Source organism: Lissotriton helveticus, chromosome 2_2 (assembly GCF_964261635.1).
Source record: "Lissotriton helveticus chromosome 2_2, aLisHel1.1, whole genome shotgun sequence".
Lineage (NCBI taxonomy): Eukaryota > Metazoa > Chordata > Amphibia > Caudata > Salamandridae > Lissotriton > Lissotriton helveticus.
In genome coordinates, this window is record NC_136060.1 from 252,176,711 (window position 1) to 252,465,068 (window position 288,358).

General features: G+C 44.1%; 1 protein-coding gene across 1 annotated transcript; it reads right to left on the minus strand.

Moving 5' to 3' along the window:
• Positions 1-62,669: 62,669 nt before the first annotated feature.
• LOC144821391 (sodium-dependent phosphate transport protein 2B-like) lies at positions 62,670-221,993 on the minus strand. Its single transcript, XM_078678372.1, has 14 exons — positions 221,869-221,993; positions 213,704-213,760; positions 197,620-197,695; positions 197,365-197,526; positions 193,604-193,732; positions 189,853-189,996; positions 166,885-166,996; positions 152,678-152,873; positions 140,196-140,291; positions 122,402-122,522; positions 71,884-72,051; positions 69,738-69,854; positions 69,531-69,655; positions 62,670-64,916 (listed from the first exon to the last, which is right to left on the minus strand). The coding sequence occupies exons 2-14, from the start codon at positions 213,713-213,715 to the stop codon at positions 64,359-64,361; spliced, it is 2,016 nt and encodes a 671-aa protein (XP_078534498.1). The 5' UTR covers positions 213,716-213,760; positions 221,869-221,993; the 3' UTR covers positions 62,670-64,358.
• Positions 221,994-288,358: the final 66,365 nt, after the last annotated feature.

The following is a 288,358-nucleotide window of genomic DNA, read 5'->3' on the forward strand; positions in this document are numbered from 1 at the left end:
ATTACACGCAAGCTGCCAAATTCTCATTCGGGAATTGTTACTATTTCCACAACTCTCCGTACTGAATGTAAGTTGAGTATTGCCCAAGTGGGCATAATCCACACATTCCATAAAAAAATAATTTAAATTAACTTTGCAGTCATGTCTTTTTTATCAAATCTTTTTACAAAATCTAGCCCTAGTGGGCATGTATATGAAAATGCCAAATAAACAAGGTTTAAACTGTTTGAGTCATTCGTCAAAATGAAATAATAAAATACAATATACCGCCCCAGTGGGCTATTAGTATATCCAATCAATAACATCACAAAATATCATCTACTGTACAGTTGAAACTTTTATAGACTCGAATTCATTTGGCAAGCCATAGTGTCCTTGTCTCCTCTGTGTATAGAATAGTCTCCTACAAACATAAAAGAAAACCATAATCACTAAAAATATTGAATACAGATAAAGCTGATTAAAAAAGCTTCGGTTATTACAGTGTTCAAAAATGTGCAGACATATTTTCAAAAGTATTTGCAAAAAATATATATATATGCAAAAAATATTTCCATTCCAATCAAAGTAGGAGACACTTGTTAGATATTTTCACTGTTTATCCTAAATGAACGGATAATTCCTCATCTTTATTTAGACCCCATGGTTGGACCGTATCATATTTGATAATCATTCGTGATTCGAGTTGGCGTAACTGCTTGAGTCTGTTTCCACCCCTCTCTGATATAGGAATCCTGTCTAGAGCACAGAATTGGAGTAATTTCACATTTTTTTGATGAAAATCTTTAAAATGTTTGGCAAGAGGGTAGTTCTTGTCCTCATTGCTGATTGCCCTAGTGTATTCCAACACCCTTTTCTTCACTTGATGTATTGTGCTCCCAATATACACCAAGGGACATGGACAACACAGTGCGTAAACACAGAAATCAGATTTACATGACAAATGCTTCTCTATTTTAAAAGCTTGATGAAATTCAGAGAGAATGATTTCTTTTCTGTTTACACTATTTTTGCAAGCCTTACACGATTGACAAGTAAAGAAGCCTTTAACAGCTGTCTTTTCCTTCTTTTATTTTATGGTACTACTGCACAGCATATCCTTTAATGCCGTGCATTTCTTGAAAGTGATCTGTGGTTGACTTCCGACCACTTTCTTAAGTACCAGATCAAGATTCAAATCATGCCAGTATTTTTTGAGACTCCTTCTCACTTGCCAAGACTGATCAGAATACGAAGTGATATACCTGATAGGTCCATCCTTATCAACGGGGTCAACTAAAGGTTTTGGGTTCAAAAGATCACTTCTGGCTACATTCTTGATTTTAGCACACGCCTGTTCTATAACCCTGGTTGAGTAACCTCTCTCCTGAAATCGTTGTTTCATACAAGTCATCTCCTTTGCAAAATCTGTGGGAGTGCCACAGTTGCGCTTGGCTCTCAACAGTTCGCCAAAAGGTATACTGCAAATGAGGTTCCTAGGGTGGCAGCTTGATGCATGGAGCAGACTGTTGCCTGCAGTTGGTTTACGAAACAGCCTGCTCCTGAGTTTATCCTCATCAACAAATACCACCACATCCAAAAACTCTATCAACTGTTTATCAATAGAACACGTGAATTTCAAATTGCAATTATTTACATTCAAATCATCGACGAACTGTAATGCGGCCTCCTTTGTACCTTTCCAGAGACAAAACACGTCGTCTATATACCTGGCCCAAAGGACCACATTTTGGGAAAAGGCAGCGATGTTATTGGCTTACATTCAGTACGGAGAGTTGTGGAAATAGTAACAATTCCCGAATGAGAATTTGGCAGCTTGCGTGTAATGTCAATGCCAGCACAATAGTTTACGTTATACGTTTGTGTAAGATTCGGAATCATGGCATCACAGAGTCTAAAATGATTTGTATATAATTGAAACTGTTGGACTTTTGTAAATACTTTAAAATGGCCGCCTTCATGGGTCCTCAAACTTGGTGTTGTGACGAGGTAGTCCTACTTTTATGTTTACAATCATTTTTGTTAAATCACTTTAAAAGCACAAATGAATCAACTGAAGTCACCCGTGACCAATGTGCGGCTGCACCGAAACACGTCGGGCGTTTGTGACCATTTTGCTTGCTTGAATAAAATCATCACGCTTATGGAATGAGCGGCTCGAGTTTCCTTCTTTTAAATTTAAAGGTTGGTGTGACGAATATATATATATATATATATATATAAGGATCCTTTCTTTAGTAAAGGGCCACTACACAAAAGGTTTGTGCAAGCAGTGTCTTTCTTTATTTAGGCATTTCTCAGACAAATGACTCCCATCAGTGATGTCATTTGAGATGTCATGAGTGATGTCATGAGTGATGTCACTGCCCATGTCATGAGTGATGTAATATGTGACGTCCTCAGCAGTGCATTGTGGGCGCGCGAGTTATAGTTAGCTGAACTAACTATAACGGGGGAATTTCAAAGCTTTTGTATGAGTGAAATATCTGGCTAACTATAACATATGTTAAACCTATGATTTTTTCAATTAATTTGCAAGGTATTATAAATGCTAATTCCTAACTATAACGTGTGTGAAACCTATGGTTTTTTCAGTGAATTTGCAAGGTTTTTTAAATGCTAATTCCTAACTATAACGTGTGTGAAACCTCTGGTTTTTTCAGATAATTTCAAAGGTTTTGTAAATGATAATTATTAAATGTATTAATTATTATATTTCTTTCTTTTTATACTAATTTCTTACATTTTTATTATAAATGTTTATATTTATTTTAAAATTATATTTCACATTCTTAGTGTAAAATAATAAAAAAACTAAATTCACATTTTTTTAATTGATTACATTTTTAAATAGTATATTAAATTTACATTCTATATAATTCCTGTTTTATTGGTTTGTTTGTAATCGTACGGTACACGTACTGTGACAGCACCATACTTTGTACGGCAAATCGTAAATCGTAATCCCCGCGCATACGTTACGAATGCGCTTTGACGTTACGCGTTGCATCAACACTTCTGTGTGATGTCATGTACGGCGCCCCGTGCGCCTACGGGGCAAAAGTTTCTAATTGTTTAAAAACATATATTTATGTATTTAATTTACATACTAAGGGAAGACATTATCTGGGATAATCATGAAAATACTTTTTTTAACTTTTAATAAGTGTACATTACGTTTGGAAGCAATTACTAAATCGCAACGGTTTGTCGTAGGTACTCACAGCATAAACGCACAGTAAATGAACCCTAAGCGTACGCAAAGCCATGTGACCATAAAAGGAAAGTTTTGATTGGTTCATAATACTTCCTATTTCAACTGTTGAAAGACCCTTCCCATTTTGATCATTCTACTTGGAATTTCTCAGGAGAAGCATCTATTCTGTGGAGCTGTAGTCCTTTAGAACCAACCTACACAATGGCTGCTCTTTTTGAGACTTCATCAGAACATTCCTCTGAGGAAGAATTTGTTGCTGAGCAACCTCAGAAAAAGAGAAAAGAAGCTTTCATTTGGAAGTTTTTTACATATCCTGAGGGACAGAAAAAAGTCAATGTACCGAAAGTAACTTGCAAGATCTGTGAGGTTACTCTTTCCAGCAGTGATCTCACTAAAAAGTACTCTTTCGGTGCAGCCAGCATGGTTCGCCATGTCAAAAATTTGCATCCAAATAACTATGCAAGGATGGCAACACAAAGGTCGCAGGAGAATCCTCAACCTGCAGTTCCTAGTACCTCAACTGCACCACCAGCTCCTCCGAGCAGTTCACACCCTAATATTGTGCCACAGTTTGCGTATCTGAAATTTCATTGTAAATATTGCAACAAATTACTTTGTTACGGTGAGCAGTCTATTGATCTCATTGTGAAGAGGAAAGAAGAGCACCATTGTCCAAACCATAATTTTTTTTAAATACTTTTTTGTTCCTGTTCCACAGTTTTTTTGTTTCCAGTTCCATTTTTTTTTTTAAGTTGAAAAAATAAAAAAAATAGAAAACTAAAAAGACAAAAAAACAGTTCTTTTCAGAACTGCCTTCACTGGTCAAAGAAAGAACTATATTTCTATATTAGTCTGTTTGTCAAAATGAATGTGTATGTATGGTGAATGTGAAAGTGCCAAGTGAGAGTGAAAGTGAGAGTGTCTGGCTGAATGTATAGCAGCTTCACTTTTAGAACAGTATATACATAAGCACATACTGTTGAATGACTCACTACAACATTGAAACAGTATTGTGAGAATGTTTGGTGAAAGTCTAATGATACAGACTGGGGAATAGAAGCTATAAAAGACAAGTTTGCCGGTGCATAAAAAAATACATATGTAGTCTATAAGGGTTTGAAGCAGTCCATACCCTAAGGCCCACTTTGCACCATGAGTACTTGGGTAGTAGCTGAATGATTACAATTCTGGAAGTAGAGTGTCTCAAACCCTTATAATTATATAATAATAAATGTATTCTTGTAACTTTTCATAATTTAATACAGATTCTAAAATAATTTCATCAGGTATTTCATTTTCCTCGTTATCAATTTCAAAAGCCATCTGATGAATCTCAATCTCATCTAATGCTTCCAGAAAAGCATCATCCAAGGTTTCATCAAGAAAATCACAGCTGATATCTCCAGCATTCATTTCTTCCACTTCATTAACGTTACTCGTAAAAGATATGCTCATCTCTTCTACGACAGTGTTAGTATTTTCAAAATCGTGTTCCATATTGTTTTATTGATTTTCCATTGTAAATTTGTTATGCTGAGGTCCTTCTACAAAAACATAAACACTTTATTTCATAATTTTTCCTAATACAGAACACAAAAATAGCTTTATCAACTAATTTACCCTTTAAAAAATATTATATAAATCCCATTCCCAATTACTTTATAACATTATATAATTATAAATATTTATATGAACGTTCAGTTTTAAAATTTATTAAATTATCAAACCATTCACTCCTTATCACTATCGGAAAAGACCCAGGCTGTTATTATAAAATGCAGTACTAAAAAAAGAACAATATGTCTATTCACTCTACCTGGTCCAAACTAGTAGATGTGTTGTAGTAAAATGCAAAGAATACTGGAACACTCAGTATATTTATATTTAAATTTTTTCAAATGTATGTAAAAGATACAAACCATCTTTGAACACTTATGTACCCCATCCATGTTTTGTTATTTCACCTCTATAGAAGTACACTCCATTGGCCACTCTTAACAGTTATTTATACCTACCTTAAACATAGTAAATAATAATAAAGTTAAATATTATAAAATTAGCATCTGTGGAAGACAAAAAAATTACTGTTACAATATATCCTTTACAACACCAAATATTTTGTAAAGCCTTTAATTTGCCTTTTTTTGCTGTTCTCAGAATATATTGAATTTCACTAGAAATAGTGAGTTCAATAGTACTCATCACATAACAGCGGGCAAAAAAAAGACAATCAATAAGATTATCTTAAAAAAACCATTCAACATTCTCAATAACAATAGAATAAAATTGAAAAAAACATATGTTAAATGTTTTTTTCAAACAGCAATTTCTTATGTAACTATGAGATAACTCAAAGAATCTTAAAATACCAAAACACTATCATTAATTTTCAAACACCTTAAAGAAAGTTACTTTTAAATATATGCTGAGAAAATAGACAACAGATAGTCCTTAATAGTTTTATACACTTTTCCTCATGGCCAAATAGTATATCTCAAACTTCCTCAATAGTAATCCTCAGCATCCATCTCCCACCTTTCTGAGCCAAAACCTCTGAAATCATTTGCAATGTCCCCCAGGGCTCATCCCTCAACTTTACGCTATTCAACATCTGCATGGCACCCTTACACAAGTGGCCCACCATCACAAGCTCAATATTATCTGCTAAGGCAACGACACCCAACTCATCTTATTCCTCACCAAGGAGCCACACACCACTGAAAGATGTAACCAAATGCATAAGGATCAACTCTCTAAATCTCAAATCGAACAAACACCTGCAACGAGTCGAACGAGTCCAAAACACCTCCGCCCGACTGATCATCAATGTCCCCTGCAGCAACCACATTCCCCACAACCTGAGAGACCTAGACTGGCTGCACATCAACAAGAGGATCACCTTCAAGCTGCTCACCCTCACTTACAAAGTACTCTACAACACCAGTCCAACCAACCTTAACAGCAGTAATCCTGAAAGGCCACATTTTGTTCTTACAATTTTGGCTTTAAAAATATTAGGTAAGAATTTGGTATCTCTTTAGGCAAATGTGGTTTAAAAACCAATTGACCATCATTACAATGTATCCAATCTTTCAGACATTTTAAATAAACAGTGTAATGTCCAGATGTTGTAGAAGGTCCATCATGAAAAATAATTGCAACAGCTACAAAAGTTCTTCCTGATATTGATACTTGACCAGCTACAACATTTTTAATTAAAGTTTCCAATTTTCAACGTTGCAGCATTTAAATTACATACTGTCCATGTCTTTGTATAAATAATGTTGATGACATTTCTGATTTACATTGTCTACACTCCATGCTTTGACTTGCCCTTACCTGCATTGCTTTTGCCGATACTTCGTGGGAACTGCCTGCATCCTTACAGGGACTCTCGGCCACTGCTGACCGCCAGTGCAGCCTCTGCCCTTCGCCACTGCCTGCCCCCGTGTTGGACGCAGGCCACCGGCTGCCGCACTACATTTTCCATCAGGCAGCATGGCGAGGTCTCGCATGAGGAGGGGGGCAAGGAAGATAAAATCACCGGCGGGCTCCCGCGGCGCGGGCCGCCCGCGGGCTCGCCCGGGCCAAGGGCGGGCCCGTCCGTGCCCATCAGGGGCCGTAGGAGGCGGGGCTGGCCCATACCCCCTTACTTGTATGCCACGGCCCATTAATTATTAGAGCCAAGAGGATATCTTTGCAACCGAACAGGAGGCGGTGACATTGAGGGCGTGAAGAACTGTGATGCAGCGCTCCACACTCCAAGGTACTGAACTTTGCTCTCCCTTATCAGGAACTTGTTGTGCTTAATTAGCTGTGAAACCTTTGGGAGGCTGTTGCAATCGCACGTGAGATGAGTAATCGAAAAGAGACAAGTTTTAGCTGCGGGGGAAGTGTAAGGGGGACCCTGGACGCTTTTATAATAAGGGCGGAGTCTCTTTTAAATCATGAAATTCAGCTAACTGAAAAGAGGCGCTCATTGGCTAAGTTAATTGAACAGAAGAGATCGTCCATGGGCCCCATTGCTAGATGTCCATCCCCTCTTACTGGGCTTGCCCTGGGACAAAGCATTAGGGGAAACAGGGTCACCACTAAGGCTATAATACACTCTCCCTTACCAACAGTAGGGGCGGTCTCATCACCACAAACCATCGAGCTAGATGATGACGACCACGATCAATCGCACACTTTCTCACAAGAAGAGGGGGGCACACTAGATAACATCCCCTTGACACCGGACCTTCTAGGGCGAAGGGAGGCGGAGGATGTAACACCCACTCAGGAGGTAGTGGAAAAAATTACTCAAGAGCTCCGAGAAGAGGTGGTCACACATTCAAAAAAGGTTTTGCAGGCTAAGGGTATCATTACCAAGTCAAACACCCCTAGTGAGATCAAACCCCCAGCTAGGAGCACAAGGAAAGGGGGACATCATGCCCCGAAAAACCCGAGACAGAGAGGAGGAGTGAAAGGGAAGGGGGCCATGGAAGAAGGGGCACCGACAATTCCCATACAGTGTCCGAATTGCAGTGAGGCAGTAGAGCTGGAGGGATGTAACAAAGATTTAGTCATAAAGTTGGAGTCCCTACTAATAGCTCACTTGGGTCCTCTGCCTGATAGGCTAAAAGTGATAGAAGGGCAACTCTCGCAGCTAACTACAAAATGTAGCATGGAGGCCCTAATAGAGAAGGGGCCACGGACTACGGGTAGGGGAGACGTTGAGACTAACATACACCCCAAGCTAGGACAGTTGAATGGGGGCACTAGTGGGTCAAATGATAATGAAATCTCCCATGCTACACCCAGACAAGAGGTGAAAAAGAAGACTTCAAGAGAGGGATGTAGTGTCAGCAAGGTCCATGGCCACTTAAGCACATTGGAAGACAACGGGCAGATAAGGGGGGAGAGACCAGTGGACTGATTAAATACTTACAATGCATCCAGATCACAGGGGGGTGGATTTGTCAAACCTACTGAATTAGTGCCACCAGGAGTGGACGCAGCACCCAATACCCAGGGCCTGCCAGTATTAGACTTACCCCCAGCTGCAAGCCCTTATACAGTGGTCTTGACAGGGATCCACGCAAGTACAATGGGTAGGGAAGAAACCATGCGTTCCTTGATTAATAAAGCAGCACATTGGCTGGCCACTAATGCAGGTTTTAGTATCAGCAGCCATAGACACATCTTAATGGCCAGACGAGTATCTTGGATCAGAAAAAGTAGGAATGGATTTCCGGGAGATTGTGTAATCTTAAACTTTAGACACCCGGAACTGATAAGAGAATTGTTGTATCACCAAAAGAAGGGAATATATCAGGAGGAGAGTGGTACCAGGGTTAGATTGCTCCCACTGGGCTTCTTTTATAGAGACCCAATGCATGCCCAGAACAGGGAAGATTCAAGACAAATAACGGCAAGTTTAACTCGGGGGGAGCGTCTGGTGCTGTTATTTAACCGATATGCCACCCTACAAAGTGTTTCCGACCTAAGCGACTTAGACTGACTGCATGAGGGGTCAATTATAGAACAAGGGAGTGCCTTGGAGGACGTGTATCAGGATAAGGTCATTGGAGGACTAGGCGGGGAACTGACTGTTATGTCAACAGAGCCCTTAATACAGATAGCCCATAGTATGAACGATATTGAGTCTAGTCCCCCTAGAGGGCCGGTACCCCATATGGGGCATATTGTCCCAAGGTCCAATTCCCCACCAGAAGGAGGGCAGAGAACCATTAACATAATCGCCTGGAATATAGCGGGCCTGTCCAGTAAATAAAAAAATCAGGACTGGTTAGATTAAATAAAGGGATTTAACATTATTTGCTTACAGGAGACCCGGGAGGCAGATCCCTCCTACTTAGTGCTGGAAGGGTACAAAATGTACTTTATTCCAGCAGTAAGATCCGCGGCAGGGCGAGCCAAGGGAGGTATACAGTTTACAACCAGGGGATTGAAATTAATTTGTATTAACTTTTATAATGCTATCAAAGGAGGCCAAACACTGGCAAGTCTGGCATAGGCTGACAGGAATAGAATTAAAGGGGGCAAATCGAGCTCAGTTGGTGGTGATGGGAGACTTCAATTGCCACTTGTGTAAACATTTAATTAATAGCAAGGGGGATTGGGCCTCACACACACACACACTGGACATGTTAAGAGTAGTTGGGGACTCGGGCATCTCCCCAACCTTTCAAGGCAAGGGAAGGGGCTCTATGATTGATGTTATCTTTGTACCCACTTCCTTAATATGTTGGATACTGAGTTTTAACGTTGAACTAAGCAGCTTTAGTGATCACAACCCGTTGGTGTTGATCCTACAGGATCCTGACCCAGCCAAATATTCCCCCTTTAAACAGACTAGTGGTCTTTTCACAGCTATGGATCAGGGAAGGAGATTAAGATGGTCAAATATCAACTGTGACAAATTTTACAAGGCACTACTGACGGAGGAACATCATCAGGTATGGAAGTGCCTAGACTCCACCCTAGATGGGGCGGACTTAATTAAAGCATTTGAGGGGTTGCCCATTGTATAGATGGGCTGCTCAGAAGTAGAATCAGAAAAGAAGCAGAGGATACCCCCAGGTGGTTTAACCAGCAATGCTCTAGCGCCTTTAGGGATCTGAAGACAGCATTAAAGACTGTCCCCAAAGATAAGATGAGGGTGTCTATGTGTCGGGGGAGGTACAATCAGGCCTTGAAACATCATAAAACCTCACTGCAAAATCAGGCATGGGAAAACTTGAGGGAAGCGGCCGAAGCTAGGATATGACCGCTTTCTGGAAAACTGTGAATGAACCGTATTTCCAAGATAAGAATAAGTCTAAACTTGTCTGCCACGTCTTACCAGAGGCCTGGGTGGAGCATTTTAAAGGTCTCTACAATCCTGATAGTATGAGTACTGCACTTCCATCCGAAGGGGTAGGAAATCGAACAGCTCTGGAAACCCCTTTCATCTTAGGCGAGATAAAAGCGGGAATTGAGGTATTAACCCGCAAAAAGGCCCCGGGACCGGATGGGATCCCCCCGGATCTTCTGCTTTCTCAGGTAGACCTGTGGGCTCCCATCCTAGAAAGAGTGATTAATATGGCAGTGGAGGCAGGCATGCCCTTATCTTGGTCCACTGCGATAATCGTTCCAATCTTCAAGAAGGGTAATAAAGACAACCCTCAATGCTATAGGCCCATCTCCCTCATTGACGGCACTGTGAAAGTCATGGGGAGAGCTATTTTGAATCGGCTTCTGTCATGGGCAGATGAGCATGACATCATCTCGGACATCCAGTACGGCTTCAGGCCGGGCCGCTCAACAACTGACCAATGCCTAAACCTCTATCTCCTGACGGCCAAGTACACCGTCGCCAGTAATGAGACGGTGTACTTGGCTGTCATGGACTTAACAGCTGCATTTGATCGGGTCAATCGTAGGAAACTGTGGGATCTTTTAGGGGCCATGGGCGTGGATCCAGGACTGGTCAACATCTTAAGCACCCTACACCAGTACACCTCAGCCCAGGTCCGACATAATGATGAGGGTGACACTTCGGACTCTTTTCCTTGCTCTAGGGGTGTGAGACAGGGCTGTATCTTGGCACCTTTTCTTTTTACCTTATACATTAATGGTCTAGACAAGGCATTGGGGGCGTTAGGTACAGACAGCCCGAGGATTGGTAACAGAGAGATAGCAGTCCTGCTGTACGCGGACAACGCGGTGCTTCTGTCACGCACCGCGCGGGGCCTCCAGCATCTGATTGATGGTTTTGTTATTTTTATGGAGAACCTGGACTTGTCCGCTAACCTCTCCAAATCTTATATTATGGAGATGGGAAAACGATCAGCCAGGAAATTTACCTTTAGGATTAGCTCCCACCCTATAGAAAAAGTGCAGGCATTTTCCTATCTGGGAATTTTATTTGACACCCACACTAGGTTCAATAAATTGATAGATGAGAAATGTAGATCTCTTTCCAGTTCCACTGGGGCAATTATGAATTTCAAACACAGACTGGGTTGCTGGGCCCCAAAACAAATTGTGAATTTGTATAGGGCCATTTGCAAGGAAAAAATGTTATATGGTAGCGAGGTATGGGGATGCATTGACCCTTCAAGGATACAGGTGGGAGAAAATAAATTATTTTGAAGGTTACTCAGAGTACCACAGAGCACCCCCTCCTATTCAATCCACGAAGAACTGGGTCTCACCTATATCAGAGACGAGATTCAACTAAAACCCCTCTCTTGCTGGATAAAAACGTGGACCAACCCTGAGGTGGCCTTAGGCAGGCAGATTATTGTATCAATAGGGAGTATGTGCATAACATCCACTGGTTGAAATACGTAAAGGAAACCCTGTCAGGCCTGGGTCTTGCGTACCACTTCAATAATCCGAAATTGCTGGCGGTACGGGACAAGGAGATTGTCAAGTCAGCATTTCTGAAGCAGAAGGCCTCCTCTAGGGAAGACACTGAGATGATCAAGCCAACTGTGAGAGCTCACCTACTCGTCGTTGGAACCATACCTGGCGTATTTGCACAACGCCCAGGATAGATTCTTCACGACTAGATTTAGGCCAAGTTTCCTAAGTTTGTTACATCTCCTTGAGCTTGATACATTGCTGTTTCCACCTCTTCCATTGCAGTTTCTGCTTCATTTTGAACACTTGGTTCTCCTGGTGCGTCCTGACTCAACGGAGCCGAAGTTTGACTGTCTTGAGAACTGTCTCTAGCAATCTCAGCTGCAATTATAGCTTCTTGCTCAATTTCGTTGTTCAACATTTTCACATAATTAGCAAAAACAGGACATTCTGTAGTATCTTTACTTGTGTTGAAGGAATCTTCATAGTTCTCAAAATCTCCAAGTAATTCCAATTCTGAACGCCACGGCTTGAAAAGTAGCAAAAGAGCTAAGTAGTAAAATTCCCTTTTGTCAGGAGTTTCACAACTCAGTTTACGGTGATTAATCAAATGTCCTTTTCTTTGTTTCACTAAACATCCTTCAGAACTAACCACTTGATATCAACAGAGGTAACCCACCAACCTGAACCATACCTCCAGCTCAAGGTACACCAGCGTAAGGTCGTGTGGAGGGCCATTGCAGGAAAGGTGTGAGCCCTGGGGGTATACAACCGACAACGCACCCCCTGCCACAAGAGGTAGGACGACATCAGCCGGCTGGCAAAGAACGTGACTGAGATGACTTTGGGGCTGCAACCGCGCACTGGGCATTTGGCATGGCGCAACTTAACACCACTGATGGCCCACATTTTGGCAGTGACTAATCCTAAGCTGGATGCACATCTGAAGGAGCATCGCCAGCAAGACAGGGCTGAGTATTTGGGGAGGGTGACTTTGCTGGGAGCGGATGCATATGTACAGGGCCTGTGGCAGCGGTGGCCCATGTAAAGTTCGTGTGGTGGTGCTGTGCTATGTCATGTGAGTGGCTGCTGGGATGTGTGCTAGTGTCAGGCATTGGGAGAAACTGGCCTTACAAAAATGATCCTCCCTGCTGTGCTTTCTCATAGCCAGATGTGTTAGGATCCACATGGTCATTCGGCATTGGGATAGTGTGGGGAATCTAGTAGGGGTTGAACAGCAGGGTCAACTATCTGAGTATGAATTCATGTATGCCTACTTTGCAAGCACCATGATCGATGAGGCCCACACATCTGACAACGAGGTGACCCAGAGTTACACATGGTGCTTGATATGGCCTACTTGAAATTGTGGACTGTCATGTCCTAATAGGTGTGTGTGTTGTCCCATCCTGTCCCCTGAAGGTCTGTCAGTGGCAATGAGTGTTGGGACATGATAGGTGTGAGCAGGGCAGGTTGTGTGCCTGTTACACTTCATCCACGGGCATGGTGTTGTGCTGTGTGGCTTCAACATGACTCAGTCATGGCAGATATTCAAGGTTACAGGCACTGTTGTGGTCTATGTAGTGTGTTGCTGCAATGTGATTGCAAGGTGTGGGGGTCACCATGTTGATTAGGGCATCCCCTGTACTGCATTGATTGGATTGCTATGTCCAGATGATGACACTAACACAACCCTGCATCTCCCTCTCATGCAGAATCGCCAGTAGACACGTAGGAACGGGAGCCGGAAACCAGTGGTGGCGAGAGTAGCACCACAGCCGCACTGGAGGCCAGTGACACAGAGCCCACCAGCACATCTGAAGGGGACCGTAGCATGCAGGAGAAATCCGTGGCTGAGACACATCATCTGATGCCAGCGGTGATGCATCCATGTTGGCAGGCACTGGGGATGGGTAGTCTGCAACCTCATCTACCACACAGCGGCCAGTGTCCAGCCTCCCATCCACTGCATCTGGTGCTGGCCGTGTCCGTGTCAGTAAGAGGGGACGAGTTACATTCACACCTGGCACCGCTGAACCTGTACCTGTCCCCCCTGCTGCCCTCAGTGCTGAGTCTATAGAGCTCCTGCGCCAGCTTTGTTTGGGCTAGACAGCCCTGCTCAATGCCTTCAGTGACCATGACAAGAAATTATGCCAGGTGGTTGCCTACATGGAGGGCATACACTCTCACGTGGGTGGGCAACACCGTACAGTCCAAGCTTTGTCATCCGCTGTGAGGTCTGCCCTTAAACAAGCACATACTCCCATTCCTGCTCAGGTGCCTTTGTCCACCCCTCAGTCAGTGGCCACATCAGAAGACAGTGACCACGGTTTGCATGCTTCACAGACACGATACATAATCCAAAAAGGGGATTCCCTATCTAACCCAAAAAGCATCTGGGAAAAACATGCAAAAGCCAAACTATGATTCTGCGGGACCAATTCAATGAAAATTACTCAGACAGGTTTGTAAATTACCTATCTGGACCCATTTCTTATTCTGGAATAAATCCTTCCGTTTTTGATGTGTCAGTTACCAACTATTACCTCAATAACTAATTGTATTCAACGGATACGTCTCCATGGACACTGGCCCTGTTGCTCTGCTGTGTTGTACTCTCCCCTGTGCCATGGACACTGGCCCTGTTGCTCTGCTGTGTTGGACTCTCACCTGTGCCATGGACACTGGCCCTGTTGCTCTGCTGTGTTGTACTCTCCCCAGTGCCATCCCCACTGGCCTTCCTGTTTGTAGTTTGCCTGTGCAGATTATCTTGCATATGGTCAGCATTTTGTGCCTTGCTCTTGTCCACTGTTGTTCTACTGTCACATCTGTGCAATATGTGAATAAAGACTGTTACTCCTGTTGTGTGTTTTGTCAGTGTCCTTGCTGATTACAGTTCTCTTGGTGTGTGCATTTGGTTGCCTGTGCCCCATGCTCTATGTGTCACTTAAACATTGCCAAGCTCTTTGCCCGCATCACATTTCTAAACAGGGGTGACAGGGTTATCAGTCCATTCAAACACTGATACTTGTGTTATCTGTGTTGGGTCTTTTACCTGTGATGCAGTTCTCTTTTTAGTGGTTTGTTATTGTTGGCTATGTTGTTGCCATGTCAGGTTGGGGTACACTGCCAGCACAGGGTATAATGCTGTGCACAGGTTTGCATGCAGGCTGGGCAATGTCATGATGTATGTGTGTTTTTCCTGTATATGTGCCCAGCTGTGTATGTTCATTTTGTGTTGGCCCTTAGTCCTGGTCCCCTGGCCTACATGAGATGTGTGCTCTTGGGTGGTGAGGAGGTGTGCAGTGTGAAGGGTGTGACTTTGTAGTGGGTGTGGGTGGGTGTGTACCCCTGTATTGTGATAGACACACATGTGTCAGCCAGGAGTTGTGTGCCTGTAGTTTGGATTGCCTTGCACCGTGTAAATGATTGTATGCACTTGTGTGAGTTGTCTGTTGTGCACTGTGCAGTGTGTTGGTGTGTCCATGCAGTTCTGTCTGACTCCTCCTTGTTGTTTTGGTCACTTATGAGTGTGCAAAGTGTGTACCTTGCACATCAGTGTTGTGTTTTTTTGATCATCAATGTGTCTTGAGTGTGTTTGGCTATACGGTGTGGCCCTGCTGCTCCTCACTGGCATTGTGTTTGTGTTTGTCATGCATTGCAGGCACGTGGTGCCTTTTCTCCTCCTGTATGGGATGGTGTGTGTGGTGTAGTGCCATCCCCTATGTGTGCCACTTGTGCCTAGCCATTGTGGGTCTGGACTCCCTCTAGTTGTGTATGGTACACCCCTTACATGTCGACTACTGACATGCGAGTCGGTTGACTTTGATGTCAGCTGTCCCCTTTGTTTACATGTGTATGTGCCTCCCCATCACTTTATTTGTGAGACTGCCTTGGGGTGCAGTTCTTGGGCCAGGAGTGATGTTGCACTCTGGACATTGCCCCAATGGTTTATGTGTGATGTTCTTGAGGTATTTATCAGTGAGGATTGCCCATGTGCACTTGGGCTGTGTGTGCTGCCCAGTTCTCTGGTGTAGGTGGTTGTGCTCTTGTATCCCAGAGTGGTGCATCCTGGTGTTGTTGTGTTTGATGTCTGTGTGTTGGCTGTGGTATTGCTTCACTTCCTGGGTGTGCTGTTGTTTTTGTGCTGTGCTGATTTGTGGTGTGTGTGTTGAGGTTGTGTCAGTCATGTCTGTGTGTAGCTGTTGTGCTTGGTGTGCACACACTGCTTGTGTGTATGTGGGCTTGACATTGCCTGATGTGCATCCCCGATGTCCTGTGGTGTTTGATGATTTGTGCTTTCATGGGCATCTGTGGTTGGTTTGATGGGCAGTATAGGTCTGTGCAGGTGCACTTCTTGTGTGATTTATGGTGTGTTGTGTGTGTGTTTTGTTCTTGAGTGATGATGTTGTGCACTCATGTTGTGTTTGTGCTCCCATTGCCTTTCCACAGTCTGGCTGACAGAGTATGTATGTTTCTGTTGGGCTTTTGTGTGTGTTCCTGTAGTGTTTGTGTGTTGTTTTTGGTCAGGCATCTGGTCAGGCATCCCTATATGTGTGTTCTGTTCATGGCTACACCCAGGGTGTGTGTTTGTTTGTGTGTATATGTGCTGGGAAGTGTTGGCAGCCTTCAGTGTGTGAGGCACTGGTGTTGTGTGTTCCTTGTCAGACACTCCTGCAGTGGCTGTCTACCCAGTTGTTTGTTGTGTGGTGCAGGGTGTGTATTGTGCTTGCTTGTTGCTGTGCTTGTTGCTTGTTGGTGTGCATGGGGGTGCACAGGATGGGCACCTGGCCTGTGACTTGATGGGGTGTGTTGATGTGTGTTTGGGGGTGGTGTGACCCTGTGGTCTTTGTGCCCTGTCCATGCCTTGTAGTGGCCCTGCCTCCTGCCATCTGCATTGTGCGCATGTGTTGACCGCGGCGGTGACATGACTGGGAACAGGACGTTGCTGCTAGTTCGCTGACAATGTGTGTCCCGGATGCAGAGGGATGACTTGTTGGCAGGTGGGTAATGTGTGGGTGCCCTTGTGGATGTGTTGTGACCCCCAGCAGGGTGTCTGTTGTAGAATTGGACCCTGTGTCAGTCCATGTGTTGTGTGTTATATTTGTGTATTGGCGTACCTGCGGCGGCGTCTGCGGCGGTTCATTTGATGGTAGTACTGTAGCAGGTACATTACCGGATGCATTTGTAGAGCTGGGTCCATGGCGTTCATGATCGGGTGGAGAGGACCGTGTCACTGCTATCGCGCTCCGCTGTCGAGTTTCCGCAGTGTCTGGTTGGGTGGTGTCTCCGCCCCGGTGTGTCTGCCTGTTTGGGCCATCCGAATTTGTGGAGCGGGCGGACGTCATTACGCAAGGCGGTGAGTCTCCATTGGCTCCCACCGCTGCGGTAGCTGGCACACTTTGATGGTGGTGCGCGTCGCTCCGCGGCGGTCGGGAAATGACCTATGTTATGCTATACTAATATGGCAGACGTGAGTACCGCAGCTCGCGGGCGGAAAAGGGCTTCTTTCTGCCCCGCCAACACCACAGTGGTGCCACCGCCCGACATCCTAATGGACCCCTTGTTTATAAATAAGTATACATAAGACTCAGTGATTGTATGAGTGACTGCATTAAAAACTTTATACCTGTAATAGTGATTTTATAACACACTAAGTATAAGTTACTATCTATATGAATAAATAAAGTTGTGTTTGTATAAGTGTGTAGCTTGGTAAATGTAAGTATGATCAATTGTTTGCATAAGTGAGCAGAACGACTGCATAAGTGAATAGGATGTATGCTGGTGTGTAATGTTGATGTAGGTGTATATTTAATAATGTTCTATTGATATTTGTTAGCATGTATGAGAGAATCTATAGGTAAGTGTTTAGAGGTGTGTGTAGATTTAGGAATGACTGAGTGGGTTTTTAGAAACTTATATTGGTGTGTCAATGGTTTCAAACATCGGACTCCATATTTTATAATGAGTGTTGAAAGGTTATGCTAGTGTATGATAAGGTGTATCAGATTGTCACGTTGATGATGTCATCAGTGATGTCATTTGAGATATCATCAGTAATGTCATCAGTGATATCACTGACCAGGTCATGAAGTATGTAATTTGTGACATCATCAGCAGTGGATTGCGGGCGTGCAAGTTATAGTTAGTACAACTAACTATAACGGAGGAATTTCAATGGTTTTGTAGGAGTGAAATGTCTATCTCACTATAACACCCCTAAAACCTATGGTTTTTTCAGTGAATTTCTAAGGTTTTTTTTAATGCTAATTCCTAACTATAATATGTGGGAAACCTATGTTTTTTTCAGTGAATTTCTAAGGTTTTTTAAATGTTAATTCCTAACTTTAACATGTCTAAAACCTATGTTTTTTTTTGTGAATTTCAAAGGTTTTTAAATGATAGTTGTTAAATATATTTATTGTTATATTTTTTAAATATTTTTAACTACATTTTTTAAATCTTTTTATTTTTAGATATGTTATTTTTTAAATTACATTACACATATTTAAAAAAATGTTAAAATATTTTTTTTATTATTTTATATTGTTTAAAATATACATAAATTATTATTTTTCCTTTTTCTTTGGAGTCGCGAACCTAAAGCGCTCCCTGCTCGTTCACTGCGCGAAAGGTGTCCGCCATTTTAGGATTCACGTAGGGTGTGCGACGTGTACGACTTTTCCAACGCGAACGCTATGCGACTTGTACACGACTTCTGGCGCATACGCAAGATGTACGTATTACGTGGCGTGACGTGACGTCATATGCATATCAGACGCGGTGGGTGCGCAACTCGTGCGAAATGTTTTAATGTTCAAAAATGTTTATATATATATATATTTAATATAATATTAAGCCAAGACATTATCTGAGGTAATTATAAAAATAATATTCTTTAACTTTGAAAGAAAGCACATTACTTTTAAATGCAATTTTCCGAAGTCGCGCTGGGTGCGAGCTGGGTGGGTGCTGGGTGCGCGCACATTACGCAAACCCCATGTGACCACAAAAAAAACAAGATTTGATTTGTTCATTAGACTTCCTATTCAAAGTATTGAAGGACCCCACCCATTTCAATCACTCTTCTTAGACCTTTTCTTAGGGAAAGACCTGCTGTAAAGAATTGCTCTTTTTTGCTCATTGCAGACCTGATTGACCACATAATCTTCAAAATGGCTACAAATCCTGCTTCTTCATCAGATTCTGAAGAGTCTACCACTCAGGAGTTTGTTCCAGAACCTCCCCCTCCAGAGAGGTATTTGTCTATTGTGTGGAAGTTTTTCACATTCCCACCAGGGCTAAAAAATGTAAATGCGACCAAAGTAACGTGCAAAATCTGCAAAGCGGTCCTCTCTAGAGGAAATCCCAACAAGAAATACTCGTGTGGTACTGCGATTATGAAGAAGCATTTGCAGACACGGCATCCAGTCAACCTAGCACGAGAGGAGATGAGAAGGCTACAACAAAATGCTCCTGCACCACCAGCTGTACCAAGCACATCTGGGACAGCACCCTCAACTTCTAGTTCACCACCAGATATACGTCGCCAATTGGCATGAGTCAGGATGAATTGTGTAACATGTGGACGTCTCATTGCTTATGGTGAACAATCGGTGGACCTTGTTTGTCGGGCTATCGACAACCACCATTGTTAGTTTTTTTTTTCTCCTCATAGTTTTTGGTTCTGTCCGTCCTGTCTCCCTGTTTAAAAAAAACAAAAAAAAACAAAAAAGTGTTAAAAAAACACACAAAAGTACAAAACAATAAAAAAGTTCTTGTAAGAACTACCTACTCTGGTAAAAAAAAAAGACCTAAACTTGTATGCTAGTGTGTGCAAGTTTAGATGTATGTATGTGTAGTGCATAATTGACTGAAAGAATGCATTTGTGATGTGTGGTGAATGCATAAGTGCAGAACTATGAGGAAATGCTGCAGCATGACACTGTAAACTATTTAGCTACCTCATGCTGTGGTATTTCCGAAGCACAGGGATGCAACATTTGTACATAAATATGTTGCAAGTCTGTGCTTCCATCTGCACAGCTGCTTAAACTGCAGCCATGTAGTGACACATGCACGCTTGCACCATGGTGCAAGGATGTCCGTGTCATGCGAAGATTGGTTTTGTGCAGCAAGGGACACCTTTCTGCACAAAAACAATCAGAAAAGGCATTTTTCACCTTGAATATATGCTGTACAGTGTAGCATATATTGGAAGTGAAAAAATGAGGAGAAGTGAAAACAATTCTCCTTGTTGTGCTTTGCTACACCAATGGCCAGATTTATAATTTGTGATAACATTGGATATATGTCTTGTTCTATGACTAATCTGTGCAAACGCACAGCAAAACCTATAGAACGCCTTTTCAACGGAAAGTGCTGTGTATGATGAGATTATCTTGACATGGAAAACAAAAGGTATACAGAATGTCTTTTTCTCACCTTGTAATTAAGAAAGAGAGTTAAAGGCTAGGCCAAATCTTAATTCAATTCAAATTGGCTTTATTCGATAGCAAGTATCATAAAAGCATTTCACAATCATATAAAAGAGTATAAAATTAACATTTCATATGGTTAAAATATTTAAAATCTTGCTATACAAAACCACTCTAAAATTAAGCATCTTATCCTATTCGATGTTCCATCATTGAATTTAACATTTATAAGATTGCTAATACATATATCTTGCACTTATCAATCAATCAACAGTACTTTACAGATCATTCCTATGCAAAAATGTACTCTACTAACCCTAAATTAGATGTTATTTATTTGGACATTATTCCTTGTTTTGTGCTTTTATATGGATAATCCACGCACATCCCAAGTACTTAGCAACGCCACATACAAACGAGGACCTGGATGAGTCCGTTCTCAGGATACGTAGAGCAACAAGATGGTTTCTAGTGCCCAATTGAATGCATATGGGCTTGAGACATTTGGCCCTAGCCTGTTTGTAAGCTGGGCAGACAAAAAGTAGATGGGCTATAGTTTCTTGCTTGGCAAGGGCAGTTAGCTAAGGTACGGTTTAATGGATCCCATTTTGCCAGAGTGGTATTTAGCACTAGTGACCCAAATCTAAACTGCATATATAATGCCCTGTCTCTAGGTGTCTAGATATGGTTCCAAGGATCCAACTGGTTTATGCTGCAGGAACTCATCAGTTAGTCTCCCAAGCCTTGGGTTGTGAAAGACCTGGTGATTAACCCAGTTACAATAGATCTTTTTTAACTCGCTCTTGGTCGGGGGGGTCTGGTTAGCCCAGGATTCGGCTAAGCCCAGTTTGGTCAACATGTCCCTTAAATCCCTAAGCCATTTAACCCTTTTGTTAGTATCCAGGGTAATGAGCTCGGAGAGACCAGTCTCATAATTATGGAGTTCTGGGGTGCGTCTTAGTCTTACCCAGTCTTACCCAGTATAAGAGGAGACGAAGTCTGGCCACCTCACTAAAAGGGCGTCTGCCCATGTCAGAGAGTAAAGTCTTGAGTGGTGTATTGATGGGGACAGATATCAGATCTCTAAGAAATTTGTTCTCCGATCTTCCAATCTCTTCTGTTTTTTCAAAGCCCCAGAGTTCAGCACCATACATTTCTAAACTCACAGCTTTTCCTTCATACACTACTAAGGCTGGGGCTACCAGTCTAGTTGAAGATGAACGTTGGTCCCTGCCGATGGCACCCACCACCCGCTTGTGATTCAATAACATTTTGTTCAAATGAGTCCCCCATTGCTTTTTGTCAGATAACCTAATACCCAGGTAATCAAAAAAATGCACTCTCTCTAAAGGGGAACCATTAAAAGTAAGTTTATTTCTGAAATGTTTCCATGAATTAAAAGCCATAAACGTCGTCTTTGAGATGTTTATTGTTAGGTCCCTTAGTGTACAGAACAATTGAAAGCGGTTGAGAAGTTTCTTGGGTCTTATCGGGGTTTTCGAGATTAAAAGAGTATCGTCGGCAAACAGGAGGGTTGGAATTTTTTCCTCTGCCAGGGTTGGAGCATCTGCTGGAAGATGGCTCAGAAAGCTAACCACTCCATTCACATGAAGTGAAAAGAGGGTTGGAGCATCACGAAACCCTGGCGGACCCCCCTGTTAACCTGTATCTTCTCTGTAGTTTGCCCCTGATCCCCCCATCTGACTCGGGCATAAGTATTGTTATGAAGGCGTATTAAAAGAGTTAAGATATAGGGGGCTATGCCCATTTCCTGGAGCACTGACCATAGCTTTTCACGCGGCACTAAATCGAAAGTGGTCTTACGGTCTATAAACGCAAGGTAGAGGCTTCCCTTGCCAATTCCGACTACTTTCCAGTAGCGAAGGAGTAATCTGAATACTTGGTCTACTGTACTGGTAGCTTTTCTAAAGCCAGCTTGATAGTTGAAAAGAACACCCTCCTCCTCCATCCAATTCTGGATCCTATTTAAGAGGGCTCTACCAACCACTTTCTGCATGGTATGGCCTATAATAGGCAGGGTCCTGACGATCTCCCTTTTTATATATAGGTATAACCTCTGCTCCTTTCCAAGATTTGGGAACTTCCGCTCCTTTCATTATGGTGTTGATTAAAAGCAAGATGTATTGAGCCCACTTCTGTAGTTCTAATAAAATAAAATCGCCCGGGATACCATCTGGCCCTGCCGCCTTTGCAGGAATAATACAATTATTTGCGCTCATAATCTCATTCAATTGGAAGAGATTGGTAGCTTCAAGTGCAAGTGGGGCCTGTATTCGCTGAGCTTGGATTATAGTTGGCCCCTCATCTTCCTCCGTGTACAGTTGGGCAAAATGATCCCGCCAAACCTGGCTACTAATATGATTTGGGATTGGGATGTTGTCACTCCTTTCTCTCTTCTTAATTAGAGGCTAGAAGGATGCGGGGTCCCTCTTATTAAATGCATCTTTTAGGTCCGCCCAATGTGCCTCATCCCAATCCCTTTCTTTAGAGATAAATTGTACTCCTTCCTTGCTATTTGGACCATGGTGGAGTTTTTCCCCTTTACCGCTGAGATTAGTACTTACCTTTTCTCCCTGCAGGACTCAGAGTACCATAAATTTGAGCTTTTTATTTGTCTCTTATTGCGGCCACTGCATGGTCCTCCAAGGAAGTGGGCGCCGATCTGGTCAATTGTTTCTTGATAAATTTTGGGGATCGCCTCCCACCCCTGCACTTCGACAGATGCTACCTCAAGTTCAGCTGTCTTTGACACTAATATTGAGGAAATATTCATTAGTTTTAAATCCTCCCCTGCAACCTTTGACCACCTTAAGGGCCTACCACAACCAGAGAGAGTTAGCTCCTTAGTAGGAAGGGGGGGATTCACAATGTTATTTTTTATGAGTGGGGACCATCGGTTCTTTATTTTCAACATTAAGGGATTGTGATCGCTATCAATAGTTTGACCCACTTCCATGTCGATGACATCAGCCTAAAGACGTAAGTCCACCAGGATATAATCAATACGGGACGGGCATGCAAGTTTGTAATACGTATTTTGCCCCCGAGTGTCTGATAGAGTTCTGCCATTTGTGCTCTAAGGACATGTTCTAATATTAATGCATTTACTTGGATTATAATCTCAGACCATCTTTTTACTGGTGGCAAGACTAGAGGGGGCACTGCCCATTTACTGTCCTCTTCCGTTATCCCTAGGAGATCTTCACTGCTTAGTGGCTCAAATGTGCAATTAAAATCGCCGGCCACAATAATTTTAGCAGAAGGGGGGCACTTGTTTAATTGTTCTTCTAGCTGTGTTAAAATAGTCCAGGACTTGCCATTCACTCTCCCTCTTATATAGACATTGAAGAGCTCCAGTGAATCTCTTCCCTTCGGACCTTTTATTGTTAGCCACATAATATCAGAGCTTTTGGTGTCATGTGAGAGGGCTGTCCAGCCCAGATCTAATCTGATCCATGCAATCAGTCCTCCTGACGGCCTGCCCTTTCCAGTAGACACTGCCGGGATATAAAATGTACTATAGCCAGGTTTGTACAAAGCAGTTACACTCCAGGTCTCCTGGAATAAGCATATGTCATAAGTTCCAACAAACTTATTCCACAAGGGTACTGACATGTTTTTCTTTAGCCCGGCTATGTTCCAGGAGAAGATTTTTAGGTGGGTTTGGTCATCGGGAGTTGGACTTGGTATTTCATTGTGTGTGACATTTTCTGGTGGAGTAAGGATGGAAGGCACCAGGGGTTGCTCTTGGTTGGTCAGAACAGGGGAGCTGCGACAGAAAGAATTGCAGCTCCTCTCCCCTTCTTTAGATGGGTTCTGGTAGAGTCAATCATTTACATCCAGGTTTGACCTGGTCCCTTTGGTTCCCAAGACAAAATCCTTCACCCCACCGCTTGCAGTTGCAATAGGAAGGCGCCTTAATTGTATACGGGATGAATCTGGGGAGGACGTTTGGTACTCTAATACTACAAGATTTTCAGCCAAGCTAGCATCTGCCAGTGTTAATTCAATGCTATCTAGTGAAGAATTAGGGGTTATACATCTTCTTGCTTTAATTATATCCTCCCTAATGATGGAGCGACACCCTCGTACATGGCGAATCCAATGAATTGATTTATTAGTCAGTGACTCGCCAGTTTCGGGTCTTCTAGTCTCAGTGAGTTTAGGGACATTAACCATAAAAACTATGTTTGTGGGTGTGTTTTGGTTCCCAAAATTTCTGGAGCCTGGAGTTATTGGAGAGACCGGCAGATTATGGTTCTGGATTCCATAATGCTTGTCCAGTGAGGCTTGTTTAGTTGCTAAGGGGCTTGCTCTATCTACACTCTCATGAGTATGATGGGGTCTATTGATTGGATACTGTCGTAAGCCTCCTTTCCCCCTGGGTGGTTCGGTCGTAACCCTTGCTGAATCTGAGATGTTCATGCTTGGGCTCCCCTAGGTGCGTGTGGTTTACTGGGCAGCATGAGAGATCAAGCCACCTTGACTATTGTTTGTTTTAAGATTGAGTGTGGAGTTAACTGTTGCATTGAGCTCTATGATCAAGCTTTTCATTGTTCGATCTCTCCTTTAAGTGCCATAATAACTGCTACTAGGTCCCCATTAAAATGGTTACATGGGCAACTTTGTGGCATCTTGGGTGTATCGGGCAGTAATGGTATTATTATTGGGTGAGAGTGTTCACTTAACGTAGCAAGGCGGGTATATCTATTTGAGCATTGGACAGTAGAGCCCACATGGTTTAACATCCCATTTTCGTTGTGGGCAACCATGGGATCATACTCAGGGGGGTTCACTTCCGGCTGAGTCAGGCTCGCAGCCCCTTTTTTTCCCCCGATTTGTTTTATTAAAAATGTATGGAATTATCGCTTTTTTGGGGGTCTACCGGGCTCTTAGTCGAAGATTCTTCCACAGGATTACTAGACTCCTCGACTAAGATATCTTCACATTCCTGTATTATGTTTTCTATCCTGTCTATCACACAATTAGCTGAGGCATTTTTTGCCTCTTTTCCTTCCTTCGCTCTATTGGCAGCCCATTGCTTCCCCCAGCACCCTCCATTGCTTTCTTTTTTCCATTATTCGATTTGGGCGAACCCTTTTGGGTTACTATCTAGGGCACAGTTCACTGAGAGTAAAGTGTCAAAAGCGCTGTGATAAGAGTGCAAAGCTAGCAACACAGATCAAATGTAGGTGGCAATCAAAATACTTGTGTCAGTCTAATAGTTCAACAAGTAGTCAGTACCTCACAGTTTGTGCTCCAGGGCAGATGAAGGAGACCAGGCCCTGCCCTGCCTCTTGCTGGCTTGGACGGGCTCAGCCGGGCCCGCCCTTGTCCCGGGCTTCGCCCGGCACGCGCCTGCGCGTGTTCTGTGGGCGGGAGAACACTGCTTTACTAAATCCTCTCGGTGACAGTGAGGGAGGGGCTGACACTCCTCGCAGTGCCCCGCTGGCTCCTGGGGCTTGGTGTCAGACTGCCGCTGGCCCCCTGCTACAAACAACGAAGCGTCTCCTGCGAAGCATCTCCCGCGAAGCGTCTCACGCGAAGCGTCTCCCGCAAAGCGTCTCCCGTGAAGCGTCTCCCGCGAAGCAGGAGTCGCAAGCAGTTCTTGTGTGCTTGGTAGGAGTGAGGGAGGGGCTGACACTCCAAGCAGTGCCCCGCTGGCTCCTGGGGCTTGGTTTCCAACTGCCACTAGCCCCCTGCTACAAACAGCGAAGCATCTCCCGCGAAGCATGAGGCTCAAGCAGTTCTTGTGTGCTTGGTGAGAGTGAGGGAGGGGCTGTCACTCCACACAGTGCCCCGCTGGCTCCTTGGGCTTGCTGTCCGACTGCCGCTGGCCCCCTGCTACAAACAACGAAACGTCTCCCGTGAAGTGGGAGGCGCAAGCAGTTCTTGTGTGCTTGGTGAGAATGAGGGAGGGGCTGACACTCCACGCAGTGCCCCGCTGGTTCCTGGGGCTTGGTGTCCGACTGCCGCTGGCCCCCTGCTACAAACAACGAAGCGTCTCCCGCGAAGTGGGAGGCGCAAGCAGTTCTTGTGTGCTTGGTGAGAGTGAGGGAGGGGCTGAAACTCCACGCAGTGCCCCGCTGGCTCCTGGGGCTTGGTGTCCGACTGCCGCTGGCCCCCTGCTATAAAGAACGAAGCGTCTCCCGCAAAGCGGGAGGCACAAGCAGTTCTTGTGTGCTTTGTGAGAGTGAAGGAGGGGCTGACACTCCACGCAGTACCCCGCTGGCTCCTGGGCTTGGTGTCCGACTGCCGCTGGCCTCCTGCTACAAACAACGAAGCTTCTCCCCGAAACATATAGCACATATTTATATATGACTGAAGAGAAGGGATGGGGTCTACTGTCACATGTGGAAAAACACTTAGTGATGTGCTTTTAGTTAAATAGTTTTACTTCTTATAATTCTAAAATTACCAGGACCTACAAGACCACCATGTGTCTCTATTGTGTCCTATACCATGTATTTTGCAGACAGGTGATCTGAACCTGTCTCCTATTTGATACTTGTCTGCAATGGAATTCTGTGGCACAAATCTAGTCCACCAATCTTCCATTTTTTCAACTGTGTGCAAACACAGTCAATTGTGCATTTTAAGACTTACTTAAACTTACCTCAGCAGTAATACAACTTAAAAACACTACACAGTTTATTCAGTTGTTTTTTATAATGTAAAATAAAGTAAATTACATATTTTAGAATTGGGATCTATAAAAGAAAAGAAAAAATAGTTATAACATGCAATAATACATTTGTAACAGCACAGCATAATTTTAACATTTTACTAAGTAATTTCTTTGTCTTTTTTGTTGTTCTCAAAATATATTGAATTTCACTGCAAACAGTGAATTCAATCATACTCATCACATAACAGCGGGCAAAAAAAAACAATCAATTAGATTGTTTAGTAAAAACCAACAATCCATCCACAGTAAAATACAAGATAATACAAATCACACATATATAAAATTGTATAACTTAAATTTCTAAACACTGTAAATGTTGTCGGTTAAAATTATACACCGAGACAATGTGCAACAAAAAGTCCATAATTCAAAGAAATACCTTTCCTTGCGGACAAATTGTCTTTTTGCAGACATTTTTATGTAAATTGTCCAATGGTAATCCTATTAAATCATAATAATAAATTCCTCAGAGGCTGAATTATCTTCCTAAAACTTTGGCTTTAAAAAAATTAGGTAGGAATTTGGTAATTCGTACGACAAACGTTGTTTGAAAACCAACTCAGCATTATTACAAAGAGTCCAGCCTTTGTCACTTTTTAGATAGGCAGTGTAATGTCCAGATGTTGTGGAAGGACCATCATGGAAAATTATTGCTACTGCTACAAAAGTCCTTCCTGATATTGATAGTTGAGTAGCTACAAAATATTTTATTAAAGTGTCCAATTTTCTTCCATCAGCTGTACAACGTTGCATCATTAAAATTATATATTGTCCATATCGTTGTAAAAATAAAGTTGATAACATTTCTGATTTGCATTGGCTACACTCCATGTTTTGATTTGCAGCTTTAATTAATTTATTCAAAGACACTGATTTACAGTCCGGTAATATCAAATATAGAAATCTTTCAGTGTCAACATTAGTGCTACATGTATACATACAATTTTCACAATAATGTTCCCATTTATAACAAAGTCCAAACATATTTTCTATTTCTACACCTTCATTTCCCAATATGGTAAGCATATACATTAGAAATTCCTTAGCATCTTGTTGGATTTTTTGTGTAAATTGTGTAGAACCAGAACATACATCCAAAAGATTACGAACATTGAAACGGTTTGTATTTTACTTGTATCAGTTCTTAATTTTTCATAAACAGAATGCAACATGCAACACAATGTTTTTGCCCTATTCTCCATAATTTGCTGTTGTAAACCTTCAAGAAAAAAAACAACATTGACCACTACATTAGCATAGCAGTTGACACTTGAGCTATTTTCAAACTGATAACCAACAATCTCTTCAAGTGTCCTTTTTCTTTTTGCTTGCAATCACATTATCTTGTTTTTCCCCTTCTCTACACCTTCAGTACAGATATTCTCGTACCTTTTTTTTCAACCAACCACACGCTTTTCAAATACAGGATATTGATCTAAATTGGGAGCATATGTTCTTCTTAAGCTATTATACTCTTTGACACAGTTTGCATCTGCAGTAACCTTTGTATAATCAAAATCAATCAAAAACAAACCAGATAATGTTCTGACTCCAGACAAAGCAACATATGCCATAATCTCTTTAAACACAGTCTTTCCAATGTTCTCCAAAGCACTATCAACACTTAAACCTTGAGATTTATGAATAGTCACTGCATTGCCAGAGAAAGTGGAAACTGTTTTCTACAGACATATAAATCTTTAACAAGCAAAAAACGAACTGAACAACGACCAATTTGTTTAACTTCTTCAATCGCATCAAATTTAATTTTAAAAAATTCAATGCCATCTTTATTTTGATAATTAACAAAATCCACAACTTTGCCGATTGCTCCATTAACTAAACCTATTTCTACGTCCAAATTAACCCTTAAAATAACTCGACAGTTTCTACATGCATGTAGATTCTTTTCTAAACCAGCGGTTTTAGATACTGATTTTACTAAAGAATCCAATTCCTCAGAGGCTGAATTATCTTCAATTTTTCTGTCAAAATATTAGTGATTCCTTCATGCTCTATTTTATTGATAGCTTCCATTTTTATTATTTCTTCATTTGTTAGTTAAATATAGGACACTTACGCACAGTTGGCATTACGCAGATTACAGATTTGTTTTCTGCAATTTTCATGTATATTTTCTCAGGAACAACATTTTTATTTGGAAACAAATTGGAAAGTAATCGACTCTGCAAAGCTTCATTGCCATGTTCAGTCAGTAGTCCGATTCTTATATCTTGGAGAATAGTTCCAAAATCAACATCATTTGCCTGTCGCATATTTGTAATGAATTCGTTGTATTCAAAATATGACCAAATGTTCACGTTTCCAACACTACCCAGAGACTTTCTGGTGTCTTCATGTGCAAGTGGTTTAAATACTGGGTTGTCCTTTTACAGGAGTCAGTTGCAGTAGACCTCTAAAAACGATGACGTGTTTTCCTCCAAATAACACGTCGTACTCTGTTGTAGGAATTTGCTGCATTCTTAAATGCACAAAGGCAAACATTAAGGGCCCCATTAGGATGGCTGGCGGATCGCCCTCGCCAGGCCAGCGGTAGCCACCACCGGCCTGGCTGGGGCGATCCGCCCGCCATCCGTGCCAGAATGACCACCACCATAATATTATGGCTGGGGGGTCCGCAGAGGACGGAAAGACCGTCCGCCGCTTTTCCACACCGGTGGCCTTGCGACCGGGTGGAAAAGGGTTCCATATGGTGGCGGTGTCTATCAGACACCGCCAGCCATATTAGAATGGGCTTTTTCCAATGTCTTTTGCCACGGAAAGGCATGCGAAGTCTGCTATGGGGGCCCGTTGCGGGCCTCTAGGGACTCTTGGGGGGTGCACATGTGGGATACCTATGGTACCCCCCAGCATTTCAAAGAACAACGTGGCAGGCACCACACAGTGCTTGTCACATTGTGCTTTGAAATACATAAAATGTATTTTTACCGTTGCGGCGGGCAGCCAAAATGTTAAAAATACAGGATGCGCCCGTCACTGTGGCGGGGGCATCCTAATTTCCCCCACGGGACCCCCGCCCTTATGGCGGATGGTCCCTTTCTACAATGGGATGGTGGGCGGACAAAGTCCACCCGTTATCCTAATGGGCCCCTAAGTTTGATACCATGCTTACCTCATCAATAATGAGAAGTTTCATTTTCTTCAAGACTCTTGAAACTTCACAACAAGCTTCTCCAGATAGCTTGTGGTATTCCAATTTGCTTTCATGCTCAACTGGTAGCATTAGTAAACGATGTAAAGTAATTCCTGTAATGTTGTGTGCTGCCAACCCAGTTGGAGCAGTGACAACAAAAGACAAATGTGACTCAGTTGTTTTCTGTAGATAATTTGTAATTACATTAATTAAAAAACTTTTTCCTGTTTCAGCTTGTCCACTCACACGTACATTTGGATAGGTTGAAATGATGTGCATGAGCACTCGTTCTTTTCATGAAGTAATCCATGGTCAATTTCTTTCAATTCCGTCTTTTCTGATTTTGTAGTATAGGACGTTACATATCGAGCAACGGCAATGGAATTGTCTGCAACATACTGAATATCCATGTTAGCATTCCACATGGACAAAATAACTGGGTTGTAGTCATTTATGTATTTTGACTCTTATTTCTTCTTAAGTTGTAGGTATTTTTGGGAGATTTTCTTGTGATAGGAAGTCGCAAAGATGACATAAAACTGTTCACTCTTCCTTTGGATATTACAGGACAGTATTTTCCACATCGGTGGCTTTGGAATCGTAAGACTTGTGCTCTTAAGTTGTTTTCTTCTGTGCTTTTGGGTACAGCACATGTTGCATATTCTTCAATAAAACTCAAAACAGTATCATCCTCATCTGTTCCAAATTTGGGCGCGTCCTTAATCCATAACAGCATATGTATATGAGGAGAACCTCTTGCTTGATATTCTTTTCTCCAAAAGAAATCCACAACTTCTCCAAGAGGAGGATTTTTTTTTATTGCAGATAAAAGACATCATAGCCTCAAATTTACGATTGAAATACCGACATACATTAACAGGATCATAAGAGTACAATTCTCCAGGTGTCTTGTATTCAATATTTTTATATTGGAATTTGCCTCTTGAAGAAATTCAAGCAAATCATCCCAAGCGTTATAGGCACAGCTTAGGGTAAGGAACCATGTAGGAGTTCCTAAGTTCCGTAGCATACATTTCAATTCGTCATGACGACAGTACCAATATTCATTAGTCCCACGCTGACATGCCATCAGATTAATGAGCTGAGATTCTAGATGAGCGTCTCTCTGGTGCACTTTATCCATAAAATCTTTTGCAGATACATTTTGCAGATGTATTCCAGTTTTTAAAATGTGATTGACTGCATATGAAAGTCCAGACAAGTCACTTTCAAACAAAAGATGAAATATATAAGGGATACATTGTCGAAATCTTGGATCTTTTGCATATACTCTTGTTGTCCGATATTCAGATGCAGAAATCTGCACAGGACGTTCATCATATTGTCCTCCTTTTCCAGTTGGGAACAACTGTGGAAAACAACGAGCTTCCAAGCTCGCTTCCCATACACTCATGGGAGTTCCTTTTGCTTTTTTCATTTAGAACAACTCAATAGTGTTGCCCATCACTTCTTTTAAATGAAGTGGATGCACACCGTAATGTTCAAAGATTTCTTCAGCTCTTAACATATCCACTTTTTCAATTTGTCCACTTGACATTTCAGTATCTTCAGCTAAAACTATTTCTTCTTCTCCCATATAAACATTCTTATAGTATGTATTGTTTTTTATCAAATACAATGTTGCCTTTTGCACTTTCCTAACATCCACTAACTCCTGCCAGATTTTCTTATTCTTAGTCAGCCACCATTAACAAGAATAACTAGTGGTTCACTTTCTACACTCTCTACACCAATAGTTTCAATATTTTTCTTTAAATCTAATGGTAAATACACAACTCTTCCTTTTAATCCTCTTTGTAAATCTGTAGGAGGCAATTTACCTGTTTAGGGCTCCATACGGACAATAGGCTGAAACGGGTGCACACATTGAATGAGAATAGACTCATATTTCAATTCTGGAGGAATAGCAACGAACACTAAATTATTATGCACAGCTCTAGCAGGCATTTTATTCTGATCTAATTTGTTATAACAATATTTACAAATACGCTGATCAGAACCCAAATCAAAACAATTCTCTACCAACAAATATGTTGCAAATTTCTTCCACTTATCATTATTTACTTTTTCACTTTTTAAATACAGATCCACACTCCTAGCCTGATTTTTAAAGTGAGTTCTTCGACAACAAATACAAGAAAAATGTGGCCTTTCACCTGAAACTTTGTAATTTCATTTTCAAAATGTTTTGTACAACTATGTTCAACATTCTCTACAATATTTTCTTCTATTATGCCAGAGTTTCTTCACTCTCTTCTTCCGTAACAAAACTCAATATCATCACAAACCTTTTTCACATCTAACACTGACCCACGCAAAAGAATACTGTTCAACTCATTTATCTTTAGTGCTGGACTTTTTGAATAATACAATCTACCCACTAACTTCCGCATTTGAGTATGATGTACTGCCAACATCCTAAAATGGACATACTTTCCTAGAAAGACAAGCCAGAAAATGACCTTGCAAACCAGTGTTTTCTCACTCTGCAAGGGTCTAGTCCTTGTAACACCTTAATCTTTTGTTTAACACCTTTTTTACAATATGCTTGTAAGAAATTGTGTAATTTATCAATAGATTCTTGTCGTAAACTACAAATACTACTACAATCCCAAGTGTACACTGGGGCTTTAGGATGTGCCTAGAACTTCATCTGCATTTCTAGGAACCATTTGCTCTTTGTCAATTGGACAACCATTTCTAACTTCATAAGCTCCACCACTGGTGTCAACTGCATGCAACACATCATTGGTCTGTAAATAACTCTCTTCATTAAAAAAAGGCTCAGAACTGGAACTGTGTTTCCATTTCCCAAAGCAAATATCACAAAAATTACTTTTGTTAATTACTCTTTTCCTCTTACTTTTGGCTTTCATTAAATGGATTGGTTTATCTAGTGATCAAATTCTCTTTAATACTAAAATGAATAGTTTCCTCTAAACTTCAAAAGCCTTTGGATTCGATATTTTATAAAATAGGGTTCTCTTTCTATATTTCTTTGCATGTTTCATCAAATTATGGACTACTCTGTTGTAAAATATTTTTTGCGCATATCTTTATATTGATTTTCTCTTCTTTTACTATAAGTTGTATCCTTTGTATGTACATTGCCTTTTTTCCTTTCCTATTCTTTGCACTTTTTTTTCTGATTGGAACATTTTCAGTGCTATGAACATTTACAGGTTTTTTTCAGAATCTAGTAATATTTTTAATAAAGTCCTTTGTGGTCCTACCAGAATTTTTTCTCTTTTTAGCCACATTATGTTGGTCTTGCAATACTTGTGGTTGAGTTTTTTTCAAGTAAGTATCCTTTTTCTGACCTTTCTTCCTCTTTCTTTCTCCGGCATGATAACTTTATTTTAATGATGATAAACAGTATCTGTAAAAAAAAATAATCATAAATAAGTATTTATTAATAACTTTATAAATTATACTTTGTTATTACTATATAAACACATTTCATATAAATTCTGACTAAGATATTGTAGGCCTGAAGCACAAATGTGAAGGTGGTTAGACCACTTCATACATAGTGCATAGCAGTTTGAAGGACTCCATAACACTAAGACCTGGAGCACTGTATGAGTACATGCATATTAACTAAATGACCACAATACTATAAGGATAGACACTGAGTGAATTCATAATTAGTTCACTTTTACTTTAGTGAATAGATTACTACATGGTACATAAACAGTCACTATGGTTTTGCAACAGTACTGATTTAGAGTTTAGAGTACTGCAGTGGTGTTTGTCTGGTGTAGGGGGTCGTGCTGGGGTAGTGTTCTAGGGTAGTGCAGTGGTGTTTGGGTAGTGTAGGAGGTCGTACTTGGGTAGATTTAAAGTTTAGGGTAGTGCAATGGTGTTTGAGTAGTGTAGGGGGTCATGCTGGGGTAGTGTTTTAGTGTTTAGGGTAGTGCAGTGGTGTTTATGTAGTGTAGGGGTCATACTGGGGTAGATTTAGAGTTTAGGGTAGTGAACTGGTATTTGTGTAGTGTAGAGGGTTGTGCTTTGATACTGTTTTAGGGTAGTGCAGTAGTGTTTGGGTAGTGTAGGGTGTCATGCTGGGATAGATTTAAGGTTTAGGGTAGTGCAATGGTGTTTGGGTAGTGTAGTGGGTCGTGCTGGTGTAGTGTTTTAGAGTTTAGGGTAGTGCAGTGGTGAATGGGTAGTATAGGGGGTCGTGCTGGGGTAATGTTTTAGGGTTTAGGGTAGTACAGTGGTGAATGGAAAGTGTAGGTGGTCGTACTGTGGGTAGATTTAGGGTTTAGGGTAGTGGAGTTGTATTTGTCTAGTGTAGGGGTCGTGTTGGGGTAGTGTTCTAGGATAGTGCAGTGGTGTTTGGGTAGTGTAGGAGGTCATGCTGGGATAGATTTAAGGTTTAGGGTAGGGCAATGGTGTTTGGGTAGTGTAGGAGGTCATGCTGGGGTAGTGTTTTAGTATTTAGGGTAGTGCAGTGGTGTTTATGTAGTGTAGGGGGTCGTACTGGGGGTAGATTTAGAGTTTAGGGTAGCGAACTGGTGTCTGTGTAGTGTAGAGGGTTGTGCTGTGGTACTGTTTTAGGGTAGAGAAGTAGTGTTTGGGTAGTGTAGGGGGTCATGCTGAGGTAGATTTGAGGTTTAGGGTAGTGCAATGGTATTTAGGTAGTGTAGTGGGTCGTGCTGGTGTAGTGTTTTAGAGTTTAGGGTAGTGCAGTGGTGAATGGGTAGTATAGAGGGTCGTGCTGGGGGTAGATTTAGAGTTTAGGGTAGTGCAGTGGTGTTTGTGAACTGTAGGAGGTCGTGCTGGAGTAGATTTAAGGTTTAGAGTACTGCAATGGTGTTTGGCTAGTGTAGGAGGTTGTGTTGGGGTAGTGTTTTAGGGTTTAGGGTAGTGCAGTGGTGAATGGGTACAGGGGTGTTTGGGTAGTGTAAGGGGTTGTGCTGGGGTAGGTTTAATGTTTAGGGTAGTGCAATGGTATTTGGGCAGTGTAGGGGGTTGTGCTGGGGTAGTGTTTTAGGGTTTAGGGTAGTGCAGTGGTGTCTGTGTAGTGTAGGGGGTTGTGCTGTCACAGTGTTTTAGGGTAGAGCAGTTGTGTTTGAGTAGTGTAGGGTGTCATGCTGGGGTAGATTTAAGGTTTAGGGTAGTGCAATGGTGTTTGGGTAGTATAGGGGTAGTGCTGGGGTAGTGTTTTAGGGTTTAGGGTAGTGGTAGTGGTGAATAGGTAGTGTAGGGGGTCATGCTTGGGTTAGATTTAGGGTTTAGGGTAGTGCAGGGGTATTTATATAGTATAGAGGATCATGCTGAAGTACTCTTTTAGGGTAGTACAGTGCTGTTTTGGTAGTGTAAGGGGTTGTGTTGCGGTAAGTTTAAGGTTTAGGGTAGTGCAATGGTATTTCGGTAGTGTAGGGGGCCATGCTAGGGCAGTGTTTTAAAGTTTAGGGTAGTGCAGTGGTGTTTGTGTAGTGTAGGGGGTTGTGCTGTGATAGTGTTTTAGGGCAGTGCAGCAGTGTTTTGAGTAGTGTAGGGTGTCATGTTGGGGTGGCTTTAAGGTTTATGGTAGTGCAATGGTGTTTGAGTAGTGTAGGGGGTCGTGTTGGGGTAGTGTTTTAGGGTTTAGGGTAGTACAGTGGTATTTAGGTAGTGTAGAGGGTTGTGCTGGAGTAGTGTTTTAGGGTTTAGGGTAGTGCAGTGGTATTTGGGTAGTGTAAGGGGTCATGCTGGAGGAAGTGTCACTGCAAGAGTTCATGTACTTATATGTCTGCAAACAAATCAACCAACCAAATTATTCTTTCTCAATTTTCCCAAATGGACACTGACTCACAGTATGATTCTAGACAAATAACAGTATTTCTTATAAATGGAGTATATAGATACTAACTGGGGAAATGTAGGCCTGAAACACAAGTGTGAAGCTGATTACACTACTACTTGCATAGTGCATAGGAGTTTCAAGCACTGAATGCACTAAAGCCTGGCTCACTGCAACAGTACATATACTTATATGTCTGCAAACAAATTCCCCAACCAAATTATTCTTTCGCAATTTTCCCAAATGGACACTGACTCACAGTTTGATTCTAGACAAATAACAGTATTTCTTATAAATGGAGTATATAGATAGTACTGACTGGGAAAATGTAGGCCTGAAAGACAAGTGTGAAGATCGTTAAACTACTATTTGCATTGTAGCTGCGTGGAGGGGGAGCGACCTACCAGGAGGGTCAGGGGTCGCTCACCTCACCGCACAGCGTCCGGCATATATGGGGAGGTGGGAGGGAGGAGCAGCTGGGAGGCGGGAGCAGCGATTGGGCAGTGGGCTGTCAGGGGGGCAGGGCTGTAGGGGGCACAGCGGAGTGGGAAACGAGTGCAATAGAAGACAAGAGGGGCACAAAAAATTGAGTGGAACAGAGGGCAGAAGGGCACAAAAAATGAGATAAAAACAAGTGCCACAGAGGGCAGAAGGGCACAAACAATGAGTGGAACAGAGGGCAGAAGGGCACAAAAAACGAGTGGAACAGTGGGCAGAAGGGCACAAAAAACGAAGGAAAAACGAGTGGAACAGAGGGCACAAAGGCACAAAAAACGAGGGAAAAGCGGGTGGAACAGAGGGCAGAAAGACACAAAAAACGAAGAAAAAAGGAGTGCAACATAGGGCGGGAAGGCACAAAAAGCGAGGGAAAAACGGGTGGAACAGAGGGCAGAAAGGCACAAAAAACGAGGGAAAAACGGGTGGAACAGAGGGCAGAAAATGAGGCACAATAGGGGGAGAAAAAGGACAGAGGACAATTACCAACGGCAGTGGAAGCGGCAGTAGGGGCACACAGTCGGAGCTGCATGGAGGGGGAGCGACCTACCAGGAGGGTCAGGGGACGCTCCCCCCTAAAGTCTGGCTCACTGCAACAGTAGATGTACTTATATGTCTGCAAACACATCAACCAACCAAATCATTCTCTCTCAATTTTCCCAAATAGACACTGACTCACAGTGTGATTCTAGACAAATAACAGTATGTCTTATAAATGGAGTATATAGATACTGACTGAGGAAATGAAGGCCAGAAACACAAGTGTGATGGTGATTACACTACTACTTGCATACTGCATAACAGTTTCAAGCACTGCCTGCCCTAAATCCTGGCTCATAGCAACAGTACATGTACTTATATATCTGCAAACAGATCAGCCAACCACATTATTCTGTCTCAATTTTCCCAAGTGGACACTGACTCACAGTGTGATTCTAGACAAATAACAATATTTCTTATAAATGGAGTAGTAGGGTAGTACAGTAGTGTTTGGGTAGTGTAAGGGGTCATGCTGGGACATGTTTAAGGTTTAGGGTAGTGCAATGGTGTTTAGGTAGTGTAGGGGGTCGTGCTGGGGTAGTGTTCTAGGGTTTAGGGTAGTGCAGTGGTGTTTGTGTAGTTTAGGGGGTCGTGCTGGGGTAGTGCACTAGGGTAGTGCAGTGAAATTTGGATAGTGTACGAGGTCGTGCTGGGGTAGATTTAAGGTTCAGGGTAGAGCAGTGGTGAATGGGTAGTGTAGGTAGTCGTGCTGGAGGTAGATTGAGGGTTTGGGGTAGTGCAGTGGTGTTTGTGTAGTGTAGGGGATCGTGCTGAGGGTAGTGTCACTGCAAGAGTACATCTACCTATATGTCTGCAAGCACATCAACCAACCAAATCATTCTCTCTCAATTTTCCCAAATGGACACTGACTCACAGTGTGATTCTAGACAAATAACAGTATGTCTTATAAATGTAGTGTACAGGTACTGACTAGGGAAATGTAGGCCTGAAACACAAGTGTGAAGGTGGTTAGACTACTACATGCATAGTGCATAGGAGTTTCAAGCACTGCGTGCCATAAAGCCTGTCTCACTGCACAGTACATGTATTTATTTGTCTGCAAACACTTAAAGCATCCATTTCACATATTTCATAACTGCATTTTACTATTAAAGCTAAACTCATTTTGGAAACACATAACCCATGACTATTTTCTAATTCTACCAAAATGTGAGAACACAATGCGTTTTTAATCAATTACATCTCAGGAAACACATGAAGTACCAAAATGCTTCTCTCAGAGTGATTCCTAAATGCACACAGACTCACGGTGTGATTCTAGACAATCAACTCTATCCCTCACATTTTACCAAAACACATTTACTGGTCTACAAGACATAAGGTGACTGTACACATTGCACAAAATGTTCTACTACACATTAGTATAGAGTGCTTCTATCAGAATGATTCCTAAATGCACACACAACTCACTGTGTGATTCTAGACAAACAACACTATCCCTTGCATTTTACCAAAACACACTTCATAGTCTAGAAGGAGTACTGCATTTTAATGTAGAAACTTGACTCATTTTGCAAAAACATAAGAACAGCACAGGTATCTGTCTGCAAACACATGTAATACACAAATGCTTATCTCAGAATGGTTTCTAAATGCACACACACTCACAATAAAATTCTAGAGAAAAAAAAGGTATTCCCTGCACTTTAGCAGGAGAAACACATTTGTCTGATTAAAATCAAAATGCACCACATACATCCCCTCACAAATGAATAACTCACCTTTCAAATTGTTTTGTAGAATAAGAAGTATGCCAGTCACACACCAGATTTTCTTATACAGAATCTCTGTTCTGTACACCTCTCACCAGAACCAAAGAATGGCTACGTTTCCCTCTCATTTTGAACACATATACATCTAAACATTAAATCACATTGCTTCCCAAATTAATTGAAAAGCAAACACACATTTCTATTTGTTACACATTTGAACCGTGTCCAATTGACATAAATGTGAACCCTACCCCCAATCTGCCTTCTGCCCGTTACCATAGAAACAGTTCATGGAACACTCAACTGAGCACACAGGGGAAAGTTCATCATACAATGTTGCTAATCAAAACAGCAAGTGTGCTTGACTTTTCAACATATCAGCTTCTCCTATGTAATGTTCGTTTCAATCAGATTTTGTTAACCAATAAGAATCATGCTTTTAAAAAACAGAAACATGCACCCTAGTTTTCAGTGTAGAATGTTGTCAAACAACCAATCATTTCTTTTCTTTTTTCAAAACTGCATCTTATCCACCATTTTAGAAAAATCTTAGTTTTCAAACTGCCATTTCATTTACAGAGACCATCTGAGTGCATCCAGACCTCCCTTCAAGATGCTTAGAGTGTGGATTGTGGGACACAGCTATATTTTCAGGAGCCAAAGGTATGCAGAAAACAAAGTTATTTACAAAGACCTAGGTTTCCCAAATGTAGACATTAAATGAATTGGACAAAGAGGGTTAAAGTGGCACCAATTGATGCCATTGGTTAAATCCTTTTTGCATCTCCAACACCCTGACCTCACAATTGTGCACTGTGGTGGCAATGACCTAGGCACTTTCACTGGGTTAGGTCTGGAAATGTTTACGAAGGACACCTTTGGAGAATTTATGTTACTTTTCCCCAAAACTGCCTTTGTCTATTCTAACATATGCCAAAGGCAGACATGAAACAGGTCCAATCAATTTTGTCTACAGATCGAGAAAGCTAGGAAACATGTGAATAAATCTGTTTCTGTTTTTCTCCAAGACTAAAGAATGGGGTCCATTTACCACAACAGTCTGCGTTTCAATATGGATGGCATCTATAGGAGAGATGGTGTACATTTTACAGATGAGGGAAACAGAGTCTTCCTCTTGAACTTTATGTTATGTAAAAGTATTTGTAAAGCGCGACTACCACCTGACGGTTTCTTGGCACTGTGAACGTATGAGGGCAAATCAGAGAGGGACTTAGTTGTGTGCTTTACGAAACAGATGGGTTTTGCGAAGGGACCTAAAATGGGGGTAAGAAACAGTAAGCCTAAATTCTAAAGGGAGTGCATTCCAGAAGGATGGGGCCAGAAAAGAGAATCTGAGCCCACCATGTTTCTTGCGCTTAAAAGTAGGGATATTGAGTAAGGCAAGATAGGAGGAGCGAAGATTGCGGGAGGGAACATAGTGATGAAGAAGAGAAGAGATGAAAAGAGGGCCAAGGCCAGCTAGGGCTTTGAAAATAATACAGTCTAGTTTAAAATAGCAGCGTTCTGCCACCGGGAGCCAGTGAAGGGTCTTCAGCAGGGGGCGCACATGCTGGTGCCTAGGTAGATGGAAAATTAGCCGTGCAGCCTGATTCTGAACCAACTGAAGGCAATTCAGCTAATAGGTTGGAATGCCAGCATAAAGAGAATTGGCATAATCAAGTCTAGAAATGACCAACGCCAAAAGAGTCAGAGTGAGGGCGCAAGTAGTGAAAAAACGGGCAATTTTACGTAAATGAAAAAAACTAGAAAAAACTACAGCATTGATCTGGGGCTTCATCGAAAGATCCTGACTGATGATCACCCCAAGACTTTTTGCAGAGTTTGTGGGGAGGGGGGGAAGGCCCAAACTTGTTGGCCAAAAGTGAGGCCTCCAGGGGTTAGCGGCGCCCCCGATAAGAACCAGCTCGGTCTTATCGGGGTTAAGTTTGAGGTGATTTGCCCCCATCCAGTAACTGATGTGACATAAGGTAGACTGAAAATTATAAATAGATTGTTCTGAGGAGTTAATATCCAAAATCAGCTGTATGTCATCCGCATAATTGAATGCGGTGACCTTGCTGTTTCGTAGGGACTGGATAAGAGGGGTCAGGCATAAATTAAAAAGGAGAGGGGAAAGAGAAGAGCCCTGTGGGACACCACATGTCATCCCAACTTTCTCCGCGGAGAACTGGGAGAGACGAACAGCCTGGTAACGATTGCTCAAATAGGAGCGGACCCAGTTAAGGGCCGATACCTGGATGCCGGCCTCCCTGACACGGTCGATCAGAATCTTATGGTCGACCGTGTCAAAGGCGGCCGACAAATCCAGGAGTACCAGGGCCTGACTGATGTTGGAGTCAGCTCCCCTCCGCAGCTCCTCCATCACTGAGAGGATGACCGACTCAGTGGAATGGGCGGGTCTAAAGCCCGCCTGTTGGGAATCGAGGAACTGCGAGCGCTCGATAAAGAGGCTCAGGGAGTTGGTGACATGGGACTCAAGGATTTTACTAAGATAGGGGAGTATAGAAATAGGGCGAAAGTTACTCATAACTGAAGGTTCTGCCTTGGGTTTTTTGAGGATAGGTACCACCTCAGCGACTTTAAAAGAACTGGGGACCAAGCCCAGTTTAAGGGAATTATTCAGGAGTGTCAGAGGGGGAGAAGGGCAGGCAGAGAAAGCCTCACGCAGAACATGAGGGGGACAGCAATCGGTGGGGGAGCCAGAAGCCACTTTATTCAGGAGAGTCAAAAACTCATCTTCTGTGATCGGGGGGATCTGAGTAATCAATTGGGGATTGGGGATACCAAGGGTGACAGCAGGGGAGAGGGGGTCAGGGGTGGCAGGGAGGCAGATACTATTTTTAATTTTTCTAATTTTATCAATAAAAAACTGATTGAGGGAGTCGCAGAGCTCCTGGGAAGGGAGGGGTCTAATGGTGACCCTGTCTGGATGGGATAACTCCTCAACAATAGAGAAGATGTATTTGGCTTTAGAAGCTGAATCAACAATCTTTTTTGAAAAATAGACAGTTTTTGCTTGCAGGATGGCTAGTTTATACTCTTTGAGCTGAGTCGTGAATGGCGACTTTTTATCAACGGCATAATCTCGGCGCCAACACCGCTCAGCCTGTCTGAGTCTAAGCTTCTTACCTTTAAGTTCCTCAGAAAACCATCTTTGTGCATCGTGAGGACGTTTGAGTCTAACCTGTTTAAAAGGGACAACGATGTCGCAGGCTGATTCAAGCCAACAATTTAGGCCAGAGGCCTGGGCATCTAAAGAGTCACATTCAGGGGGGGGGAGGCTTTGTGTAAGGATGCAAAATCGCTGAGATCGACTCTGTTCCAGTTCCTGGCTGAGAGATTACCCTCAAGTGTCCGAGTGATATTCGACCCAATAGTAAAAGAGAAAGTAATGATAAAATGGTCCGACCAAAGGCAAGGGAGAATACAGGGAATGGAGATATCTAGGTTGACAGTCCATACCTGGTCCAATATGTGGCCTTTTACATGGGGAGCCGATTTAATATGTGGGGAACAATTGATGCCCGTCAGAAGATCAGAGAAGGCCAAGGAACACGCACTCTCTTTATCATTGGAAGGCCAATAGTTGAAATCCCCCAGAATTAAAACTTTAGAGTTGTTGATAACCAATTGAGAGAGCATGTCACCAAACCTAGATGGAAAGTAGGGCATATGCTGAGGGGGCCGGTAAACCAGAACACAAATAAGAGGTACAGCTGGTACTTTAGACTCTGCATAGGTACTTACTTGTAGGTACTAAAATCTTTCAATAAACACAAGTGGCTCTTTTTAGAGCCACCTAAGAACTAAACACATAAACTTGAAGTATATCTGAAAAAAATATCTTTTTTTTTGCTTGGAGTCGCGCACCCAACACGTTAGAGTCGTGCACCCAATGCGTAGAAGTTGTGCACCAAACGGGTTGGAGTCATGCACCCTACATGTTAGTAGTCGTGCATCCAATGCGTGCACACCAGGGGGCCGCACTGAGCGCGTGCAGGGTGCACGAATCCCAATTTTATTGTTAAAAAAAATAGCCCCTATCACTAATTACTGTTATGCCTGGGGATCCCATCCCCTGGGGCTTATAAATAACGTTGGGGACCGTGGGGGCAGCCCCAATGCCCCCACGGTCCCAGCCGGCTTCCCGCATCCTACGGGAGCCGGTATTGCTTTTCCACGCGGGGAGCTGCTAACATGCAGCTCCCCGTGTGGAAAGCAATATGGTTTGGATTTTGAAAGAGAAAGCAGGTTTCCCTGCTCTCTCTTTCAAAATCCCAAACACGCTTGCTATGGGAAGGCAGGAGACTCCCGCCTTCTCATAGCAAACAACAGTGTCCTGGGGTGGGCACCCCAAGACACTGCAGGAGCCGGCCCTGTGGGGTGGTGGTCCCCAGGGCCTTCGAGGGCTCCAGGAGGGGGGCCATGCACCTCTCTCCCACAATACAGAAAGCCCTGGAGGGTGGTGGTGGTGGCACATTCCATAGACTTCTTCAGCCTCGCTTCTACTGAGGCACAAAATGGCTGCCAACAGTTCCTAGTTTAGAATGTTGACAACCACTTGACAGCCAATTAGCATTCAGCACGAGATCGGGAGGGTGCACGCAGGATGCACGGATTCACCGCGCCCATAGATATATATATGTTTTTAACTGTAATTTTCTCAGTAACTACTGAACAGATTGACACCATTTTAGCAAAAGGCACAAGTCTGAACTGAGGACTACCTCTTTGCCAAATTTGGCGTAATTCCGTTCAGCAGTTCAGGCTGTAGCAGCGGCTAAAGGTCCTATGGGAAATTGCATGGGGAAAACAAGTTTTGGGACCCCCTTTTTTCTCGGCCCCTGCTTGACGAATCATCCTGAGACTTTCAGGATAGGAGCAGACCAGAACTGGCCAAAAGTTTGGAAAATTTCACAAAGATTCATCAATCGGCACCAAAGTTATTGGGAATAGAATGTTTCGGATTTCCTATGGATAATAGGTCCTAACTATAACTACATACTGGCGAATACCAGTAGGTAATATTTTTAAAGCAAAACCTTACAGTGAGACCTCATAGGGTCAAACAAAGGGCACAGACTCCAGTTGTGGTGCTAACGATTTTAGTATTATTTCACAAGCATGTCATGAAGATGCGTTTCGACCGCAAGCGGTCTTGTTCACAAATATATATATTATATATATATATATATATATATATATATATATATATATATATATATATAGAGTCAGACAGAAGGTCCTGCAATGGAAACCGGTCTCATCGTCAGATTATGGTAGGTATATTTTTAATATTCTCAATATCTTTAGGCACAGTGCTCAATATTTAAAAGATTCACGATCAATATTGATTAATGTCTCACAATACATTAATGATGCATACTGTCATTATTTGGATGAACAGTGTTGGACCTTATATTCTTGGTGTGGTTTTCCCCTAACCTTTGGGCTTCGAATCTCCAGTTTTGCTGACTTTCTTTTTGCTAACTTTAGGACTTTACCACTGCTAACCAGTGCTAAAGTGCCTGTGCTCTCTCCTGTAAAACTGGTAGAATTGGCTTACTCCCAATTGGCACATTTAATTTACTTGTAGGTCCCTAGTAAAGTGGAAATACATGTATCCAGGGCCTGCAAATTAAATCATACTACTGGGCCTGTGGCACTGATTGTGCCACCCACTTAAGTGGCCCTTTAAATAACTCTCAGGGCTGCCATTGCAGACTGTGTGTGCAGTTTTAAACTGTCACTTTGCCCTGGCAAAAAAAACAACCTTTTGCCAGGTGTTAGAACTGGCACCCTTGACGTGGTTTCCCCTGACTTTTCGACTCCTGTTTTTCTGACTTCATTTTGCTGGCTTTAGGATTCTGTACACTTTACCCCTGCTAACTAGTACTAACGTGCATTTGCTCTATACTCTAAATATTGTAACATTGGCTTATCCACAATTGCCATATTATTTAATTTACTTGCAAGTCCCTATAAAAGTGCACTATATGTGCACAGAGCCGGTAAATTGTGCGCTACTAGTGGGCCTGCAGCATTGAATGTGCCGCCCATGTAGCCCCTTAATTATGGCTCAGGCCTGCCACTGCACAGCCTTTTTGTGCAGTTTTAAACTGCCATTTCGACCACGCAAGTTCACCTACTTGCCAGGCCCAAACCTTCCTGTTTATTACATGCAAGCCATCCCTAAGGTAAGCCCCAGATAGCTCCATGGGGAGGGTGCAGTGTATTTAAAAAGTAGGAAATTTACTTTTACGTTTTACATGACCTGGTAGTGAAAACTGCAAGATTTGTTTTTCGCTACTGCAAGGCCTATCTCTCCCCTAGGTTAAGATGGGAATTGCCTTAAAACATCTTGAAGTGTAGTTTTCTATTGGAAGCAAATAGAAAATTGGAGTTGTGTGTCCCAGGCCGCACAATTTAAAACACATCTTTTAGTAAAATTGGTTTTTAGATTGCAGGTCTGAGAAAGGCACTTTTTTTTAGAACTTGGCATTTTCTTACTTTAAGCATTCTGTGCCTCTGCCTTTCTCTGAATACACGTCTGAGGTTAGGGCAACAGCTTGGCTTTGTGCATTCCCTCTAGACCATCATAAAAATGGAACTGGGGTGTGACATTGCATCTTGATGGGCCATCACCAGGCTGATGTGCCTTCCTACGGAAGACTGGGTGGGAGGAGCTGACACTTGCACCTGAATAGGGCTCTCCCTGTCCCCACACAAAGAGCTCCACACACCCCTATAGTGTGTCTGGACCCAGGGCAGGAAAAGCAGGGACCTTGTGATCTTCAAAAGCACATTTGGGTATAAGTACTGGACCCCTGACACCACTAAATCTGAACTTTGATGGAACCAAGGACATTCTACCTGGAAGAAGGGCTGCTGTGCTGCAGGAGGTACAGCCACTTTGCTACTTACGCTACTGCATTGACCTACTACCTACAGATTGCTGTGCTACAGGAGGGTCTGCCACTTTGCAACTTGCACTGCTGTGTTGATCTGCTGCCTGCTGCTTTTTGCCTGGGAGTGACATGGACTGGACCTGCTCTCTACATCCTTGAATCCAAGATTCTCCAAGGGCTTGCTGACTTGCCTTCTGCTTTCAAAAGTCTCAGGAACACAAAAAACGTCTTGCAATTCTGCTGGTGCTGCTGAACTCTGCAATCTGTGAGTCCTACCCTTGCCTGAGGTGCCCCCTCCAGTCTTGGGCCTCAGAAGGGGGTTTTGCAGCTATTTTACTCCAAAACCGGTGCATCGACCCAGTTCAGGAGTAAAACCGATACATCTCCCTCTGATGACAACACAGTGCCGATCCGACGATGAGGCGGGTACCGACATTGAGGATGTTCTGCGCGGCTCGGCAATGACGCATTGGCTGTAACACGATAGAGTCCGATGGCAATTCAGTGACTCTACTGTGCGTAAAAGTTCAACGCATCGTGTTCTCGATGTTGATGCTTTGCTCCACACAAGGTACTTTTTCAGTGGACCCTGTGCGGGCTCTGTAACTAGTCTGCTCTCCATCACAGCCAAAGCGGTACAAAAGGGGGTGGTGATGGACGGAGCATCCAGCCCGAACTTTGGATTTGCACTGGTCCCTCGCGACCTCAAGTAACGTTTTGACTGCTCGTGACAACTTAGGACTGTTGTTACATTTAAGCTTTAAAAATTCATATCTTTAGTTCTATGTTTTAGATTTATTTTTAATTTTGTTTTGTTTTAATCAGATAAATATTCTCGATGTTTCCAAATTGGTGTGGAGTACCTTTGTGTTGTTATCACTGTGTATTGTCATTAAAGTGTTGCACAAATATTTTACTCATTGGCCCTTAAGTTGAGGATGAGTCTAGCTGCTGCATTTTGTATGGTCTGGAGTCTTTTGAGGAGTTGGGTGGTGATTCTGTATAGATAGTGTTCCTGTAGTCAAGACGGCTGGTGATGAGGGTGTGGGTGATAGTTTTCCTGGTGTTGACAGGGATTCATTTGAAGATTTTCCAGAGCATGCAAAGGGTGTGGAAGCATGATGAAGTAACTGCGTGTATTTGGCGCTTCATGGTGATTTTAGTGTCAAGGATTATGCCAAGGTTGGGGGTGTGGTCTGTGGGTGGGGATAGGTCCAAGATCGGAGGGCCACCAGCTGCTGCCCCATGGGGAGGTGTTCTTCCCGAAGATCAGTACTTCTGTGTTGTCAGTGTTGAGCTTCAGGCAGTTGGTCCTCCTCCAGTCGGTGACGCTGGTCATGGCATTGCAGAAGTTAGTTCTGGTGGTGGAGGGGTCATCAGTGAGAGAGAGGATGAGTTGTGTGTCATCTGCGTAGGATATAATGTTGAGCCCATGGGATCTGATGATGTTTGCGAGGGGTGTCTTGTAGGTTTTGAACAAGGTGAAGCTGAGGAACGATCCTTTGGGGATGCCATAGGTGAAAGTCTTAGGTTCGGATGTGAAGGGTGAAGGGAGGCAGGCAGATTCTCTGAGTACATCCCATGGGGAAGGTTGAGATTTGAGGGAGTTTCCTTGGATGCCGATGCGGCTGAGTCTGTTTCTCCTTTCAGGACCCCTGCCAGGAGATATCCAGGGACTGGTTCACAGAACAGCGACTGTTGGACAGACTCCACCGACACCTGCGCAGGGCCATGGAAGGGACTCTTTCGAACACACACGCACAAGCGGCGGGAATCCCTCCGGTGTGTCCCGGCACAGGCCTCCACAACACGCTAGGGTGGAAGAGGGAGGGGGCGACCTTCAGGATGCATGAGGACGCCAGGTGAAAATGACATACACACCAATTGGCAGGGCTTCTAGGCACATCGCACGTAAAGCCGTCTGCCCAAGAGAACACAATGACCTTAAAGAGCTATGATCAGCGCTTAATTTGAGCCGGTAGGGCCACCTGCACTTTTGGGGACCAGCACATATTTTTCCACTTCAGACATTTTCCAGATCAAGAGATGGAAATCTACACAAAGCGGAAAGACAGAGGAGGAAGAGTGAAAAACCCCTTGCAAAGGGAGAAAGCTGCAGGAGTGAAATAAAGCAGCAGGGATCGTCTGTTAAGGATTAAAGAGTTGGGGCTTTAAGTGGCATGAAAAAGTGGAGGGTGCATAAAAGGGTGTTGCCTATATCATTAAGGGCGTGGCTTAAACCTCAAAAACAAAATTAACATATCTGCCTTCGTACCCACACAACTGCATCTGGCATGCAAGGGCCACTGCTCTAAGAGGGCAAGGATGGGAAGAGCAAGCCATGATAACTGGCAGAGAGCTGTTAGCCATTGGCCGTTTCATCTTGGATTGATGAAGTCACTAGAACACTGCCAATTAGCTGAAGAGGGGAGACAGCAATGCAGCCTGCATCACTTCCTTTAATGCTTAGCAAGTTGACGTCCCAGACAAATAATAATTGATACACAGCCTGCTCTAATTGTGCTTATAAACAGCCAGTATTTTAATGACAGCCCGGCATTCTCTGTCTGACACAGCTTACTCCTGTTTCTCATTTCAGCCATGTTTTGGACATCAAACATCGACGCTGTTACCGAAAACGTGCATCCCCAGCCTTTTTCAGTCATTGCACTGTGTGATAGCATTACAACGCATGCGATGTAACAACTTGCGTAGTAAAGGCTATGCGTGGTTACATCGCATGCGTTGTAACTCTTACAAAGTAATGGTATGCGGTGTAATGGCCGTGTATTAATGGCTGTTCACCGTCAAATGCAACTGAGAGGTCGAGGATTATCAGAGCTGTTGTTTCACCATGGTCGAGGAGGAATCTGATGTCATCAGTGGCAGCGATTAGGGCTGTTTTGGTGCTGTAGTTTGTGTGGAAGCCAGATTGGAAGGCGTCGAGAAGGCTATTTTCTTGTAGATATCTGGTGAGCTGGTGGTAATTGATAGCGTTCTTGAGAACTTTAGTGGGGTATGGAAGCAGTGAGATGAGACGGTAGTTCTTGAGTTTGCTAAGGTCGTCAGACAGTTTCTTCAGGAGCAGTCTTACCTCCACATTTCTCCATCCGTGCAGGAAGGTTGCTGTGATGATGGAGGCATTGAGGATGTTGGTGAGTTCTGTGCTGTTTTCAAGGGTTATGAGGTTCAAGAAATGGTGAGGGTTTGGGTCCATGGGTGCTCTGGAGTGGATTGAGGACATGAGGGCTGAGGTGGTCTGCATGGTGATGTGATGTGTCCATGTGATGGTCAAGGAGGTGGTTTCTGTGGGAGGGTTGAGGCTGTTGAGATCGAATTTGGTGGGTTGGGAGATGAAGTTGTTTTAGATAGTGGCTATCTTGCCATGGAAGTACTCCGAGATGGTGTCGCAGAGTTCATGTGAAGGGTGGAAAGTGTTCTCGGTGGCTGACGAGTTAGAGAACCTGCTACCTATGTTGAAAAGTTTGTTTGTGCTATTGGCGCTTGTTTCAATGCAGTCTGTGAAGGTGTCTATTTTGGTGTCTTTGATGCTTTGGTCATATCTGTTGCGGCCTGATTTGAAGGTGCTTCGGTCGGTGGAATCTTTGATGGTGTGCCATTGTTTTTCTAGTTGCTTGCAGTTGTGTTGTGTTGCTCTGAGTTCTGATCTGTACCAGCTGACACTGACAAAGGGTTTGATACTGGTCTTTTGCCACACCAGATAAGCTGGTGCTAGGAAAAGAAGGAAGGAAATGCCTTAGGGGGGTGGAAACCTCTAGAATATTCTTCTACTTCAAAGAGGGCACCAGGTAGAAATATTAGACCTCAGACACCCAACTCTTGAGTACCCATCTGGACCTGTGGGGAAAGTAAGAAAAGGGCTGCCGTGCTGCTCTGCAAGATGAACTGCCACTCTGCTGCCCTGATACTCTGTTACCTTGCTGCCTGAGTAAAGGACCGGACCTGCTTCTTGAAGCCGGGACCACCAGAGTTGGCTGGCATCCTGAACAGAGCCTCAGTGCCAGAAGACTCCAACCACCTTGAACTGGATTCTGCCTGCTGTGAGTACAGCTCTCACATGCGGTGCTTTCCAATCCTGGACCTTTGGAAGTGGGCCTGAAGGGTCTCCACCAACCAACTGTGATCCCTGCAGAACCAACACATCAGAGATGCAGACTGACGCATTGCTGATCAGAAGCTCCACATTGGACCTGTTGGGTGAGACGTCACCTCACAAGACTCCGCATTGGGACCGCTGCCCATTTTGTCTCCGGCACAGGACATTGCATTGCCACTCGCAGTCTCCCAGGAACCCTGCTGCGTGACGCATCGTCAATACAGGCATTTGCATAGCAAGCACCTTATCAGCAACATCCTCAACAATGATGCAACACCTCATATCGCAGCTTCACAGCTCCAAGGAGTCATTGCTGCATGACGCATCCTCAATATTCGATTCCACAAAGCTCCACAACCAGGATTTAAGGTACTCTTTTTCAGCTGGCTTAACTGGGTCACTGTAGCCGACATCACTCTATTGCAGTTGGCCTGAAATTATGACTTGTGACCGGTTATCCATAGTTTGCGCTTTGAGCCCTTTACCGCTATTTTCATTTAAATCTTTAAAATTGTATATCTCCAGTTCTACTGATTGGATTTTGGACTTAAATAATTTATTATATTTTATCTATTGTTCTAAATTGATGTGAAATTGTTCTTGTGTTTTGTTTTTACATTATTACTGTTTGTAGTGCTGCATGGATACTTTACACTTTACATTTATGTTAAGCCTGACTGCTCTGTGCCAAGCTACCAGAGGACTGAGCTCAGTTTAAAGTGGGGTTTGTTGTGACTTCATCCTAACAGAGATTGCAATCCCCTCAACCAGTAATCCATTTTCTTACAATAAGGGATTCCAATACATCAAAATTTCAAGATATAAATTCAGCTGGAGGTGGTGCCAGAAACCATGTAGCAAATCATCTGTAGCGTTTCCTATCAGTAGAACATGATCCTTGCCTGTGAAAAAATTGATCAGGCATGAGAAGCGCTCCTAAATGAAAATAGCAGCTCCAGATTGAAGGTAATCATTTTGTGACTTACGGTATGGCTTCGGTTGTTTCTGTACAGTCTTCCTGCTAAATAACCAATAATGAGTCGACGTCTACACATACTTCTTTTGAGGGGTATTACGTCAGAAATATATCCCTACCCATTTAGGGCCTTTGATGCAATGAGCGACAAGGCAAACAAAAATGAGGCATGTAATATTTAGTCAAAACCAAACAAAGAAAAATGTCTATTTTACACTTGAAAATATGATTCAGTCATTTGAGATGAAAATGTGTCCGTATAGATTTTTTGGGGCAAAATTGAATCAAATATTTTTGGGGGTTGATATTTTAAATGCACAAACAGAAGAAGGGGAAAGAAAGCCTTTTAAATCAGTAAGTATGATGTAATTTCCAACTTCAAACAAATCGTTAGAGGTTTTTAGAGCAGCAGTTATGAAAGACAGCATAAAGATTTCAGTGGCGCTTTCATACAGATTTCAGTAGCGGAGAAATGCAAGGGAAAAAACTAAAATGGTCAGAATGGTGGCTAGTGAGAAAACTAATGATTGACGAGTCTCATTTTGAAATCTTATAATCTGTCTAATTATGGGGCATCGGTATGAGGTGTAAAATACGCGGGTAAAAGACTTGCGGGGTAAAGCATAGTGGAGTGAGCTCTGATATCCCTCTGCACACGCACACAAATGCACCATGAGTGAATGTAAGCCGAGGTAACCATCTAAAACAAGCAAAAAACATTTTTTTGCACAGTTGTCATACTTTGCCTTTTTTAGTAATTAACTTATTGATCATCTATTGTTTGCATGTGTTGCGGAAGAACACATGCTGCAGCTATTATATCCACCCCCTTGGGTATGTACATTTTTCACGAGGTTTGTTAAACTGTAAACATTGTGTTGCGCAAATATGGACAAGCTCAGCTCCTCTTGAATGATTGGAATGTTTGCAGCACAGCATTGATTGGCTTGCCACACTTGTGTTTACAGTGGCTGGCCAATAATGTTTGAGATAGCGTAACCAGGTATTTACTTGGGGGAGATTACACTTGTGAGCAGTGAACACACAGCACCCCTTTACACAGAGTGCATCTTCAACATAGTTTTTTAACCAGTACCAATAAGCAATGTGATAAATGTTGGCACTTCTAGTGAGAAGATAAATATCTAAGCGCTGAGATGCCCCTGGGTGAGTCATGCGCTGTATAAGAGGCCAATGACATAACATAACATAAACGTATGAGTTCCCGCATGTAAAGATCTGTGGGTAGCAAAAAGTGGTCTGTCTGATTGTCACCCTCGTGACATCGGGCAAGTGACAATAGAAATGGAGAAAAACACATTCCAGCTTGCTCAATCACTGGTGTTTCAACAGCAAAGGTGTAATTTGTATCTATTCTCGTAGGCAAAACGTAGAAACCTCCTGTCTATTCATATAATACAAATAAACCTTAATTCTCTTAATATCCCCGTAACAAATAAAAAATGAATGTAACCTTGTGTAATGTAACTGGTGCTCACGTGAAGTGCTTTTGGTGCCTTGGGGTCCAGTTAGCGCTATATAAAACTGGAAGGAAACTGCAAAGAAACCTATTCATAAGGCAAAGCAACGGAGGATGCACACGGACCACTGAATGAAATCTCAGCCAAACCAGTCCACTGAATGAACTCTGAGCAAAACAAGTGCAACAAATGAAATATTAAATAAAAGACCTGAACAATTGAGGCATCATTACGAATAAGTGATGGGCGTACATTCAGTGTCAAGTGGAACACACGTTGCAGAAGAGCACCAACCAGTTGTAACTACAACTTAGGCACAGTGGCACTGCACAGCGTGGCGACTACTGAGTTCTTCCAATGGAGCTATTTGACTTACACTCAAAATGACAGCAGACACAAATGTTTGTATACTTAATAAAAAGAGTTACGCGGGCCCTCAAAAGAGGGATGTCCTGCCCCAGACAAGCATTATATGCTATACATATCAAGAATGTCTCAAACATTCTACTTTAGAAAGAATGGGCTTACATGCCTATTACACATGAGCAATGCATATACAAGCCCCTAAAAGAAGACACTCAGCTGTATCTTACTTGGAAGCCCTCCCATCAGCCCTGCACCAAGCTGCCACTGGGGTGTGCTGCTAGAATATCAACGTCAAGTATCAACCTTAAAATATCCACCTTCAACAATATCCACTCAAAGACATCTTTCAGCACAGCATTGTCAAGGTAGGTAGATGTGGAGTTAAAATGGAAAATCTACGCTCCCCTGGGTATGCGTACCCTGAGATATTGTGCACTCCCATATTTTGGAGTCTATAGTGTTGCAGGTCGATATTTTCATGATCACTATTGGTTTACTCCAATGAACAACAAGAGAAATCCTTGGAAACTTCCCACCTATCTACATCTGTCTGAAGGCACTCTAGCAGGTCACAGATGTACTTTAATGTGTCACATTGACTTCTCTTTGCACTCAGAGTAACTTTCCAACAAGAATGCAGTTCGCTCTTGAAGGATACAGACTGCATGCATATAGCTATAGCAACTCAAAATGTGCACGCACGTTCTTCCTCTCCTATGTGCTGTGTGATGTGACCTGATACAGTGAGATAGGACTGGATCTCATTGTTGAAGGTGCCCATGAGACCTTCACGGTCTTGTAGGATGGAATCTTCCTCAGACTGAACTGTGAAATCTTTACTTATTAAACTTTTCAGTAATGCAAAAGAGTATGCATACTAAGGCAAGAAGCTCTATCAAACGCATATAGGCAAGAAAATAATTAGGCAAACTCAACTGAAGGGAAAGGCAAGGAAATGGAATTGAGTCTTAAGTGGGTAGGGGTAGGGAGGACAGGGAGAAGAGGCAGAGTGGATCCACTGAATGTAATGAGCATTATTAACACTGCATCCAAGACTGTGCCTATCTCTTGTGTGTAGTGGAGGTGTATCCATGAGGGCATTCACAGCATCATATATTCCAGGGTCACAAAGTTTGCATAGATGCTTTCAGCTACTGCCAGTTTATCATAGAGTTTATATGCTGTGCTCTTGTCACCATATTTTCAAAAACACAAGGTAGATAAGGACATTGGGTAACAGTTTAGTATTAGAACAATAGTCCTTAAAAAGAACAGTATGGTCATCAAGATAAATATAGACTCCAATCAGTGCTATATTAAGAGTGTCCAGACGGACAATCAATTTAATCATTCAAAAAGTTCAAAACCAAAAGTATAGGCACATCAGTACAGTGGGACACAATCCTGCATCCTACATAAACACATGACAAGTACACTTTAGGACAGGAACATATCAGACAAGAGAGGGTAGCTTGTGGAATATTGAACACAATTTCTAACAAGCTTGAGGAAACAGTAATTAAACTTTTTTCATCAGATTTGATTAATGTGCAAACTGTTTACATTAGTCGACGACGTTTTGATCCTATTTGAAAATTAGTAGGATCATCAGCAGGACAGTAATGGTACAAGCCTGAATAATTAGAGATTGCCTCAATTAGTCTTGCGGAAGGTTAAGCCGCATACATTGCAATTCCCTCCATCGAGCCTTGGATCAAACATCACAACGTGCATTGCCACTTACTGCTATGGAAGTCGATATTTCACAGTTTAAAGGCCGGGTTACTCATCCTCAGAAAATCCTAATCATTCGGCCACCACCAATAAATGTGTATTGCAACGTATGCTGCTTCTAGAGGCATGCATTTGAAGTGCACAGATACCCAGCGTTCCCAGCCCTGACTCCAGACTAACTACAGGGGTATGCAACCACGTGCGTGGGGACCGGACACAGCCTATATTCAGGTGTAAGTGAGGCTTGGCCCAGCTCCCTCCCATCCTGCCAGTGATGGCCCACTAAGTCATACCCAAGCTCCCATTGTATTTGGCTCTCTAGGAGGAATACACAAAACCCTACTGCAAACTACACCCAGTCATGTGAGCAGAGACAGGCTGCAGGCACCACATGGCTAAGGTAAGAAAATGCCAACTTTCCAAAAGTTTAGAAGAAAGGGGAGTTAGGCCCACGGGACCAAGAAATACCAAACTTAAAATATAAAGCAAAAGGTATAAATAAATATACTAGGACAAACCCAAAGTGGAAGTGTTCGCCTTTTGAAGCAAAAATTATTTAATCTTTGAAAGAACCCGAGGTATAGGTTTATCCCCAGTAACTTTCTAAAAGTGGTGTGTTCAGGATTGTAATTTAGAATTCGACTTCACCATAAGTTAGGATTTCAAATTAGGATTCCATAGACACCAAACTTGACCCTGCCATATTTTCCCATTTGGAAATTGCACTTACAAAAGAAATTTAGGTAGGCTCAATGTTATCCTATGGGACATATAAGCATTGTAGTAGTGAAAAATGAATGTATGAGTTTTTCACTACCAAGACATGTAACACTTAAAAGTACATGCACTACTTTTAAAATACATTGTGCCCTGTACTCTGGGCTGTCTCAGGCATACCCTAGTGGTGAATTAGATGTATTTAAAGCGAAACCTTGGTCCTGGCAAAAGTTTTTCTTTCTGAGGTTGAAATGGCAGGTTAAACTGCACACACAGGTGGGCCTAAGACATGTTTAAAGGGCTACTTATGTGGGTGGAACATGTAGTGCACTTTACAAGGGTCTTATAAGTAAATTAAGTAGGCCAATTGGTTATGAGCATATATTACAATGTTTAGAGGAGAGAGCACGTTAGCACTGGTTAGCTGTGCTAAAGTGCTCAGCGTCCTATGGTCAACAAAAACGAATTAAAAATAAATAAGAGGGGGAAGGCAAAAGGTTTGTGGGTGATCCTGCAAAAAGGGCCATACAGGCATACAATACAGACAGTAAATGACTCACCCAGAGTCAAATAATGTGCCTAAATTTGGATGTGAACCAAAGCCATCAGGTTCCGAAGTCATAAACCCATTCCTTTAGTCCAAATCTTAATCATGTTTTGTTTACCTCTGACATTTTAACCTAAATCCATTTTTATTATTGAGGGAGGCTGTGAGGTTCCAGCTATCCACCATTAACATTAGGGAAATGTCATACTTTGTATAAAAAAATGGTGTCTCCTACTAAAAGTGAGAGTTTTGCACACACACTTTCTCTCTGGGCATGAGAGAGTGGGAAGGAACCTTCATTTATATCTTAATCTGGCATTGACAGTACGAGATTGCGTGTGTGCGTGAAGTAGTAATGAGGACAGCCACACATTTTTTCCATGAATCAGGACAGTGAAGATTATATGTAGGGAATGTTCATCCCCAGGATTCAGGGAACAAACAGCTGTGGCAAGAAGCTCTCCTTCTTCTGTGCTGGAGGCACGCCCAGCAGAACATGGCATGATGTGGGAGCTCGCAGTGCCCTCCTTACTCCACATGCATCTGTCTACCCAGGAGGACAATGCAGAACTGCAAGGAACCCTTCATTCAGACTTGGGGTCTTTCTGCCTTGAGCCAGGAACACAGCCACCACAGGGTAAGTAAGGAGGGAGGCAGGGACGGAGAGGATGCGGTGTGAGTGATTGTGCTTCTATGTGCGTGTGAGTATGTATGAGTGGTTTTCCTTGTATGTGTGAGTGAGCATATCGCTGCCTGTGTGTGTGCATGTGTGTGTATAGAGCATCAAGGGGAAGGGGGCTACCAGTGGCCCTAGAATACTGGGGGAGTGGAAAGACCACAGCACACTTGGTTATTGTCTTTTTGTAAAGATACACAGGTTATCATAACCCTATTCATTAGAATTCAGCAATCCCACATGGCCAACAGCCATCTCCAGTGGGTTCCTGGGTAACTGAAACCAGAGTGAGTGTGGGCCATGCTCAGCGCTCAGTGAGAATGTGATGAAGTCCATGCACATTGGGTGCTGAGGCCACAGGTTCTGCACCATTAACATGCTGTGCATGGCTAAAAGCAGCCATGGCAGTCGGGTCTGATGGTGCATGCACTCAGTGTATGATTTGGTTAGAGGTCACACCTTGTATCTAGGGACCATTGCACATGGTCTCAAGTGCCATCAGGACCATGGCAGAAAATGTGCTTCAATTATAAAAATAATTAAAGAAGTCAAGATTTTTACCAGGGCAACAAACACGTAATGAATATGTAAAAGGTAAATTTCCCTCTTCTCCTTCTTCCTAAGGTGAAGTAAGTTTTCAGTCACTCACTAGCCAGGTAAACGAATTCACAAGTGAATACATGAATAGGGGGGTGTTTAACTGCAGGACTTGAAATCTTCTGTGGCTAAGTAAACCTTTCACAAATTAGCGACTTACTAGGACTGGGAATAATGTTTGTCCTGGCTTTCCTCAAAGGGCTAGAGTGAATTCCCCTACTGCAATGCCCCATTCCTCATTCCATCCTCAAGCTGCCTCCTATGCCTAGATGGGCTCCCATCCCCAAAGCCAATTTCAAGCCTCATTAGGCTATGCCTAAAAGTTGATGTTCAACAGACCCTCTCTCCTCCACCCACACCCACGCGCTTCCAGTATGGAAGAACACAGAATACGTGATAAGAAGTACCAGCCATTGGTCAAGTAAAGATGTTTTGCCATGCATTGCAGATGAGCTTCTAGGTTATCTTCAAACAGCTGGTAAATAACACCTTAACTTGCAGATGTTACTAGGGCGAGACCAGCATTTCCATGTCGTCAGAAGCATCCCATGTTCATAAGAAGAAAGTGAGCCTCCATCTGACATCAGCAAGCAGAGCAGCTGTTAACTGCGACTTCACCTCCACATCCAAACGCAAGGAGAATGAAGAGAGCCCACAAGCAGCTGAAGACAAGTTACGCATCCCCAAACGTACCATATGAATCTACAAACAAGGGATAAGAAACCTTTCAGCAGATCAAAAAGCTCTCTGAAGCCTGCCCTCCTCTCACAGTATGATACAAATAAAATTCCAAACGTTCTTCTGCAAGGGCCATCCTCTTGTAGAGTTTGAAAAAATAAAATTAAAATACTGCCTTTAGAGACGTGGAGCCTGATATACAAAAAGTTTTAACCGTGCAAACTCTCACATTTGAGAAATATGAGGGTTTGCATCTGCTAAAACGCTTTCAGTAATTCATTACACCCAATCATCAATTTGTCAAAAGGTTTTCTGAATTGTTAAGGGGGTTAGGTAAACATTAAGGAATCACTATTTGGAAGAGGCTCGTTACGGGCATCCCTCTGGTTGCAAAACAATAATATTTTACCACCAATTCAAAAGTGATGGTAAGCCGTACACAAACGAGAAGGGATCCCTCAGGGACGCCTTACCACGGGTCCACTACCTACTCCTAAACAAGCATTGGCATAGCCAATAGGTCTCGCTTTTGTGACCTTATCAGTATTTAGTTATGCAGCACAATATACTTGGTGCAACAACATCAACCGTTGCATGGCACAACACTTATAAGGTCCCAAACGCGAGACCTATTGGCTATGCCAATGCTGGTTTCATTTACTATTGCCAGGTAAATAATTGTAAGCCTACTCCTCTAGCACCATTACTCCTTCGGTTGATACTGGCATCTGCTTTGAAATATCACTCGCATTTACATGCTTGACAACCTTGGTGGCTGTGCTGTATATCACTAGAAAATTATTTACTGCTGCTACTGAATGTATTTTGAGTTGTGAGCCTGTGTCCATGCCCTCTACCTACCTCCCCATCAAAAATCCTGGGACTGCTAGTCCTGTCCTACCACTGAGAGTCAAGTGCTTAAGGGATACTTGTTATGGTAAAATCACTTCTTAAGGGCACGTACACCAATTGGTTTCTTGGCGCTATTCATTACAATGAATTGCACTGGGGGCGCTCTAGGATAGGTAATAGTTTAATTTACTATCCAACACCTTCCCTACTATCCACGGGGACTGGAGTTGGAATAGTAAATTAAACTATTCACTATTCAGCACCCCCCCTATCAAAGAGCCATGTCTTGAGAAGTGTCCTGAACACAGTTAAATCTGTGGAGGATCTGATTTCATGGGGAAGAACATTCCAGAAGTGTGGGGCCAACACTGCGAACCTGCTGCCCCCAAGTCTCTTCCGTTTATAAAGTGGAGTGACCAGTAAATTCAAGTGGTCAGAACTCAGGTTACGCGTAGGTACATGTCTCTTGATTAGGTTAGAAATGAATATTGGGCCCATGCCCCTTAGGGACTTAAAGATGAGGCACCCAATTTTAAAAGCACAGCCTTGTGGTATTGGGAGCCAGTGGAGCTGCTGCATAAGGGGGGTGGCATGTTGCCATCTAGGCTGATGGAAGATCAGTCTGGCATCCTGGTTCTGCACCAGCTGCAGGTTACCGACTAGATACGCAGGTAACCCAAGATATAGAGAGTTTGCGTAATCTAGATGGGAGAGGAACAGGGCTAAGACAACTTGCACCACCGCCTCTCTTGTAAGGAATCTACTGAACTTCGTAATCCTCCTTAACTGGAAAAATCAGGTAGAGATTGCTGTTCCGATCTGGGACTTTATAGATAAGTCACTGTTTATTGTGACTCCGAGGCTCTTCGTTGATGAGGATGGAACTGACGGACTGCCCAACACCGTAGGCCAAAAGAGTGAGCTCCAGGAGTTCTGAATGCCACCAGTCAAGATCAATTCAGTTTTGTCCAGATTTAGCTTTAGGGTACTTGGCCTAGTTGCTCAGGATCCATAGTGTGTTCTGCCCTGGACATTAGTTGTAAAAGGCCTCAGTTCCCTACAGTTGGGTCAAGTAGCTCCTGCTTGCCTTGTGACCCTCTGAATAGGGTTTTGCGAGTTTTGCTAAACCAAGCTAGGGAGGCCCTTTAACACCTCTTGAGAGACTAAAGTTGCTCCCAGATGAAGAAAGGGCTCTACATGTCATCTAGAGTAACCTCACAAACTTCACATTTGTTCAGGGATTTCCACATGGAAGGGTTGGCCGCATTATGCAATCACAGATTACACTTTAAAAGGCACCGTCTACAGGGTATTAGGACCTGACGAATTTGTGAACAGTAACTCTGGTGAAATGATATTGCCACTCCAGGGAGGAAGCTAGTGCTTCCAGAGATAGGCACTGATGAGAGCTTTCTGTGCTTATCAGCGATCACCTGTGTCAAGCTGACATACATCCTGAGGAGGGGGATAAGAAAAACCCTCCCAGTAGGAGACTGCTTCTGTGTTATTTGTTTCTGGACTGGGTGCCCTCAGCCTTGTGCCATCTCATTAAACAGTGGCTGAGATAGAACTGTACTTCCTTTTTATTCCCTTGGAGTCTATGAGACTTGAAAAACTGTGTTCTTTACCCCACCCATGTTAATGAGAGACTGGATAGAAGTCAATCCACACCAGGAGGAACATGTTGAGAACCCCAGAAAGATCCAAGCACACTCACGGAAGGGGAATCTGTCACCTAGATGGGCAAATCATATATGCACAGTTAGGTAGAAGGTCTCAAAGTAACCAATTAACTTGTTAAACCCTGCTTTGGCAGCCTTTGTTAGGCTGGGGGATCCCTGGATGGTTGTACTAATGAATATCAACACCAACAATATTGCGGAAGAAGAATATCGAGGACAGAGTATAGAGAGACAAAATATTGAACGGTAAGTGCATATAGGGTAGTATATATTTACTATTCCTAACTCCACATCTTCATACCTTGGAGATATATGTACAGCGTAGGTACATATATGTGGAGTCAAATATAGAATATCTAGAATTACCGGCTGACATTTTATTTATGATATCTTGTCCTTGATTTTGGGTCCCATCAATATTGTGGTTTTGGTAATCCAGGAGTACACCCCCCTGGATACCTGCCAAAGTGATATCAGTAAATCCTGGATAATTAATTCTGATACACCTACTATAGCTTTTGCCCAATTGCCCATGAGGTATGTGTTCCCTGGTTGCCCAGTAGCCCGTCTGTTATAATTCTTTCTGGGATGCATCTGGGCTGTTCTTGTCATCTTAACCAACACCCTAAATGCTGCCCCGAATTCCTGACGGCTGGGACCCAAGTTCAGCAGCCTTGCAGACCCCCTTCACCTACCAACAAAGACGCGCAGTCATAAGTAACATATCATGAGTGGCAGTGAGCGCATTCATTTACCATTGTGGGACATCTCACAGTAGATGTATCATTTTTGCATGTCAGTCGACCAAACCTCATGGATTAAGCATGCAAGCCTGGGGGTGATGGTGGTTTAGGGATTGTGACAAGGAGTCCCTTTATAACTGGTCCAACAGTGATGAATTACAACTTTAAAACTCTACGCAAGTTTGCTGTTTTAAATGAAAAAACCTTCTTACATGTACAGAGGAAAAAAAACATTTGTTTGCCTGCTTCATTAGAAATGCAACTGAAAGTACACGGTGGGTAATATTGTTCAAAAATAAAATTGTTGCGCTGCATAGCATGATAGAGAAAGAGCAGGACAGCACCATACCTGGGAAGATATGGCTATGGCGCTGTACTGCTCTCTCGCTAGCGCTGGCACATATTCAGGCTGCATAGTGCCACACAAACACCTTTGAGGCACAGTGCAAATGTGTCTCTTCAATGTGTCTTATAGGTTTTATACTGGAAGGGTATGCTTCCAGGACAAAATACTTTGCTTAGACAAACATTAATACCTTTGCCACTTTATATGTCTGTTGTACAGTGCAGTAGACACGCAAAGTCAAAAAATACAATATTTTTCATTTACCCTGAGTCGCAAAGCAAATGCAAAACTGCAATAGCACTATTTTAAGGCTACTTGCCAGTGCAAATCACATCTTGCACTGGAAAGTAAATCCAATGAACATTTTGCACTAGTATGCATCACTTTTGAGATGCCAAACTGAAACAAAATGTCAGTGGAGCTGACCCAGTGTGTCATCTTTCTATTATACAGCTGCCTCCAACACAAACATCCACTTACTTCTCTCAAGAACGCTGCACACACAAGTGAGCAATACTTGCAAGTACTGACACCCATCGGGCTGATCATTACTTTTCAAACTCCCTTAAATCCATACATACAAAAAGTGCAAACTCAGGTGACAGTGGTGAAAGTGCAAACCACTTCTACTGATGCCCAAGTCTCCACCGTAGTGGCATCCACTCATTTCACTTAGAACTACAATGCAACATGAATAAACTATTTTAATACTCTCTCCATGAACTTCTAGTGGAAGAACCTTGACTAATAGGTCTGTGCACACAGACCTAACAATCAATATCCCCAAGGCAATATTGACTGGGTGACGTACGTGCCTGGCATGTGTCAGCGTTCTCACCAAAGTCCGTGTACGGTAACATATTAATTTAACCAACAAAAGAAACATCTTTTGGAAAAATACACTATATTGATAGGTGAATGTCACAGCGTAACTGGAGCACTTTCTTAAATTCGAAATAAATTATTTTCGTTGCAAAAGTAACATACAAGTATTATACACCAACGATTAAGAAAAAACCTAAGGGACTCAGAGATCAGTGTGCATGACTAAACAAACAAAATTACTTTTTGGACAACAATTTATCATAAGTCTCTAAATGAGGACCTTTATGGTGTACAAACTTTGACTCTCGCCGTTTCTTTCATTTTGGCTAATGCTGGCAGCACAATTTACTCTAGTCAGGTGCAAAAAGGTAATTTTACAGGACTTGGGGGCATATTAGCAAGAACGTCATTAAAATTATCGCTTTTTAGCGGCAGGAAACTGCCTCTAAAACGGCAATAATGGGCCTGCTAATATGCGTTATAGAATTCCAATAGAAACCCAGGTTAGATGTCCTGCACATCTAACCTGGGCTTCTATTGGAATTCTATAAAGCTTTTGCAAGCCCATTATCGCCGTTTTAGTGGCAGTTTCCTGTCCCTAAAATGGCGATAATTTTGACGAGGTTCTTGCTAATATGCCTCCACGTTCTGATGAAAGTCTTAATTGCAGAAAATGTAAAATGGATCAGCTTCTCACAAGATTCAGAGAGATACTGGAATTCTACAACTTTAACATGAATATTTCAACAGAACCCTTCACACTTCGTGCAAGCTCTGATGGGCCTCCTGAAGATCAATTTAGAACAGGACTGTTTTCAGGTATTGCCCCCACTGCAAAGTGCATTCATTCATTCACAAAGCAAAATGCATTTTCTTTATGTTTTCAGCCTTTTCTTTTCGTCGTATTCTCTCATCGGACGCCAATCTATCAATAAAAGTCTACGAAGGGATCAAATTGAAAAAAATGTATTGCAAATAGTATACAGATTCATAATTTGTGCAGATAACCATTACATACATTTTAGATAGAAAAAGATTACATATTTTTACAATCCAGTGTTTCTGCAATTTATACAACCATTAGACATAATAGTTTTTCTGCATATAGCTTAAAATAATAAGCACGAAGTCTATATACAAATATTCTAACTGTACCTATTTGTGCTGTACAGTGAAACAATAATACATAAGTACAATGTGTTTGCGCTGTAGTCAAGCACATAAGTTCTGCTAATGTGCCAATGTAAATTACTGAAAATTGCCTTTCTTCAGTGCCTTAAATTGTTCAATGCATATCTTATTAAACTCTGGTTGGGGTGGAACGATATGGCAAGAGTTTTGGCAAGTTAATAAGAACTACTACTAATTCTTCTATGTCTTGTAGAGATGCAGAAGAAATTAACAGTACTTCACTGTACATTTATTTACAGGGTACTGCTGGAAGGAGATCCCTGAAGATCTGACCTTCTAATTTTTATCTATCTCAATTTTATCACAAATCTCTGTGCTTTTAATTGTGGAATTCTGAGGCGAAAGTAGCATTATATTGATTCTCGAAAAAGGAAAGAAATAACTTCACATGCACTGCAACTTACAGGTCTGGATTTGTCAACACCCCAGCCTCGTGGCATTGGTTCAACCAAAAAACTATTAATCTCTTGTTACAAAATAGTGCATGTACCCATACATTATTGTAATGTGAAAATGTGCAGAACATTGTTCATATGTACACAGTACATAAAGTCTGATTTCAATATTACCAAAGACTACATACAGGATATATACAATATTTAAATATGCATTAGTATCAAGCATCAACTTGAACTGCCTTTTACATTAAATGGGAAACATAGTCATTTATTTACAGCCCCTTAGCTAAGTTCGATCGCATTTACAATATATACAATACTCTGAGAACGTCGCACCTGACGCGAGACGGATCTTGCCTTCAGTACACTTTAGGAGAGTTTCTCATGGATTATGGTAGTCAGGCTCAACAGAAATCTTACCAATCATGCATGTTTAAAGACTAACCAACTTCGTCATCTACTCATGTTGACTTTATGAATGGGCTTTGAGTACTTTCTTTTTCACGTCACCTGATGGACGTAAGGCTGTCATTGTTCAATGCTCCTAGTTGCTCCAGTTCAGCTGAACTAGATTCTCAAACCCCGAGGTGTTGCTGTGGGAACAATTATTGAGCAGAAATATGATTAGGAAAAATTAAGCTAACTAAGAAGGAAGAGCATTGACTGATGAGCAGGATGTGGAAACCCTTCCACTCACTCACTGGACAGTACACAATTTTACTTCGGGCCATTACACATTTACTAATAATCCCTCTTTGATTACATGTTTGACTAGAGGATCAGCAGAAATGTACATCTCACCAGCCATTCCTTGAAGTGGGAGCGAGTATGTTGCAGAATTAACTCATTCTGTTTCCTAGTTCAGACAAACCTTTAGAGTACCTTGACCACCCTTTTCAGGGATTGTATCACCTAGGCAACCTCACTTCTAAATGTGTTTTCATCCTCTTTTAGACTGCTTCATTGAAAATAAAATTAAATACCAGGCACATCCAAATAAAATGAGAGTTCATCCTGAGATAAGGTTTAGAAGTTCAGGAACTAGTGTCTCTAGAAGCTTGTTTTGAGCTCATTTGGTTGCATATGCTTCTTGTGGGGTAGTTCATCATCAATCGTCACAGCAGCATTTTCATAAACCTCTAGAGATCTGGGCAGGTTTTCCTTTGATGGTGCTTCGGCCTCAGTTTTTTTGCAGCACTTACAGCAGCAGCAGCAGTGCTGTCCACAGAACAATGTCATTTGAGACACGCGCCTGTCCCAGGGCTCCAGAGAGCGCATCCACTTGGGGAGGAAGTCCCAGGTTTTCAAGAAGGGCGGCAGCACTCTGGGGCACTTCTTCTGCATCACATTGATAACAATGGCTGTGATTATGAGGAGCACGATGGGCACACATACCCCCACCAGGACTCTCCAACCTGCTATTGAGAGTCCAAAGATGATAAAAGGGATGAGGAAAAAACAGAAGATAAGATACACAACAGCAAACCATCTGTAACTCGCTGTCATGTCTCCCAGCCCCTTGGCCAGGCGGATGGGCAGGCGCGTGAATGGGATCGGGTACCAGAGGAGAATCCCAGAAATATTGAAAAAGAAGTGGCATAGTGCAATCTGAAAGGAAAAGAAACACAGAGGTTATTATATAGCAAATTCAGGAATTGTACCTCCTTTTTCATAGGGTGGCGGTGAAATGTGTTATAATGTTCTTCAGTTTCATGACTTTGACCTGAGTTATTTGTTTGCAGCGAGAGTTTCTACTTTGCACACTTCGCAACTGTCAATCTGGTGTAGTTTAGTGAAGAATACCTTGAGAAATCCATAATAGGTTGGGTGAGGGGGGCCCTTTTATATGAACTCCATCACTGATATCACAGAGGGTTATTCTTTTAAGAAAAATTTAAATTGACCCTCGTTCAGTATTACATATTTTCAGAAGAACACTTCTAGAAATGTTTTGTGAACTCCTGAATATGTCCGTGCAAAAGCTGTTCTGTAGTAACGATTGTAACTAAAGCACAATTGGAAATAGCAAATAGCTTTCCCATTGCACTTCACTTGGTGTTTTCTTTACTTTTCTCCTCATTTTACAGAAAATAAACACATTAGTGCATGCGGACGGGTCACGCTTAGGTGTATTTGTATTTGTTTGTTTATTCATATGGAAAATACCTTTAGCTATATAGAATCTCCTTTCTCTACAGCCCTACTAATTGTTTTGGTCTTCGCACCCATTCACACCATGAAACGTATTTACTGCTAACGATGACAAGAGTAAAGTTCTGACCCCACAAACTCACAAGTCTGCGAGTGTTTCCAAATCTGCCACAATACCCCAGCCATGGAACAACAAGTCCTCACCATGATGCCACACTATGGTAATACTACATGGGAGTAAATCACGCTACAAGTGCAAATTCTCATTCAGTGAATTTCAAAGGTGAATTTTGTTTGTAATTTAGGCGATTTGCAAGTGTTTACAAGCACAAATGTCTAGGTGAATCTGACCAGTAATGCCTGGATTAATGTAGCAATATGAGGCATATGCACTTAGAATGCATCTACACAGGTTAAAAGCACTGCAAGACCACTGTTTTAATAGTGGTTACAGGTATATTGGAAGCAACAGAAAAATCTGTTGATCTCTTCAAATAAACACAATAGCCTCACAAGCAGATTATTTCTGCCCAGTTACCCCGTTCTTTAACTCTCTCTACAGTTTTTGGCTGTAAAGGTTAGAGCTAGTATTGGGTTAAACGTAAGGTAGGTGTTAGAGAAAGGCTTATTGTTAGTTTTGGACAGGGTTAATAGACAGGGTTAAGGTTTGGTTAGGTAAAGGGTTTGGGTTAATGTTAAAGTATTGGAGTGCTAGAGTGCTGGAGGCTTTACATGGCTGTGTAAGGGATGGTGTAAGAAGAATTTGTACAGGAGCTTGTGCAATGGTATCTCCCTACCATTTAAATTAGCAAAGTTTGTATGGAGGAAATGAAGGCTAGGATCAAAAAGTGGTTTGGAGAAAAATATGAATATAATGTAATGTGTGTCTAGCTACAATTTACAAATCTAGTGGCAAAAATGTGTGAGTCATATCTTTAGCTCTACTTATTTGTTTTTGAACTACACTTTGTTGTATTCTGTTTTATACTCAAACTGAAAGAAAGGCAACATAAGCTCAGTCTTCGATAATGTGGGGCAGAAGGTGGCGAGACACTGTTAACTGTGAATTTCTTCCCTGATATTTCTCTTTCAGTCCCTCTCTGACTGTCTTCTCATTCTTTTAGCTTACTGACTGGCCCTGATTGCCCTTAGTATCAACCTCTGACTTCCCTTCCATCCTACAACCCTGGCGTTTGCACCAAGGGTATCCTTCTGACGTCTGTGCCTAGAAAAGATTAGATTTTGAGAAAGATGTGCATTACAAGCAACCAACATAGCATAGCACAACTCTGCACAATACATCATTACCCAACACTGTACAACATCACAGGACATCCTGCTAATTTTCCTCACACAGACCACATTGCTCACAAAGCAGCACAATTGCTGATTGCAAAAAAGGGAAGTCTGAGCCAGCTAATTTTGATTACTTGAGAAAATCAACATCTTATGTTATTCATTTGCATTGGATTTCAAATCTGATTTCTTGCTCAATAGAATTTTTCTTCCAACCCCATTCATAAGAGGATACTAGAGCAGGTCAAGGTCTGATATGAAGATGCAAAAAAGCAGTACAAGTCAGGCTTGCTCTCTAAGAGCACATCAAATATGCAGATTCACAGACTATAGCCAGCCAATCAGTAGCTGTCTAGGTCATTCTGGAAACATTAAATGATTACTTATGTTTTAAGTTTGGCATTAGCCAAGACCTTTTCATTTTACTAAATGATATGTATATCATGCATGCTTAAAGGGAGCTTTCAGCTAGCTCTTGTCATCCATTAGCATGTTGTGTCCTTCACATTTAGCTTTCGCCCACTTCAGCATACAGCATGGGGCAAATTTTCAGCCTACTTCAGAGATTGGTTACCTTCAATGAGCACATCTGCACACAATGTTGTCCCCTTCAGTGCCAGTGTTTTACTTTATAATTACTGTAGTTTATCTGGCTGCTGGATTGTACTGCATCACAGATTGCATCCATTTGAAACTGTTCAGTATAAAGTTATTGTCTTTTTACCATGCATGCAGTATATAAACAAAAGCTTCAATATTATACATGTGAATTCATAAGTGGGTAATTCTTCAGAATACGTTTATTCTGGGCTCAATTTAACCAATGGTTCTTTAATAAACGTTGCCCATTAGCCTTTTTGTGGGTTTAATTTGCAGCAGGTGAAACACTTTTTCTTATTTCCCCGTTCGTTCTTTGTTTGTTTCTTTCAGTCTGCCTTGCTTCTTTCCTGTTTCTTTTAATTTGTTTTTTCTTCTTTTGATTTTCTTCCTTTCATTCTTTCTTTGTTTATGTCTTACTTTCTTTCTGTCTTGCTTATTTAGCTTTTTCCCTTCTTTATTTTGCTCCTTTTCTTTTCTTCATTTACATCCTTCCTTCTTTCTTTCATTTTGCTTTCTTTCCTTTTCTCCTTCTTTCTGTCCTTCTTTCTTTCCTTCCTTTTCTTTACCTTTTTGTCCTTCTCTTTCTGTCGTTCTTGCTTTCTTTTAGTCATTCCTCCTGTCAGTCTTGCTGCTTTCTTTCCTTCTTGCTTTACTCTTTTACCTCTTTCTATTCTTTTTTTTTCTTTCCATCTGTCCATCTTTCCTTCTTTATTTCCATCTCTGCTTCCTTCTTTCCATCTATCTTGCCTTCTTCCCCCTCTTTCTTTCTATCTTTCCTGCCTTCTTCCCTTCCTTCTTTCTTTCTTCCCTTATTTTGTTCCTTTCTTTTTCATTCTTCCTTCCTTCTGTCTTTTCTTTCTGTTTCATTTCCTGCCTTCTTTCCAACTTGTTTTCCTTCTTTTTTACTCTATCTTCTTTTCTGCTTTCTTTTCATCTTGTCTTCTATCTTTCCTGCCTTCTTCCCTTCATTCCTTCATTCTTTTTTTTAAAAGTTTTCTTTCTTTAAGGTAAGGTGCCGGTAGCCAATGGCAGAACGTTTTTTTCTTCGGTCTGTGTTATCCAAGCTCTTTTGAGTTTACTGAAATTATGTGTATGGCATTGTTACGCATAGGGATTTCTGTCAGGTTTCATCCTTTTGTCTGTGGTCGTGTCATTTACATTTTTCTTCCACGCACTCAAGCATTAAGGGACGGTGCCTCAGCCCGCTACAGCCATTGGCTGACTTCACTAAGAATTACGGCATGCGGCCCTTTCAAAATCAGCACATCAATACAAAGTAATTCCCTTCAGTGCCAGGGAGAACTATCGTAATATGTGCTTGTTTGAGACAAAAGGTTTTTTTTTGCCTTTATTCAATGTTTTTTTTAATGAAAAACACTTAGCAGCTTTCTGAACAATAACGTTTAACAAAAACCATGACAAAACAAAACAAGAATTGTCAGACCTATTGGCTTTGCCAATACTAGTTTCCATTGAGACAGCTCGTTTCTCTTCAGTGAGCGTGCTAAGAATGTGGGTAATAATTTTTGGCTACCATCATTACACCGCCCTAGCCTGAATGCAAGAGACTTCACAGTATCATATTGGGACTACAAGAGTTTTGAACAACAGGCGGCTATTGCACCTGGCTTTCAGTGACAGCGACTGCAAGATGACTGATCTTGTAGCTGCAGTGGTGGTTCTCTAAACATTTGATGAGCAAATTGCCTTTTTTTGCCTGGGGCAGCAGAAGCTGAGCAATGCACTGTATCAGTTCCATGGCAGCAACCATTGATTACAGGAGGAATGGATATGGGGCCATGGAATATTTTATACTCCTAATAGCTCTTTTGTTAAAGGGTTGCAGGCTTCCCCATTTCTCTCAATCGCAGACACCAATGAACTGCACTCAGCACCAGCTTCTGCTTCTATCGCAGAATGAACCCATCACAGGAAGAAGTGGGCAGGCAGAATATGCAACCGAGGGTCTCAGGATACATCGAGAACCTCAAAGTATCACCTAATAAATTACTGAATGGCAGAAGGCCTCATAGTACTGATAAGTACCTTTCGCCCTAGATTCAACAGCTCTCTCTTATTCCACATAAACACTTGTTGCATTAGTCCTGATTGCTATCTCATTGGGTATTTTAGTCCATGACATCTCCAAACAAAAAAGTTTAGAAAATAACCAACCTGCAGTGAGTTTGCTAAGCTCTCACTTGGACTTGCGAGCGCCGCGAGGATAGCTGTTGTCGTTGTGCCAATGTTAGAACCCAGCGTCAAGGGGTATGCACGCTCAATGCTAATGACTCCAATACCTAGCGAAGACAAAAGGAATTCTTAACCTTTGATCTTGAGTTTTGGCAAACTGATTCTACACAGCAAATGGCAAACACTTACCAACCAGAGGTGTAATAGCAGATGTAAAAACAGAACTGCTCTGAACAATAAAGGTCATTCCAGCGCCAACTAACATGGCCAAGTATCCTGTGACCCAGGCAAAAGGGAATGGGAAATCTGAAATCAAAATAAATAAAGTATGATTAGGATATTACTAGCATGCTTCTGAGACAAATTGCCTTTCTAATAAAGGTCCAGTGAGGGCTGTTTGTGCTATTCCAATTTCTCATTGCAATAATAAACCTGCATTAACTACAATTTAAGTTCTACAATTCCCAGATACTCTATTTGCACAGCTGTAGTATTACCCATTACTTCTCATCGTGCCTCAAACCTTTGACTGCAGTTCATTCTAGGCAACCAGGTTCCTAACATTGTCCTATCTTATCCAGTCAATATATAATTATTTCCTCTTATAAACACGAGCTCCTAACAAATAAAAGGCCAATGCACATACTTTGTAAGGTTCTAGGTGTCACCCAAAGGTAAGATAAGGCTCAGGAAGTGGAGGTTTGGGAAAAAAGAGAATAATTATGTACCTTCACCCTAAAAGTCCCAAAGCTGTAATCCTGTACCTTAGGTTTTGTCATGGAAAATGAGTTAAATTAATATGAAATTAGACATTTATGTATATTCTTAAAAAACTCCCAATTATTTCCGAGAAACAAACAGCAATTTATTGTTACAAAAGGTTGGAGTGAGACCAGGACTATTATAAAGTGATCTACAGTTTAGTTCCACAAAGGCACCAAGGGAGGACGGCCTTAGCGACAAGGCAAACTCCACAGAAGGAGCATTGCTGAATAAACAACGAAAGGCCTGCAAAGTCCAAACCAAGTTCAAGATAACATTTAATATTTCTTTAAAAAAAATAAGATAAATATCATCCAAAAAGCACGAGTCTAAAAGTTATAGGAAAATGAAAAAGAAACACTAATACACACTTCTAGGAAAAATTTGGCATTCAAAATTAATGGATAACTACAAACAAAGAACAATGCCACAAAAAAACTTGAATAAAAAAAAACACAGCATCACTTCACCAAACTCAGGATGTGCTGACATTTTGAATTCTCCTGCCCATAACATAGTGGCCAGACAAGACACAATTATTTTGTGTCTATGTGGCTTAACCTCTAAGGTACCTACAGCAGCCTTTTGGAAAAATAGCAATTTCCCTCTATCACACAATGGCATTGGAGTCATTGGAACAATCTCACTTTTGATTGGCTTACCTTTAATTTACAAGGTGGGAGAACAACATATCCTACTGTATGTGGAAACCAGCCATAAACTTGCTCAGTGTGGTGGATCACTCTCTTGTGCCTTATTTGGTGTGTTCTCATGCATTTTTGCCAATCCTTACAAAGTGATTTATGACCTGTGCGAGGTACGTGTAGTGGCTCTAGCGCACTACCTAAGATTTTATGCCAATTGCTCTATGGCAAAGTGATTTGTATGATCCATGTAACATCATGACAAGTGCCTAGTGGCACAATGATTTTTTGTGATTATGGTCTAATTTGTTTTATGTGCAATAAAAAGGATATTTTTCTATAACCTTGTGTGGAGTCTCTTTTTGTGGTGTGCCTAGTGTGTCACTGGTGTGTGTGTTGCACAAACGCTTTACACACTGCTTCAGGGATAAGCCTGACTGCTCTGCTAAGCTAGCAAGCGAGTAAGCAGTGTAACTCCCTTACACAGACTAGAGAGGTGGGTTCTGCCTGGCTTAGGTGCATACCCTAGCCAACCAGAAACACAATTTCTAAAAAACAGGAATACAACTAGAAATACTCCTAAATAGCTTTGTGCATTACCTCGCATGTGCCGAGACCAACCAGGTGATTTTGAGGACTTACTCCCTTCTGTAATGTATTATTGTCCCAATCCACCAAGAACCAAACACTCCAACTGAAGATGGATAGTAAATGTATTTGCTTTTACTACATATATGTAGAGGTGTTTGTTAAAAGCAACCTCACCAAATGTCTCTCATAAAGTAAGCATTGAAAATGATGCATTGGCGATCCGCACACACTCACATGCCAGATGGAACTAGAGTAAACAATAGCTGCAGCATATTATTTGGCATGGTACCAATGCAATAAAAATATTATGAATAATAATTAATATAATATCAAATTACCTGTGTTGAGGACCTTTTTAATAACAACTGCAACTTGTCCTTTAAGCATCGAATTTAGGAGCTTGACAATTAATATCAGACATGTGCAGAGAGCAAACAAGGACATAGCCAATAGAATCAGACCAATCGCCAGGTCTGGAAGGTTTGTATTTGCAAACATGTGCTGACCTAAAAGAAAACAAAGCAAACATGGGCCATGGTTAGTTAGTATTAGGATTATAGCTAGGTCATGTTCAGAAACTGGTATTTGATCTTAACCCGTTGCATGCTGATGACGGAACCGCTCCGTCATCAGCTGCGGTGGCGCTGTGCTCATGACGGAGCGGTTCCGTCATGGCCCTGCCGCTGCGCCTGCGCGGATTCCGCGCCTGCGCTGGGCGTTCTATTGAGCGGGCGGGGCCATGACGGAACCGCTCCGTCATCAGCACAGCTCAACCGCGGCTGGTGACGGAGCGGTTCCGTCACCAGCATGCGGCCGCCGCGCGGCCTCCCCGCCCCCTTAGCACTGCGGCGGAATAGCCGCCGCAGTGAAGGGGTTAATAAACAGTGTGATATCCGTGATACTAGTCTAGCCTGGTGGAACTGTCAGAGCACCTCAATAGGCTCTAAAGTTAATAGTGAAAGTTCTGGGGTAGAGGGGTAAACATGCAGATTTCTTTTCAGGCATTCCATCTACCATGTGTGAAATGCAAGACCTTTGCTAGAGTTTAAATGTGTTTGTCCCTACTATGTGGACTGCATTTTCTGTTCACTGTTGCTGTGCACCTGTGGCAATAAGTGTGATTTCTTCTACATGTTCGCAGTCAAACGAGAGGGAGTTGGAAAAGTATTACATATTTACAGGTGCTCCAAATTACCACTTTGCTGTATTACTCAAAAGTTAAAAAAAACGGCTTGCTGGACACTGTATTTTAATCTTCCCCACCCATTTAAAATATTTTTGTAAATTCCCAGTCATATAATTTAATCAAGTTACGGGTCTTTTCTATAGAGGCATTCATGACTTTTTCCCCCAAAATATTGTTATCGTTTTTTCCACAAGTATTGTTGAGAATTTAAACAGTATCACCTCTTTTATGTACATTATTACACATTGGCGGCTCAGACTCCACCAGAGCACATAATGCATCAATTTAGTCCTTTGTAGGGTTATGTTATAATATGTTATTATATCTACTTTGCTATTAGATCACTTTCCTGAGACAAGAGAATTGCTAAGGAATGAAAGCAACCACTTTCCCATAGTCACTCAGGGGCAAATTCATAATAGTGTTTTCTTGTGTGTATGTGACTTACTACAAGGCGCAAGGGCAACACAACGCTAAAGTTAGATTGTTCAAGTCACGCAAGGCCACTTTGCATGGCCCTGAGTAGCTTGATAAATCTAGAGTAAAGTAGCACAGCTCAAATTGCTGCATTGCATTACTCTGTCCCAGGGAGGCATACCATGGGTGGAGCATAGGTGTCGCCACGCATCCACCCATGGCTTTTGGAACATTCCCAGATTTACCCTTACTGGTAGACCTGGGAAAGCATCATAATGCTATGCATCCCCAGGGGAGGCGTAACGAGGAGAAATATCTTTACATGTATGCTACAATCTGAAGCACACATAGAAAGAGGATTATTTTTGTGCAGGAAGGGCACCCTTCCTGCACAAAAACAATCCTGTCTGCATTGCAGGCTCCCTAGCACCACGGTGCAAGGGTGTCTGTGTTGGCACTAGGAAAAGACAAGAATGTGCTGTATAATGTTAAATACGGCACAATCCTGCCCCGTTCCCTTTCACACAGCGAAGTGCAGCAAGGTGGCTTGAGTGTGTGAATTTATGATAAATCTGCCCATCAGTTTCCATCAGTTTCTCCTATATAACCTATATCTAATTTTACTGAGCAGCAATTTGAATCCGCAGGATTGAAGCCCATAAAAAATGGAGCTCTGTGATACAAGAGTGCTTTAATTTCTGATGCAATAATTCTAGAGCAGCCACTACATCCTCCATGAAGGTGTCCATATGGTCTAAACTAGTTCACCTCTCAAAGCCGCCCAGACTATCCCAGTGAAGAAAAGACCTGCTAATAATTTAGCCTTCAATTGAAAAAATAGCAACTTAATAAAACAGAACACTCTAGTTCGGTTTGCCTTGTGCATACTCCTATACCTGCATGTATGAATATTTTGATGAGAATGAAACAATTAAACATCTTTGAAAAACAAATCTTTTGGGCTGTAGAAATATAATGTGCCATAGCATCGTCCCTCTCCAAGAAAAAGTACCAGAGAGAGTTTTAATCAAAGTATAAATAATGGCAATCATGATACCTGTATTGAGCATACGAGTCCACTCTACACTGATGAAGTTCAAAATCTAGGCTTTGGAAAGTAAGACCACAGGAGGGCTTTTAAGTAACACTTAACTCCTTCAATGCTGATGACGGAACCGCTCCGTCATCAGCTGCGGTGGCGCTGTGCTGATGACGGAGCAGTTCCGTCATGGCCCGCTCGGCACGCCTGCGCGGCGCGGATTCCACGCCTGCGCTGAGCGTTCTATTGAGCGGGGCGGGCCATGACGGAACCACTCCGTCATCAGCACAGCTCAACCGCGGCTGGTGACGGAGCGGTTCCGTCACCAGCATGTGGCCGCCCCGCACCCTTAGCGCTGCGGCGGAATAGCCGCCGCAGCGAAGGAGTTAAGAAGATTGTGGTTACATCTTGGTAAATATATCAGCGAAATCCATAATCCAACTGTATTTATTCTGACCATATACCTCTATGCTTTTGTTCTCTTCAAATAGAAAACAATACACATCTTCAAATCCTGAATGTGGCAACATATCCAGTATCTAATCCACAATCCCAAATACAGGATGACCCTTCCAATTGTGCTAAAAAATGCCTTACCTAGCATAAGGCTCTTAGTATGCCAACGCCTATGATGTTTAATAATAAGTTTGTTTTAGTGCCACTTTTCAAATTTAAGGTACCTAACTACACACAAGTGCCCAAAAGCATACATTCAAATACCTTTAACACCAACACTTTTAGGGCACTTTCACTTTAAAGCTTTTAGATGGAATACACAAGCATATTTTCTTGATATATTTGGGGCATATGGAGGCTTTAGTGTGGGCTGTTTAGAGTGCATGTTCACAACATTTCAACAACTTTTGGAAATTTAAGACCAAGGGCCAAATGTACAACACACCAATTAGCGAGTCGCAAAATGTGTCACATTTGCGACTCGCAATTTGAGACTCGCTAATTGGAATACTCAACAGTGTCTCATACACTGTTTGCGATTCCAAATGGGGTCACAAATTGCATGCCTCATTATTATTAATGAGGCAGGCGCAATTTGCGACCCCTTTAGGAATGTCTAGCATACACAGGGATGATGGCCTGCTAGGGTCAGCAGACAACCATGTCTGTGACTGCTTTTTTAATATTTTTTTTTTTAAAAAGGGGTCACGTCCATTATACGGGCCTGGGAGGACGTAATAGATTCAAAATCAGAGGGAAATTACCTGCCCACCAATTCACATTACTGCTTTCTTATTCAGCAGAGGTTGGGATACAACACAATCTGTTATAGTACCTTACTTTACTAATTGTATTTTATTTAAATCACCTTCAAATACCATCATTTTTCTTTGATGTATTCAAAAGATACATTATCCATTTTTCAGAAAATAATTCATCAACAAAGTAAAACAAATTTGTGCTCAATATAAAAAACATTGAAACATGTCAATATATTGCAAATCATGCATATTTTCACATGGTTACACCAGTCAAATTTTGTTAGCAAACAGTCTGCTTATACCAAAGTTATTTGCGCTTTGCCTTTTTTCTATATATATGAAAGCAGACTAACTACGGGGAAATTATTATTTTTGTTCTCTCTATGGGTACATTATTTTGTTAATAAACCCTCACAAGAGTCCAACATAATTTGATTCCCTCGTAGATTGAAAGGAAAAATGCCGACGCGTTTCCAATCCCCTTCTAAATTTGGGAATTATCGTGAGGGCTGAACCACGGTGTAATCTGATGTTTAGCGTATCTGGTTCTGGCTGTGCACTTTCTTTTAACTTGGAACACAATGGCCTGGTACTTCGCCAATAAATATTCTCCTGCGTATTTTCAAGCTCATTTTCGTGCCTCATGCTGGGACGTATTCTTTCCTGTTTCTTCGAGTACTTAAGGGCGCTTGATCAATTGCTTCAGACTGGCTTCCCCTTGAGGCCAGCCTCATAAAGAACAGAGAACACAGCGACCTGTATAACAAAGGGGAAGCCAGTCTGAGCAATTGATCAAGCGCCCTTAAGTACTCGAAGAACTAATATGACAAACTTTAGGCTCCATGTTGGGTTGTGTACATAGAGTACAATTATATACTGGGAAAATTCAGCCTGCTGTGCAAAGGCAATTCATTTCCTTCTCTTTTCATCCCCAATGGGGAAACATTTTCTTCATTAAAACACTCCTCACTTACATCTACTCAATCAATCAATCAATCAGAGTATTTATAAAGCGCGCTACTTACCCGCGAGAGTCTCTAGGCGCTGGGAGGGGGCGGGGTGCCGCTACTGCTCGAAAAACCAGGTCTTGAGGAATCTTCTGAAGGTGAGTAGGTTTTGGGTCTGTCCTAGGTGGGTAGGGAGGGTGTTCCAGGTCTTGGCGGTGAGGTAGAAGAAGGATCTGCCACCGGAGGTTGTTCGTTGGATGCAGGGAACAGCGGCGAGGGCAAGGCTGGCAGAGCGGAGCTGGTGGGTAGAAGCTGAGTCTGCTGTTCAGGTAGGCTGGTCCAACGTTGTGGAGTGCTTTGTGTGCGTGGGTGAGGAGCTTGAAGGTGATCCTCTTGTCGACGGGGAGCCAGTGTAGGTCTCTCAGGTGGGGGGTGATGTGGCTGTGGTTGACGATCAGTCGGGCAGGGGCGTTTTGGATGATCATTAGTCATCATAGGTGTTTGGCTTGGATTCCGGCGTAGAGGGCGTTGCCGCAGTCCAGTCTGCTGCTGATGAGGGCCTGTGTCACCGTTCTTCTTGTTTTGGTCGGGATCCACTTGTAGATCCTGCGGAGCATGCGGAGGGTGTTGTAGCAGGAGGAGGAGGCGGCGTTGACCTGTTTAGACATGGAGAGGGAGAATTCGAGGATGAATCCTAGGTTGCGTGCATGGTCGGTGGGTGTCGGTGCTGTTCCCAGTATGGTCGACCACCAGGAGTCTTCCCAGGCTGACGGGGTGGGTCCGAGGATGAGTACCTCCGTCTTGTCCGAGTTCAGCTTCAGACGGCTGTTCCTCATCCAGTCGGCGACGGCCTTCATTCCCTCGTGGAGGTTGGTTTTGGCGGTGTGCGGGTCCTTAGTGAGGGAGAGGATGAGCTGGGTGTCATCAGCGTAGGAGATGATATTGAGGTAGTGTTGGCGTGCCACTTGTGCGAGGGGGGTCATGTAGACGTTGAACAGCGTCGGGCTGAGGGATGAGCCCTGGGGGACGCCGCAGATGATGTTGGTGGCCTCAGATCGGAAGGGCGGGAGGAGGACGCTCTGGGTTCTGCCGGAGAGGAATGACTTGGTCCAGTCAAGGGCCTTCTCTTGGATTCCGGCTTCTAGGAGGCGTGTCTTTAGAGTGTGATGGCAGACCGTGTCAAAGGCGGCTGACAGTTCCAGGAGGATGAGGGCTGATGTTTCGACGTTGTCTAGTTGGCACCTGATGTTGTCTGTGGCGGCGATGAGGGCTGTCTCGGTGCTGTGGTTTCGTCTGAACCCCGACTGGGACGGGTCCAAGATGTTGTTGTCTTCCAGGTGGCGGGCCAGTTGCATTTTGACGATTTTCTCGATGACCTTCGCCGGGAACGGGAGCAGGGAGATGGGATAGACGTTCTTGAGGTCCTTGGAGTCCGCCTCAGGCTCCTTTAGGAGGGCGTTGATTTCGGCTTGTTTCCAGCTTTCTGGGAATGTCGCTGTTTCGAAGGAGATGTTGATGACTTTCCGTAGTCGGGGTGCGATGCCAGCGTCTGCTTTGTTGAATACGTGGTCTGACAGAGATCCTGAGTGGATGGAGTTCATGACCTTGCGTGTCTCGTCGTCATTGGACCAGGAGGTCAGGAGGTTGGCGCTGGTGTTCACAGGAGAGGTTGGGTCTGGCGTAGTCGGGGCGGTCATGGTGTTGAAGCTGTCATGGATGTCAGCGATCTTGAGGTGGAAGACGATGGCCAGTGAGTTGCACAGTTCTTGTGAGGGCGGTATGGCGTTGGCGCTGGGGTTGGAGAGTTCCTTTACGATGCTGAAAAACTCTTTGCTGTTGTGTGCATTGTTATCCAGGCGGTCTTTGAAGGAGGATCTCTTGGCTAATCTGATGAGGTGGTGATGTCTGCGGGTGGCGTCATTGTGGGCTGCGTGGTTGTCGGGAGTGCGTTCGTGGAGCTATATCTTCTCCAGTTTCCGGCATGCACGTTTGGAGGTCTGCAGCTCGTCGGTGAACCAGGTGGCTCTCTTGCTGGCGTGGTTGTTGGAGGGTTTCTTGAGTGGGGCGAGGGTGTTGGTGCAGTCGTCGATCCACTGTCTGAGGTTGCGGGCTGCGGTGTCTGGGTTGGTGGGATCGGTGGGTGGGTTTTGGGCGAGGGTGGTGATCAGCTGTCTTCGGTGACTTTGCTCCAGCAGCGGCGAGGTAGCTGTTGGGTGCGGTGGTGCGTGATTGGTTTATTGAAGGTGAAATGGATGCAGCGGTGGCCGGTCCAGTGGAGTTCAATGGTGTGGTCGAAGGTGACGTGGGTGCCTGTGGAGAAGACGGGGTACAGCGTGTGGCCAGCGGCGTGGGTGGGTGCGGTGACGAGTTTTCTGAGACCGAGGTTGGCGAGGTTGCCGATCAGGGTGGAGGAGTTGGCGTTGTTGTTGTTCTCGAGGTGGAAATTCAGGTCCCAGAGGAGGATGTAGTCCGTCGAGGTGAGTGCGTGGGTGCTGACGAGGTCGGCAATGGAGTCACTGAATTGAGCTCAGGGTCCAGGGGGTCTGTAGATGAGTGTTCCTCTGAGGGTGGTGTTGGGGTCGGTGTGGATACGGAAGTGCAGGTGTTCGGCGGTGTTGAGGATGTCGTCTGCGTGGGTGACGACCTTGAGGGTGGACTTGTGGACGATGGCTATTCCTCCTCCGATTCTATTGGCGCGATCCCTGCGGTTGATCTTGTAGCCGTCCGGGATGGCTATGGCGATGTCGGGCGCCAAGGAGTCGTTCCACCAGGTCTCGGTCACGAAGGCTACATCTGGGGCGGAGGTGTCGAACAGATCCCAGAGCTCGACGGCGTGTTTGCGTGCGGAGCGGGTGTTGAGGAGTATGCAGCGGAGGTGGTTGGGTCTAGTCCTTGGAGGTTTGGTGGCTCTGTAGCAGGTGAAGCTGCAGGTGTGGCAGCAGAAAGTTCTGTGAGTCCGTTTCGGGGCGGCTTGGAAGCAGGTGTGGTTTCGGCCGGCGTTGAGTGTATAGAGGGTGCTGGCGTCGTAGCGGAGTCTGGTGTTGTGGTGTTTGCGGGGTCCAGGGGTTCTGGCGCTGGGCACGGTCCAGGCGCGGACGGGCGCAGACGGGCTTGCCTTTGGCGCACCCGCTGCGAGTGTCCGCTGTGCGGGGGGATATGAAGGGAGGAGCAGCTGGGAGGCGGGAGCAGGGTGGCCAATGGGGAGCAGGGGGGGCCGCAGGGACGCAGCTGCGGGAAGGAGGGGGAAACGGCGGGAAAACAGGTGGGTGGCAGGGAGCAGGTAGGAGGCAGCTGGCGGCCGTGTGGTGGCGTGGGGAGCGACCTGCCTGCGAGCAGGATCAGAGGTCATGTTTAGGGGTGATCTGATCCCTTTCCCACCATGGAAAGGCAGTTGTTGCAGAAGTAACATTTCAACTATTTCCAGGGAGAGAGAGGGTCAATTTTGGAATTAGTGAATGACCACAAAATCACAGGTTGGTGGACGTTCACAGAAATACTGGGCAAACAGCTACTTGCTCTGCCTGCCTTCTTTAACCCCTACCGTTCTCATGATGGCCGGGGGCCGTCATGAGTCACGGTGGGCGTGTGCGCACGACACCCGGGGGCTGTCCTAACCACGCCCAAGAATGTAATGTCCAGCACCGCGGCGGAATTCACACCGCAGCCAAGGTGTTAAGGCTAATAATGCCTTTGTGAATAGGACCCACAGAGTCTACAAACTTGAATAAAAGAACGGAAAAGACAGAAGGTCGACAAAGATCCAATCAATACATTATAGATCTACAACACCAGTAAATATGATAAAACAATGAACCTATTAGTTTACACAAATATTATAATTACAATGACATTGATTTTATGTGTGACTAAATCTCTTCAACGGTAAAGGCAACAGGCATTCTAGGGAGGGTATTTATTGAGAGGTAGGTGAACACCCATAAACTTGCATGTTTTGGAGTTTTCACAATATTTTGTTAGGCACATTCCATCTTTGGATATGGTCGGAGATTTACTCTTGCCAATATATCTTTCTATCTTTGAGCCAGAAGGTGTAACTCCAGAGGTCTGCACTAACACAGAATGTGAAACTGTCAGTTCTCCTGGGGAGCTGCATCAATTGTAGCACCGCAGGGGTGCTCTGGGAAGTCTCCATGCGTTCAAAGAGGCAGACATTTCAACACCAGAATTAACAGAGCGAATGTCTGACTGTCTTTGCGGACAAGCAAGTCTGCTTCCTAGATCGATTTCACATAGCCCCTTTGCTACATAGGTCCCTGTTTTCCTCTTCTTACTATGCTCAGAGACCAGGCGTTTTTTTTCTTATATATTTGCATTATTTCAATAGGGTGTATAATGACAGCAGGGAATGTTATATAAAAGGAAGGGCTCGAAGGACTGGTGGGAGAACAGTAGAACAACCATGTAAGCTGATGTGTTCTCTTTCCCCACTCTCCTGCTATGGAGTGAATAATGCAGCCTCTCTGAACCCAGGACAATTTGAGGCCCAATTAAGGCTGTTAGTAAATATGGTGCTTGCTGTTAATGATAGAAAATAAGATCTAGTAGTAGAACTGTGGTGCAGTGTCTGCTCACAGTGTCTACGTCTACCTCGTATTTCATGTTAGTGAAAGTCAAGAAAGCTATAAGACATACCATTCGGAATTTCACCATGACCTCCAGAAAGCGCTTCTGGTAGATTAGTGATAAACAATGGCCCCAAAAATGTCTTACTTTATATTTAGATATTTCCAGAACTTTCAGCACATCTGCAGAGAGGTTACTTACCTGGTAAGCATCAACTATAAACATATTTTCAGTGAAATGACCCAACCCTAAGTAATGTTTTCATTTTGTTCATGCTAATAGAGGCAACAGAGTAAATATTAAATCGTGTGGATAGTAATTTTTAAAAATGTAAACGGATGCCTCGTTTTCCCTCACAATACTTCCTCCTATCCCGACCAAACAGTAACTTGCGCACTCACTGCAATTCGTAGTTTCAGTCACTGAAGCAAAAAGTACACTCACAAACATTCCTTTGCTGCACAAGGGGAAAAATCACTGAAAGGAAAATTGAACATTAACCCCTTCGGGGCTAATGACGAGCTGGGCTCGTCATCGCGCTTACCTGTCCTGCGCGGATGACAAGGCCAGCTCGTCATCAGCCCCACCCTCGGGGGAAGCGCTGGCGCTCCCCCCGAGGCTCTCAGATCGTCATTGTTTTGCTGGGGGCGGCAGTGGAAGAGCTTCCGCTGCCGCCCCCGCCCCCCCCCATGGTAATCCCTGATGACGTCAGCGCGCACAGCGCGCGCTGACATCATCAGGGATTCCCAGCGCTCGGGAAGCCATTTGCTTCCTGCGCGCTTCAGAAGAAGGTAGGTTTTGGGACTCCGGCGGGGGTTTGGGGCAGCGAAGAGGCATCAGGGGAGAGGAAAGAGATTTTCCTTTCCCCTGATGTCTCTTTGCAGGGCATTTCTGCCTCACGATCGCGCACAGCGTCGCGATTGTGCGGCGGAAATGCCCCCACTAGACACCAGGGATATACTTTTAGTTTTTAGGAAGTGACCCCTTGGGCAAGGGTCACTTCCAGGCTGGCTGGCAATATGTTTTCGTTTTTCTGCCCCCCCTGGGGGGAAATCGGCCCGTTTTTTCGGCCGTTTTGCCCCCAGGGGGGGCAGAAATTCCCCACTAGCACCAGGGATATAGATTTGTACAAAGATGGCGGCCATTTATTTTGTTTACGTTTTTCTGTCCCCCCTGGGGGCAAATCGGCCCGTTTTTTTTTGCCGTTTTGCCCCCAGGGGGGACAGAAAATGCCCACTAGACACCAGGGATGTAATTTTAGTTTTTAGGAAGCGACCCCTTGGGCAAGGGTCGCTTCCAGGTGGGGTCTGAGTATGTTTTCGTTTTTCTGCCCCCCTGGGGGGAAATCGGCCCGTTTTTCGGCCGTTTTGCCCCCAGGGGGGGCAGAAATTACCCACTAGAACCAGGGATTTTTGTTGGGGCAATGTGTTTGTTTTGGGAAGCGACCCCTTGGGTAAGGGTCGCTTCCAGGTGGACATGATTGTGTTTTTGTTTTTCTGTCCACCCTGGGGGCAAATCGGCCTGTTTTTTTTGCCGTTTTGCCCCCAGGGGGGGCGGAAAATGCCCACTAACACAAAGTTTTTAGGAAGCGACCCCTTGGGCATGTTTGCTGGTGGTGTGTGTGGGGAGTGGTACTTGGCTGGATGGTGTGCGTGGAGCGGTGCTTGGCTGGCGGTGTGTGTGGAGTGGTACTTGGCTGTCGGTGTGCGCTGAGTGGTGTTTGGCTGGCGGTGTGCGTGGAGGGGTACTTGGCTATCTATGCACAGAGTGGTGCTTGGCTGGCGGTGTGTGTGGAGTGGCGCTTGGCTGGTGGTGTGTGTAGAGTGGTACTTGGCTGTCTGTGCACGGAGTGGTGCTTGGCTGGCGGTGTGTGTGGAGTGGCGCTTGGCTGGTGGTGTGCGTGGAGTGCTACTTTGCTGTCTGTGCACGGAGTGCTGCTTGGCTGGTGGTGTGTGTGGAGTGGCGCTTGGCTGGTGGTGTGCGTGGAGTGCTACTTTGCTGTCTGTGCACGGAGTGCTGCTTGGCTGGTGGTGTGTGTGGAGTGGCGCTTGGCTGGTGTTGTGCGTGGAGTGCTACTTTGCTGTCTGTGCACGGAGTGCTGCTTGGCTGGCGGTGTGTGTGGAGTGGCGCTTGGCTGGTGGTGTGCGTGGAGTGCTACTTTGCTGTCTGTGCACGGAGTGCTGCTTGGCTGGCGGTGTGTGTGGAGTGGCGCTTGGCTGGTGGTGTGCGTGGAGTGCTACTTTGCTGTCTGTGCACGGAGTGCTGCTTGGCTGGCGGTGTGTGTGGAGTGGCACTTGGCTGGCGGTGTGTGTGGAGTGGCGCTTGGCTGGATGGTGCTTGGCTGGCGGTGAGTGGTGCTTGGCTGGTGGTGCTTGTGGAGTGGCGCTTGGCAGGTGGTGTGCGTGGAGTGCTACTTTGCTGTCTGTGCACGGAGTGGTGCTTTGCTGGCGGTGTGTGTGGAGTGGCGCTTGGCTGTTAGTGTGCGTGGAGTGCTACTTTGCTGTCTGTGCACGGAGTGCTGCTTGGCTGGCGGTGTGTGTGGAGTGGCGCTTGGCTGGTGGTGTGCGTGGAGTGCTACTTTGCTGTCTGTGCACGGAGTGCTGCTTGGCTGGCGGTGTGTGTGGAGTGGCGCTTGGCTGGTGGTGTGCGTGGAGTGCTACTTTGCTGTCTGTGCACGGAGTGCTGCTTGGCTGGCGGTGTGTGTGGAGTGGCGCTTGGCTGGTGGTGTGCGTGGAGTGCTACTTTGCTGTCTGTGCACGGAGTGCTGCTTGGCTGGCGGTGTGTGTGGAGTGGCGCTTGGCTGGTGGTGTGCGTGGAGTGCTACTTTGCTGTCTGCACGGAGTGCTGCTTGGCTGGCGGTGTGTGTGGAGTGCTGCTTGGCTGGCGGTGTGTGTGGAGTGGCGCTTGGCTGGTGGTGTGCGTGGAGTGCTACTTTGCTGTCTGTGCACGGAGTGCTGCTTGGCTGGCGGTGTGTGTGGAGTGGCGCTTGGCTGGTGGTGTGCGTGGAGTGCTACTTTGCTGTCTGTGCACGGAGTGCTGCTTGGCTGGCGGTGTGTGTTGAGTGGCGCTTGGCTGGTGGTGTGCGTGGAGTGCTGCTTGGCTGGAGGTGTGTGTTGAGTGGCGCTTGGCTGGTGGCGTGCGTGGAGTGCTACTTTGCTGTCTGTGCACGGAGTGCTGCTTGGCTGGCGGTGTGTGTGGAGTGGCGCTTGGCTGGTGGTGTGCGTGGAGTGCTACTTTGCTGTCTGTGCACGGAGTGCTGCTTGGCTGGCGGTGTGTGTGGAGTGGCGCTTGGCTGGTGGTGTGCTGGAGTGCTACTTTGCTGTCTGTGCACGGAGTGCTGCTTGGCTGGCGGTGTGTGTGGAGTGGTGTTTGGCTGGCGGTGTGTGGGGAGTGGTGTTTGGCTGGCGGTGTGTGGGGAGTGGTACTTGGCTGGATGGTGTGCGTGGAGTGGTACTTGGCTGTCGGTGTGCGCTGAGTGGGGTTTGGCTGGCGGTGTGCATGGTCTGGTGCTTGGATGGTGGTGTGGGTGGACTGGAACTCTGCTGGCGGTGTGTGAGTAGTTACTTTCTGTTGGTCACTACACACACTGCTAGTTGAGTGACACTCTACGCAGTCCATCATTTTCTGTAGTTGCTATGTCAGATATGTGGGCGTGTGAAAGTGATGGGCGGCTGGCGGTGTGAATGTTTTGTATGTGTCACACGTACAAAAGGTGTATGAATGTCCTTACTGCCCCTGTGTGATATGGGTACTGGTAGTAGCAAAAGACTGACTGGCACCAAAGTGGTCAGGCACTTTACAAAAATTCAAAAAATTATCCAGTGTCTTGATGTTAAAACTCATCTAATCTCATTTGGTCTAAGCCCTAATTGATGGCCCATCTGGCCGAATTTTAATTTGGGGGGCAAATTTGTGTGTTGTTTTTTTAATTGTTATATTGTTTGTGAAATGTGGTAGTAATTTTTTTTTCTTCTCTATTTTTGTCTTGTTCCAGGCTTTTGCTGTTTGGATTGTTGTAGGTTGCGTGTCTGTTTGCAGCTTGTGTAGTTGCTTGTGCTTGGTAAGTGAATGTATTTTGTACTACTTCTCCTTGATGTTTGTCTTTTTGAAAAAGGTTGTACCTCTAGCAGTTTGTGTGGCTCTGTGTTTTTTTTTTCAGGATTAGTGTTTGATGTGCACTTTGTTTTCTAATGTCATTTCTTTTTTTCTTTCTAGTGGGATTTCATTTCTTTTCGCTGTGTCTCAACAGAGTAGGTGCTGGTGAGTGTAGCTATATTTTGTAAGAGTGAAATTGTTTTGGATTGTATTTATCTTTTAGTGAAAGCCTTACCTTGTTTACTTCTTACTTTGCACAGTGTAGGTTGTTGTTCACTTGTGTGTGCAGTCTTCTTGCTTTGTAAGGATAATGGCTAGTCGCAGGATTACTGCTCAGCAGGTTCTTGGTTTGCTTTTTGAGTCTTCCTCGGACCATGGTTCAGAGTCTGAGTCCGATTCGGACTCCCAGGAAGTGGCAGAAGATTCAGGCAGTGAGTTTTCTCTTCGCATGGAATCATCATCATCGGATGATGACTCTTCTTCTAGTGCTGATGAAGGGCCTATGGTACAGGAGGACATTGTGTTGCCGGTAGTGGGCCAAGAGGCACCTGTGCTGCTGCCTAGGGCCGCAAGGTTTCCTTTCTTTTTACGTCGGCAAGAGGCATGTGGGCTGGAGCCTGCACCCAAAAGGCTTCACATTGCTGTGGTGCGCAAAGGGGCATCTGGTGCTTTTCGTCTTCCTGCTCGTGTAGTGCAGCAAGAGGCATCTGGGGCTGTTAGGCTTCCCATTGGTGTAGAGCGGCAAGAGGCATCTGGGCCTGCTGGGTTTCCCGGTGGTGTAGTGCAGCAAGAAGCATCTCAGGCTGCTGGGCTTCCCGTTGGTGTAGTGCAGGAAGAGCCCTCTGGGGATGCTACGTCTTCTGTTGGTGTTGTGCAGCCAGAAGTATCTGTGGCTGTTAGGCTTCCCGTTGGAGAACAGCAGCAAGATGTTTCGGTGCTGCAGGCTGGGGTGGCTGCTCCCCCCGTTGATAGGGATGGCCTCTGGGTTCCCCCTGGCTTGGTGCAGCCGGCATTGCCAGAGTTCACTGGTGTTCCTGGGTGTAGAGTGAATACAGAGAATTTTCTGCCAATTAATTTTTTTCAGTTGTTTTTTGACGATGTGTTTTTGCAAAAGATTGTTGAGCAAACCAATTTATATGCAGAACAATATTTGAGGGCCAACAGTGCCAGCCTTAAGCCCTATTGTAGAGCAATCCGGTGGACTCCCACCAATGTTGAAGAGATGAAGAAGTTTCTGGGATTAACTTTTTTGATGGGCTTGATAAGGAAGTCATCAATTACTTCATATTGGTCCACTAGTCCCTTGATGGTAACAGCTGTATTTCCAGCAGTCATAAGTCGTGATCGGTATACGCTTCTTCTTCGGATGATGCATTTTGCTGATAATAGTTTAGCGTTGTCACGCGATCACCCTGATTGTGACCGTTTGTTTAAAATTCGGCCTGTCCTTGATCACTTTGTTGATCGTTTTTCTGAGATTTTTGTCCCTGGTAAAGAAATTGCAGTGGATGAGTCTTTGGTGTTGTTCAAGGGCCGCTTGGTTTTTAGGCAATACATTCCTAGTAAGAGGTCACGCTATGGAATCAAACTGTATATGCTGTGTGACAGTGAGACTGGATATGTCTACAATTTCAGGGTGTACACTGGTAAGGAGTCCCGCATTAACCCTCCCGGTTGTCCTTCTACTTTTGGAGTAACTGAGAAAATTGTGTGGGAACTAGGTAGAGGATTATTTAACAAAGGCCATCATTTATATGTAGATAACTTCTACACTGGTGTGCAGTTGTTCAAGGAGTTGGCCAAAGTGGGCACTGTTGCTTGTGGCACAATGCGCAGTAACCGTAAAGGTTTCCCAAAGGAACTTGTTTGCAAAAGGCTTGTGCGGGGACAGTCTACGGCATTGCGATGTGGGGAGCTTTTAGCTGTGAAGTATTCAGACAAGAGAGATGTGTACATGCTGACTACTATCCACGATGAAAGTACTGTACCTGTGCCTGTTTGGGGTCAGGGTGCTGAAGTGCGCAAACCTGTGTGCATTCTAGCTTACAATAAGTTCATGGGTGGTGTTGACAGAGTAGATCAGAGGTTGGAACCTTATGCTGCTCTTCGAAAGGCTTACGTTTGGTACAAGAAGTTGGCTATCCATCTGTTCCACTTGGCATCATTTAATGCTTTCGTTGTGTACCAGAAGTCTTGTTCTGGGACGAAGATGACTTTTCTTAAGTTTCAGGAGTCTATAATAGGCAGCCTTGTACTTGTGCAGCAGGCAAGTGTTCCTAGATTTGGAGTGGTGGAGGAAGTGGCTAGATTGCAAGATCGCCACTTTCCTGAATCTATTCCTTCCACTACTGCTAGAGACTTTCCGACTAGAAGATGCAGAGTCTGTTGGCGAAGAGGCGTGCGGAAGGAGTCTCGTATATACTGTCCTGACTGTCCTTCTAAGCCTGCATTGTGTATGTCAGCTTGATTTAAATCGTACCACACGCAAAAGAACTATTGGGAGTTTGATTGAGCTGTAAAGTGAATTGCTTGGTCTGCATTCTGTAAAACATTTTTAGTTTGTTTCAAGGATTGGCATTAGTGCAAAGTTTTTATTTTAAGAATTTGTGTTACCTGATTTGTAGGTATTTCCATTTGTTTAGTGTCATTTTCAAAAAAGAATTCTAAATGTGTTTGTGGTGTGTGCCGGCTGGTGCTTGGCTGGCGGTGTGTGTGGAGTTGCGCTTGGCTGGCGGTGTGTGTGGAGTGGTGCTTGGCTGGCGGTGTGTGTGGAGTGGTGCTTGGCTGGCGGTGTGTGTGGAGTGGTGCTTGGCTGTCTGTGCACGGAGTGGTGCTTTGCTGGCGGTGTGTGTGGAGTGGCGCTTGGCTGGTGGTGTTCGTGGAGTGGTACTTGGCTGTCTGTGCATGGAGTGGTGTTTGGCTGATGGTGTGTGTGGAGTGGTGCTTGGCTGGCGGTGTGTGTGGACTGGTGCTTGGCTGGCGGTGTGTGTGGAGTGGTGCTTGGCTGGCGGTGTGTGTGGAGTGGTGCTTGGCTGGCGGTGTGTGTGGAGTGGTGCTTGGCTGGCGGTGTGTGTGGAGTGCTGCTTGGCTGGCGGTGTGTGTGGAGTGGTGCTTGGCTGGCAGTGTGTGTGGAATGGTGCTTTGCTGGCAGTGTGTGTGGAATGGTGCTTGGCTGGCAGTGTGTGTGGAGTGGCGCTTGGCTGGTGGTGTTTGCGGAGTGGTACTTGGCTGGAGGGTGTGCGTGGAGCGGTGTTTAGCTGTCTGTGCACGGAGTGGTGCTTGGCTGGCGGTGTGCGTGGAGAGGCGCTTGGCTGGTGGTGTGCGCTGAGTGTTTGGCTGGCGGTGTGCATGGTCTGGTGCTTGGCTGGTGGTGTGGGTGGACTGGCGCTCGGCTGGCGGTGTGTGAGTAGTTACTTTCTGTTGGTCACTGCACACACTGCTTGTTGAGTGACACTCCACGCAGTCCATCAATTTGTGTAGTTCCAGTGTCAGAAATGTGGGCGTGTGAAAGTGATGGGCCCTTGAATGGCGCTGTTTGCTGGTGTGAGTGTTGAAATGTGATGGGTCCGCGGCTGGCGGTGTGAATGTTTTGAATGTGTCACACGTACGAAAGGTGTATGAATGGCCTGTAAAGAGGTTGGTGCCTTGACGTGGCTTTACAGCTCACGAGCTGTGAGTCAGTGGTTCAGTTTATCATACTTGCAATTATACACAGTGTATTTCATTTTTGTGAAATTACTTGCGTATACAATTGTATGTACTGAATCATCACTCACCCTCGTGCCAAATCCAACCAGTATGTGTGTGTGCTTGCGGATTAGATGGGTGTGCAGTAATAATAGTTTTTTTTCTCTTTCTGCATTAGGGTGTACCTTGTCCCTTATTGTGATTGTTGTAATGTGTTGCTTTTATTCCAGATGGTGTCAGTGGTCTTGTTTGTATCAGGTATGAAAGGTGCGTGAATGGCCTGTAAAATGGTTGGTGCCTTGTCGTGGCTTTACAGCTCACGAGTTGCGAGTCACTAGTTCGGTTTTTATGCATTTATTTATTGACAGAGCATTTCATTTTTTTGAAATATCTTGTTAATAAAATTTTATATACTGAACCATCACTCGCCCTCGTGCCAAATCCAACCTGTATGTGTGTGTCTTTGAGGAATAGATAGCCGTGCTTGAATGTTTGTCTTTTGAGTAACTCTGTTAAGGTGAGGTACCCTTTTACTCGGGAGAACAAGGGGAACGCTGGGTGGTAGGACATTTTTGCCGGCACGGCGATCCCACGGCAAAATTTTTGTAAAAGTGCTATTTTTACCTAATTAAGGTTTGCAAGGAGTTCTGGGTAGGAAAACATTGGGGGACCCACGCATGCCATACCTCCCTGGACTCCCCCGGGTGTCTACTTTTCAGAAATGTGTGGGTTTGGTAGGTTTCCCTAGATGGCTGTCTCGCACGGGGCCAGAAACCCAGGTAACCCCTCTTGCAAAAGCTGGAGAATTCATGTCCACCAGCTTTTGCAAGAGGGGTTACCCGGGTTTTTGGCCCCGTGCGAGACAGCCATCTAGGGAAACCTACCAAACCCACACATTTCTGAAAAGTAGACACCCGGGGGCTTCCAAGGAGGTATGGCTTGCGTGGATCCTCCAACGTTCCTTTACCCAGAATCCCTTGCAAACCTCATTTTTTGCTTGGAAATAATCATTTTTTTTCACACGTTTTAGTGTGGGAAAGCGTGGCATCACTGGGCTCACACAAATTACCTCCCACCCAGCGTTCCCCAAGGTCTCCCGATAAAAATGGTACCTCACTTGCGTGGGTAGGCATAGCGGCTGCTTTAGGAAAAGGCCCAATTCATACTGTGGAGACAAAAACATTACCTTTAGCCAAATAATCTTATTTTTTGAGGGGGTCACCTGAGCTTTTGGCCCGGGGCTTGGCAGGCATCTTTGGAAACTACCAAACCCAAACAGTTCTGAGAACTAGACACCCGGGGGAGTCCAGGGTGGTATGGCATGCGTGGGTCCCCCAATGTTTTCCTACCCAGAAACCCCTGCAAACCTGAAATTTTGGTCCAAAAACCAACTTTTCCATACTTTTTTGGGTGGGATCTCGCTGCCGGAACAAATGTCCTACCACCCAGCGTTTCCCTTGTTCTCCCGAGTAAAATGATACCTCACTTGTGTGGGTGGGCCAAAGGCAAGTGACTTAGGCTGGGGTGCTTAATTTGTAAAACGTAAATATGAGTAAAAACTACCTTTTTCAAAATTCATTTTTGGGGTGTTCTACTTTGGGGCACCCACACAAGTGAGGTATCCTTTTACTCGGGAGAACAAGGGGAACGCAGGGTGGTACGACTTTTTTGCCGGCACGGCGATCCCACGCCAAAATGTTTGGAAAAGTGCAATTTTTACCCAATTTTAAGGTTTGCAGAGAGTTCTGGGTACGAAAACATTGGGGGACCCATGCATGCCATACCTCCCTGGACTCCCCCGGGTGTCTAGTTTTCAGAACTGTTTGGGTTTGCTACTTTGCAAAGAATACCACCGAGCCCCGGGCCACAAATTCAGATCCCCCCCCCCCAAAATCAAGGTAGTTTTGCAATAAGGTAATGTAAATTCACCACCGTACGATTTGAACCGTTTCCTGTTGCAGCCACTATGTCTACCCACGCAAGTGAGGTACCGTTTTTTTCGGGAGACCTGGGGGCACGCTGGGTGGGTGGAAATTTGTTGATCCACGCAGATTCCAGAACTTTCCACCACAGAAATGTGAGGAAAATGTGTTTTTTTGGTCACATTTTTATGTTTTCAAGGAGTTCTGGGTAGGAAAACATTGGGGGACCCACGCATGCCATACCTCCCTGGACTCCCCCGGGTGTCTACTTTTCAGAAATGTGTGGGTTTGGTAGGTTTCCCTAGATGGCTGTCTCGCACGGGGCCAGAAACCCAGGTAACCCCTCTTGCAAAAGCTGGAGAATTCATGTCCACCAGCTTTTGCAAGAGGGGTTACCCGGGTTTTTGGCCCCGTGCGAGACAGCCATCTAGGGAAACCTACCAAACCCACACATTTCTGAAAAGTAGACACCCGGGGGCTTCCAAGGAGGTATGGCTTGCGTGGATCCTCCAACGTTCCTTTACCCAGAATCCCTTGCAAACCTCATTTTTTGCTTGGAAAAAATCTTTTTTTTTCACACGTTTTAGTGTGGGAAAGCGTGGCATCACTGGGCTCACACAAATTACCTCCCACCCAGCGTTCCCCAAGGTCTCCCGAAAAAAATGGTACCTCACTTGCGTGGGTAGGCATAGCGGCTGCTTTAGGAAAAGGCCCAATTCATACTGTGGAGACGAAAACATTACCTTTAGCCAAATAATCTTATTTTTTGAGGGGGTCACCTGAGCTTTTGGCCCGGGGCTTGGCAGGCATCTTTGGAAACTACCAAACCCAAACAGTTCTGAGAACTAGACACCCGGGGGAGTCCAGGGTGGTATGGCATGCGTGGGTCCCCCAATGTTTTCCTACCCAGAAACCCCTGCAAACCTGAAATTTTGGTCCAAAAACCAACTTTTCCATACTTTTTTGGGTGGGATCTCGCTGCCGGAACAAATGTCCTACCACCCAGCGTTTCCCTTGTTCTCCCGAGTAAAATGATACCTCACTTGTGTGGGTGGGCCAAAGGCAAGTGACTTAGGCTGGGGTGCTTAATTTGTAAAACGTAAATATGAGTAAAAACTACTTTTTTCAAAATTCATTTTTGGGGTGTTCTGCTTTGGGGCACCCACACAAGTGAGGTATCCTTTTACTCGGGAGAACAAGGGGAACGCAGGGTGGTACGACTTTTTTGCCGGCACGGCGATCCCACGCCAAAAAGTTTGGAAAAGTGCAATTTTTACCTAATTTTAAGGTTTGCAGAGAGTTCTGGGTAGGAAAACATTGGGGGACCCATGCATGCCATACCTCCCTGGACTCCCCCGGGTGTCTAGTTTTCAGAACTGTTTAGGTTTGCTACTTTGCAACGAATACCACCGAGCCCCGGGCCACAAATTCAGATCCCCCCCCCAAAATCAAGGTAGTTTTGCAATAAGGTAATGTAAATTCACCACCGTACGATTTGAACCGTTTCCTGTTTCAGCCACTATGTCTACCCACGCAAGTGAGGTACCGTTTTTTTCGGGAGACCTGGGGGCACGCTGGGTGAGTGGAAATTTGTTGATCCACGCAGATTCCAGAACTTTCCACCACAGAAATGTGAGGAAAATGTGTTTTTTTGGTCAAATATTTATGTTTTCAAGGGATTCTGGGTAACAAAACCTGGGGGTAGGCAGACGAGTCACCCCATCCTGAATTCCCCTGGGTGTCTAGTTTTCAAAAATGTATAGGTTTGCTAGGTTTCCTTAGGTGCTGGCAGAGCTACGGCGCAAAAACAAAAGGTAGTCTTTTTGTCCGAATCGTGCAAAATTTCACTGGGAAATTGAGGTGCGACCATGCTGCGTTTTGCGCTGTTTCATGTCGCAGCCACTATGCCTACCCACGCAAGTGAGGTACCATTTTTTTCGGGAGACCTGGGGGCACGCTGGGTGGGTGGAAATTTGTTGATCCACGCAGATTCCAGAACTTTCCACCACAGAAATGTGAGGAAAATGTGTTTTTTTGGTCACATTTTTATGTTTGTAAGGGATTCTGGGTAACAAAACCTGGGGGTAGGCAGACGAGTCACCCCATCCTGAATTGCCCTGGGTGTCTAGTTTTCAGAAATGTATAGGTTTGCTAGTTTTCCCTAGGTGCTGGCAGAGCTACGGCGCAAAAACAAAAGGTAGTCTTTTTGTCCGAATCGTGCTAAATTTCACTGGGAAATTGAGGTGCGACCATGCTGCGTTTTGCGCTGTTTTATGTCGCAGCCACTATGCCTACCCACGCAAGTGAGGTACCATTTTTTTCGGGAGACCTGGGGGCACGCTGGGTGAGTGGAAATTTGTTGATCCACGCAGATTCCAGAACTTTCCACCACAGAAATGTGAGGAAAATGTGTTTTTTTGGACAAATATTTATGTTTTCAAGGGATTCTGGGTAACAAAACCTGGGGGTAGGCAGACGAGTCACCCCATCCTGAATTGCCCTGGGTGTCTAGTTTTCAAAAATGTATAGGTTTGCTAGGTTTCCTTAGGTGCTGGCAGAGCTACGGCGCAAAAACAAAAGGTAGTCTTTTTGTCCGAATAGTGCAAAATTTCACTGGGAAATTGAGGTGCGACCATGCTGCGTTTTGCGCTCTTTCATGTCGCAGCCACTATGCCTACCCACGCAAGTGAGGTACCATTTTTTTCGGGAGACCTGGGGGCACGCTGGGTGGGTGGAAATTTGTTGATCCACGCAGATTCCAGAACTTTCCACCACAGAAATGTGAGGAAAATGTGTTTTTTTGGTCAAATATTTATGTTTTCAAGGGATTCTGGGTAACAAAACCTGGGGGTAGGCAGACGAGTCACCCCATCCTGAATTGCCCTGGGTGTCTAGTTTTCAAAAATGTATAGGTTTGCTAGGTTTCCTTAGGTGCTGGCAGAGCTACGGCGCAAAAACAAAAGGTAGTCTTTTTGTCCGAATAGTGCAAAATTTCACTGGGAAATTGAGGTGCGACCATGCTGCGTTTTGCGCTGTTTCATGTCGCAGCCACTATGCCTACCCACGCAAGTGAGGTACCATTTTTTTCGGGAGACCTGGGGGCACGCTGGGTGGGTGGAAATTTGTTGATCCACGCAGATTCCAGAACTTTCCACCACAGAAATGTGAGGAAAATGTGTTTTTTTGGTCACATTTTTATGTTTGTAAGGGATTCTGGGTAACAAAACCTGGGGGTAGGCAGACGAGTCACCCCATCCTGAATTGCCCTGGGTGTCTAGTTTTCAGAAATGTATAGGTTTGCTAGTTTTCCCTAGGTGCTGGCAGAGCTACGGCGCAAAAACAAAAGGTAGTCTTTTTGTCAGAATTGTGCAAAATTTCACTGGGAAATTGAGGTGCGACCATGCTGCGTTTTGCGCTGTTTCATGTCGCAGCCACTATGCCTACCCACGCAAGTGAGGTATCATTTTTTTCGGGAGACCTGGGGGCACGCTGGGTGGGTGGAAATTTGTTGATCCACGCAGATTCCAGAACTTTCCACCACAGAAATGTGAGGAAAATGTGTTTTTTTGGTCACATTTTTATGTTTGTAAGGGATTCTGGGTAACAAAACCTGGGGGTAGGCAGACGAGTCACCCCATCCTGAATTGCCCTGGGTGTCTAGTTTTCAGAAATGTATAGGTTTGCTAGTTTTCCCTAGGTGCTGGCAGAGCTACGGCGCAAAAACAAAAGGTAGTCTTTTTGTCAGAATTGTGCAAAATTTCACTGGGAAATTGAGGTGCGACCATGCTGCGTTTTGCGCTGTTTCATGTCGCAGCCACTATGCCTACCCACGCAAGTGAGGTATCATTTTTTTCGGGAGACCTGGGGGCACGCTGGGTGGGTGGAAATTTGTTGATCCACGCAGATTCCAGAACTTTCCACCACAGAAATGTGAGGAAAATGTGTTTTTTTGGTCAAATTTTTATGTTTGTAAGGGATTCTGGGTAACAAAACCTGGGGGTAGGCAGACGAGTCACCCCATCCTGAATTGCCCTGGGTGTCTAGTTTTCAGAAATGTATAGGTTTGCTAGTTTTCCCTAGGTGCTGGCAGAGCTATGGCGTAAAAACAAAAGGTAGTCTTTTTGTCCGAATCGTGCTAAATTTCACTGGGAAATTGAGGTGCGACCATGCTGCGTTTTGCGCGGTTTCATGTCGCAGCCACTATGCCTACCCACGCAAGTGAGGTACCATTTTTTTCGGGAGACCTGGGGGCACGCTGGGTGGGTGGAAATTTGTTGATCCACGCAGATTCCAGAACTTTCCACCACAGAAATGTGAGGAAAATTTGTTTTTTTGGTCAAATTTTTATGTTTGTAAGGGATTCTGGGTAACAAAACCTAGGGGTAGGCAGACGAGTCACCCCATCCTGAATTGCCCTGGGTGTCTAGTTTTCAGAAATGTATAGGTTTGCTAGGTTTCCCTAGGTGCTGGCAGAGCTACGGCGCAAAAACAAAAGGTAGTCTTTTTGTCTGAATCGTGCTAAATTTCACTGGGAAATTGAGGTGCGATCATGCTGCGTTTTGCGCTGTGTCATGTCGCAGCCACTATGCCTACCCACGCAAGTGAGGTACCATTTTTTTCGGGAGACCTGGGGGCACACTGGATGGATGGAAATTTGTTGATCCACGCAGATTCCAGAACTTTCCACCACAGAAATGTGAGGAAAATGTGTTTTTTTGGTCAAATTTTTTTGTTTGAAAGGGATTCTGGGTAACAAAACCTGGGGGTAGGCAGACGAGTCACCCCATCCTGAATTGCCCTGGGTGTCTAGTTTTCAGAAATGTATAGGTTTGCTAGGTTTCCCTAGGTGCTGGCAGAGCTACGGCGTAAAAACAAAAGGTAGTCTTTTTGTCCGAATCGTGCTAAATTTCACTGGGAAATTGAGGTGCGACCATGCTGCGTTTTGCGCTGTTTCATGTCGCAGCCACTATGCCTACCCACGCAAGTGAGGTACCATTTTTTTCGGGAGACCTCGGGGCACACTGGGTGCATGGAAATTTGATGATCCACGCAGATTCCAGAACTTTCCACCACAGAAATGTGAGGAAAATGTGTTTTTTTGGTCAAATTTTTTTGTTTGAAAGGGATTCTGGGTAACAAAACCTGGGGGTAGGCAGACGAGTCACCCCATCCTGAATTTCCCTGGGTGTCTAGTTTTCAGAAATGTATAGGTTTGCTAGGTTTCCCTAGGTGCTGGCAGAGCTACGGCGCAAAAACAAAAGGTAGTCTTTTTGTCCGAATCGTGCAAAATTTCACTGGGAAATTGAGGTGCGACCATGCTGCGTTTTGCGCTGTTTCATGTCGCAGCCACTATGCCTACCCACGCAAGTGAGGTACCATTTTTTTCGGGAGACCTGGGGGCACACTGGGTGGATGGAAATTTGTTGATCCACGCAGATTCCAGAACTTTCCCCCACAGAAATGTGAGGAAAATGTGTTTTTTTGGTCAAATTTCTTTGTTTGAAAGGGATTCTGGGTAACAAAACCTGGGGGTAGGCAGACGAGTCACCCCATCCTGAATTGCCCTGGGTGTCTAGTTTTCAGAAATGTATAGGTTTGCTAGGTTTCCCTAGGTGCTGGCAGAGCTACGGCGCAAAAACAAAAGGTAGTCTTTTTGTCCGAATCGTGCAAAATTTCACTGGGAAATTGAGGTGCGACCATGCTGCGTTTTGCGCTGTTTCATGTCGCAGCCACTATGCCTACCCACGCAAGTGAGGTACCATTTTTTTCGGGAGACCTGGGGGCACACTGGGTGGATGGAAATTTGTTGATCCACGCAGATTCCAGAACTTTCCACCACAGAAATGTGAGGAAAATGTGTTTTTTTGGTTAAATTGTTTTGTTTGAAAGGGATTCTGGGTAACAAAACCTGGGGGTAGGCAGACGAGTCACCCCATCCTGAATTGCCCTGGGTGTCTAGTTTTCAGAAATGTATAGGTTTGCTAGGTTTCCCTAGGTGCTGGCAGAGCTACGGCGCAAAAACAAAAGGTAGTCTTTTTGTCTGAATCGTGCTAAATTTCACTGGGAAATTGAGGTGCGACCATGCTGCGTTTTGCGCTGTTTCATGTCGCAGCCACTATGCCTACCCACGCAAGTGGGGTACCATTTTTTTCGGGAGACCTGGGGGCACGCTGGGTGGGTAGAAATTTGTTGATCCACGCAGATTCCAGAACTTTCCCCCACAGAAATGTGAGGAAAATGTGTTTTTTTGGTCAAATTTTTTTGTTTGAAAGGGATTCTGGGTAACAAAACCTGGGGGTAGGCAGACGAGTCACCCCATCCTGAATTGCCCTGGTTGTCTAGTTTTCAAAAATGTATAGGGTTGCTAGGTTTCCCTAGGTGCTGGCAGAGCTACGGCGCAAAAACAAAAGGTAGTCTTTTTGTCCGAATCGTGCTAAATTTCACTGGGAAATTGAGATGCGACCATGCTGCGTTTTGCGCGGTTTCATGTCGCAGCCACTATGTCTACCCACGCAAGTGAGGTACCATTTTTTTCGGGAGACCTAGGGGCACGCTGGGTGGGTGCAAATTTGTTGATCCACGCAGATTCCAGAACTTTCCACCACAGAAATGTGAGGAAAATGTGTTTTTTTGGTCAAATATTTATGTTTGCAAGGGATTCTGGGTAACAAAACCTGGGGGTAGGCAGACGAGTCACCCCATCCTGAATTGCCCTGGGTGTCTAGTTTTCAAAAATGTATAGGTTTGCTAGGTTTCCCTAGGTGCTGGTTGAGCTACGGCTCAAAAACAAAAGGTAGTCTCTTTGTCCAAAGAGCTTAAGATTTCACTGGGAAATTGAGGAGCGACCACGTTGCATTTTGTGCCGTTTCCCGTGGTAGGCACAAGGCCGACCCACACAAGTGAGGTACCATTTTTTTCGGGAGACCTGGGGGCACGCTGGGTGGGTGGAAATTTGTTGATCCACGTAGATTCCAGAACTTTCCACCACAGAAATGTGAGGAAAATGTGTTTTTTTTTTCAAAATCTGAGCTTTGCAAGGGATTCTGGGTAACAAAACCTGGTGGTAGGCAGTCGAGTCATCCCATCCTGAATTCCCCTGGGTGTCTACTTTTCAAAAATGTATAGGTTTGCTAGGTTTCCCTAGGTGTCGGAAGAACTAGGGTGCAAAAACTACAGGTAGGCACTTTGCCAAAAAAGGGTCAATTTGTAACTGCAAAATTTAGGTGTGACCACGTTGCATTTTGCGCCGTTTCCTGTCGCAGGCACAAGGCCGACCCACACAAGTGAGGTACCGTTTTTATCGGGACACTTGGGGTAATTCAGATTTGTAAATCAACTGTTATTACCAATTGAGCTTTCTTGCATTTCTCCCTTTGAATGAAAGATATTGTGTAGAAAAAAAAACTTTATGAAAAATGACCAATAATTCTCATGCTAGTATGAGTATTCCCAACTTTGAAAATGTGCAATTATATACTGTTTCTGAACTCTATAATTTGTACCCAATTCATACATACATAGGTGTCTTTCATGCAGATTATTCCATGTGTACATTTTCCAAGACAAATTGCACTATACCCAGTAAATGAAAAAATACCATTGCAAGTTGCTGCTCAATTTTTGGATCTGGGTTCGTCGGGTTCTTGGTGAAACTACAAGTCCCATATATCCCCACAACCAGGAAGGTCTAACGGATGTAACGGTATATTGCTTTCCAAGAGCTGTCAAAATTAGAGAAAGTTATAGGTGAAAACGTTGAGACAAAAGGCCGTTGTTTTCAACAAATTTTCAAATATTCCAATATCTAACTGTTAGTTTCTATAACGAACCCTTCATGGATTTAGACAAATGACCCCTTTCTGAATTCAGAATTTTGTCTATTTTTCGGAAATGTAAAGCTTTCCAGGATCCATTATTGCTTTCAAACTCATTTCTACCATTAACTGGAAGGAGGTGGAAAGCTCTAAAAATAGCAAAAATAGGCTATGTCCCAGAAAAATGCCAAAACTGAGTGAAAAATTTCGGTTCTCTGACAAAACACTGTCATTCCCTAAAAGCTGAGAAAATGGAGAATTCAGCCCCACAAACCCTTTTTTGATACCATATTCAGGGAAAAAGCCAGAGGCTTTCATTTGCAGCCCGTTTTTCCCATTTTTCTGAAAAAAACAAAAAAAACACTATATTTTGGTTAATTTCTGGGACCCCTCCAAGGGAATCCACAAACCCTGGGCGCCTTTAGAATCCCCATGATGTTGGAAGAAAAGGACGCAAATTTGGCGCGGATCCCTTATGTGGTCAAAAAGTTACAAGGGCCTAAGCGCGCACTACCCCAAAACACCAAAAAAAGCCTTAGCACAGGAGGGGGAAAAGGCCTAGCAGCGAAGGGGTTAATAAATACACCTAACGGTATCACCCTTTAAAGTCCAAAGCAAAAGCAATAATGAACATACAAGCAATACTAAATAAATAAAATGAGTGGGTTAAACGGAACGAAGCATCAAAAGTGTCAACAAAGGGTATCTTTAACCACTCATCCACACAGATACACAATATCAGAGAGAAAGAGATACTTTAGTGACAAGAAGTAGGAGGGCAGTCAATGATCGATCTAACCTATAATATGCCTCATTAACGCATATTTTGGATTTTCAACCTCATTGACATTTTAAGCATACACTTGCCTATTTGAGCTTTTGCTAAATTAGGGAGGACCGGTGTCGGTTCAATTGGGCAAGCCAGAGGTTCAGGGTTTCCTTGTAAATTAGGTTTACATACAATAATCTCAGTGGAAGTAATTTACAGCGTCAGAGGTTTTCCTGCAAATCTGGCACGGATTGTGTTGGCGATCCATCAATTAAATGGCAAATCATACACAAATGTGCGCAACACACTAGCAACAAAAGTGACTAAAATGACATGCCTGCACTGTGTTGTGTTGCATGAAAGAAAAAGAGTAGAAAAAGGCCGTCATATGGGCACTTCGTACAGAAGGAGGCAAACGGTTTGCCCCCTCTAAGAGCAGGTGTCGCAAAGAAATTTGCTAGGAGTAGCAGGGAGCAAGCTTGAGGTCAGAGCTGCTTCCCCCAAATGATGTCCATGAATATATATATAATATATATAAATACACAAATGTAGTGCTTCTGCTCTCTTTCCAAGCGATTTGCTCACTTTTTCACTGCCTAATGCCACAAGCACTCATTGTTGCATCATAGAGCAAAGGTGTATGCATGAGTCCAGCATAGATTTTGAACTTGAAGGCAGCCCAAAAACATTCAAAATTAGAAAGGTAATGGAGTAAAGCAACATTTAATTTTTTCTTCAAATGTTAGTAGTTTAAGCTTTGCACAAAAAACCATGAATGGTTGCAGGGTAACATCCATGTAACACCCATGGGACCCCCTCTTTTTTTTTAGAATCTGTTTATTGGCATTTTTAACATTCAATACACAGTACACAAATAACAGAAACACCAGGCTAGCAAACAGGACAAGTATACTCCAGTGAAAAGCATCCCCCAAACTCACCGCACCCCCAGCCTAGACAGCCAGCTCCATATCTTGCACTCTTGCATCAGGTCCATGTATCTCTCCAAACCACCATCTACACCCACCAAAACCACCATCTACACCCAACGATGCACAAACCTTAAGTAGCAAAGCCAGTCCCACCGCACTACAATCCTCTACCACAGTCAAGACCCTCCATCCATGCCTAGGCAATCTTCATCTGCACGCCCCCTGAGGTCTCCCCCTCAGGTGGGTGGCAGACCTCAGCCATAGGCCTACTCAGCCCTCCAGGCATGCCAGACCCTCTCAAACGTGCGGGGACAGCCTCTAGTTTTATACACCTTAGAATCCCATTCCTGCAATGTGGGCATCACTGGGCTTCCCCACCTCTTGGCTATGTCCCACTGTGCAACCACCAAAGCCACATTAAGCAGGGTATATCTCTCCAAAGTCTGTTCCCACCACATGCCCAGCACCACCAGCTGGGGCGTTAGCTTTCTCCAGACCTCCACCAACTCAGATGTGACCACACTCTCTCCCAATACCTCTGCACCAATGGGCATTCCCATATTGTGTGGAGCAGATTGCCCCTCTTACCAACCCAACTAGACAGAACTCAGGGTCACATCATCCTAATTTATACAGTCTTTCCCTTGAGAAGTACATCCTGTGCAACAATTGAAGCTGGACCAGACGAAAACCCACCCAAATCGTCCTGTGGGTATCAGCAGCCCTCCCCATGCATCATCCTCCAGCCTACATAAGTCCCTTTCCCATCTATCCCTAAGGAGGCCAAGTCAGGGAGTCAAGCACATTATACTCCAGGTGGGATTCCTCAGGCAAATCTTCGATCATAGAGCCATAGCTCTTAAGAATATGCTGTATCTGCAGGTATCGGAGGCAATGACTACCTGGCATCTCATATTCAGCATGCAGCTTGAGGAAAGAGAACAACCTTCCCTCCTTTCAGACATTCCCCACCACTGAGATGCCCAACAGGTCCCACTTTTTAGCCCTTAATGTTCTGGAGCCCCTTCAATCCCTCCCACAGTGGACTCGCCAGTGTAACTTGGCTTTTCCACCCCATGAGCTTCTCAGCCCTCCTCCAGGTATTAACCACTGTATCCCTCACCCCCCATAGAGGTGCTGAATGTACCCCACCCAGTCCAATGCCCTCCTATCCCCCAAAAGGTAGGGCTCCCTGTGGTCTGAGAAAAGCCAATCATTCACCATCACTAATTTGGCTGTCCAGTATCACAACGGGAGATTGGGCAAGGCATTGTCAGGACTATGAGAAGGGCCCCAGATCCCAAAGCAACCTCCTAGTGATCTCATCTACCAGCCCTACCAACTTATCCAGCACCGCATATGAAGTGTTCTGGAGGACATAAAGAACTTAGGCAGGTATATAATTTTAAACAACGCTGCCCTGCCCAGCGGTGACTGCGGGAGGTTACACCAGTGCTTATGTGCCTCCAAAATTCTCCCCAGATTCCCACGCAAGAACTGCTCCCAGATGTACATGACATAAATGCCCAAGTACTTGAAACCGTCGGGCTCCCAGCGGGCCAGAAAGTATCTCAGCGGGGGAGGGCAAGTGGGGAGCTTTACTCCATCAAGGAATATGTCAGAAACGTAACCCAGTTGATGTGCAGCCCAGTAGACAGGTAGGATCTCTAGAATTTGCCACAAAGACAGCTGCTATGCAAGGAAAACCAGTATGGTGTTCTCATAAAGGGATACAGCATCCTCCTAGGAATCAGTTTGCCAGCACCTCAAGCGCCTCTGCGAACAGCAGTGGGAAGAGCGGGCAGCCCTGCCTAGTGCACCGCCCTATCAAAACGTCCACTGACAGCACAATATTCACCCACACCTGGGCAACCGGGTATTGATGGAGCAGTTTGACCCAACCCAGGAAAGAAGGCCAACCCCATTTTCTCCACACAATCCATAGGTGCAGCCACACCAGAGTGTCAAATGACTTCTCTCCATCCAATGATAGGAGCATCGCAGGTTCCCCAATCCCCCCAGTCCATGCCAGGCAGCCAAACAAGCATCTAAGATTGTTCCACATCACCCTATGTGGTATAAAGCCCGATTGGGCAAATCCACTCCGGTGGGCCCCAAGTCCTCCTCCATCCTAGCAGGGCAGCCTGCAGCAGGCCAACAGCTTCACACCACAGGCCAAGGCAATGCACCATCTTTGGCACGGCAGCTCCATCAACGGCCTCTGGTCTCGGCTCGCTGGCACCGTTTCGGCCACGGACTGTCAGCAGCCTCCAAGTGCACCGCAGCAGGCCCCTTCTATGGCCTCTCTTGGCCACCCACTGTGATCTTGGTGCCTTGGATGCCAACACGGTTTTGACTCTCCCCGGCCCCAGAGAGGTTCCCCAGATGGGAAAGACCGCGCCACCGAATGCTCCAGGGCCTAGATACCCCCTGTCAACTTTGAGGCCCCTAGTCAGCCCCCGGACCGCAGGATAAATGTCGCTGTGGGCTGCTGCCACATGAGCTCTACAAAGATGCAAGCGGCTCCATGCACCTCCAGGCCACGCCCATGGGACGCCTTCTTGATGCAAAGTAACACTGCTTTGCATTACTTTGAAGCAACTTTCCAAAGCAAAACAAATAAACACTTTGCACAACTTTGTATCAATTTTGGTGACTTTGCATCAGCACAAGGTGTTGATAAATCTGCCTCTAATAATGCAACAACATTTCTCTGTGGTTTTCCATAAAATAGCCTTCCATTCCCTTCATTGTAATAGTTGACTCCCTCCATTTGACTGTCTAGCTGTAATAAATGAATATGTTTTACTTTTTTCATGCAACTTTGGTTTTGGCCTTGAGAACTGTTAATGAGTGTACCCCTAACACACTCTTTGAAAACGAAGCTGACTTTAGCCAACACTACAAAAAGGTCAGTCAAGGCTATGTAGCAATCCTTGGTTTTGCATCTGTGGAGATTTACCATCAAGAGTGCAGCAGGAGATCAGCCAATGCATGCATTTTTGTATGCTGGTGCTCTGGACACACCCCATACTTAATCAGATCTGGAACGCCTACTTGAAATCAGGTATTTACCCTGAGGCATGGAAGAATAATTTCCTACTCCCTTTATTATAGTAACCTGAGGCTGACCCTGGGGTTCTCAGTAACTTCAGTCCTATTTCTTTGCTACCAGACCATGATAAGATTTTAGTGAGGACGGTGCACAAGCAATTCGCAAGTTTCATAGAAACCAATGGTCTCCTACATGTTTCCCAGTCGGGCTTCAGAGCTGGTCATACTTCCACAACAAGATCGCGGACATACACAACAGCTTCAACAACCAACCAACGCACACCAAGACCGAACAACCACCCCTCACCACCACCCTCCACGCCTGGACTCCGATCAGCACCGAAGACACCATCCGCACGATGAACTCCATCCACTCCGGATCACCGACCGACCCCTGCCCTCACCACGTCTTCAACAAGGCTGACGCTGTCATCGCACCCCACCTGCGAGACATCATCAACACATCCTTCGACACCGCCACCTTCCCTGAGAGCTGGAAGCACGCCGAACTCAGCGCTCTACTCAAGAAACCCACAGCAGACCCCACCGAACTCAAGAATTACTGCCCCATCTCGCTCCTCCCGTTTCCAGCCAAAGTCATCGAGAAGACCGTCAACAAGCAGATGGCCGCCTTCCTCGAGACGAATGGATCCCTCGACCCCTCGCAGTCCGGCTTCCGAGCCAATCACAGCACCGAGACCGCCCTCATCGCCGCCACCGATGACATTCGAGCCCTGATGGACAACGGAGACACAGCGGCCCTCATCCTCCTAGACCTCTCCGCAGCATTCGACACTGTCTGCCACCGCACCCTAGTACAGCGCCTCAGCAACGTCGGAATCCAGGACAAGGCGCTGGAATGGATCATCTCCTTCCTCGACGGAAGAACACAGAGAGTCCGTCTACCACCGTACAAGTCAGAGGCCACCGAAGTCATCTGCGGCGTCCCTCAAGGATCCTCTCTGAGTCCCACCCTCTTCAACGTCTACATGAGCCCCCTCGCGGCCATCGCACGCCAACACAACCTCAACATAATCTCCTACGCCGACGACACCCAGCTGATCCTCTCCCTGACCAACGACCCCGCCGCCGCCAGAGCCAACCTTCACGAAGGGATGAAAGAGGTAGCCGAGTGGATGACGACCAGCCGCCTGAAGCTGAACTCGGACAAGACGGAGGTCCTCATCCTGGGCTCCTCACCCTCCGCCTGGGACGACTCCTGGTGGCCTCCCGCCCTGGGCACCGCACCCAAACCGACAGACCATGCACGCAACCTGGGCTTCATCCTGGACTCCTCCCTCTCCATGACCAGGCAAGTCAACGCCGTCTCCTCGGCGTGCTTCAACATCCTACGCATGCTACGGAAGATCTTCTGGTGGATCCCCACCGAGACCAGGAAGACCGTCACCCAGGCCCTCGTCACCAGCCGACTGGACTACGGCAACGCCCTCTACGCCGGTACCACCGCCAAGCTCCAGAAGAGACTCCAGCGGATCCAGAACGCCTCAGCCAGACTCATCCTCGACATCCCACGAACCAGCCACATCTCCGGACATCTGAGAGACCTGCACTGGCTCCCCGTCAACAGAAGAATCACCTTCCGCCTCTTCACCCACGCACACAAAGCCCTACACGACCAAGGCCCGAGCTACCTCAACAATCGAGTCAACTTCTACGCTCCCAAACGCCACCTCCGATCAGCCAACCTCGCCCTCGCCGCCGTCCCCCGCATCCGAAGAGCGACTACAGGAGGAAGGTCCTTCTCCTACCTGGCCGCCAAGACCTGGAACTCCCTCCCGACCGACCTGCGCCTGACCCAAGACCACCTCTCCTTCAGGAAGAAGCTGAAGACATGGCTGTTCGAGCAGTAGCGGCACACCCCCCACCCCCAGCGCCTTGAGACCCTACGGGTAGGTAGTGCGCTCTATAAATGTCAGTGATTGATTGATTGAAAGAGCTCTTCTAGAAGTCTCGGAATCTGTACGAGAGTCTGTGGACCTAGGTACTTCTGCCATGCTGGTGCTGCTGGATGTATTGGCAGCTTTTGACACTGTAGCACACCCTATCTTGCCTAGGAGAATAAATAAGGTGGGAGTGTGTGGCATAGCACTGTCCGGGCTATGCTCATTCTTGGAGAATCGCTCCCAACAGGTGTTTTTTTCGCCCTTTTCTCTCATTGCAGAAACCCCTGAGGTGCAGGGAACTGCAGGGCTTGGCACTTAGCCCGTTGCTTTTTAATATCTACCTTGGCCCATTGGCTACATTGATTTAATCTTGAGGTGTGAAAGTGTTCTCCTATGCAGAAGAAACGCAGCTGGTTCTTTCTTTTAAAGGACACTCAGCGGTGGCTTTTCACAATTTTAAGGAATGCCTAAAAACCGTCTCGGCATGGATGAACAAGAATTGCCTGAATTTGAACGCAGAAAAAACTGAAGTATTGTTCTTTAGCCGGGCGTCCCCTCCTCCACCCAATCTCTGGTGGCCATCAGAAATTAATCCACCCCCAATCCCATCAGATTCAGCTAGAAATTTGGTAATTAGGCTGAATAAGGATCTTTCTCTCAATGTTCAGGTACGACATATCTCCTCTACGTGTTTTTGGAACATGAGAGCAATAAGGAAATTCATACGCTTCCTGCCGGAGGAATACCAGAAGACAGTGGTCCAAGCTTTGGTTACGTCACATTTGGATTATGCAAATAGCCTATATTTGGCGCTAACTGCATACCTGAGTCATAGGCTACAAATGATCCAAACCTCTGCAGCAACATTGATTAAGCGAGTACCTTTGGGTCACCACATCTCTCCTCTTCTGAGGCAGCTTTACTGGCTCCCTGTAATTAGGAGAACAGAGTTCGAGTCACTGATCCTGGCTTTTAGAGTGACCAGAGACTTTGGACCTATGTACCTCCAGAAGAGGCTACATCTTTACCATCAAGATTGGGTCTTGAGATCTAACCATCTGTGACTTTTAAAAGTTCCACGCTTATGCAAAGCCTGATTGGGCGCCAGATCTTTCACCGTACAATCTACAAAACTATGGTTACCTTAGCCTGATGGAATCAGAAATAGAATTTCGGAGTGCATTAAAAACCTGGCTCTTTAAGCAGACATAACTGCCAGTCTGACCCTCATAATAGTTCACCGTCAGTGCCGGGACATCTCCGTAGAGGTAGCTGTGAGTTTTATCAAAACTCATTCATTCATGTAAACTTCAATCTCCCAGCCCTAGTTAGCTTCCTAAACTACTAATTGGGCCTCGAACTAATAATATTCCAACCCCAGATTTCCTTTTCAATTTTAAGTGTTGAGTAATTAATGGATTGGTGTATGGGGCAAATAGGTTTTCTTATTGGTTGGTCTATTGGGGGAAAGTATCTTACTTATGAAGGTGTCTCAGACTGCTAGAAGAGGCTATTAACTCTTGTGAACCTTTGAGATCACTGATTCATAAAGGGGGTGGTGATAGACAGAGTATCTGAATTAAGCAGAACACTCCTACCCAGTCAAAAGATCAGGGCTTGATCCATCACCGTTTTTTAGCTCACTGCACCATCCCAGCTCAGAACCTGGAAAAATGAAAATTAGTCTGACCCTGGCCCAGTGCATCATGGGAACAGGGCAGACCAAACTACCAAGCCAATTCTTTACTGGAAAGGAAACAAGCTTCCGGGGACCGGTTTCTGGCATTACAGCCGTCTTCGGCCCGGCTTTCTTGAATCCTGATGGTGCAGTGAGCAAGGGACTCACATCTGAGCATACCCTTCCACACTTGTGGTGGCCAAAACGATTCATAAAGGGGGTGGTGATGGACAGAGTATCTGAATTAAGCAGAACACTCCTACCCAGTCAAAAGATCAAGGCTTGATCCATCACCGTTTTTTAGCTCACTGCACCATCCCAGCTCAGAACCTGGCTAAATGAAAATTAGTCTGACCCTGGCCCAGTGCATCATGGGAACAGGGCAGACCAAACTACCAAGCCAGTTCTTTACTGGAAAGGAAACAAGCTTCCGGGGACCGGTTTCTGGCATTACAGCCGTCTTCGGCCCAGCTTGCTTGAATCCTGATGGTGCAGTGAGCAAGGGACTCACATCTGAGCATACCCTTCCACACTTGTGGTGGCCAAAACGATTCATAAAGGGGGTGGTGATGGACAGAGTATCTGAATTAAGCAGAACACTCCTACCCAGTCAAAAGATCAGGGCTTGATCCATCACCGTTTTTTAGCTCACTGCACCATCCCAGCTCAGAACCTGGCTAAATGAAAATTTGTCTGACCCTGGCCCAGTGCATCATGGGAACAGGGCAGACCAAACTACCAAGCCAATTCTTTACTGGAAAGGAAACAAGCTTCCGGGGACTGGTTTCTGGCAATACAGCCGTCTTCGGCCCGGCTTGCTTGAATCCTGATGGTGCAGTGAGCAAGGGACAGACTCATGTACTGGGCCAGGGACAGACTAATTTGCATATAGCCAGGTTCTGAACTGGGATGGTGCAGTGAGCTAAAAAACGGTGATGGATCAAGCCCTGATCTCTTGACTGGGTAGGAGTGTTCTGATTAACTCAGATACTCTGTCCATCACCACCCCCTTTTTGAAATTATTTTGGCCACTATGAGTGTGGAAGGGTATGCTCAGACATGAGTCCCTTGCTCACTGCACCATCAGGATTCAAGCAAGCCGGGCCGAAGACGGCTGTAATGCCAGAAACCGGCCCCCGGAAGCTTGTTTCCTTTCCAGTGAAGAATTGGCTTGGTAGTTTGGTCTGCCCTGTTCCCATCATGTACTGGGCCAGGGACAGACTAATTTGCATATAGCCAGGTTCTGAACTGGGATGGTGCAGTGAGCTAAAAAACGGTGATGGATCAAGCCCTGATCTCTTGACTGGGTAGGAGTGTTCTGATTAACTCAGATACTCTGTCCATCACCACCCCCTTTTTGAAATTATTTTGGCCACTATGAGTGTGGAAGGGTATGCTCAGACATGAGTCCCTTGCTCACTGCACCATCAGGATTCAAGCAAGCCGGGCCGAAGACGGCTGTAATGCCAGAAACCGGTCCCCGGAAGCTTGTTTCCTTTCCAGTGAAGAATTGGCTTGGTAGTTTGGTCTGCCCTGTTCCCATCATGTACTGGGCAAGGGACAGACTAATTTGCATATAGCCAGGTTCTGAACTGGGATGGTGCAGTGAGCTAAAAAACGGTGATGGATCAAGCCCTGATCTCTTGACTGGGTAGGAGTGTTCTGATTAACTCAGATACTCTGTCCATCACCACCCCCTTTTTGAAATTATTTTGGCCACTATGAGTGTGGAAGGGTATGCTCAGACATGAGTCCCTTGCTCACTGCACCATCAGGATTCAAGCAAGCCGGGCCGAAGACGGCTGTAATGCCATAACCGGTCCCCGGAAGCTTGTTTCCTTTCCAGTGAAGATTTGGCTTGGTAGTTTGGTCTGCCCTGTTCCCATCATGTACTGGGCCAGGGACAGACTAATTTGCATATAGCCAGGTTCTGAACTGGGATGGTGCAGTGAGCTAAAAAACGGTGATGGATCAAGCCCTGATCTCTTGACTGGGTAGGAGTGTTCTGATTAACTCAGATACTCTGTCCATCACCACCCCCTTTTTGAAATTATTTTGGCCACTATGAGTGTGGAAGGGTATGCTCAGACATGAGTCCCTTGCTCACTGCACCATCAGGATTCAAGCAAGCCGGGCCGAAGACGGCTGTAATGCCAGAAACCGGTCCCCGGAAGCTTGTTTCCTTTCCAGTGAAGAATTGGCTTGGTAGTTTGGTCTGCCCTGTTCCCATCATGTACTGGGCCAGGGACAGACTAATTTGCATATAGCCAGGTTCTGAACTGGGATGGTGCAGTGAGCTAAAAAACGGTGATGGATCAAGCCCTGATCTCTTGACTGGGTAGGAGTGTTCTGATTAACTCAGATACTCTGTCCATCACCATCCCCTTTTTGAAATTATTTTGGCCACTATGAGTGTGGAAGGGTATGCTCAGACATGAGTCCCTTGCTCACTGCACCATCAGGATTCAAGCAAGCCGGGCCGAAGACGGCTGTAATGCCAGAAACCGGACCTCGGAAGCTTGTTTCCTTTCCAGTGAAGAATTGGCTTGGTAGTTTGGTCTGCCCTGTTCCCATCATGTACTGGGCCAGGGACAGACTAATTTGCATATGGCCAGGTTCTGAACTGGGATGGTGCAGTGAGCTAAAAAACGGTGATGGATCAAGCCCTGATCTCTTGACTGGGTAGGAGTGTTCTGATTAACTCAGATACTCTGTCCATCACCACCCCCTTTTTGAAATTATTTTGGCCACTATGAGTGTGGAAGGGTATGCTCAGACATGAGTCCCTTGCTCACTGCACCATCAGGATTCAAGCAAGCCGGGCCGAAGACGGCTGTAATGCCAGAAACCGGTCCCCGGAAGCTTGTTTCCTTTCCAGTGAAGAATTGGCTTGGTAGTTTGGTCTGCCCTGTTCCCATCATGTACTGGGCCAGGGACAGACTAATTTGCATATAGCCAGGTTCTGAACTGGGATGGTGCAGTGAGCTAAAAAAGGGTGATGGATCAAGCCCTGATCTCTTGACTGGGTAGGAGTGTTCTGATTAACTCAGATACTCTGTCCATCACCACCCCCTTTTTGAAATTATTTTGGCCACTATGAGTGTGGAAGGGTATGCTCAGACATGAGTCCCTTGCTCACTGCACCATCAGGATTCAAGCAAGCCGGGCCGAAGACGGCTGTAATGCCAGAAACCGGTCCCCGGAAGCTTGTTTCCTTTCCAGTGAAGAATTGGCTTGGTAGTTTGGTCTGCCCTGTTCCCATCATGTACTGGGCCAGGGACAGACTAATTTGCATATAGCCAGGTTCTGAACTGGGATGGTGCAGTGAGCTAAAAAACGGTGATGGATCAAGCCCTGATCTCTTGACTGGGTAGGAGTGTTCTGATTAACTCAGATACTCTGTCCATCACCACCCCCTTTTTGAAATTATTTGAGATCACTGAAGCAGACTAAACACGATTATGTGTTTTGAAACCAATAATCAAGCCGATAAAATGGTCTGATGTGATTCGCAAACAGTACAGACCATGTTGGGGGTATTACAACCTACACCTCATTACTGTAATTTAAAGCCGAGAGAGCAACTGTAATAGATAGTGGGCATTTGTGGGATGGAGATTGGCTTAGCATGATTTTTTTTTGTCAAACATAAAATATACTTTACTAGTTTGACTACTGGAATATTTGATCCCCAAAAGGCAGTTTGTGGAAATCAAGGCTCCTGTTGCATTGCCCTGAATGCAACAGATTCAGTGTTATCAATATCCTTGTGCCTATCAGAACCAGCACATGTCTATCTTTGTTGCACTGTTGCTCAATGTGTTGTGTTCTGTTCATTCTTTTGATGTGCCTTAAACAGTTGACAAAAATTCTGAATGCTTGTATCTGAGTTTGTGTTGTAAAGTAATTTTTATATTGTCTCAGATTAAGAGATTACTGGGCTTCATCACCACATATTTGATAGGAAGGTTTGTGTGGCACATTTACGTGTTGAAGTCAGGAGGATGATGTGACAAAATTAGATTCCCTCTGCATTTTACTGGGCTACAAAGTAATGCGTAGGTTGTCATTTTAATGTACTCCCGTCTACTTTTCAAAAAGTGTGACAACCATATAAGGACTAATTTGAACCTTCTCAATCCGCTGCATAACCTTCTAATAGCACAAAAGCACCTGTCCTATTGTTTGAAAGGTCACTGATAAAACTATTACATCCAGGAAAGTAAAGGGTCTTATGTCTATATGATGTTAATGGGTCAAATGCCTATTTTGGTGAAGAGTCAAAGTTTTGAAATGGGTTGGTAGTCAGTGCATTCTAGAGCATCAGCGTTGACTACATGTAAAAAAGTGAGTTGGGTGCTTGACACGTGACCCTGTGAAATGGATGTCTTTTTGAAGAGAGACCATTACTTCAGCCTGTAAGCTGATATAAATAAGGCTCTTGTCGTGGTTACGCTAGTTGAGAGGATGACAAGTAGAGGACAGTGCCAGCTGTTTACTTTAACCGCATGCGCGCTAGCGGTTTTCCCGCTGCGCGCTGCGTTTTTAAAAAAGCCGCGTTACATGACGAGCTCAGCTCGTCATCAGCGTGCGAGCGGCGTAACTCATGACGAGCTGAGCTCGTCATGACCGCCGAAGTGGTTAACAAATAAGATAACACTGGGAGGATTGTATCAGTACAGATATTTCTATCCTGCACATTCCCATAAGCAGAGGGCGCCACACTTTGAAATTGTCAAGTCAAATTTGCTTTGAAAATTTTTGTCAACTCTTTCGCTAGCACAAGTTGTGTGGCCATTCCTACATTATTTTTTGCACAATGATAGTTTATTAAACTAATGTATTATTGTTAGAAGGTGGTTCTGACGCTCTGGGCCGCCTGGATTTTTCGCTTTTTGAGCACCTATTTGTTGAGCTTTTATGGTGGGAGAGCCTCATAAGTTGAGAGTCACCCACAGTGAACTCATGATGAAAGAGACTGCATGTGGGTTTTACTGGTGTCCCCCTAGCTTGACTAGGCCGCTGCGCATCAGCGGGAGAAAGGGGCACGGGGCTGGTTGCATGCAGACACATGTGTCCATGCGTGTGCACAAGTGTCCGGGCTGCGCTGGGGAGATTCCTTGCGTGTGCAGCCCAGGAGCAGCTACAAAGTGAATGGTGTGGCAGGACTTATGCAGATTTGGGTGGTGACATGGAATAGGCTTTATAGACTGGGAAGAAACATGCCAGGGAAAGTCAGTTTATTTAGCCTCTCGGCTAGAGTAACATTACTAAGGCCTACAGATTCCAGACACGCCATAAAGTCCACTGTAACAGGCATGAGAAGAAGTATTCTGCAGAGTCCAAAGTCATATTTGTATTGCTTTTGGGTCATCCAGAAATGTCATATTTTTCTGAGTCAGCCATAACCAGGGCCTGGCTGGGGACTGACCTCAGCAGGCTGGATTGATAACCTTTCTTCCAAGAGCTAAGGCCTCCTCTCCAAGGAAAGAGAAGATGGGTGGAGCTACATGTTTATCCATCAGCAGCTGTTACTGGATGCCAGGCACCAGGCTGCACAAGGTTGAAGGCAGCTCTAGGGGGAAGGGGCTTTCCGAGACCATGTGGCAGGAGACCCTGGACAATGCCATCTTGAACCCACCCAGAGGCTTGGGCAAGAAGGAGGGAGCAGGGGCAGTGAAGTGATGTGTTGCTGTTTGATAGGACAAAAAGACTTCCTGCCAACTCCCTTCCCAAACTTTAAAAAGTGTTTGCACAGGAAGAGAAGCTCTTTCTGGGGTGTGGTCTGCTGAGGCAGAGGGTGCTGGAGCCTGGTGCAATGGGCAGTTGGAAGGAGGGATCCCCTGACTGCCCCAGATTCCTGAACAGCGCCAGGAGAAGAGTCCAGGACCAGTGCACAGTAGTAGGGGCCTCTGTGCAGGAAGAAGAGAGGCCCAGGAGGAGAGCCTGGCAAAAGGCTGGCGCAGGGAGCCAGTGAAGACAGCTCCCTGCTGAATCCACCCTCCGTGTGACCAGGAGGCCGAAGGAGACTGCTCCCAGTGGCTGGGGAGCACCACCAGCAGCAAGAAGAGGCCAAAAGTGGGAAGATCAGACCCCTGGGGCCTGAGAAACGCCCCCCAGAAGGTAGGCGACCTTTGACCTATGGCACAAAGAAGTGCAGACGGGGTGCGCCGTCACGCAGCCTGTAATGGTACCCCTGCGGGGTGCAAGGAGCCCACCCTGGCCCCCACCTAACATGAAGCCGGGGAGCACTGTCGCGCTGCCCACCTTTACACAGGGGGAGGGGCCTGGGATCCCAACTCCGGGCTCCTTGTGCAGAGGAGGGGGCGGGGAGCACTGCCGGGCCCCCGTGAAAAGGAGGGGGCGGGGAGCGCTGTCATGCCCCCCCGCCCTGTGTAAAGGTTTCCAGGGGCCCCGGACCCCACCCCCAGGGCCAGCCTGGCCACGATGAGAAGGAGGAAGTCGGGGGGAGGGGGGTTGTTGCATCCCCCCGTGAAGACTGCCCCTGAGGGCCTGGGAGCCCAACTCCCGGCCCCGAAGACTGTCGCCAAAGCCGGAAAGCACCGTCGCGCTCCCCGTGAAAATGCCACGGGGAGGACCCCGGGATCCCAAATCCTGGCCCTGGTGTGTCCTGCAGAGACGGGGGAGTACTGCTGCACTCCCCCGGGGATGGAGGACGGTGGGGGGAGTGCCATCGCACTCCCCCGAGATCCGGCCGGACCAGCGGGAATCGCCGTGTCTGCCCACCGGAGCGTGCAGACCATAAGAGAAGGGCCGGCTCCCGCGGCAGCACGCGAGGGTGCTGGCCGGGCCGGGAGCCTGCGGGGGCAGACGGGGATGGCCTCCCCGGGCTGCCCTCCACCATGAAGGCATGTGGGGGTCCCAGGTGGGACCGGGCACCCGAAAATGGGCATAGGCGGCCGGGGTTGGGCTCCCCGAGCTGTTTCACTCACCTGGGGGTCCAGGTGGGACAGGACCTTCCAACGAAAAGCAGATCCGGCGGGAGGGAGCCGGCAGGGCCAGCACGGCTCTCCCCGGAGCAGCGGGAGGGCCGCTGTTCTAATATGCACGGGCTGTGCATGAAGCGCCCCATAATGCCTTGCAAGGCATGGGGACAGCTCTTTGTTTTTGTGCTGGGTGGCCCCCAGAGGCGGGCGGTCGCCCTCCATGGTGGAAGGAAGTGCAGGGGGTGCTACAGGAGCAGGGCAGCCTCCCCCAGCATGAAGAATCCAGTCCCTCCCTAAGTCTCATGGGGACTTGAAAAGAATAACCCCTCAAGGGCTCAGCTAGCATTTTAACTTCTCTTGGGCTGGAACTTTCGTTCTACAGCTGGAGAAGGATTGAGAAGTGTTCCAAGGGATGAAGGGCTGAGTAAGGGATGTATGGAAAAGGGCATCCCCTGGAGGTGAAGAGGTGTAATTGCACCCGAAGAGCATTTACTAATGTTATTTCTTTCAGAGGGACTGAAGATCACATGTGTAATGTGAAGTACCGGTGTAAGGTGATGTCATAAGCAAAGTGGGGTTATGTTGCCAGGCATTCCTGCTAGGGTGTCTGGCTGCATATGCTTAATCCTGTGATTTCATCTGTGATGCCTTTAGGGGCTGTAATTGCAACACATTCTAATGTCCAACAAATGTGATGAATACTGTCATTCTAGGGTGATGCTTAAACATGTGTTCTTGCTACTGCGCTTAGGTGAAGAACCCAGACTGTCAGCCCTTAAGATGTAGAGGTGTATACTTTCAGGGTTGTGTGAAACCAGGGAAGGTGTACCTATTTTAAATGCTTGTTGAGGTAACAGGGTGGGTCGCCGCTGGGATGATACCAGTGCGCAGGGCCCTCACTCCAGGTTAGGTTCAACTAACTGCATTTGGGGGAAAGATGATGTGCATACCTGGGAGTGCTGGTACTAGACCCCACCCCCCTGCGGGAGGAGTGGAGGTGTTACGCAATGTCACAAAGTAATTCCAACAGCTTATGTATATTTGTAAATTGGTGCATAGTATTGAGTAGTGTGTGTTTAATAAATGTACTCTTACTTTTATAAAGCAATGTACAGACTGGACAATCAATTACTGAGCGTTATTGCTGCACACCTGTAATGGCGATTACTAGCCCACACCACCTCCCTTGAGTAAGCCTCAGACTGCTCTGCAAAATTTGGTGTTTGGTTCCCAGTGAAGGACAAATGTAGTCATGTTATTTGTGCAGGCCTCACAGATACTGCCTCGTTTTCCAACAATTGTGCACTACCATTTTGCTACAGCTGTAGAAAACATATTGTTATACTATGGAAGAGTGAAGTTCCAGTCTTGATGTGAGCTGTGAATGAGCTCCGACAATGCCCAACAAAATGACTATTAGAGAAAAATAGGTTATAGTAACGGTGCCCCTGGCACACCTTTGGTAGTTTTACATAAGAAGAAAGGTAATCTTAATAGAATGGACATACAAATATATGTCAAGCTAAGCTAAAACAGTAACATTAAATAAGAACAATAAACCAAAAAGAAAGACAATCTAATAAGTGGTGAAAACGCTATTCAGTAAAAATAGCAAATCCTCTTGGGGCACATAGTCCAATGTTAGTTATGGGTAGTCAGAAAATCCTTCACAATTACAAATTTCACCTCTAGAAGTCTTAAGGGGACAAGGGGCCTAGGTTCAACTATTACATGAAAATCAGTTGTTCTTTTGGGTGAGGTGTTAGGGTCTATGAAGCATTAAATTTCGAGCCTGTCCCATTCTGTCAAATTAGGAGGTTGAGCCTCTCTAGAGTCAAGATATCAATGGTTCAAGTACTTTAAAACCAGTGCACAAATGGGTATATGCTCCATCTGGTTAAAAGTGTCTGTATAGGTTTGCTGTAATGCAAGATTCTCAGAAGCCAGTTGAACCTTCCATCAGTTGGTTCTTTTGGCTTAAAGTTGTTGTAAATCTGGCATGTCCACGCACCTGGCATGGCCTCTTAAAGGCTACACCTAAACAAAGGTTTGACTTTTTTTTGCACTTGTCCTCTGCCTCCATGCTGAAGGTGCTACTGGCACAAATATTTGAGACGGGTCAAGGGATTTGTACCAAAATCTAGCTTTTCTGAAGAGCTCTAGGGTTGGTTTCAAAACACATTTGCTCATGAACAAATCTCTTGTGATGATACCCCTTGCTGGTTAGTAACTCTATCCTGAGCTTCTTGGCTTCTTAAAAGCAACACGAATTCTCCGTACTTGTGGTAAGTTGTGAGAAGAGATTTGCATAAAGGTAGTAACAACTCTTCCTATGATCCTCTAACAAGCACAACATACACCGAAGCCTACTCATGTTACTTCCAGCTTTGGTCTCAAAATTGAAGGGCCTAAGCAAGTTTTTTTTAAAGAAATGTTGAATTTTTCATTGCTGTATATCCATAGTCAAATCTCCTTAAAGCTGTATTTTTACTACAATGAGATATGTTCACCATTGTGGGAAAATGCTTTTGAATCAAGGACTTGCTTGGAACTCTTTGCAACAGAGATCAAAAAAGTGACATTTACATAAAGTGCAGCAGAGCTATCTTTCCTGTTAACCAAATGAATCCAGTTTAATTTAGAGATTTTCTAGAACCTCCCAATATTACTTCCGATGGACATCTATTGAAATTGGCCCTCTCTACAGGGTCACCCCCAAAGTTTTAGCCTTCCCCCTCCTGTTTTCTGAACCTGTCTTTGTTGGCTTTTAGGACTTGATGCTCACTACTAAGCAGTGCTAAAATGCTTCTTCTCTACCCCTAGAATATGGTACATTAGGTTTGTACCCGATTGGTACCTTTAATTTATTTGTAAGTCCCTCATAAATGGTACCACGGTCCCCCAATGCCTGTACATTAAATGCCATTAGGAGGCAGCAGCATTTATTGTGCTACCCATTAAAAGTAGCGTTTTAAAGCATGTCTCAGGATTGCCTTTGCAGTTTGTGTGCAGTTTTAAAGTACCATTTCGACCTGGCAAAATAAACCTTTTGCCATGCCTAAATCGTTCTGTTTAATACGTATAAGTCACCCATAAGGCAGGCCCTAAACAGTCCATGGGGCAGAGTGCAGTGTATTTAAAATGCTGGACATGTCCTTTTAAGTTTTAAATGTCCTGGTAGTGAACTCCTAAATTTGGTTTTCACTGTTGAAGTTCTTACCTCTCCCATAGGATAACATTGAGTTACCTTATTACATTTAATAAATAATAACTTTTGATTGGGAACAGGTAGAAATATCATGTATGGTCTCCAAAGAATTATAATTTAAAAACCTGTTTAATGGTAAAGTCAAACTGTAGTCACAATTCTGAAAAAGCCACTTTTACAAAGTTGGCTTTTTTTGCCCTAACCATTTGGTGCCTGCAGCCTGTATCCTGGTTCACATGACTAGGTGTAGTTGGAAGTTGGCCTCTTTCAATTCCTTTTGGACAGTATCACAATAGGGGACTGGATGTTGACAGGATGGGCAGTCATAACCTGATGGGAGGTGTGGAGCTGTAACCTAACACACTTGCTCTTCAAAGGATCTGCCTTAGCCCACACACATAAAACTTCACAATAGGCTTTTGTGATTCCAGACATCCTGGGAACAGAGGAGGGAGGAAGGAAATTCCAGTACTAGATGTGGAGGGAAGTCTAGAAGTTTCTCCCACTTCAAAGTGGACCCTCTGACCATCTGTTTAGTATACTTCTGGACCTATGGGTACTACTGAATGACTACCCTGCTCTCTAAGAAGGAAGACTAGACCTGCTCTCTTCATCCCAGGCTACCTGAAGTTACTCCATGGGTCGGCTGACAGAGCTACAGGGACATAACAAGATCCAGAGGCCTCCCGGCAACTGCCCGTCCAGCCTGCTTATCTAGACCTGCTCGGACCACCAATTGGACCTGAGTGAGTCACTGATCCCAAAGAGTCGCCTCCCCAGGTCAAGGGCCCATGGTTGGCATCACAGTGCACTCCTCTGAAGTTAAGGGAGAAATCATGAAGTTGTGGGTTCTTTGCACCACAAGTGGGCCCCTTCACACCAAAACATCTCTGCTCACTCCAACCGCCAATGCAAAGCTTCAGTGAACCCGACTCTTTGCGCTAGACAGAACAACAGCATTGACTGGTAATGCAAGCTCAGCACTTCAGGCTACAGCATTGACAGCCCGCTGTGACCACCAATGAGAAGCACTAGCAACAACCAGCTGCTATGCCATACAGGATTTTCGTGTTACAGTAATGACCATCCACAATGTCCTGCTTGCTTTTTGAGCTATAGCAATGGTCGTCCACAATGCTCTCACTGCTCCTAGCGGATGCCTCCACCTTGAACTGGACTCTTTGCACCGGACTTTGAGAAGGTAACTGCTGAGCAGGACTAAACTGGTCCTTGTATTCAACCCACATGAACTTGTGACATTTCCTCTGTCTAGCACGATGAGATGACTTGCAGTTTGTGCATTTAGGCAATACATTTATCTTAAACCTTTGAAATTACATATCTAATAATTGGATTTTTGTCGTTTTGGTGTAAATAATTTATTACATTTGATCGTTTTTTCTAAATTCATATGGGATTTTTTCTTGTGTTCTGTTTTCTCTTTATAACTGTTTGTGTGCTGCATAAATACTTTACACATTGCTTCTAAGTTAAGCCTGGCTTCTTTTTGGCAGAGCTGCCCTAATAAAGATGATTATATTGCCCAAAATTTTATATCTATTTGTCAATATTCTCTACGCCCCCAGTCGCCATTTCTTCTCATCCATTAAGACTCAACTCATATGACTCACCTGAGGAGGGAAGCAGGCTAGACTACGTTGGGTTACCTTCATGCACCCCTTCTGCGCAGGCGGGTTTGGAATACCAGATATGAAATTATACTTTAGTTGCGCACAAGCCCACTTTGCCGCCTACTGGATGAAGCCCCCCTCTTACATGCCCCACCTCGCGATTGAGGATGGCTATATGGCCCCCACCCCCTGCACCGCATACCTCAGCACCCCCGTAGGCAAGCGCTGCCTTGTTTCCACCACTGACCAATGCACCACCAGTGCCTGGCATGATTTTGCTAAGTCCAGACGATGCACACTAATGTACTCCCCGCTCCTGCCCCTCTCCGGGAGGCAGGATATTCCAGTTACACAGGAGGGCGGATGCCGTCGTCTCCTCTGCAAACTGTCCATACAAACATGGGGACAATTCTACACAAATGGAAAATTTCGCACAAGCGACTATTTTTTCAGCTATACTAATCCCAGCCCCCTAGAGCGATTTTACTATATTAGACTGCGCCAGAATGTGAAAGTTATCACACCTGACTTCCTGCTAGAGCCCCTCATTATGACCGCACTGCAAGTATTCCTGCAACAAACTGCCCCCCTTCACATGTGCTCTCACTATTATACTGCACGGTCCAATCTAACAGAGAGTATGACCCCCCCATGGCCCGGTGTAGATGGGAGGAGGTATTAGGACACCCTCTTACTGAGGAAAAGTGGATATTTTGCTGCAAGCAAAAGGGAGATATATCCACTAGCCTGGGACTGCCCGTCCATCCAGCGGTTCTGGTCAGAGATTCTAACAGCTCTATACCACATGACGGGATTACACATTCCCAACGACCCCTTGACCGCATTGTTGGGGTACACTGAACCCATTGCTGCCAAAGTGCGGAAATACACCTCTCTTGCACTCCTTCTTGCTAAGAGATAGATTGCCTGCAGGTGGGGAAGAGGAAGGGTGCCAACATTTAAGGACTGGCTTCAAGACCTTATCTACTGCCAAAAGCAACTACATACTTACGCGGATCTCCAACCCCCTTCATCCCGACCAAAGGACATTTGGGGCTCCATACAGACATATCTATTGGAGCACACTACCGACACAGAATCAATGACACCCTAGTGGAAACATGACTTGATGCAAAGGGAACCCCCACCCTTGTCAACACACATCACTCACTGGAGAACATGGGATACCAAGAGACACTATCCTCTATCCCAAGGAGCAGAGCGCATCATCGCCTTAGATATACACATTTGCATACGGTGTACTAATGGAAATGTCAATCTCCTTTTTTCTCTACAGTTAATTTTCGCTATTATACGATTACAGATATTCAACTGCCCCTAAAGTGCATTGCTCCAACTAACGCGGCCGGCCCAATGTGGTTGTAGGTGGCTTGCTGTGTATTCCCCTGCCTCTAAAGTATATTCTCTTCATACTTGATGCATCGCTATGCCGGCCCTTATGGGGATGTAGGCAGTACGCTGTGATTTATGCTTTTTTACCCTTAATAAAGTTTTTTTTTAAAAAGCCTGGCTTCTTTTGGGTTAAGCACAGACTAATTTAGAGACTTTTTGTGACTGTTGCTTGATTAGGGTAGGGTTTCAGCCCCTAAAGCAGTAACCCAATGTCTCGCTACATTCTACAGAGCAACCTGAGCAGAAAGGCTGGGTTTGATCCCCACTACAAAACAGGTCGTTTATAGCGGACCTTTTAAGTGGCAAATGGTTCACCCACAGGCCACCTCCAAGGCCCATCTTTTGAGTATTGTAAAATTCCTTTCAAACTATAAGACATGGTGGATAGTGAGGCAGGCCAATTAATAGATGTGAATGGGAGGGCTACTCAGCTCAGGAGAGGTAATTACTGTGTTGTTTTTCTCTGGCTTCGAAAGGCAAATAATAACTTAAGTCTCATACAATGGATTCAAATTAGATTTGATTTTCTGATGACAATTTCCATACACACTATATGTTCCATAATGGTTACTACCACTAGACTCAAAAAGATAATTTGTGGTCAAAATGTGTCTTGCTGTGTGAGTTATAGAACTCCAGCAACTACTGTAGGATTCCAATGCATAATAGTAAGCTACAAAAATTATGCTTAGGACTGTCAATTAACCATCTTTCATAAAGTCTTCATGACATTCACATTATTGCCTGTATGCTAGAGTTTGCTTTATACGAATTTAGGCCCCCATTAGGATGGCGGGCGGACTTTGCCTGCCCGCCATCCTCCCGGTACAAGGGACCGCCTGCCGTAAGGGCAGGGGTCCCATGGGGAGAATAAGGATGCGCCCGCCACAGTAGCGGGCGCATCCTGTATTTTTACCATTGCGGCGGGCGGTGCTGAAAGCACCTCTCGCCGCATTGGCAAAAATACATGTTGTGCATTTCAAAGCACAACGTGGCAGGCACCGCGCAGTGCCTGCCACGTTGTACTTTGAAATGCAGGTGTGCACCCCCCACGCCCCCAGAGTCCCTGGGGCCCGCAATGGGCCCCCTGAGCAGACTCTGCATGCCTTTCCGTTGCGGCATTGCCACCACAGAAAGGCATTAGTAAATGCCTATTGTAATATGGCTGGCGGTGTCTGATAGGCACCGCCACCATATGAACCCTTTTCCGCCCTGGTCAAAGCGGTGGATGGTCTTTCCATCCGCCGTGGACCCCCAGCCATGCTAATATGGTGGGGCGATGCCCCCAGCATCCTATTGGGCCCCTTAGTATTAATAATTTGACCTCTCCAAGTGTCAGCAATGCTTTGTGACATGCAGTCTGCTATAGACATGACACACAGTAGCTGGGCCTGTGCTGGGAGTAAAAAAGATTCATGACCACATGTTGCTCAGGCCTGTGGCCACAGCAGAGGTCAAAATATCAAAGTTCCAAATGATGAAAACTAGGGGTGGGCTGAACTCAAGGAGTTTCACTTTTTGGAATTCCGCTGGGTTACATAAAAACTGAGCAACATTCTGTGGAGTTACGCCTGTGGGAGGAAATATGCATGTCACACTGCTCACGCTGCAATTTAGGTGTAGTACTGTGAGCAGCCATGAAAAATCTGTGTGAACGGCACCATGCAGTGCCAAAGAAAGCATGGCCATTCAAGTTGAATTTGCTGCTGCTCGAGTACAAAATCTACTCAAGTGGCAGCAACTCTACTCACCCTAACCACATGACCTCTCGCGGCCATCTGTGTTACAAAATGGTGCATGGGGATGCCAAATCTTGCGCTCCCATTTCTGGAAGCTTGTAGGAAACAATTTTGCTGTGCAGTGATTGGCAAAAATTTGCCAGAACTCCTTGTTACAAAAGTAATGCAGAGTTGCTAAATTACTCCGATTCCGCTGGCGGAATGAAACATTCCGCTCACCCCTAATCAAAGCTGGTGAAACACACAAGGCAGATTGAATAACTCACAACATGTCATATGTATTGCTATTGGTTTCAACAGCTGGAGCACAAAGTATAACTTGTTTCGTACCCCAGATTCTCTGATTTCTACTCACTGTTAACAAAAGGTATTACTATTACCCAATTTGATTCTACTCAGTGTATCTACTTTTGAATGATAAGCTAATCTGACTTTGACATGATTCAAACATGTGACTTGCAGATCACACACAGGTAGCAACACTGAGCATTTAACTCCACAGTGGCACCAACCCATCTTTCAGGAATATTCCTATTGAAACCTATGGCCCCAGACCATTATTATGAAATTGTCAAGTATCATGTACAATTAAAGTAGTAGCAAATGACATATGAGTTAAGATTGCTTTGTCCTCTGGACTTCCTAAAGTAAAAAATCATGAAGGATTACTTACACCTTTGTATATGTTCAGTTTCTGTCACGTTTTTTTCAATCCATGTTAGGTTACCGTTAATAAAGCAGGTGGCAGGACTTTCACATGTTTCATTGGCTGTAAGAGTCGTATTTTTTAAAACCTGTAAAATACAAGAGACATATATATTATTGTGAGACATTTAGAATTGTCTGACCTAGCAATATGAGAAACACATCCAGTGTAAAACAAACGTGTGGCTTTTGGCAATACTTATGTGTAGTTAAAAGAAAAAAAACACTGAACGTTTAGTTAATAGCTTTTATTTCGGCAACCAAGCCATAAAAAGTTTACATGAATAAAATCCAGTAGCAGCATTTATCGTACATACAAAATTATTGCACATGCAAAGCTACAGATAAAACGATTTTAAGAATAAAAAGATGGCGCAACTAGCAGGTCGTTATTAATATTGCCAATCATGTCCATATCACTGCTATATAGTAATTCTATTTCTATATAAAATAGGAATATGTCCTCTAGTGCAAAAAGCAATCTCAAAAAAATTTCATGTAGTTATATATAAAACATGTGAAAAAAGCAATCTAAAACAGTTCATAAACATACAGCTTCAATCAACATCTTACATAAGAAGAAAGAGGACACTAAGCGGTCTGTTTGGACTTACTCTGGGAATTTATCTGTTATGGTTAGGAGTTATCTCAGGCCTTCTTCGTTTGTTTCCAAGCACAGTGCAGGTACCGAGATACCGCAAATGCTAGTTGTTCGCTGGTGTCACTCTTAAAAAGTCTCACGACTTCTCAATAATGTCTCAAACCCATGGGTTTGCTCATGAGTTTGCTTACCGCTAAGAGCCATATCTTTTGTGCGTACCTGTTTAAAGGGCAAAAGAACATAAAATGGTCCTCCGATTCTTCAATATTAGGGCAATTTAGAGTGAGAAGGAAAATTAACCCATCTTGAGGTATGGATTCTCCGGGGTAGTAGCCCACATCTGAATTGCACATATAAGCATTTGGACTGAAATGGATACATTCTGTCCATATAGGGTTCGAGACTTGGAACACACTTGTGATTCAGAAACAGGCCTGTCGTTTGCAACAGAACTGCCTCCCAGTATAGCTGTTTAACTTTTTGTGGATCTCCCTTAACAATCGACACAGGGAATGTCCATAATTCATATGCAGCAGGTGGGGTTTTTAGTGTTTCAGAATAGGGGAAGGCGCACTGCCTGGTGTAAACGTTTAGTGTGTATCATTAGTTGCGTAGTGGCGTGGTGCGGAAGGGCGAGCGGAAAAGACCCCTTAACCGTTCAAAAGTAGGTCTGTTGCCAGACCTACGGGACAATATGAAACAGCAAAAGCCCTCGCACACAACAAACAAGGTATAATCACAATGGTGATGCAATAAATAACAGTATATGTATAAAGCCAAAATACGACAGTTTCATTCAGTTTCTTGGAAGATGATTATGAGTTTATTGGTTCCACAACCAGCCGACACGTGTTTCGTCGCGTGGGAACTAATCACTACGACTCCTCAGGGCTTATGACGCAGCCTACTCTCATGTAGATCTAGGAGTGAAATTTCTATTGAAACTGATCACGTAAAAGATAGTGAATCTTATCCGACACAGCAGTGCATGTGTGTTGAGGATAAAGTAAAAGAGCAAGTGCTCGAGATCTCAAAGGAGGTTCCCGGTGTGGTGGCAACTTCCGTAAATCGGAGTAACGATTTTAGACGGTTTGGTTGTAACTTCAATGTGATAGTATTCTCATAAAGTAGTGATGATAAGCACACGGGATCTGAGTGCTATATCGGCCGTGCTTAATAAGTGTGCATATTAAGCCCAAAAACCGGGAGGGGATCCACAAACAGATTCCAATTCGCATGGGTGCAGCTTGAATCATGAAGTATCAACAGCTTGGTATCCCTCCTCCATTAGTTCCCGGTCGCCGTTTTCCAACAACGGACCAACGGACCAATAAACTCATAATCATCTTCCAAGAAACTGAATGAAATTGCAACTGTCGTATAATGTCCATAATTCATCCATACCTATTCGGTGTGATGTTTCATTAGTGTTCTTCAGCCATTGAGTGCACAGTGACTTGTCAAGACCTAATAGTTCTTTAACACAATCTATATATATTTATAGTTCTTCCGTAGACCATAATCTAATCCAATATAACAGAGGTTTTATTATAACTGTTAGGTGTATAGGGTTGAGGGCTAGGTCTAGTCGCACTGGTGTAATGAACGAGCTGGGGGAATTTAAATAAGGCCTAAATGAACTTATTTTCGATCTTAGTTAAAGACTCTGATGTAGCGTAGCCCCATATCTCTACTCCGTATATCGCAGATGTTACCGCTACTGCACTATATACGGTTAGGACTGGGGACACAGCACCTCCCAAAGTGGCATAGTACTTTCTCCCTATTGCAGAGGCTTTCTGTTGGAGAATGACTTTGCGCTTTTTTCCAACTGTGGACCCAATGTTTGGCTGTCACTTAGCCTCACACCAAGAAAGTCAAAATGTTAGACTTTTTCAAGAGGGAGTCCCTCGATGGTCACATTGCCTCTGTATTTTTTTATGGGGATTTATAATCATGAATTTAAATTTGGATGGATTTAATTCTAGTCCTCTTTCCTTACAGAAAGTATCAAAGGTATTCAATTCAGATAGCAGCCCCCATAGGTGTTCGAGAAATTAACAGGATGTCATCTGCAAACATCAGAATTGGAGTAGGCATACCAGCTAGTTTAGGGGCATCATGCTTGCATTCCTTCAGTTTGCTCATTGCTCCATTGAAATATGAACTAAAAAGTGATAGTGCAAGGACTCAATTGATAAAAAAAAGGTGAATAGTACAGGAGACAGAGGGCACCCTTGTCTAGTCCCCCGGTTAACCTTAACCTGCCAGCCTCCGAAGTGTTAATGATTACGTTGGCTTCAGCATTTAGGTATAAATTCTGAACCAACCCTGTAATTTTGGGAGGTATGCCATCATTTTGCAGAATAAAAAATAGGGTCTCCCAGACAACTAGGTCAAATGCCTTTTTGGCGTCTAAAAGGAGGACTAGAGCAGGCATCCTATTAGTATCAAAATATTCCAATGCTTCAGTGAAATAGTGCGTATTTGTGCCAAGCTGCCTGCCAACAATAAAACCATTTCGGTCAGGGTGAATCAATTGCGAGGCATTTTGATTAAAATGATTAGCTAAAAATGTTGTGATTATTTATAGTCAGAGTTTAAATACCGTGATGGGGCGGTAAGAATTAGGATCATCGCTATCCTTTCCCTTTTTCAAAAAGCTGACTATGTTCCCATTTCTGAATGTAAATGGTATCACCCCACCTTCTAAAATCGAATTAGCTAACAGTAAAAAATAATTGGAAATGGCACTACGAAAGACTTAAAAAACTTCTGCAGGGAGGCCATACGGGCCGCAAGCTTTGCCGCTCGGAAGATTTTTTATGACCCCCTCCAGCTCATCTTTTGTAAAGGGCCTTGCCATACTCATTTTCTCCATTTCCGAGAGTACCGGCAATTCATTTCTTTGGAGGAACCCTCTCAGAGATGTGATATCAATAATCTATTGTTGGCAGCATATAGATCTATAATGTTGTTATATCACCTATTTTTACCGGGTTGTCAGTATGGGAAGCAGTTAAAGGACATTTTAATGCAGTTATCTGGTAAGTAACAGCTTGTTACCTTGCCTGCCACGCAGGGAACCTACCAGTATGATTACTATCTTCATACATTTTTTGTCTATGGTGCTGGTAAAAGGATTCACTTTTAAGATAGTATCTTTTGCTACGATCCCGTTTAGCCTGATCAAGCGGCCGCTGGTTAAAAACTGTGGGGCTGCTAAGAAATGCGTCGAGAGACCTTTGTACTGTCTGCCCTAAGGATCGTTTTTCTTCCTTAGCTTTCCTAAGATTATCTTTCCCAATGGCTAACCCTCGAAGGAAAGCCTTGAGTGAATCCCAAACCACATATAAAGGTGCAGAGCCATGGTTATGCATGAGAAATTCTTTAATCTCGGTTTCAATAAAAAGCACCCAATTTTCTTCTGATAGGTATTGCCTATTTAGCATCCATCTTTTAGGAGTCCTGATATAGTCCCCTAACTGTAACTCAAGAATCAACATTGCATGGTCTGAGAATCCATTCTGAAGGATTCTCTGCTGGCTGAAACTCAGTCTCCTAGAAGTAAGTAAAAAAATTGATGCATGATGAGGTATGAAATCTGCCTGACAAACAGGTATAGGTGATCTTGGTTGGGATTGCCGCCCTCCAAGGATCCAATATGTCCAGAGTCAAGCCATCGTTTTGTATAACTCTCAGAGTTCTAAGTTTCAGCTGTTTTTTGGACAGAGCAGAGGAGTCGATTTTAGGATTCATCATAAAATTAAAATCCCTCCCTAAGATCAGTTTACCAGGTACTTGATTTAGAGATTGAAAGAATTCCTCATAAAGCGTTGGATTGTCCTCGACTGGGGCATAAATTCTGGCAAAAGTTATGAGTCTGTGCCCTGAAATACAGGTGGCTCAACACCACCTTCCGCTCTGATCTTTTACAAAATTAACAACTTCCGCCTGAAGTCTTTTACTAAAAAATATCGCTGTACCCCGATGAGATGCTGAAGATGAGGAAAACACCTATAGGCTGCCCAGGACATAAACATAGAAAAGTCTGGTAGGTTCCCTGCTGGTTTATGGGTCTTTTGTAATAGAATATCCGCTGGATTTTCTGTCTGAATCCATGCCTCAATTGCCCTCTATTTCTTTTCTTTTTGTTATGAAGGGTATTAACATTAAAAGAAGCCACTTTCAGAATTTCCTTTTTAGCCATTAACACCAGGGAAGACAATTAGCATCTTTAACAGCATTGCTAAAAAGTATACTGCGAGCCTTATGGCGAAGATAAGTGGCCTCATCTATAATCTGACAAAATATGAGTCTTATTAACACAAAATGGATGTATATGTGTACGGAATTAAGAAATGGATTTCAGTTTTTTCCCCATGCTCCCTTCTCCACCCTTGTGACCCCACCCAACCCCAGCAGCCACTGTGAGCAGACCACCAACCCTGCTCACATCTGACAAGCTTCTCCCCCCCCTTAGATGGCACTATGGCTTGGTGCCTAATGTGTCCGGCCTCGCTAACACCCCCCCCCCTTCCAAAAAAAAAAAAAAACCAGAAAGACAGAGGCAAGAAAAACGAACAAGGCACAGAACAAATCAGAAAGATGATCAATCAAGAGTGTATAGTCTATCACAGGTGCCTACAGAAAAGTACATGCAGCAAAAAAGAGTGGCAGAACAGCGAAGACAAGAGATCAAAGCTAAATAAACAAACAGCCTATGTTTAAATATACCATTTTAACATTAGAATATGTTGACCTTATATACACCTATTAATGTCTGCAGGTATTTAAGGTTCAAATCATTCACGCATTTCCCGGGATATTTACAGACCAAGCGGCATGCCCTATTTCCCTCATTCAAAGAAAGAAAAAAGAGCACCAATATAAGGCAATACAATCAGAAAAAAAGAAGAAATCAAATGACAATGGGAAGCAAAACTGCCTAAGAAAAATATGCTAGAAAAAGTTGAATCACAAAATAAGTGAGCTAGAGCACACAACCAGAGCATACGATTGAAAGCAAAACAGAATAGAAAACGATTTAAGAGCAATTGGTAGCTGAATAGCATAGCATTAACATAATATCATATCTTGAAACTGAGGAATATGAAGGTTCTTAGGATTTTACCATGGAAATTTATTGCAACAGTTCCTGTACTTCCGGGACATTACAAAATACATGGAACCTGCCCTTGACTAGCACTTTTAGCTTGCTCTGTTGGGCAATCATGGCTTGTGCCCCCTGTTCTTTGAAGAGATGTAACATTGTTACAAATTCCTTGCGCCTTTGGCTGTCGATGCCAACATGTCCGGAAAGATACGGCAAGGTGGAACTTCTGTCGAGGTAAACTGTTGCTGTTTACTTGCCCTAGTTAGGAACTGTTCCTTGACCCTATATTCCCCAAAATTGACCAGCATAGTCCGTGGGAATGTAGAATTGGGAGGGAGATGGGCAGGTACCCAACGTGCTTGCATGAGAGTAAGATCGTCATTAAACTGGGGGAGGGCATTCTTTTTGATAAATGAATCTACCCACTGTAGAGTATGCTGTCCCTCAAAGTCTTCCGGAATACTCAGAATCCGGAGATTTGAGCGCCTGGAGTGGTTATTTAATTCCTCAATTTTATATTCCAGTGATGCTTTCTGGCTTTGATAAGGGGTAACCTTACTATTCATAGTTGAGACTTGGGTACTCCAGCTGCGAGATCCTAGCTTTGGCATTGAGAAGCCTCGTTGGCACCTGAGCCATGGTTTCCTCGATTTTAGATAGACAAGTATGGATTGTGGCTATCTCAGTAGACTGAGACACTTTCCGTTCTCAAATCTCGTCCAGTATCAAATTAAGGAGGCTCTTGGCATCCCATTGCATAGAGAACGATCTATTCTCCTGGGCGAAGTTAACTTGAGTTGCTTCTGGCCTACCTTCAGGCTGTGGAGGCTACATAGAGATGATAGTGTCGGCTGAGATACAAAGGATAATTCCCTCAAGAGCAGAAAGATCTGATGAAGAGCTCCCTCTAGAAAAAAGTGTAAGCTCAGCTGGGACAGAAAAAGCAGGGATCACAGGAGTAGTTGGATCCGATGAGGGAGAAGAGTCTCCCCCAGAGAGCGGCACCTGTAGAGCGAAGGATAGCAGGGGGGACTGTCCACAATCTAAAGGGTCTTTCAGACTCCCTCTTTCATCCAGGACCGTAGGGTTGTCCATATGATTATTAATTGGAGGGGGCTCATTCCCTGTTGCCTCCTGTTCCCCAGATGGCAAACCATGCTTAATTTTGAAAAAGAGAGGATACTTTTAAAGATCCTTAGATGTTCCGGATGCTCCATATTAAGCCAGGTGATGTCAGCGTCTTAGCTTTGGTCGGATCTGATAGCATGGAAACCCCTACAATAGAGTAGGAGCTTACGCTCGAATCTAAGTCTGCAGAGGAACCCCCTAGAAGATTTTGATTTGCAGCCTTAGAGTTGGCCATTTCAGCGGTTTCAATATTCATGTTGAGATCTTTCCTGCCGCGCGGTTTGCTCGGGCAGCAACCTGTCCAACTCGCTTTTTCACCCTCTGGCCCAGACTTGGGGATTCAGCGTGGACTCTTGTTGTGGCTTTAGCTCCTTTAGTGGGATTTAGCATAATGCAGTTGTAGCACAGATCGCCTATCCAAGCAACAAAAGTTACTTCGTAGGACCAACCCAGCGACCCTCAACCAAGCAGCCTAGGAGGACCCCCATGCAACGGTGGGTAAGGATAATCCACGCACATTTCCCCTCATGGTGAAAAACTTGGTGGATCCAGCAGCAGAAGTAAAAAAAATAAAGAGCCAAAAAAGGATAAACAGAAGCCCAAAAAAACACCGAAAAAAACTACAGCTCCCAGAAGTACAAGCGGCAGTCCAGCAGAAAATAGCCAGGAAATATTCAAATTAACCAGTGAGACGAGTTGAGCTCGGTTCAGAATAGTCTATGGCTGAGGTGGTGGCTGTAGGTATGTGGATCCAATAAGAGAATACCGCCTCTGGCTCCTAGTCAGGAAAGGAATTATTCTGAAATCGTTGTTCTGTACAAAGTGCAGCCTTCAAAAATGGTGTTTTGTGCAGCTGAGTATACTGCCTCTGGATGTTGGCCTCGCATTAGAGCCGATTCCCGACTCCCGCGATTGATTTTCGCGGAGCTCAGGCGTCTGACGTCGAATCTGGCCCTGCATCGGCCACGAAGAAAGAAGGGGGTGTGGCTACTGCATGATCAGCCGGCCGTCGACATCCGCCTTCAACCGCACCTTAAGTTTCTGTCCTTTAATGCATATGAGCAAGCATGTATGCATTTTACTTTTTTTTAATTCTGTTTCTGGGGTTATACATAATTGATACATCAGTAATTCATCAAATTTGACCAATTCAAGCAAGAAAAAAACAATCTGGTAATAATTTAAATACATACATGATTTAGAATTTCATATTTCTGAATTACTAAAAAAGAGCTGTTTTGACAGCAACAAAAAATCATCAGCAAATATTAACAGTTATAAATAGGGCTCCCAGTTTTCCGTTTTTACTGATTTTTACAGATAAATACAGACGTTACTACTACTAAGCTGAGAAAAATCCTAACGTTACGACTTTCGGTATTCACAAAAGGCATATAGTAGTAGTAAAGTTAGGATTCCTAACTTTACTACTACTAAATTGAGAAAATCCTAACTTTACGACTTTCGGTAGTCACAAAAGGCATTTAATAGTAGTAAAGATAAGACTCCTAACTTTACTACTACTAAATGTCTATTGTGAATACCGAAAGTCGTAAAGTTAGGATTTTATCTCGGATTACTTTTGTGAATCGAACCCGATGTGATTTGTTACTCAGCGTTCCAACTGTATTTGCATTTTTGTTACAGTGAGCCTCTTAACAACTTTTGGGCTTCCACAAACATTTTGTGATCACCAACAGTATATCTTGTGTGCAATGCAGATGTCCTGTTATAACAGTATATTTTTCAGTGTATTATTTCTGATTTATTAATTCTCTGCTTTGATTAGGGATCACTGTTTTTACTACACTTCTATTGATAAAAAATGTGGAATTACTTAAGTTTTGTTCTTGGATGAAACCATAGTGTAGCATTCTATTATAACTGAGATAAATATTGCAACCTTTTTTATCACCACTTTTAATTTAGTCCTTGATTGCTTGACCAAGCTACCATTAGAGTCACATAGTCAAACAAATTACACCCACTTCCGCAAAACTCTTAAGACCTGGCTCTTTGACCAATAATTCCTGCTCACTGTCCTTGTTTTTCGCTCTCTGTCCGCTATGGCGCCGGCAAACCTTTTTTAGGTAGCTGTGCACCTTACAAATCCTAAATAATAATAATAATAATAATAATAGTCCTGGAGAGGGTACTATTCTACCGGAAATGTGTATCCAGTGTCCAGGTTAATTTGAAGTACGTCAATGTCACTTGTGGTATGGCTAGTTTGCCCCTGTGGCTCCATGGATCAGGCAAAAGACTGGCATTGTGGACTTGTAGTGCAGAATTGAATTTGAATCTTAGGGACCACGTTATTATAGCTCAATATAAATCTACTCTTCATACCCATTATAGCAAATATTTAGATAAGATTGTGTAAATGTGTGCGTCTGTGCTTAGTGTCATGAATAATGACTTATTGTAATACCAGTGTAGAGAGAGCTTATAATAACTGGGCTTAAGTATTTTCTGCTACAGCCCTTGTTAATGTACCAGGGTGCTCAGATGGGAGAACCTTTTACTGTGACAAAACTAGCCCCAGGTACCTCTGCAGGACAAGAACAGAAACTATGTCCAGAGCTCTCTCGACTAAAACATATGGAGAAACACAAATTGACTTTCGGATGGATATCTTAGGATGGATTTGGATGAAAACAATAAAAACATGGCTCGTGTTCTTGAGGCCCTGGACGTTTCTTCAATTCCTGTAGCTCCTGCAGCTGTGGCTGTGCCTGCAGATACTTTCCCTCAAAGTTCCTATATCCCTTAAGGGGGTGGTAGCAGTATATTGTTGTCAGAATATTATCTGACACACATATTGTTCCCTGAATATTGTTTCCAAAATGATCACCCGCCTGGAGATAATAGTAGCAAATTCATATCCAGTGGGACAATATTTTTGCAAATGCTATTTCTGAAACAATGTTTAAGTTAAACGATATTTCTGCCTATGATATTCTGACGGACAACACCATAAAAACTTAGAAGAAATGTACTCATTGGGTAATAATGTGTTGGTATGGTTGATTTTGCATGAACTCACATATGAGGCTTAGGACTTGGACTTGAGGAGAGAGCAGCAGTTTTACTTAGCTGATTGTCTCACAGTAGAGCGGAAGTGATAATTGAATTAGAAGAGTCTCAAAGACAGAAATATGGTGGCAGGACAGAGGTATTGATAGAGCTGTAGGAGTTATGGTATCGCTTCCATTTGTGCCGAAGGTGCAGTGGCACTGGGCACACTGCACCCTGATTTTTGCTGTATTTTATAACTTTATAGCAACCTGGAGGACTATTACCTTCCTTGCGCTAGGGTCTATGACACATTGGCTGTGCTACTGAGTAAAGTAGACCCCCGCCCAATTCCAGGTACAGTTCAAGGAAACCACAAAGCTAACATGTGACACATAGGAGTCCTAAATCTATAGCACTACCAAGAACTTGAAAGTATGAATGAATGGAAAGTTACTAACTTTTAAGAATCTCTTTCATTTGTCAAAAGTAGACCACCACTTAGATACCTGTCCATCAGCTCCCCTACGGAACCTTACTAGCACTTTAGGCTAGAATAAAAGTAGGTGGCTTTGTTTGTGGGTCAGCACACAGCCAGCAGGATCGAACAGAAAGCGCAAACTAGTGGGCAGTCCCAAAAGTCAGATGACCATTTGAAGCAATATAGCATGAAATCCTAGAGTAATCCACTGTGTGCCCAGAGATCCAAAGGCAGGAAGCTACCCCGGGGAGGTGGTTCTTGTCGTGCCCAGGTGGCACTAGGACCCTGCAAGGCAAGGGTCAGGGACAGGGGACACCGGACACCACATCCGGTCAGGGGAGGGATCAGGGGCACACACAAGGACCGGACCTCAGGGCGAGAGGTCGCAGGATGAGGGGAGCTGTATGACCCACAATGATCGCTATGCAATAAAGGTACCTGTGCATCACCACGATGCCTGACGTGTGTTCTGTGTGTTCGGGGAACACGACATCTGGCGACGAATGCGGGATTGAAGTCCAGCGTGCAGAAATCGTGATTGGAAGCCAGGAGCCCACCCTGGATCGCGTTGTGGTCAAGAGGAAGAGGGAAGAGTGAAGCGCCATCCAAGAGTCAGCAGCGACGTGGGAGCCCACCCCGATCGCCGCGAACGAAGAAGCAACTGACCCGGTAAGCGCCATCAAAAAAAGAGCGCAAGCTTCAAAGAACTGCAAAGCCAGCGCGAGCTCTCGTGAGAGTCTCGGCGGCCATTTTGGGGCCAGGCGCGGGAGCCAATAAGAAGGAAGGATCAGCGCTGCGGCCATCTTGAAGTCAGGCTGAATTGTGATTGGCCGCGAAGTCCCGCGAGAAGACGGCGGCCATCTTAGAGTCAGGCTTTTAAGCCAATAGGAGCCAAGAACGAGCGCGGCGACCACTTTAAGGCCAGGCACAGCGCAAAGAGGAAGGAAACAACAGTTCTAAGCCTGGAGTTGTTAAGCATTTAGAGACTAAACCTGGGAAGGACAGGAAACAGGGTGGCTGTTGAATGTGCAAGCAAAACCCACATAAGTGATCACTTTAAGTGCCTTGGAAAAATAATAGGGTTATATATGGCCAACCTGGTGATTGATCTTGGCCAGGTACTCGAGGGCCTCTCCTATACATATGGAGAGAATAACTCAACATTATGACATAGGTGCTCATAGAAATTCGCCATTTCCTGTGTGATACACACGACTGCAAAAGGGTGACTGCCTTGCCAGACTCCAGGGAAAATCACAAGATAGTTGTGAGATTTTGAAATGGCAACATTGGTAATGCAATAAGAGAGTGGCACATACAATTTTTCTGGTGCCTTACTCTTCACCTCAATAAGAAAATTAAACTTATGCTGGTGGATTCTAGAGATGATCTTTCCATGGGCTGTGTGCTAGGAAAGTACTTCAGAGATGTGGGTATGGTAGACCAGAAGCACAAGTTCAGGACAATTTTAGGAATCTTTTATGAATCTTTTCAAATAAAGATCTGTTTGTAACTATTATTCAACTGACTCTTTACTCTTTTTTGTAGTTGCTCCTTCAATAGTTTAGCTTGCTATTCTATTCTAGCATTTATGACTATGCATGAAGATCCAACAATGGAGAAGAAAAGTTGATGTACCTTTAGTCCTGGGCATGCATCATGGGAATATTTATTGAAGCCATTAATGACCCACCTTCCTTCCCGGTTCCGCTTCAGTTACGGGAGTTGTATGCAGTAATAGAAGTATATGTCCATTCTCTACTCTGCGTTAAAAAAGAACTGGGTCAGAAAGGGAACTGCCAATATAATGCATTGTGGTAAGGGTAGCCTCGTACTTGGATGTTTCAATGCGTCTTTCATTAAGTTATATATACTCTAATGCTTGTCAGTGGCTTGCATTTGACCCTCAACCAACCATGGAACAAGAACAACCTGAATATGAGGATTACGAAATTTGTGATTCTAAAACGTTTAGAGGCCTGTTTCAATTTTTCATCCATTGGAAGCATTTTGCTTCGCGGAAGTGCATTTGAGAAGATGCATCTTCAGTTTGTGCTCCTTTACTAGTTTGCCTTTGATTCTAATGGCACCCTGATAAACCCACAGCTTCAAGAGGGGGGCATACTGTTTCTTCCGTACCAAGATCAGTTCAGAGGTAAATATCTAGAACTTAAAAGAGACCACTTGGGTTCAGAGGCAGAAGATGAGTTGCATGCACTCCCAATCAGAGATGCCATCTACTGAAAGATGCCTGAGGTTCCCAAAGAAAATCGAAAATGTAGCAGAGTTTTTTCCAGCAATGTCAGTTTAAATTTGAAGCATATATAAAGGGGGATTCCTTTGCTATTATTTTGTACCTGATTTCTGGTAGGCTGGTCATTTTACATCTAGATTTTACTTTTAGTAGTGCTTTACCCTTTTCTCCTTCCTGATGCCAGGATGAATGTCATCTTTTGCTGCTTTCTCATGGGCTATTTTCATCTATTCTATAGAACTGCAAGATTGCCAAAGGAGGTATACTCCTATTTGTGGGTTTTCCTTCTAACCAGGAACCTGTTGAAGAGACACTTGGCACCTTTCACAAATATTATTCTGTTCAGGATGCCAGAGTGACTTTTACTCAGGTAAATAAGGCCTCTTCAGTGTCCAGTCCTTGACGATACAGATGCCATGGCAAAAATAGATAAATGCTGAATAAAGTGTGAGATTTGAAGCAGACCACGTGTTTTGTTCCCCACTCCTGGGCTCATGCCCAGGCCCAGCAAATACAGTAAGAAATCCAGGTGTAGATCTTAATTTACATTTAAACTTCTCTCCCAACACAAATGCAGTAGAAAGGCATGAACTACAAGATATTCATGGTACAACCAACCTGACACTCTGAAAATAAACCACTCGTGTTCATGAGAGCCCTGGTCATCACTCTGTATTACCACTGGTATAAAACCTATAACATCCTCCCTAAAACTCACTGACTTGCTCCAACAAGACTGGGACCTACAGAATGCTGCTCCATTCACTCTGCCTGGAGTAGGGGCCCATATGTGTCTACAAAGGGCACTCCATCAATCTGCAGACAATAGTTCAAGTTCAAAACACCGAGGTACGTCCCGTGTAATTCTAAGCCACAGGCTCTAGAATGCTTGCAACATTCCTCACGAGTACGAGTACAGCTAAACCAAGCCAAACTGGTTAAACAATCTTGAACAATATCTAGTACCCCAAAATGAAACACTGGCGTAATTGTCACTGGACTATAACTACCTTTGAATGGCATATAATCTGCCTCACTCCACTCACCAACAACCCTGCCACAAGTCCCCTCCGTAATCTCTCAGCAGCCAACTATGCCATTCCTCAATACCTATGTTATAGCAGTACAGCCTTTTCCATAGAATATTTGTGCAGCATCTCTCTTTTGGACATTGGCTACAACATCCATTTAAAATCACTAAAGCACAGCACAGGACCTATTGTGGCAAAGATCGCTGAAGTGTCACAAGAGATATCCAATACCTGAATATGGTCATGCTTGACAATCTCTGCAAGTGTGCATATTATGTTTGCTTGTTTTAGATAATAAAACACACAAGATGATGGACGGAATGTAGCACAATGGCAAAACATTCACCCCAAGTCACAGATCTGGGTTGAATCCATCGTTATTTTGCTCACCAAGCGACCCCAGTTCCCATGCTCTCCACACCACTGGAGTCAAGCTATCCTGGCTGATGACGGCTGATAGCCAGAAACAGGTCCTAGGATGCTTGATTCCGGTCCAGGGAAGACATGGCTTGGCAGTTCGGGCTGGACTGTTCCCATGAGGCACAGGGTCAAGGCTGATTTGCAAATGACCATGTCTGAACTGGGGTGGTGTGGTGAGCAAAAAACGATGGATTTAGGCCCAGATCTCTGTACTGGGGTGAATGTATGACATTGTTCTGCATTCCGTCCATCAACTGTTTTTTTTGTTTTAGATAATGGCAGTGATTTTATTCCCACAGCTTGGGTTCAGACTTGTAATTATATAGTATTGGGGCCTATTACTGGCTGGTAACACATTGACATGGTTGGGATGGCACACCTATTTAGCCTCCTCACACCATGATGAGGCAATATGTAAAGATCTTCTAATAGGGCTGTAATTGCTAGCAATACACAATATGCATCTATTGAGTTAATTCTGCCACATCAGGCCCCAAAGGAGGCTATGCTGTAGTGTGTGTGACTAAATGTCAGTTCTGGTTCCCTGTGGCATGTTGTACTTGGTTCTCCTAGTCTTCTAATCTTTCAGTCACTTTCATTGCACAACCAGTGGTACAATCATAAACAAGCATTTGCAATGCAATAGGTCTTGCCTTTTTTGAGAGTTTAAGCTATTAGCATTGTAAATAACAATACCTTTTATTTATGTGTTAAAAACCAAAACATAAATAAAAGGCATTGTCATTTACAATGTCAATAGCTCAAACTCATGTCAATGCGAGACCTATTGCACTGCATATACTTGTTTCAGCTTTGCTCCTGGGTTCCAAAATTGATAGATTTGTTTAAGATTATGATATAATTAAAATATGTCTTTGGTCAAGTCTAATAAAACCTACACATTGAAAATTCTCACAGCGCTTTACCCACTGTGCTATTGTTCCGAATGCTAACGATGTGTACCCGGGTGGAGCGATACGAGCGATTTATTTGATTAGCATTTTTTTCTGGTGGAACAGGTTGGATACACGTCCAAGAGTGCCGTAGAGGTATGCAAAGCGCAGAATTACGAAAGCCTGATCTGTGACTTTATACGCAATTTGTTTTAGATGATTCTTATTTACATAATCAATATGATACATACAGGTGCCAAGGACATAAACCATGCGGAAGAAGGACACGTGACTTATACCTGTCACCAGAACCCAGAAATGGCATTACTGGACTCTAAAACGCATTCCACTTGCATATTTTTTTTTATACGTGAAAAAATTACATATGAAATACGTGTGGATTTCTCAAGAAAACATTAGTTAAAATTATTTTTTTCAGGAGAATTACGCTTGTTTTACTGCTCTTGCATATTTATATATTCATGTAGCGCTCAGTGTTGCTGTGACACAGCTTCTGCGCTCTGTATGATAGGTGATGTCCTGTTTGTGAATAGCAACCTATGGTGCTTGTGTAGCCACCCCCTGCTGAGTAAGACAGCTTCCGTGAATTATGTATGTTGAAACCACTATCTGTGTAGTAACACCAGCCAAACACGTAAAATAGATTTGCTGCTTTAATATGATGACGTAGATGGTAGCATAGCTAGGGTCAGTGCCCGGGGCACTAGAACAACATTCGCCATTAGGATTTTTAACATAAAGCCCAAACATGCACACTTGGCGAGGCAACACATCTGCCCTCAAATGGATTGCGATGTCATGTCAGACGATCTTCTCACGATATGCCATGTTGTAGGGGGAAGCTGTACTATGCCGCCATGTTATGTCACGTCAGATTATGGTATACTAAGCTGTGTTGTGATTTGTTAATTTGGCATGTCATACTATGGCATCTTATACAAGTCTCTGGTTATGTTATGTTACGTCACTGTATGGTATGCTAATGTCAGAACATGTCGGAGCGTGGTATGCTAGGTATGATTCGATATGTATTGTGTTTCATCTCAGATAGCTCTATATGAGGGCCAGTGCAGATCTAAAAAGCATTTTCACGCTTCCAAAGCTATGCATGCGCTATATAAATGTTAATACAGCACACGTGTGCGCGCAGCAGCTTGCGCTAGACATGTGGGTGCTGCCTGGCTTTTTGATGATGTCCCTGGCGCGCTTTCTCTCTCTCTCTCTCATGCTCTTTTTTTCTCTCTCTCTCCAATCCATCTCCAAAAAGTATCTTTGAACTTTTCCTCCGATAACATTGTTTTCCCAGCACCGGAAAAGAGAAAGTGGCAAAATTAAGCTTGGTGGGGGGCGGGAGGGGGGGTGAAGAAGGGGGGTGGTATAGGGGGAAAGGCGGAAATAAATGAGGAAAGAACAAACAAGGAGTGAAGGGCAGGTGGTGGTGGGGTGGTGACAACACCTAGGAAACCGGCCGTGCATATTAAACGTATGCGCGAACCAGGCGCCATGACAAAAAAAACAACAAAGTAGTCCCTAGATTAAACGCTACAGCCCTGCAGCCTAACTTAACTGTAGTTGGTCGGTGCTGCTTCCTCCAAAAACGGAAGTGACGTATCGCATCCACAGTCAACCATAAGCCTGCTAACAAAAGCAATGCCACATTTAACCAATGGCAAGCGGCAGGAGAAATTACCCTCGATATTGTATTTCCTAAAGGTCCTGCGACAGCGCATGCGCTGTCTAGGCTCGACCTAAAAACGGCACTTGAAACAACTATGTGAGGTTGAGCCTTGTGCATCAAGAGCAATGGTTTCTACTATCCCCGTCCATGAGTAGTGTTTTGGTTGATTCAATTTTCATAAGTGCCCCCCTGGCCTCAAAGAATTTTCTTCTATCCTTTATGGAAACTGCTCATCAATGTTTTACTGTGGCACAAGGGAAGAGTCTTTCAGTTAAGGAGCTGTAAATGACCTAGGTTAAGTCTCTTTTTGTGTTACTTGCTGTCCGTTCTTAAAAGGGACATTGCAACATAGAGATCTTAGAGGATGGTTACATATTATTAGTTATACCTACTCAATAAATCCCACCTTTAAAAGGGCTATGTTCACTGTTACCTGATGATAACGTTCTAATTTTTGGGAAATTGTTTCCACCCTCAACAATTTAAAGATTTTGCTAAGAAATCCAGCTGTAGCATCGCTCCTGTTTCACACTTTGTATACATTATTTTAATCTTAATAACAATTTGCCATATAAGGCATTATGACTTTCATGCATGAAGCTAGCCTGTTTTACAGTCGGTAAGGATCCGATCCGTAAAATCAGAGCCTTTCCAGTCACAAAATGGCTTTTTTTAATTCACCGAACCCAATTTGCGATTCGGTAAGTTGTTACGGAATCTTATCGTTCTGCTACTCGGGTTTTAGAATAAATAGTGATTTATTACTTGAAGGTTACTTGAAAGATACCGAATCTTTCAGGTATGTATTCATGCTTTACTAATGAAATCCAGTTTCGAAACATTATAATTTTACGAGGTGGTAAGCAATTTGTAAATGGAAGGGGTCCCATTTGTATAGGTTCACAAAAATGTTTTTTTAAGAGCGGTTAGTGGTTCATGAAACATTTTGATTTTTAACAAAAGTTGCGTCCCGCCGTAAAATCTTATTAGATAACGAATGGATCCTACACATGTCTCAAAAAACTCAGCTCTATCTTTGTCCTCGTGAAAATGTAGCAAATAATTTCCTCAGCGTAGACAATCATGAAAAAAATCGACCAAATATGGCTTGAAATATTACTCACAAGGAAATTCTTCACCTTGCACCAGCTCTTCACAAGGCTCTTGTTCCTTACGGATTCATCTCCCAAGGCAATTTCATTTATTACTTTTTTATCAAGCTATGGTTAAAAAGAAAAAAGCAATCAGGAAATAATAAGCAAATTATCAAATGAATAGACTCAAGACGTGAAATAAAAATCGATTCATAGTATGAATAAAATATGATTAAGAGTGACATTGGAAAAAAAAATGCCTTCACTTATAAATATTTAGGCATAACACGTGACCCCGAAGTCGATAGATGACGGAATTCAACACTAGGCGTAATGTATGTAATACTAATGCAAACTTCCCAAAATTATGTCATTACCCTACGTTACGTAATTAAGCCAGTGTTTGTGGAAAAGTTATAGCAACCAGGACGTGTGTGAGTGTTCGAGGCAATTGGGGTTTTTTCTGTGCTATTTTTTAGTGCAAAATGTGTCTATGCATTTCATCCTAAAATATACCACTATGGCCCGTTTGCGACCACAAAATAGGTCTGCCCAATGGACAAACCCTATTTTGTGAGTCGGTAACCTATCACCGACCCACAAAATAGGGTTTGTGACTCGCTATTTGGAAGGGGCGTGCCAAGGGCGTCCCTTCCTAATAGCAAGTCGCACTTCAATGTACGATTGTTTTGCGGCCGCAATTGCGGCTGCAAAACACTCACAGTTTCCCACCTATTCTAAAAAGGTGGTAAGCCACTCGCACATGGGAAGAGGTCCCCAGGGGACCCCTTCCCCTTTGTGACTGGTAGGAAAATATTTTTTAAGAGCAGGCAGTGGTCCCAGGGACCACTGCCTGCTCTTAAAAAATTAAACAGAAACGTTAATTTTTCCTTTTTAAAGGCATCCCGTTTTCATTTCTGGAAAACGGGGCTGCATTTAAAAAGAAAACTGCTTTATTTAAAAAGCTGTCACAGACATGGTGGTCTGCTGACCCCAGCAGGCCACCATCCTTGGGAGTGCTAGCCATTCCCAATGAGGTCGCAAATTGCACCTGCCTTGTGAATTTTAATGTGGAAGGCAATTTCCGACCCCATTAGGAATCGTAAAGTGTCTGAGACACTGATGTAAATTCAATTTTGCGAGTTGCAAATTGCGAGTCTCAAAACGACACAATTTGAGAGTCGCAAAATGGAAGGGTCGTACATCTGGCCCTAAATAACTGATTTGCATTTCACATAATTACACATATTTTTGCATAATTTTCCCAAATTTCACGTAATTATACAAACGTAAATTATCTTCGTGGACCCGTCTCAGCCCAAACCCGATACTTTTGTACCAGTACAAAGCCAAACAGTTCGACCACCAAGAGCGCTGCTAAATGTGTTTGCTCTCCAAACAATTCCTGTCCCCATCATCCATTAAAACTTACAGAAGCATATTACACAGACTTCAGAGGTCATCAACATCAACAACCTTAAGCCACATTATATCCACATCACTGACTAGCACAAACTATGTAAATTCATAGCAAGACCTATCTTGCATGCCTCAAAATGCCATATCTGTCAACATACACACTGTAATCAATTATTGATTCTCATGAAAGGCTACAAATTAGATACAATCTTTATAGCTGAATCCTGGCTGAATAACCACGCTTCACGTCTACTTGGTCATCTTATACTTCATTACTTTAAAATACTAAGGGCTCGATTTAGACACTGGCAGAGAGGATACTTCCTGACAACGGAGATGGAGTATCCTCTCTGCAAAGCAAAATCTACCTGTCTACTTTAGTGTCAGGTACCTCCAGTCATAGCCATCTGAGGTTTTGCCATTTCCCTACCCATCCTATATAGAGTGGGCGGAAAATGGCAAGTTTTTACTGTTCATTACTGGCAGGTAAAAACTGGTGGTAAGGGACAGTAAAAACTGTAAAATGACCCACACACTATTCGAGAAAACTCCCATGGCAAGGGCAGCATTGCTCTTTGCAGGTTGTGGAAAATTATGCCCTGATTACATTGCCTCGACATATGGAGGTAACTTCACTGAAATGTTGGAGAGTTCTCCATTTTTACACCCGCCCATGGCGTGCACAGCAGGTCAGACCGGTTGCTAATATTGGACGGCGGTCTCTCAATGTCTAGGGGGCTCGGAATCTTGTACAATTTCTGTCAGGTCATGCACCCCTATTATTGAAGTGTAAACTGGGGAGACACTGTCATAATGTTTCTCTGTGGCGCCTCCGACCTGAGTCCCCGGGGGATCCCAAACACAACGGAGATGACGGGACCGGAGTGGGGGAAATGAAAGTAGTGGTAATGGGGAAAAGCCTCAGCAACGTCTATGGCACTGAGCAGAGACTAGAACAGGACTTGGTGGAGCGAGAGGAGGAACTGATCCGACTATAGAGACGGGGGTGAGCAAAAGACAGCTGAGGGAATGCACAATGTACAGTACCAACCTTGTGGGACAGACTGGACTGCCACTTGGGGTGTGAATATAGACAGCAACTTCATAGGGGAGGAGACAAATCAGGTCAATTACTGGCCTAGCTGTGCAACTGGGAGAACCCTTCCCTCGATGATTCTAGCCCAGGCTCGCAGAGATGGTATGCCCCTGGTGAGCCTGCATGCAATAAATTAGTTGCAGCACGACTATTAGCGGCGGGGGTGTATGGAGCTCCTGTGGAGCAGTTAGGCAATCGGTTGTTAGCCTTTCTATTAAGAGTGGCTTTGCCCTGGCTTGTGGAGGCCCAGAGGGAGGGATTCGAAGAGAAGATCCCCATGGCAGAACTACAAGCAGCCATCCGGGGAGTGGCTCACAATAAATGATCGGGCTTTGATGGGCTTCCAGTGGAATATAATCAAACGTTGAACTTCTCCCCACGCTCTTGGAGATATTCCAGGTCGCTAAACACAGGGGTATTGATGTGTGGCCACAAGGTGTCAGAAGATAAATCGTTCATAGTACAACAAGTGGCACAGGTTCGGGAACCAGCGATAATTCCATTTTTTGATAGGTCACCATATGCCAGACTTCTTCCTCTCTGGTGGCTACGGCCCTTTCTCAACATACGATCCTTGATGGACGTATCACAGTGGATGGTAGGTGGCTGCCAGAGGACAGGAGGCCTGTACCTCAATGTCACTTTTGTGATGCTGGAAGTAGGGTCCCTCTTTGGAGTGGGTCCGGCCCAGTTCCTACACTATGCAAATATTTCCTGTGCAGCTTAGGAGATATAGATGACATTTCTAGCAGAGCCAGACAAATCGCGTTCTCTGAATGTCATACTGGACCCAGGCTCAAGTAAGGGTCTCATATCCCAGCTATGAGCAGCTTTGAAGGACGACATACACATTGATATGGCGCTAGTTCACGATAGGTGGGCTGTAGACCCTGAAGATCTGCTCACAGACTGGGAATGGACGCTTGCTAAAGCCCAAGTGAAGGAAACTGGCAGCAATGCACAATTTAAGCTAACGCAATTTAATTGTCTGCACAAGGCTTATCTAATGCCACAGCTTCTGCACAGAACATACCCAGACCAGTCAGAGGGATGCACCAGGTGCATGGGGAACCCAGCAGATTTCTTTCACGTAATATGAGGATGTCATTGGCTTAAGGTCAATTGGAAAGGGGTGATTCATAAACTGCGGGAGAGTCACTAACTTCAGGCTGGAGCCATGGGCTCACCATTGCCTTCTTGGCATCCTGCCACTCCCTCAGGCAGGAAAGAAGATGGGATATAAATCTGCTTTATAGGGCCACCCCTGCACACAATGTACCGTCTATTTATTTCTGAGAGACAGTGCTGCAGAGTTTTCATGTTGCCATCTATTTATATACAAATGGCAATAAAGACATTTTTTAAAAACCTTTAGACTTGACCCGGTCCAGTGCAACTCAATAATCACTTTGGGCTTTTGGCACCATATCTACTGAATATTAAAAAAATTAATTTGTACGGTTCTACTTTTGTTGTTTTGGTGTTACGTTATTCATTAAACTGTACAGATTCTTCTAAATTGGTTTCGGATTACTTTACACATTGCCTCTAAGTTAAGTCTGACTACTTTTATTCCAAGCTACCAGATGGTTAAGCACATGTTATTTAGTGGCTTTTGTGGCTCACCTTGACATGATTTGTTTATGATTTGAGTGCAGTTCTCACACCTCTCAACTGATAACCTACTTTCTTACAGAAGAGTACTGCACTATGGACACTCTGACAAATTTAGTAGAAAGGAGTTTTATATTGGGGCCTGACATTTGCATTATGAAGTCCATGACAAACCCCAAAGGAAGAGTCTTTAAGTTGTTTTACTGTGGGGCACCTTTTTATGCTGATCTCTGGTTCAAGAGGTTCCAGAGAGATCTGGCATCAGTGTTTAAACAAACAACTAGCAAATAGAGAGGCAACAATAAGAGTAACTACACAGTGCTGCAATACACTGAAACAAATAAATGTCCTTCAGTGATGTGAAAAAACGATTTTTTTAATACATCCTTTAGATTGTTCTTGGTACGAGATGATCAGACAAACAGCCAACGCGTTTCACCCGGTTTGGGCTTCCTCAGGGCAAATACTCAGGCTCACCGGTGTAGCGGTGTTTTCTGGAGTAAATGAACAAAGACATAGGCTTATTAATAGAGGTATCCAGTTCTTCAAAGTGGGGGACGTCGAATAGACATAATGCGGTTCCCAACGGGCGGCATAGTATTTCTTTATATGTTGATTGTCTTTCCACTGCCGACAATCCGCTGGAGGTACGCGTGTACGCTGTGATATACAGCACTCCAATTTAAACAAGTGTTTCTCAGACGGCCCCCATAGGACGCCAAGTCTCTCGACTCGCCGACAGTACAAATCGGATTTCGTGCGAAAGGATCTGGCATCAGTGTTTACAATTGTAATTTATGCTTAGGATTTATTTGTTAGTAAATTAAAGTATTTTTTTTTTGTAAAGTAAAAAACACACTGCCTAAACATTGGTTAATTATGTTTTATTTTGTGTTTTCAAGAGTTGGACGTATCCACACCTATGCCACCTCCTCCATGACTAAGCCTTGAACTGGTCAGATATTAATAGAATGTAGCCAGTGCTCAGTTTTGGGCCAATAGCAAGATGGCCACAAGGTGCTTCCTCCACTCCTTTTTTAATATTTTTTTATGGGCTTCTGATTGGGCAGCCGTTGTGTTAAACCACGTATGGGGTGATTCTGTTGTTGATAACTGATAGTCACATTGTTAACTCAGTCCTAATGTCAAAAACAGTTGCATGGTGTAACATTCTGATAAATACCATAGTTAAGGGTGCTACATTGTGAACTTTTTGATAAACAAAATAAGAAGAGTTTTCACATGGCGAACTCTCTGACAACCTCAATTGGAAAAGGTGTTACATTGTAAACAGTGCGGCAAACACCATATGAAGGGGTTTTATGAATTTTGCTTTTTAATTAAGAGACTGCTTTACATTGAAATCTGGCTCAGGAGGGGCGAGAGCAGGGCTTTAACTGGGGAAAAAGTGTGCGGTCTCTAATAGTTTTGTGGGGAATGTAATTAAGGGTGTGGATTAAATATGTCAATTACATTTCTGTGATTCCCATTCACCAGTAAGCACTGCATTTTCTATTACTTTAATTTTTCCAATATTTTGACAACTGTGTACCTCCGTCACACACATTTGCACAGAATCCCAATTGCAACTGTAATGCATGACCATTGCTCTGTGCACTCTCAACCTTAGGAACCGCCTGAGGTAACGATGGAGAGAGCGTGGCCTCCTTCATCCTGAGCTTGGTCCAGGCGAGGTGAGGTATAAACCCCTGCCACTATGGGTGAATGAAACACCATTTGGCATGGAGGAATAGAAACACATATCCTTTATGTTTTGCTTTAGTCACAGTTTACATGGTTACTTTTTTGTGTAGCATGCACTAGCAGTAGCACAAACATTCATAAGAACAGAGGCCCTGAAGAAAGCCTTGGGAGGTTTTTTTCCCCCGTTTTGGCAGAAACATGTTGGCCCCACGAGCAGTTATTTGCTGACACTGCTTTTTTTGCGCTGTTCTGTTTTTATTCAGAAAAAGGCTTACAGCCATTAAAGTCATTTCGCTGTCTGCTCTTTATTCTATTTTTAACTCTTACAATACACTCACTTCTTTTTGTTTTGCACTGCACTTGATCCAATTCGGTGATCACACGCATGGTCTACAAGCAATCGTGGGCTCTGATCCCAGTCCTACACGGTGGGTCTAGAGGCAGTCTCAGTGATCAAGAGACACACTAGCCCAACCATTGGATGACCAGATGATAACATTTGATCACCTACAAGACTTTGATGGGAATCCATCTCTGGACCTTGGGTTTCACCTACCTTTGCAAGTGGTCTGATGCGCTGAATTACCTACTTGGAATAAGACTGTATGGTTTCTTTGCATACTTTTGTGGCTTTCAGTCTCATCAGGTTAGAGTACATATTTGACTCCTACTTTAGACCCCCCAGGCTTCTTTGTGTTTTACACTCTGCAGAAAGGCCAAGGGTTGAACACCTTTCTGACCCACTGACAGGCACTGTGCAAAACTCGCACTGCCTTCTGCCTGTACTCCAGAGCTTTCAATCGTGATCTGTTATAAGCACCTGGAGGCCACTCAGTTCAAAGTATGCACTATGCAAGGGTAATATGCTATGGGGAAAAATTACAGAAACACAACATCTTGACAATAACTAAGACTCTTCAGGAATGCAAGATTAAGTAAATGTGAAATATAAACAGCAGCCACATTGCTGTTACATTAACGTTTTTACTTTTATTTGATCAATATTTTTGCAGATAAATTTAGGAACATGAATACAAGACCTGATAGGGACACGTTTCAATGTCCATTTTTGATTACTTCCTGATCTAAGACAAAGGCAAACCTGGCCCACTTGGAGAGAGGGGTTTGGTTTGTATTGAGTACATACCTAAATGTATCTTAGTATTTATTTGTGTGTGTATTAAATAGCTGTTTTGCTTCTAAAGTAAAGGCATTGAAAGCACAATATTTCATTAAGTGTTAATGTAGGCTTTGTGGATTTTTGAGTTTGTGATACATATCATCTCCATTAACAAGCCTTGGACTGCTCTGCGTTCTGATCCTGAGAATCAAGATCAGTTGTTGTTCATTTTGGATCCATCAGCAAAGCAGCTCGTGTAAACAAGAGGTAAAGACATACTTTTCTCAATTAGAATTGAGTAACACCTAGTTGCCTTGGGACCCCCCTGATGAACTGAAATGAAACTGCATTCCCATTACCAACCCTTCTCTTGTCCATACTACCTGAGTGGAACCTTAAGCTCCAACAGCTGCAGTGCCAGTCTTGGCAGAAAAACAGCAATAGCATGGTGTATGTGCCAGCAGAATAAGTACAATATGTTGTGATGTGCTATTTATTCATATTTCTAAAATGGCCACCGTAACCAAATATCATAATGCACCATCATGTGCAAGGTGCTGGTGTGCATTGCAGCAAACAGAGGCGAGGCAGCTGTGATATGTTATCTGCTTCGTCACCAGCAGTGATTCCATTATGCAATGTTACAACCCCTGATGCACTCCCCCAGTGCCACTGCCTTCTTATTCCCAAAATATGGCGACAGTAGTGGATGGGGTCTATGTTGCATTAAGCTGGTTTATCTAGTGTATGATAATCATTGCATGCATAGTATATTCATCTTCCCTGGACGGCATTCATCAAGCATGGTGTATCACACAGGCTCCTTGTGTCTAAAAGGCACCTTGCTGCACATGGCACTATATGTCTGGGTATGAAGGGATACTAAAGTGGCCAGTGTTGGAAGACTGATGGGACTGGTCTCAAGCAGGGAGAACACCTACTAGAAAATGCTACTGAGTGGGTCATGTGAGGCTAGAAGTGCAGTACCAGCATAAAGTGAGTGTCTGCGAACGCCAAGAGTTCCTGAGGGGAAGGGGCTGGGGCGCTGGTGTAACTGACGCTTAGTGACAACAGTAAGCACAACTGGCAATGCACAAGATGTACAGGTGTTGCTGTGGTTTGGTGTAGGCTCTTGAAAGGCAACTAATGGACAGCCTGGGCATTAATGTTTCACTCAACTGCTAAGCACCCTTGTTAGAGATAACAGAAAATAAGGGTTCACAAGTGACAGAAATGAACTCATTAGAAATGATTGCTGAAGTGTTGTTTCAAGTGTCAGGCTTGCTAAAAAAAAGCACACAGCAAGTATTCAACTATGGTTTTAACAATAACACAATGGACTGTGAAAGCTTATAAGATGGGAATTAGCATTGTCACACACCTCAGAATACCAGTCAGATATTTCCAGGGGCATTTCAACACCCCTCACATACTAGCAGTCTTGCACTAAATACAGCACTACCACAGAGGTGTGGCGTAGCGGCCAGGGCGACTGATGCTGGACACTGGGGATCACGGTTCGATCCCCGACACCAGCGGCAGGTCAGCTAAGCACCATGTGACTCTGGGCAATAACTTGCTTAATATTCCCAATAGCCCCCAGCGCCGGAATGCCTACGGGTAGCTGTGCGCTTTACAAATACTGGATTTATATTTATCATAGAAAAAGGCACACACAGAGTACCAAATACACTCTCATTTCCCTCAAAAACGAGTTCCAACACATTACCAAAAGCACTGTTGACCCCTCACTGGCAGCATTCTTACCATCTCAGACTATCAGTCTCATACTCATACTGTCAACACTACTCTCACAACTTCTATGCATGTATATGGTATTTCTATTGTGTGAACCTAGCCAAAAGGCAGAAGAGACGCAAAGACTAGCAGTCACACACCGCTGACAACACTCTCATACTGCTGATTGAACAGAATCACACAATGAAGGAAGTACTCTCACACCACTTACAGATCAGCAGCCACGGTGATCTCACACCGCTCACACATTGGCAGTTACACACTACCAGGAATACTCGCTCAAGGTTTCGTCTCCTATTCTCAAATTTCTTGCCACTATGAGAGGACTTGATCTCCCGTTGCCAATGGTATTGCCCCATCCACCCTGACAGCCTACTCATGACCAAATCATATTATTTATCTACAGCTAGCTTACCTCCTCCAGAGAAATGCATACTTTTAGTAATATTGATTCTAATCTACTATTTCCTCTACAAGGGAAAAGATCAGGAACGTTTTTCGCCCACAGACCGAAACCAAAACAGATCTTTGAAATTAAGAACTAGTCATTTGACCTAATGATTTGAATTTACAAGCAAACCTGTGAAGGTAAAAGGGAAGCTATGCTTTACACAAAGTGCCAATGGCCCAAAGGATTTTAACTTGTATTGAATATATGAACAGGATAACCTAAATACGTCGTATAATAACCCACTAATTCCTCATCACCTTTTTTTAAAGAAAATTAACATCATCATTTGTTTCAGGTGTTGGACGAATACACCCACAGAAATTCTCAGGTCTAAAATGGGGATGTGCCCTAGATTAACAATCTTTAGTGAATACTCGGTCTGGTAGTCAGTCAGAAAAACTCTTTAAAGAAAATTTAAATAAATAGTCTCATTACATAAAGCCCATCTAGACAAACAGATGTAATTAGCGGTTTCCATGGCTTGAATATAAGTCTATGACAAAGTGTTTGTATGCACGTTCTGTAAGTAGCATTTCTGTTTTAAGCAATAATCTGGATTTTTCGATTTTGTTTTCTAGATTGTTTTATTACCATGGCGCAAGGGCAATTTGCAATAAGGAGGTTATTGATTATTGACTATTGACTCCTAACCCCAAACGTAGGGCTAGGAAGATTGGGAACAGAAAGGTGTCTGAAACTCTGAGGCTAGGTTGTGGCGGGGTCCAGAGTAGCTGCCTTGATTGAAAAAGCGAGAATGGGAGATGTCCCAGTTCACCAGAGGGAAAAAGACTGATACAGTTTCCATTTTCCACCCTACACAAACAAAATGTGGGTGGAAAACTATGTAAATGCAGTACCAGATAGACATCTTTTTATGATCTTATTAAACAATGTGATTTAAAACTTTACTGAGAAACATGACAATGATTACAGACCAATTACTTTTAAAAACCAGCCACGTCTACTAGTAATAACAGTGCTAAAGGGCTAGTATATAATGCACATAACTGGCTCACAAAGAATTTCTCCTTCACTCATCATCAATGGTTTAATTTTAGTAAAACAATAAGAACAAATGGAAATATTTACTTGTAAATGACATTTAGACAGACTGGACTACTTGCACAAGGCCCTGGTACCAGGTGGTGTTTTTCTGACGTTTCTGAAAGCCATCCCTGAAAGCTTCATTTCTTAGACAGGAAAGTAAGAACAATCCAGCCTGCACATATCTTGGTGTTTTTGAATCATATTAAATCCTGCTCTCCTGTAGAACCAGTAGCCTTCCTACGGCATTTACAAGGATCAGGTCCAGAACATCCTGGAAGCCATCCAGGGGCCTTAGTACATAAAGTGTCCCAGTGCCTAACGGGCATGTGCCACTGCCTTCTGTACCCCCAGGGCACCCAGGTATTACAGAAGAGGCTGCAGACACTTCCATCGTCCATTCTGTAATAGAGAGCATGACAAAACACTAGTAGAATGATCTCCAAGCGGTATTCCCTCATTTTCCTGGGAGCATAGTCCCATGCAAAAGAGGGAGCGCCTTGCCTCTGTTACAGTCCTCTATTATAGATGCTAGCGCAAAGGAAGTGTCAGGTTGGGGCCTCACATCCAATGCTTCACCTGTGAAAGCTCCCTGATATGAGGAAAAAGGCCTCATGGGCCCCCTCAGATATTCCCCTTCAGGGTAATCTCTGTCCTCCTTTGAAAAACAGGTCACATTGCTGTTTACAATGTGAAAAGCATACTGGCTGCTTCAAACAGCCAGTTTTATTCTAAAGCTCTGTCACCAAGGCATGACTGAGTTCAGCCACGGTCCGTTCAGGTAACCGCGGTGGGGCTGTGGGGTTGTGTAAGCGAGGATTCCGAAGGACGATGACGCGGGGAAATTAAATAAATAATTAATTCGCCCTCGGCATCCTCTACACGGCCCCACCGCCCACGAATGTTACCCGCACGGACCGCGGCTGACTGAGTTACTGGCTGTCCAGGGGAACATATTAACTGTGATAGGGAACACAGACCAAAGATGTGCCTTGCACATCCATTTAAAGGTGCTCTGCAGCGCAGACTAGGGAAGTATGCCTTATACATAATTCAGCCCCTGGTGTGCAGAAACGTTCTCAGCCTTGTAAGCCTCAAACACTGAATTCATTGCCTTTCCAGCCAAGAGCAGTATGCAGTCAGTAAAATTAACTTGTCATATACACTGTCTGCGGCCCTGCAGAACTCCAGGACTGTGTTCCACACTAGCACTGCATACCCCAATCAGACACTGTGCACCACCAACATTACACATCCTGCCAGTCCTCCGGCAGATCATTCACTAACACAGGGAATAAGTCAGCAGGCAGAAGTGTGGCTAGCCACACAGTAGCTTCAGCAGTCAGACATTCCACAAAGTACCTTCATTCCTTAGCAGGATAACATGACTTCAGAGCGCCACCTATTTCATTCTCCTCCTCCTGTGTCTTCCTTAACTTTCTTTGACTGTTTATCCTGTTTATGCTACTGTTTGCTTGAATAATAGATGGGACCATCCAATCTGAACCCAACCAGGAATCTCTGAAGCTGATCTTGAGTAAGTAATGGGCAAGCAGACCAATTGACATTGATGTCTGTCATAGTGGTTATTCCGTTATGGTCAAGGACCATGCTATTTTCTTTCCTCAGACACAAACACACTGCTCCAGAGTAGAACCACCCAGTGAGCTCCATTTCCTTCCGTTTTCCTATCCATTTAAGGATTGCATAGCATCTGCAACAGTTCTGATGGAGGCTAAGAGAGCAGGGATCCAGTGGTTGAATCTCTCCAAGGTGTTAGCTTCCTCTCGTCGGATTTCTGCTAATCAAACAGAAATCAGTTTCTAAATATGTGTGGAACTGGCTAAGGTAGGCAAATGAGGAACAAGAGGAGGATGAAGATGAGTATACAATGCAGAGTAGTGTAAGTTGTATTTTCAAATCAATTCACCATTTTTAAACCACATTATATCTTTGATGATGAGTCTTGGACATAGGACCCTAAATACTGCTTCAAGATGAAAAGCAATTATACAAAATTAATTTAACTCAAGAGGTAAAAATGTGTGATACTATCACTGAGCCTTTAGGTACACTGATGATTATATACTATCACAGAGCCTTTAGGTACACTGGTAATTTTTTTGCTTGACATGTCTAGTCTTATTATATATAAATGATTCTTGTCTTTTAGCTTTGTTAACGGCAAACCTATCATTAATCAGAACAATTTTGCATCTTTAAACATTTTCAAAACCCACTGTAAATAGTTGGGAAGAGGGTTACGCTGGCAAGTGGCATTCTGAATGTTCTTTCAGATACTGTACCTGAACAAAAAGCTTTGTGAAGGGATCTGTGATGACTTTCAGTATGTCTGGAGCATCGTTGCCACTCTGAATGTTGAAGGTCTCCACAATTATTCCAGTGAGGTAATAGAGGTAGTTACTAGCGACTTCAATTGGTAACAGTACTAGCACAGAGAGCCAGTTGAAAAAATCATGGACCGTTGCCCCAGCAAAAGCCCTGAAGAGAGAAGACAAATGTTTGTTGTCCTGAACATTACAAAACAAATAAAAGCATGAGCTTGATCACACTTGGTATGGTTTGTTTATGGTCATTGCTGTAGGTCTACATAAACCTATAAATGGAGTGAGTGAATAAAGTTTGTAGGGGTTAGTCTTGCCTGATTATGACGAGATATTAAATAGACCACACAAAGAGTTGACCCTGTCGAAAGACACTATCCCAGAGTCTTCGGAGCATGGACTCTTCAAATTATATATCTTCATTCTAAAATCTGGAAACTATTATAAACTTATTCTTAAACCATCACTGCCTGAAAGTTTCAAAAAGGAGTTTGATAGTAAATATGATAAATTGTTAGAACCATATTGCATTTGTCACTTGGATTACATTTGTTCCAAGAGGGGCTGTGGAAACTGGTTTAACAATAAAGAATGTGATCCTAACTTCAGATGCCCTCCAGGCTGTCCTTATTTCTGTTCTGCAAGAGATACAAGTTTCTAATGACATTGGCTAGGGAAATCCAGAGAGAGTTTGCATTTACAACCAGAAAGCAAATTACAATTATCCGTGTATTTCCAATCACCTGCTGAATTAGAAGAAAATACATTTTAACTTACAGAGTGGCAGAGAGCTAAAGTCAAGATGGAAAATACTTCCAAGGGTTTACTACCACACTATTGAGATCTAAATACTGACCTATCAAAATGTCATGCCCAATCTGTTGCTGGCTAGTCTACTGTGAAGGTAAGAATATATATGTTTTAGAAATTACCATCTATTACATGGTGTGCCCGCAGATTTTTACCTTGTCTGTTTTTCATGGCAGTAGAACTCTGCGCATTTTGCCCCTGCTAACCAGTGGTAAAGTTGCTAAGCTACTCCTTTTAACATGATGAAATTATTATACCTGTAAATGGCATATTTAACATACCTATAAATCCCTAGTAAATGGTACAAGAGAGTACCCAGTGACTGTAGGTTATAGGTCACCAGTGGGCTGCAGCACACTCTGTACCAAACTGTCAGGATCTGTCATTGATTGGCATAAAGCGCCTACATGAAATCAAGGTCTGCATAGCTTAAAGATTGCCATCTGAGACTAGATGACTACATGGTCCATAATGCCTAGCAACTGGGAGGAGTTAGGTCATCTATGAAGGTGGCCATTTTCTGTGCAGCGGGTTGTACGTGATTAACTACCCGAAATTTGGATTGTTCCAGGTTCTGTTCTGATATCGTAGTGTGGAGCCCAGGTGTGCCTTCTCGGTATCTTCTGTTTTCTACAGTCGTGTTCGTTCAGCGGCTGCTGGACGTGTTTTCCTTGCCGGGGAAACGTTGTTGTTTTTTTAAACAGGAGAAGAGAGCAGCTGATTCTTCCTAGCTGTTAGCGGTCGGCGGCTGCCGAGCATTTCTTCCGGGACTCTCCGTGTTTGGTATTAGACACGAGAGAGATGTGTGATCTGCGTTCAGCGACTGCTGAACGCCTCCCTGGAACCTTTTTTCATCATTTGGGGAAAAGAGGAGTTTAAAAGTGTTCTCGGCTGAGACACTTCACCGACAACAGAAAAGTATCCAGAGTTGAACTTTCATGAAGTCCTTGGGTTCTTTTGTCAACGTTGGGATCAAGAATTCTGATCTGCGTTCTGTGAGTACTTGTGTTTTGACTGGAAACGTGCTTCGACATTTATTTGTTATGGAATGGACATTAAGAGCTGGGCAATAATTAATTGTGGAACTTTGTATCCGGGACTTGGTTCTAATTCAGGAAAAGAAACTTGTCAGCTCTTTCTTTCTGTGGAGTGCGTCGGTACAAGACTATTAGAAACATTTGGATTCCTACAAGTTTAATTTTGCCCTCTATTTTGTTTTCGAGACTTGGCAGAAGGGTTTTTTCTTTACGTTTATAATGGGAGGTCTGGAAGGTATGCATGAAGTTGGAATGAAGTGATTATAGATGCTTGGTGAGCTGAACCCCATGTTTGACTGTATTTTGTTTTTGTATTACAGAAGTATTGGTTAGGGTATAGAGGCGTTTATCTTATACCTACCAAGAAAGAGGAGGAGAACAGTCCACAGCTAGTCGACTTGGTAGGTGGTGATTTAGCGAGAAATTAATGAGAGTAGTCAGTAATTTACTGTACTTACCTTTGTGTGTTTTTTCTTCTTTTCTCGTTTCAGCCTCCCTTCCCGTTCCAGACCCTTCCCTACCTTTCCCTTGCCTGATTTCCTTTATGCTCTGTATTATATTACAGTCAGAGTATAGGGCAATCTGGAGGTGGACCCCTTTTAAGCATCACCCTGATCCTGAGGACGCTTGGTCGTGACACAAACAATGTAGTGACAGTGCAAATATGACTGCAGGCCTAAAATTTATAACCTGGCTGTGTGAATTCAACCAGTCAAATTTGCCGCTCTAGAAAGGCCTAAACCTTTCTTGTAAATATTAATAAATCACCCCTAAATAAGCATTACAGCCCACCCAAAGACTGGTGAAAGGAATGACTTTGACATTCATCAAACACTGTCTAGACCTGTGGAAGAACAGAAGAGTACTGAACGTTGTGTCTGTGACCTGATCATAGCCTAAAAGATTGTACCTGCTATCCCTTTTGTACCCAGGACAAAGAGATGGACTCCAGATAGCCTTCAGAGTCTTGGAGTAGGTCTGCACAATGCAAGCTGCAGTACAGGAGGATGATGATGAAGAGTACTTACTAAATGAGAAGAAAATAGAGGCTTAGTAAGGCAACTTTTTAACAGCTCCAGATCTTGCGAGAGAGGAGCATCTTTTTCCTTTGGTCCCAGATCCAGAGTAATACCCACAGGCAGTAGCGGCCTGTGGTGGGAGTGCTGCTGGGTGCTGACGTGGAGCGGGGAGGGGCAGGGTGGGGGGTAGTAAACTACGGATTACGGCAGATTAGAGGTAAGTAAACATATAAATAAATATGTTTACTTACCTCTAATCAGCCGTAATCTGATTGACCGCAAACCTGATTGACTGCAAACTCTCTGATTCCAGGGAGCTTGAAATGTAGGCAGACCTCTGGATTAGTACCAAAGTGTCTGACAAGGTACCTGGGAGTGATCCTGAGGGGTGGTGGTTCAGGTCCCCTCTAGCAGAGTGAGGGGGAGGTCCACAGTGATTGGTTGAGTGCGTTACTGCTAGTGTAGACGCATCCCTACGATTGGGCACACTTGAGTGGTTCGTTGTAACATACAACAGACTCCGGTGGGTTCAAATGGAAAATATCTTTTTTATTTCAAAGATCCATTGGTCAATTTGATTTTTTACAGTTTATACATCAGAGTTCATAATATCCACACTTTTCATTAACTATTTTTTCGTTGTCAAACAAGGGGTTAACCAAAAGGTGCTCCGATACATTTCGGGCCGGGAAGGCCCTTTGTCAAGGAGCGCTGCAAGAAAAACAGAATAACACTCTTATCAATGTGTATAATGTTGTGGGTGATCTCACATGCATGCATTCGTGGTGACGCTAAATATTGGTGACAAAAACAGAATGATGAGTCATGTGATGACTAATAAAATCATGCGTTCTTATGAACGGAGTGTTTCAAAGTGACTCGGGAAGGTGAAAACGGGCTCTACGATGTGAAGTGCTCGTGAGGTGGTTGTGAATAGAGACATCAATGTTAAACGATCATCAGTGCGCGTTTAAACCATTGCGGTGCTGAATGGGCGTGTAGCGAGAAAAAGCTAAAGAGACGGTGGGACGCGGTAAAAAGTGAAGGAGGCGGTGGGACGCGGAAAAAAGTGAATCGCGGTAAAAAGTGAAACATGCGGCTCGTCTTAAACGAGACCTACGTGGAAAAACATTAACCTTGCTTCTCAGGGTCTGTGGAAAACAAGGCGGGGCAAAAATGTCAATGCTAGAGACGCTGTAGAACGGGCGTTCTCGATATAGTTGGTGAGGGCCTTAGCACTTACTAGGAAATGTGACGCGTGTCAGGAATTCAAAAGGGTCCTGTGGCAAGGAGTTTTCCAAGGCTATGGGCAACTGCGCAGCACCAACCTATGCGAATATTTATATGGGTGAATTTGAGTCTAACTACATCTATACCAACAATAATTGGACTGACAATCTCAAACTCTACGTTCGATACATAGACGACCTTTTTATCGCCCATTCAGCACCGCAATGGTTTAAACGCGCACTGATGATCGTTTAACATTGATGTCTCTATTCACGACCACTTCACGAGCACTTCACATCGTAGAGCCCGTTTTCACCTTCCCGAGTCACTTTGAAACACTCCGTTCATAAGAACGCATGATTTTATTAGGCATCACATGACTCGTCATTCTGTTTTTGTCACCAATATTTAGCGTCACCATGAATGCATGCATGTGAGATCACCCACAACATTATACACATTGATAAGAGTGTTATTCTGTTTTTCTTGCAGCGCTCCTTGACAAAGGGCCTTCCCGGCCCGAAATGCATCGGAGCACCTTTTGGTTAACCCCTTGTTTGACAACGAAAAAGGAGTTAATGAAAAGTGTGGATATTATGAACTCTGATCTATAAACTGTAAAAAATCAAATTGACCAATGGATCTTTGAAATAAAAAAGATATTTTCCATTTGAACCCACCGGAGTCTGTTGTATGTTACAACGAACCACTCAAGTGTGCCCAATCGTAGGGATGCGTCTACACTAGCAGTAACGCACTCAACCAATCAACAGTTTCACGACGTACTTGGACAGTTACGTCACCTACCGGAGCACCTTTAACCGTATGAACTTTGTACCATAGCCATCAATTAAACCCCACAACGATACCAAGCAGTGCGCCACGCCAGTACCCACCGTCTTCGAGGTCCACAGTGACCCAGAACGTTCTCAGAAAAGTGGGGGGAGGAAAAGGTTCCCATATTCCTTCTAAGAATAGAAGAAGAGATTTTAGTGGGTGGTGCCCAGGGTGCCCCTATTTCCAAAATTGGTGCTTTCAGTACTCCCAGTTGGGTGCAAACCAGGGGTCCTGGTCTGTACCAGTACACCACCCCAGGTGGAAACTCTGCATGAGTGGCCAATGTGGGCTTATGGGGAGGTTGTCCCCAGGGGCAGGTGCCCTAGTATTTTTTAGTTGGGAGACTCAGATGGCCGGCTCGTGATCCCTGCAGGTGGGAGTCATCACTTCATCAGACCACAGACCTAGGGCTGTTGCTTTCCACGCTAAGACTCTTCCTGCGGGGGAGGAGCTTGGCGGGCATCGGAGATGGCCGCTTGAGCACAGCGCTCTCCGGACCCTCGCCGCTCCCGGCATTTTATCCTGGCTGAATCCTGATTTCTTGCAAGAATTCGTGTAGGGGACGTTTGGCTGATTACCCTGGCACTTTTCAGAAATCGATTTGGATCTCGTATTCCTGAGATATGGTACTCTGAACTTTTGGGCTCCGCCCTTGAGGTGCGCCCGGGACGGGGTGCGGTTCTGTAGCCGTCCTGCAATTGAACAACAACGGCAGGAGATCTGGCCTTGCGGGTCCCCCCTTCCTAAGTTTCGGTTTCGATTCCGTTCCGACTTGGGCCACGGATGTGGATGTCGTGTTGCGACTGAGACTTGGAGGCAGATCGGCTGTTGGGCTCTCGTGTGACCTATTTGCTGGCTTGGCGACCTCTACCCGAGTTGTGCCCCCTTTTTCATCTACTTTTGATCCTGTACTTTGGGTGTCGGGCCCGTCGAACCTGGTGGCTTGTCCTGTGACGCATCTTCAAAATGGCGGGCAGAGGGGACAGAGAGACGCGCAAGACGAAAACACCTCTGCGCGGAGCTCCAGTTCAATCAAATGTCATGGACCGTTATACCCATTCTAAGGGGTCCCCCGGAGCTGCCCTGCCTGGTTCTAGTATAGCGTCCGAACGAGTTTTGGAAGAGTCGGCGGAGCCCTCCCTACAGGATATCATGGGCGCCATCTCGGGTGTGAGGGAATCCATCGGCCTACAGTACGAGGCCTTGGCCCACAAACTTGACACCGTGGCTATTGAGGTGAATCTGATTCGTGCTGATCTCGGCAAGACGAATGAGAGGGTACAATCACTGGATATTAAATCCTCTAGCCTTACGAATGACGTCTCGGAGCTCCAAACAGAGATTGGAAATCTCCGTCGGGGGAACGACTTCATGACCCGTCGCCTGGAGGACTTTGAAAATAGGGCGCGTCGCTGCAATGTTCGCCTGGTTGGTGTACCGGAAAACCCTGAACCCCACTCGGTGGATCTCCTGGTTGAGGATCTGGTCTTGAACCATCTGGCCCCTTCTGGTCTCACAAAATTTTTCACGGTGGAACGCGCACATCGTGTTCCAGGGGGCAAAGTCAAGCCGGGAGCCCCGCCGAGACCCATTGTAGCGAAGCTTTTTCATTATAGAGACCGGGACGCTATCCTGCAGGCCTCGCGGGTGAAGGGCCCGGTGGCCTTTGAGAATGCTACGGTGAACTTTTACCCGGACTTTTCCCAACAGGTTCAGAGACAACGTATGGAGTTTCGTGGTGCCAAGAAACGTCTCCGGGATCGGGGCCTACGTTACGCCATGCTCTTTCCCACCAGACTCCGGGTCGAATACAATGAGCGTACCCTTTTCTTTGATCGGCCAGATGCTGTTAATGACTGGCTGGACTCATTGCCTGACCGTCCTCCTGAGACGGACTCCGCCGCTCACCCTGGTGGTGCCGAAGGTGGTGTGGAGATCTAACTGTTCGGCTCTTATGTCTTATTTTGCATACATTCTCAGGAGTGTTGGCCGGCGTCCCTCTACATTGTGATCATTCTGTCTTTCGTTTGTTATTTTTGTTCTTGCTGAGGTCGGGGGGTGGATGGAACGGAGACCTTTCCTCCTCCGGGGTCTTTGTGTAGAATAGGGGTTCTTGGGCGACAGGCACACTGCAGGTTGGGGTGGCTCTTTAGCTTTTTGCAGGGGTGCAGGGTGGGGGGTGTTTCTCTTCAGTTTGGGGGAGGGGGGTTGGGAAGTTTTTTCTTTTCTGTGTGTTGTTTTCAAGGCGAGTTGCTCCTGTGTTTGCTGCTGTTTCTGATGTCTAGCTCATGGACGAGGGGTCTTGGCTCGGGCGGCTGGGATGGGGGGTAGAGGGTTGAAATTTCTTTCCTGGAACGTTAATGGCCTGGGAGATCGTATTAAGCGCAGTGTGGTTTTAAAATGTATACGACGTTTGTCACCGGACATTGTTTTCATACAAGAAACCCATTTGATTGGTAATGTTTGTTATGCAATGAATAGATGGGGCTACCGCCTTGTGGCGCACTCGGGGTTTACCTCCGGATCTAGGGGTGTGGGTATTCTTGTTCGAACCTCCCTCCCCCTGGCGATCGATGAGGTGATTCATGATGACCGTGGGAGATATACTGTCCTGGTGGGTAGGTATGAGGGCCGCACCCTATCTCTCTTCAATGTTTATGTTCCCCCGGGTTTGCAGGCCTCTACTTTTACTGACTTGGGCCGTGTTTTGTTAGATCTCCCTGATAGTACTCTCTTTCTGGCCGGTGATTTTAATTCGGTGCTTTCCGGCCTTCACGATCGCCATCCCCCTAGAGATACCCCGCAGGCTCAGCAGTGGTTGGGTGGGTTTTTAGATACCTTTGGCCTTGTGGACTGCTGGCGACTGTTGCATCCTACTCAGCTCCAATACACCTTCCATTCTGGGGCTCATGGCAGTCTGTCTCGGCTGGATTATTTCCTGATGCCCGCAGCCCAGTCGTCGGCGGTTCGTGAGATTTTACATTTGCCGAGGGGTATTTCTGATCACTCGCCGCTCTGGCTTCGTTTTGAGGTTGGGGTAGAGGCGGCGGGCCGAGTGGCTCCCATTAACCCTTGGTATCTTTCCTCCCCTGGGACTCGTACCCTCTTGCTCAAGTCCATGGATGCATATTTCCTGGAAAACGAGGGATCGGTCTCTTCGGCGGTGTCCCTGTGGGAAGCCTTTAAAACTGTGATTCGTGGACAGGCCCTTTCCTTGATTGTTGAAGCTAAGAGGGCTGGGAGGAGGGAGGTGGTGGACCTTGAGGGGGAGATCTCTGCTTTGGAGGACGAGTTGGAATCCGGCGTCACGCCTGAGAAACTCCATGCCCTGGGTCTAAAACAGTTTGCATATAAATCTCTGGTCACTGACGCTGCAAAGGTGATGTTTCGTGAGCAGCAGGGCAGATTGTACGATGTGGGTGACAAGGCGGGCAAACTCCTAGCGTGGTTGGACAAGAAAGAAAGAGTTAATCGTGTGGTGCCCGTGATTCAGTCTGCGAGTGGTGAGAGTGTGATTGATCCGACCGCCATTGTTGATCGTTTTGCGGAATATTTCCGGGTGGTATATGCTCCCGTGTCTGTGAGGGATGTTGCCGACTCCCGCCTTCTTCTGCGTGATATCGCTTTGCCCTGTGTCACCGACTTGGACCGTATTGCTTTGGACTCCCCTTTTACGAATGATGAGATAGCCGATGCAGTTCGATCGCTCCGTTCGGGCAAAGCATTGGGCCCGAACGGTTTGCCTATTGAGTTGTACAAATTACGCCCCGATAAGGTGGCGCCGTATCTCCGCGCCATGTTTCTAGAATCTCGTGAGCGGAACATGCTTCCTTATGATCAGCGTCTGGCGACAATCGTCGTCATTCCCAAAGAGGGTAAACCGCGTGACCTCTGTTCCTCGTATAGGCCCATATCCCTCCTAAATGTTGAACCTAAGGTGTTGGCTAAACTTTTGGCGACCCGTCTCCTTTCGGTTCTTGGGGAGTTGGTCCACCCGGATCAATCTGGCTTTATCCCGCATCGCAACACTGCTCTGAATTTACGTCGCCTCCACGGCGCGCTGGCGAGGGCGGGGCTTTTGACTGAACCGGCCATTTTGGCGTCCCTGGATGCCTCCATGGCCTTTGATACTGTGGAGTGGCCCTATTTATGGGCGACACTTGAGAAATTTGGATTCGGGTGCGAGTTTATTAGCTGGGTTAGGCTGTTGTACGCGGAACCTCTGGCGCAAGTTGTAGTGAACGGTAGAGTGTCGGCCCCCTTCTCCTTGGGCAGGGATACCCGTCAGGGTTGCCCCTTGTCCCCTCTGTTGTTCGCGCTCGCTCTTGAACCGTTGGCGGCCTGGCTCCGTTGGGAGCCGTCCCTTAAAGGTATTCGTTGGGCCCCGGATTTCGAAGACCGCGTCTCGCTTTATGCGGACGACATCCTCTTGTATCTTACTTCTCCTCGCAAGTCTTTATCTGTTTTATTTGACGTTCTTGCGTCCTTTGGCGCTAACTCAGGCCTCGTCATCAACTGGTCTAAATCCTGTGTATACGTTTTATCTGGTATCTTGCCTCCGTTGCCGAGTAGACTTCCTCTTCAGGTGGTCCGGGATGGTTTCAGATACTTGGGAGTTTTTGTTACCTTGGATCCGTCCCTTCGTTTTGATCGTAATCTCCTTCCCCCGTTGCTTAGGCTCCGTTTGGACGTTGCCCGCTGGCGCAAACTTCCCCTGTCTCCACTGGGTCGGGCGGCCCTGTTTAAGATGATGTCACTACCGCGGTTTCTCTACGCTCTCCAGAATTATTATGATCCTATCCCCAAGACCTATTTTCGGGAGATCGAGAGCCTTCAGAGGCAACTTATTTGGGATGGGCGACCGCGCATTGCTCTCGCGAAACTTTCCATCCCGTGGTACGATGGGGGCATGGCGCTCCCCGATATTAAGAGATACTACTGGGCTTCCCATCTGTCCGCTATTAATCATGCTATGTTCTCGCCGGGTCGTAATCCGGCGTTTGAGATGGATAAACTTCAGCTTCCGGGAGGTGACTTTAACAGAGTGCTCTATTCTCGTTCCGCTGGGCGCCATCTTGTGGGACCTACTTTGACTGCTTTGACGGTGTGGCGTGCTGCGAATGTGAGCCTGGGCTGGGAGGATCGCTTGACGTTGGCGACGCCGCTTTATGCTTCGGAACGTCTGGGCGGTCTTTGGTCTTCCAAGGGTTTTGACCGTTGGGACTTGATTGGGATCTCTAAAGTGGGGGATATATACTCTAAGGGTTCTGTGCGCCCGTTTCAGGCCCTCCAGGCTGAATACGGCCTGAGTAGTCGGGAATTCTTTCGTTATTTACAGATCAGGCACGCTTTGGTTTCGGTGTTTGCTCCTGGTGAGATTCCGCCTGACTCTTCTCCACTTGAAGACCGTATCCTTGACGAACATCTTCCTGATAGCACTATCTCCCTGATCTATAAAAAGTTGATTAACAATCGGACTGACTTATTGGCCCGACTTCGGGAACAGTGGATGGGAGATGGGTTGGAACTTGATGATGAGGATTGGCAATCGGCCCTCTCCTCTCCGAAGGAGGTGGCTATACCGGCTCGGCTCCGTTTGGTCCAATTGAAGATCCTTCATCGGGTGTACGTGACGGGACCGCGACTGATAGTGATGGGCTTTTCCTCCGATGGACTGTGTAAGCGTGGATGTGGTTTGCGTGCTACTTTCCTGCATATTCTTTGGGAGTGCCCGATGGTGGCTGCTTATTGGGTGGCTGTGCTTGATTTGATGACTGTGGTGACAGGGATATCCTTGCGTCCGGAACCTCGTCGCTGTCTTTTGAATGTTTGGGAGCCCACGGACTATTCGGTGGCACAGACTAGATGGGCCACCCTGGGCTATATGATTGCGAAGCGAGATATTGCGCAACTTTGGGGGGCCTCCAGGCCCCCTGCCCTCTCGCAATGGGAGAATAACATGGATTGGTCCATGTTCCGTGAGAAAACTGTCTATGTGGCCAGGGGCAGACCCAGGGCATGGGTGAAGGTGTGGGGTCAATGGAACGAATACCGTGGAGACATTTGTACTCCTCCCCTTGTGGACACTATCGAGATTACCCTGTCTCCTTAGGCTAGCGTTCCCGGAATCTTCATATAGGGACTGAGCTGGTGTCTCCGGCTCTCCCCCCTTCTTCTTCCTGATCTCTGCCCCCCTCCCCCCCCCCCCCCCACTCCGCACTCCTTAGTGCTTAGGATATTGCTACTGCACTTCCGCTGCTGTCCTCCCCTTGCGTCCCTTGGGCTGACCTTCAGTGATACACTCTCGCCTTTTTGTATGTTTGTTCTTTCATATATATAAAACCTGTTTTTGTCCTGTATATTATGTGGAGTATTGCATTGTTTATTGACGGTTACCTCTGCGGGCATGTATGATATGTGTCTACTCCTCTTTAGCGGCTGGCCCGTGTGGTTGTAGGCCCATCCTTGTACCTTTTTGCTTGCTCAAATAAAGGTTTAAAAAAAAAAAAAAAAAAAAGACTCTTCCTGGGGTCAGGCTCTAGACACTGACAGGGGTTGGTGGCTACTGTTGTTTTCTGTCCTTATGCACTGGGTTTTCCTTGGATTGGGGACAGAAGTTTGATCAAAGTGGTGGAATGGGTCAATCACTTTGTTGGCCCCGGTGGTACTGTCTGCATAATGGGATGCGTTTGCTAGCAAATTAACCTCATCCATGCTGGTGACGAGCTCAGCTCGTCATGGAGATTAAGCACAAGTTAATTTAGTGACTTTTGTGGTTTACCCTGTTTGAGTAGGGTTAACACACCACTGAACTAACAACCCCTATTTCTCACAAGGCTGACCTGTTCAAGCTACAGGGACACACCATCCTACATTCCTGCAGCTTCCGACCTGACCAGTTCCACTTGAACCTGCCCAGGTGCTGTGCCCAGGGTCCTGGGCCCTTGGCTGGTGTCAAAGTTAACTTGTTCTAACCTTTCCTCAAACATTAGCGGTAGAAACATTTTGGCATCAAAGACCTCCAGAGTACCAGACTACCAAGCTCATCTAACGAAAAGTGTATTGCAACTGTGCCAACAATTCATGCTGTTACCACTTGAAACTTTTCGCTGAAGAAGGTATCTGGTGTTTTGGTGCCCTCGACAGCTGCAGCCTTGCCCTACTGAAAGAATCCAAGATCCAAAAAGTGAACAAGTCTGAAAAAAGAAATCTTCACCTGGCGAAGGTACAAAAAGTATACCGATGGTGAGGGACGCAAAATTCAAATTTATTCCGGTCACCGCTTTCCAGCCAAAAGTCAACAGCTTCACGGAGATCTCATTCAGAGGCTATCGGATGATGTGGAGCCGCCTTACCATATTGAGGACTTTTGACTTCCGGTATATAGACCAAGCATAAAGGTAAAACTTCTGACTAGGTTAAGCCTGGTTTCTGTATACAACCAATTTTCCATCGCAGTTACCTTGAGCCTAGGTACCAGCCAAGCGCAATCAGATAAAGGCTCTTCGCAATTAATGCTTTTTTGGCACTATTTTCACATTTAAGCTTTATAATATCATATATCTGGTTCCCCTCATTGGTTTTTTGTTGTTTTGATGTAATATTATTTATTTAAATGTTCTGCATTTTTCTTAATTGGTTTGTGGTTTTTCTACTGTTGTTTTTTCACTTTATTACTGTTTTGGTACTGCATAAACACTTTACACATTATCTCTAAGCTAAGCCTGTCTGTTCTATCCTACCTACCAGGGATTTGAGCTCAGATTTATTTAGTGGCTTTAGTGGTTCACCCTGACAAGAGTTTTGATTACTTGAGGTTGGTACTCTCCAGTCCCTCAACTAATACCCCAAATTCTTACAATATGGAAGTATATGATTGCTATACTTAATTCCCCCTCTATGTACCCTGACAATATATATTAATTGCCAAGATACACAGGTGCATAGATTTGGAGTTAGGAATAGTGAATCTATACTTACCTTCACAATATTTAGGTAGTTGATAGTCTGGCTAAAATATTGTGGTATATCAATATATTTATTCTTAAACTTCTGACATACAACCTTTTGAGAGCCAATAGTGATGCTACCTAGAATAGAAATCGTCCTTATATCTCTGTGGAATATTATTTATCACCATGCTCTGCTTTAAGCCTATTTACCATTCTCTCAGAAATACATGCTTTATTACATATTTGAGTGTGTAAGATCATCGGCTCCCATAGTTATCTGCTGCCAACTAAAATCTATTAAACAGTGCTGTAGAACGTTGCCATGTTATGTCACTGTGTAAATACAGCCTTTTTATGCTAATTATAAGGCCTCTTAGGGTTAATGCAATCTTGGTTCTTCCCATCAGAGGTTGTCCATGAGAAGATTTCATTCCCGAATCACCTTTAGTGTCGGCGAGTGTTTTGGTGGAAAGGGATTAGCAGCACAAAGGTGTTATTTGGGAGTGGAAGGAGTTTAGTGCTTTATGTGTATGTGTGTATAGTCCCGATGCATGCTGGCTGACAGGGTGATCCCATCTTAAATCTCTCTACTTAATCCTTGTTGTTCACCTCTACAGGTTCTGATGTGCTTCAGTGTCACTGTCAAAGTGATGAGAAGGTTGAACTTTGAGTTGAAACTGAGACAGTGGTGTATTGGGAGTGGCACATGTATGTCTGTAGCATGTTTGTGTGTGTGTCTGAAAACAGCTGAGGTTACGTAAGATGGATAATGTGATGTGGGTAATGTGAAGTGCAGAGGTTTTGGATGATGGGGTGGTCACTATCTCATCGATGAAAGGATGCATGTGTGGCATGGATTTTAGTGTATACATTGGTGGCAATTGTTATAGGGAGGATGAGGAAGATGGATGAAAATCAAACTGCCCCCTTTTGCTTAACTGCTGGTTCACTCCTGACCTTTAGACTCTGCAGTAATTGAAAGTTCCTTTTTGTCAAGAAAAAATCTGAAAAGATTGACCAGAGGAGTTGACACCCAATGATGTTGTATTGTGCTTTAATATATATTTCTGCCATTGTTTCGTGGGTGATAAAGGACATTATGTATGTTAGCATTTTATGCAAGATAAATAGCATCTACATGAATGAATTCTTAACCTAAAACCCAACAGCCCAAGTCATAAACAACTTGTTATAATTCACTTTGTTGACTGAAGTAGACAGCTGTGGCAAAAATACACAAGCCATCTGTAAACCTCCAGGGCAAATGGAAATCTTTTCCGTACCTTCTAAATTCACTCCTGTCTCCGGACTGCATGAGAGCTACTATTGTGTTGGTGACAGAGGTGCCAATGTTTGCCCCCATTATAATAGGAATCGCTGACTTGACATTCAACACTGTAAAAAAAATAAAAAAAGAACTGAGCATCAATAAACATTCAAAATAATGACTACACAGAGAATAAAAATTCTAATTCCACACATTTGTATCTGTCTATGTGCAATGGAGTGTAACATTTATGTTCAAGCAAAGTAGTATGTCTATTCAACTAATAGCTATTAGTTTAAATAGAGAAGACTCAAACGCTTTGTTAGACAATACAAATTTGTTCCAAAATGTAATAAGATCAAGATTCTGATTTAGATTCATAGTATATACATTTATCTGATGTGGAAATTCAGAAACTGGCATTTCTCTGGTCCTCAGGACCACGGACAGCCACATTTTATATGTGGAACTAGATAACACTCCATTTGAAGGAACAGAACACAAAGTATGTCGGGTAAGTTCAATTATGCACCGCATACAATTATTGGATTAACCCTTCCTAAATAGTTTTGTCAAAAGCTCAACAGTAAAAAAAATCTGGCACCTTTTAAGAAACAATCCAATTTAAGAAACAAACGGTTACATTGATTGCCACGGTGAAGTCTACACAGAGCGTAATGGATACTGTAACAACTGTCACTTTGTACAGGTGCTTAAATCTCCTTGATTAAAGCTTACATAAGTGCCCGTGTGCTTCCTTAAGTCTACAGGGTCCTTGCCACATCTTTGTTTTGCATTGTTAAGTAGGATGAGCACGTTCCTTCAAATTCCTTTACTGTAAGGAAGATAGCTTTGTTTCCATAAAAACACAGGCCATTTAGTCTTGAATTAACTTTCTGGGTCTGTTTTCAGTTCTTTAAAACTAAATTTCACCGATGAAAGGGTAGTATTGTGCACAACCGATCTTCCATGGAACCTGGTTACTGTGCATATTTTGTTTGCAGTGGTAATAATTAATATTTCTTAAAAACTGACAGTTTCTAGAGAAATGTTCCCAACGTAAGGATAGTAGCTTTGACCCATCAAGTACAGATAATAAGTAACCTAAATAGAAGGATTTCATTGCCGTTGGTGTTAGCTAACACCAGGGCCTCCCCTAAAGCCCCTGAGAGCTTGCACTACACCCCATCCCACCCCTGTTGCCTACAGCCTCATAGGTAGAAATCCGAATCACACCTCCTCAACACCTGTGTGCGTATAGAAGTCCCTGTGCAGCAGCTCTTACTGATTAGATTGAACCCCACCTAGATAACCACCTCTCTGGGACACCTAAACACTGCCCCCCACTCATCAGCCTCGAAGCGCCCCACATCACCTTTTCAATGCTCACATACACGCCGCAGCGGGCCCGTGTATTAGTAAGCATTGTAGAATAGAGCTGCGAGCCAATGCCTGGCACTCTAATAGACTCTCATCTTCTAAGTTCTGCAAGCAGGGGATCCTCTGCCTCAAGAAAGCCCTACTTTTCTAGTAACACAGAAATTGCCTCCCCTTGTCATCTTGTCTTGGTCCTGCAGGTGGGTAAATGTCAGCCAATCCTGACCACCCCAAAGGTCACCCACCTTGGAGATGCCAATCAGCACCTGTGCCTTGACATAACAGTGTCTCGGAAGTTAACTGACTCCTCCAGCCTATGCGGCACATTGCACGCTGCCAGATGTGCACCACTGTGGCAATCGGCTAGGGGAGGGTCAGCATCCTCCCTGCCCCATAGACTCCATCATCCGGCAGTCAGCCTTTAGGGCCGACTCCCCGATCCGCAAACAATCAATCATTGACCAGCAACAAGCAGTAATACCATTGCAAATCTGGGAGGGAAATGCCCCCATCCTCTGGGCAGTGCGCCAAGGTCCTAAGCATGAGCCTCAGGGTACACCCATCCCAGAGAAGAACCTGCTCCTCTGCCTCCACCACTCAAACAAAACGGTCTTGAACCTCAAACAGAGAATTTTGCATCATGGAGAGGAACTTGGGGAGATAAATCATTCTGTACAGGATTGCCCTGCCCAGTAAGGACAGTGGAAGCCACCATCAGTTCCCCATGTCCCTAAGGAAATTCCCCAGTATCCGCCTGGCATTCTTCTCATAGAACAGTTTGCGGTCAGCAGTCACATAAATCCCCCGTAGAAAAGCCCAAAGATGTGCAGGATTTCCATAACCATTGGCAACGAGCGGTCCAAGTCCACCAAATAAAGCAGAACTTCGTCAGCATACAAGGAGATCACATCCTCTAAGTTCTTGTCCCAGCGGAGGCCTCACAACTGTGCATCTTGTCGCACCCGGGCTACCAATGGTTCCATAGCCACCGCAAAGTGCAGGTGGGGGCAGGTGCGGGTGCCCCTACTAAGCTCCTGCTCCTCCGACAGTACCTCGTTCAGCCTCACCCTTGCTGTTGTCACAAGCTACAGCAGCTGCACCCAAGCCCGGAACACCAGTCCAAAGCCAATATGCTCAAGAAGAGCCCAAAGGTATGGCAATGCCACAGACCCAAAAGCCTTCTTCATGTCCAGCTCCAAGAGAAGGGCTGGCTCCTCCAGCCGCGGCCACGAGCCAGGCAACGAAAAAGCCACCAGAGACTGTGATACGTAGATCTATGCAGCATGAAACCCAAGTGACCCAGAGCCACTTTGACAGGACCTTGGAAAGAAACTTAGTCTCCACATTCAGAAGGGAAATCTGCCAATACGAGGGACATTTCTCCGGGGGCTTCCCAGGTTTATGGATCAATACTACCAGCACCTGACCACACATCACAAAACAGAGCATGAAAGTGCTTTACCACCTTGATCTTCACAGACTTAAAAAACTCCGTAGGGAAAACATTGGACCTGGGCCTTTCCACTTTTGAACTGGGCTAGAGCTTCAGTAGTTCCCTTCTCTGCCTCAAGTGACTCCCAAGCCTCCCTACCCAAATGAACCTCCACATGCACTCCGTTGCCTCCTGCAAGAGATAGGAGGTAAAGAGACTGTAAAGATAACCAGCAAAGGACTGGGTGCTTCCACCCTCTCCGCCGTCGACATACAAACAGCCGGAATCCACCATTGGCCCTTCTTCTTCCTGGCCAACCATGCCAGCACCTTCCCCGTCTCAGCCTCTGCCTCATAGAGCTTAAGCTGCCACGCCCAGAGCAGGGTCCTTGCCTCCCGGTGAAGCAGCCACCAGTAATCCTCAGGCAACTGAGCCAGATACAGAGCCTGCTCCGGGTACACCAGCTCCACTATATCACCCTCCCCCTCAAACAGCTCCCTCTCCAACTCCACTACCTTATGATGTCTCTCCCTACTCTTACCTGTCACACGTGTAATCAGCTGACCCTGGACCACCTTCTTATACATTTCCCAAAGTACTACCCTTGAGGACACTGAGTCCTTATTCTCCCAGAACGAATAGCCTGACACATCCCAAGCATGATGACGGTTATCGTCAGTTCCCACGAGTCTAACCAACAGCCTGAGCCAGGACGGGCTCCAGAATCCACAGTTCCATAATGATCACAGAGTGAGTCGAGTAACCTCTAGTCAAATAGCAGGTGTTCCTACATCCTAAACGATGTGATCCCAGTACTAAAAAGCAATCCAGGCACGCCAGAGAGCAAGAGGCGTTGGCCGCATATGCAAACTGCAGCTCAGCAGTGGCGTCACCCACCACAAATCCTCTAACCCCACTGACCCTAGCAAAAGAGCAAAAGCTTGGGTAATACCTAGGTGCCCCCCTTCCACACCATACAATCTGCAGCCCCATGCAGTGTCAGGCTAAGGTCCCCCCCAACCAGAAATATAGCCTGCGGGCAATCAGCAATCCATTCCCCTATGTTCTCCAGGCCAGACCCTCAAATCGCAGTAGGACAATACCAGAAAGCCACTATCAGAGGCTTCCCGTTCCACAAGCCACCTACCTCTGGCAGCCTGATGAATCAGCCCATTTGTGTGTTATCTGCAAGGGTGTGAACCTATGGACCATAAATCTGTCCCTCCCAGGCCCCAGCAGAGAAGCCCGTGTGGACTACAGATCCAAACCTGCCCATCCCCAAGAAATCACAGTGGGAACTCTCTAGGTGTGCTTCCTGTAGTAGGATAAAGTCCTGAGCCTGACAGGCCAAGTAACGCTGGACCATCCCTGCTTCAGGTTGTTTCCAAGCCCATTCACATTCCACGAGCGGTCTCTGAGAGAAGCACCCCAGCTATGGGTTGAGAACCCATTTCCACCAGTGACTATGCGTGCTTAGCGCCACTCTTAGACTTCCCATCTGCCTCCAAGTCTTAAGTCTAAATATCGCCACCGCAACCCCCTTAAAATGTACACCGCACATCCTCCCCCCAGTCTGCCACCTCATACTGAGGGTGTACAAAGGCCTACATCCCAACACCAGTGGCGCCTGTCGCCCCCCAACTGTATGTACCGCTTACCACCATGTCTTTCAAGGCCATAAGAGGCAATGTGACCAGCCCCACTGGTTGAAGGCCCTGCAAAAGAAAACCTCCACTATCTTCTGCAGCCGAGCCAGACGTTGCTTATAAACCTGCACTGCGGGGGTCAGCAAAGCTGCAGTTGATTCCACATTCGTTACCATCTCAACCAACTTGGAGCAATCCGCCTGTAGAAGGCCCGCATCAATTACCACCACCTTGATCTTGTGCTTCAAAGCATCTTTCATGTAGTGAATAGCTGCCAGAATCATGGCTGTGTGGGTTTCCAGGTCCATCACTGGGCCAGTCGGCTCACAGACTTCTTCCACTGTCGCCCTCTTTGCCTGCACCACCCCCCCTTGCTTAGTGAACATCATTGCTCCGGCTCCAGCCACACTCCAAGCCACAGAGGCACCAGCCAAATGTCCACACAATGCCCACAGTTCTTCCATGCCAACAGTCCTCGCAGTTTCCAACCGGCTCCCCAGTGGGCCACATACTCTGAGCAAACTGGGGCTAAGGGGTCTAGCACCTCTTCGGACGCACACTCCACCCCCTCATTGGGGGGCAACCAGGCCGGTCCAGGGAGAACCCCACCAACTCCTCGCCAGAGCCCTCTTTCAGCTTCACTGCCTCCACCATGTCCACTTTGGCTCTACTCTGTACTCACTGCCACAAAGGCCACCGCGAAAGATCGGTAGGGCACCTATCTTTAGGATGCTCCTTGACCAAGAGGACCTCTCCAACTTGGGGTGCCATCTCTGAGGGGCCCCCTCAACATCCTCCAGGTCCAGCACATGGGTTGCTAGCACCGCACACAGGTGTCTGCTCACAATTCTAGGACCTCACTGAGCGGGCCTGCTTTATAATGCCCCGCAAAGTCCAAGTCCAAAGGGTCCTCCAGCATCCTCCAGGTCACTAACGGGCTTTCAGGGCCTCCAGTGGGGTGTGGAAAACACTGTGGCAGCCACAGGAGTAAGACCACACCACTACCGGACAGCGATAGTCCAAGGGCACTGCCAACAACATCACAAAATGGTGATTTCCTCCTGTGCCTGATCGCGGCAGTGCCCAGCCAACCCGCTTCCTCTGATCATGGCTTCTGTGCCACTATTCAGAGCTCGTTTAGACCTGCCATCTTCTCTCTCTGCCACTGGGCCCCCAAACATCCTGGCAACGGTGGCAGTCGGATGGAGGCCGAGGTACAGAATGGTGGTGACATGCTGTGCCCGATCCCTGCACCGCTCTGCTATCCTTCACCCTCCGTTTCCAGCTCCACTGAACTGCTTTGCAGGGCTCGCTCGGCCCTGTTGGCCTCTCTCTTTACCACCAGGCCCCCACATGTCCCAGCAGCAGCCAGAAGGGGGCATTCTTATGTCATGCTGTTATATGCTCTGCTTGAAGTGATGATGAACAACCTTAATAAAAAGAGTTAAAAAAAATAAAACTCTTTACCCCCTGTATGTTTTTCTATTACTGGCACAAAGAAATAGTGTTGCATAAAGGTGAGTCAAGTACTCTGTAATGCTGCAGAGCAGATATATTAGTAAGGGGCATCCCATGTTGACAGCGACTTAGGCTTATGGAGTCAGCTGCAACTGTCCCTGCAAAAATGCACAAAGCCCAGTTGTCACCCAACCCAGATGTGTAATCAGAGACAGGCAGAGGCACAGAATGGTTAAAGTAAGAAAATGCCATCTTTCGAAAAGTGGGATTTTCAGACTTACAGTTTAAGATATAACTTCACCATAAGTTGTGATTTTAGATTGTGAGTTCAGAGACACCAAGGGCCAGATGTAGGTAAATCTATTTTACCGACACTTAAATACCGAATTTTACCGATTCGGTATTTAAGAGTCGGTAAAATAGATGTACCGAGATGTAGGTAAATCCAGATGTGGATTTACCGATTCCTTAAAAGTCGGTATTTACCGATTCGGTAAATACCGACCTGTAATGCTCCATTCATTCCTATGGGCTTTGAAGCCCATAGGAATGAATGGGGCATTACAGGTCGGTATTTACCGATCGGTAAATACAGATTTTTGGCAAGGGTGCAGGGGGTGTCACTTTGACACCCTCTAGCACCCCCAAAAAAGGTTCGGGGGCCATATGGCAGGCATACCTGCCCTAAGGGCAGGTCTGCCTGTCATATGGCACAGGTGTGCATGCACACATTTGCATGCTCACCTGAATCGGTATTTCACCATCAAATTGAATTTGATGGTAAAATACCGATTTCTTAGGCCTTGTGGGACTCATCAGAGTCCCACCTACATATCGATTTTACAGAATCTGTAATTTTACCGTTCTGTAAATTTACCGACCGGTATATTTACAGATTCTGTAAAATTACAGATCGGTAAATTACAGAACGGTAAAATTACCGATTCTGCCCCCTACATCTCAAATTCCTTTTACCGGTCGGTAACGGCCGAATTCGGCCGTTACCGACCGGTAAAACCCTACCTACATCTGGCCCTCTATCTTTTCCCAATTGTAAATGTTTTAAAGCAATTCCAATGTTAAGAGAGATAGGCCCTGCAGGAGTATTTCAGGTATTGCTTTATTGGCGACAATACCTTTCATATTTAAAAAATAGCATCAAGGATGTGGACTGCCATAGCGGCCAGTGTGCTGGACGAGTGGTGGGGAAGGGAGGGGGAGGCGGTAAGGGGAGAATAAGGGTCACGGGTGATAAAAATATATATATATATATATATATAAAGTACCTGTAGTCGGCAACGTCACGCTCTTCTGCTCCTCTTCTCCAGGCAACACAGGCTCCCAGAATGCACTGAGGCCAATCCTGAAGCTGCTCTAATGCATGAGAGTGGTTTCAGGATTGGCCTGAGTGCCCTCGAATTGCGCTCCAGGACGACTGGGAGTCTGTGCCTGCTCTCTCTAACCTAGCTGCGTTGCTGAGTTGGAAAAAGTTTTCAATGTGCATGATGGTTTGACCGGCCGTCTCGGCCAGCCAAACCGGCATGCGCAATGAAGGGAGTGCACTACCACTCCCCTCAGTGCCTGTCACCCTCCAGGCCCCGCCCCCAAGACTAAGCAGGAAAGGAAAAATAAAATACATGTTTATTATCATTTTATTTTTCCTTTCCTGCAGGTTTTGGGGGGAGGCACCACTCCTCCGCCAGAAGCAGAGGAGCCGCAACTGGTGACCTGGTGCTTTTATGTGTACTGTTTGTAACTGTATGGGTACATATGTGTGTACTTTATGATTGCATGACTTTATGACTTTCTATCTGCTGCCTATGTAAATGCATGTACCTCTGTATATACTGGCGTATGTATGTGTGTTGTCTACTTTATACTATTTGCCTCTGTGGATGAATGTCTGCTAGTTTATGGGTTCAAGCATCTGTAGTATGCGTCCATGCATTGTTTTTGCCTTGTGTGAATCAGGGTCTATACAGTGCCTGTATGTTTATCTGTTTGAACTGCATCCCTGTATATACACCTGTGTGCTCAGTTGACTGTATTTAGATTCTCCTATCGGTATATCTATTTGCATAGGTGTTTGTATGTCTGTTACTGTGTGCGCCTGAGTACCTGTATGTCTGGTGTAATTAGATATATACCTGGAGTGGTAGCCTGAGAGTCAGTCACTCAGTACTTCATTCTCCCTGGCCATCCAGTGATGCTTATCTTTGTTTTCTGTTAATTAAGATGTGTTGTATTTGTGTTTATGTCTATGTATATGTGCCTTTGTATGCTGTGTGCTGTCAGGGTACACAGTGCATGCATGTGTGTTGGTCTGTGTGTCCTAGTCCATCTATTTCTCTTGGGTTGGGTGTGTGTGTGCCTTTGTGTCTTCTATTTGTTTGTTGGTCTACATATGTGTCTCTGCGTTTGCGGGTCAGTGTGTGCACAGCTGCCTGGATTCCTGGATGTTAGTCTGTATGGATGCTTTCTGATCTGTGTTAAAGGTCTCAGTACCTTTTTTTGATTTGTGTGCATGGACGTTTGCATGAGTACATATATGGGTAATTGATCTGTGAATGTATCCACGTATGTGATGTGTCTTTGTGGGCACATCTTGCACTTCGACCAAGCCCATTGATTTTGGCAATGTGTGTTTTCTATTTAAGAGTATAATGGGGGTCTATAGAGGTCGGATGCTTTTTAATATCTGTGAGGCAGTCATCATAGCATGATGACATATCATTTTGATATGGACTCCACTAGGGGCGGCCTGGGTACCCAAAGTAGCAGTGGTAATCTTGTCAGACCTGCCCCGGGGGGAGGGAGGCGTTGGGGTGGTTCAAGGGTGAACAACTGCTGCTATGGTACTGGGAACCGATACTGCAGCATTGCTGCAATACTGGCTCCCAGCGGTACAAAACCAGCCCCCACCCTTCCAGCCTCCCAGGGAAATGCCTGATGCCCAGTGCGGCCACTCCAGCCCTGGACTCTACCATAATGCATTACAGCATGCACGGTTTCTACTGTAGCAGCCAAATCTTAGAGCCTTCCTCAACTTCCTGTGACGTCATGCCACTAGTACACTGCACCAGTCAGATTGTTCACTACCACTTTGTCGACAGAACAAGTTAAGGGTGAGTAATATTTCTTAAAGTTCTATGAAGAACTTTCCAAATTCAAAATAATGATGTCTTTCCCAATTACGATGTAAGAATTCTAATGTTGCTCCTCCCTTCTGTCAAAGACAGCTGTTCTGTAAAAGAAAAATGATAAGTACCAGCTTGTGTTCCAGTTTCATCAGCTGCACGTTTGGGCAAGCGCCATCAGCGGCTCTGCCTTTAAATTGAGCAACTTCTGTCATCAGCTGTAGGAGCGCGACGCACCCATTCAGTAATTCTTCAACGCCCACTGGTTTCTAGATAGAAAACCCAGATTAGGAAGCAATCTTTAAAGAACCACTGCAAAGCTCCTGCATGGTGCAATCAGTGTTCACTCAACACGTGAGGAGTGATTCTTAAAGCAATTCTAAAATCTACATTCGTAGATTTACACCTCCATTTGAGCGTAGATGTAAACTACCTGGACTTCTCAAAGCTTGCCAGGTGTACTCCTAGAAAGCTGTGACTCTCACAGATCTCCCGGGATACTCCTGGAAAAACTTTGAGAACCCCAGTTTATGCCAGTGCAAAGGCATTTTCGTTTTAGTAATTATCCAGTGTATAGTTAAGTAAACAACAATGTCTTCAAGGCAGGGGTTGCACGCTGTAATTATTTTTCCCGAGCAAAGTATTTTTCCCTGTGGTAGCGCATCTTTCCTAGACTCCACCACTTTTAGTGAGGTTTCCTTCCGTTGCACCTTTGGAACGAATATACACTATAAAACAGCTTAGGGCTTTTCATGGGGCGTGCTTCTCTGTAAGATAATTAGGGCCTCCTACACACCACAAATGCTGTGTGTTGTCAGCTGCCCCGGCTCACTCCATGCCAGAGATCCTACACGTTGACTCATTCCTAGTATTCATAGAGTTGGGTTTGGTCCTCAAGGGAGGGGTGTCCCACTCATCTGCGATGGGAGGCAGGGCTGCCCTGCAATGCCTGCAAACTCCCTTTATCCTCTAACAAGATTCCTGGGAACCAATAAGCACAGGAAGCACACGGCTGCCAAACTTCCACCGCTGGAGGCACGAGTTGCTCACAATGTGGGTGTAGGACAAAAAGGGAAAAACAAGATAAACGTGTCTCTGTTAGTCAGAACATCAGCAGGATTTAGATGCTCAGTAGGCACAACTACTAAGACGAAAGTGCAATGCCTGCAGAATTTAATGTTGCTCAATACAGTATCAGGAGATAAATTGGGACGTTAATTGAACAGTTGCTGCTTGTTTGATGAAGCCTTCTACTGTGCAAGATAAAAATGAGGGCTTGTGGGTCTTATTTTGAAATCCCAGAAGAATCCCTTCACCACAATATATAACCTCAACTAAGCCACTGGGGCAGACATCTCTCTATAGTAAAGTACAGGAAAAAATAAAAACGTTTCTTAAACTTTGAAAAAAATTGGAAAAATATGGAGATGTAAAATGTTAATATATATATTTATTTTTAAATATAGAACACAGGCAAAAATTCTTGAGCGCTATTATCTTAATTTTGAATTAAATATTTACTTAATTAAAATGCATTAACTTAAATTAACATTATGTTTTTAAAGATGTATCTTTAAAAATCCCACCTAAAGTAAAATAGTTATATTTATCATATGTTATGCACAGAATTAGTTTAAATTGATGTAAAATGAACATACATTTATTTTTAAAGTAATAAAAGTGTATTTAAATATTTTATCCTAAAAAATATTTATTTTGAATTATATTTACATTTGTAACATTGAATTCATTATATGTATACATACACTTATATACGTGAGTGTGTGTGTATGTGTATATATGCATATATATATTCACTGAAAAAACCATAGGTTATAGACCATATATAGTTAGGAATTAGCATTTACAAAACCTTGAAAATTCACTGAAAAAACCATAGGTTATAGACCATATATCGTTAGGAATTAGCATTTAAAAAACCTTATTTTACTCACACAAAACCATTGAAATTCCATATATAGTTAGTTGCACTAACTATATATCGTGCACCCGCAATCCACTGCTGATGATGTCACATATTACATCATTCATGACATGGTCAGTGACATCACTGATGACATCACTGATGACATCTCAAATGACATCACTGATGACATCACTGATGACATCATCCATTGACTGTGTGTTTCTGTAAAGTTTAAATATGTTTTACATATTGAAGAATGAGTAGATGTATAAGTGTCTGGATGAAGGATTTAGGTGCGTGACTGACTGTATGAGTGAGTGATTAAATGTGTCTCACTGAGTGCATGGGTTAGTGACTAAACTGTCTTAATTTGTGCATCATTATGTCTGTTGTTCTGTAAACTGCTGCATGTGTTGATCAGTAGCTACATGAGTAACTATATGGGTTATTGATTGATTGTCCAAGTATTTGTATGGGAGACTGAGTGTGTGTGTGGCTGGCTGGGAGATGTGTGACTCTGTGCAGATCAATGTGTACTTGTATCAATGATTGTATAAGAGAGTAAGTATGTGTTAGTATATGTTTGAAAATGTAAGGTACTCTATGTTTAAATGGAAAATGGAAAAAATAGAAAATGGAAGTGTGATTGATTCTTTACAGGACTGACTAGGTGTGTGAGTAACTCCATGGATGAGTGGCAGAGTGTGAGTGTCTGTATAGGTGTATGAGTGCATATGATAGTGTTGTAAAGATGAGTGATTGTATGTATGAATGATTGTATGGGTGAATGAGTGAATGTGTGTGTAGACGTAGGAATCAGTGAGTGCGTATGTAGTAACTAGTATTGGTGTGTCAATGGTTTCAAAAATTATACTCTGTATTTAACACTGGGTGTAACAGAGGTTATATTAAAGTGTGAGGAGATGCATTGTATTGTCACATGAATGATATCATCAGTGATGTGGTCATTGATGTCAAATGAGATGTCATCAGTGATGTCATCAGTGATGTCATTTGAGATGTCATCAGTGATGTCATCAGTGATGTCACTGACCATGTCATGAATGATGTAATATGTGACATCATCAGCAGTGGATTGCGGGTGCACGATATATAGTTAGTGCAACTAACTATATATGGAATTTCAATGGTTTTGTGTGAGTAAAATAAGGTTTTTTAAATGCTAATTCCTAACGATATATGGTCTATAACCTATGGTTTTTTCAGTGAATTTTCAAGGTTTTGTAAATGCTAATTCCTAACTATATATGGTCTATAACCTATGGTTTTTTCAGTGAATTTCAATGGTTTTTTAATAGCAAATATCATAAGCTGTCGAATGTCAAGTACGTGGTAAGTAAAAACATTTTTGTGTTTATGCACACTGATCTGCTTTGAATGCTGCCCCCCCCCCATTTCTATTAGGAGTACTCTCTCTTTGCAGATAGTGAAGGGTAGTTAACGCAGGCCTTTGCCCCCGTTGTAATCCGTCGTGCCTGCTTCTCTCTCCATTTGATTGATTGTTCTCTTTGGTTCATTCTCTATTTACAAACAAGCACAGAGTCGCAATACTCTGTTTAGTCTTTGCAGATACCGAAAAATCGTGTAAAAAAACAAAACGAATCGAGCAAAATCAGTAGGCCACTAATGGGATCTCTTTTTGACCTCGCTAAAATAGAAACATTAAGAACAACCCCTCATGACAAATACGAAACTAGTGAGATGAACTGAACTCCACACCATAATGGCTGCAATACAGCTCGGCTCCGCCACCCACCCCGCCCAAAATAACGATAAAGAGCGGCTGCCATGATTGCTCGCGGAATGGCCACGACGGAGCTACGAAATGGTGGTGCTCTCATGCTAACGCCAGCTTCAGTCTGAAACATCCAGAAACACTGTAGACTACCAATTCGATCAGTTCCGGTAGCGCCCCAATGTAACCCGGTAGAGAAGAACTAGCCCTCCCCTCTTTGACTGATGGTTCTTGTTGCCTGTCCCTTCTGTTGTCATTTAACAGAACTATTTAGCCTGCTGAAAGGGGTTGTGTTCCGACCGCTGGTTGGTGGAGACATTTTGACTATATTCTGGACCTGCGTTGTCGCGTAATGCGTCATATGACGCGCCGCGTTAGCGCATCCTGAAGTCATCCGGGGCGCGACGCGCAGCGCGTAACGTAAGCATAACAGGTCATGTGACTTGTTAATAAAACTTTTCATTGGTTCATTTTACTTTTCTTATTCTAATGATGAAAGGCTTGGTCATATGACCTAAAAATTATGCTTTTTATTACTTCCGAACATTATTTTTTCTTAAATATATGTTATAATGTTCCAGGCTAATGTACTTTCCCGGAAAATTTACAACTGTCCTGCAAGTAAAATATATTCTTTTTTCGAGAAAAAGGGCGTTTCTTCGTCCCATGACGGAGCCGTTGAGCAAAAGAGGGTCGACCTGCTGTCTTAGTCGCCGATACGCCTGAATATGAGATTCTTATCGATCACTTTATGTTGCAGGAGTAGAAAACACAACAGCCCTTGACCATTTATCTTTACTGCGTTCCTGCGTATTATACCTTTTACCCTTCATGTAATTGGTCTGCTTTATTTCACTTGCCTTTTAATGATTCTAAAACAGTGACTATTATTAAAAACTTTACCAATGTATATACTACTACCATGTTTTCTTTTAAAAACCTTTATTGTGAAAATTTCATTATACAAATACGAGCCTATAACCACGTGGGCCGGCCACGGAGCAAACTGTAATCGTATATGATGAGTAGACATTTACACTGTAGAGGAACGTAACGGGCGGGCCATTAGGTTGCAAGAACTAAGGTGTCTAACAGTTGCGGAATCGGTGGACGTACATTTTATAATTAAAATACGACAGGGCCAGTTACAATAAAATTATCTAGATATACATTTGCGGGCAAGTACCATGCGCGACGTTAATTCGAACTTTCAATAGTACAGTAATCAATAACACATCAGAACTTAATATCAATAGGGATGTCGAAATACTCAATCAATTCTCGTCCCCGCCCGCCATGTGCTTCAAAACTGCATACGTATCTCGTGATTTCAAGGTTCTGCAACCAGTACACAACAAGGAGTTACGAGTCCCATTTATTCCGGCGCCATTTTGGGCGAGGACGGGCAGGTCCAGGATATAGTCAAAATGTCTGTACCAACCATCGACTATGATGATGTTCATATGCTGTATTTATAGAGTAACACTCATCTGTCCACATGAAATTAATTTGCCACAATCTAAACATGTCATTTTAATCTTTCCAAAGTTCTTCTAAATATTTGGGACCGTTTCCCTTGCCTCTGATGCTGTCAGTGCCACTTCTTTGATGAATGTACTGGCAGGTCGGGGGTTCTCCTCCAAATCTCTCTTTTATGCAGCACTATAATTAATTGGTGCCACCTCTCCATATGACGATGCATGGTATAGTTACCATAACTATATTTTTTTTCGGTTCCTCTGGAGAGTACATCGTGGCAGATGAAGCGTATAACGTACCGGGCATTTACCTTTTTTTGCATGTAGAGGAAAGGAAAAAAAAATCGAGCGTCCGAGTTCTAAGGTGTCCCAGGGCCATTTTAGTGGACCAGGCCCAAATCCAAAGAACAGGCCGCCATTTTGAGAGTCCTGTTGCAGCCGCCTGTCGCTGTAGCATCAAGAGCGGCCAAAACTCAGCTGAATGGCAACTGAAACGGTAAAGGGGCGCCCCACTACAGCAGACGAGCCTCCGCCTAGGAAGGCCCGTTCACGCCGCCTCCCCCCCCCCTTCGGGCACTCCACGCCGTTATTCGGAGCAGTATTGTAGGATGGCCACACCAGTGCAGCAACTTGCTAGACACCACCTCGGTGGTAACCGAATCTCAGCGCCTTGTGGTGTCTTCTATTCAGAAAACATTGTTGTGCTGCCTTCGACCTATTCGCCGCAAGTGCGCACGCAACTCAGCTGCATAGCTTGCTAGACACCACCTCGGTGCTAACCGAATCTCAGCGCCTTGTGGTGTCTTCTATTCCAAAAATATTGTTGCGCTGCCTTTGGCCCCATTCGCACATCGGTCCGCTACTGACGCCATCTCACAGGCCAACGGGGCGCCCCACGCCGACTTTCAGCATTGTAGGATGGCCACACCAGTGCACCTTACTAGACACCACCTCGGTGCCATCCGGATCTTGGAATCTCAGCGCCTTGTGGTGTCTTCTATTCAGAAAATATTGTTGCGCTGCCTTTGGCCCCATTCGCACATCGGTCCGCTACTGCCGCCATCTCACAGGCCAACGGGGCGCCCCACGCCGACTTTCAGCATTGTAGGATGGCCACACCAGTGCACCTTACTAGACACCACCTCGGTGCCATCCGGATCTTGGAATCTCAGCGCCTTGTGGTGTCTTCTATTCAGAAAATATTGTTGCGCTGCCTTTGGCCCCATTCGCACATCGGTCCGCTACTGACGCCATCTCACAGCTAATGGGGCGCCCCACGCCGAGTTTCAGCATTGTAGGATGGCCACACCAGTACAGCAACTTGCTAGACATCACCTCGGTGCCATCCGGATCTTGGCATCTCAGCGCCTTGTGGTGTCTTCTATTCCGAAAATATTGTTGCGCTGCCTTTGGCCCCATTCGCACATCGGTCCGCTACTGACGCCATCTCACAGGCCAACGGGGCGCCCCACGCCGACTTTCAACATTGTAGGATGGCCACACCAGTGCGGCAACTTACTAGACACCACCTCGGTGCCATCCGGATCTTGGCGCGTTGTGCTGCCTTCGGCCTATTCGCACATCGGTCCGCTACTGACGCGAACTCACAGGCCAACGGGGCGCCCCACGCCGACTTTCAGCATTGTAGGATGGCCACACCAGTGCTGCAACTTGCTGGACACCACCTCGGTGCCATCCGATCTTGGCGCGTTGTGTTGCCTTCGGCCTATTCGCACATCGGTCCGCTACTGACGCGAACTCACAGGCCAACGGGACGCCCCACGCCGACTTTCAGCATTGTAGGATGGCCACACCAGTGCTGCAACTTGCTGGACACCACCTCGGTGCCATCCGGATCTTGGCGCGTTGTGTTGCCTTCGGCCTATTCGCACATCGGTCCGCTACTGACGCCGCCTCACGTGCCAACGGATTTTCTACGCTTTTTATACCCTATGCCGCATAACAGGTCATGTGACTTGTTTATAAAACTTTTCATTGGTTCATTTTACTTTTGGGTTCCTAATGATGGAAGGCTTGATCATATGACCTAAAAATAACACTTTTCATTGGATGAAAACTTTTTTTTTTCCCAAACGATGAAAGCCCCACCTTGTTTCTGGATGTTTCAGACTGAAGCTGGCGTCAGCATGAAAGCACCACCATCTCGTGGCTCCGTCGTGGTCATTCCGCGAGCAATCATGGCAGCCGCTCCCCACCGGAAGCCTGCAGGAGTCGGGGGCCCCCAAGACTTTTGTTGAATCCTCAAGGCGGAGGGGACGCTTTCGAGAATGGGGTCCAAGACCTAATAAACAAGCGTCCGATTTGCAAGGTGTCCCAGGGCCATTTCAGTGGACCAGGCCCAAAAAGAAAAGAGCCTGCCGCCATTTTGAGAGTCCTGTGGCAGCCGCCTATCGCTGCACCGCAAGAGTGGGCGCAACTCAGCTGAATTGCGGCTTTTGACACAGTGGACCAAAAGCGGACGGAATGGCAACTGAAACGGTAAAGGGGCGCCCCACTACAACAGACGAGACTCCACCTTGAGAGGCCCGTTCACGCCGCCTCCCCCCCCCCCCGGGGCGCCCCACGCCGTTCTTCGGAGCAGCATTCTAGGATACCAAAACCAGTGCGGCAACTTACTGGACATCACCTTGGTGCCATCGTTCTGCTGCCTTGGAACTAGTCGCACAACAGTTTGCTACTGATGACCCACCCCCCGCGACGCCCCACGCCGGATGCCGAAATCAGTGCGGCACCCAGGCAACATCACCTGGGTGCCGTCCAGAAATCTGGACGTTGTGCTGCGTTGGGACTATTCGCACAGCCGACCCCTACTTCGTTGTTTTTCCCTAAAAATGTTTATATGTTTTTACTGTTTTTGTTTTGTTGTATATATTTATAAGTTATTAAAGTTTTATAATCTTACTACTTTGTTGGAGTGCTATATATTTTTAATGTGACACATAATTGTAAAAACTTTGATGTACAAAGAGTCATCCCTGGAATCTTCCGCTTCAGGCTCGGTCCACTCCCCAATCGCAATACAGGATGGTTTTCAGATAGTAGGAACGCGTGTGCTGTGACGGATCTCATCGAGTGTGGGCCTTGATCTACTATAACTCCTTTGAAGAGGGGTGATTCTTTACAGCTGGGGCCATAAACTACATCTGCAGGGCTAGCTGATAGCCTAGGACCGGCCTGGACAATTGGACACAGAGGAAAAGGAGTGTCAGAGGGTGCGGTAGTGAATAGGGCGAAAGGGAGGTGTCGGGCGGGCACAGGGTGTGATTCTCAGGGAAGAGCAGCGCAGATGGGGGGAGGTTTATTACCCATGCATAAGACAGAGAACGAGGGTGACCAGTGCCTGGGGGAGATGCTTGCGAGGGTGGGGAGCCATGCTAAGGATCGACAGCGTGCAGAGAGTGGGTCTGGTCAAGTCATCTAAAATGGCTGCCGTGCACAACAAAAGTGTGGCATTTGAAAAAAGGCAAGATGGCGCAGACAATGTTTTTCAACACTTCCTGATTTCCTTCGAATCGAACGTTAACAGACGTTGGGGCATATTACCAAAGTTAAGCGATATTTATCCCTAACGATGCTTAGCAACGAATTTTTTACCGCTAAGCATCGTCAGAAATTATCGCAGATAAACCTTGCTATTATCAAGGTTTATCGCAAATGCCATAAAAAACGACCGCAATGCATTAATATCGCTGAAAACTCAGCGATATTCATGCATTACCGAGCTAATGCTCTTAGCCATGTTATCCACCTCCCATTGGATAACATGGCTAAGAACTGCTCAGGGCAGGTGGTAGCTTTTGGAGATATTCGCGCTTAGCGCGAATATCTCCAAAAGTTGGTAATAGGAGATAGCGATGTTAGCGACTGTTTCCAGTCGCTAACATCTTGGCATGCCCACTTTGCATGTCATTAGTGATAAATATCACTGACATGCAAAGTGGGGCCCAAGATGGTCACTATCTCCTACTAGCGGTCGCTAACTGGTGTTAGCAACAGCTAGGTAATACAGAGATAATTTTATCTCCGCGAAGCGGAGCGCTGTTACAGATATATATATTTTTTTGAACGTTAATTTCTCAAAATCCACTGAAGCACATATATTGAGACCTAGCAAAGGCACATCGAGCTACCAGTCCCTACAATTTTGCCAAGTTTCGTGCAAATCCATTCAGCCGTTCGATTATTATTATTATTTATTTTTTTTGCCCCGCGGGGCCCTTTTAAAACCTCCACATCAAACCTAGGGGGTCAGGGAGGATCTACTATGCCCCCTTATGGTCATTTGCCCCTTCGCTTTGGCCTCCTCTTGTCTCTCGATCCTACCGAGAGACAAAATGGCGGCCGCTACAGACTGTTTGGAATGTTTACAGACGCCGGAGAACCAATCAGCTTCGCAAAGCTCCGTTACGCGAAAAGTACGCGAAGCGGAGCGCTGTTACAGATATATATCTTTTTTTGAACGTTAATTTCTCAAAATCCACTGGAGCACATATATTGAGACCTAGCAAAGGCACATCGGGCTACCAGTCCCTACAATTTTGCCAAGTTTCGTGCAAATCCATTCAGCCGTTCGATTATTATTATTATTATTTTTTTTGCCCCGCGGGGCCCTTTTAAAACCTCCACATCAAACCTAGAGGGTCAGGGAGGCTCTACTATGCCCCCTTATGGTCATTTGCCCCTTTGCTTTGGCCTCCTCTTGTCTCTCGATCCTACCGAGAGACAAGATGGCGGCCGCTACGGACTGTTTGGAATGTTTACAGACGCCGGAGAACCAATCAGCTTCGCTTCACAAAGCTCCGTAACGCGTAAAGTCACATCGGGCTACCAGTCCCTACAATTTTGCCAAGTTTCGTGCAAATCCATTCAGCCGTTCGGGCTAAAAGTGAGGCCAACCGCCCTATGGAAAACTCAATGTTAAAAACACGTTTTGGGACCCCCCTTTTTTCTCGGCCCCCCCTTGACAAACCCCCCCCAAATTTTCAGGGGCTGCTCAGAAACAAAATGTTCCATTTTCCTGAAAATTTCAGCCAATTCCGTCCACAAACGCCAAAGTTATTAGACATAGAATTTTCAAAAATCCCATAGAGAAAAAATCCTAACTATATATACCTACTGGCGACCGCCAGTAGGTAATATATATGAGCGAAAACTCCAAAACGCCACCTCCAATCCCAACTCGGATCAGCGAAGCAAGCAGGAGATGGACCACCAAGTTGAATTACAGGTTCTTTATTGCATTTCAGCTGGATAAAAGGGCAAGACGCGTTTCGGGCTTGAACAGCCCTTGTTCACATGCAAATGGCCAAATTTAACTTTTTTCTTTTTATAATGCTTAGTGACCCGACTACATCCCGCCTCCAATCTGGTCATATGACCATAAAGATGGAAAACATACTGTGCATAAGTCTTCTATGTGCAAAATACGCGATATCAATGTAAAATGCGCCACATGAAAATGAACATATATTGACAATCTAATTAAAAACATAATTGTATAACCGATTCATTAGTTATAGCAGGATAAATCCTTTCTTTTCTGTTATCTATAACATAACGTTATATTTCTGTGTAATACATAGAGAACGCACATTGTTTATATAAACAGCGGAGAATAATAACAAAAATATATATATATATGCATATATGTGTGTGTATATACATATATATATTACATTTGTTGCACTATGCACTTTATCTTTGTAAAACGTATTTTATGTTTTTTTTTCAGTCATGAATGACCCTATGTAGTCTGTTCTCTATGTTGATCAGTGCCTGTACCAAAGGGGAGGGCTATATATACTGCCTGCTGCACAGGCGAAACGCGTCTCTCTTTTTCTGCGGGGTCGAGGGAGACCTAAATATAATAAACTAGCCTCATACATGCCAATCATGTGTACGTGCCATTTTCTCCTCGGAGGTGGATGGATTACTGGGATATATATTACATAATATATATATATAATCTATATATATATATAGACATATATAGATATATATATATATATATATATATATATATATATATATATATCTATATATATCTATATATATCTATATATATATATATATATATATATATATATATATATATATTTATTTATTTATTTATTCACTGAAAGAACCAAAGGTTGCACAGATGTAATAGTTGAGATTCAACTCGTACAAAACCATAGAAATTCAGCAGTTATAACTAACTGAGGTAACTATAACTTACGCCCCCTTAAAGCACTGCTTATGACCGCACATATTACATCACTCATGACATGGTCATTGGCATCACTGATGACATCTCAAATGACATCACTGATGATATCATCCAGTGAGTGTAATTGTTTCCTAAACATTTCTGATTGTTAAACATATATACTAAGGTACCTCAAAAGTTAAATTAGTTTAGTTTGTGTACTATTTTAAAACATAGAATATGTGAGTGTCTGTGTAACTATGTATCTCCATGTGTGAGTGGCTGTGTGTGTGGCTGTGTCTCAGTGAATAAGTGGGTGTGTGAGTGAGTAGCTGTATGGGTGAGTAAGTGGCTATGTGAGTGCCTGTATGGGTTAGTGAACAGGTGTGCAAGTGGTGTATGGATGTGTGAGTGGGTATGTGAGAGAATGTATAGATTAGTGAGTAGGTGTGTGAGTTTTTGTATGGGTGAGAGAGTGGCTGTGTCAGGGACTGTATGAATAAGTGAGTAGCTGTATGGGTGAGTGGGTGTGTGAGTGGATATAAATGGTGAATGAGAGGGTACATGAGTGGCTGTATGGGTGAGTGAGCAGGTGCATGAACATTTTTATGGGTAAGTGAGAGGGTGCATGAGTGGCTGTATGGGTGCATGAATGAGTGTAAAAGGGTTTATGGGTAAGCGAGTGGGTGTGTGAGTGTCTGTATGGGTGAGTAAGTGTCGGAGTGGGTTATGGGTGGGTGAGTGAGTGTGAGAGAGGCTCTATGGGAGACTATGTGGTTGTCTCAGTCTGACTACTAGTGTTAGTATTTGTATGAGTAAGTGAGTGGGTGTGTGAGCATTTGTAAGGGTGAATGAGTAGTTGTATGAGTGGTTGTATCAGTGAGTGAGTGGGTGTGTGAGTGGCTCTATGCCTAAGTTAGGAGGTGCATGAGTAGGTGTATGAGTTTAAGAATGAGTATGTGAGTGGTTGTGTGAATGTGTGAGTGAATTTATCAGAGGTTGTATGGGGGTGTGAGGGTGTGTGCGAGTGGTTCTATGGATGATGTCTTCAGTGGTATAATTTGAGATGTCATCAGTGATGTCATCCTATATTCTCACACGGTCCCAGCCGACTAAACACTCCGGAACATAGCAGGAGCCGGCCTTCGGAGGTGGCAGTCGCCAGGGCCATTAATTGCTCCATGAGGGGGGTCCCCTCCTTCTGTTTTCACAGGCTGGCCCCCCAGGGGAGGTGGGGTCTGTGTGGCCCCCTCAATATTTTAAATAAGAGGTGGTGGTCCCCAGGGCCCAAAAGAGCCTAGGTCGGAGGCCCCATGCCCCCTTCCTTTTTTATAGTTTTTCCATGCCCACATGTGAGCCAGGACCTGGCTCACATGAGAGCTGAAACAAAAATAAGCACAGGAGACCGTGCTTGTTTTTATTTTTAATTTGGATCCACCTGCGATTTTGAGGCAAAATTGCAAAAAAACAACCACACCTTGGGGGTCAGGGTATTCTTGTCCTTTCCCCTTTTCTATATTTTTAAAGTTTTTGGCGGGACTCGGCTGAATTTAAGCCCCAAGATGGCTGCCAACACTTCCTGGTTGAAGTGCTGGCAATCAATCAGATGTCAGCATGGGGACTGTCGGATCTGAGGAGGATCCACACTCCTAGATACACAAATTTGGATTTTGGTTAATATTTCTGAAACTACTAGATGGATTTACACTAAATCACAAAAAGGCCTCTTTATGTACCCAGAGCTGAATTTCTGCCTAACTTGGTGTAATCAAATCCAGTGGTTCGCTCTGTAGTCATGTTCAAAATTCCTATTGGAATTAACATGTGGAAAGCACGTTTTGAGCCCCACCTTTTTTTCGACCCCCACTTGACAGATCACCCCAAAACTTTCAAGACAGCTGCTGAAATGAACGTTGTATTTGTTGATATGTCAAACGGCACCACAAATATATATATATATATATATATATAAGATATATATTGATTTTAAAAGACTAAATAAATTAATTTAATTTAACATTAGTTCAAATGGGGCTCTATTTTAATCCCCTGCCTTCATTATTTTCTATGGGATGGTGTTCCAGAACCAATTGTTGACCATGTGTGGCAGTGAATTTACAACTGGTTCTTTTTCAGTGTAGTAACTTTCTCTTGTAAATTAGGTTCCACCCCCTGAATCCAGAAGGGCGGAGACACACAAATCTACACTTTTGAGTAACTTTGCACTCGTAAAAGGTGAATAACCAAAAATAGTAAAGTTACTGAAAAGTATAAGAGTAAAGTGTAACTTACTAACAGGTGTAGCTTAACTTTGTGAATGGCCCTGACAGAGGTTAAGTATCTGCACTAATATAAGGGAGCACTAAATATCTGTACATCTTTGAATATGAACTCATGCTTTTATATATATAAAATAATACCATAAACCCATTATTTGTTAATTTTGAAAAAGACAGGTTTCAGCTTGAAAATAAAACGTTTTCAAAAGCCAACAGTTAAATATTATGGGTGCGAAATTGGAAATTTCAAATCGTTGTTAAAAACTGCATCATAAACTTTACTCACATTTAGATGAGACCATGCTAACTATGATAGATGAAGATGTGCTTGAGCTTTGTACCAAGACCGTGACCAGAACTCCGATCACCAGACCAGCAACTGGATTGGACAGCACAGAGTGATTCTTGAAAATGTCTCCCGCTGCTTTCCCTGTAGAGACAAATTGGAGTGTATTAAATATCAAATGAAATAATGTTTTTTTGTTGATAAGCGAATTCACTTTGGTAAGTCCTAGTGTTACAAGATTCACAATTGACAATTACGTCCCAGGAACCTCATCCATACTCGAGTATAAAATTCAGATTAGGTTATCCTTTGGGTAAGGTATGCCTGTTTCTTGTGGTTTTTCTTACTGATAATGATTTTTTTTTATGTTTGCTCTATAGTTTTTAGCTATATGATTAAGGAATGTTTTAATCTTGCATATTAATTGCAATGTTTTAAAATAATGAAACAACACTTATTAAATCCAAAGAAACCGAGTAAAGTTGTGAAATAGAAGTACTTCATATTCATTTTTCCATTGGTGTCTTTTGGCCAATGGAAAGTGTCATAGCAAAGGTGTTTTTTGAAAATAAAAATCATTTATCAAAGGAAAGTTTCATTGTTCATAAACAAGAAGTACTCAATTCCTTTCTGTTGCTAGAAACCATTTGTGAATTTCCAGCATAACCCACTGAGCGAATTAATTTTGACACTCTGTAGGGCAATAGATTCTAATGCCTCGGCAAGAGAAACATAAAAAATGATGCAGAAAATATATAACAGGGTGTGCATTTTGGTTTACTCTTAGATTTCTATGAAGGGTGTCACCAAAGGATAGCGTTCCTATTAATCAGTCCCAAATCACTGCATCGCCTCTGAATAGCCCTTTGTACCTTCTCCCAACCCTGGATCAGATCCAATCTTAAATACTATGAGCTACTTCTTGTGTTTTTTATAAGCCTCATGGTAAAACACTGCTTGAAATTATTGATTTACTGCTCTAGAGGTCACACCATGTTCTATATTGATCCAAACCTGCAATGACGGCCAGAAAATCTTTGGGACTGATTACTACCATCCCTGATCATTTCAATCCTTCAAGCTCTTGCCTAAGCATGGGTCAGACATATGAGTTTTGCCATTTTTACCTCACAAATCAATTACTGTCTGTGATAATGTATGTTTCTCCTATTAAAATAGGACCGGTTATGGAGCTAAAAGGCCCTGTTATTGCTTAAACATTAGGAGTGTGGTGTGGTAAACGCCAAAATGTTCCAGCCATTCCCTATTATTGGGGAAAAACAAGCAATAGGTGGTAATAAACTTCACATCCAAGTACAAACAAATATTGAATGCCCACTCACAGCACTTGTAATCAGGCCCTTTGATGCTATCTACACACATTTGAGCAAAGGTGACAACATTTAAATATTTTTGACATTGGATGCTGTCGGAATTCTAATGACAAATATCCATGAGGAGCTGCCTCAAGAGCAACTCTAAAGGAGAGCTGAGTGGTGTATTTTTATTGATGCTCAGTTTATAACAAAGGCCCTTATGTAGAGTTTGCCAGACGGGTTCTCTTTTACAAACATGACAGATATTTGTTTTCCTTACAAAAAGGGCATTGTATCCTATGGCACTCTTAATATAGCAACAGGATATCCATCATATTTGTCACTGAGTAACCTGTCCACTAAACACTAAATCAGGCCCCAAATTTCCTGCTGTTCAAACAACTCTAAGAAAAGGAGATATGTATTAATGTGGTCCAGCTCATGAGTCCAACCAGCATGCAAATTACTTGCAGTCCTCACTTTAGGTCCTCCTATGGGTCCTCCTGTGTTAGTCCATCTTGGGAAGCTCTCTAAAACATTTCTATAGTTTGCAATATAGTTGAGAGTAGCTCTGTTAAACAGCAGTTGATTTGGTTAAAGCTCCAATCTCTGTCACTTGCTTTTCTTTTTCTGATTCTGACTGGACATCAGTAGTGACCACATATGCAGAGAGAAGACATATCATAGTTAATTTATTCTCAGAAAAAACTTCTGCTATAAGTGGGCAGCTACAGTAAGATTTTCATATCAGATAGAATGATACCTGCTTAAAGAAATGCTGACCTTTTATTAGAACATTGGAATGTTGTGAGCTCCATTGAAAACAATGGACTGCTCCGGGCTTACAATGGCTGGTATAAACCTGGAGCTCTAACATTCCAATGTTTCTTTGTTCACAGCTCTGGCTGTGAACAAAGGCTTCAAGGACCCTGAGGGGATTCCAATCCCCTCACGCTCCCATATGGCTTTGTTCTTTTTTGTTAGAGCATTTTGCCCTCTAGTGGCAGAATGTTCTAATAGCCTTAAAGCCCTTCGTAGCTGGGCTATACTGGCTATTAAAGTCCCTCTCCCTTGTTAGAGTCCCTCACCTTCGGCTCGGGCCTTTAACGCGGGAGAGGGCCTTTAATAGCCGGTATAGCCCTCTACGGCGGGCTATAAGGCTATAATAAAGGGAACTGGTGGTCAGAGGTATTCACACATGTTAATCAGAAGTAGCTACAAGCTGCTATCACCTTTAGTTTATGTCATGGGCTTCTTCATCTCTTCTGTAACCAAAGTATATTTAAATGAAATTAAATAGTCAGCAATGAGGATTTTCTCTTACAGGACATTTAGAATGTTATTAAGATGGGACGGTGATTAAATGTATTTTTCTGAATTTACTACAACCTCATCATCAATCCTAAGAAGTAGCAAAGGTGAAACAGAGCAACAGAGCCATTTTGGTTAAGCATATGGCCTGCTTAATTGCTGCCTCTAAATACATTATTCAACAACAGTACCCCACTGTTTTCATACAGTTTTATTTTCGTGCACATATTACATCGTGTTTCTTGGCTGCTTTGTGCAACTGATAGACCTCGATCAATGGAGACGTCAGCTGACATGGTTCCCCTCAGATCTTATTTCTGCCATGGAGTGACGCTACATGAGAATCCATTTAAATAATGTATGCATACATAGGAGTACCACATACAAGCTTCAAGTGTGAGGTGGTAGTTTGGAAGGAAGAAATTCATGAGTCTGTTAACTACTGAGAAGGTCTCCAGCAAATGTAAACACTTTTAATTTGCAGAACAGATCTCTACATTGTGCCAGCTAGATGACAAAACATCCCTGTGGAGAATTTGACAGTGCTGAGAAAGGTATCTTGAAAACTTGCCTTTTGTGGATAACAGGTAAGTTGGTGATGAATGAAAATGATCCAAATTCCTTTTCCATTCTAATAAGAAATGAGGTGACCTTTATGGTTGCATTTGTGGCCAGATCTGGTAGACACCAATGCTTCTCTTCCAGGCTGCTCTCATTTTTAACCCCTTCCATGCGGCCGCGATTCCCCTGCTGTGCTGTACACAAACAAACAGGGCGGGCCGTGACGAACCCCAGCCGTCATCAGCACACGAGCACCGTAGTGCATGATGGCTGGGGTTCGTCATCAGCATGGAAGGGGTTAAGCCCTAAGCCTTCATGAACCTACAGTATGCATTCCCCCGTTGTCCCAATGAGTGTCGCTGACACAAATCCTGGGAATGGGCCCCAGTTCAACAGGTCAGGAACTGGGTGTACATCTCCTTCCTGGCCACAAATTAAGGAGTTTCCTAGTCTATGCGTTGAGACTCTAGATATTATTATACAAAAGAACATAAATATATGAAAATAGTCAACATGCTTGATCTCCATAATTTTCTACATCACAAAGGTGAGGGAGTACATACCTCCAACCAACTGGAAGGCTGAGCTGAGGACATCCAAGGAGCAGACAAAGAGGTAGAGTAATCCAATCAAGATTAGAAACTTTGCTATTCCTCGCAAAACAGCCAAAATTCTCCCTTTTGTGTCCAGTTCTGTAAAATGCACACAAGTATTTACAATGTTTACAACATTATCATTGATGGTGTATAATAAAATACACCAATCCAAATAGAGGATGGAGGTGAGTACAAATATTTACAGTTAATAATGGGTGGATGATCATGTTTCATGGGAAAACATCCTAAAAAGGAGTAATATCAAAATGCATTGGGTAAAAGGCTATATATAGAGCATGCATGGAATTCCACAATTATATGCGGGAAACAATAACTTTGATTTACTCACATGAGAACATTTTTTATAGATGAAAACGTATACCAAATAAATAGCAAAGAAGAAACTCTTTTTTTCCAAAGATTACATAATTTATATTAAAATTGTTGATTAAATATAAAAAACTTTGTTGAAGTAATTTTCACTATGCGCTTTTTAGCTGCATTGATCACTTAAAGGTTTGTGGAGGATTGTGAAACCGGCCCACAGGAGTAGAATTACACATCAGGGGAAAAAAAGTCAAACTGTGTAATTGCACATTTATTTTCTTTTTCTTTTTCCCAATGATAAAACCCCTTCAACTGCAGACGCATGAATTTGGAGTTTTCGATTCCCCTTCCAATAGTGGAAGTGACTTTTCTCAAGGCCTCTGCAGAAGCGAATCTCTATCCATTTCAAGGATGGAAAACAGTCAGAAATTAGTTTCTGAATAATATGTGAGCTTCCACATACTCTTTTGTAGGTGTTCATGCAACAAATCAATGTTACCACACTCTCTCATGGATGTTCGCAAACCAAACCCTGATTTCCAAGTCCCCATCCATTGGCTGGGGATTTCTCTTCATAATTGCATGCAGCCAGCAATCAGTATGCGATTAAAACAGAAACTGGCTTCACAAAAAGGGCACAGTGTATTTTCACATTTGCTCCCCGACTATGGCTGTGGTGCTGTCGGTGGGGACAGCCTACAATAGAGAGTGACTACTTATCAAAGAGAGTTTCAGCCTCTGAGGGCTCCCGTTGATGCTAAATTGCAGGGGATGAGCAAAGGAGTTGACAGAAAATTGAAATACCTCTCACTTTGAACCAAGCCTCAATGAAGGTGTTTCAGGAGGAACTCTTTCCCCCGCCCCATGCCATGTGCTGTCAGTCTCTCAGCACTGCTACTGTTCCCGATTGTTGGAAATTGGCGGTGGTCTCCCCTCTTTTGAAGAAGGCAACGCTGGACCCTACTTGTGCGGCGAACTATTGGCCTATCTCGCTGCTCCCCTTCCCCATTAAGATCCTTGAGAAGCTGGTCACTAAACATCTGTCCAGTTTTTTGGAGTCCAACCTTTGCCTGGACGTGGCCCAGTTCGGCTTCAGGCCAGCTCATGGCACTGAGTCTGCATTGGTGGTTGTGTTAGATGACCTTCGTTCGCGTGTCGACTCTGGTCGAGCAGCCTTTTTAGTGCTGCTCGACATGTCGGCCGCGTTCGACACGGTCAGCCATGACATTCTCATCAGCAGACTAGAGGAAGTCGGGTGACTGGCTCGGCCCGGGATTGGCTGGTCTCCTATTTGCATGATAGGCATCAGGTAGTGGCCTTGCCACCCTATAGATCTGCTATCAGAAAAGTGGGGCAAGGTGTGCCTCAAGGGTCGGCAATTAGCCCTATCTTATTTAATCTTTATCTCCGCCCTTTAGTCAAGCTGATCAAATCATTTGGTATCTCAGTTATGAATTATGCTGATGATACTCAGCTTATTTTTTCCTTCGAAGGCAGTGATGCCGTGTCTCAGGAGACTTTCCATCATTGCATGACAGCTACCGCGGACTGGTTGCGCCTTAATTCCCTCCAGTTTAATGGCTCCAAAACGGAGGTGCTGCACTGTTCCAAGGATCGCATCCCTCGTCCTTTGCCTATGGATTTTTGGCCTCCTCTCTTCCAGGGTACCGTTGCGGCGGCAAGTTCCGCGCACAACCTGGGTGTCATGTTCGGCCCAAATTTACAGTTGGATGCCTTCGTTAACAAAACAGTTGCTGCATGCATGTTGTTGCTTCGCACTTTGCGTAAAATTCTCCCTATGCTTCCGACTCAAGCCAGACCAGAGGTAGTGCGCAGTATCATCCTTAGCAGGCTTGATTACTGTAACGCACTGCTTCTGGGTGCCCCTGGAACTTTGATTGGTAAGCTGCAGCGCATTCAGAACATGGCAGCTAAGGTGGCCCTCTCTCGGCTGCGCTCGGCTTCCTCTTCCTTGGCGCTAAAAGATCTCCACTGGCTGCCTGTCCACCAGCGTATCAGCTTCAAAGCATCTTGCATAGTCTTCAAGGCCCTCCATGGGCAGGGGCCTGTTTGGTTGCAGGAACTTTTTTCATGGTACAAGACAGCCAGACCTTTGCGATCCTCATCAGCATGTCTGGTGGTGGTGCCCAGAATTCAAAGGTTACGGATGGGCGGCCGTTCCTTTGGATACACTGCAGCCAAATTTTGGAACTCCCTTCCCTTGGCCTTAAGGAGTGCTGTTGAACTCACCTCTTTTAAGAAAGGATTGAAATCCTATCGCTTTCCTAGGGTAGTGTAATTTCGCTTTCGTGTGTCAGGCCAGGAAGAGTCAAAGCGCCAGGATACCCTCTGGGTGGCAGTCACGCTATAAAAGTATGGTTACAATACAATACAATACAATACAAATAGCTCTCGGTGATTGGCTGAAGCAAGCACATCTGGCAGCCGTTCTGAAGATTGCCCCTCCTGAGGGAATTCTGAAATTCCGTGAATTTCCTTCCTTCTTGCCATCCATTTTTAAGTCTTTAGTCCTCTCCGCATTCTTCTTTCTGCATTTTCCCATCTGGCTTTCATTTCTTCTTCCCATCCTTTCTGCACTCTTAGCCGGCCATCTTCCTGCCTTGTCTTTTACATCCATTCAGCTTTCTTTGAATCCATTCTTCCTTCTTTTTGTCCTTCTTTCTTTTTCAATCCTTCTTTTTTCATTCATCATTCATCCTTCCTCTTGCTAGCCTTCCACCCATCCATCGATCCACCAATCATCCATCCTTCTTTCCTTCCATCATCATAATTATATCTTTTATCTTGATTCAGCCATCTATCTATTCATTCTGCTCCTCTTTCATCCTTCATTAATTCTTTCCATGCAACCTTCGCCCTGCTCTCCATACATCTATGTGTGCATCCATCTCTTCATCCATCCATTCGCTCTCCATCCTTCTCTCTATCCCACCTTCTCTCCACACCGTCTCAACCCCTTCCTTCCACTGAGATTCTATTTATTTATTTATTTATGAGCTTCTTGCAGACCAGAGTGTCCGATTAAAATCAAATAAGCCATAAACAACTTAAATGTTTCACAGAACAACCAAATGGCACCCAACCCCTGCTCAAGCTGTGATAGTGGGGGATTAATGACACCCCTGGGGATGAGTGTTACCGATGTAACCACAAAATGTTCAATGCATGATTGCAGCAGCACCAGTGCCACCGATTTCTCCTCCTATAGTTCTTACACCATTGACTTGCTGTCCAAAAATAAGTCCACTGTAGAAGACATTGTCATTTGATGATTCATAAGTAGAAAGGCCGAGTGAATTTTATGTCATTCCAACACAAACAAAATCGAAACAAAAATCATATGCACAGAAGACTAACAGATTAGGTAACTGGCATAGTACCTGACCACTTGGGGCCTGAGCTTTGCAGTTCCGGCATGTCCCATGGGTCAACGGCGACTTCCTCTTTCGAGTCGACCTCCCCTGATGCATTATTAACCAGGGAAAGTGTGGAATATGCTGGTGGCAGAACCATGTCAAGCTCAGGTGGAAACTTGAAGCTTGCTGTAGGGATAAACAGTTAAACAGTTATTAGCATTGGCCATACAGAAAGCACATCCAAACGTTCTCACGTGATTCGCATGCCATGATACTTACCATAGGGATTTGCAATGGCATTGGTGGATTTGGTTTTCGAGTTGGAGATTTCCAGCTCTGGGAGCGGTGCCATTTTCTGTCAGGAAGAAAACAAACCAAAACAGTCAAAACCATGTGAAATGTAATCATATTCCAGCAGTGCAAAGAACAGAGCCAATTGACCAATGGCAAACACAGGTCACTGTTTTTTTCATTTAAAATGTACCTAGAAAATATCATGTATAGAGAAAAGCATTTTATAATCTTGCTGTAATGTAATGCAATGTTTCTTTAAAGCATATTTTAAAAGTATGTCAACAGCACACGCTCTGCCTGCAGTGCGTTCTGCCATTGTGCATGCTCTCGAGTGCTATGTATGTCTTTGAAACTGCTCTTGTGTTATTATTACAGAGCGCACGTGTTTTCATTTGAAATGTCTCCCACATGCGCTTTGTGTGTAGTTAGTTCATTTCCCGACACAGTTATGGCTGATTCAGGGTCACCTATAACCATCCTAAGAGATTCCACATTTTATGAGCGGTGGGGTTAACATTGTTGCTTGATACCAACTGATGTTAACCCTAAAGCTTTAGGTTAACAATACATCAACATGTTAGGATATTTTAATGCCAAAGTGACATGTCTTGGAAGAAAAACTGAAATTACGGTTTATGTTGCTGTAAAAGGTAGGGATATTGTTGGCTGGAGAAACTAAGCTAAAATGGGCTTACGTTTAGTTCCAGGCTCTCCCAATTCAGTGATTACAGGAGAAGCACCTATTTCTTTGATTGGTATTTCTCATGAGTCTACTGGTGACATTTTGGCTGATTTTGAGCCTTTGTTTTTCAACCAAGTTGGGAAAGTCAAATGGTTTGAGCATAAGAGTAAGTAATTCCTGGTGCCTAACCTGTAATTCATAAGGTTCGCCCGGTCCCTTTGAGTGCCAGAGTCGAACCTAGGAATACCCTTGACTCTTTGATGTCGCAGGCAGCATTCAAGCCATAGATTCGTCACAATGGGTGGTGTCAATTGTCGTAGTGCGCAAAAGGAATAATTAAATTAAGTTGTGTGCTGACTTGCGTACACTTAATAAGAACATAATTCTGGATTGTCACCCGCAACCCAAGATTCAAGAATTGTTAGCGAGTCTTGGGGGAGCATGGTGGTTTTCCACCACTGACCTCAGACCAGCCTATCAACAAATTACCCTAGCTTCTGAGTCACAAGAACTTACAATTTTTGTGAAACCCTATGCGGTGTACAAGTACTTGAGGTTGTCCTTTGGCCTGGCGTTTGCCGCCAGTGTGTTCCAGAAGCTCATGGATAGCTTACTTGGGGACATTTCTGTAGTGCAGGCATACCAGGATGACATTTTGGTTTATGGCAAAGATTTGTATGACCATAACAAAAATTAGAGGAAAGTTTTCACTATCTTACTGGAGAGAGGCATGACTGAAGAAATGCTAATTTGCAACAAATGAATTGGAATATTTGGGTCACATGATCACTAGTCATGGCAAGAGTCCTAAGATGTCACTTATCAAAGCCATTAGTGATGCTAAAGTCCCAGCGGATAAAGATGCTCTGCAATTGTTTCTGGGTTTAGCAGAATATTATGCCCATTTCGTATCTGGGTATGCCCATGTTGTGGAACCACTGAGATTATTGCTCAGAAAAGAACATAGCTTTGCTTTGTCAGATAAACAGTGTAAAGCCTTTGAGAAAGTCAAGGAGTTAAATATTACTGCACCAGCTCTTAGTGCTTTTTGTGAAAACCGCAACTCCATCAATGCAGTTGATGCCTGTGCCAAGGGTTTGGGTGTGATTCTCAGTCAGAAAGCCTCCTATGGAGACAAAACTATCACCTTTGCATCCAGGTCCTTGAGATTTTGTAAGCAACAGTACAGCACCATTGAGAAGGAAGCCTTAGCATGCGTGTGGGCTGTCCACAAAACATACATATGGGGCACAAAATCTGAGTTACTTACAAATCACAAACCTTTGGTGGGTGTTTTCTCGAATTGTTTGCACTCTAGCATGTCCTCTAGGCTTACCAGACTTGTCTCGAAGCTCCAGGAATACAATTGTGTTATTAGTCACATTTCTGGTGGCAAGAATGTTCGTGCTGACTGTTTGTCTCCTATGCCTCTTGAGTGTGATGAAGATTACCCCATTGATGAAGTTGAATATGTTGCACTTACTGACGCCCTTTCTGATTTCCAGTCTGTTGTGTGTGAATGTGATTAATCGAAAGGACAAGGTTATTGAGTACATTCTGCATAGTTGGCCTGATGTTAGGAATTTGGTGGGGGAGTTGAAGACCTTTGCACAAATTTCTGATGAACTGTCAGTCGAAAATGGCATCGTTCTGAGGGGGGGACAAATGTATTCCTCCCTCTGATTTACACAGTCATATTTTTTCAAGCACACACAGGGCACCTGGACAGTACTGCAATATGCATGAAAATCAAACAGCACAACTGGTGGCCTGCCCTTGACAGTCAAGTCAAGGCCATGGTTGATAAATGTCCAGAATATTTACTGTCTGATAAGCATTGGAGAAATCTACGTCCCACTTCATTCCACTCCTTTTCCCAAGACAGCTTGGGAAAAATTGGGTTTGGATTTTTCAGGTCCAACTTAAACATTGATTATTGCTCGAAGAGGGTGTATTATGAGTTTGTAGGTTCACCTGATGCTGACTCAGTCATTACATATTTTGTAGAAAAAAAATTACTTTGGAAGGAGCTCCCCAGTTTGTAGTTTCTGACAATGGGACCTATTTCAGGTCAGATTATATGTGCAAGTTTTTGGTGAGCATGGATGTGAAGCAACTTAACATTGCTTTATATACCCCATCTTCCAATGGTCTTGTTGAGCGCGCCAACAGGATCATCAAAGGTGTGCAAATGGCTTTAGCATCAGGTTTGGATCTAGAATCTTTTGCGGATCAAACGCTGTGGGGTTACAACACATCTCCACACTGTACGACTGGGGTCACCCCTTTTTCATTGCTCAGGTGTAGGATGGTTCACACATCTTAGTGTCCCTCGTGGTTGTGTAACAAGACGCATGTTGAGGATGTGGTTTTGCCATCCAGGGATGAAGTGGCTTCTAAAGTGTATTTGCAGCAGTCTGATATGAAGATGAGGTGTGATAAAAATCATTCTGTAGCCATTGTGGATGTGGTGCATGGTGACCGGGTAATGTTCAAGAGTCCTATCAGAACCCAAAAAGGAGATCCCCAGTTTTTAGTGCCTGTTCAGGTGGATAGAGTCAGCAAGGGGGCTGTTCTCTTTCTGGGGAAAGGTTGGTGGAATAAGTGTCAATTGGTCAAGCTGACCTCAGAACAAGTTGGTATTATGACAGAAAGGAGAGATAGAGTAATGAGTGCTGATTGGGCATAATGGCTCCAACCCTCTGTTCAAATCCCAACTGAAGGCATGATTGCTTGAAAGCTAACCAAGGAAGCTCAAGTGCAAGTGAAGGTCTCGTCAGTGAGTGTCCAGGCATGGGTTCAGTCAGTTCCCGTGTCAGGAAAATGCCAAAGCGGTTTGAGGATGTTTTGCTTTCTTGAGCACTCACATAGGTGTTGTTTTAGGAAGTTATTCTTGTTTTGTTTCGGTTCAAAAGGGGGAAGATGGTGTAAGTTAATGCAATGTTTCTTTGATGCATCTTTTAAAAGTATGTCAGCAGCATACTCTACGCCTGCAGCCTGTGCTGCATTTTGTGCATGCACTCTGGATATCACTGTAGAGCGCTATGTTTGTCTTTGAAACTGCACTTGTTTTATTACACTGGTTTACTAGAAGCTGGGAGAAAGAAGCAATAAGAGTAACAGAACACTCACTAGTATGCAAAAAATGTGACTAAAGCCCTAACATCTAGAACTCTTTAAGATGTTCAATTTTAGACCAATCACTTTAGGGAAGTAATGCTTCCCAATTAAAGCTTCTTCCATATCCAGCACATTAACAAAGTTCCTCGCATAAGAATCTAGATATTTATTTAAATGGAAAGTGCTAAATGTCTCAGGTCCCTCAGCTCAGCTTGCTGCCCCAGTAGAGGTAATTCAGTTCCATGATAGTCATGCTCTATTCACAAGTTCCCCACACAGCTTTGAGCTTTATTCTTCATGGGTTCCCCAAAACTTCACCAGCAGTGTCGTGCATCGTGCATCATGCATGAACTCCTCACATACTTCTGTGCTCTTTTAATGAGCTTCATTCAATTTCACACACAATGCTCGGTCCTATTCATGATTTTGGCTACTTGCTATTTCCCTACACCCTTATGGGCCCTCCTTATGATCTCCCTACAAAGAGCTTGACCATTAATCACTGCAGTGTTCTTTAAATCAATTCCCTACCAGGGCTGAACTTTATCCATGATCTTCCCCCACACAGTTTTGCCTTTTATAATGGATTTACCCACACTCTGATGTGCTCTATTTTAAATTTTCCAACACTGTCAGTGATACATTCCTTTCATTATTTCCCACATAAACCCATTGTCTGTGCACAGTTTAGAAATGTATACATTATTGTAAAAATCAGGTTTGTTTGTTGTTTGCCCACATATCATCTTACCTATCGTGCACAGGAGGAAGTCAGGAGTCCAAGAGTGCATTGTGTTATAATAAATGAATCGTGGTACTGGTCCAGGCTGACCTGCTGCCTGCTGGAAGAAGTGTCACTGTCTTCTACCTGACATGTCAATGCTGTTGTGAACTTGGTAGCTGTGGCTAACTGTGATGGACAGGTAGGTATGCCTATTACCTGAGATGAGCTTGCAGGATGTTGAATCAACCAATCTTCAACAAACAACCTTTTCCAGAATGTTCTCAGAGCACCATTCTTCCCTGACCTCATAATCACCCACCAGACACTGGCAGGCACAACATACTTTCCTTACTCTTAATATGAGAGGAATAAAAGGATCATACCATCATCAAGGATAAAACCAAAAATACATTTTAAAAAACAGATGATTAGCTGTTGTTTAGATATACACCCTTAGGTAATTGAGCTTCTATACTTCTTTTCTTACTCTCTCCTTTCCCATACTGCACCCGCCATACTTTCCCTCCACCTAACCATGTATTACCCGCTCTCATTCACCTCTAAAAGACATCTGCTAGTTATATCACCCCATAATGACCGCCTGTATAATTCCTTACTCATCACATTCGTAAGGTTCAAAGGACATTCCTAGCTGCTATACCCCCACTATATCACGTGTTTCACCTCATGACAAAATTATTGCATCCACTCTATCGACTTAACATCTACATTCATGGTAAATAAAGCTAAGCAGATGTGCAGATAAAAAATATAATTATATACTTACCATGATGACACCGTGGTTGGCAAAGTTGCTGAAGCTAAATAAAACTGAGGTGGATAGTGACAACCTCCTAGATTACCAGGGCTAGGTGCAGCACTCTTACTAACTGCTGTGTACTGTGAAAACACCTTCAAACATGTTAATGTTACATAGAACATTCAATCAATCAATCAATCAATCAATCAGGTCATTTGTAGAGCGCACTACTCACCCGTAGGGTCTCAAGGCGCTGGGAGGGGGGGGGGTGCCGCTACTGCTCGAACAGCCAGGTCTTGAGCTTCTTCCTGAAGGAGAGGTGGTCTTGGGTCAGGCGCAGATTGGTCGGAAGTGAGTTCCAGGTCTTGGCGGCCAGGTAGGAGAAGGATCTTCCTCCTGTTGTCGCTCTTCGGATGCGGGGGACGGCGGCGAGGGCGTGGTTGGTTGATCTGAGGAGGCGCTTGGGAGTGTAGAAGTTGATCCGGTTGTTGAGGTAGCTCGGGCCTTGGTCGTGTAGGGCTTTGTGCGCGTGGGTGAGGAGCCGGAAGGTGATTCTCTTGTTGACCGGGAGCCAGTGCAGATCTCTCAGGTGTCCGGAGATGTGGCTGCGTCGGGGGATGTCGAGGATGAGTCTCGCCGAGGCGTTCTGGATCCGCTGGAGTCTCTTCTGGAGTTTGGCGGTGGTTCCGGCGTAGAGGAACCACCAGAATCCTTTACCTTTCTCCTTAACCTCAACACATTAAAACGTACCTGTTCTCCCCTGACAGACACCTGTGCACCATGCCATTGCAACTCGAATTCCAGACTGAACTCAAACCCTTGCCATGTGACTACCCTTCCAATGACTTATTTCATCACACACTTCCTGTGTGTGTACTGTCCTTCTATACCAAGCATGCCACAACTTCTGAAGGATCACATGTGCATCTTCCATACATACCTTGTTTGGGCATATTGCCAGTTCAAAGCATTCCTTCCAAGCACCTTTTCAACATGGTATTGATGGCACCCAAAGCTGCCCACATTCACACCGCTTTGCTTTTATCTCGATCTGTGACTTCTCATTGTTTTTAGGTAAATTAAAGTCAGTTGTTGCTGCATGTTGGACTCACACAGCTCTTACTGCAGGTAGGTGTGTGGTTTTAAGCGGTCGGCTGGATTTGCATGGAGGATCTCAGGTGTCTTTGTGTCTTAGGTGAGCGGGTTGTGGTCGATACCATGGAGCCTGGCGTGGGCAGGTGTGACCGTACTGGGTGGCCGGGCTGTGTATTAGGTGAAAAGACCAGGATGATAACAGCATGAATGCAGCCAGCAACTCTACCTTTCCTGCACTTTCCTCCGTTGGCTTGGGGTTAATATCAGTATACGCAAGATGTCGCCCCTGTACTACAAAGTGCCCCTGCAGTTAGCACGCTCAGCTTGCCCGGCTGGCCTATTGCATCTGGTGTGATCTTACCTCATTTTCTACAAAACGCACTGAAATGCTGAAAAGACGTCCACTAGGTCTTGGGCGCGAATTTCTTTAAACTCGTTTAACGAACTGAGCACATGGTTAATACTTCTATTTGGAAACCTGAGTGTGCGCCGTCGGTATCTCTGTCCAAACAAAACTGCAGGCTCGTTTGTTGTGTTACAAAAATCGCAAGGAGCACGACGTGCACTCGGAAAGCTCATCTCAAACATAACTAAAATAATCAAACATCTTAAAAGCAAAGGGCTGCACTGATTGGATTTTTCAGGGCAACACCTTGCTGGGCTTTAGCAAACACAGCTTTGGCAACAGAACCATGGCGGGCTACATCAAACCTCGCAGCCCATACAATTCTAACGAGGCAACACGTGATTCTTTAAAGTGACCATCAATCACACGATGAAGAGATTATCTCTAAATCATTTTCTTGGGAGGAAATCTGTGAAGTAAACACACATTTACTGGGAAGGGATTTCCCAATTCAAACGAGGTTTACCCAACTAGATCATGTTTCCATCCGAACCTTTAAATGCCCTTTGTATGCAGAGGGCACGTGACCATGGGGTGGTGCCCGTACAAAGCAAACAGGACAAATCTCTAGGCGAAGCGGCTGCGGACCCCCTCTTTGTTCCCGTCAATATTAAATATCGCGCGCGCCGCGCACGGCGGAGAATTGAAGGCTGTGTTTATGTTATAGCTGAACATTGGCACCTCTCCTATAGATTTCCAGTCAGCCAAGCTTAATAAAAAAGGGCTGTGGCTGTGGTTCTTTATTCCCGCCCTCAGTCACTGCAATGATGCCAACGAACTTTCCCACAGCCGACAACAAACAACAGAATTTATAGTTTGACCAAAAGCGCCTTTTCAGAGTCTCACCTCAACTCAAGTGTTCCCACGTCTGTGACGGACATTACACACCTGTTGGCATTAAATATCTGACCCTTTGGCCCACTTTTACTCCCTCAACAGCATTTTATTTACCCCTAAGGTACTAGCGGAAGAGCAAGGGGTGGAAATCACAGGATGCAAACAGGTCTTCGCCTTCATTCCCTGCTGCTCCCTTCATAAACACTGACCCCAGGGTCTCCAAGGGTGGTTCTACGCATACGAAAGGACAAGCTAAGGACAGAGCACCTGGTACCCACGGGTACCCGAAGTACAGAAGGTTCCTGAAAACCGATATTCATTGAGCTACATTTGTTTCACAACTAACTGGCAAACTGAAGTAGTTATAAAAGTGGCCCATGTTTCGTTTAAATTGGCAAAGACACGCTGTATACGTCTTTTGCAAGGTATGAAAGACTGCTTGGATCTGAGCCTGCTGTAGGCAATATTTGTTGTAATATCTGGGTAAATAAACTGTAGAAACCAGCCCAGCAGCCAATAAAACAGGACCACAAGCAGCCCAAAAACGTCCCCCACACCGACCCGTCAGACCTGTGAATCGGGCACTGCCTGACTGTGCCGCTGGCACCACGACACGAAGGGGAGTATGAGGGGACAGCGCCCTAGTACCACACAGCTGGCGAGCGCAGCCAGCAGCGCGCCCTCGTTGCCGCCCCCCCCGGACAACCGCCAATAGGGAGGGCTCATTGTGGACGACAGTAGGGGTACCTCTGCGGCAGAAGGATACAGTCTAAATACCTCTGCCCGGCACAGTAGGGTGCCCGAGCCAAGAACCTGGAGCCGAGGGGGTTCCAGCAGCGTCGGCGCCCCGTTAGTCCTTCGGGCGGTCGGGGGGCCTGAACCGACCGGGGGTGTGCCTCATCTTCCGCCCTGACAGGGGGGGCGGGAGTCTAACAAAATAAAGTGAATGTACTGCACCGTCTGAGCATCGACTCGCCGTGCAAGATGGCTCCTTGGGCATGCGGGTCAGCGAGAGGCTGCCGCTTTGGATCGCCTGTAAGATGACCCACCTACCAGTACCTGTGTTGTACGAAATAAACCTGCACCACTGCTTTCCCACAAATATGTCTCATGGTTTTCTTGGTATGTAAGTTATGCATGCAGGGCGAAGTAAGCCTGATGGTGTGGGCACTATATTGTGTGCCTGTCAGAGTTAGCTCCCATGACACCTTCAAGGGGTTTCATACATGTGTGATTTATCAAGCCCATGTTTTTTGTGATGACTTCTGAGACTTGTAGCCTGTATGCCCCATTATAAAACCAGGACTACAATTACCACCATGCAGGCATGTTTGATGTTTTTGCTTGGCTGGGGTCAACAATTACAGGGGACACCCATACTACGAGGAGCTTTTTCCTAATTAAAAAAAGTATTTCCTGCAGGTTAAGAGTAAACAAGGCAGATCCGCGTTTTGACAACATCTCATGGTATTAGCAGTGTTAGCAGTCCTTAATAATAAACAGTGCAAGTTAGTGTAAAAATCTATACATTAGTTTTGCTGTATGATCCGTGGCCCTGAAAAATTGCAAAGCCTGGTGAATAATGTTCCCAGTGATTTTCCACTCTTGACAGTGCTGCCACGAGGCAAAGAAAAATATGGACAGGATGACCTACATACACATGCGCCTCAAAAACGTTTTACTGGGCAGCTATTCTTGTGCTTGTACCAGGACAGGCCAAGCTATGATTCCATAACGTTATAAGTAATCTCTATTTCTTCTTTGTGACTGTTGTTCCCAAGGAGGGGGACCCCACCTCCTGCACAGGAACTGCTGTTTGTTTTTCCTTTTTTCTTTCCTTAGCCAATCTATTAAAGTGTCGAAATGAGGCTGTTCAGTCTCCTCCTCCTGAACATAACCAAGAACAGTTGCAATTGTGACGAGGAATAGTAGGCCATGGTGTGGAAGAAATTACCAGTAAGTAATATACGTGTTATCCCATAGTCCCTTTCCCTCATGCCAGGCATTACTAATAAAGTATAGCAAGAAAGAGAAGCTTACAGATGATCCCTTAGCAGTTTACAGACAAATACACATCCACAAGAAGTAAAGTTTCCATATCTAATATTTGCAAGCAGTAAAGATGGGCAAATATGTCAAAAGATGCACAATTTGCAGTTCAGGAAAATTTCAAAAGCCTGAAAATGTGATCTTTGACCCATGAGAACATTCTTTATGTTAGGATACTACTGGTTATCTATAGGGAAGGAGACCTTCATCAAAGGATATACTAAAGCTTTAATTGATTTCATCCAATGGTTGAGGAGTTTTATGGAAGGCTTCTGCCCCTGATGCCCTAAAGGTGATAAACAGTTACCAAATGTTCTAGAGAATTTGGATCTCTCATCAAAGGATAGGATTGCCCTAGATAAATACAGAAGTTTCAGGATCACAGTTCCAGTGAAGGTGATCTCTTGTGGTTTGAGAAAGGACGATGGGATTTGAAATGCTGATACTAGGATTAGGATTAGTGCGTATGGGTTGGATCATCTAGAAAGGATGCCAACAGTTCTCCAAGACTCACATCCTTGTTGTTAAAGTAACATCTATGGAGCTCTTTTCAAAATTAAAAATCTCATTCAAGCCCAAAGGCTCCAATGAGCACACCTTGAGTACCCGGGGGAAGAATTTAATGGAAGGCCAGTTGCGTAATTGCACGTTTATAATGGTGAGATGTCTTGAGACTAGTACTTCCTCTGATCCCCATATTGTAAGTGAGCAAACAAGGATTACATATCCGTGAAGCACCAGGGATTAGTAATGTGCAAATCATGGTTCAAATTGTTTTGTGACTCAGAGCCACTGTTTGAAGTGCATGAGCCTAATTTACATGTCACACTTTTTTGCATTACCCAAGGTACTTCGGATGCACAGAAGTATAACTTTGTGTCCTTCTTGTAACTCCAAATCTTTCCTTCTAAGCCACTTTGGGGAATTACCCTTTATGTGTCTTATGAGTAGAAACCTTTTTGAACTCCAAACCTGAGTTTGCAACATTAATTTAGTTGGGCATTTCCAAGGTTCAAACACCTTCACAAGGCCAAAGAGTGGCTCTGTGTATCTAGAAGTCATCTGGTACCCAATGCTGCACCTCTCATATATCCTCACTCATGGTTTGAGTGTAACAGCTAAGCAACTCCCCATTGAACAAAGCCAATATATATATATATATATATATATATATATATTTATATATATATATATATATATATATATATTTATGTTTACAAAGTGTGACATTAGGGATTTTAACCTATAGATAATATTTAAAAGGGAACTATGATTTATAGATAAGGCTCCTATTCGTCTGGTATGATATATGATATTGAGTCTTTAATAGTGTACTACCATAGTAATGTAGCACAAATACTGATAACCAAAACATCAACAAAGTAAGTATTTAAATGTAAATATAGGTTTACTATACTTAACACTGCATATAAGCACCTTAACAATCTAGGTATCTTCACGTGGAGTTAAGTACACTAAATCTAGTCATACCTATGTATACTTACCCTCTTCACATTTTAGTCATTGTTTTTTGCCGCAATATCATGGTAGAATATAGTAAAAAAGTAATATTCTGACATTCAGTTGCTTAGCTCTTAGTTTGCGGACTTATCAGGTAAAAATCTGTCATTTGAGTTTCTGTATTGACTACTATAAAGAAAACTAGGTAATGGCTAACATAATTAGTGAACGAAAGTTTTACAACAACTTAGGTGCACTCCACATCAAGATTGACTAGTAGTTAAAACAGACGTTAACGCAAATTATGCTGAAATACAATACAAACTTAATCCTTTGTGCCAGAATCACTTCAGTTTCACACCACCACACTGTCTTTTCTACAATGAAGGATTCTTGCCTTTTAATATCAAGTATGCAAAAAAAAAAAAAAACGGTCCTAGGATGCTTGTTTCTAGTCCAGGGAGGACCTGGCCTGGCAGTTCGGGCTGAATTGTTCCCATTGGGGGGCAGGGTCAAGAATGATGTGCATATGGCTTGGTCCAAACTGGAATGGCATGGTGAGCAAAAAAATTATGGATTTAGGCCCGGATCTCTGTACTGGGGTGAATGTATGACATTGTTCTTCATTCTGTCTATCATTTGTTCTTTGTGCATTTGTCAACCTGAGTGAGACGGGTATGCCCAGACGTGGGTCCCGTGCTCTCCATGCCACTGGAGTCGAGCTATCCTGGCTGATGAGGGCTGAAAGCCCGAAACTGGTACTAAGATGCTTGTTTCCAGTCCTAGGAGGACCTGACCTGGCAGTTCGAGCTGGACTGTTCCCAGTGGGTGAAGGGTCAAGACTGATTTGCATATGGCTGGGTCCAAACTGGAATGGCAGGAGCAAAAAAACGATGGATTTAGGCCAGATCTCTGTACTGGGGTGAATTTAAGACATTATTCTGCGTTCTGTCCATTATTTGTTCTTTGTGCATTTGTCAACCTGAGTGAGACGGGTATGCCCAGACGTGGGTCCCGTGCTCTCCATGCCGCTGGAGTCGATCTATCCTGGCTGATGATGGCTGATGATGGCTGAAAGCCCGAAACCGGTTCTAGGATGCTTGTTTCCAGTCCAGGGAGGACCTGGCCTGGCAGTTCGGGCTGGACTGTTCCCATTGGTGCAGGGTCAAGACTGATTTGCATATGGCTGGGTCCAAACTGGAATGGCATGGTGAGCGAAAAAACGATGGATTTAGGCCCAGATCTCTGTACTGGGGTGAATGTATGACATTGTTCTGCATTCTGTCCATCAATTGTTCTTTTTGCATGTGTCACCCCGAGTGGGTCGGTTATGCTCACACGTGGGTCCTGTGCTCTCCATGCCACTGGAGTCAAGCTATCCTGGCTGATGAGGGATGAAAGCCCGAAACCGGTTCTAGGATGCTTGTTTCCAGTCCAGGGAAGACCTGGCCTGGCAGTTTGGGCTGGACTGTTCCCATTGGGGCGTAAGGTCAAGACTGAATTGCATATGGCTGGGTCCAAACTGGAATGGCATGGTGAGCAAAAAAGCGATGGATTTAGGCCCCGATGTCTGTACTGGGGTGAATGTACGACATTGTTCTGCATTCTGTCCATCATTTGTTCTTTTTTGCTTTTGTCACCCCAAGTGGGACGGGTATGTCCAGACGTGGGTCCATGCTCTCCATGCCACTGGAGTCAAGCTATCCTGGCTGATGAGGGCTGAAAGCCCAAAACCGGTTCTAGGATGCTTGTTTCCAGTCCAGGTAGGACCTGGCCTGGCAGCTCAGTCCGGACTGTTACAATTGGGCGCAGGGTCAAGACTGATTTGCATATGGCTGGGTCCAAACTGGAATGGCATTGTGAGCAAAAAAACGATGGATTGAGGCCCAGATCTCTGTACTGGGGTGAATGTATGACATTGTTCTGCATTCTGTTCATGATTTGTTCTTTTTGCATTTTAATCCGAAGAACAGGCTCATTTATAACAGTAGAGGTTGTTGCATTTTCAAGTGAAGGATGTATTCTGGAAAGCTAGAGCAGCTGAACATTAAGTGGGCAATGGACTGGGATTATGTGGGTGGGGACTAGATTATTTAGTAGTAATCACCATTAAAACAAAGGACTATTCTTCCTCAGCACAGTGCTACGTATATGAAGATGAACCCTACCAGGAGACTACCAAGCCTGATGGCCCTAACATATAACAAAAAAACCTCGATAACACTTGTGTGTCACAAATTGTTATGCCTTCAAAGCAGTGGTAAGAGTAGCAGAGAAAACTCTGAAGGAATGGTCGAGTGTGCCGGATATAGGAATCTACCCGACTGTAGCAGGCAAGCCAAAATATCCTGTGGTGGAAATTAACTTAATACAATTTATGTCGATGAGAGCTCTAAATGGAAAATTGGAACCTACTGAAAATCTTCTTTAATGCAAATAGCTTAGCAGGATTTGCTTAATGGCCATAGAATTTTTTTAAATCTGCGCTAAAAGTCAGTGTCCCCTAAATAACCGAACACATGGTAAATAGCCTCAGAAAAAGGCATGGTAGGGATGAGTTTTAAGCAAAAGATAAACCGCGCTGACCACACATCTACTGATGGCAGTGCCAAAAGGTTAATAGCTGCTCTTGAAGAGTATCTCAAAAGGTAATGGAGAATGACAACTTGTCAACCACAGAGAGCGTGACCGATCCTTCAAACTCACAAAAACAAGGCTATGGTTAAGGTTATTAGGGATCACCAAGAAATAGATGAATTGAGACTTTCAGGATCTCTCCACTTCTTATCACTCATTTTAGTTACTGTCTAACACAGCCTGCTCAGTCATCAACCTGAGACTGCAACACATTCCTTCAAGTCGTAAGGCCCCTCACTAATGTGTAGAGTGCCAACGTTTAGAGTGCATATTACTGCTTTACTAGTGTTTCCCACCCACAAAACTTCTAGGCCACCTGGCTAGGATAGATGATTGAATCCCAGAACAGTGGGGGGCAGCGGTGGGGCAAGGGGAGCCTGTAAAAATGGAGAACATTTTCTATTAACTAAAAAGGGGGATCAGTGTACTCAGGACCATTAGAACAACCCCCAAAGGAGTCAATGGACACAAATGTATGAAGTTTTTATAGAAATATACTGCACTGCACTGCGCGAAGATTAAATACAGTGCAGAACCGTGTCTACTAAAAATGTGTTTGCTGTTGATGTTATCCCTTGTTACAGCTGCCAGTGTGAAAACAGGCTGCCATGAGACACACACAACCTCGAACCATGGCGCAGAGGTGATTGTGAGCTGTCCAGTTTAGGATTTGTACTGAAAGCATACCCTTCCGATACAAATTCATATGCATAGTCAACAGCAAAAGGTCTAGATGGCTGTGTTGTGTGCTGTGTGCCGGTCTCTGGGTAAATAAAAGCATCCCCTTCTTTCTGCTTGTTCCCACTAGTTGTTAGTTTCTGACTTAAAGTCTAGTCTGGCTACCTCACTAAACCTATGGGAGTTCTTAGAAATACCCCCTTGACACTAAGCATTGTGAAGTGGATTTGGCACTGTGAAAAAGTAATTTTTCCAGCACAAAACACCTTTACCTCTGGAAAGTAAATCTCTGTTGCCGCATTACGACACTTTGCGTTGCTTTATATCACACTAGGGCTGGCGCAAAACATTAGTGAGGTTGGGCCAGCGTGTTCTCCGTCCTTGGTGCCACGCGGTAGAATATCATTACACGACACCCTACATCACGAACCCATCCACCCTATAATCAGGGAAGGGCTGAAGACATGGCCTTCGGACGTAACTCTATAATAGCCACCATCTATACCCTCTGCTTCTGCTTACCCTTTCTCCTTTTATTCCCACACAACCATTTGCGAAATGAAAATGTATAAATAAATAAATAAATACATAAAATTATTACTGGTCTCATTCTAAATAGACGGCCACATTCCAGGATGACTTATGGGTGCATATTAGTTTGCGGGGACAGGGGTTGAAGTGGGTGTATGCAGGGGCTGAAGTGGGTATGTGCAGGGGTTGAAGTGGGTATATGCAGGAGTTGAAGTGGGATATGCAGGGGTTGAAGTGGGTATATGCAGGGGTAGAAGTGGGTATATTCAGGGGTTGAAGTGGGTATATGCCGGGGGTTGAAGTGGGTATATGCAGGGGTTGAAGTGCTCCTAATTCAAGGGTTGCAGTGGGTATATTCAGGGGTTGCAGTGGGTATATGCAGGGGTTGCAGTGGGTATGTTCAGGGGTTGAAGTGGGTATATGCAGGGGGTAAGGTGGGTATATGTAGGGGTTGAAGTGGGTATATTCAGGGGTTGAAGTGGGCATATCTATTCCACAGCAATCTACGATATATTAGGGAAGTCTGCAGTCTATCAAGAAGTCCATGTGGACTGTGACAAATAAAAAGGGAAAACACATGATAGGAAATGCATAGTGATTCTATTTGAGACTGAAAATGAATAAAAGGGTCTCAGACTGACACTGGAGTATAATATACTGTGGCTGTCCAAGACCCATAAAACCACACGTTTTCAAAAACCCCACTTCTGTTCTGTTCCATTTGCGGGTCACGCGGCTTTAGGCCCAGATTCAGCCACAGGACGCTCTGCTCTGTAAAGCTCTTCAGAAATCGGTCAGACATACACATAAACATTGTTCTTGCTTCCCTCTGCATTGCAATGCGCCCTTCGGGCCTTCAGAAGGTTGCCCTGGCAGAATCATCAGCACAGGCCCAAAGAAGCATGATTGGAGAAGCCGCCATTGAAGCCACCACAGAGCAGAACATTCCCAAGCAGAGCCCCTCTCAGAACCCAGCCAAGCGAGGACCCCTCAACTGCTTATTCATGGATCAGGGATAAAGCAATCAGAGCATTGGTGGAATCAAGAGCAGGGGAGCAGGCTAGGCACGTGCAGTGCCTGTGTCAGTACCTTTTCATCCATGTTACTTAAGGTGGGGCAGCGAACGGGTTGCACTGGAAACAAGAACTGTAAAGCAATCATTTTGTGAGAAATAAACAACATCAGCATAAGATTAGACAAAATTAAACCAGTATTGTTCAGTCGTTGATTGTGCCATAGTAAAACAAACACTGCAATCATTCAAAAGTAACCAAGCCCCCTCGGGAAGTGTCAGAAGTGGCAAGCAAGACTTTGGTGTCTCCCCTCTGGTATTTTGTGCAGGAATCTGCTGACCTCATTCAATTGGTACTTATTTTTTGCACAACAGTAATTATGCGCGTGTGGCTTTCCACCCGTGTTTTCATCTGTGGCATGGTAATCCAGCCGGACTAGCGTTTGGGACAACAAGGTTGAGCTCACATCAGCGCAGAGCGGTGCAAAGTGTGAACCAGGACCGCAGAGCGCGAGGAGCGGTCAGATGAACTGGTTAACAACACAGTGAGATGGTTGGGCGTAATTTTAGTCACAGAGATACAGAATTATAAACCGCGTCATCCCTTCAAAGAGAAGAGTGACAGACCTGAGAGAAGGCTGGAGAGTTAGGATAAAGCGAAGACTTAAAGAGCTCAATGGGTTTACCCTTCAAAAATGCGAGAGGAGGGAGGTGACGGCACCCTGTAAATATGTAGAGGAAGGTAAACAACAACAAGGAGCTAATCTACTCGGGGTGATGGATACTAATCGGAAAATAAATATTAAGACTGAGAGAAAAGACAAACGGAGGCATGATATGAAATAAACCTCAACGCAGCCGACTACTGAAAATGGAGATGGTTGATTGTTTGATTAAGGTAGTCCAGAGCTCCTCTCATGAAAGTCCTTGAGAATGAGGGTACTCGGATGCTGAGCACTGCCACACTGCTGCAGGCACTGGACACGGTAATGTAAAGCAATGAAACATCAGTCAAACGATGATGTACAGGAGTCCCAAACAGAATAACCCTAAATGCTGGAAGCCCTAACATGCATGTATGTGTATGTACGAAGGCCCCAGGAATCATAAAAAAATTGTATGCAGTCTATGTAATATATATATATATATTTTTTTTTAATTCCCGGGTCCTTCGTACATACGTATACACTCACACTAGGGCTTTCCACATCATGGGTAATTCCCTTTAGGACCCCGATAAATCTTGTCATGAGTGTTTTATAGATTACTTGATGGTGTCTGGGAGGTTGCAGTTCACAACAGCACACACCCCTCTCGTTTCCTCCGGCCCTGTTAGTCTAGTGGGGTTATTAGTTGGGTAGCACCTATTATGAACAAGGGATCCATGCGGTTCAGTACTGCACTTCAATGCTTTGCCTATTGCTCTGAAAACTAACCTGACATGGTTTTACAAAATAGAGCAAATAAAAGACGGAGCGCTGAAACTTTCCAGACACTTACCCCCAGTCACAGATCTGGGTTGAATCTATCATCATTCTTTAGCTCACTTCGCCACCCCAGTTCAGACACAGCTATATGCAAATCAGTCTTGACCCTGTGCCTCATGGGAACAGTCTGGCCCGAACTGCAAGGTCAGGTCTTCCCTGGACCGGAAACAAGCATCCTGGGACTGGTTTCTGGGTAACTCCCTTCAACAGCCAGGCTGGCTTGAATCCAGTGGCAAAGTGAGCAAGGGACTCATGTCTGGGCATACCCTGCCAACTTAGGGCGAACAAAGCAAACAAAAGGAGATGCTGGACGGAGCGCTAAAACTTTTCATACACTCACCCCCAGTCACAGATCTGGGTTGAATCCATCATCATTCTTTAGCTCACTTCGCCACCCCAGTTCAGACACAGCTATACTTTGCCACTGGATTCAAGCTAGCCTGGATGATGAGGGCTGTTAACGCGAAACGGGTCCCAAGATGCTTGTCTCTGGTCCAGGGAAGACATGGCTTGGCAGTTCGGGCAGACTGTTCCCATGAGGCACAGGGTCAAGACTGATTTGCATATAGCTATGTCTGAAGTGGGGTGGCGAAGTGACCTGAAGAAAGATGATGGATTCAACCCAGAAAGGTTTCAGCTCTCCGTCCATCATCTCCTTGTGTTTGCTTTACAAAATAGAACCTGTGCACTGCCTAATTCTGATGCTTGTAGAGCTCCCGCTGTTGTCCTGGTGCCTCAGGCCATACTGGAAATGTATACATTTGTGGAATATGAGGTCCTAAATAGCATCAATATGTTACTTAAGCTCACAGTGTGCTTTGTTAAACACACAGAATGTACCCTTGTGGTGATTACTCACTGGTGAAATATCCAATTTATTTATTTATTTGCTTATATAGCGCTAGAATCGACCCCCAAAGGGGTATCTCTACGCTTAAACGGAACATGAGGGTAATGTATGGCTCCAGCAAGGTAACAGGTGCAGAAAATAGTGGTTTTGAGCAGCTTCATGAATTGTAAATGGTCTAACACTGTCTCAGAGATAGAGGCAGCTCATTCCAGTAGTGGAGGCCAAGATGAGAGAGAGCCCTTCCTCCTAGTCTTGCTCTTCTTACTCGCGGCACCACTAACAGATGTTTGGTATTCGAGCGGAGAGATCTCGAGGGAGCATAAGGCATGAATCACTCGGAAAGGTAAGAAGGGCCCGAGTTAAGCAATGCCTTATGGATGGTGCAGCAGATTTTTGACGTAACCCTTTGACGAATGGGGAGCCAATACAGTTTCATTAGAAGAGGGTGAGAGGGAGTCCTAGAGGGAACATTAAGGACCATCCGTGCCACCGTGTTCTGAACTACCTGTAATCTGGCAAATGAGGCATCATTGGCAGAAACTAGCAGGCCGTTACTATAGTCAAGGCGACTTAGCACAAGCGCCTGGATGAGGGTTTTCCGGGGGGAATCAGGAAGCAAAGGGAAAACTCGGCGGAGTAGGCCCATTACATGGAAACAAGACCCAGCAGCCTGAGCAGCATGCTCCTTCAAAGTAAGTGCCTGATCCAGCCGGATCTCCACATTTGTGACTGACAGCTTGGGGGCAGGATGGGGACCTAGATCTGTCGGCCACCAGTCGGGTGTCCATAGAAGGGGTGCCTCTCCAAAGAGCATGATTTCTGTTTTTCTCACATTACACTGGAGGAAATTATTCCTCATCCAGTGTGATATTGCTCTCATCCCATTGGAGAAGGCCGCCCGTACTGCTGGGGTGAACTTGTTGAATGGGAAAAGAAGTTGGGTATCATCGGCATATGATATGGGGATGAACCCATGGGACCTCAGGAGATTGGCCAAGGGAGCAATATAGATGTTAAATAATGTGGGTCTCAAGCATGAGCCCTGAGGTACTCCCTTGGACAATTTTGTGGGGGCCGATCGCTACAGGCCTAGGTTGACAATCTGGGAGCGATCAGATAGAAAGCTCCTCATTCTTTGCAAGGCCGTTTTTCTTAGCCCAACCTCTTCCAATCTTTTAGTCAAGATGTTATGGGAGACTGTGTTGAACGCTGCGGATAAGTCCAACAGCACCAGAATCAGAGAATGGCCTTTGTCTAGGGTCATCCTAGACCCTTGACCCCACCAGGTAGGTCGCTCCCCCTCAGCACAGCACCGCTTGTGTCTCCCTGCCCCAGCTGCCGCTGCTGAGGAAGTTCAAGGCCCTCCACCACCCGCAGGCTACCACCTGCGCCTCATCCCTGGTGGCCAGTGGTAGGCCGTAGGTAGGTTTGTACATCTTCCGCTTTATTGCTTTTATTGTATTGCCTGTATTTTCATAGTTGTGTTTGTGACTGCTGTTGTTTGTCTGCCCCCGCTGCCTGTACGTGGTCTGTGCCCCTTTTTCTTCCCTGTGCTCCCCTCGCTGTCCATGTGCTCTCTCTGCCCGCTCTTTCCTTCTGTACCCCTTGCTGCCCCTGTGTCTTTGCCCGGTTTTCCCTTCTGTTCCCTTCGCTGCCCCCGTGTCTCTGCCCGGTTTTCCCTTCTGTTCCCCTCGCTGCCCCCGTGCCCATTCTGCCTTCTGTTCTTAGCTGCCCCTGTATTTCTGTGTTCTGTATTTTGTCTCTGTGCCACTCGTTTTTCCGGTATTTCTGTGCCCTTTTGCCTTCTGTGCCACTCGTTTGTCCCTCGTTTTTGTGACCCCTTTTTCCTTCTGTTCCACTCGTTTTTATGCCCGTCTGCCTTCTGTTCCACTCGTTTTTTGTGCCCATCTGCCCTCTATTCCACTCGTTTTTTTGGGCCCTCTGTGCTCCTCGTTTTTCCCTCGTTTTTGTGCCCCTTTTGCCTTCTGTTTCACTCATTTTTTGTGCCCTTCTGCCTTCTGTTCCACTTGTTTTTTGTGCCCTTCTGCCCTCTGTGCGACTCGTTTTTCCCTTATTTTTGTGCCCCTTTTGCCTTCTGTTCCACTCGTTTTTGTGCCCTTCTGCCCTCCGTTCCACTCGCTTTTTTGTGCCCTTCTGCCCTCTGTGCCACTCATTTTTCCCTCGTTTCTGTGCCCCTTTTGCCTTCTGCTCCACTCGTTTTTGTGCCCTTTTGCCTTCTGTGCAACTCATTTTTCCCTCGAGTTTGTGCCCCTTTTTCCTTATGTTACCTTTGTTGTACCTCACCGCCCTCGCCGCTGCGTCCCCTGCTGCCCCGCCCCCTTATGGCCCACTGCCCATTCACTGCCCCCGCCTCCCGCCTCACAGCTGCTAATCCCTTCCACCTCCCCATATATGCCGGCCGTTGCACGGCCCTGCCGCTGGCACGCTAAAGTCGTGCCTAAGGTAAGCCCATCTGCGCCGGCCGTGCCTGGCCCGCGCGTAGCGCCAGAACCCCTGGCGCCCGCACCCGCCATGACAACCGCCGCCACTACGACGCCAGCACTCTGCACGCTCCCAACTCCAGACGGAGCCACACCGGCTTCAAGGCCGCCCCGAAACGCACACACGGCCCCTTCACCTGCCGGAACTGGAGCAAGTTGCAAAGTACAAAGGCCACACTGCGAGTCAGAAATTAATTTCTGATTTGCAAAATGCACTTGTGGCCAAAAGCGGATTGGAAGGAGAAGGGGGTGTTAAAGGGATGTTACTCCCCATCCTTCTGAATTCGAATGGTATGCATGAATATATTGCAACCTCAAAAGCAGCTACAATCTCTTGATGAAAAAACAACCTGTCAAAGCAAAGTGGAAGCTGTCTGTGATGGACAAATTCCACTTTGTGAATACCAGCTTCTGGCATCGGTGGAGCAGACAGTGTTCCAGGGAAATACTGCAAGGTCCTACACAGTCATTAACTGAATACAAAACAGAACAAGATGATGGACGGAAAGGTGAAACGTTTCACCCACTCACCCCCAAGTCAACAGATCTGGGTTTAATCCATCATTCTTTTGTTCACTATATCACTCAAGTGGCACAACGAGCAAGGGGCCCACATCTGGGCATGCCCTTGGTCACTTAAGGCAAGCATAGCAAACACAGCAACATGATGGGCGGAGTGATGAAACTTTTCAAGCACTCACCCCCAGTGGGTGGGTCCAAACTGGGCTGGCACAGTGAGCAAAAGAATAATGGATTAAACCCAGATCTCTTGACTGACTGGGGGTTAGTGGTTGAAAAGTTTCAGAACTCCGTTCATCATCTTGTGTTTACTATGTTGCCCTAAGGGACCAAGGGTATGTGGAGACGTGGGTCCCTCTCTCGCTGTACCACTGGATTCAAGCTAGCCTGTCTGATGAGGGGTGATACCCCAAAACCGGTCTCAGGATGCTTTTTTCTGGTCCAGGGAGGACCTGGCTTGACAGTTCGGGCTGGACTGTTCCCGCGAGGAGGAGGGTCAAGACTAATTTGCATATGGCTGGGTCTGAACTGGGGTGGCATGGTGAGCAAACGAACAATTGATTCAAACCAGATCTCTTGACAGGGGGTGAGTGGTTGAAAAGTTTCAGCACTACGTCCATCATCTTGTTGTATTAACTGAATATCAACATTTACTTTTGACAGCAGTCCCCGCCCGTGTGAGTATAGTTGCAGCTTAAAAAATATATATGTCTGCATTCAGTGAATGTAATTGTAGTGTAGGAGGCCTGCTGTCCTTCACAGGCCTCCATCCCTGCCTTTGCAGTAATTGGCAGGAGTCGCAAGAGAACCCTGCCTCAATAATATTAGGCAGGAGTTTTTGCAAACCTGTGCAAATGGTGGTTTTGCACTGCGATCAAACAGTATATCAGTAGCAAAGCAAAACCCAGTTAGGGAAGCAAAGCAGTAATTCCAAAAATATAAGCTACTTAGAGAATGAAACCATAGTAAATCGGGCGTTAAATCTCTATAAAATAGTTCATGATAGGTTAGTAAAAATAAGGTGTTTAATTCGCGAAACAATCATAAAGATGTTAGTAGATTAGGGTGTGTTATTTCAAGTGCCCTGTTTAACGTCTGAGTTGTACAGGTGTGTAGTTACTACTGGAGAAGCATTGGTGTCCTATAACTTCAGTGGTCATGACGTTTAGCTTTCACACCCTTGATTTTACATTATTATACTGCTCTCTATACCAGACTTCCTACTAAACATATAGAAAAGAAGCATCTGATCCAGAATTTGGTAGCACCTATGATTTGCAGGCATTAAGGCAGAGTCTACTTGTCCCAGGTGTTTGAAAATCTGAACTAGCCTCAAGTAGCCAGTAGGATTCAACTTAAGGTAAAACACATACCATACCATAGCATACCATGGCAATTTATACCACTAAAATTTGGAGTGAGTAGCTTTTAGAAATGTCTGTAAGTTGCTAGACGTATGACTTTGTGGTTACTTATTACACTGTATCTGGCCAGCTCATCTGCCTGCACCCCTGGAACTGGCCCTTGCCCTCTTCTTTAACCCACCACGGATCGCATGTTAGAAAATTTCCCATAGTTATAAAAGTCACTTGGGGTCAGAAAATTCACTACATTTGGGAATGTTAACCCTGAATCTACTTTCTGTGGTCATTAGTTACATTTACTAACACGAAACATTTTGCAAATTAAGGTCTATCATATTCTAGACTCAAAGTCCAAGCAAATGTCTATAAGCTAACTTGCTTTCCTGGGCAATGCATTCAGTATCAAACATGAATCAAGAGACGGAAGTAACAGTGATAAGGAATCATACAGTCTTGTTGAAAAGATAACAAAAATAAATATAGAACGTAGCAAAATTGGTTGTCATCGATCCTTTCAAGAATGCATGGCTAGGCACATAAGCTTACTTTAAAAACCACAGGCTACCGTCAATTCACAAATTGCAATGAATATGAATGAAAGCAGGGCATGTGCAGCCACGAATGTAAACAGTAAGGCGCAAATCACGTATGTGGTATTGCAATGGCGGTATTCACGAGTAAAAGGTGTGCAAAATCGTATTTAGTGAAATACATTTGGCTGCGATGAACGCATAATATTGATCAAAATTATGTTAACTTCAATCACTGCAATTTTCCACTGATAGACACCGCCAATAGCTTTTACTGGCGATATGTTGAAAACCACCCCCAAGGACACAACTGTCTGCGATCCAGCTCTAAGGGCCCGGTTGGAAAGATTGCACTTTTCCAGCGCTGTGTAATGCAAAATGATGAGACACCCTGAAGAATGTGATAAGAGGCCCCTGGGTGTCCCACATCTCACAGATATACATTGGCCTTGAACTGACTTTGGGACCCCTAAATATTTGGGGGCCTCTTGAATGGTTGGGGGCCTCCGGCGCCAGCCACTTTTATAACACTTTTATAACTTAAAGTCACGTTTTTGGGCGCTACTGGGCTGCTGATCTACACCCTACAGCGTGAGGTAATATTACCTATACATTCAACTCTTCATAATGCCATAGGATATCCTAAATGAATACTGTACAGTAGACACCTTTATGTATTAATTGAAAGGTCACTGGCACACAACTATCAGTTTATTCAAATTATTTAACTGTTGTTAATAACAGAATTAAGCTACAGTTCTCTAAAAAATATAATTTTTATCAAAAATCTAATTTACATGGTACCTATAAATTATTATTGTTTTGTTCATAGAAAAAAACGATACCCCTCAAACAATAAATCCAAGCAAAGCAACAGCCCTCCTATTCTATTCTTACAGGTCAGAACATTACAGAACACAAGAGAACGATTCGATCTCGCGCACCGTGTATAAAGACGCGCGCGGGCACGCGAGAGGATGCTACTACTCACCGGTCGGTAACGGCAGCTGGTGGCTTGAAGGAGTGAATCAGTTGTCCTGGCACCTGTACTTATACAGAGGTGGGTGCTGAGCACAGCTGGTTTTCAAGGCACGTTTCTGTTCCTCCCCTGCACTCCTGGGCACAGCCTACCTGCGCACCTCCCAAAACGAGCACGTGCAAGGGGCCTGTGGCGGAAGTCATCAGCTGTGAAGCTACTTTCTGAGCTGTACCACCGGCTCATCTCATTAACTGGCGCATGAAGAGCCTGGGAGGTGATGGGGGATGGGCGTGCCTCTACAAGCCACTTTAAGTTACAGTTTTACCGGAACAGAACCGCAGGCATGCCTACTATAACAGACGGAGGCGACGGTGCGGAGCAAATTATACAGCCTGCCACAGAGCTGAAATGTACTTTCATCGTCAGGCTTTGGGCAGACTCCCAGAGGCTTGGCGGGCTAGCCTAACCCTCTGGCAAAGGACCGAAGCGACAAACAAGCGAGTAGAAAACACAATAGAATCTTTTAAAAGATTAAGTCAACAGCAACTGCAAGGAAATGTTACCGTGCAGGCTCGAGCCACGGTGGAAAGACGTTGAAGCGGCTCATCTCGAGCCTTTACAACTGTGCACTGCTGCACCATCTTTCCAGAGCCCGACTGGAAAATAAAAGCACCCCAACCAAACCTGTGTCCGACAGCAGCATACTGAACACGCGTAGCGACGATGAGCTAAGCATAGGGAGGAAGCTAAACCCTTTCTAGGCATTTTGGTGCCAGGGTGCCTAGCTGTCAATGGTGCAACAGGTGTAGTGAGTTTTGACCTCAATGTTACCTATTTTTTTTTTACTACCATACCAGGGAACGGGGAAACTTTCCCCACGACTGTCACAGGCTGTAGCATTCTTGCTACGCCGCTGTTTGACACGGTAACCCCTGTAGGAAAGGTTCGAAAAAAGATGGGTGAAGAAGTGCGTTTCACAGCACCGTTTTTAACATTTAAGACAAAATAGGGATTTTTAAATTAAGTAAGTTTTGCAAGCATTATGTGAAGTGATCGCTTTTAAAGGTAAAAGTAGTTCTGAAATTGAATAAATTAAATACTCCCATAAATTAAATCCACCCCTCTTATGTTGAAGGTTTCTGCAATACCCAGGAGTATTATTGCGCCATTGTAGCAAATCCAGAAAGAATGTGTGAGATGTTGAGCAAACTGTGGGCCAGATTTATCAAGGACTTGTGTTGCCGTTGCGTCTCGCATGCTGACCCGGAAGCAATGAAGCCCTTAAGTGAGATTTACTATGCTACTTAAATCTGGAGCAAGGCAGTGCAAGTTACTGCTTTGCGTTACTGTGACCTGGGAAGGTGCTCCATGGGTGGAGCATGGGTGTTCCCATGCACCCACCCACGGTTTTGTGGCGCAGTCCTAGATTTATTAGCACTAGTAAACCTACGAATGAGTCAAAATGGTACACCTTCCAATGGGAGGCATAACGAGGAGAAATATCTTTATTTCTCCTAGATCTTTCCTCTTTAGACATGTGCTGCATTCTACAGCACACATAGAAGAAGGAAATCCCCAAAGAGGACTGTTTTTGTGCAGGAAGGTGTCTCTTCCTGCACAAAGACAATCTTGCCTGTAGGTGCAAGGGTGCCTGCGTTGGTGCTGTGTGCGCCAATGCGGAGACAGAAGGAATGCACCATATCTTAGTATATATGATACATTCCTGCTACACACAGCAGGCAAATATTATTCCATACAAGAGGCACCTGCTATATGACTCAGTGTCAATTTAAGGATATTGGGCCCCAAAGCATAAAATATTCTGGGGGTCCATGTTTGGAACAACTTTGAATTTTCTACCCACTTTTTACAAATTCAAGCTCTATGCGGGCCAACAATGTTGAATTATATGTTAAAGATTAAGATTAAAACAAAATACAGATATGAGCTAGAGAAAAAGATCACCTTCCCAGGAGGCCCCTTGGAAGGTGGGGCCCCTTGGCTATTGTCCTGCTTGCCCATGTCTTAAAAAGTCTCTGGCATTCACTAATAAAATAGCAACTGAAAGTTTTATGGCACGAGAAAAATGCCAAGTGTAAGTGCTGTGTCTGTATATAAGGTCCATTACTGTTCATATGCCAGTTAATACTTACTACAATGTATATTTTAACCATTAAAATACAATTACAATTGATGCTTCTTTCTCATGCCAGGGCATGTTAAAAAGTATGTGACTGATGGGTGCCAAAAATGATATGTGATGTATTTTCTAAAACATTCCAGAGTGCTGATGATAATAGGATGCTAAATGTGTCAACCGCCCTAGGGTTATGTTATGTGTATTTGTATAGCGCACAACTCACCCAGGAGGGTATCCTAGTTGTTGAACCTGATATCCTTGGAATAGGTTTCCACCAACCTTTTGTCTTCAATCCTCCTGTTTTTGCTGACTTAGTTTTTGCTGGCCTTAGGACTCTGCACACTTTACCACTGCTAACCAGCGTTAGAGTGCTTGTGCTCGCTCCCTAAAACTTGGTAGAACTGACTTCCACCCAAATGGCCCCTTTAATTTACTTCTAAGTTCCTAGTAAAATGGTTCTACATGTACCCAGGGTCTGTAAAGTAAATGCTACTAGAGGACCTGCAGTACTGGTTGTGCCACTCATTTAAGGAGCCCTTTAATCACGTCTCAGACCTGCCATTTGCAGCCTGTGTGCGCAGGTTTAACCTGCCATTTCAACCTGCCAAAATAAACCTTTTGCCAAGATTAAACCTTCCTTTTTATTACATATAAGCAACCACTAGGGTAGGCCCTTTACAGCCCGAAAGGTCAGGGTGTGTATTTTAAAAGTTGTACATGTACGTTTGACTTTTACATGTCATGGTAGTAAAACACTCTTAAATTTGTTTTTCACTACTGCAAGGCCTCCCTTTCCTATAGGATAACGCTAGGTTGCCTTATTACATTTAATATGTGATAACTTTCAATTGGGAGCAGGTGGGAAAGCTGTGATGGATCTCTAAAGAATTGTAATTTACAAAAAAAGTTGGATTTTAAGTCACAGTTCTGAAAATGCCACCTAAAGAACGTTGTCATTTTCTTCTCTTAAACCCTAGGTGCCTCAAGGTGACCTTTATCCTGGGTCACATGACTAGATGTAGCTGGCAGTTGGTCTTTGTGTATTGCTCCTAGTCAGTTAGACAAATGGGGAATAGGTGTTAGCAGGATGGCTCATCTCTGACTTGATAGGGGGCAGAGCTGTCACCTACCACATTTGCACATTACAAACACTCTGCCACCACACACTCACATAGGGTTTCACACTTGTCTTTTGTACCCGAGAAAAGGTGGGGCTAGTGCAGAGAGGCAGGAAATTCCAGACTCCTCTCTGGGAGGACTCTAGAAGCTTCTCCAACTTGAGTGTGGGGATCAGGTATAAATATTGGACCCTTAGATCCAACTCTTCAGATCACTTCTGGACCTGTGGGCTCTGCCAGGAAGAAGGACTGCTCAGAGATGAAGTCTGCCCTGCTGACCTGCTTCCTCACCAATTACTTCTTTGCTGCCAAGGCCTGCTGTTCCTACTTATTCACAAGTCGAATTTCAAAATGGCGGAAGCGAAAACGGTGATTCAATGCCATTTCTTAAGCTCTGAGCCTGATGGGTTATACGTGATAGAGAATGCATGCCAAAATATTATTAATAATTTAGAAAGCGCCAAACTGAATTGTCACCTTTATATAGGTATGCGAAGGTGAATAACATGATCGCACAAATTAAAATCGACATAGTAAACTTGGAGAGGACAATATGTTTAAAATCTGTAACGGGCGGGTTTTTTAAAATACGAACTTTTTACACAGAATGGTATCGTAATTTGAATTTGCCTCGATATAATTATAAATGATAAATGATTGCCTTCAGATCCGATTTCTTAAAAATAGAAGTTCCAAAATGGCGCTGCCAGAATATGGGTAGGCTCCATTGCACCTTATTCTGAAGCCAGGTGCATCACGTTAGCATTTAACTATGGGCTATATAATGGTGGCTCAGCGTGTCCATTCGTATTCGACTACGAAGGACGCCACACCATGGAGCCGGCCCTATACCTGTTTTAAAAGTAAGTAATAACGGGGTTTTTCTAACTGCCTTTAATTAGGGTCATCATAGTATGTTTATAGAGAATAGTGAAAAGCCGCTCTGTGGGCTGTAATAATAGTCTAAATAAACTTTGGATGTATAAATTGTGAGCTACAGTTCTCGACTTAACCGTAGGAAGGCTGGCGTGTAGGATATGTAAACATTTTAAGTCTGATCTAGTATTAAATGGATATTTTAAAATGGCGCTGCTGAATTATATGGAGACACAATGTTAACTGTTTATCATCTTCGCATGAGTTTTCATGCAACATAGTAACTGTGGGTAAACTAAAATGCGGGCTGGCTTTTTCTCGGTCTGGCTTAATTAGATAAATACACGGCAGTGTAACCATTATAAAGGGGTTTGAAACAAAGGAAATCCAGATTACTTCCTTTTAGGATCAGTGAGAGTGATTATGGTATAAGGTTAACGAGCATATGTTTTAAAATGATTTCCCTGTACCTAACTTTGGGTTTCAATGAAATTGACTTGGGGCAATAAAGATATAGGAGACATGGGATGTCTACTTGATGAGTTTTCCTATTCAAGGGAAGTATGCGGAAAAACAGACGCTTATGGCGGACACAAATATTTTCTCTTCTGTATTAGGAATTGAGACACTCAATGTAGGACTGACTAGCAGGCCCGGACTGGCCGCTGCGGGCACCGGGCAATCCCCCGGTGCGCCGCAAGGGTGGGGGCTGGTTTTGGGCCCTGGGGGCCTTTTTTGTGACAGGGCTGTTTATGCAGCATAGCTGCAAAATCGGCCCTGCAACAAAATCGGTCGAAAACCGGCCCCAGCAAAGAGTTCGGTCGCACCCTCAGGGGGCCGGCCAAGCACTTTGCCGGGGCCGGTTTTGGTTCCAAGTCCGGCCCTGCTGACTAGTCAGTGCAAGAGCAACTCCTTACCTGTATATAGAAAATAAAAGAAAGAAACATTTATAATGCATGCACTATGATCTTGGGACCTGCTAATTCCTATATAGGGAATTATTTTGTATATTTCTAATGATTAGGGACTAATAAAAAATTAACGTCTCTTTATTAGATCTTGAGATCAAGCCAAATCTTATTGGAGATATATACTGAAAGAATATATAAACCACCTACATCTTCTGGTAAGCTAATCTTCCGTACTAAATAGGGAAGCTCTTGTAATGTTTATGTAAACCCACCAAACTTTAAAGAAAGAATACAACAAGGTCCTTTTTGTTTTTGTTTTTGGGCTGTTTATAATCAGTAATGACTAAGTAATCTATGTTAAAAAAAAGCAGTATCATTGCAATATTATAGAAATGCAATGTGATTCAGAAAATTGTGGATTATCACAGTTTTTTTTGTAAATATTGTATAAATTGTATAAAATGTAATAAGATGTGTTGTAATGTATTAAATGCAGAGTAGTTTTTTACTGTAAATAGTGTACATTTATGTATAATAATTGTTATATGTATGTATTATTCGTATCCCTGAAGACGTCCGTGAAGGACGAAACGTGTTGGCTATGGCTACAGTCTTTTTATCTGAAGAATAAATAAAGGATGCACTGCAAGCAACGCTACTGATTCTGCTGTCGCTGATTCATATTAATTTTTTTGCACATAATAATTGTGGTTACTGTTGAGAATTTACGATATAACTGGTATGCTGGACCATTTTTGTGCACAGGTTAATGTGGGGTTTGCTTGGGCCTTAGCCGGACAAGGTTTGTGATTGCTGCTTAACCAGGGCTATCACCTAGTCAACCAATAACTGAATTTTTTACAGCTCTACAATATTATTTCATGTGTTCTGGGTTTGGGTGCACTTTTGTGTCTTTGTAAGTGGTACAAGATATACGCTTTTATATTTGTTCAGAAGTGATTTGTGGGTTCTAAAGAAAAGTGTTTTGGATCAGTGCTTTAGTGTGTTCTGTTTAAGATGGTGCATGTCTGGTAGTGTGTGGCTGCTTGACTTATCCAGGCTACTTTGGGTGGTATGTGTGGATTTCTTTGGGACCTGGTGAAAGTGGCATGTATTTTCTGGGTCATGCATATCACTTAAGGTGTGTTTGCACACAATAGCTATACATGGTGAGGTTATGTGAACGTTCGGGTGGTGTTTAGAGGAAGTTGAGTGACCTGTAGGACCACAGATTCATACCACTGCAGGTGCTAATGTGTCAAATGTTTGTACTTGGTGAAGTTGTTTGTATCTTTAAGTTGGTGCTTAGAGGAATCTGTGTATACTTGTGGAGTCACATGTAACATATGGGTGGTTATGTGTACAGTTTTGGTCCGAAGGAGTTGTGTGTATTTTTAAGGTCATATGCTGCATAACACTTCACGTTGATATGTGGACTGTAGGTGTTTGATGAAGGTTGGTGAGCAACATTGTTGTGCGCACTTTTTTGGGGATCACACAAATTAATTTTGAATGAATGTGTGAATCTGTGGGGATTTACACAACATGCTATTTTAGGTGGCTATATCTTTAAGGCCTGATTACGATGTCGGTCGGAACCTAAACCGCCCGACTCGTTGTCTCGGTTGACGCCAATGTTCTGACCAACAACACAGGCTCCTATGGGGAAAATGGGTGTCTGCAGAAAACCATGCACCCTGTTGCAGGCTTCCCATGGTTCCTGCCACGCTGTGCATGGTTTTACATGGGAGTCCTTTGGGTACCCCATCGACCCCAAACCGGAGGATAAAGGAAGAAGGGGCGCCTGCTAAGTCAGTTTCCGATAGCCTTTTTGTGTCGGACAGACCGAGTCGGAAAGGCTGTCAGAATCCAACATTGTAATTGGTCGGTCAGAAACGCTGTCTGTAGAGCTGTATGAATCGGCCTTGACTGTCTCGGATTCTCTGAGTGCCGGTCAGAACCAATTCAGAATGACCAAGCAGTTTCACTTCCGACACGGTCTAGGAGAATCCGACCATCGGTCGGAGGCTTTCCGACCGACATCGTAATCAGGCCCAAAGTATCTCTGAAATACCAGGATGAAGAGTTCTTCAGGGGATGGGGTACAAACCAACCTGAAATCCTCTTGTGCTTTGGTAATTGTTTGCCTGCATGATCGTCCGGGGAGCGGTACTCATGTTTATATTGCAAGCATGTTGGGTTACACAATCACATGGATTGTTTCTTAATTTTTTGTATGTTCTTTCAACATTCCTCATAAAATGGGAGACTTTCCTGTTATGTATGATTCTATGTATTTCTATTCGCGTCATCTATCATGTAATGTTTGATTTGCATATAAATTGAACGTACTGTTGATGCAGTTTCCCATGTATAGATCATTGAATGCTCAGTGGAGTGGATATTTATTGTAATTGTCTGAGTGGTTGTTGCATTTTTATCAGACATTGGTGAGTGTTGCAAGCGAGTGCTTACATGGCACCAAATTCTGTTTAAAAATTAGACGTTTTTCTGCGTCCTTTTTCTATGACTGCTTAAATGATGTAGATGTGGGTGTGGATTGTTGTTGTGGGTCTACTAGACTGGTTAATTAGGAAAGCACATTGAAGGATGGTTCGAGCAAGAGTAATCATGCTCTTTGGGGTGTACCACTTACCAGATGGCATTACTTGTGACCTGTAACCTGATGTGGAATTGATATTAATAAACTAACCTGTTAACTTACAACAAAGGGCACATTACCAACTTAACATTTTTCCTAGCTCCTGGAACGTAGACAAGCTGGCATTAAATTACATTTTGTGTTTTTTAGTTCTGTAGCGGTTTGTGGGTTTATAGGGGTAGAGGGATTTAAGTAATTTCATTATCATAAATTAATGATTATTTTTCATTTGATATTAAATAATTAATTAATTAATATTTAATTGTGTTAATTATGCGTTTAAGGTTTTGGGGGTAAATCTTGTGTGTGTGTCATGGGGTTTATAGGGGTAAAAACTGGGAAGTAATTTATTTTTAATTAATTGATAATTAGTTGGTAATTCATGTATAATTAATTATGTTAATTAAGTAATTTTTTTTGAGGTGTGGGTTGTGGAATTATAGGGGTAAAGAGTGGGAAGTAATTTATTTTTATTTAATGAATATTTGGGGGCCCATTAGGATCACGGGCGGACCACGACCGCCCGCATGGCAGTGGCGATTCGCCCGTCATCTGACCCCACTCACCACCCATTTCCCCCACCATATTACTATGGCGGGGGGACCGTGGCGTACAGAAAGACCATCCGCCCCTTTTCCGCCCAGTCAACGAGTTGACCGGCGGAAAAGGAGTTAATATGGTGGCGGTGTCTGTTAGACACCACCAGCCATATTAACATGGGTGCGGATAGATGCATTTCCGTGACGGCATTGCCGCCATGGAAAGGCATTCGGGAAAAGACTGCGGGGCCTGTTGTGGGCCCCCAGGTACTCCGGAGGGTGGGAGGTGCACATTGGGGGCAGTTCAATGCACAACATGGCAGGCACCGCGCGGTGCCTGCCATGTTGTGCATGGAAGTGCACAACATGCCTTCTTGGCATTGTGGCGGGCGTTGCTGAGTGCACCGCCCGCCACAATGACAGGAATGCAGGATGCGCCCGCCACTGTGGCAGGCGCATCCTATTTGCCCCACGGGACCCCCGCCCTTATGGCGGGTGGTCCCATTTCCCGATAGGGTGGCGGGCGGACAAAGTCTGCCCGCCATCCTAATGACCCCCTCGTTCTCAAGTAATATTAATTCATTAATTGATAATTAATACATTTTTCAGTTGTGGGTTGTGGGCTTTTTAGGGTGAAGGATAGGAAGTAATTTATCTTTAATTAATTAATTATTAGTTGCTAATTATTATTAATTAATTAGTTAGTAATTAATTATCTTAATTGTTTAATACATTTTTTATTTGTTGCAGTTTTTGGATTTATAGGGGTAAAGAGTGGGGAGTAAATTAATTTTAATCAATTTATAATTAGTTGTTAAATACTATTAGATATATAATTGAAAATACATTTTATTTGTGTAATCATTTTTTTTAAGTTTCATTTTATATGCGTGTTGTGGGGATTATAGGGGTAAACAGTGGGAAGTTAATTCATTTTGAGGAAATATAATTTGTTTTTAGTTAATTATATGTGTTTAATTGATCATTAATTATGTTAATTGAGGAATTACATTTATTTGTTTTAGATTTTAGATGTAGGTTGTGGGTTGTATAGCGGTATTGGGTGGGAAGTAAATACATTTAAAGCAATTAATAATTATTTTTAATTAATATTAAATATTAATGTAATAATTAATTATGTTAAATGTGTAAATACTTTTTTAAATTTATGAGTGTGTTGTGTGTTTTGTGGGCATATATTGTGGGAAGTACATAATTTATAATTAATTAATATTTAATTCATGAAAATTAATTTGTTGATGATTTATATTAATTTTGTAAATAATGTTTATATTAAAAGTGTAAATAATTTTTGGGTGCTGGTTGTGATATATTTGGTGTTATAGGGAAGGAAGTGACCAAACTAAATGTATGTAATAAATACTGTTTTGTTAATGAATAATTTCTAAATAAAAATATTTATTTGTATGAAAACTATTTCTCTATTTTATTTATAATAATATTTGGTGGTATTTGTGATGTGTATTTTAAATTGTAATATGTTTTTATTTTTTTACAATTCTAATATTAATTATATTTGTACTTAAAAAAAAGTTTTACTTTGGTTTTAAAATAATTTTATTTTGTTGAAGATATCTTTATTTGTTTTTAATGTTGAACTGACTGGAGTGGGAATAGTAAATTTGACCCTTCTGCTATCCAACACTTTCCTTACTGTTGTACTGACTGGAGTGAAATAGTACATTTTACCCCACCGCTATCCAACACGTGCCCTACTGTTGCACTTATTGGAGTGGAAAGAGTAAATTTTACCCCTCCGCTATCCAACAGTTTCCCTACTGTTGCACTTATTGGAGTGGGAATAGTAAATGTTACCCCTCTCAAATCCAACTCTTTCCCTACTGTTGTACTGACTGGGATGGGAAAAGAAAATGTTATCCCTTTGCTTTCCAACACTTTCCCTACTGTTGTACTGATTGGAGTGGGAATAGTACATTTTACCCCTACGCTATCCAACACTTTCCCTATTGTTGTACTGATTGGATTGGGTATAGTAAATTTTACCCCTCCGCAATCCAACACTTCACCTACTGTTACAGTAATTGGAGTGCGAATAGCAAATGTTGCCCCTTTGTTATCCAACAATTTACTTACTTTTGTACTGACCGGAGTGGGAATAGTAAACTTTACCCCTCGGTAACCCAACACTTTCCAACTGTTGCACTGACTGGAGTGGGAAGAGTAAATCTTACCGCGCCACAATCTAATACTTTCCCTACTGTTGTAGCGATTGCAGTGGGAATAGTACATTTTACCCCTCCACCCTTCAGTTTTCCTACTGTTGTACTGCCTGGAATGGGTACAGTAAATATTTCCTATCTGCAATCCAACACTTTTCCTATTGTTGCATATACTGGAGGGAGATTTGTACATTTTACACAGTTTTATTATTTTTGCGTTGTGTGACGTGGGAGTAGTCATTTATTTATATAGTTATTTTAATAGCTGTGTAGGTTTGCATACATTGTAGTGAAAATAGTATATGTATTACATTGTATATTTTTTTATTTCTTTTATGCCGTTATAATTTATATTATTATGTTTTTGTTTATTTTAAATTATATTTTTTATTATTAATATTTTTAATGTGTCAAATAATTTTTACTAAATGTAAAGAATTTTAAGTTGTTAAATGTTTTTAATTAGAACGGTTTGTTTTTTAAAGATTTTATATTAATGGTATATGTATGTATATCTACACATATATATATATATATATATCACAATGAAAACGCTCCTGCTGGAAATCCTGCGCCTATTCCCGGGGTGGCTCATAGCCGGCGGAGCAGCCGTTATTAATATGAATCCAAGAACGGCGTTCCAAAACGTGCACTCGGGCTTAATAACACCAGCTCACGCATATAATCCAAGTTGCAAGGTTTATTCACGCCATAAACCCTACATAAGGGTTTATATACCTTGCAATAAACCTTGCAACTTGGATTATATGCGTAAGCTGGTGTTATTAAGCCCGAGTGCACGTTTTGGAATGCCGTTCTTGGATTCATATATATATATATTCACTGAAAAAACCATAGGTTATAGACCATATATAGTTAGGAATTAGCATTTACAAAACCTTGAAAATTCACTGAAAAAACCATAGGTTATAGACCATATATAGTTAGGAATTAGCATTTACAAAACCTTGAAAATTCACTGCAAAAACCATAGGTTAGAGACCATATATAGTTAGCTGGACATTTTATTGACATAAAACCAATGAAATTCCATATATAGTTAGTTGCACTAACTATATATCGCGCACCCGCAATCCACTGCTGATGATGTCACATATTACATCATTCATGACATGGTCAGTGACATCACTGATGACATCACTGATGACATCTCAAATGACATCACTGATGACATCACTGATAACAACATCCAGTGATTTTTTGTTTCTATAAAGTTTAAATATGTCTTACATATTGAAGAATGAGTGGATGTGTAAGTGTCTGGACGAAGGATTTAGTAGGTGCATGACTGACTGTATGAGTGAGTGATTAAATGTGTCTCACTGAGTGCATGGGTTAGTGACTAAACTGTCTTAATTTGTGCATCATTATGTCTGTTGTTCTGTAAACTGCTGCATGTGTTGATCAGTAGCTATATGAGTAACTATATGGGTTATTGATTGATTGCCCAAGTATTTGTATGGGAGACTGAGTGTGTGTGTGGCTAGCTGGGAGGTGTGTGACTCTGTGCAGATCAATCTGTACTTGTATCAATGATTGTATAAGAAGGTAAGTATGTGTTAGTATATGTTTGAAAATGTAAGGTGCTCTAAGTTTAACTGTATAGACAAGAAAATGGAAGTGTCATTGATTCTTTCCAGGACTGACTAGGTGTGTGAGTAACTCCATGGATGAGTGGCAGACTGTGAGTGTCTGTATAGGTGTATGAGTGCATATGATAGTGTAAAGATGAGTGATTGTATGTATGAATGATTGTATGGGTGAATGAGTGAAGGTGTGTGTAGACGTAGCAATCAGTGAGTGCGTATGTAGTAACTAGTATTGGTGTGTCAATGGTTTCAAAAATTATACTCTCTTTTTAACACTGGTTATATTAAAATGTGAGGAGATGCATTGTATTGTCACATGAATGATATCATCAGTAATGTGGTCATTGATGTCAAATGAGATGTCATCAGTGATGTCATCAGTGATGTCATTTGAGATGTCATCAGTGATGTCATCAGTGATGTCACTGACCATGTCATGAATGATGTAATATGTGACATCATCAGCAGTGGATTGCGGGTGCGCGATATATAGTTAGTGCAACTAACTATATATGGAATTTCATTGGTTTTATGTCAATAAAATGTCCAGCTAACTATATATGGTCTCTAACCTATGGTTTTTGCAGTGAATTTTCAAGGTTTTGTAAATGCTAATTCCTAACTATATATGGTCTATAACCTATGGTTTTTTCAGTGAATTTTCAAGGTTTTGTAAATGCTAATTCCTAACTATATATGGTCTATAACCTATGGTTTTTTCAGTGAATTTCAATGGTTTTTTAATAGCAAATATCATAAGCTGTCGAATGTCAAGTACGTGGTAAGTAAAAACATTTTCGTGTTTATGCACACTGATCTGCTTTGAATGGTGCCCCCCCCCCCTCATTTCTATTAGGAGTACTCTCTCTTTGCAGATAGTGAAAGGTAGTTAACGCAGGCCTTTGCCCCGGTTGTAATCCGTCGTGCCTGCTTCTCTCTCCATTTGATTGATTGTTATCCAAGTATTTACTGTTTTAGAATTAGTTCTCTTTGGTTCATTCTCTATTTACAAACAAACACAGAGTCGCAATACTCTGTTTAGTCTTTGCAGATAACGAAAAATCGTGTAAAAAAAAAGAAAAGGAATCGAGTAAAATCAGTAGGCCACTAATGGGATCTCTTTTTGACCTCGCTAAAATAGAAACATTAGGAACAACCCCTCATGACAAATACAAAACTAGTGAGATGAACTGAACTTCACACAATGATGGCTGCAAAACAGCTCGGCTCCGCCACCCACCCCGCCCAAAATAACGATAAAGAGCGGCTGCCATGATTGGTTGCGGAATGGCCACAACGGAGCTACGAAATGGTGGTGCTCTCATGCTAACCCCAGCTTCAGTCTGTAACATCCAGAAACACTGTACACTACCAATTCGATCAGTTCCGGTAGCGCCCCAATGTAACCCGGTAGAGAAGAACTAGCCCTCCCCTCTTTGACTGATGGTTCTTGTTGCCTGTCCCTTCTGTTGTCATTTAACAGAACTATTTAGCCTGCTGAAAGGGGTTGTGTTTCGACCGCTGGTTGGTGGAGACATTTTGACTATATTCTGGACCTGCGTTGTCGCGTAATGCGTCATATGACGCGCCGCGTTAGCGCATCCGGAAGTCATCCGGGGCGCGCAGCGCGTAACGTAAGCATAACAAGTCATGTGACTTGTTAATAAAACTTTTCATTGGTTCATTTTACTTTTCTTATTCTAATGATGAAAGCCTTGGTCATATCACCTAAAAATTACGCTTTTAATTACTTCCGAACATTATTTTTTCTTAAATATATGTTATAATGTTCCAGGCTAATGTACTTTCCCGGAAATTTTACAACTGTTCTGCAAGTAAAATATATTCTTTTTTCGAGAAAAAGAGCGTTTCTTCGTCCCATGACGATGCCGTTGAGCAAAAGAGGGTCGACCTGCTGTCTTAGTCGCCGATACGCCTGAATATGAGATTCTTATCGATCACTTTATGTTGCAGGAATAGAAAACACAACAGCCCTTGACCATTTATCTTTACTGCGTTCCTTCGTATTATACCTTTTACCCTTCATGTAATTGGTCTGCTTTATTTCACTTGCCTTTTAATGATTCTAAAACAGTGACTATTATTAAAAACTTTACCAATGTATATACTACTACCATGTTTTCTTTTAAAAACCTTTATTGTGAAAATTTCATTATACAAATACGAGCCTATAACCACGTGGGCCTGCCACGGAGCAAACTGTAATCGTATATGATGAATAGACATTTACACTGTAGAGGAACGTAACGGGCGGGTCATTAGGTTGCAAGAACTAAGGTGTCTAACAGTTACGGAATCGGTGGACGTACATTTTATAATTAAAATACGACAGGGCCAGTTACAATAACATTATCTAGATATACATTTGCGGGCAAGTACCATGGGTGACGTTAATTCGAATTTTCAACAGTACAGTAATCAATAACACATCAGAACTTAATATCAATAGGGATGTCGAAATATTCAATCAATTCTCGTCCCCGCCCGCCATGTGCTTCAAAACTGCATACGTATCTCGTGATTTCAAGGTTCTGCAACCAGTACACAACAAGGAGTTACGAGTCCCATTTATTCCGGCGCCATTTTGGGCGAGGACGGGCAGGTCCAGGATATAGTCAAAATGTCTCTACCAACCATCGACTATGATGATGTTCATATGCTGTATTTATTAGAGTAACACTCATCTGTCCACATGAAATTAATTTACCACAATCTAAACATGTCATTTTAATCTTTCCAAAGTTCTTCTAAATATTTGGGACCGTTTCCCTTGCCTCTGAAGCTCTCAGTGCCACTTCTTTGATGAATGTACTAGCAGGTCAGGGGTTCTCCTCCACATCTCTCTTTTATGCAGCACTATAATTAATTGGTGCCACCTCTCCATATGACGATGCATGGTATAGTTACCACAACTATATTTTTTTTCGGTTCCTCTGGAGAGTTCATCGTGGCAGATGAAGCGTGTAACGTACCGGGCATTTACCTTTTTTTGCATGTACAGGAAAGGAAAAAAAAATCGAGCGTCCGAGTTCTAAGGTGTCCCAGGGCCATTTTAGTGGACCAGGCCCAAATCCAAAGAACAGGCCGCCATTTTGAGAGTCCTCTTGCAGCCGCCTGTCGCTGTAGCATCAAGAGCAGCCGAAACTCAGCTGAATGGCAACTGAAACGGTAAATGGGCGCCCCACTACATTTCAGCATTGTAGGATGACCACACCAGTACAGCAACTTGCTAGACATCACCTCGGTGCCATCCGGATCTCGGCGCCCCACTGCAGATGAAGTGCCTCTCAACTATGAAACCACCACGGTGACATCCGGATCTTGGCGCGTTGTGCTGCCTTCGGCCTATTCGCACATCGGTCCGCTACTGACGCCATCTCACAGGCTAATGGGGTGACCCACGCCGAGTTTCAGCATTGTAGGATGACCACACCAACTTGCTAGACATCACCTCGGTGCCATCCGAATCTTGGCATCTCAACGCCTAGTGGTATCTTCCATTCAGAAAATATTGTTACGCTGCCTTTGGCCCCATTCGCACATCAGTCCGCAACTTAGACATCACCTCGGTGCCATCCGGATCTTGGCATCTCAGCGCCTTGTGGTGTCAGTCAGAAAATATTGTTGCGCTGCCTTTGGCCCCATTCGCACATCAGTCCGCTACTGACACCATCTCACAGGCCAATAGGGCGCCCCACGCCGACTTTTACCACTGTACGATGGCCACACCAGTGGCACAACTTGCTAGACATCACCTCGGTGCCATCCGAATCTTGGCATCTCAACGCCTAGTGGTATCTTCCATACAGAAAATCTTGTTACGCTACCTTTGGCCCCATTCGCACATCGGTCCGCAACTTAGACATCACCTCGGTGCCATCCGGATCTTGGCATCTCAGCGCCTTGTGGTGTATTCTCTTCAGAAAATATTGTTGCGCTGCCTTTGGCCCCATTCGCACATCGGTCCGCAACTTAGACATCACCTCGGTGCCATCCGGATCTTGGCATCTCAGCGCCTTGTGGTGTCTTCTACTCCGAAAATATTGTAGAAAATATTGTTGCGCTGCCTTTGGCCCCATTCACACATCAGTCCGCTACTGACACCATCTCACAGGCCAACAGGGCGCCCCACGCCGACTTTTACCATTGTACGATGGCCACACCAGTGCCACAACTTGCTAGACACCACCTCGGTGCCATCCGGATCTTGGCATCTCAGCGCCTTGTGGTGTCTTCAAATCAGAAAATATTGTTGCGCTGCCTTTGGCCCCATTCGCACATCGGTCCGCTACTGACGCCATCTCACAGGCCAACGGGGCGCCCCACGCCGACTTTCAACATTGTAGGATGGCCACAGAATTGCGACAACTTACTAGACACCACCTCGGTGCCATCCGGATCTTGGCGCGTTGTGCTGCCTTCGGCCTATTCGCACATCGGTCCGCTACTGACGCAAACTCACAGGCCAACGGGGCGCCCCACGCCGACTTTCAGCATTGTAGGATGGCCACACCAGTGCGGCAACTTGCTACACACCACCTCGGTGCCATCCGGATCTTGGCATCTCAGCGCCTAGTGGTGTCTTCTATTCCGAAAATATTGTTGCGCTGCCTTCGGCCCCATTCACACATCGGTCCGCTACTGACGCCATCTCACAGGCCAACGGGGCGCCCCACGCCGACTTTCAGCATTGTAGGATGGCCACACCAGTGCGGCAACTTACTAGACACCACCTCGGTGCCATCCGGATCTTGGCGCGTTGTGCTGCCTTCGGCCTATTCGCACATCGGTCCGCTACTGACGCAAACTCACAGGCCAACGGGGCGCCCCACGCCGACTTTCAGCATTGTTGGATGGCCACACCAGTGCGGCAACTTACTAGACACCACCTCGGTGCCATCCGGATCTTGGCGCGTTGTGCTGCCTTCGGCCTATTCGCACATCGGTCCGCTACTGACGCAAACTCACAGGCCAACGGGGCGCCCCACGCCGACTTTCAGCATTGTAGGATGGCCACACCACTGCTGCAACTTGCTGGACACCACCTCGGTGCCATCCGGATCTTGGCGCGTTGTATTGCCTTCGGCCTATTCGCACATCGGTCCGCTAATGACGCCGCCTCACGTGCCAACGTATTTTCTTCGCATTTTACACCCTATGCCGCATAACAGGTCATGTGACTTGTTTATAAAACTTTTCATTGGTTCATTTTACTTTTGGTTTCCTAATGATGGAAGGCTTGATCATGTGACCTAAAAACAACACTTTTCATTGGATGAAAACTTTTTTTTTTTCCCAAACGATGAAAGCCCCACCTTGTTTCTGGATGTTTCAGACTGAAGCTGGCGTCAGCATGAGAGCACCACCATCTCGTAGCTCAGTCGTGGTCATTCCGCGAGCAATCATGGCAGCCGCTCCCCACCAGAAGCCTGCAGGAGTCGGAGCCCCCAAAACTTTTGATGAATTCTCAAGGCGGAGGGGACGCTTTCGAGAATGGGGTCCAAGACCTAGCAGACAAGCGTCCGATTTCCAAGGTGTCCCAGGGCCATTTCAGTGGACCAGGCCCAAAAAGGAAACAGCCTGCCGCCATTTTGAGAGTCCTGTGACAGCCGCCTATCGCTGCACCGCAAGAGTGGGCGCAACTCAGCTGAATTGCGGCTTTTGACACAGTGGACCAAAAACGGACGGAATGGCAACTAAAACGGTAAAGGGGCGCCCCACTACAACAGATGACACTCCACCTGGAGAGGCCCGTTCACACCGCATCCCCCGGGGCGCCCCACGCCGTTATTCGGAGCAGCATTGTACGATACCAAAACCAGTGTGGCAACTTACTGGACATCACCTTGGTGCCATCGTTCTGCTGCCTTGGAACTATTCGCGCAACAGTTTGCTACTGATGACCCACCCCCCGCGACGCCCCATGCCGTTATTTGCTGGGTGGCAACTTACTAGACATCACTTTCGTGTCATCTAGATTTCAACGTTCTGCTGCCTTGGAACTATTCGCACAACAGTTTGCTACTGATGACCCACCCCCCCGCGACGCCCCACGCCGGAAATCTGGACGTTGTGCTGCGTTGGGACTATTCGCACAGCCGACCGCTACTTCGTTGTTTTTCCCTAAAAATGTTTATATGTTATTACTATTTTTGTTTTCTTGTATATATTTATAAATTATTAAAGTTTTATAATCTTACTACTTTGTCGGAGTGCTATATATTTTTAATGTGACACATAATTGTAAAAACTTTGATGTACAAAGAGTCATCCCTGGAATCTTCCGCTTCAGGCTCGGTCCCCTCCCCAATCACAATACAGGATGGTTTTCAGATAATAGCAACGCTTCTGCTGTGACGGATCTCATCGAGTGTAGGCCTTGATCTACTATAACTCCTTTGAAGAGGGGTGATTCTTTACAGCTGTGGCCATAAACTACATCTGCAGGGCTAGCTGATACCCTAGGACCAGCCTGGACAATCGGACACAGAGGAAAAGGAGTGTCAGAGGGTGCGGTAGTGAATAGGGCGAAAGGGAGGTGTCGGGCGGGCACAGGGTGTGATTCTCAGGGAAGAGCAGCGCAGATGGGGGGAGGTTTATTACCCATGCATAAGACAGAGAGCGGGGGTGACCACTGCCTGGGGGAGATGCTTGCGAGGGTGGGGAGCCATGCTAAGGATCGACAGCGTGCACAGAGTGGGTCTGGTCAAGGCATCTAAAATGGCTGCCGTGCACGACAAAAGTGTGGCATTTGAAAAAAGACAAGATGGCGCAGACAATGTTTTTCAACACTTCCTGATTTCCTTCGAATCGAACGTTAACAGACGTTGGGGCATATTACCAAAGTTAAGCGATATTTATCCATAACGATGCTTAGCAACGATTTTTTTACCGTCAGAAATTATCGCAGATAAACCTTGCTATTATCAAGGTTTATCGGAAATACGATAAAAAACGACCGCAATGCATTAATATCGCTGAAAACTCACCGATATTCATGCATTACCGAGCTAACGCTCTTAGCCATGTTATCCACCTCCCATTGGATAACATGGCTAAGAACTGCTCAGGGCAGGTGGTAGCTTTTGGAGATATTCGCGCTTATCTCGAATATTTCCAAAAGTTGATAATAGGAGATAGCGATGTTAGCGACTGTTTCCAGTCGCTAACATCTTGGCATGCCCACTTTGCATGTCATTAGTGATAAATATCACTCACATGCAAAGTGGGGCCCAAGATGGTCGCTATCTTCTACTAGCCGTCGCTAACTGGTGTTAGCAACAGCTAGGTAATACACATATAATTTTATCTCCGCGGAGCGCTGTTACAGATATATATCTTGTTTTTGAACGTTAATTTCTCAAAATGCACTGAAGCACATATATTGAGACCTAGCAAAGGCACATCGGGCTACCAGTCCCTACAATTTTGCCAAGTTTCGTGCAAATCCATTCAGCTGTTCGATCCTACCGAGAGACAAGATGGCGGCCGCTACGGACTGTTAGGAATGTTTACAGACACCGGAGAGCCAATCAGCTTCGCTTCGCAAAGCTCCGTAACGCGAAAAGTACGCGAAGCGGTGCGCTGTTACAGATATATATCTTTTTTTGAACGTTAATTTCTCAAAATCCACTGGAGCACATATATTGAGATCTAGCAAAGGCACATCGGGCTACCAGTCCCTACAATTTTGCCAAGTTTCGTGCAAATCCATTCAGCTGTTCGATTATTATTATTTTTATTTTTTTTTGGCCCGCGGGGCCCTTTTAAAACCTCCACATCAAACCTAGGGGGTCAGCGACAATGTACTATGCCCCCTTATGGTCATTTGCCCCTTCGCTTTGGCCTCCTCTTGTCTCTCGATCCTACCGAGAGACAAGATGGCGGCCGCTACGGACTGTTTGGAATGTTGACAGACGCCGGAGAACCAATCAGCTTCGCTTCACAAAGCTCCGTTGCGCGAAAAGTACGCGTCCTGGGGCGCTGCCCAGTCCGCTGTTACAGATATATATCTTTTTTTAAACGTTAATTTCTCAAAATCCACTGGAGCACATATATTGAGACCTACAAAAGGCACATCGGGCTACCAGTCCCTACAATTTTGCCAAGTTTCGTGCAAATCCATTCAGCCGTTCGGGCTAAAAGTGAGGCCAACCGCCCTATGAAAATTAACATGGGAAAAACGCGTTTTGGGACCCCCCTTTTTTCTCGGCCCCCCCTTGACGAACCCCCCCAAAATTTTCAGGGGCTGCTCAGAAACAAAATGTGCCATTTTCCTGACAATTTCAGCCAATTCCGTCCACAAACGCCAAAGTTATTAGACATAGAATTTTCAAAAATCCCATAGAGAAAAAATCCTAACTATATATACCTACTGGCGACCGCCAGTAGGTAATATATATATATATTTCAACACAAAAGTGTCCCTCTTTAAAAGACACGCAGAGCACACGGGGAATTTCGTTCAGCTTCTTTATTGCATCTAGCATGACGCATTTCGTCTTGCGACTTCCTCAGATGCTGTGTGCAATTTGAGGAAGCTGTTGTTAACACGAACATTTAAAAAGTCAGCCTTTGGCCCCTCCTTTCCCGGCATCAGCGAAGAGGGACTCTTTCCATAGTCCTCCCCCTTCGAGTTTCTTGGGTGCCATTTCTCAGTGTGTTTATTTAATTTTGTTTTCATTGGTGCAATCTTTGTTTTCATTGCTCGACATCCTTGTAATAATCCTCCATCAGTTCTGGATATTAAACACACTTTATTTACAATGGTGCATTAGTCCGGTGATAGTTTGTTTTGCCTTTAGGTCCGCTTGTTCCCCTTTACGCCTGCCGTCATTCACAATTCCGCTCCTGTGTAAGCCGTTTTCAGTAAGCGGCATTACCTTGTGTCAGTCACAATCCAACCCGGTTGGCAGGTGGCGGGATTCCTTTATAACGGCGGTTCATGCAGGCATATATCCGCAGCTGGTGTTATTAAGCCCGAGTGCACGTTTTGGAATGCCGTTCTTGGATTCATATATATATATATATATATATATATATATATATATTATATATATATATATATATATATATATATATAGCCTCAATGTGGTTCCTGTTGGAGTGCACAGCAGCGGGTGCAGGCGTTGGGCAGAACCAATGGCCAAAACAATTCCAAAACACAAAAGACGCCACACTCTGGAATCTTGCAGTGTAATCTTTATTACTGATACAGAGTCAGTCTGGCACACCAACGCATTACGACCAGCTTGGCCTTTCTCATTATTTGTTTTTATATTATTTGCAAATTATAATATAAATTAAACGTATTAGTTTAGTAACTTTTTTGCAGGTATATATATGTAAATATACAGATGGAGGCGCTGTATTCCCATGACAAGCAGGAAGATTAGTGCTGCCCACATCATCGGAGGCCTGCTTTCCGCCCGACCAGCTGGTTTCACACTTTCTCCACACATCACCAACCTGAAAGTGGAGTGATGCATTCTGGTCATTGCAGTTCACGACCACTTCGAGAGCTGCGACAGGTGGGGAGTACATTGTTTGGGGCGGAGCCTATTTCATCAGAACTCTAAAGGCAGCAGGACTTGATCACTTCGTTGGTGGGAGCCTCCTGTATACTTGGGCACTGAGGAAGGCATTTTTATGCCGAAATGCATTCGACAATTTTATTGGAATAAAAAAGCTTCCATACTGTTTCCCCGTGTGGCCTCTACTCTTTCGGCTAGCAGGGGGTTTTTGTCTTATGTTCTGCGGTTGCCAGTCTGCAGTTTGGAGGGCCCCGCTTCGCAAAGTTGGCCCAGACTCCACTGGTGTTTGCTACGGTAATTGTTGGTGTTTCCAGGGGACTGGATTGTTCTGGGCCCGCCACGAGAACTGTGAGCAGACAGCGCGGTTGTGAGGAGATTCCGCCTCACACTGGGCGGCATGTATCTACATTGCTACCCCCGCCGAGGATGTTCCTAACCTTCTGGGCTGAAGCGGTCCGGGGACATATGGAGGCGCTGTATTCCCATGAGAAGCAGGAAGATTAGTGCTGCCCACATCATCAGAGGCCTGCTTTCCGCCCGACCAGCTGGTTTCACACTTTCTCCACACATCACCGACCTGAAAGCGGAGTGATGCATTCTGGTCATTGCAGTTCACGACCACTTCGAGAGCTGCAACAGGTGGGGAGTACATTGTTTGGGGCGGAGCCTATTTCATCAGAACTCTAAGGGCAGTAGGACTTGATCACTTCGTTGGTGGAAGCCTCCTGTATACTTGGGCGCTGAGGAAGGCATTTTTATGCCGAAATGCATTCGCCAATTTTATTGGAATAAAGATGCTTCCATACTGTTTCCCCGTGTGGCCTCTACTCTTTCGGCTAGGAGGAGGTTTTTGCTATATATATATATATATATATATATATATATATATATATATATATATATATATATATATATATATATATATATATATATATATATATATATATATATATATATATATATATATATATATATATATATATGTGTGTTTACCTTTTTAAAATTAGTTTATTTGTTATATTTGTTAAGATATATATTAACTATGTTTCAAAAATATATATTGTTACTATTTAATATAATTATTATTAATTTGATATTATATATATTCATACATCGACATTTAATACAACTATATTAGTGACCAATATTTTTTTCAATATTTTTGTACCATTATAATTATAGGATGACAATAATTTTGACATCAATATTTTGGTATAGGAATATTTTGGGGGTTGCTATTTTGCCAGTAATCCCTCTTGGAGATAAAGATCATCCAGCAGTTCTTGACCCCTAAGGCACTTCAGATGTGCCCTTTGCAGTGGCTGCTGCTGCAGTTACCTGAGCCTATCCAGGTAAAGATGAGATATGCACAGTCCCCAAAGCAAGTGCTCTTTAGAGAGCACAATGCAGTTACACTGTTTGTGCATCCTATATTTTGGTGCAGAATATGAATTTATTTTCAAATTTAGATATACACATTGACATGTTACTACTTCATTGGAAACACATTTGCTATGACTTGTAAAGTGCTTTTCATGGCTTATGCTTACTAAGCCTTAGTTAGACCTCAAAGCCATCTTGTTCGAAATGGATCTTTCCTCCTGCATGCTCACTTTTCACTATTTCTGCAGCAAACACTCAAAAAGAACTATGGGGCTCATTATGATGGCGGATGGACATCAGTCCGCCCGCCATCATAACGGGGATGGGACCGACCGCCAGACATGCAGCGGTCCCACCGGCCCAATTAGGATGGGCCCGCCATACTGGCGGGCGCATCCTGCCCTTTTACTATTGCAGACAGTGCTGCTGGCTGCAGCACCGTCCGCAATTGTAAAAGGGCATGCACATCATTTCCCTGCACCGCGTGCCAGGCACCTGGTGCAGGGAACTGCAGGGGGGTGCCATGGGTACCCCTCAAGTGCACCCCACCCTCCCAACCCCCCAACCCCACAGGGGCCCGCAACGGGCCCCCAAAGCCAATCCCCGCCAGCCTTTCCATGGCTGCATCGCCACCATCGAAAGGCCTTCAAAACACCCACATCATAATATGGCTGGCAGTGCCTGCTAGGCACCACCACCATATTACTAGCCCAGCTCTGCCCGGCCAGCAATTGTATTGATTGCCTACCAGCGGGAAAGTAGCGGGCGGACTTTGCGTCTTCCGGGATACCCACCGCCATCATAATATGGCAGGGGTATTTCTCGTTACGATGGCGTGACGGCCACCGCCGAGAGGCCCTATGTTTGTTTATTTCCATTGGTGCTATTCTCACAGAAACCTTTCCAGCATAGGTACAGTAATGTTGCAATTTCCCAAGGCCCTTCTGCTCACTGTACTGCATTCATTCACAATAGTTTGCTGTTGTTCTTGTAACTAGTTTATCCTGCTATCTCCGGATGACTTCACCATAGAGTAGGCATATTCAATATTTATGTAGTGGGATAGAGCAAAATTATGTTTTATAGAACTGTGCTCTGATTTACAGAAAGTCTATTTATTTTGTTCACACCATGGTGATTTCATTCAGTACTTAAAATGTTTCTGATTTTGGACTTATCCAGTATTGCTCTATTTTCTTACAACTGTCATGCATTTGCATTTTGCTTACAGCCTTCATGCATTTGTATTTACATTTCCAGTACCGTACCTTTTTAATTTTTGTAATAAATCTTTAAAATATCAATTCGTGCCTTAGAACTCCATTATAGAGTCAGTCCTTAATTGATTGTATTTGCTTGATATGCTGCATGATGCCTTGTCTCAGGGACATATTGTCTCATGAAACTGAGGTCTAGATTCATCCATGCGTGGGCGTGTTGCTGAGGTAATATTCCGGGGTGTTGAATTTTAGGGGTTCAACACACCCACAATGTCTAGACCCACCCAAAAGCAAGCAGTATCAAGTCCTCGAAAAGATCTAGATGGAGCCTTTCATACTCATGAGCAATGAGGAGTTAACACTGAAGAGTGGGGTCAGTCATCACACAAGCCATGCATGAGGAGATTGTTACATAACTTGCAGCCTGCAGTGAGTTATTACCATCTCTCAAGCACAGGGAAGCGTCAGCATCAGCCAACAAGCATTTACAATGCAATGGTCTCGGCATTATTAAAGGTAGAGCTATTGGCACTGCTCATGACATTTGGTTTTTGTTTTTTTTAAAATCTTAAATAAATGGCATTGTCATTTACATTGCTAATAGCTTAATCGTTAAAATATTAAAGTGATTACTAATACCATAACATAATTATATGAGTTTGAAAATATATTTGCACTTTAAGATGACTGGAGATGATTTGCTAGTAAACAAAATAAAGCATTCTGGGAGTTGTAGTTTTCGTTCAGTTCGATTCCACTAATTGGACCAGTACACAAAAAACACACACAATTTGTAAAACAGAAAGCTCATGACTGGCAAACAGCTGTAGGCAGTTAAATATGACAGCATTTGAACGAGGCCTGAATGGGTCCTACTAACTGTGACATAGTACTTACGGATTATGTCAAATATGGTAGGAGGAAGACGCTTGGCATCTGTGCACTGGTTGGATTCTAATGGAATGTGTAAAGGTAGCTTACGGCCAAGAAATGGGGCAATCTGTCTTAATGCAGGTAATTAACAGAGTCCACTATCCAACGGTTTAGTAGTAAAAAAGATATATATAATTTGGGTGAAGTGGGGACTTAACACCACTGGATCTTTGTGCACCTAACACGGTTGTGCCAGTGGGTAGCCACTGTGCCATGTGCCCTAATGAAAGGATAGGGGCCCATAGTCACTCTTTGGACTGTGAAATAGAGCATTAATCATGGCTCAGTGGGGTCCTTAGCAGTGCTGCCTTAACACATGGGCACGCTGGGCAGTTACTTGGGGCCCCAGGAACACAGGGCCTTCCATGCAGACCAGAATTTAACACTAACTTTCTGGTAAACGGTTTTATTCTTGTGAGTGGGTGTGCAGGCAGGGCTCTGTGCACTGCTTTTCTCGGGGGCTGTTATGCTGCTAGGACCTCCTGGTCCTTATACCTCTGGACCTGGTGCACTTGCACCTGCTGCACCAATAGAAAATACGCCCCTGCGCTGCACTATTGATAATTCGGCCACGAGTACCATATTTACCCCTGAAATGAATGGTTCTGCCCTGCCCCTACCTTCTCCCATCCCTCAAAGGACATGTGCCAGGTCTCTCCATACTTGTGTTATCTTCTATGCTGCGCGCTGTGCTGGTCTCCGAGAAGCGAGGCGGAGGGAGTCACTAACCACAGAAACAAAGGCCAGCCCGTCCCCTGTGCACAGAGAGGCGGTGCGAGGGGGAGGCTCTTCCACACACACACATACAGAAGAAAGGGGGACGTCACATCCCCTTGACCCTCCAATCACCTCGGGGTCCCATTTGATTGTAAGGCGGCAAAGGCTTTAATCTCAGCCTAATTCAGCTGCTTTTGATGTGAGTTGCTGTGCCAGAGCCGGGACTGGGCGGGTTACAGCTCACACCGCACAGAGCAGAGGAAGAGCAGCACGGAGCGCAGCAGCAGCGCAGCAGTGTCAGCAGAGGAGACGGCGCACAGGCACAGGCGAGCACAGCAGAGCAGGAGGAGGCACAGCCACAGAGAGGCTGCAGAAGCGCAGGGAGCTCCGAGCAGGCACAGGGCTCTGGGAAGGACCAGACAGAGAGCGCAGGAGCTGGGACAGGCGCTCTGCACAGACACTCGGGGCAGTGAACGGCGCTGTACAGAGACCGCGCTGAGATCCCTGGAGAGACGCCGTGCTTGCAGACCATTCCCTCAGACGTAGTGAGTCGGATCCGCAGAAATAAGAGTGCAGGAGCCTGGACTCGGAAAAGACTCGGCAATCGGAAAAGAGACTGCACAAGCTTGGAGAGGCTTTAAGACAGACACACATAGCATTAATAAAAATAGCCACCCACGGTTGATCGTACTCACCAATTGCAATAAAAGAAGCAGCAGTGATCTCCGGGCGCCCAGGGGACAGGAGGGTGGGGGACTGGGTAGAAGAGGCGGCGGCAGGGTCCTGCGGCATAAGACGATCGATCCTCACCTCACCGCAGACGATAAAAAATGGCGCCCGCCAGCGTCCGAATTTTTCGGATTCGGGGGCGTGGTTTTGCTGTTTTGAGTGACAGACAATGTCACTGTCTAAAGAACATCAAAACTTACGCCCCCAAATCCGAAAAAGACGGGGCTAAATCGGAGTGACGCATCTCTCCTCCAATGGCTGGAAGCCAGCCAATGGAGGAGAGACAGGGCAGGGAGGTGGGTTCCAAAGCGCTACTAAGGGACCTTAATTCTCCGACCCCAGACTGCGCAAGCGCAGCCTTTAGGTCCGAGACCTAAAAAGGGCTAGCCTAGGGCACATAACAGACCCTTACCCCATTCATGAGGCCTTCTTGGCCCTTTAGGAAAGTCCATGGCCTACATAAGCAAGGAGCCCTACCTACAGCTGCCGTACTGGAACTCAGATCTTGACACCCTTGCTGGACAGGTCCCTTTACATTCAACCCAAGGCGAGGAACTCTGAGCCACAACAGAGGCATTCAGTCCAGCTGCCACAGCCCTTGAAGGAAGATTTGGGATGCCCCTCTCCCACTTCAGCACTCTCTGCAGATACATGATTGAACAGCTTTGGTGCTCTCTCGCCCTCCAGCTCCGGATAACTCAAATCTGTGAGCTGGCAAGAGCAATCCGTACAGTGAAACCACGGAGCAAGGGGAGACTGTCTCTCACTGTTCGTTATGGTTGTACATTTAACAGCACTCATGTTCTTGCTACTTTCACTCATAAGAATCAAATCCACTGGGTGGCTGAGTCACTTGGGCTATAAAGCTTCTCTGCAAAGACTATGCGGATGCCCTGAGCGACTTATGATTGCTACCTTCATTGCAAATACTGTACACTGCTCAGCCCTGTCTGCAACTCGGGAGAGCTACTAATATAGTGAATGAAAACCCAGTTCAGTGCATGCAGTGTTGCTACTCCATGGTAATAGCAGCCTCCCTCTGAACCTTCTTCTTAGACCCAGTAATTCCACCTTCCTTTATGATGTTTTCAATTGAGTTTTCTCCCCTTGGAAATTCAGGCTGAGATACAGAATGTGCAGCTAATTTTCATAATTTCAAAAACCTGTTAAAAAATTTGAAAAATGTCCAAACTACAGGAACCAAGACATCTGAATATTGCACGGAGAAACCTGAATATTTATTTAAGACTGCCATAGTTATATGGGCGCGGTAGGGAGGACGGTGGCAGTGTCCCCCCGACCCGCTGACGCTGTATGCTGCGAGCGATTGACGTAATATATCAATTTTAAAAATTGTAATTGTTGAATGACTTTTAAATAGCGCCGCATTTTAATAACGCTTTGTAGCAAAATCTTTGTGTATTAGCGCTACAATCAGGGGCTCACACGCTTTAAAGAAAACTTACTGTTGACACAGCCTGGGCTCGATCACTCGTCCTGCCCGCCCCGGTCCGACTCGGCAACCAGTGCCGTTGAGCGGAGGGCGGGTCAGGCAGAGCCAGGTGACTTCCGCCCACACCGAGCTGTCAGCGCTCTAGCTGCTGCACACAGAGGGGTATTTAGCCCCCTCGTCACAGAAAGCGCGCAGCGGTCGCGCGCAGCGGTCGCGCGCAGCGAAGCGCCGCGAACGGACGGGACCAGGGGCCATGGCAGTAATTTTCGGGGATTTAAAGGTATCTAGGACGATCTACTCTTCACGGGCTTTAATGTGTTTACGCTTTAATCCCCCAACAAATAACTGTAAGCAATTACACCATTTCTCTCCTGAAGGACCATTTTCGTGTAGATTTTGCCATACAAAAGATACATCCCCCCAACAACATACTGTTAATATTTCTACGGTTACAGTCCAGGGTGGAAAGAACCTACTATGCAATATAAGATCCTTAGCAAAACACTATATTGAAGTTTGGGACCTTATCTCTACACATAAACCCGATCTGTGTTTTCAAACGGAGACATGGCTTAAACCCCACTCTACTCCAGCTATCACCCTTGGTATACCGGAGGGTTATAAGATTATTAGAATGGACCGACCCAAAAAAGTCGGTGGGGGAATAGCCATTGTATTCAAAGATAGCATCTCGGTTTCGGTTCTCGATCAATGGTGTCACCCGGATCTTGAAATGTTGATCTTTAGGATCGGCTTATCAGCCAAACACAGTAGAAGAGGAGCTCTGGTTTATCGCCCTACAGGCCCCATAAAAGGTATTTCTAAACAGTTAGTGGAAGCACTAGCACCCCATGTACGCCCAGATAAAGATTTTTTGTTGCTTGGAGATTTTAACATTAGCAAGGAAGAAAATAATAGTAAGGTACAATCCTTCTTGGCAGATCTATCCTTACTAGGACTAAAACAATGTAATACGGGACCTACACATCAAGCAGGGCACACCTTGGATATGATAATATCCAATTTTTCTGGTATCGAATGCTATGTACCTAAACAGTACCATTGGACAGACCACTTTGTGCTTGAGTTCTCTATGCCGGAGAAAAATGTATGCTTCATTCCTCCTGCTCAAATTCCATCCAAACGAAGACAATGGCATAAAATTACCAATACTAATTTTGAACAGGAATATTTTTCCCCTCTTATTTTGCCTACAGATGACATAAATACCGCTCTTTCCAAATGGGATCTAGCCATAAACAATGCGGTTCAACAAATTGCTCCACTAAAAACCTTTAAAAAGTGCCTTGCTAGGAAACAAGAGGTTTGGTTTTCGGAAGAACTGCGTAGTCTCAAACGCAGGGCTAGAAAGACCGAAAAGATATGGAGAAAGTCCCACATAGAGGAAGATAAAACCAACTACCAAAAGGCTCTTAATATATATCACAAAGCTATACGATCTGCACGTAAGAACCATGTTACTTCACAGTTAGAGGCAGCTGGTAACGATTCTAAAGTACTGTCCCAGATTGTCAATACCTTTTTAAAACCTGTAGCATGTGAAAGTGCAGATATGGCATCACAACATCTTTGCGATAGTATTTCGAACTTTTTTATTGACAAAATTGATGCCATTTATGAAAAGATAGAGGCACTTATTCCAACCTCGACTAGCCTGGATAATCAAACTATGGTACAATCTGTGCCTACCAATTCTTACTCCTTTAATGATTTCCCTCAAATTTCCTTACCAGAGGTCCAGAAGCTGCTTATTGACATCAAAAGTGGGAGCCCGGCTGATTCACTTCCAGCCAGGCTTATGGGTCCTTTAGGGAGAACACTTGGTCCCGACATCCAGAGATTGGTGAATCTCTCTCTTATAACAGCAAATGTCCCTCAGCAATGGAAAACGGCCCTAGTTAGACCTATTAGGAAAAATACATCATCTCTCTGGACCAACATGTCTAATCTTAGGCCGATATCCTTGTTACCATTTGTAGGGAAAATCATTGAGAAGCACACCAATAAACATCTTTCTAACTACCTTGAACATTCAGGCAGCCTTGATCCATCACAGTCAGGTTTCAGGCCAAAATATAGCACTGAAACGGCCCTGCTGTCGATAACAGACGATCTACGCATGTACCAGGACGAAGGTTTTTCCGTCGTCCTGGTGCTGCTGGATTTATCGGCAGCGTTCGATACCATTTCACACAACACCTTGATCGAACGACTGTCTGTGAGTGGAATCGGCGGTAGGGCACTGGACTGGATTAAAAGCTTCCTCTCCAACCGCACCCAATGTGTCACCATGGTGAGTTTAGGTCGGAAGAGGTTAAGATTACCAAGGGGGTCCCGCAGGGATCGTGTTTGAGCCCGACCCTGTTTAACACCTATGTGGCTCCCTTGGCAGAAATAACCAGAGCATTTGGCTTCTGTCCAGTGTCCTACGCTGACGATACACAGCTGCTCTTCCCTTTTAAACAACTAACACCGGAGACTATACAATCTTTCTCCGATGGGATGAAGGCAATAGCGAGATGGATGTCTTCCAACTTTCTTCAATGTAATGTTGGAAAGACCGAGGTGATGCTTTTCGGCAAAGCCAGGGTCCAATGGTCCCCTGATTGGTGGCCACTGGACTTAGGCCTAGTCCCTGAACCTAAATCAATAATCAAGAACCTGGGGGTACGATTGGAACCGGAGTTGACCATGAAACAGCATGTTAATATCACTGTGGGATCTTGTTTCCACGTGATAGGTCTCCTCCGTAGGATTTTTCCATTCATTCCTGACTCCCACAGGAGAACTTTAGTTCAGGCTCTAGTGATCAGCCGTCTTGATTATTGTAATGGGCTCCTGGCAGGTGCAAATGAAGAGGTATTAGATCGTCTGCAGGTAGTGCAGAATACAGTAGCCAGGTTGGTGCTCAATGCACCCCCCAGATCTCCATCGAAACCCTTATTACACAAACTTCATTGGCTGCCTATACGTCTTCGAGTAAAGTTCGAGACCTGCTGTGTCATTCATAAGGGTCTTCATGAACTAGGACCAGAATACTTGGCAAGAAAATGTGTCCCATATGTTCCTGCCCGCACCCTTAGGTCCAGGGAACAGTTGCTATTGAATGTACCTAAAATCAGCAAAACTAGGTTAGGTGGCAGGGCCTTGTCTGTGGTGGGTCCTAATGTCTGGAATGCGCTCCCACTCTCTTTGAGACAATGTTCCAACCATCTTCGTTTTAGAAAGGACCTGAAAACTTTTTTGTTTAGTTTATCTTAGTTAATTTTCCTCTCTCCGGATCCTGATCATTTATCTATTACAAATAAAATTTAATATCTCTATTACCCACATAGCTCATTAGTGCGGCTGTCATAAGCGCGGAGATACTCCTCCGGGAGTCTATTCCTAGCGCTATACAAACCAGCAAATAAATAAATAAATAAAATATAAGCAGAGGCAGGAAGAAATTCCGGTTTTCCAGTGCCAGTGAAAGAAAATGTAAAGCAGGGTGTTGAAAAGTGAGAAAGGTTTTGCGCAACACAAACAATCAACTAAATTGAAAGCTCTTCTAGTGAGAGGAGAAACATAATAAGGAAATTGTGCAATTTATAAAAGGTTAGTTTCACAACGTTATGAGCTTTAGGGAGGCACTCAGAAACCAATAAAGGATCCTCCTAAAGGCCCGGAGTGATATTTACTTTTACAATAAAAACAAGCATTGGCAAGGCACATAGGTTTGGCCCTAGCAGGCCTGCAATCTTTATCTTTTTTTGCAAACATACAATGGACATTAAAAGTGTAAAAGTAAAAAATGTTGAGGGGGCACACTCTAAAGAAGGCATGATTATGTTTGCAAAAAGAATGAAAAAATACCCATCACAAAATTGTATTCAAACAACCATTGGCAAAGCCACTAGGCTCGTCTTTGGATGCCAGTCTTTTGGCTCTGTCCGTGTTTGTTTTGTTATGTTAAGGTTTTTGCTAAACTATGTTGTTAGAGAAGCTGCCAAACCCTCACCAACATATAAAAATCATAGGCAAAAATCACAAATGGATTTTTTTTCAGCCTCAAAAAGCAACATGGGCATAGTAGTGTGTTTCAATAAAGGGAACTACTTTTTATGTGGCGATGTGCTCCTTGTGAAAGAGCCTAATGCCTCTATTCACAATGAAGTTAGTCAATGGCTTAAGTGGGCTAAAGGACTGCACCGTGCTATGTGCTGTGAGGGGTGGAAGAAAAATGTGAATGAAACAATAAAAGACCAATGGATAAAGAAGGCAGGCTGAAAGTCCCTATAGGCAAGTGTATTACATATATAGTTTCAGGGAAATCAAAAGATGTGGCTTTAGCTAGATCTAAAAACTTAAAATGAAAGCTTATCTAGGCCTAGCAAGCATGGAATTGTAGTTGGTTACTTCCTAGACAGATGTGCAAATGTGAAAGAGCAAAGTGCTGCTACTCTCAGTTAAGAGAGCCAATGACTGAAGTGTGCTGGCTTATTTCCCCATGTAGAAGGCTGGACCAAATGTGAAAGAATGTTAACTAGCCCAATGGATGAAGAGTGTTGAGCTGAGAGTCTCTCTATCGATCTATTATTCGATGCATGTATTTTTATTGGATATTATCCCAAAAACATGAGGTTTGAGAAACATTAAGGCTGTCTTTGAGCCAGACGTAAAAACTCAGTAAATTGAAGATAACTTCCATATCTTCAAAGTCTACTCAGAAAGCAGGGAATAATGTATCTTTCACCATCAGGTACATTCCTCCAGCAAAGTTGACGTGTATTGTGATATCATTCATGTGTTGTTTTTTTTATTGTGCTTTTATGCTCTGCAATAAAAAATGAGATTAAATTAAGCCATTTGATAATAAAACTCTATTTTCGATGTAACAGCAGATAAGTGTAGTTTTATGGGGAATACATCAAGGGATAAAAAGCACGTAATAGTATTTTTTGAAGTCAATGAGAAACACTTAAACTAAGGATTAACTAATGCAAAATCCAGCCAGATCTTAAAAGACAGCCTTCACCTTCTTCTGTCAAATCAAATCAAAACCATCTTTATTCGGCTTCCATAATTCATAGAAAACCATAAAAGCACAGATAAAAAGTAACACATTTTTTTTTTAAAGACAGTTTGTAAAATAGCTTGATTCAATAAATACATGATACCAACAATTAATTAGGATTAAGATTACCACGATGGCGTACACAAAATTTCAAGAAACAGGCTACAGATTTAGCAAATAATTCATTATCTAAAAATTGAAGTGCTAAAAAAGCCGGGCGGCAAGCTTGAAGTCTCATGATTCTTAGTATAGGTACAATCCAACGTTTGCGAGGGGTTTCAAAATATATACAAAACAGTACGGTATGAATTGAGGATTGTAGGGCCATAGAATCGCACGGGCATGGTGCTAGGGTCCTTGTCCAATCGTTTTGGTGGGAAAAAGAAATCAGCCGATGAAAATTATCAAACCTTAATCTAGTTAACAAAAACTTTTCGTACTGATTCAAATTAAAAGTCAAATAGGGCTGCATAGAGAGAGTGGTTTGTATCGCTAGCGAGTGTTGGACTGAAGGTTTCCCTATTTCTTGGGAGAGTCGTAGCTCTCCGAGATGGCAGAGGCACAATTTTTTAAGTTCTTTCCTAGGTACCTCAGAGATGCTGAATGGGTTTAAAAAGTATCTCTGGAGGGCTAGGTCCTCCAGAAACAACCTTACATATGCTAGCTATCCTATTTACTCCCTATTATCCAGAGCTATGCATACCTGGATGAGGATGCGCGTCAGTTCACACTGCTCTGTGGTTCAAATGCGCCTCCATAGCATAATTGATCGGATTTTTAAGATGTCAGAAATATAATTCAGCCCTAGTTCAACGTGGCAGCCATATATCGTAGTACTCTGTGGGACTGCAAGTAAATAGCGGAGGAAGGAATTTTCCACTCTCTGTATGTCATCCGTGTTTGTATACCCCCACAGCCCTGAACCATAACTAGCAACACTAATGCACTTTGCCTGATACATTTTTAACAGTTCTTGTGGTGACCTCTTTCCCAGCTTCTGTGCGAATGCCACCAATGCAGAAGTGGCACTCAGGAACTGTGGTTTCCTGGCCTGTGTAGCCGCTGCCCAATTGAGCTTATGATCTATTAAAATTCCTAAGTATGGATATGTAGTTGTACGCTCTAGGCTGCTGTTATTGATCATGAGTTCTCTAGTTTTCTTAGGTCTAGGACCAGCATGCATGGCGAATGTCTTTTTTATATTTATTCTGAGGTTCAGGGAGTACATAAAATTGCGATATTTATCCAACGACCGCTGGAGCTGGACAGATGTCCTTGCCAAGATCACGGCGTCGTCGGCGTAATGTAGCGCCGGAATTGGCCGACGACGTATTGTTGGCCAGTCCTGGCTTCCCTTCACCATCTCCATTTCCAGCCCATTGGTATGCAAAGTAAATAGAAATGGGGCCAGAACGCACCCTTGTCTGACCCCCCTCTCTATCCTAAAAGGCTCAGTGAGTTCTCCCCCTTTTCCATACCTCACTCTCGCCGTTGCCTCTGAGTAGAGTTCCCTCAGGAAGTTCACCAACGGGCGGTCCACTCCCATGTCCACTAAAGTTGCCCACAATTTGGAATGACCGACGCAGTCAAAGGCTGCGGTCAGGTCGACATAGACCATATGCAAATACCCTTTTTTTGCTGAGATACTTTCCCATGAGGAGTGAGAGGTTTAATGCCTGGTCCACTGTACCTAGACCCTCTCGGAACCCGTATTGGAGATCGGATATTATACTGTTGTCGCTTGCCCAATCCTGCAGATCTAACAGGATTCGACCAGCGATTTTTCCGAGAGAGTCTAGTAACGATATAGGTCTATAGCAAGTGACACTCTGGCGGTCACTCTTCTTAAAAATTGGAACCAGAATTGATGTGGAATTAACCAGGCCGACCTTCATGGCAGCTTCCAAGACTATGAATAAAATTGGAGACCATAAATCAGGGTTATATTTAAAAAGATCTACAGGGACCCCATCGGGTTCTGGGGCTTTACCTGATTTTGATGTTTTTAAAGCATAAGTTACCTCCTTGTAATCAAGCCTTGGCTGTATCGGATAAGTAGTTTGCAATTCAGCCTCCCCTCGAACCGGTACATCATCCTCAGCTTGTTTAAAAATTTCCATGAAGTGATGTACCCAAGTTTGGGGGTCCACAGCTACGTCCAATTTTGGAGAATTGCTAGGTTCAAAAAGGAATGGGAATTTAACAGTTCTCCAAAAAGTGGTCATATCCCTTGTCTGACAACTTTCATGCAATTTGTTCCACAAATTGTTTTTAATCTGAGATTTGCGTTTTTTTGTGCAGCACTATAGGCTCTCCTCAGTGTGGCGATTTCGTTCTTGTCCCTGTTATCCTTGCTTAGTGCCAGTTTTAACTCCTTATAAGATTTTGTACACTCGGAATGAAACCATCCTTTCCTAGGGTACCTTTAGTTTTTCTTTCTTGTGTTAATTCTTGTTTAATAATATCAGTAATGGTCGTGTAGCTAAAGAGAATTTGTTCGGGAGTGGAATTGGAGTCTAAGCAGGTGTAGACTGATGGCAAGGCTCTCTTTACTACCCTAGCCATCACTAGCTCTTGGTCAACCATACCCCATTTTAGGGAAAAGCCATTAAGCCTGTCGATGTTCAAATAGCGTTGCTCCAAGTTGCTCCAATAGTCCACATCTGCCGAATATGAGGGACTGCTTACAGTCATACTGTTAGGAAAGTGATCACTTAAAGGGCTAGTAATTGTCTCAAATTTTAAGAGTGTTGGGGTACTGCAGTGGGAGGTGAGTATATAATCAATTAAAGTTGTCGCTCCTCTCCTGTTAAAAGTTGGGGCAAAAGGAACTGGGGGGTTGACTAAATAATTGGCAAACCCTAAATCCAGGGAGACCATTATTTCGTTCATTTGATCTCCTATCCTCGTATGTACAAAGTGTGTTGGATAATCCCCTGCCTCATCCTGAATTCCGCAAATAGTTGTATTACTTTTTTTTACATAAGGACAAGTTAAAATCGCCACCCCAAATCGTTACTACCAGTTTATCAGAGTGCATTGAACTTAACCCTTGGATTCAGAGTGATACCTTGTTTAAAATAGCAATTAAATCGATTGGATTTACATTGTTATAAAAATTTACCAGACAGTAAACGGACATTTTATTTACAAACATCAGAATTACCTGATAGTCAGTTTCTAGGGCCACTACCTCAATTTTTTCCACGGGCAAGACATTTGAAATATACGTTAATAGACCCCCTTTTGGCCTTCCAGCGGCAGATTGTATAGCCGTTGAAAAAAAGGTTTTGTATCCTAAAATATGGGCGGGAGTACAGAGCCAGGTTTCTTGCAGCCCTATTATGTTGTGCTTAAGCACTAATGACAACCAGTTTTCATCTGCAATTTTGGAGCGCAGACCTGCTACGTTCCAAAAAACAATGTCCAGTTTAGAGCCTTTTGTCTTAGCAGGTGGGAGACTTCTCTGTGTATGGGGTTTCCTAGATCGAAGGGAGGGTGCAGTTGATACTTTACGAGAGCCTATTCTGGACAGGTCACCTAAATCGTAGGATGCTGATTTAAGGGCCTCACCATTTGTGGGATGGATACTCATTGCATCTGAGGATAAAGCTTCTTGTATGGGGCCGGAATTTACGGGGTCCTGTCTAGGGAACACCTCCATAACATCCAGGATACTTCACCTACCACCTCCAAGCCCAGTCACTCATTATCATCCAGCCCAGATAAGGCACTAAATCTGTTGTAAGTTGAAATCGATTGTAAGGGCCACTGAGCGGTATAAGGGTTTCTTGTGTCTGAGAAGGGAAAATTTTAGTTTTTTGGGGGGTAAAAATAGCCCAACGGCAATATGTTAATCCCTACGTTGTTAACGGTGTAGGTCCTCCCTATACTCAAGATTTCCTTTACCAGTCGGGGGGAACTAAATGTCATCACTACACAGTCCTCCGTCATGGCCTTCTCGGTTGTCCCCATCCATTGGACTCGCCTAACTATTTTGAAATTTTGAATAAGATGGCTGTGAAGTCCAACCCTATTACCCCGCCAGTGAAGTGATTTATTCTTAAGGGCTTCCCAAGATTCCTTGCTAGAAGATTGATTGGGAGGTACGTTACCTAAGACGATTACATAAGGGTAACTTCCGGAGGGAGATCCAAGTGAAGGTCTGCAGCAGTCTGTTCTGCATGGCGGGTAATAGAGGACTGATTTTGGGTTGAGTTTTGAGTGGGAAGGGGAACTTGTGAACGGGCTGTCGTTGACTGTAATAGAGGGTTGGTAGATCCATTGATGTGTGTAAATGGTGGGTGAAGAGCCCCTGTATCAGTCTTATTATTATAAGTCCTTTTTTCCTGGGGGATGGTCTCAAGGGTTGTCTTTTCTCTTGTTGACCCATCATTAGCGTGGATGGACTGAATCACTGGTTGGGAGTTTAAGGTCGTATTTGGGCGAGGTTCAATAAATGTGGATGAATTCCCTAAGTTACATTTGGTCTGCAGAATGGTTTCTACATTAGTCATTCTGGTCGCTATCTGATCTAATCTAACTCTAATATATGAATAAAGTCTTTCCACTAAAGCTGTTAGTTTAATTATTTCAGGATGGGTCTGTGTGGTAGTGATGCCCACCCGATTACTTCTCTTTTGTGATTGGTTCTTAGACTGTGCTACATATTTTCTCTTTAGTGGAACTGTTTTCTGTTGCATGGGCGTACTAGGAGGAGGATGAATAACTACTGGCCCCACTTCGCCATGGATATTACTGCTGTCATATATTTTTCTTGATTTACGCTTGGTCTTTTTTTTTGGTGGTTGAGTGGGTGACTCACTACTAATTAGCTGGATGCTGTCGGAAAGCGATTGAATACAGCCGTTTCCAGCGATAGGAGCCTTCCTACCTGGATGTGGTGAAGTTAATGAATCTTCATTGGGGGGTAAGTCCTGAGTTAAACCAGATGATGACCCCGCGATTGATTCTTCTAGTGTGTGAATCTGCTTATCTAGCACATCGACCGCTCCGGTTAAATAGCTCCGAAGCGTCTGCTGAGTGTCGGTATTACGCCTGATTCCCCCTGGGCTTACTAGTTTCCTTTTACCCATTGTTCGATACAATTCTCCCACAGGATCAGTGAAAAAATGCTTGGGAAGGTCACAGGATTAACAATGCTGTAAAGAGACTAGGGAAAGTGAATGGGAATGTTAAGGAGAACACTGTTTAAGTCTATATTGCAAACCAAGAGAGTGGACCCGGCCCGGCCTCTTGCGTCCAGTGACGGGCAAGGGCGGGCCGCCCCATGGCCCGCGCGCGTCACGCGGCGCGTTCTCCCTCGCTGTGTTTAAAGGTCCCGGGGGAGGGGGGCGGGGCTGTTGCCAAGCACCTCACGCGAGACCGCGCTGCCCACTGGATGTTGTAGTTGGGCAGCGCACGGTCCGCGGGTGACTAGAGGCGCGCCTGGTGACACAGCTCACCAGAAGTAGAAGACAAAACTCCCAGCTGTTATCAAAGGGTCGGGGAACAGCACAGGTATTCTCCCAGTAGTAGTTCGGCTTTCCAAGCGTCCCGCGGCGCGTTCTCCCGCGCTGTGTTTAAAGGTCCCGGGGGGGGCGGGCTGTTGCCCAGCACCTCACGCGAGACCGCGCTGCCCACTGGATGTTTTAGTTGGGCAGCGCATGGTCCGGGGATGACAAGATGCGTGCCTGGCGACACAGCTCACCCCCAGTAGAAGGCAGAACACCCAGCAGTTATCAACGGGTCGAGCAACAGCACAGGTATTCTTCCAGTAGCAGTTCGGCTTTCCAAGCATCCCCATCTTCTGTCAAATTCATGATAACTAATTATTTAACTGTATTCATGCTTTTCGATTAATGTATTATTGATAAATGTTTGATATAAGAAATCAAAACAGTTAGTCCTGATTTTGAGAGATGTTTCATGCGGTGCTTTAAAAAAGCTCCAAAAAGGCATCTTCAGAATGGTCATAAAAAGATTAATAATTGAGGTGGACTTCCCACAAGTTGAAGCCGATGATAGCCCGTTGACTGTGAGAGGGGCTCATCAAATGGACCATGAAAACAAGGAACTACTAGCAGGCCAACTGAAGACAGATGAAACACTAAACTAAGAGGGTAATCTTTAAACCTTGGGCCAGCTTTAGAGTTTGGCAGATGGGTACTCTGTCAAAAATGTGATGGATATCCCTGTGCCTGAATACAGAGGTCATGGGATATAAAGCACTTGTAATTAGGTCGACAGGAAATTTGTCACATTTGTGACAGAGTAATATCTCTGCCAAGCCCCAGGTTATAGAACGGATCTGTTTCAAACTCACCCTGTGCCCTGGGCACCCCCCAACTCTTTGCTGACTGATACTTGTGGTAACTGATTTTGACTGACCCTGGGCTCTGCCTAACCAAGCCCAGGGCCAGTGCTAAGCTGAAAGAGACGCATTAGAATACAGTTAAAACACCTAACATACACTAGGGTACACTATGGTATGGTGGGGTACCCTCTGTAATTGGCATGACCAATCCCAGAAGTCCTCAGTACCATGGGGCATTGCAGTTTAGAGGCCAGCAGCTTTTTCTGCACTTGCATATGTGAACTGCTGAAGTCTGGGGACAGTTTAAAAACAGCCCTGGGTGCCAGGACTGCTTTTAAAAAGTAAATTGTGGCCAAACTCAACGTTGGTGGTAGGTGTGCTTAAAAATAGATAACCTACAATGTTTTGGCATATTAGGGACCCCAGGGTCTCCACTAGGTATTCCAGGTGTGGGGGGTCAGTTATCTATAAGGTACACCCTTATAAAATGGATTTTTATATACCTGGGTAAAGGGAAATTTCACATTTCACTCCCCACTTTGTGGTAAAGTGCTGCTCAAATTTGACTTTGATGCTAGGAGCACAGTAAAGGAGAATCTGCAATATGTCTACAGATTCATAACCCCTAAAGTCTCCCCTAGTTGCCCGTGGGGTGGGGTTCCTGTAGATATAAGGCAAGTACTCATAAAATATGTTTTTGTAAGTCCTGGTGCTGGAAAAATGACCCAAGTCATTTCCCCATTGCAAATCCCTTGTTACATAGGTTAACATGGTAGGAGTGTATTGAATAATAACTATTGATAGGAGAGGACTAGAATGGCCTTTCAAAGACTTCACAGAATGTTAGTAGTAAATCCAACAATAACATATTGTTGAATTTCCCCTAAATTGTACATACAAGAAGTTATGAGACTTTCTTGTTTGTAAGTCCAAATTCAGCCTTCCAGTGGTCTACCCTGATTGGTCAGAGTTAAGTGGATTAGCCAGGCCGCCTTGAAGAGGTGATAAAGAGCCCGTGGGGTTAACCAGCTCTGCTGGCAGGGCAGTGTGTTGTTCAATAGGAATGCCAGGCCTGCGGGAGGGGTCGTAAACCATGGTCTTCAAAGGCAGAGGGATGGCCACAGTGTCAGTTTCCACTTTACACTTTTGACCCCCACCAGACCCAGGATTAAGGAAGGTATGTGAAGATGGTAAGGGGAGAGTCTATGGAAAGAAGCCATCCAGGGGGTGTGTTTAGCCAGCTCTTACCTCCTTGCTGGAAAATTAGCCGTTATGGAATTGAGAGATTTGATGCACTCTGGGACAAAATAATGCCACACTCTGCAGGATGTAGAGTGTGGCATTATGAGGAGTTACCCTGCTCCAATTGGTCAGAGGTGACCTCCTGCTTGACCCAGAGAACTTGGAATAGGTACCTGAGAGGGGCAGAGCCCTCCATATGTGCTGCTTGAAACTTACTGAGGCAAGAAGTGCCCTGCTGAGAAGTTTTGCTGTGCAAAGATTTCTAAGGCCTGACCTCTGAAGACTGCACCAACTGAAACTGCAGCCCTGTGGATTACCTTGCTGCAAAAGGACTAAAGAGTGGACTCCCTGCAAGCTACAGTTTAACAGAGCTCACCTGGACATCCCCACAAAGAATTCCCAGCTTGGAATACCAGTGGATTTGTAAGGGTTGTGTTCAAGTGGATTGCAGAATTAAAGTTTCACACTTTCAAGGACCCTCTTGGAGATTCCAGAACCTTGGATTGTGTGTTGGATACTTTGGGACCCAACAGCAGAACTTCAGGAAGTAGTTCTAACTGGACCCCACCTGCTGGAGAAGGCGGCACAACACATTTGGTGAGATTCTCCAGAACAATTTATAAAGGTGTCCCTGTCAGAGAAAACAAAATGACTAAAAGGGGCACTGTTGGTTTCTAAGCACTAGAAAGTGACTAATATTTAAAAATTCATCTCTGTTTCCCCATGGTGGATTTTTTTTCGTTTTGCTGACATTTAAAAGATATAAATATTACCTATATTTATAAATTGGGGTTGGATTTTTATTTTGTGTTGTGTCTTAATTATTTACTGAAATGGTGTTTTAAATGCTTTACATACCTGTCTTTGAAGTTAAGCCTGCCTGCTCGCAGCCACGTTACCAAGGGTTGAACATAGGAATAATTTTCTAAGACCTATGCTGAGTCCTACCATGTGTTAGTGGCCTTATTGCTAGTGGCAGACCAATATTTGCCCCTATCAATAACCCACTTTTCAACAGTATCAAAGGAGAAAGTTACTCCAAATCACCTAATTATGGTAGTAAACTTTGGGTAGCAGTTACATTGCTGAGTAACACCACCTTATGGCTGTGGTGGAAATGCTGCTCCAATGAGGTACAGTATCACAGATATTCAGTCATTTTGGGCCAAACTATCTGACAATTAAAAGGGCAACATATACAAGATAGGACCCCAGACATGGTTTTAGTGCCAGAGATTGAGGTGACAATGTTATACAGTGGTTTATTTATTGAGTCGTTTATTTATTTTGAGGTATTATACAACACAGAACACGCTTTACAAAAGTAGGCTGCAGCCAAGGAGAGGGGGCGGGGTCACAGCGGAGAGCCTGGAGGGTCCAGGACCTCCATAATAATGCTATAATGCCCCACCAAATGTAACTGGAAGCAGGCAGGGTTTCTCCCCTTTGGGCAATCCAGCTTATCAACTTTTGTTGCTGTGCTGAGTTGTGCTGAAATTGAGTAGATCTACCCCATTAATTTATAACTTTTTTAAATCTATCCTTCCTAAAATACGCCCCTCCCCTGGTCCATTTTTTGATAACTAGTACATCTTTAACCCCAACCCCCTTTCTTCCAGTGATCATCGATCCCCTTGTGCTTCAAGGCTACATTGGGTTGGACTAAGAAGTATATAAGTAAGGTATCAATGACATCTTGTGGGACTCTAAGGCTAATATACTGACACAGGTGCAGGAGGGCTCGCAGTGACACCAGAAGGCTGCCATAGGGGAACCAGCATTGACATATGGCCATCGAGAAGGAGATACCTACACCTGCACTGGCTCACTGCCACAGGAACACGAACATTGACATGGGACATTAACGTGGGCACAGCAACAGATTGACACTGAAACACTAACACCGGGACACTGACACAGGACCAATAGCAAATATGCACCGTCATTAGGATAAAAGACAACTCAACACTGACTCTAGGTCACTGGCACAGCGGACACTGACACAGGAGCACGAATGCTGACATAGGAACAGTGACAGTAGAACAATATCACTGGAACACTAACAGAGAAATACCGGGACACAGGAATAGAGACACTAAGAAATAACACAAGCACTGTAACATGACATAGGAACACTGACTGGGGGGTTCCATATATTAGTGTACTGAAGTGAATACTGACAGGGGGAGCTGGCACAAACTCACCAAGAAGTAGACACTGACACTGTGATGCTGCCACTGGGATACAAACATTAGAAAACTGACACACAGACACTAACAATGACATGGGGATTTTAACATGAGGACAGTGAAACAGGAACACTGCCATGGGTCACAAACATTAAAACTACACTGGCACAGTAGCACCAAACTGACACTGAAACACTGACCTGGAGGCACCAGCAATTACACAGAAACACTGCTACAAAGACACTGTCACTGGGACGCAGACACGGGAGCAACAACACCTAAATCGGATATTGACTTGGATACAGTGGCACTGGAACGCTGACATAGGGCCCAAAAAATTAAGTTGAGACAATGTTAAGGTTCAGTGGCATTGGGAGATAGAAACTGGACATTAGGATACCAACATCAAAATATTTAAGGATTCGTAAAACTAGTATTTTTCAGTTTACTAGATTTACATATAGTAATGGATTCTTGGTGCTTGATGCTAGAACACAATATCAGGACAGTGAAATGACACAGGCACAATAACATAAGGGTACTGGCTGTAGGGTCTCACCTACTTCTAGAGTACTAACCTATGTTTGCTGACATGGGTCACTGACACTGGGATAATGACACAAGGACAATGAATTGGAAACACTGACATAGACACACAGGTATGATTCTGACACTGGGACACTAACATGGACAATGGGCACTGCAGCCACGCCAAGGGTGTCTACTACAGTGGCTGTGCCTGGGAACACAGACACTGTACCAAGAGGACACTGACACAGAGAAACTGACTTTGGAATATTGCCATTGGCACTTGTTAGACGAAACAAATTAATTAACATGGGGACATTGAAGCTGGGACACTGACACCGGGGTGTTGACACTGGATATATAGAGATATTTAGGCACTGGCCTCGTGACTGGAACGCTGACATAGGAGAATCTCAATGTCCAGTTTTAATACTGATCGTTGATCTAACACTGACATGTTGACACTGACTCAGGAACACTGACAAGTCCAAAATAGTAATGCTGAGACACTGACACAAGGGTGCAAATATTAGGATACTGATGCAGGATGCTACAACAAATGGATGCTAACACTAGGAATCAACACAAAGCCGGGTCTCCGCATGAGGGCAGTGACATTGGGAGGCTGTCACCAGAGCCCCAATACTGAGACAGTAAAACTACCAAACAAGACACACTTTAGGGTACTAACACATGCACATGAAAAATGATCGGGGGTTCACTGACACAGGGAAACCAACACCGGGGCACTGATAAAAGAGCTCTGATATGAATACATTGACACAGGGACACAGAGTTATCATTATTGGCACAGGAACACACGCATGTGCATTGAGAAGTATATTGCTGCCACTGACCTACAATACAAGAGACTGTCAGACACTGACACTGGGACAGTTAAAGTTTAATGGGACATTGGAACAATGACAAAGGCACTGAGATGAGCAAATTGGCACTGGTACACCTAAGGGACACACACTGGCAAAGGGACACATATACATGGAGACACTGGCACTGTTACAGGGACATTGACATGTAGAAAATGATGTGGGAACACTGATACATCAGCAATGTGACTGCCACTGGGATAAACACTGAGACACTGACATTATGACATGGGGATACAGACACACGGTGTCACTAATAAGGGCACTGAAAAGTTATACAAGGTCACTGGCACTGAGACAGGAGTACATAGAGACACTAACGTATGGACGCAGTCACTAAGTAGGTGAGATAGACCTCAAGACCTTGGACACTTGGACCATGGGTGTAAGAGTAAACAAATATATAGTCCAAAATAAACATTGTTCTTTAACAACCCTTAGCACCAAAAGAAATAACGTATTGGCAAATGCTATTCATCAGCAATACTTCCTACTCTTATTTCCTGAGACAATAAGGCAGCCTAGCATCTTTCAAATGCAATGACTTCCCAGTCCTGCCCCAAATACCAGAAACCTGCCTAAACAAAACAAAGGTAAGTTCCCATAATACACATTTTCAGTTTCCAATCCTGAGGGAAGGCCACTTGTTTTCTGCTGTTAAGTAAGAAAAGGGGTTTCAATTAGGCTAGGAATGCAGCATTTGAAGGGGAAGAGGGATTATTCTTTCCCTTGTTGTTTGAGTTTGCTTCACCATTTCAATTGGACTGCCTGCTGCCTGCCCAATCAGTGTTGAACCATTCTGAGACAGCCACCTAAAGAGGTCAGGGTCAGCATAACGCATAGTAACTTTCATAAAATCAATCTGGCCTGATTCACAAAGGTAAAATCACACTTTTCGGTAAGTTTATGATTTTTTGCTTTTCACAAAGGGATTTACAAGTAGTATCTTTACAATCGTGGAATCTCCGCACATTAAAAACACCTACTAAAAAAAAGACCTACATTTTTATGTGTGGAGACTCCACTCTCGTAAAGATACTACTCTTAAATCCCATTGTGCATAGCAGACAATCATAAACATACAGAATAGTGTAAGATTACCTTTGTGAATCAGGCCCTCGGTATTGAAAAGTATATTTCAGTTCTCTCAAGAGTCAGAGCACTTAAAATTAAATGAATAAACTAGAAGAAAATTAAAATCACTGTGACAAATGTAAGAAAAAGTGGTGCAGTGCAGCACAGCAAGCCACCTTGCTGTGCTGCACTGCGTCACTGAGAAAGGGCAGGAATGCACTGTATTTAAGGGATACAGTGCATTCCTGACTTTTCCCCCTGCGCTGGCACTCAATGGTCTGCCTAGTGCCAACGCAGGCACCCTTGCATCATGGTGCATGCAGGATTGTTTTTTTGTGCAGGAAGGTACACTTTCCTGCACAAAAACGATTCTGAGAGGCATATTCTTCTTGCTATGTGTGCTGTAGAATGCAGCACACATAGAGAGACAAAGTCACAAGGAGAAATAAAGATATTTCTCCTCTTTATGCCTCTCCTGGGGAGGCGTATCTTCTTGGTGCATTCCCAGGTTTAGAAGGTCTTGTAAATGTGGGAATGTGTCAAAAACCATTGGAGTTGCGTGGGAAGACCCACACAACTCCCATGGAATGGCTTCCCATGGCAGAGTAACGTAGCGCAGGGATTTGCACTGTGTTATATTCTCCAGATTTTTGGAACCATGCAAAGTGACTTTGGTGGCTTCAAAAATTTTACTTAGAGGTTTGCGCCATGCATATACCACGTTGTGTGATGCAAAGATAAGTAGTATAATAGGCTGCTATTTGTGTGAGTCAATCAAGACATTTGGGTAATGTTTAAGTACAGACCCATTTATAAACACTCAAACTGTCAATCGGGATGATAAAAACAAGCACTGGCAAGTTCAATTTGTCTGGCCTTTACAAGACTTCAACTAATTTTTTTTAATTTTCTTTAAAAAAATGCCTAGTGATTAAAAGTATAATACTAAAATAAACATGCTTTGGCAATGCCAATATGTCTTTCTTGTGCGTAAAGGTAAGTAGAGCAAAGCAATTGAGAGTAACATGAAAGCCACCTATCCTTGAGCAAGAGTTGCTTCTGTGGAGTTCTGCATACAATGCTGTCTGACAGCTAGAGCTGTCTGTAGTGAGGCTGCAAAAAGTTAATAAACTGCTTCTTAATCCTTTCTCAGACAGCAATGCAAAACTCGCCCCTGATCACAATGCTGTGTCTGAACTGGACAAATGACAAATTTGCTGATGCTAAAATCAAAAAGCTCCTCTGGGCAGGTCAAACAGAATAGAGAGGAAAGCCACTAATAAAAGCAAAGCAACTGAGATTGGTATGAAAGCCATCTTAACGTGAGTGAGGATTGACTTTTTGGAGTATTGGAGTATTGTATACAATGCTGTCTACGACAGATAGCTGTTTGTAGGATGACTGCAAAAAGTAGTTCCTTCGAAAGTTAGAAATGGAAGGATACAGGTCAACTAATCAAATGGGTTTTCAGATGAAGGGCAAAAAGGCCTTGAATAAGAAGCAAGCAAATAAGAGTGACAATGGAGCCAACAAATTGGTAAGCAATGGAAGGGCTTTAAGCCCACATTAAATTATTGGTAAATCCACAATTGGTCTTTCATCATTATTAACATTTGGACTGGCTGGTATGCGAAAGCTAAAAAGAGATTAGCTTATTTGACAGGTACAGTTATCATAGATGGCATGTAGGTGAGGCTTTAACGGTAGCCTAGGATAGTGGTCATTCTTTTTTTCTAGCCCAAACATATTGGAATGCCCCTGGCTGCAGAGTTACCTCGAAAATGTGCTGCTTGTAGGCTTTAATATGCAACCAGTGGAGTAGGTGTTCTTCTCCTACAAAAATAAAAGCATGTAATTTCCTATATGTTTTTGTATAAGTTGATGAAAATACACATTTTCTGTGGAGTGCAACTGTTCTCATTTGCAGCTGTGTCACACAGGACTTTCCACTGCCTTGTGACCTTTCTATTACCCCTTAGGATGCTACTAGTGTTTCCGATTTTCTAATGATTAAAAGTAAGTAAAGATCTTTCTTTGTCAAATTGGTATTGTTAGTGTTCAATAACAGCCATGCCCAAGATGGCTACGACTGCTTTGGAATGCTTAACGAGATTTCATTTCACAGGTGGTCTCTGAATACAGCCTATGCGGCGTATGGGAGAGCAACATTCTAATACATACTGTATTCAATTAAAAATAGTGATTTCTTTATGTAAGAAATTGGTACTTTGGTGAAAAACAATTACAACATTTCATTACAGGAGCGGAGGGTATCATTTTGTATAAACTTTTTAATGTCCACTCCTGCAACACCTGTTAAGAACTTACAAACACAATAACACAACAATATAGAACTAGGACGCCGTAGTCCATAAATATTCCCCTCATAGAACACTCTTTCTCTTTTACATGCTGCTCTTGCAAAAGATAAGTACTATGATAAAGGTGTTGAGTTTTAAGAATGTTTATGTAGAAGTATTAGGATGTCTGATTATCAGTGCCGGACTAAACCCTGTGGAAGCCCCTAGGAGTTGAACTTTTTGGGACCCTCTTGCAAATTAATCCCTAATAACACATTGTTGTTACAAACTGACATCTGCCAGAAGATGAGCTTTTGAGAGACAAACAGTTATGTTAATCTGATGTCTCTGGTTTATGTAATTAAAATTGTTAATGAGTACATTACATTAATATAGTCTCTACAGAGTCTTTGTTGTAAAGGTTTTGTTTATTTGAGTTGATTCATTGTTTTCTATCTATTGGAAACAGTATTTAAGAAACCTTGATTGTAATTTTCTTTCATGATTAAATCAATATTATTTTCATCCGTTGTTGCGTGCCCTTAAAAGGAGTGGGGCCCATAGGCCGGTGCCTAGATTGCCTATTTGCTAATCCAGAACTGATGATGATTTAAACTCCTAATTTTTAGAAGTGACTCGCGTTATTGTGCAATTATTGTGTTACAAGTTTTTGACTGTATGATTGTTGGGGGCACATTTAATTCAAACTGATTTTATATTTGAGTAAAAAGAAAAATGGTACCGTGCGATGCATAGAGCACTGGATTTTTGTAATAGATTATTTGTTTAGGAGTCAGTTTGCCTCAAGACAGCATCTCCCATTGCTACACTTGAGCCAGCACTTTAGATATCAGCGCATCGGAGGTGCACGCAGCAAGCGGTATGGAATGAGGCCGTACGTCAGAAAAGACAAAGGCACGTGTGTTTGCGAGAATTAGTGGCTATCTTAGATTGGTCAAATCTATATTATAAGCATAGGAAGAGTGTAAAAACTCTAAATTGTACCATTAAACTGCAACAGAATACAATAAACGGAGCGTTTCTTTGAGAGAATGACTTGTTGAGCATTGAGGTAGATTATTTAACTAATTACTAGGGTTTAAAGTTTCTTAATACTTGGATGTTTGTGTATTAGATTTACTGATAGTAATGGATTCTTTCCCAGGAAATAGTGTAGAAATATCTGGGGGAATAATAAGTGAGGATGTGATTATGAGAATAATACAGCATGAAATGAAGGCACAGGTTAAAGAAACAATAGACAGCTTGCTAGAGAAGAAAAGGGAGGAATAGGGATCTGTTGATGAATTTTGTCTGAGGAAGGAGAGGTAAGATGTGGGAAAGGAGGAAAAATACTAAAAAAGACTAAACATATTGAAAGCACAGCTATGTCTAAGACTGAAGACGATGGATTTAACTCCATCAAAAAGAAGGGTATCCTATGCGGCACACAAGGAAAAGGTGTCCTAAGCGATACACACGATAAGATGAATGAGGAATTTTATAGAATGGAATTGGGTCATGGTTCATTGTCAGATGTTAATAAAGATTTTGATGAATATGTTTTGGATTTGCAACAAGAGGTTGAATTCAGTGCAGAATTAAAAAATACTGTAGCATCAACCTCCAAGGAGTTTATTAGGAACCCCTTGGGAGAGGAGATGTTTTCTCCATCTGACATTAAACTCCCAAGAAGTGGCAACTAGTGGCCTATGGAACATGTTAATAAATGTATAAAAGAATGTATAAGAAAACCGTTGGAGAAGGAAGTAAGAAAGGTTTTGAAGGCTGCATGCTCAAGTCCAGTGATAGACGAGAAAGTTTGCTGCACCCCAAATTTAGACCCTGAGATGATTCATTTTATATTCAGGCTGGGTAGAGACCCTCACAAGTGTAGTGTCTTGTGAGATTTGGGATGGAACCCTTTTGGGTCATTACAGCCTCCCTAGAACTGTGATGTAGGTGTCAGAGTGGCATGCAATGAAAGCTTGTTTTAGCATTTTAAGTTTGCAGTTACATGCAGATGAAAAAAGACGTGTAATAATAAGCTCTGTGTGTGGTATAGTCATTGACAGGTACTCAGGATAGGGAGGACGCTACAACTGGTGATGAGATAAGACACCCAAAGAACAACATGCTCTCCCAGAGAGTTTCCTGTGGTCCAAGCAAACTGCTTGTGCGTGCCACGAGTGTTGCTGTCGAAGTACGATATTGACGCTTCATGCATGTGGAGTCAAAATGCAACACGAGCAGCTGTAAAGCAGGTGATGATATGGGAAGCATTGCAAAGAGTCTACAAATCGATGGCCGAGAACCTGCTGGTCAGACCATACTGGAAGGTACCACCCTGCCATGCAAGATATAGGGCATGATTCTGATGTGGGTTGGAAAGCTTCCCGACCGAATCGGTGTGGAAATGGTTTCCGACCCACTCGGATCGGGAGAGTCCGACGGAGTAGGATGCTTCCAGATACGATTTGGTTGGATTCCCATTGACTTCAATGGGAGCATATGTTCCTAACCGCATCATAATTGAGCCCTGGGTCAGGAAGACACGTTCCCGATCTGATTTGGAAGGAGGAAATGCCATTAAGAGTCCTTCCTAACCGCATCAGAATCAGGCCCTAGGTGGGAATGCTTTCCAAACCGCATCAGAATCAGGCCCATAGTTGTACATTATACGGAGAATTAACGATGGAGGCAGATTCACCCAGGTTTATGAAGCACAACAGCTGAAAATTATAACTTGCAAAATAATGCTGCAAACAGAAGAGCTCCAAGGCAGAGATCAACTAGGTGTCAAAAAATGCAAAGTGGCATTAAGACGGGAAGATATTTATGACTTACCGAATCAATTAAAGAAAGCCATCGTTCCACAGCACTAGGTAAAGTGGCTCAGGAAGAAGTGTCCAGGGTTGTGCTTATGGAGCTGTCCATACCTGAAATTGCCAGCTACCAAAACTGCTGAGTGGGGGCTCAGAACAACTTCACATGTCTCCAAAGAATAAAGAGACGAGAGCGACATTCAGAATAGTGACATTTTTCAGCAGACAACGAAGAAAGTCACGTTTCCAGGTATTATTAAAGATGATTCAGAGGCCAGCACGTGAAAAGGTCTCACTGACCAAGTCACAGTTGCCTAAACCATGTTGCCTAAATCACGTCACAGTGATCAACTGGTGGATTCATTAAGTTCCACACTGATCTAAAACGCTGCTGTGTTCCTGAAACAACCACCACCTTTCGGTACAGTGAAATATTGGCGATAGATGTGCTGCGTGTATAGTGACATTTGATGATTTCATTGATGCACTTGGAGAGACTGATAAAAAGATTATCAAGTATCTCAAAAATCTTAATGGTTATAGTGTGGAAGAAAGGCATAAAGGCAAATGCCAGGACCTGACTAAGAAATCTTATACCGTCAGATTAAAGAAACGCTGAATCTCCATCACCAAATGTTTATTACAAAAGATAAATTTTCATTCAAGAACGCCAAAAAGTTGGAGAGACCCAATACACTCATCAAACACTGTAAGGTCAATGAATTCAATAATGAAGAAGCTATACATCTTAGAGTTATTGATGGAGGCCTGGCAGATTCATTCAGAAGACAAATGCTGGGAGAAACTCCTAGGGGCCCATTAGGATGTCGGGCGGATCGCCACCACCATGCGGGCGGAACGGATCTGCCCGACATCCTTGTCCGCCCGCCACCCGTTTCCCCCAGCCATATTACTATGGCAGGGGGGACCGCGGCGAACGGAAACACCGTCCGCCGTTTTTCCGCCCCGGTCGCCTTGTGGCCGGGGCGGAAAAGGGTTTATATGGTGGCGGTGTCTATCAGACACCGCCAGCCATATTAGCATGGGCTTTGGGAGATGCCTTTCCGTGGCGGCATTAAAAGCAGGCGGTCTTCACTTTGGTGAAGGCGAGGTGGGGGGTGCACATGGGGAGTACCTGTGGTACCCCCTTGCATTTGCATACACAATGTGGCAGGCACCGCGCGGTGCCTGCCGCTTTGTGTATGCAAATGCATGCCATGCATTTATATTATTGCGGCGGGTGCTGGTGTAAACACCGCCTGCCGCAATGTTATAAATGCATAAATGCATAATATGCAAGGCGGGACCGCCGCTCAGCTCGCGGGCGGTCCCGTTTTCCGCGAGCATGGCAGGCGGGCAAAGTCCGCCCGCATCCTAATGGGGGCCTTAGTCTGGAGCGAGTGTTGATGGCTGCCAGAGCTGAGGAGCGTGAATGACAAGCTGCTAACATGGATACCGTAGGTGCCCAGAGTGAATCATTCATGAGTATAAAAAGTAAGGCAAAGACATTACTCTCTCAACCATGTATTCACTAAAATACACTTAATCAGTCAGTTATACAATCAATTTTACAAAAAAAAACATCCATTTAGACACTTATATACCCATTCATTCTTCCATAGTACTTGAGATGTACATATATAAACATATTTATTTTTCAGAAATACATACATTCACTCGATGATGTCATCAGTGATGTCATCAGTGATGTCATTTGAGATGTCATCAGTGATGTCAAGAGTGATGTCACTGACCATGTCATGAGTGATGTAATATGTGACGTCATTAGCTGTGCATTGCGGGCGCTCGAGTTATACTTAGCTGAACTAACTATAACAGGGGAATTTCAATGGTTTTGTACGAGTGAAATGTCCAACTAACTATAACGCCCCTGAAACCTATGGTTTTTTCATTGAATTTCTAAGGTTTTTTAAATGCTAATTCCTAACTACAACGTGCCTGTAACCTATGTTTTTTTCAGTGAATTTCAATGATTTTTTAAATGCTAATTTGTAACTATAACATGCCTGAAACCTATGTTTTTTTCAGTTAATTTCTAAGGTTTTTTAAATGCTAGTTTCTAACTATGCCTTCAGAGGTAGGACATGTGACGAAAGAAGAAAAAACACACAGAAAGAAGAAAAAGTCAACCGGCACCAAATTTATTGGGAATAGAATGTTGCGAATTTCCTATGGAAAATAGGTCCTAACAAATAACTACCTACTGGTGACCGCCAGTACGTAATATATATATATATATACTAGCAGCCCGTCCCGACGTTGTCCGGGAGCAATTAGGCTTCAGGGCCCCCGCCCGCCCCGACGTTGTCCGTGGGTCCCCCAGAGCCTTCCTCCATATATTGCAGTATTATACCTCTATGTTTACTTTGTACGCTTTTGTAACCTGCACACGTAACTTTTTCCTCCTGTAATGCACCGTTTGGCTCACTTTTTTAATGCTATATTTGCTTCCTCTTGCTACCTGCACACGTCACTTTTTCCTCCTATACCTCTATGTTTACTTTCTACACTTTTGTAACCTGCACACGTAACTTTTTCCTCCTGTAATGCACCGTTTGGCTCACTTTTTTAATGCTCCGTTTGCTTCCTCTTGCTACCTGCACACGTCACTTTTTCCTCCTATACCTCTGTTTACTTTCTACACTTTTGTAACCTGCACACGTAACTTTTTTCTCATGTAATGCACCGTTTGGCTCACTTTTGTAATGCTCCGTTTGCTTCCTCTTGCTCACGAAGTACGCTTTTGTAACCTGCACACGTAACTTTTTCCTCCAGTAATGCACCATTTGGCTCTCTTTTGTAATGCTCCGTTTGTTTCCTCTTGCTCACGATTTTCATTTTTGCTTCATTTTTCCGCCGCTCACCGCTCCTAAATAAATAATTAAATAACCTACCTCATCCGCCGCTCACTGCTCCTCGCCGCCTGTCCGCCGCTCCTCACCGCCTGTCCGCCGCTCCTCACCGCTCCTCCCCGCACCATGTCCGCCGGTCCTCCTCGCGCTCCTGGACGCCGCTCCCCCCTGCGCTCCTCACGTCCGGCACGCACGTCGCGGCCGGCGCTTCTTCCAAGGGACTACTTTTTTTCGGTATATTTTTTAAATAACGTATATTTATTACGTTTATATAGCCTATGTCCATCTGCACACCCTGACGATTACAACGATGTACCGGGTGTGTGGATTGGCGCTGAGGTTCCCGAGTTTACCCGCCTCAAAGGTTCAAAGTTCTTCCTTTATAATAGTAGTATATAGATATATATATATATATACTGATTATGGGGGAAATGGGTCTTGCGAGTTTTAGGATGAAACCTTTTTGGCTCTTAATGGACTTCATAGAGCTGTGACGTAGGTGTCAGAGCGGCATGCAATGAAAGCTTGTTTAAGAATGTTGAATTCGCAGTTACACGCCGATGAACAAAGATCTGTAATACTAAGCTTGTGTGTGGCGTAGTCATTGGCGAGTACCCAGGCTGGGTGAGGACGCTACAGCAAGGGACTTGAGAGATCTTTGAAATAGTGCCAAGACAAGGTATTAGACATTTTGGGTTCACTGGCACAGATAATTGACATGGCATAGGAAGCTCATTTGAATGAGTCCTCTGCGGATTTTGATTTGTTGCGAGGATAGAGCCAGAGAGCAGTAGTATTATTAGGAAATGCTAATTCATGTCTTAGCTGACAGAAGAAAGGCATTTTAATGGAAATAAGCACATAATTGGGTATATGTGGTGGAATAGTAAACTAGTGAAAATGTAAAAAGTTTGCATTTTGGTGAGGGAGTTGGTTAAAAGCTTAAGTAAATATGCTTCTGTATTTACAGCTTTAGATTAGGCACAGTTGAACATGAGGAAGGAGTTCGGAGGAAGTGTTTATGGAAGTGCCACCAACAGAGGACTTTCAGCTGACCAAGGAATACAAAGCTCCTAGAACAATTATCAAAATTAAGGATATGGAAGGGGTTTCTAAGCCTCTTCGAACTTCTTCCCAAACCAAGGGATGACATGAAGAGATAGAGTTGTACGTTGACAAGGTCAAAATTATTCTAGATCGCAGGATGAGTACATGGACTATATGTAGTTTTTCCCAAGGAAAAGTAGAGGGTTGACAAAGATACTTTATAAAAGTATGGGAGAAATTAACTCAGGATCCATGGGTACCAAAAATTATATAGGGTTTCAAGATAGAGTTTATGGAGTTACCAGAACAGATATAGGCACAGAGAGTTGTCAGTTAGTGTTGGGGACTCATTTTTGAGTGTCCCAAATGTGGTTTCCGAAGGTGATGGAATTGGCTTGCAAAATACCTTTTCTGATTCCAGAAAGAGAAGGTTTACTAAGGAATGGAGAAGGAGGGGAACAGCCTATAGTACAGAGCAAGGTATTGGACCTTCTTGTTTGGAAGGTGTTAGAATTTCTGAATGTTTCAAGGTACCTCCGAACAGGGCTGCTGAACTTCTAGAGGAGTCCTGCGGACCAGGAACTAGATGTAGGAACAAGGAAATATGAAATATCTGGGTTTGTTGGTGCATGGAGAGGACTTTGGATCCAGTGGGGGCTCCTATTGTAGAAGTAGTCTATTTTCTAATAGAACACTTTGAAAAAGGTTTCAGCTATGGAACAATTAATTGTTATAGGTCAGCAATTTCAGCTGGACATGTTCAGGTTGATGGAAGGTCAGTAGGACAATATACTATGGTGTGTAGGATTTTGAAGAGTATGATGGTGTGAAGGCATCCTAGGGCTAGGTATGAATTTTTATGGGATGTGAATATGGTGCTGAGTTTTTTTTTAGTCCCAGCCAGTAAATAGATATTTAGATTTGAAGAAACTTTCAGTTAAGTTAACAACATTTTTATGTTTGATATCTTGCCGAAGTGTGTAAATGCTTTGGAGGTAAGTGACAGAATTTATGGTCCATTTGGGGTATTTTTTTTTATTTGGAGAAAAAAATAAAAACAATGTCTGAGTCAATATTTATCACAGTTTTTCAGAATGTAAGAAGTTATATGTGGTGGAATGCTTGTCTACATATGAGAACAGAGTTATAGAATAGAGAAGGGATGGAGAAAATCAGTTGTTGATATCTTGAAGGTTTTTATCTGTTGGAAGATTGGAAGTGATTATGAGGCCGCGGGTTGGTCAAATACAAGTACTTTAGACCAATAAAGCACAAGGCAAGTGTGGTGATGAACGTCTTTCAACATGCAGAATGGTAGCTTCCAATCTTGTAATGAAATGGCGATTATAAAAGTGTTATGAGTAGAGAATCATGATTTAAGTAAAGACAGAAAGGCTAACATTATCCCACCCACCACTTCTCTTAATATAAATCAAAGGGGGACGGTGGGGAAGGAAATATTATGTACATACAAATTGATTTAATGGACATAACAATTTATTGAATTCACAGGAGATACATAATTGTGAACATGAAAATGAAATGTTTGCAAGTAGTGTGTTCAAAGACTAAATAACAAGCAGCAGCGAGTGGCCTGGTAGAAGTCTTTTGGGGAGCCTGCCCTATCAGAGAGAAAACACAAATAAATAAAAGAAAGTAATATATATGAAAAAGTGGCACAATTACCCATCAATCCTGGCCATGAAGGGGACAACTTTAATGGAGAATGTGCATATAGTGCAGAAGAAGTATACTGTCACTTACAGCCTTGGGAGTCAATGCCAGAAGTGGGAAAACCCATCGCCCAGGGATACGGAGTGAATTACAGTTGAAGAGACAAGTGATTGAAGAGAGCTGACAAAAAGCCCACATATGCCAATTAAATATAATAAACTTTTTCTTAAAAACAGTATTCTGATAAGCTGTCTCACAGAACAAACCTTATAAACAAGAGGGATTAATTGTGCAAAATTCCTAGTTTCAAGCACATAGCCTAGAGTGCAAATGCTACTGATGTGACAACCCTCGCATGCAGAACAGTTACAGTTGAGAGAATAGAAATATACTAAAACTAAAGGATAGGGAGGAGCTGACTGGTATGAATGAAATGGTTAAATCTGAACTTAATAGACAAAATATATGATTACTCTTTAATATGCTCAGTGTGCATCATGGATCACCATTATGTACGAGTGGAGGAAATGGTGGCCCAAGGATGAAACCACAGGGTTACACATTTGGTTAAAGACTACATTGAAATGGCCATTCATGGTCTTGAACTAATGCATTGCAGGTAATGGAAGGTACAGCACTCTAGTCAGGCAATGTGTACCTTGGGCAGCCTGATGAAGGCTCTTGGATGCAGGAAGCCTGTGCCACAACAATGTGTAACTGAATAGCTTTTTATTATATTTAGTTAAAACAGAAGGAAACATTCCTTGTCTGGGCGGTCGAAAACAGGCACTAAAGGAGATGTGAAAGTGGTCTGAAAAAAGCAAGAAGCCAACCAGACACCAAAAATAAAAGCACAATCATGCTTAGATTACCCTGCGATACACCATGCAAACAACTGCTGTTAGCTAGCTCATTTCACCTTGTGACTATTAACTCAACAACTGACAATTACTCATAATTATAGAGTGTTCCATAATATCATTGGCTTCTTAGTCATCACCTCAGATGCTTTACTTCGATGTGTAGCGCAGTGTGCATGGTGGCATATTTTGCAAGATCATCCCTGTGAGTGGTTTCACTATAGAGAGTTGGGAAATAGGAAACTAAGTGTCGAAATTATTAATGGCTCACACCCTCCCACAATTTTCTTCCACAGTATAACTATTCGATCTGCGGCTTTGGCACCCACTCGTGGTTTAGTGTTGTCATAACAACATCTAAGATTGGCCTCACACTACAAGTAGGAAGGTGGCACTTCACATGTTCAGCTCTTAGGAAAATAAAAGTGTTGCACTGTATCCAATGCACCTGACTGTTTATGCAGAATCAATGGATCTCAACCAACAGCTTCACAGCCTCATAGGAGTTCGTTCATATATGATGTGAGGGCATAGTCTGTCCTTGCACCAGTACTACCAGAAGTAACAGAGCATAGAATAAGGAAAGAAGATGCTACCGGCCTGCAGTAAGAAAGAAGCACTTATCTAAACCTCCGGTATCGGTGAATGTGGTGAACCTGATCCTCTGGTATATAAGGTGCAGTAAGTGACTTCCTAATCGCCTTATCCAATCTACCTCTTCCAGCCATCACGACTCATCTCATAGTCTTTACTAGCTTTGTATGAAAGAATGAGCCACGTTCAATGTCCTCTACATTGTCATCTGGGACTCCACAGATGGAGTCCAATACTTCACTAAAATAAATTACCAGATTACTTTCCGCTAAGTACATTACTATAGTTGTTACTTTCTCTTCCAAGACCTTATATTTGAGGAGGTTTCGTCTCCCAGATTTAACGTTTCCTTAGCCAATAACCTCTACACCCTGCCTCCTTCCAGAGGTATTAATCATTGTGAATGCTCCAAGATTCCTCCTGCATACCACTAGCCCAGCTTCAACGTAAGCTGCGAAACAAAAGGGAAGGGACCACATGCCTATCAAACCTCACCATTTCAGGTATTCATTTGCAAACTTTCATATGTTGCCAACAGACATTAAAAGTAGAACTACCCCAGAAGAAGAAGATTGCACGAGCTGCGTCTCTAAGCAAGATGTCCAACACTGGGTGACTGCCTTCAACAAAGAAACAAAATGGTGCTACAGAAGCTTCATTCAAATAAATAGTACGGCGAAGACTACAGATTAGTTTAAAGGGAACATATTGCATTACTGGGTACGAGCAGTGGTTAGCAATGAGATTTATCCGTAAATTGAAGATATTTCAAAAATGTTAAAAAAACACTAACTGTATTCTAATATTGATGGTAACCACTGTACTCAATTCTGTTTCTGATCAAAAAAACGTGTACATGTGATCTCAATCTAACTCAAATGGTTCATATTCTCAAAGGTGGGTTGTGATGTTCTATTATTCGGAGGTAGAACGGCTTTCAAGTACAGCTAGATCAGTGAAGTTTCACCATTCAATTTGTAGCCCAAGGCTATGTACTCTTGCAGTCTTGCCAGCCGCTAACCGGTTGTGGGGGTGGATCTGTGCCCAGAGGACGATGTATGCCTTTCTTTTCAGACAGTGGAATTCGCTTCCCTGAATTCCCATCAATGCACTGACTTTGTTTTGAACCAGAGAATCTTGTAACTCTTGAAACCGCAAACATTCAAGTAAATGGTGAAATAACTGTGCACGTGACGATCTAAACATGGGGATTGCGCCAAGCGCGGAGTGGTTTTCTAAAATCCCATAACATCATTTTGTGTCCTTCCCAGTCTATGTATGCTGCTTGCAAATAAAAAGGAATATATATCAGTGAACAAAGTTAATTCCGCATCGACCACACGTGTCTTGAAATGTACACGACAAACAATCTTCCACGTTTCCCTATTTGTAAGAAAGTGGATTAATTTTGGGAAGAGGCGAGTTCGCACCTCAAGGAATAATCATATTTCTTGAAGGGTGAACCATCAAAATCACAAAATTATCGGAGTTCAACCCCTTCGTAAACGGATGGTGTGGCAACAGCAGCAAAATGGTTGGTTTAAAATCCAGGAGTTCCACATGTGCCCCAGTAATATGGTGTTAATCGCATGCGTATGTGGAGGTATGATCTGTAACTTGGAGGCGGAAATGCCAACCCCTCCCCTAACCTCTCGACTCTCAGATGACCTGGGACGCGAGAGCGTCAGGCCCGGTGAGTTGCGGGCTGCTTTGTCGGGAGTCTTCCTTGTGACCGCACACACACTAGGGACGGTGCTAGCTAGGGTGACACAGCTACGGAACTGCGCAACACGACAGCCTCGTCACTGTCTGTTACACAATTTGTGGTAGAAAGTGAGCTTGCTCTGTTGAACCGCGGCGCTGGGCGTGGCTGTTGCTCCGTCAATTCACATTGCAGCCTGGCCCAGATGGTGGAGCATAGCGGTGACGTAGTTGCCGAAGAGGCCGCGGGCGCTGGTGCTGGCTGAATGTGTCAAAATACTTTACTTTGGCCTGGAAATGAATGCTCATCTCAGTTGCGCAAATCATTCTTTGCCACTGACATAGAGCACGGATTCAGGCAAAACGGAATAATTAGTGTGGTCGCCTCAATTTCTAAAACAGATCCATAGAGTTTAATGAGGGTAAGTAGAGTTAATCATTATATGAGAAGCAAAACATAAGGGGGAGTTTAAGGGCCAGTGCACAGGAGTTCGGATTGTGATGGAGTACTTAAAAAACTATGAAGCATATTTACAATCGAATGGTGGAGAGCGGCGTTAAGCTACAATTGCTAATGCTGTGCTCTGCCATTCTGAAAACACAGGGATGCATGTTTTTACAATGATGTGGTGCACCCCTAAGTTTTTCCTAGCGCTGGTGCTAAATTCAGCTGCCTAACGCCAACGCAGGCACCCTTGTCCCTTCCTGCACATAATCACTAATGGTGATGTGTAACTCCTGTGTGCTGCACATTGTGCAGCTCACATAGAGGTGGCAAAATCGTAATTTTTGTAATGATTGTTAGTTTGCAGGAAGGTTAATCATTTCTCCTCGTTTTGCCATGTTAAGAACAGGTTTTTTTTGTATGAAATTTGGCGCTACCCAATATTTACGCCACCCTTGTAAATAAGGGTAGTATCACAGCAATTTTTGTTGCGGTGGAACGCTCACCACAACACCCATTGCCCGCCCCTTTCACAGTAAGTTTAGCGTGAAAGGTGGCTTTATTTACAAGGCTGCCTTAAGCCACGTTAAGTGGCTTAACGCCGGGTGGTAAATAAGTCGAAAGGTTTATCGGAACTGAAACATCACAAAAAGTGATATTCCTGTGGCAATAAACACTTGTAACTATGCTCCTATATTTTGTAAAAAATATAACCATGCTTTAAGACTTTCAAACCAGGGACATGTCTGGGCTTTTCTCTAAGTTAGTATTAAAAAATCTTAAGTGAAATCCGACAGACACCGACTGAAAGCTCCTGTGCCCAACTATTTATTGAATAATACACTTTTTTGGGGGTGCAACACTCCCACCTGAAGCTACGCCCCAATTCTTGCATGTTGTGTGGGGTGAATTAAATTGTGGATTCACATATTGTGATTATTGTGATTAGAGCACAAAAATGGTCCTGAAGAATTGCCACCGACCCCACCAGGGCACAACAAGCAAGAAACGCTGACCTCATTCGGGATCTCGGATACCAGGGGTGGCCGGCAGGCCCGGACTGACCATAGCGGGCACTGAGCAATCCCCCGGTGGGCCGCATAGTTGGGGGCCGTTTTTGGGCCCCTGGGGGCCGATTTTGTTACAGGGCCTTTTTTGCAGCATAGCTGCAAAAAAGGCCCTGTAATAAAATCGGCGAAAACTGGCCCTGGCAAAGAGCGTGGTCGCACCCCCAACCCCCCGGGGAGGCCGGCCGAGCACTTTGCCAGGGCCGGTTTCAGTTCCCAGTCCGGCCCTGGCGGCCGGTGTTAATGGGTGTAGAGGGTGTTGCCCTCCCTAGCTACCACCCTGAGAGAGAAGCAAGATGAGCAAAAACACCCAGCAGTTTGAAACAAATGACGACTTGTTGATCTGCAATAAAGATATTGAATTCTGGACATGTCATGCTGTGCATGTGCCAAGGGCGAGGTATTGCTCGAACTGCAGGCACAAGCTGCAGCAGTGACATCATTTCAGAGGGAGTGGTGAGTTACATTGCCATCTACAAGGAGGCCTTCATGCGAACATTACAGTTAAGAAAGCAGCCTGACTTAGCCTGAACCTGTCGATTTGGAGGGGGGCCTCATTTCGTTTCGCACAACAGAGGCCCGAAAAAAGGAACAAACTGTGAACAGTATACCAAATGTTGGCACACATGGATCACTGGGAGGCCCATTGATCGGTTTATCCTGCCTTCGACAGACAGATTCCAGCCTTCAATTTCCAGCCCGTAGCACGCATCAGGCCAGAAACCTCATCATAAGCTTTCTAACTGTTGTTTTATATCCGCCCCTGTCATCGACACTAACAGCCAGCCACTTTTACCCTGAGAAGCAAGTCGAGGGGGGGAGGAACATCACGGTATGTGAATGATTTACTTTTGTCTTACACCCTTGTTCTGATAGCACAGTTTTGGTGTAATTTATTTGCACAGTACCGTGCTGCTCTTGATATGTTGCTTTTATTCCCATAACTGACTTTTACCCTTAACCTCATTGTTTAATATCATATGTTAATTTAAATATCCCCACTAGTTCAGGTAGCAAACACACACCACAAATAATTAGGCAATGAGGTGTATTTCCATAAGGGAAGAGCCTGCGTTTCACCACCAAAAACGGAAAAGACTGATATTTACTAAAAGGAAATGGGAAACATAATTTACAATGAAGGCATTAATACGCGTAACGTTTGCAACGGGGCACTTACCACGTAAATGTCTTTTCCACGCGTATGCCTTCCACAATCGTCTTTACCACGCAAGAAACATTCCGGTCAACCATCCTACGTTCTACGTGTACGTAAAAAAGGAAGTCCTTTTTTTATTTTGATAGAAGTGTTTTCACGCATACATTAAGTACGTGAAAAGTAATAAAGGCATGGGTGGAAATTGAAAAAAATAAAAAAGGGGGGCTGGGGAGGTCTCCCCCAAAAAAACAACAAAAAATGTTTTAAAAAACATTTGGAATCTACATTAAAAACGATTAAAAAAGCTAACTGAATGTGTACTATAAAATGTGTATTACAAATGAACAAATGACCTTCGTTGATGAAATATTCAGCCATCTTGCTTGCGGACACGATTTTAGAGGGTCAGTGAAAGTGATAAAAGACAAACAATGTCACTTCTGAAGACATATTTTCTTTGCCTATCCATTTCATTATGTTTATTTTAGTGTATTTTTGGGCATAATGGACGTTGGATGCTTAGTAACATTTTTATGCGTGGTAAAATGCTGCTTTCTATTATTCTGCGTGGTAAAGACACTAGCGATGTTAAATTCGCATGGTAAAGCCATGCGTTGTATTTGAAATCGTGGTAACATCATATATTCAAAGGAAATAGACTGTCATGAGTTTTTGTTCATTATGATTTGGGCTCCCAAACCCGACATGATGAAGCCAGCTGAGAATCAAAGATAGAGAGAGGAGTGCAGAAACATTGATCGAATGTAAGAAGCTAGGGGTGCATCACGCATTCACTGTACGAGGTTATCTTCAATCTTTGTCACTAGATGCCTTGCTTGCCTGTATATACTTAGTGTAAGCCTCCGTAAACCATAACTGTCTACTTTTGTGGTTTGTGCCTGGTTGCGCGCTATTGTAAAAACATGGCACATGATGTGGCATTACATTAGTATGTGCACATTCATTTTTGCATTGCCACGTCTTATTTGCATTGTGACAGGCAGATTACCTGGGCCACCCAGTGATGTTTTTGTCGTCTTTACCCGATGCTAGTACTGGCAGCCATTATGGAGCCAATGTTCGATGGAATAAGTCATATTTGTTGCTTATTACACAGTACTCTGTCGACCTAATTCATCTTTATGGATTAACAGAACTGTGTGCATGTTTGGGTAAGTTGATAATTCACAATCGCCAGGTTAAACCTGCAGTACCATACACAGATTGTTACTAAGGAATGGAGAGGGGCTGTAATGGCTGTGTTAAAGTTAGTTAGCCTACACACAGCACTGGGGCAAGCAGGAGGAATCGAGAAATCAATTATTTATGCTTTTCACAGGCACAGAAAGTCACCTGACAGAAACTTTTAAATGATAGAAAAAAAGGCCTTGTTTGCTAACACTGAGCAAATGTGAGGTGATCAGCTTTGTCTCAAAGTCTGTGATGAAGTTCTACGGTTATACTGAATAAACAGCTGCATAATTATCATATGAAATCCCTTTATTGATGTCATAACTACACTTTCAAAATACTTTATTAACCTTCTCAAATGTGCCTGAAAATGCCCCACTAGCCAACTCTTTTTTCAAACCTTTTGTGAGAGAGAACCCCTCTTACGACTGTAAGGCTCGCTTGCTACGCTCGCTTGCTACTGGTCACTCATCCTCAATGCCCCACCATTTTCAAACCAGCTGCCACTGTCGGAGACCATCATTATCGTTGTGTTCATTTGTTCATCAAACATTTTTTTTTAATTCTTTTTATTGAACAAGTAACAATCTTCAGATATACATCATACATAAATGATAAAGTCTCATAAGTTTACGTGTTCCCTGTACCCCATGTTACAATGTGCATTGGTTTTCACTAATTTGCTGCTGCGACTATTGCTTTCCCAAGAGGTATCGCTCAGCAATTTGATCCAGGGAGGCTTGTAAGTGGCCCACATTCCTCTGCCCAAAGATCTCTATATTTTGCCCAAGCTCCCCATACCTTCCCCCATTTGCGCGGGCAGCCCCTGCTTTGGTAGACTGATTGTTCCATCCTGTAGCACCAATCCATATTTTATTTCCAGGCTTCTAGTGATGTCACCTGCTCCCCATGCATGCTCAATATTTCGTTTGGCCACCGCCCTGCCAATGCCAGCCAAGTCTTGGCCAATTGTGGCCATGTTGTCTCTCCAGTTACTCCTAGAATGTGCCACCTCGGCTCCGTCAATACCGGTTTTCCCACCACTTTCGATATTAATCTGGACAGGCTCTCTCAGTACTTTTGGATTATGGGCCAGTCCCACAATATGTGGAAGAATGACCCTCTCTCTCCACATTCCCTCGTGCACTCCTTGGACATACAATTACCGATACGAAATTGGATCATTTGTGAGGCATAGGATCTGTGAAGAATGCGGAGCTGGACCAATCGAAAGCGTGCCCTGATAGCTATTTCCCTGGGTCTCTGTATGGCCTCATCCCAGTCATACTCCTCGAGGAGACCAATATCTGATTCCCAGGCATCCCTTAGAGGTCCCACATAGTCCGGAGAATTATTAACCAGCTTTCGATATGTGAGGGATATTGCCTTATCAATCATCGGATCTAGGAGGAGTCTGTCCTCGAGCAGTGAATACTCTGGTATCAAGGTTCCCTCCTTAAGATGGCAGTGTAGCGCATGTCTTAACTATTGGTAGTGGAGATATTTCCCTCCTCCCATCCTCTCATCTGAAACTCCTGCAATCTATCAAACTTGATCATCTTGCCTCCCTTCCAGATATCTCCTAATAAGTCAATTCCTATAAGGCTTCATTTCCGCAAGCCTTCGAGGCAGTTCAGGTCTTTCAGTTGGTCTCCCTCCCACAGAGGTGTCTGTTGCATGAGTCTATTCTCCCAGCCTGTCATTCTAGTGGCCTTATGCCATATTTCGATCACTGTCTGAGTGTGCACCGCAAGGTGCATAATATTCCAGTATAGCTCAGCCAAGTTATTGCCAGTGCCCATCGTCAGTTGGTCAACCCTAAAAGCAGGCTCCTCAAGCGGGGAAGACACTGATTAAATGAATGTTTATGAGTTGCGAGGCCCAGTAATATTTCCGAAGATCCGGAATGGCTAGACCCCCGTCATACACCCCTTTCTGCAGTTTCTTAAGTGCAATTCTGGGATTACCAACCCCCATAACAGCAGTCTCTGTTCAGACTCAATGCGGCAGCTAGACAATGCCATGGGACCGCCTGACAGCAGAATGGTAGATTCCACGCACCCCTCTCCTAATCCCCCGAGCACCCTCCCTGGTACAAAGCGCAGCAAAGTTTTTAAAAATATATATTTTTATAGGCATTTAGAATCAACAGAAACATAATTGGCAAGTCACAGTTAACTTTCTTCACTACCAAGCACCCCCCCGCTCTCCCACCCACCGACCTCATCAACAGCATCACAAACAGCAGTTTGGTAGTGTCCATCCTCCACCCACCGAACACAATGTCACCACATGCCATCATCTTCCAGGGGGACTTCCTAAGTCCCAGGCTCATGACCCACAGGCTAGTAATAGAGGCAGCATCCCAATCAGCATGGTTATTAGCATGTCAGTTAGTCCCCAGGCCCCCATCAAAACCATGATACTTCCTCCATTTCCCCCATACCCTGCGGAACTTTCGAGGACATCCCCTGGCTTTGTAAGTCGCTCTCTCAGCCGCCATGTACAAATCCATCCCCCTTCTCCAGTTTCCCACTCGGCGGGAGCGCCGGCGCTCCCCACTCTCATGCCAGATCCCTCTTCGCCACCACTAGGGCCAGTAGGGCAAAGATCAGGTGTGGGCGGCTCAGATCCACGTCAGTAGTTATTCCCAGTAATACAAACTTAGGGTCCAGTGGGAGCGTCACCTCCAGAATTTATCTAAACTCTCCCAGAATGTGTGTCCAGTAAGTGTTAATGACGGGGCAGTCCCATAGGGTGTGAAAGAAGGTTCCCTGTGGGTTCCCGCACCTCAAACAACAGGGATCACTAGCTCTACCCATGCGATGCATCCTAGCCCTATCATAGTAGACCCTATGCAATATTTTATACTGGATAAGACGCAGGCGGGATATAAACGCGACCTGTCTATGATGCATCAGGGCCGCTTCCCAGTCTATTGTGTCTTTGTTGCCCACGTCCTGTTCCCAGACTGCCCTCAGTTGCCCCTGCCTGTCCGGTGCATTGTTATTCAGGGTTTTATATGTCAGGGACACCAGTTTTTCAGGTACATGTTCCTGCAGCAAACGACCCTCCAACGGGGCATATTCAGGCAATGGGGAGATGAGCACTACCTCAGCCTTCCAGGCATGGCGTAACTGCGCATAATTTAGGAACTGCGCTGGGGTCAGTCCATACTCCGCCCTCAAGGTCTCATACGTTTTAAGCTCTCCTCTCGCCACTAGGTCCCCCACTGATGAGATCCCAATAGCATCCCACCCGCCAAAGACAGAGAGTTTATGTAGCTCCCTCAGCCACGTACAGGTCCATATTTGCGTCTGCTTGGTCAGTTTATGCGTCCACCTCATCATCCTCGTCGCCCTGTCCCATACCTCTATAGTGATTTGTGTGGCCGGTAGTAGACGTCA

Bases quoted from the DNA above. Each gene is read 5' to 3' on its own strand.
- LOC144821391 (XM_078678372.1), bottom strand. The intron at 189,997-193,603 runs GTATGTACTCCC...TTGTCTCTACAG, and splicing joins AGCCTTCCAGTTGGTTGGAG to GGAAAGCAGCGGGAGACATT. The intron at 166,997-189,852 runs GTGAGTAAAGTT...TTTTTTTTACAG, and splicing joins TAGCATGGTCTCATCTAAAT to TGTTGAATGTCAAGTCAGCG.